Source organism: Sceloporus undulatus, chromosome 4 (assembly GCF_019175285.1).
Source record: "Sceloporus undulatus isolate JIND9_A2432 ecotype Alabama chromosome 4, SceUnd_v1.1, whole genome shotgun sequence".
Lineage (NCBI taxonomy): Eukaryota > Metazoa > Chordata > Lepidosauria > Squamata > Phrynosomatidae > Sceloporus > Sceloporus undulatus.
This window is the reverse complement of record NC_056525.1, coordinates 218,033,140-218,311,209: the sequence shown is the minus strand read 5'-3', so window position 1 is coordinate 218,311,209 and position 278,070 is coordinate 218,033,140. Positions and strand designations below refer to the sequence as shown.

The following is a 278,070-nucleotide window of genomic DNA, read 5'->3' as shown; positions in this document are numbered from 1 at the left end:
TTACAGATCTGCAGAAGAGTAACATGGGCTCTGGGACAAAGTCATCCAAAGTTATGCTGCAAACTACAATGAAATATCATAAGGATATAATTGCAGAGCTGCTAACTGCAATCTTGAAGGAAATTACAGATCTGCAGAAGAGTAACATGGGCTCTGGGACAAAGTCATCCGAAGTTATGCTGCAAACTACAATGAAAGATCATAAGGATATAATCGCAGAGCTGCTAACTGCGATCTTGAAGGAAATTTTTCCTTCTTTTCTGGATCTATTGCGTCTGCAAACTCTCGTCCAGCAGAGCTTTTCAAGGTGGTTAAGAAGTTAACTCAGACTCCTTCCACCTTGAATCCGTTACTCCAACCTACAGAGGCCTGCTGTGATCTTTCAATGACTTTTTTGCAGATAAAATCTCTCGGATAAGGGCCGACTTAGACACCAGCCTTAATACAGAAACGACAAGAGGTATCCAGCGACTCCGTTAAGGAGGTTCATTTGGATCAATTTCAGTCTCTGAGTACCGATGATGTAGACAAGCTGCTTGGAAAGGTTAAAAAGACTACTTGCCCTCTCGACTCCTGCCCTTCATGGCTAGCCATTCAGGGAGGGGAGGCAACTAGGATTCTTTTAAGAGCTATAATCAATGCTTCCCTCAGAGAAGGCTGTTTTCCAGCCAGTTTGAAACTGGCTGTTGTTAAACCAATTCTTAAAAAGACTTCCCTCGATCCCCTAGAGCAGGGGTAGGCAACCTGCGGCCCGCGGGCCGGATGCAGCCCGGCGAGGCCTTGGGAACGGCCCCAGCCCGGTCCTGTCGCCGATTGCCGCCGGGGCCTTTGGGGGGCAATTGTCTATAGAAGCCTCGAAAAAAACATGCTTTTATTAACATTTTTAAAACCAATCAGCAAATTTTTTCACGTGTCCTCCATTTTTTTAAAAAAAAGTGTCTTCCATTTGAAAATTTTGTCTACATTTGTCCTGGTTTATTTATATATTTAATTTTTTAAATTTTTTAATATTTATTCTGCTCCCCCCAGTTGTCTGAGGGACAGCAACCCGGCCCCCGGCTCAAAAATATTGCCTACCCCTGCCCTAGAGAGATCCAATTATCGACCGGTATATGTGATGTTTTCTAAGTCTTACTTTATTTGGCTATAAAGATACAACATGTTGGTCTATGGGATATTTATTATTTCAGATACGTAATTGATATTTGATAACTGGCTGTTGTTTTGTTGCCAGGGGAGAGTTGGGGATGGTTGTTACATTATTATGCCATGCTATGTTACGTTTTTACTATTATTATGCCATGTTATGCATTTCTTTTTGTACTTTATATTCTTCATGATGTAGTCTGGATTTTTTTTGTGTGTGTGCTATTATTCTATTGTTATATTAGTGTGTTGTAATTGGGGGTATATTTTTGTAGTTTTCCTGTTGCCTTTACTTGTAATCCGCCTTGATTCCATAAGGAAAAGGCAGAATATAAATAAATAAATAAATAAATAAATATTATTATTATTATTATTTTACTACACCCAAGTACTCCTAGGATATGTCTACAAGCATTTTCATTTTAGGCGCTTAGGTCAGTTTGTACAGATAGTGCTTGTTACTGACCTTGACTTATGTGATGGAGGCTTGTTTGTCTCCCAGGCTATATCTGCATTGTTTAATTAGATCAGCACATTTTTACAGCTGTCAGCATTTTTATTTCTCTGGAAGGCTAAACCCCCTTACTCTTTTACCTAACAAATCAGCAAAATTGTCAGCTACAGTACCCAAATTCCAGAATCCTTTTGTTGATGAAACATGAAACAGAGTAGCTAAACAAATGACATGCTTGTCTATAGCCTGTAGGCGATGGTAGCTAGCTTGACATGTATATCTAAAATGTATTTTCCCCCACTGAAAAACTGCTTTTAAATAGTTTTTTGGTATGTGGTCATTTAGGCACTACAATCAAATATGGTGCTAGGAGATGCACCACAAATAATGAATGTCCTATTTGGAAAGTAGCTAACATCTGAAATGTTATGGAAGTCCTTCATCTTTCATTTCAGCATCAGATTAGGGACGTTTTCTCAGACTCTATGAAATCACATCTACCTGTTAAACTTTCCACATCTTCAATGGCTCTTGCCCTCAGAATAGAAAACTCGTTAGATGTAACTACCTCCTTTCTGCACTTGGATAATTTTCTCCCTAATATATCCAGCTCTATATGTGCAACTCTTATACTCCTACATTGTTCCAAATCCACAAAATTCTAAAACCAAATACAAATATGCTTAGCATAATGACTGAGACACACTAGGCATATAATATATCCCAAATAAATGCATGGTTTTAGTTTTGTAATATTCAAAGTGACACTTTGCTGTAACTTAATATCCCTTTAAGGCATGTGATTAATCAGATATTATAAATACAAAAGTACCAAAGTCATCCAAAATATTGGTTTTGTAGCATACAAAATGAAAGAATAATACTATACATTAATATTTACATTGTACTACAAATGAATTTGTCTTTTGTGCAAACATTTCATGGACCAATTGGTTCCCAGCTAGATTTTTTTTTCCTTTTCATTTATATAAGAAATCGTTCATCCACTAGAGTTTTGGATGCCAAATTCTTCTGTCCAACTGAATTCCGAATGAATCTAAAAATCTGAACAAAAAAAACCACAATTTCAAATGTTATGGCACAAATTGTACAAAATATTGTCTGAGTAATAGAAAATGCTTAAATGACAGGCTGTTAGATAAAGATGCTTTTAACAACAACAACAACAACAATAACAACAACAACAATTTATATCCCATCTTTCTTCTGATAAAAGATCTCAAGGTAGTTAAGAATATATTAAAACAATACAAAAGCATTAATACAAGTATAAATACAATATTTAAAATTTCATACATTGGAACTTACTACTAGTATCAGAATCTTTTCCACTGCCTTCTCTAAACATCCTTCATATTGGAATACCTTTATTATGACTGTCCGGTTAACATTTCAACAGAGGTGTGTGAGAGAAAAGGGGGCAAATGTATGTGTGGATACTTACATTGATAAATTACTCTGTAAATTTGGAAGAGATTTCAAAAGCAAAATCCTAGCTTAAGAATTTAACCCTATAAGCTACTGGACAATATACAGTGCTCCAATGTCAAAAGGAATCAGTCATATTGTAATCTGACTATGCTCTCATCATAGGCATAGAACCAGAAGCCACAAGCCACCACTGACGTGCCTTGACAGCAAATATTCTGGTTCCCTTGAGGTTGCATGTAGCTACTATGCAAGGGCTTTCCAAAGCTGGAATAGGGTCTAATACCAACAGTACTCTTGTACTAAAACTGGGTTTTACAATCTTATGAACTGTTATCCCTAGATTAGATTACAGGGCTGATTTTATCCTCTTTTAATCTGAGAGACTAAGGGGCAAAACAGACCACCCCGATAGTGGCTCCATGCCGCCCCTGGGAGTACCAGATCAGGCCCGCAACAACCACATGCTATGGCCCCAATCCAGTGCTTTGCCAGCCCAAACATAGCCGGCAAAATGCCGCCCTTGTTGCCGCTGCAGTTTTTAGGAGTTTCTTTGGCACAGTGCATCTACAAGCTGCACCAAAGACACACCCTTTCACTGTCTGCCATGTGGTCAGGTTGATAGCATGATGTAAAACATTGAACACCATTCTGTTTAACCCCTTAGCCTTCTTGAAAACTGTAGTAGCAATGCGGTGAAGCATCCTAAGAGCTAGTTACTATTGCAGTCAAATTGCCTCTATTCTTTGATTAAGGCAGTTTTTATTGGGGCATAGGGCAGTATCAGGTAGTTCTGTACTCTTTGCTGAACAAAGAATGCTGTTTGCAAGAGCCAAACTGAACTCATACAGTCAACTTGCCCACTGTCTGAGTCAAATAATGAAAGTACCAGTTTCTATAACTATCCCTCCCTTTGGAAGATAAGCCAGTTTGGGCACAAATACTACTTTAATATTTTGATAGGCATAAATACTACATTAATATTTGTAAGAGAAACTCCAACAGATTCTGAAATAATTATTTTCCTTTCCTTTCCAATGTATTTTTCTGCAGTAACCACCTGTTATTCTATAGGATCTAGCAATTTTAGGGAATTACAGCAATGAAGTTGTTTTCTATCTGTACTAATAAATCTTCTGGCTAAATAAGAATACACGTAGGCTTCAAACACAGAAACACAAAAAGTACTTTTGGTGCCATTCCACTAAGGATATTTACCTCTTGTTGTAAATATGTAAGAATAGCGGCCAAAACGAAACTTTGGGTAGACATATCCACAATAGTGAAAAACAGCATATCAAAGATGAGAAGTGTAGATTCATTGCCATAAAAAAGAACATCACTGAAAGAATGTCCTTCATCTGCAAGAAAGAAAACGACCTTCTGAGAAACCTGTATAAAAATGAGAAGACTACTAGAAAATGGATAAAAATGACTACAAATATGTAATGTGCCACAGACATATGCACCACAGTAAATAAATGAAATTATTTATAAAATGCCTCCATAAAATATGAACTTTTTAATTGCATACAACTGAAGTAGCCAATAAGGCAAAATGCCATATTGCCTTCTCTATCTGCTGGGTGCACCACTAAATTGAGAATAGGCCCCTCCTTCTCTTAGAGGCTGTGGGAATGAACCGTCCCAGGAGCAGAGGAGGAAACCAACGATCATGATCACCCCCTTCAATTATGAACACCTCCTACTTTAAATACACATATTGCCAGCTTACTATATTAATGATCTATTGCTATTTCTATTGGCATTACTTAAGCCACTTTGGAAGCAGGATGAAAATATTTAACATAATAATAAAATTAAAGGCACTAGGGTATTTAATGCTCTGTAACCAGTTATGTATTTAATAACTTGCCTTGTTAGCATAGGCAACTAGAAATTCCATGCAAGCAAGAAAGTAGGCATCTTTCCAATCCTTGTCTATCAGCTCACTTGCTTTTTATGGTGACTGTGGAGAAGCTAGCTAGCAATGGGATTGCTATAAAACGGTGGATGCTGAATGGACTACTTAATTCCATCTCTGCCTGTCCCCTGGGTAGGAGCTAAATTTTTGCATCATGCTCCTAAGAGGCTAACAGCCTATGTTTCCAGGTTGGCTATGGAAGATGGGTTTTCCCCCTCTTAACAGGCTACTGACATTGCTTGCAGACTAGTAAGGCCCGGTACATATAGGCAGGAAGGGGCGGTGAGACTCCGCCCCTTTCTGCCCTGGATGGAGGCTGCAGCAGACAAATGCTGCAGCCTCTGTCAGGCCTAAAAAGAACCCGCTCCTGGCGGATTCTTTTTGCGCCAGGTGCCATTGGCACAGCTCGCACACGATGACATCTGCACGGATGAGGATGGGGGCAAACAATTATGGTGCCTGGGCAGCACGGGGAGGGTTGTAAGAGTGGGGATGCTCAGCCCTCACCCCACCCACAGACCGGTGCTTTTCGCCTGCTTGTACTGGTCTTAAGTTTTTAGGACTCACTCACAAAGCTGAATCAAACCTAACTACTTCATAGATAAGCTTTAGTTGTACTAGCACATCAACTGATGCTAAAGACTGGTCATATGCTTGGTCATCTTATTTGATTATTCCTGCCAAATGCCGTTCATCTAGTTTCACAAACTTTAAGATGAAACAGAACAAGCATTTTGAGGAAGGATAATTTATTTCCTCTGATCTGAAAGAGCAGTTTGACACTGTTGAGAGAGAAGACTTTGAAGGAAGAGCAGTTTCTTAAAGTTTTGAGATTACAGAAATTACAGTGGGAAAGCTAAATCAATCTAAAAGGAGCTACTAGCCAGGACAATATATGCAGGTCAAGATTTACTTATGCAGATGGGTACTGATAATCTTCCCTATTTGAGGTACATCTTAACTTTCTATTACTGTGTGATTTATTAGTCCCAAAGAAATTCTTTCTTTCTAAGCATGTGGATAAAGAGATTGCAGAGTTTCAACTCTATATTGTTCTCTTTGTATTCTTATGCATATTCTTTACACTTGTTCTCTCAAAGAAGATACTGAAGCTCAAACAGGAATAAACTATTAGGGAGTCAGTTGCTTGTAAAAATAAAAATCTGAAATCAAGTTTGATAATACCATTGTAAAAGATGCTTTTATCCATTGGTTCCATAAACTCCATTCCTAGGATTCGCTCTAACAACAATTTATCCCTTACAATGTAATCCATTTCCTTATGAACCTGTAAAAGGGAAAAACACAACAATAACCCATCAGAAAACTAAAGAATCTTTGCTGTACAAAACTACTTACAAAACAGAAAGGACAAATACTATTTATTTAGGGACTTGTGGCCCTTTTCACTTCAGAATGAAGACACAAATCACAGAGACCAAAGTCTTGCTGAAACAAAAAGTTTTTCAAAAGGCAATCTAAAATCAACAATAGGGAGTGAGATGGATTCAACACAGCAGGTAGTTTCATATCCTGGCCATCAGAATGGAGAACACCTTGCACAAATTGCATAAAGAAAGCATTTTCGAAAGGAAATTGTTTTGGTGTTGACTGCAAGGCAGTGAATCCAATCCTGCAAAGAAATACAATGTAGTCTAGTAAGAGGTGTATAGTCTCACATAAAAGAAATCACAGTCTTCCATAACAACAACAAAATAAATAAATCACTATTCCATTTTTTAATTAAATGTCAGTTGTAATACATACGTGATCAATAAATGAGCCTAGGAATTTATTCATGGTATGGTATGCCTTAGTGCTTTGTTCAAATGTAGTTGCAGGGGAATTCAAAAGCCTAACTGGGCCGTGTTTCTGAGAGGGACAAAATGAACAAAACAACAACAACAAAAAAAGAATTTAAACTTGCATATTTAATTTCATTTTTGGTATAGAAGATATTCAAAATAGTTTGGAAATATCTGGTGCTCCCTGCTTGAGACATTGATGGCTTGCAATGGAATATTTGATTTTTCTCTTTTTAATTTTTTTTTTAAAAATACATCCAGCCCCCACTTCCTCTCCTCCATGACTTTTCTGATCAGGAAAATGAAGCTAGCTCCTGACCGAACTATGTAGCTCATGGACCTGCTCCTCAATCTACACAGCTCAGTTAGGAAATGTCAGGGATGATGGGAGTTGTAGCTCTTCACCTCTGGCTCGAACTCACCACCTTGTTACGCACCGCGCTGACCAGTTTTGGCCAGTGGTTAAAGCTTTGCTTTAAAAGCAGCAGAGTTACAGAGAATAGGCTGAAGACCCTGACAAACTCTCCAAGCCTTCTCACTCTTGCTTCCACAGAAGTCTTCACCCTTCTTCAGGATCCAGCTGGCTCTTGTAGCTTCACCCAAGACACCAGACAACTCAGTAGTCTTATATAAAAGATCTACTGTACTTTATTCTACTATATACAGCTCCAAAACTCTCCAATACAACAATACTACTCACTACTACCCACTCTACTACCCACAAAATACATTGGGATTCATAGTCATTATTATAGTCATTGCAAGATACCACCCACTGTTGTCTGTTTCCACCCAGTGGGCGTGTATAACCATTTCCATTGGTTCTCTTGGTTCATCCCACAATTAATGATTTCATCATCTCAGCCTTGACCACTTAACAATTCTCAGGTGTGTTCAATTATCCACTTTGCATTTCTGTCCTTGGCATTTAGGACTTGTTAATTGCATTACCTTATACACCTGTGTGGTTCCTAATTGCTTCTGCTGAGTCATCCTGACTCTCACATACATGTTTTATTTCACTCATTGTATATCCCATGTTGCTTTTTCCTTAACAGGAAATGCATGAAGTTGTCTCCAAACTCAGGTATCTAGGAACAGATGACACTGGGACTATGATGCCCCCCCCAATTCATATTCTAGGTCTCATAACTTAACTTCAGTTTTTTTGGATCTCAGGTTTCTGTGAAAAAAGTACTTAAACAATGTGGATACAAAATGATACTCCATAAAAGTCTCTGCTATTCAAGATGATTACAACTTACAAGGAATCAAGACACCATGCTGATGTCCATCTGTACAGTCTAATTAGGTCCTAGGAAAAACATGTTAATGATCCGGGCATACAATGAATTAATTGCCTGCCTAAAAACATAAATGAGAAAAATATCTACAAAACCCTGGATATATCTCTCAACTAGATCCTTAAACAACTTTGATTTTTTTGGTAATCCTCCTTTAATTCCAAGAAAGGTTTTAAAAAATCGGATAAAAACAACAATTTAAATATATAGGACAGCAAAGAGTCTTCCAATACACATACCCTTGTTAATGTTTCATGAATCCTGTCATAATGCTGTCTCATCTGGCTTGAAATGGAAATCTGAAATGTTTGGCCATCTGTATTTGGTAACAAACCTCTTTGACCACATAGGTTTTCCTGAGGAAGTGATACAAAGTAAAATAGTTGGATCAACACAAACAAAAGGATAAAGCTGAGAAGGTATTATCTATGTCACTCTAAATATAGCAGTAATTGTGTAAGCTCTGTTTATTTCTCATTCGTACTATGGAGAATCATGATAACTGAAATTAAAAATTATCTACACTCTTACATAAACCATAATGTGTTATGGAAGATAATATTCAATTATAAATATTTAACAGCAACACATGAAAAGGTCATTTCCAACTGAAGCCAAACTTTATATGTGAAGTTAGGTTTAAAGAGTTGTGCATGTTCAGGTTGGAGATGAAAAGATGGAGAAGTCATATTCTTTAAATGCTTGAAGGGATGGCATGTAGGAAAGAGAGCAATCTTGTTTTCTATTGTTTCAGAGACCGAGGCTGCATCCACACTGCGGAAATAATTCACTTTGACACCACTTTTAACTGCCATGGCTCAATGCTATGGAATTCTGGGAACTGTAGTTTCGTGAGACATTTAGCCTTCTCTGTCAGAGAGCTGTGGTATCTCAACTACAGTTCCCAGAATTCAATAGTACTGTATTGAGCCATGACAGTTAAAGTGGTATCAAACTGGATTACTGGGTCACTTCTGGGAGAAAGGCGGCATACAAATGAAATAAATCAATAAAATTTCTGCAGTGTGGATGCAGCCTAGCACACAAACCAATGGATTCAAATTACAATAAAAAAAGAGAGAGATTAAACAAAATAGGAAAGAGAACTTCTTGACAGTAATAGCTGCTCAACAGTAACTTAATAGATTGTTTCAGTGGGTAGTATGGAGGTCTTTAAACAGGTTCAATGGCTGTCTTTCAGGAGTACATTACTTGTTTATTTGTGCAAGGCAGGGTGGTGGTGGTGGAGGATTAGAAGGCCGTCAAGGTATATAATCTTATTAGTTTATAGCTGACAGTCTGCTGGAAGTACAGTTGCTATAGTCATGAAATGAAGCTGTTGCAGCCTTCAGGCTCAAGTAGACCAACAGCTTGGAGCAGTCTTCCTTCACTCTTCATTCAAAAATATAGTCCTATGGGGCTAGCATAGAAGTTGTCTTGGTTCTTACCACTTATTGCTCTTGGTCATGATGGTATACTCAGGACAGTTCTAAACCATTGGAGGTTAATGAAAATAATTAGGCTAGTGGACAAGAACTTATGGAAGGAGTAACACGAGCTCTGGCAAAAGGCTCAAGAAGAGAGGCTGGAATCAATGAAGGCAGGAATTGCAGGAAAAAGAGAAGAGGAGTCCAGAGGTTGTCCTCTAATAGGATATGCTATGACTCAAGCATCAATAAGCCTTCAGGTGATGGCAACCAAGTGACTACTTTGCTGAATCTCTGCTGTTCCTGTCCAAAAAGACTTCAGGATAAACTGAAGAAAGTTGGCCAGGAAAATATTGCTCCCTCCAAGAAGATGAGCTCTACTCTGAGAGAGCTGTTTAAATAGTTTATCCTTCCTGTGAGCACCCTAACCAGAGGGAGAACTTCAGGTCTAGTCTTTCTGAGTCATTCATCAGGGAGAACAAACTTGGATGGAGGTAGGAAGTATAACTGGCAGCCAGGTTTTAGTTAAGGAAGTGGACTCAGATAAGGTACTGTATACCAATTACTAACCAGAATCAGTTTAAATAAAGAACTAAAGAAGTCTTAAATATTATTAAACTTCATTATATATATGTGTGTGTGTGTGTGTGTACTCAGGGACTGAATAATTACAGTTGGCCCTTCTTATACACTGATTTTTTATACACGGATTCAAGCACCCACAGTTTGAAAATGTTCAAAAAAAGTATAAATTTCAAATATCAAACCTTGATTTTCCATTTTTTATAAGGGACACCATTTTGCTATGTCATTATATTTAAAGGGACTTGAGCATTCACGGATTTTGTTATACACGGGGATCTTGGAACCAAACCCCAGCATATAACAAGGGTCCACTGTATAAACATTTATTTTAATTTAAAATAAATCCCGAAGTTTGTTCAGTCCAAGCTTATGCCTTATGACCCTTCTACTGTGTAATAGATGGCATGTTCAGAATGCAGTTCTATTAAATGCTTATTGGGGATTGTGAAAATAAAAGGGGCAAATAATCAAGGTATATTTATATTACATACTGTATATTTTGGGAGAAAGACAGGATATAAATTCAGTAAGTAAATAAAGATCATATGAAAGTTGGAATACTAGCCATAAAGCCATCACATGTTACTGAAAAAATATGATTGTATTATTAATGGAATTATAAGAATCTCTAACACCATCCTTAATAGGTATGATGGCAGAATGGAATATAATTACTGAAACCTTCATGAGTTAATATATAGTTATTGCATAGCTATTTCCACAAGAAACACTGACTGATTACAGTTAAAGAAAGGGGAAATGGATTTTTAAAAATATGTTATGGAATTAAAGAACAAATTCTGGAAGCAAAAGTAGAATTCTATTTCTGAGAAGTGATATACAGTCTGAAAATAGATGCTCATATGACCCACAGAGTTTCTCTTTATATGCTATCAGCATCAGGACTTTACTCTGACATTTTATTGCTATGGTGATAATTTATTATAGTCCCTGGTATATCTGGCTATTTTATTGTTTATTGTCTTAACTGTCATTACAATTTTTAGGAGAGTCAACATGGTTTGTGGATTAAGCACTGGAGTACGACTGTGGAGACTAGGGTCTGAATCACTGCTTAGTCATGGCAACCTACTGGGTGACCTTAGGCAAGTCACACTTTCTCAGCCTCAGAACGAGGCAAAGGCAAACCACCCTCAGTACAAATCTTGTCAAGAAAACTAACAACTAATCATTTTTAGACTTTAGATGTTTAAGAGTCGGTTTCGCTAAAAGTTATATGTTTTTCCCCTCCTGAATGTGGTCATGGTCCTTAACATAAAGTAATAAAAACGTAAACTATCCAAGGGTAGCTGTGCTGGCCATTTAACAAATACAAACAAAAATCCATCAGTGAAACCCTAAACTATTAATGATACCAAGAAATATAACAAAATGACTGGCATACACAATTCTTTAGATCCTGGCCAGCACACATAATTACAGAATTCATTTCTCTTAATAGCCGTTCTGTTTATGTACATCCAAATAAACTTAAATGCTATCAATTGCCACACGATGGAGAAGTTCAATAGTATTTAAATGCAATATGGTACCAAATCAATATTTTTCCTAATGTTTACTGCATTAAATTTCAAGTTTGATTTTCTGTTATAAGAAAGTAAAGCAAAACACTGTACAGTATTTAACATTAGTGTGAAGTAACACAGTGAAGTAAAATAAAATAAGCTACGAATATCTTGCTGCATGCTAAAGAGAAAGTAAAAATTTTGTGGCAAGAGTAAAATATTATCTTCAATAATGCAAAGGACAGAATGTGAGCCTATGCTACACGTATCATTTCTAAAGGATACTTTCAAACATGATGAAGAAAGATTCTTGTTTCTAGCAATCCCTTGAAGCCACTAAACCCAAAACATACTTAAAGACAACTGGGTTTTTCCCTTACAGAATTGCCTCTGTTTATATAGTTCTGTATATTCAGGTGTAGGCTGTAGTCCAGCATTCAATTATTCATGTACAAGTCTGAATTGATTTGCATAAAACATGGTACAAAATTCTGTTTTACATGGCCTATAGATATATAAATCCATCTGTCTATCTGTCAAGGACAACTGAATCATAATTACAAAACTAAACACACAAATTCAAATCCATATTTGAAGAAGCAGAAAAATTCTAACATCAACTTTTTCAACAGAACATACAACCAGTTTTTATCTTAAGCATTTTTGGTCCTTTTTCTTTTTTTATTACATAATACAGCTCTTGTTCATCAACCTGATACATAGTTTAAATAAGATGAGTCTATGAATTCCCCTTTCCCAGTTCTACACACCGCTTCTCTCTTTAGGTTCATATTCATCTCTTCCATATTGGTATCTGAATGGCCATGCACTGATCGACCATGAATATAATATCCAAAGCATCTGTGTGACAACAGAAAGACTGAAATCTACAATGGGAGGAAAAGAAAATTCAGTATCTTAACAAATTAAAACTCAAATAATAGTATCAACTTTACAGTCCTTCCTTTCATTAAGAATCTGAAGTATCGTTACATGAGAAAGCACAATTCTGGTCCACTAATTTTTGCAAAGGTACTATTTATTAATCATCCTCACCATGCTGGACCTAGAAAGCAACAACACACTTCAAAAGGATAGGTTGCATACTTGTAACTGCAGTTCTTCAAGTGGTCATCTGTGCATTCACACAAATGGGTTAACCTTCACCTGCACAGAGTACTGTTCAGAACCTTCTCAAATGTTATGTAAGCATTTTGACAGAACCTGGAAGTTTTGCCTTGGTGTTTTTTTGGTCTGCCCAGGCTTGTACTTCAGCATAGAGGTGGCCTGCTTCTGTCCAGAAGGTGGCAGTGGGAAGATGCAGCAGTATCGGTATCTCAGTGGAGTGTTTGCTCTTGTAGGGGTCATACTGTATAGGTACCAGGAATATCTGGGTCCCAAAGCCATCTTGGCCAAATGGTTAAAGCCATATTTCTTCACTGTCGACTTCATTTTTTGAATGTGTTCCAACATGATGTCCCTTTCAGTGCTGAAATGTCCACTGTTATCAAATGGTAGGTCCTCAATCACTGACCAAGCTTGCTTGGAAAGCCTCAAGGAGCATAGCCATGCATGCCTCTGAAGTGCCACTACTCCGGTCATCCACTTGCCACCACTATCTGCAATATATCTCAGAGTCATGATTTGCTGGCTAGCCAAATGGTGTGCCTCAGACTGAATAATGGAACTCACTCTTTTGTCTTCATCACTCATCTTGTCAATAATGGGGAATGTTTTTACCACTACAACTGATGGTAGACGCCCATACAGGCCAGATAGTTGGAGACCTTGCAGAGCAAGGCAGAGGAGAAATAGAATTTTCTGCCCATGGTTGAGCTTTTTTACTTGTTTGTCAGCTGGCATTGAATGGATCGATGAACGCCTCATCTTCATCACTCTGCAACAGTCCATCTGAATGAAAAATTGTCCAGGGCACTGTGAGCGAGTGGAGGAAACTTCAGAGCAGGAATGGTGACTGAATAGGAGTCTGAACCTGTATACAAAGTACCACTGGCCAAGATGGACTGTTGCAGAAGCTGGGTAGAGGCATCAGGATCATAATATTGTTGACTTTGTCAAAACAGCAGACTTGCTGTGCTCTAGAGGAGGCTGGATCCTGTGGTTTCACCAGAGATCTCTCCTGTACAGTATGTACAGAACTCTGAATGGTTTGAGTGGTAGGTGAACCGGTCATAGCATGTTCACAATGGGTGTGTCACGGGCATCTATGAGTCATATAACAGTGACGCCTCATCTTCATAATAGTAGGCATAGGCCCACCAATATCAACTGTAGCAAGCAGCAGAGCTGCTATGCACAGAGTAGCAGACTTCCAAGGATCATGCTCAAGGATGTCCAGTGCCATGGTATCTGCAGTGCCTTTGGGAGCCAATGACTTCATCAATGACAATGATAATCTCTGGAGCAGGATCTGCAGATTAAACAGATACCAGAGTTCATGTGACCTCAAGGTCAATCAAGATGAGGATCAATTGGACTGATGAGAGGAAGACTGGTGTGTGTTCATGATGGACACAGTGGTTCAGGCAAAGGCCTAGAAGCTGTAGGCTCCTTTTGCCTTGAAGGAGCAGATGAAACTATCACCCTTATAAATGGTGAGAATTTTGAGAACTCACTTTCAGAAATGCTGCTGTTGTAGTGGACAACTACTACCAAAGTTCCACAACTTGAGTGGGTGAGCCTTTATGGGAATCCTCCAGAGGAGGTGGAGCATTCAAGGCATAAAAAGCCACTTTGTATTTAGTAGTGTCAGACTGCATTGGAGCAGATTGTTCAGCTCATGGTGGAGACTGATAAAGCTCCTTGTCCCTCAAATGCTTCTTCTTCTTTTTTGCCAATTCCAGTTCCAAAGATTTCACGGGATGTGCACATGCCACCTGAGTACTGGAGCTCACACAGGTAACCTTGGATGCAGCAGAAGTGGTGTGAGTCAATGGCAGGATCGTGCAGATGGGATTGAAGCAGACTTCAAAAATCTTTCAGTCTTTACACCAATTGCTGTTGATGTCGATTAAGTTTTTCAGCAATATCCATCCTGGTAGAGGTGGGTGGCTGCATTGGGAGGCAGAGGTCAAAAGGCCTGCTCATAGAGGAGCACCTTTAACTGCAACTCCCCATTCTTTCTTGTCTATAGTGTGAAGATGGTACAGGGGCTGCAAGCAGAAACCACATGCATCTCCCCAAACAGCTTAGGCACTTTGAATGTCCATCCCGGTTAGGAAGCTTGGCACCACAACAGATGCACTTCTTAAACAACACCAGAAAGAAGTCCGAGCCCTGAGGTTGAGTGTAGCTTTGACAGACAAACAGTAGATGGTATGAGAAATCAATCTCAGCAAAGCCAGTATCCAAGCAGCCAATCGGCAAAAGCAAAAGAAACAAAAAGTGGTTCTTCATGATGCTTTTGCTGCAGTCAACAAAAAGAAATTAGTTTTGGCAGGAAATCCCTTATATAGGCTTGTTGGAGTTGAGCAAGGCTACCATAACATTCGAGAAGGTTTCAAATGGTGCTTTGCGCAGGTGCAGGATAACCTATTTGTATGAGGCACAGACACAATGGAAAAGAACTGGAGATTATCTTTATTCTTGTGGAATCTGTGAAATGGTGCATAGGACAAAGAGGGCATCTTCGTGTGTTTGAACCCCTCACACAACACTAGAACTGCTGGAGTGAGGGCAGGAGAGCTGGAACTGGAGAGTGGTAGTAAAACTGATAGAAAGTCAAAGTTTTCCCAAATGTAAATGTTTGTGTCATTTCTGTTACTTAACAAGAGATTTTAAAACAGCTATACAAAAAAGTGTGTTAAATATTAAAATCATATGAAACATACCAACAACTTTATATTCTTATATCCAGTAATATTCACTTTCTGGATAGAAAGCCTTAATTTAAGCACACTAGGGTATAATACTCCCAGCAACTACAAAATTTTCATAATACTGCAGGGAGTTCCTTGAGTCTATTGTACTACAGACTGGCTAGTCTTTTCCAGGTTCCCTATCACAGAAGGAAGCAAGAAATCAGAACTGATAAGATATAAAGAAGAGTATTGAAATAAGAACTGATAAGATATAAAGAAGAATATTGTTGGTTATCAATGACTACTGGTTGCTTATTTTTGTTGTTGCGTGCCTTTAAGTAATCTCTGACTAGTGGTAACCCTAAGGAGAACCTATCATGGGGTTTTCTTGGCAAGATTTGTTCAGCAAGGGTTTGTGCCTTCCTCTGCAGATGAGAGAGTGTGACTTGCCAAAGTCACTATTTATGGTGACTGTTAAAAGAAAAATGAACTACATAATTATTATTTTTGAAAATGTGGTAGACAACTTCAAGAACATGGGGAGGAGGCTCCATTGAATTCCCCAGAACTAAAAGTTCTATCTGGGTTCAAAACACTCCAGATCTAAAATGGATTGGAGAAGGCATGGCAAAAATGCCCCCAGTGCCATCCAGAGGGCAGTAGAGGGATTTTTTAAAGTAAAGTAATTGAGGGTATCAGTGAGTTCACTGGGATGCACTTTGCCTGTGTTTTGAGGTATCAGTAGCCTTTATGAAGAAAGCTATTAACTCCAGGTTTAGGATGAAGTACTTACGTTGCTCATACAGCACAAGTCAACAAATTGCCTTATCTTATCTTCTACAAATCTTTCATAAAATACAGAAAAGTATGTCATCTGTAACAAATCAAATTTTAAATGAATTCATTAAATATGCTTTTCATTTCTCTGTTTTAGGTGAGTCAGTTTTAACACAGGGATAGTCACAATAGTATAAGACACCAGCTATCTATTCTGTTCCTGCTTTGCAAAGGTGAAGACGGTCTACCCCTTCCTGAAGATGAGGACAGTTTCAAAATTAGGTGAGATTCTCAATTACTTCAATATGAAATCCTGAGTCAAGTGCACTGCATCTGACTTACCCTTCCCCGTTTATTGACTAATGAGCTAGACATGAGAAAGGACAGGTTACACTATAGAATAAGCAGGTATGCTGCTTGTCCCCTCTTTTACACTTCTTCTCCCTGGGTGACATATAACGATACGAGCAGAGGTACATGGTTCATTTTAACCTAAAATGTATTTAGCAGTTTTCTGTTTTAGGTGCCCAAATCCGCAGATTCTAAGTGTGTTCTTTCCAACGTATTCATTTATTTTTAATGTAATTTAATTTGCATGCTTTGATTTTAGTTGGCCCAAATCCTGCACCAAATCAAAATTTGAATCAGGCTGGATAAATCTCTTGGACTTATTTATTTCCAATCTGTTAGGATCTATTCCCTCAGAAGGGGCTATTATATTTTCAAAATTTATGCATTTGTATGAAAAGCAAAAACACAATGGCCATTTTAATTCTGCCATGCAAATCGAAGGACAGTACAAATACTGAGATTTCAATATGAATTTCATTCTGAATTTCAATTTCAAACTGGATGAAATCAAAATCATAATTGAATCTGAACTGGGCTCTGAACAGTACTGATGGGTCCTTGCACAACCCAATAATAAATTGCTTTGTGACATATAAATTTACTGATTGCATTCTAAAACATGCAAATCCATTTTACACTTGAAAAAAGGCTCAGTTCGATTAGAGCAGATTGCTCTAATTTTGAAGAACCTCTGCGCTAATAGTTGATAGCTATTCACTTCCTATTTTCTTCCACAAGGAAATAAATGTTCAAATAGCTACTTCCAAAGAAAACTTGGAAAACCACAAATCAATAGTCAGGTATGCGTCTTGACTTAAAAGCAATAAAATAATTGGTTAATGGATATAATTTGAAGGGACAGTTAACTATGCAGTGCTGATGAAAAGCTGTACAGTCATGGCAATGAAAAACTATACCTGAATTATGGCAATGACCAGCCAAAGTGCTGCAGAGACACCATATCTAAGAATGCGACTAGAGGGAGCTATGTAACTCTCGGGGCTTCTAGTAAGACTGGAAGAGGAATCCATTATGGCCAGATTTGAAAATCCTACAACCTGAAAGAATAATTTTAATAACATTTGTAGATTACTTCACTTGTTGCTGTCCTAGCAAATATTCTTTAAATTACATGGATTATCACCTCCAGTTGTTTTAGTGTATATATTAGAGTTCAAAATACCAAGTAAAACTTCGTTAATTTCCAATTTTATGCAAATAAATGTAATACTCTGAGCAGTTATTGTAGAGAAAGATTGCAATTATGATGTAAACATAACTAATTTTGTTAAATAACTCAGAAGATAATTTGAAAGAATAAATTTGTCAGAATAAAATGGTTTCATTAACTTTGCAATTGTTTTATTACATTATCTTGGAAAAATCAGATGAATCAGTTTTGATCCATTTACATCAATATGGCACAATGTTAGTACTGGAACTTAAAGATTTGGCTATTCTGATGAATAAACACTGACCGCAATCTTGGTTAATGATGTAAAGTAGTAAACAGAACAGCCTGGTTTACTTTTTCCTTCATAAATACTACTTGGCAGTCAAGACACAAAGCTGCAAAGTATTATTATTTACAGTAACCCTAATCCAAAGTGAATGGAACACTGACAATAGCTCCAAAGTTTATGAAGAAGTAGCTTTAACACATAACCGTGTTGCTTATTAATGACAGATATATGACACAATCTTTACCTGTCTCACACAGCATGCTAAAGATACAGCATCAATTAATCATTTTATTCAGCGTGAACACACACATATATATATATATATAAAATCTTTACTTGATGTCACATCTTTGACATATTATAAAAGACTGATGCCTACTTGTCTTATGTAAATTGTTTTAATATGCAACATCTTGTGTGTATGAATTGCATGAATATAACATGAACACAGATAACTGAACTTAACTATAATACAATTATTAATTAAAATAATACATCCACAGAGCATGCAACTCACAGTGTTAACACCACCATTGTCTCAGCCAAATAAGATGGAATGCTACACACATGTCAACACCAAATAAATGATCACGAAATCCGAAAATCACCTCTAAAAAGAAGAGAACTGCAAATACTTGGAAGACAGGATTTATTTTCCTGATGGTTTGAATTTCATTCCATTCATTTGCTATGAAATATGTTCTCCATATGCTGACTGGTGCAGAAATACTTCTTATGCCACTTTCTCCTATGGAGAAAGAACTTTAGTTTTCAAAAGGTCCATGACACAAAAACTTTACCCGTTTTTAGTGGAACATGTGGTCAAACAAAACATTTCTTATGAATGCAGTTTTCAGGAAATGCATGGTACTGTAGAAGGTATGGGAGGAGGAGAAGGTTCAGTTGTGTTGGTGGTCTGGTATCATGGGATGTTGGTTTTAGGCAACAATTAACCAGTGCTTTTGGAATCAATGGAATTTAAGAGATGCTTAAGATTGTCTCTACAGCAACATAAGACTTGACAGCATATTGGTTTCTGCTGTCTGCTGTAATACAGTTAAGACACAAAACTGGCCATTTTCCTTACTCATGTTTGCGTTATTCACAGATAGGTGTCCTTGTATGCATAAACATAACTGCTTTTGCTTCTTGAAATATCACCTATTAATTGCACCTAGAATCCGACAAGTTGGACAACCTAGAATACAGATTTTATTTTAAAATCTGTATTGGAATCTGTCTCAAGATTGTGGTAAACTGCAATAAATAAATATAATCTTTTTCTATTTATATTTTAATTCTCCATTTTAGAAAAATATTATCTTCTACATCAACTCTCATAAATTAAAGGGGAGGGGGGAATTTGTAACCCTTACTGCAGGGATGAAGACAAAATACAGAATAGAAAAGGGAAGGAATGGAATGGAGGGAGAAGGTAGTGATCAGCTTGACAATGCCAGAACCAAATAGTACCGTAAATGATAAATAGGCACCTGGAATGAACTGGATGTGAGTTGATCTTCCATTACTGGTGGTCTGGTTTGCATAAAAGGAGGCTGTAACTGATACAGTAGCCCTTGCTCGCCTGATCAGTTGCAGGGGCCAGAGTGTGCCTCTCTTCACTTTTGCAATCCCAGTGCAACTTGCACTTAGAGCAAGGTGCATTATATGGTGCCTGGGATACCTGGAAACTGATTCTCCTCTTGTAATGGTGATTTTCATGGAAAATAGAATCAACCCATAAGCCAATGGGAGAAGCAACAATATGCTTTGCAATAGTAAAAAAATTAAGTACAATCAGCCCTCCATATCCAGATTCTTTATCCCAGATTCAACCATCTACAGCTTGATTTTTTTTTAAAAAAATTCCAAACAGCAAACTTTGATTTTGCCATTTTATATAAGGACACAATTTTACTTTCATTATAATTACAGGGACTTGAATATCCATGGATTTTGTTATCCACAGAGGATTCTGGAATCAAACCCCAGTGGATACCAAGGGCCCACTGTACCAGTAATCGCTCAGTAATATATCTCTCTAGGTAGAAGGCTGATTAATAAATGTAAATGAACAAATTAATAAATGAACATACACTGTAGCATTTTTGCCAACTGCCATTTATATCTGTCTTTTCAATTAGGTCTTGCATAGTACAAGGAGCAACTCATAAAGGTACCGCTCCGCATAGAGTGTTGGCCTTCTGTTCAAAATTTGCCTTTGGCAAACACATTCCAGAATCAAAAGTATTCTATCTAAGTGTTTTACCCTTTACTGAAGGATAGGGCTTGGGCACAAAACTACATTTGTCATTCCTTAACTTCTATTCTGCAATCCGCAGAGTACTGTATTGCTACTTGAGTAAAATACACAAGTAGAGACTTCACAATTTTAGAAGGGGTCATGTAGAACTACAGTATCTGTGAGGGAAAAAAGTAAAGCAAGGGGTATCCAAGCAGTGGTAACAACACAGTAGCAGAAGTATCCATCATTCTGTTTTATGGAGGAGAGATCATGGATACCTGTCATCAGACATAACTATATGGTGACTACAATAAGTACTCTAGTAATGCATGAAATGGTTGGTTTTAAATACCTTCAACTGCTTTAAGAACTTTTCCTCTAGGACGCTCCCAGTCAATGAAAAATATATCAATAGTAAGCTGGGAAAAAAGCAGATGCAAAAATTGCAGTGCCTAAGGAAATCATTTTGTGAAAAAAAAATGAACTTAAATTAGATCTTGGGAAAGGAAGACCATTAATTGAAACAGGCAAGCATAATTCAGAATTAAATACATATAATCCCTTTTACTGCATGCAATACAGTAGAGGTGGCTGCAGACATGGTGAAAATATGCAAAACAAACAAACAAACAATTAATTAATTAAGAACTGTTTATTTTTTCAGAAAAAGGAGAACTTGCCAAGCTAGTGCTAATCTTTTAAAATTTAAGTACAGAGAAATAATCTTACACTGAAAAACAAGCATAGTTGCAGTACCAAAATGATAACTTGCCTTCAGAGTAAATGCACATCCAAGATAAGAAACAAAATTATCTTCTTGACTTGGCAGAGGTAAGAGAACAGAAACAAACTGCTGTGCCTGAAGAATGAAAGGCCTCTATTAAAACAGACTGTAGCTAAACACATTTCATCATATTATACCATCTTACACCAACTCCTGCATCTGGCTATAAAAAATAGTAGGTGCTCTTACAAAAATTGCCAAAGCTTGAAGAAAAGTAGGATTTGGAGCATTTAAACTAGCTCTTTTTACTAATGCAAGCACATTTAGAGTCAAAGAAGGATGTGAATAGAGAAAAAAAGGACAAATACACAGTATATTTTACTAAATGAAACTTGCCTCTATACTCTGATGAGAATAGCCAAAAGGGAAAATAAAACATAAAAACATTTAGGTGTCATATACTCATTCATAATTGTCTTTCTTGCAAAAATGTGAAGAAAACAGAGAAACTTACTTTGAAGAATACAAGCCAATAAATCCCTGTTCCCACTGAGATGACAAAGAAAACATTTGCAAGGTCTCCAGCATAGAACAGCAAGAACTTCAGAACTGTCTACAACACCAGATTATAAATTTATTATACACAACAGGGGACAAACTGTTCCAACAGAGATATACAGAGATGTTGCTTTCACTCAAGGCTGCCCTGACACAGGCATTTTTAATATCCAGTACATAGTTCTACATTTCAGAAAAGATGTATGTGGAGGTGGATGGGAACATGTATAGCATTTGCATTTGGAACTGCATGGAGATAACAATTCTTCACAATTTCTTAAGGGTGCATCTGCACAAATGAACACATCTTATATATGATTATAGTATGTACTGCTATGACTACATGATTATTTTATCATTTTCCTTCACTGAACTTTTTTTAAAATTTTAACTGAAAACATATATGGCAGGGGCAGGAGGCTGCTTTTAAAAAGTTGTTTTGACATTTTCTTTCATAAAAGGGGATTTAGGCATCAATCCTATAGGAACTTAGCTGGGAGCAAGTCCCACTGAAAACAATAGGTTGGATCCAGACCTGCTTTCCCGTCAATGACATTTCTTGCTGGAGGAAGGGAAAACAATATTTTCCCTTTATTTTGCCTTCTTCCGGCAGCTGACAGTGCTACTTCCATATTGTTCCAGAAGGTGCTTCAAGCACAGGTCCCCAGAACAGCATGGGATGTGGCACTGGAGGGCTGTGGCAGTGGGAGGTGCTAGAAAAACTGCTGCTCAGCTTCTTTTTTTAGGGCCAGCAAAACTTCAATGAGTCGAAGTCTAGATCTAGTGTACAGAATTGCAGAGTTGTGCTTTACTTCACCACCAGATAATAAATATTTTTTAAAAATAGAAAGACGAGGCTATAACAGCAGACACTTTCAAATACATTTAGTTCTGTTAAAAACAGAAAGAGTATTCAAAACTAAAGAAATAAGCAATTTAGGCACAGCAAAAAAACAAAACAAAACCCCTTCACTGTGCCATAGGTAGAAGCAGGAAATATACAGTGAAGGGAAGCTAAAGAGGATGGTTTCTATGCGAAAGGTTACCTTGGATCACATGAATTCTTGCAACCACACATGGTAAAGAGGATCAATCCAGTCTGACACAATTTTACCTCAGATTTTTAGATACAGCCAATTTCATTTTTAAAAAGCACTTAGAAAATGAAAGAATGACTATGTAAGTTTATGGTCTTATAATGAAAATGTTTTTAAATAAAAGAGGAATGGATAATGAAAATTAAATACCCCTCTTCATTCATTTCAAATTTCAGTTATGATCTGCAACCATAGTCACATAGTTATAAGAGAAGTCAGCATTTCTTCTTGGCATGTCAGCCACATATGTATAAGCATCTTGAACAGGCACCTTGGACTGACTACACAGCAATATCTTTCAGTGAGCCAGCAGTACATTCAGGTCTTTGTCAGTAGAAGACCCAGTCCCCCCACCTCCAAAGATCTGTCTGGGCACTCCTACCTCTCTCACAGGGGTAAAAGTATCAAAATTAGCTTCAGTTCTCTGATTGAAGAACTGAATTCTATCCTATGCCTTTCAGTGTTTCTACCCTCTCTTGGCAAGGTCATTACAAGATGGTCTACCGCTCCTACCACCACAAGATGATCTACCACCACTAGCTCTCTCATGTTTCATTTACTATGATGGAATTATCTTTCTGATTCATAATCTTTACTCCTGTTGACAGCATTTACATTTTTCTTACTGATTTTCCTTCCTTGTTTTTATCAGCATTTGAGATTGCATAGTTGGCCATGATCCTGCAAATATTTTTAGGGGATTGATACTTGATAATGTCATAGGGTGTATCCATACTGCAGTTTGACACCATTTTAATTGCCATGACTCTGTTCTATAGAATCTTGAGATTCTGACAGATCAATCTCACCAAATACAAATCCCAATGAACACTAGAGGTGTAGTGTGCTTAATGTCAAGGAGTCTGTATTGAATGACACTTAAGATTTGCCGCTATTCATACCTGCAAATCAATCAACGGGCTCCCTATACGCCTCTTCCAGCCAGCAGTCCTGAGAAGAGACCACAGAACTGCCAAGCCACCCAGAACACCAAGGGCTATCTAAAGTAAAAAGATAAATAAGTTAACAGTGCAATCCTACACATGACCACTGGAAGTAAATCCTATTTTGCTCAATGAATCTTACTCTCCAGTAGGTTTAGACACAGCAGAGGAATTCTAAAGAAACGATAATCTAAAACGGACAGAGAACTTACATCAGTTTGAATACGAGCCTCTGACTGGTTCATTTCATAATCAACTGAAAAGGAAACCTGAATAGAAAAAAAAATTATTTTAACACATTAATCAAATTAAACTTACCTGAACGTTACATTGCATGCTGCACTAAATTACGGTATGCAGAATACAAGAATGTGAAATTAAATGTAAATGATGGACTGCTCAAATAATACAAAGAACTTCAGTTCCACAGAGACAGACTATTTTGCATAAAAAAGCAGACTCTCTTGAGAACATATGATGCCTGTTGACGATGAATTTGGTACTTATTTCCTCTAGCAAGTTCATGGTTGCTTTGAAGAGCCATGCTGCCATAGATTTTTGTTTCTGTTCTCATCCTGCTCTTCATGTTCCTGTGCCATCTAATTCTTGTACTGAAACTTTAAAAAGTGCTCAGCACAATCACACAAAAGAGTAGAAAAAAATGTTAGCTGATGTCTACAGTCCGAAACTCACAGGCCAAAAGTGTCAGCTTCGGGCTGATCCGGGGTTGTGGCTTACAGATGATGCACACCCCTGGATCACACCAAAGCTGCACCAGGGCTGCTGGCATAAGGAGCACAAAAAAGTGCTCCTTGCTGGTGGCCTAATCGGGACCGCAGCGTCTGGTCACCACAGACAAACACTGAACAGGAAGCGACCTGGGCTGCAGCAGCCAGAGGCTACTCCAAGTTACTGGTCTGCCTGATCCCTACGATCCACATACAGGATCTGGAATATGTACTGTTTCAGCACACAGCATCTGTGCCACAGATTCAGGGCCAAAATGCTGAATTGGATCTGGAATATCTTCATGATACCTACACCTGATTTGGGGCTCCTTCCCCCTAACCTTCATTTAAATAACTCACAATTTGCTGTGGGTTTTCAGCGACAACAGCAGCTGCCTTTTCACTTGCGGTCCAGGTTCATAGCCCAGTGATGTTGCTGTGAGTGCGAGTCACTATGAGGTCAGAATGAGGCACCCAGTGTTAATATCTGGGTGCACTGTTCTGACTTTAGCAGTGCCACCAGGCAATGAATGGGGACCATGTGGGAAAGTAGCTGCCTGTCGTCACTGGGAAAAACTAACAAGGGAAGGGGCAAATTCAGGGAGAATTTGTATCCAGAATACACTGGGGGCAGCCTGCAGTATTTTGGCAAGTATACGAGCCCTAAATATGAAGCTTTCGTCTACAAATCATCTACAGACACCACCCATTCATAAGATGGATATGACAGCAACCCACCTCACAGACTGCAAGAACAAATGTATTATGTTATATAAATTATTGTTCATGATAATCCTAAATTTGTGTGCAAAAAATGTTTGGAAGCCTTAACCAGCAGCCTGAAAGAAAGAAGAGATTAAAAACTGAGTAAACAAGTGAAGAGAGAAAACCTGTTCTTGAGAGCATGCTCTTATTTTTTTTTTTTTTAAAAAAAAACCTCTTTCATCTCCTTTTTTTCTTTCAAAGCAGTGCTTAATTGAGAATTGCCAGAATTCAAAGCATCTGGAAGGCATACACTTTGACAAATGGCTTGTGACAAGTTCTTGGCAATCTGGAAGCCATAGGCTTTGATAAGTCCCTGCATTATTACTAAAAACCAAGAAAATAAGGCAATACACAGCATTTACACACGCATCTTAAGAGGCCAGTAGCTGCACCAAAGTTGCACTCCAGTCTTTAGGACTGGAGCATGGCTTTGGCGCGGCTTCCAGTTTCTTAGGATGCATGCATCATTTAAACAGCATACCTCCAAAGTGCCCCAAAGCAGCTTTATTTTGGCCTGTCTGTTCCGGCCCTAACTTGCTGTTAAATAAAATGCAGAAAATTCAGTTCAATGTAGCAGTTACATCTCACCAGCACACTCTCTGTATTGGGATTTTGGACCAGAACATCACTGTAGGCAATTATAATCAAAGGGGGATAGATGGCTCCTCTTTGAGTGTTAGGCACAAGACGAATGCTGCAAAATATACAGGACAAAATACAACCTTAGAAATAAAAGGAAATCAGAAGAAGAGAGTCTAAAACATCCAAATTCAATAAAATCAGTCAATAAAAATGGATATATTTACTGCTATATACAGCAAGTGAAATATGAACTCAGTTTTAGTCTGACTTTCAGTACAAGTAATGTTGGTTTGTTACAATGAATCACTTGGATACAGAGAACTTCTCCAGATTTTGTCTCTCTATCTCAGAAAGTCAAGCTACTGAATAGTTTTAAAAACAGCTAAATCTGGTGTAGTGGTTTGAGCACTCGATTATGACTCTGGAGACCAGGGTTCAACACCCCGCCCAGCCATGGAAACCCACTGGATGACCTTGGGTGAGTCACAGTTTCAGTCCAAGAAACCCCATGTTAGCGATACCTTAGAGTCACCATAAGTCAGAAATAATTTGAAGGCACACAACAACCCTCTCCAGGAGAAAGAGCTGCTACAGATTAAATTTTTAGGAAGTTTTACCTGTACAGCTGGTGTTTTTACTTACAAGAGCATTTCTTATTTAAATCAAGGACCTTATCTGCATTATTTCACACACTTTTAGGCTCCAATTCTACACACCCTTACTTGGGAATACGTTCAATGAAATTCACTGGATCTTACTACCATGAAGTCATCACAGAACTGTATTGTTAGCAAGAATAGTGCCTTCCCATCTCCCTTAAGTTTTGTCTTTCTTACTAACAAATGGTAGAATCGAAATTTATATAGGTTGCATTTCCCTTATCAAAAATGCTTGGGACCAGAAGTGTTGGGAGATTTTGGATTACCTGTATTTGTATATACATACATAATAAGGTATCTTGGAGATGGGACACAAATCTAAACAATTCATTTATTCAACTTATACATATAGTCTGAAGATAATTTTCTAGAATATGTTAAATATTTTTGTGCATGAAACAAAGTTTTGTACACTGAACCATCAGAAAGCAAAGCTGCCACTCTCAGCCACTCATGAAAAAAAGTTTTGGTTTCTGGAGTATTTTGGATAAGGGAGATTTATAAACTAAAGCTGAAGTAGTCCTTTCTCCAATTTTCATGTAAGCTCACCTTATAGTTATTTCACTAGCAATTCGGATTATTCTTGGTTGGTTTCCCAGGTCATTCTCTTGCCCACTTAAAGTATCCACCAAAAACATCCGACGTGTCAAAAGCCAGTTGTTCATATTGCTACCTTTGAAAAACAAATTGTAAAATTACACAGCCTGAAAAACTCACAAAAAACCTATGTAAAATTACAATATGTAAAGAAAATATTTAATATGGAAATGGAATTTAAAAAAAATAAAGAGATGAGCATTCTATTGTCACTGATATATTACAATGAGGTCAATTAAACAAAACAGTCTATGTTTTGAGAGAAATGTCAATTTTTTGCTTTTGTTAAGATACATGTTTCTCAAAGAAGATGGAAGATTACCTCCAGAAGATGAACTGAAATTTTGGATGGAATATAAGGATGGAAATGGCTCTGGGGAAGGGGAGCACTGAGGGGTATATAAAATAATGTGTTAAAATGTAATAGTATGTAATAGATTGTAGGAAGATATTTGTTTATGGAAATATTATAAAAAATTAAATAAAAAAAGATACATGTTTCTAAATATATAGGGAGCAATATATAGGCAACTACAATAAAAACTAGGGCTGGGCATGCACTTCAGCCAAAGCCTGAATTCTGTAGCAGATAGTCTGATTTGTTAATCCAATTAGGACTGTACTGGGCCAAATGAGTTCTGGTTTACAGTACTAAGGAATAACAGTAACTCTGCATAATGGAATAAACAACTCAAGGCAGGTGCTTTCTTCCCTTGTGCTTAACTATGCTTAATTAAAACAAAAGCATTCTGTCTCCTTGGATTTACACTGGAGGGAAGGGGACATTTAGGACTCTACATTACCATACTTTCCATTCTCCTCTGTTGTGAAAGCTAGCTATTCTATTTCTTTGCACTGAGAACTGTCAAATCAATACAACATTCTTACCTTTATTTATAAACACTTCATTATATTGAAGATTTAAGTTTAAGACTGGCACTGCCCAAAGGTATTGTTGTTTATCTTCTTCATCATAATATTCAAGGAACACATCATAAAACACTGGATTAGAATAATCCTTTAAAATCTTGGAAACCGAAATTTTACACTGGAAAAAAAAGTTAACATTAAAATGGAAGAATTAAACACACATTATGAATATTCTGACAAAATTTCTGATAAACCTAAAAGTTGCATATTCCTTCTTTGAAATTATTCATAGTTTATCATAGTTTAGCAGTATTTAAAATGTGGTTAACAGAAACATATAAAACCATTTCAGGAGGTGCTCACTTTTTGTTGGTAAGTTGTCCCAAAGGTGTAAGCAGCATTCAGTCTGGTCAATGTATCTGGGCAAAGCTGCATTCCAAAACAAAACAAAACAAAAGAGGAAATTAAAAAAAAGAAATAAAAACCTATTTCTAAATTAATAAGCAAGAATACAATGAATGAGATTCAATGCATTTTTCTAGATCTGGAGCTGTTTCTGTCAATGAACCAGGAAGGTCTTTATACCCACTTCCTCTTGCAACCTGCTTCAGTGGATGGGGGTAAGTAGAAAAGTAAAGTTTAGTTGGGTGTAAAGGCAGAAAAAGTATTGTACAAATAAAGTTTCATTTGATTGATATGGAGTTCTGTCTTTGAGTTCTGTTCTTTTGAGAGCAGCAGGACCATCACACTTGCCAAAATGGCTTGCAGAGCCCCAATCTTCATAAAATCAAATAACTTTTTGAACATTTCAGATGGCCGCCACCAGGATAGTAAAGATATGTGACCAAATTATCTGAATTCCTTCTGTTAACCTCATGTATAAATGATGAGGAAATCTGCAGAGAGGAAACAAATCATCCTTCATCTAGTGATCCCTCAAAACACATAGGGGCTCTAATGCATACTCCAAACTGCATAAGCAAGGACTGCTTCATCCACTTCCATATCAAGAAAAATTACCACACTTCCCCTCACTATATGTTTAAGTAAACAGGCCCAACCCAGCATGTGTGGATTCTGGCATATTCACAGCCATGAACAGGACTAGACTGAGACATTTTTTCCTCTTTTGGACCAGGAATTACAAACAGTGAAGCTACAGCAAGAACTCAAACCATTTTTGCACTCCTGATTATTTAGGCAAAAAACACTTGAGAAAGTCCACAATGTCAATCACTGTTCCTGTAGACTTTGAGATCAGCTCAAAATATTCACAACTATCAACATGCTAACAAACCGAGAAGTGTCCCTTAGTTCAGATTTTTGGATAAAAATGGAGCAGTGTGGCATGCCACACTTGCCAGGCAAAAGATTGACCTGACACAGTTGCCATTTCCTGATTTACAGTACAGCTCCAGGTTGCTGATGTTTAGAAATCATATTCATGGGACAGAAAAATTCAAGTTTCCAAATTAACACTAGGTTGTGTTAATTCCTTTGAAGATGACATGACCCCACAAATCTACTTTAGCCTGTATGAATAAAGTGCACTAATTACATAAGTCTATCTTACCTGTAAAATACCACCTTCTAAATATTGCCATTGAAGAAAATTTCCCTCTGGATCATATGAAGCTGCAATAAATTGCAATTTTATATTCTAGGAACATAAAATAATGTGGCATTAAGAACTGATATTTTTGTTTTTATACATACATACAACATTAAAAACAAGAATGTTATTAGTATCATACTTGTTTCACTGCAGTTTGATAAAACAAACTTAGCAAAGGAATTCATATATCAAAATGTAAATCCCACTTACTGTTAAGCTCACTATAAATAAGCATCACCACTGAAATGTGAAAACTTAATTTGCTATTTCAAAATGTGGTGGAACATGATGACCATTATTTTAAGAGAAAAAGAAAAGTAATGAAATGAAATGAAAGGAGAATGCTACATAATAAATCAGGACTCAACAAAGGTAAAAGATAGAACTGCTTCATCAAAACAGATAATAGAGGAAAACATATACAAGTATCTAGGTTTTGCAAAAATTAAGTCATCTGACAGTTTACATCATACTAGTGATAAACATGTGCATATCATTAATCTTTCTACAACCCCGCTAGCAATATGCTGAGCTGTTGTGTGTGCAAAAACTTAACAATGGAGTGCTGAAACACAATTTAACTTCTGTGACGGAACTGAGAAGTAAGGTTGGCTGGGAAGGACATGCAAAGAACTGCTGGACCTGATCCCCTTCCTCACCACCATTCCCATTTCCGTTTGTGTTGTGTCTTTTTATATTGTGAGCCTGATGGCAAGGAACTGTCTAATTAAAAATAATAATAATTGTAAGCTGCTCTGAGAGCCTTTAGGGCTGAAGGGTGGGCTATAAATACAGTAAATAAAATAAAATAAAATAAATTACAGCCCACAGTATAGCATGCTGGTTATAGTATCAAACTAGATTGTCCAGCTGTTTCAAAACATTAAGGGGGGCATTTTGGACACTTCTCAATTACATTTAAAACACCTGAAATATAATTGTGAAATAAAGTTGCCTATGTTACCATTTTAATGGTAAACACTTATCCCTCCACATTTGTGGCTTTGGCTTTTGCGGATTTGATTATTTGCGGATGTTATTAATATGTTCTCTCTAGGAATATCGAGGTCCTCCAGCGCAACTTTATGGTCAACTTTAACCAAAAGTCACACTGAAGGACCTAGAGATTGCTAGAGAGAACACTCCACTAGCCATCGGTAGCTCTTCCAGCACAATTCTATGGTCAATGTCTGGTAGATGTTGACCACAGAGTTGCACTGGAGGACCTAGAGATTCCTAGATAGATGTTCTCTCAGGTAAAAACATAGTATTTTTGTTATCTGCAATTTTCCACATTCACAGGAGTCCTGTGCCCCTAACCCCAACGAATGTGAAGGGACAAGTGTATATTCAATCTTAGTTTATATTATAATAACTGACATCCCCCCCGGGGAACAAAATGCATTAAAATGTTATGGTGGCTCCCTGTGCAACTCCATTGAAATCGAAATCACACTAAAAGTAAGCCTGAAAACCTACCTTGTTTGTTCCTTTAAAAGTGAAACTAGTTGGAAATTGGGTTGTATCAAGGACCTGTGATGCTAATCCTGGCTGGTCACCATAATATAGCCATGGAAGATTCTGCCTCCTACAAGTAATTATACAATAGTTATTGCAGCTTACTTTTGTGATCAATTTTGGTAAAATATGCAATGCAAGTTTAAAAAAAAAAAAAGAATAGCAGAGGCCACTTACCAAAATGATATTGAATTAACAGTACCAAGCCCAGCAGTATTTGCATAGACATATTGAAACAGGCCACATGCATCATTGCTACCAGAGCTTAAACTATTCATGTTCATCACGCACATATTTCCAAGTGCTTGGCAAGATGTCAGGTTGGAGTACAACTGCAAGGAGATAAAACAAATATAATTAATGACAAATTGTGGGAATATTTTAACACAAAGTAAACGTGTAAGCCTATTTTATAGATTTATTTAATGTAATTATATTTCTCCCAAATGGGACCCAAGAGAAAACCTTCCCCTAAAGATCTTAGAGTTCTGGAAGATTTATATGAGATCCATACAAACCAGACTTCTGTGATCTGCGAAGTCTGTTATCCAGACTTCTCATGAGCAACAATTCTGAAGGAAGTAGGGGATGGTTTTCATTCATCCTCTTCCCCCTCCTTTGGACTTGCACAACCATGGTTGGGTGGGGTGGGGGTAACTGCCTCCCTACTTTCATCTAATGTTAGCCTGCAGAAGATACAAGTTCCTTCTGTTTGTAAACGGCATATCTAGACCTAATCAATATCATTAGCAAATGTTATTGTTGTCTTAAATTTAGTGTGTAAGTGCAAGATAGCAATCTATTCTTGAGATAAAGATCAAATTCATAAACTATTCAATAATTGTGTCTAAATTAAATTTAAAGATGAAGAAACAATGAAAGTACAGTCCAGGCAAAATTAATCACTTCACTATCACATTCATTTAATGGAAGAGACTGAAGTGGCCACTTAAAATCCCTCCCACAAGCAAGAGGGCTCTGAAATGTACTTAGCGTTGACTACAGTATAGTGTTTCTTAAACATCAAGCAGAAGTGGTGTACCTAGATTTTGTTACTGGCCATGCTAATGGTATGCTAAAGAATCAAATGGGAGGGGATGATACACCACTTTGTATAGAGAAGCTGAAACCAGACATTTACACACAAATGGTCTGTAGAAGATATAAACAGAGATTATTAAAATTCAACAGTTATTATGTACATTATAGTATTTATTAGCAATTTTAACCAAAAAGAAAATCCTTATCAGAAAACTTACCCAGCAAGCAGCTGCTGCTGCTTGCAAATTTTTTGAAAACCAGGCTGATATCAAGGTGATACCCTATAAATTAAGAAAGAAAGAATCAAACTATTGCAGCTGTCTTGGTGAAATTACAGTTGAGCCTCGTATCTGTGGACTTACCATCTTGAATTTCAGCATTCGTGGACGCAAGCTCCTGTTGTCCCTAATGGCATGTGCGTATACCAGCCCCTGCTGGCACATGCCGTCCACCATTAGGGAAAATGGTACTTGAAGTCCCACATTTTTGTATCCCCCATGGATCCAAGGTCGACGGTACTATAGGCCCACACAGAAGAAGCAAGTCGCAGTGATTAGTAGAATTCTCACAGTTAAGTATGTATGACACCTTTCCAAGTTTTCTACTCGGTGGAACTGCTGAAATAATTTTCAGTCTCAGGGAACCCCTAATAAAAATCATTGTATCTATAGCTAATCTGTTCCTAAAAATTAGTAATAATAATAAGCATGACTCTAATAGAATCTCAGTTACTTTTCAAGGAATCCTAGGGGTTCCAGGGAACTGGTGGATGAGAAACTCTGATGCATGGGTTCTCTCTCTTTGTGTCCTTTTTCTTCTCTCCACTGTATTTTGGTGCACTTTACACATTAGTTATTTTTAAATCCTCTGTCATTAGAATGTTATTCTGCTTCCAGAGTAAACTGCAGTTAGCAAGTAAAAGGCAGGGTTTGGAGGCTTCCTTATATGTTTTCTAACCGCATACATTGAGCACTAAGTAAGTGATAAAATTAGCTCATAAATATTCAGGGTTTGGATCTTTAGGAGTAAAAGGGAAAGTGTGAAAAACAGTAAAATACCAGTAAATAAAGCTGAGCAGGGATGGGGGGGGGGGATTCTGCTCCTAGTTTGATTTTACTGTAACTAAGGGGTGCTGGCCTACAACAAGAAAGATACAACACAAGCTGCCTTTAGATTCCATGTGCCAGCATGAATGAAACAGCAAAAAAAGAGAAAAAAGAATAAGAAAGTCTAGATCACCAGCTATTTCCAACCACAGGTGTAAAATCTGGCCACCACAATCTATATCACAAGGAAAGTGAGAGGCTAGTGTCAGAAAATGGCATCCCTAGATAATTTCAAAAGAGGCCTTCAAGTGTAGACAGTTAAAATGTTTTTGTTTACTTATGCCAGGCTTACCTGACCTATGTTTCATTCACACCTATGTATATTGTTAGTTGTGAATAAATATCTTTTAATCCAGTGTGGGTGGAAATTCCTTGTTGAAATAGAAAGCTATAGAAAGATGGAGTCCACATTTGTCAGCCAGAGAGATAGTTTGAAAATAAGAGGCTTGGAGTTTAGAAAAAACTAGAGCAAAGGAATAATGAGTGCACTTGACCTAAATGAAGCTGGCAACCAGTAAAAAGACATAATATACACAATTTAAGATAAGGAACATTGTTGATATTCAGAAGCAAGGTTAGAAGGAAGCTACTAAATTCCAAAGGAGGGGGTAAGGAGTGATGATGCAGTTTTAATGTACAGTAGGCATGTTGAAAATTGTAATTAGCCAATCAGGTGTATTAAGAAAGCTTCTTTGTCTTCAATAATATAAAAAGAGCCATTTTGTCTTGTCGGATCTCACTTTTTGGAATTTGAATTCCCTGAGTTCAATGTTTCCTGTGTCGACAATTGGAAATAACTTATGGTTTTCAAATCTACTAGGTCCTCTTGTCAATCATTGCTATGCCAGGCCTAGATCTTTAAGTTTCCTGAAATTTCTGTTACACCATTTTGGGGAAAGAGCAGAATACAAATACATATAACACAACAAAAACCAACAGGCATCCACTGTGCGCTCTTTTCTGTAGAAACAAACTCGGCCTGTTACAGACTACCAAAAATAAGCTGCTTCGGGTCTCTTTGGAGGTATGCGGTTTAAAATGATGCATGGGTCCTAAGAATCCGAAAGCTGCACCAAAGCTGCACTTCAGTGCTTAGGAATGGAGTGTGCTTTGGTGCAACCTCCGGACTCTTAGGACCAAGGCATCATTTAAATAGCATACCTCCAAGAGACCCGAAGCAGCTTATTTTGGCAGTCTGTAACAGGCCTCTGTTTGTTTCAGCTTGAGAATGGACTGTGTCTATTTGTTGTTTTTTATGGTTTGTTTTTAAATTGTTTAAGTTTTTATAGTTTATCTTTGATAGAGAGATGGGATACAAAGAAAAATTATTTATTTATTTTACATTTGTAACATTTTTATGGTGTGGAATTTAGCTAGGTTTTGTTTAAACTGGTGCAAGCCATCTTGAGTTTCCAATCTGAGTAGGGTTGGCCATCCCTGGGGACCTCCAAAACGGGGAAATGTAGGACATGGTTTAAAAATGTAGGACTTTTTTGTTTGTTTTTTCCTGGCCAGGAAATTAAAAAACAAAGTCCTACTTTTTAAACCTTGTCCAAGGCCTCGCGGGGTCCTGGGAACAGCGTCTCCAAGCCCCAGCGAGGCCTTGGAGGATTCCGCGATCGCAGAGCCCATCCAGGGCATAGCTGGGGCTTGGGAGGAAGCGTCCTCCAAGCCCCAGCCAGGCCTGGGAGGACTCCCGATCGCGAGCCCCATCCAGGGCCTGGCGAGGCTTGGCAGGAAGCGTCCTCCAAGCCACCTAGCCAGGCCTGGAGGACTCCGCGATCGCGGACCCCATCCAGGTCATAGCTGGGGCTTGGGAGGAAGCGTCCTCCAAGCCCCAGCCAGGCCTGGGAGGACTCCGCGATCGCGGAGCCCCATCCAGGGCCTCGTGGGGGGGGAATCCCGGGGAAATCCCCCCTCCGCGCGCGCCCCCGCGCCACCTTCCCCCACCTCCTCTCCTCCTTCCCACACGAGGAGATGCTGCTTTCCTTCCACCTTCGCCTCCTCCGCGCGGCCTGGGGGAGAGGCGGAAGGAGGTGGCACGGGCGCGCGGGAGGCACTGCCTCCACTTCGCCTCCTGCGCCCCAGGCAGGCTCGCTGCACCTCCTCTTCCTCCCCGCTCCCCCGAGGTGGAGGAGGGAGGGCGCGAGGTCTGCCAGGGGCGCAGCACCCAGGCGTGCAACCGGGGGGCTCCCGGTTTTGGGGGCTGCACCCGTGCCGGGAGGGACCCTGGGCCCCCAAAATCGGGAAGTTCCCAGTTGCAGCCAGGTATGGCAAGCCTAAATCTGGGAAAATGCAGGATATCACAGAATCATAGAGTGTGGAAGAGACCATGCATAACAATGAGAATGATACAAATAGTAATAATTATTTCAATATATTTTTGCTTCTGGTCCCAACATTCTGTTAAAGAAGTAGTGCTCAGGAACACATCTATTTGATAACTGAGGTACATTATACTCTACAAGTATACTCTTCATGACAGGGTATTTTTAACATGCTGAGATTTTTACGTTAGGTACAGACTTATTTTACTTTTGTGAACTATCCTCAGTATTGTTTTGCAAAAAAAACCCAGCATACAAATAATTGACCATGACTTACTAGTTTCCAAAACCGTACAGTTGCAATTGCTTTTGGAGGAAAACTTCCAGTATCCTGAAACAAAAACCCCCTACAACCCATACCGCAAAGAAAAATTAAAACAAAATTCAAATTAAAGGACCAAGGCTGAATCCAGAGTATTCCCACTTTTGGAAAGGCTCTGTTCAGGGAAAGGTTGCAGATTTAAGGCAGTAGGTGCAGAGAATTGTGGCAGCTTTCCAGATGTTGTCAGGCTGCAACTTAAGCTAACTAGCAAGCATAGCCAATGGTGAAGAATACTAGGAGTTCGGGTCCAACAATATCTGGAGCTGAATGATTCCCCCCCTGCAATAAAGTCTGCAGCTCCATGAAGAAGGAAGTCCCCCCTTGTCCCAGAGACCAACTGTACTACTTCCATTCTGGAACATCTTTCTGAGGGGGAGGGAATCATTCCCCCTTTCCTATTTCCAGTGTGGACTCCACAGAGAAGTATCTGGATTAAATCTCCAGATTTAACCCACAGGGCTGAATCCAGAATTATGCAAAGAAATGTCTATTTGGTATGTGACCCATGAAAAAGCTTCATGTAATATCAGAATACTCTAGAAATTTAAATGGGAAAAAAAACTTATAAAATTGGGTGAACACTGAAAACTGAAGCTTCCAGTATGAGATAATAGTAACATTTCTCTTACATGCTTTCTGTTGTTGCACTTACTAAATATTGGCTCAGACAGTACATGACTTGTTTACACTGATGAATGTTGGTTCACATCTTAAACACCTACAAAACAAAAATGAAATACATAACAGTCAGAAAACTACTGTAGAGAGTAAACAAATAGAAAAAGAGCCCTCCTCCAACCACCACTTAGGGGGAGAGAGGCCAGGCCTGGAAGACGAGAGGCCCTCCTCCAACCACCATCTTGAGGGGGAGAGAGGCCAGGCCTGGAAGACGAAGAGCCCTCCTCCAACCACCATCTGGAGGGGGAAGAGGCAGGCCAGCAACAACAGGCCTCGCCTGGAAGACAACATTCTTTTTTAATTAATATCAATTATTAATTAATATCAATTATCAATAAGATCAATTTTATCTTGTATTGTATATTTTAAATTTTGTAAGCCACCTTGATCATATTTATGGAAGGGCGGGGTAGAATAAAATTTATTATTATTATAATTATTATTAGTAGGGTTTAATCAGTTATCAAGCTTTCTATTTTATGGTGTTAAATAGTTTTTATAACAAGTGCAATAGCCACTGTGACAACATTTAGCTGAATGTTTCACAAACACTAGTATCATTATGTGCTCATAGTATTAGAGTGTATTAAATGCTGCAATGTCAGAAATAGCCCACAACTAGTAGTAATGTAGTTACTGGAAGTATGTGTTGCATGACCCAGTAACTGGCTAAGAGAAAATCCAGCAAAACTGGGAGAAAGAATCATATACTAAACATCTTAAAACATTCCAGCTACTATTGGAGAGGGCAAAGGTTTTTCTTGGCCAGGCCTCTAGATTCTGGAATGAGGGAAAAGGAAGACAGATCATCACCATGATGTCTAGGCCGCTGCCAACTATATGAACTAATACGAAGAATCTACATGCTAAATACTTTTCATGGCTCTGTGCCAGAGTATACCATGAAAATCCAGGATCATGTCAGTTCTTCCAAGACAAAGATAGGTGTTTCTGTTAAAATATTTCTAAATGGATTGAAAATGTTCAGATGTGTCAATGGTTAAGTAAGGTTAAAATGGTTCCTGTTGCAGGCCAGAAAGTTAGGCCTGGAAGAGCAAGTCTTCAAGGACATGTGCGGAGACATAATATAACAATGTATATTGTTATGGTCTTGTGTAGTATGGTGACTTCATGGGAAAGAGGTGTCCACTGGTGGAAGGTTGATCGTTTGAGAGAACAAAGACGGATGTCACATTCAAGCTCTAGCATGGACTCTGAAAGAGTATAGATGTATAGTAGCCTGCTGTAAAGTGTAAATAGCAACAAAGTTAATAAACCCTCATTGAGTGAAAATCGGTGTGGAAGTTACTTTGATATTGAGTAGCTGAGAAGACTGCATCTGTTCCAGTTGGTACCAGTTCAGAACCACCGGTAACAAGAGACATCAACCATCCCAAAGATTCTTTTTTCTCTAACAGTTTCTGGGGAGTAAAAGTAAGTTGTGGAATAATCTTTTTTTTCCTGACCCACCATCAGCCAACACAGAACAATATTTGATTGTCATGAAAGACAAAATATAGAGCAGGAAGAGGTTCTGGATGTATATAAAGCCCTACATGGCTTGGGCTCGTGTTACTCGAGGGAACGCCTCTCCCCATACAATCCACCCCGCACGCTCAGAACTACAGGGAAATGCTTATTTGAAAATCCTAAAACGAGGTTGGCATCAACTCGCCAAAAAGCATTTTCATCAGCAGTTCCCATACACTGGAATAAGCTCCCAGAGGAGATAAGGCTTAGTTCCTCTCTAGATGCCCTTAAGAAAGCCTTAAAGACCCATCTTTTCCGGTCAGCATATCCTCCTGACTCTCTGTAGAAATTATTCCTTGTTCAAAGATGCTCTTATGACTGACAGATGTTATTTAATGTTTTGATACGTGATTTTAAGGATGCTTGTTTAATTATATATTTACTCGCGGTATTAATTATTTTGTATTTGATGTACGGTATAATTGTATTGATGGTCTTGTGAACCGCTTTGATCACTGTGGAAAGGCGGTATATAAATAAAGTTTTATTATTATTATTATTATTATATTATATAATGAGAAGAGAAAAGGTTCAGTTCTTCGCAGAACTTCACATGGTTTAAGCCGTCTCTTCCACATACAAGTATCACTTTGTACAGCTCTGACTGATCTCCATTATTTCTAAACAGCACCTCTGTCCAATCAGAATTTCTCCAATGTTATACTTTTGTTTATTGAGAGCTTTGAATAAATCTACTTTTCTAATTAATTCCATTTTTAAGAAAAGTTGTGATGAGGCTAGAACTTCCCTATTTAATTTTGCATTTTTCTTCTATTTCTTCCTGGATTAATTTTTGAATTTTAATTTTCCAAGATGCTGCCCTATACCTTGCATCCTGAGTCAACCACCACCTAGGTCTTCCAAAACCTGTTTTCAGGAATAGGTATAAATTTTGTCATCCTCCATCTTTAGGCCTACCCAGTGTACAGAACAACACACAGGAGCCCTGGTGGCGCAGTGGTTAAATGCCTGTACTGCACTCACTTACTCAAAACCATAAGGTTGCGAGTTCAAGACCAGCAAAAGGGCTCAAGCTCGACTCAGGCTTGCATCCTTCCGAGGTCGCTAAAATGAGTACCCAGATTGTTGAGGGCAAATTAGCTTACAGTTGTAAACCGCTTAGACACTGCTTAGGCGGTATGAAGCAGTATATAAATGAAGCTTGTTTGTTTTAAGTACTGTGGAGGAACTTCCTGACAGTAAGGACTGTTTGACAGTGGAACACACTCCCTCGGAGTGTGGTGGAGTCTCCTTCTTTGGAGATCTTTAAGGAGAGGCTGGATGGCCATCTGTCGGGGATGCTTTGATTTAGATTTCCTGCATGGCAGGGGGTTGGACTGGATGGCCCTTGTGGTCTCTTCCAACTCTACAATTCTATGATTCTAAGTAGAGGGCTGGACTATAGCCAATTTTGTATGAGGTACGACTTATAAGAACCAACTTTGTATTATGCTTTAATCAAAGTAGCTCTACACTACAAATTTTGTTTAATCATCATACTATTGATTTTCTGAAAATTATTAATTTTCTTCTAATTTTTTGTATATTCTCCTTTCTCATAGATCAGATTTCATGTTTACCTGTTGAGATTTAAATAAATCTTTCACATTCACCTTTGAATGAACTTAGATCAAATAATGTTATACCTTAAAAACTGGGGGAACTAGAGAATCTCATTTTCAATCACTGTACAATTTAAGATATTGAGACACATTTTTGGCTAAAGTTGGAACCTGTGTCTGAGACTATGTCTGAAACATTAAAAACTAGTGATGGGCAAGAGGAAGAATGGCCCGTGTCCTACATGTGGCCCCATTAAAATTATTTTTCTAGCATCCCCAAACCTCTCTGATCTCCCCATAGCCCTGATATCCCAATGGGGTGAGGTTTTAAACAATTACCCCAGAAAGTGAAATTAAGGGCAATCCCCTATTTTGCAGTCCTGAAGGTGTAGCCAAACATCTATAAAACTACAGAAACCCCTCAAATTCTTTCAAAACAATATCAAATGCTTAAAAGGGGCAACCAGATGTGACTTCTGATGCAATTAGCTGCAGGTTTTTTGCCTGAAAATTGTTGGGTGCAGCCTTCTGTGGGTCGGATGGTGCAATTCCCAGTTGCCCATGCCAGGACTACCAATTTGAAAAGGTCAGAAATGTAGTGCCTAAACCATCAAGCAATGGCACTGTATGAACCTGATACACCCTCAACAGCTAAATAAATAACGGTTTTCCAAGGAAAAATGTTTTTTTAACAACCCCAGTAACCTTTTCAACACAGCAGTAGTACTATGCAAAATTTAAAACTGTTGCTATAACATTTTGAATACCTGTATAGGGCCACCATAGCGTAATGGTTAAGACTCTGGAGACCAGTGTTCAAATCCCTGCTCAGCCATGGAAACCCACTGGGAAACCATTGGGTGATCTCACCCTCAGAGGAAGGCAAAGATAACCCCCTCTGAACAAATCTTACCAAGAAAACCCTATGTTAGGTTTGCCTTACATATCAGAATCAAAACAAATCTGTCATAAATTGTGTGTATGCATTGTGTTAATTTGTTATATTAGTTAATATCGAATTATAAGAGTATTAGAGTGTATAACTTAGGTTGCTGAGGAATTATAGGTGGCATAGTGCTGATGTAAACACTTAGTAGTGGTTCAAAAGGAAGATTGTTGCCTGGCACAAGAATGTGCAGCTGTCTGGGGGAGGTTTTCTTTCATCAGGGCTTTCTCATGGGAAATGGAAAGCAGTGACAAGACTGAAAGTGTATGATGGGCCAGGCAGATTGGGCAGGCATGGCTGGAAGGGCAGGTATGTTTTAATTTGTAAACAAATCAAAGAAAAGACTGTGAAATTGTTAGGGTGGGACTGTGTTAATTTTATGCCATTGTTTCTGGATGGTGACAGTTCTATCTGCAAGCATCTTCCTACTGACACTTAAAATTATTGGAATAATATTTTTGCTGTCTGAAACACCAAAGGCTGATTCACTGAGGGCAGTCTTGACAGCTTACCCTAAATCAGAAATGACTTGAAGGCACATAACAACATCAACTATTCTTACTTCCAGTTTCACACATTTTATAGGGAATGCATAAGAAATGTTAATCATTTTACCATGTCTAATGCTACACAATAATCCTCCAAACACCCTTACCTGTTACTTAATGGTTTTGGAGCAGCAAATGACGGTTCCATTCCATCACACTGAACACACAATGCAGTTTTCAATAAGGCACCATTAGTGTTTCTTTCCACTGTTAAAAAAATATGAAAAAATGCCAACATGCACTTCTGTATCACATTACATTTGTGCAGAAAGAGGTATGTACAAACACAGTACTTCAGAAGAACAGATCTAGACAATCCAGTTTTTGCTGAATAATACTTGAAAAGAACCATTCAAGACTGGCTATGCATTATAGATTATAGCAAAGCATCTGACTGTATAGATCATGAAGAACTATGGATCAATCTTAAAGAAATGAATGTGCCACAACATTTGATTGGCTTGATGCATAACCTATACTTAGGTTAAGAGGCCTAAGAAACCATTGGAAACCATTCCACTTCTCTATGTTCTTTCCTATCTCCCTATCTGTTTAACTTGTATGCTGAACAAATAATACGTAAAGCAGGATTAGAGTCAGAGGAAGGAGACCTGAAAACTGGAGGCAGGACCACCAACAAAATACAAATGACATTATACTACAAGCAGAAAATAGCAAAGACTTGGAACAATTACTGAAGAAAATCGAGGAGGAAATAGCAAAAGCAAATCTATAGATGAACATTAAGGAAACAAAAATAATGACCACAGAGGACTTCCATAGCTTTAAAGTGGACAAAGAAGACATTGGTCTGAAACAGACAGGCAGATGGGGGCAGCTTTCAGATGCTCTCGGGCATGGTGTTTAGATGTCACATGGCCCCAAACCATGCTGAAGCCATACCAGGACCATCTTAGGCAGCCCAAAAAGGAGCGGATGTTTTCCGCTTCTTTCCATGGTCCTTAGGGACAGCTGCAGTGGACGCTCTTGGGACCGCAGTCTGTGGTTGTTGCTGTCCTGGGGCAATCGGACCAGGAGAGGCTTCTGGCCACTCCTTCCTACCTATTTCACCCCACTGAAATAATTTAAGATTTTCCATACTTTGCTCAGCCATTAATCAGAATATAACCTGTAGTCAAGAAATCAGAAAAAGACTAGGACTAAGAAAGGCAGCGATCAAAGAACTAGACCAGATTCTGAAGTGTAAAGATATATCATTGAATACTAGGGTTAGTATTGTTCATGCCATCATATTTCACATTTCTATGTATGGCTGTGAAAGCTGGACAGTGATGAAAGCAGATAGCAACAGAGGGGCTGTACAGATGGGCGCCATGCAGCTGCCCGTTTACTGCCCAGACTGTGGCTGTGGCAACCGCACACTGCGACCCTGATCTGGCCTCCAGAGAGCGCAAAAAGGAAGCACAAAAAAGCAGCTGCTTTTTGCACTCTCCAAGGGGCGCCATTGTGTAGATGCAGCGCCAGAGTCACATCATCATGGCATGCACCGTGTAGACCAGCATGCGCCAAAATGGTGCCCTGGGGGCAGGGCTAGGGCATCCAGCATGCGGACTCTGTGCCCTGGCTTCACCCACATTTTGTGCCAGCCTGTATAGGCTTATTTGAGATGGGTTGCTAGAAGAAGTTTGTGGATACTGTGGACTGCTAAAACAACAAATAAATGGGTCCTTGAGCAAATCAAACTTGAGCTCTCCCAAGAAGCCATGACGACTAAGCTGAGGTTGTTGCATTTTTGCCATATCATGAGAAGACATGACTCACTAGAAAAGAAAATGATGCAATTTTTCATTCTATCTGAATGATAGCCAACGGCAGAATAGTTACAGACATTATACTCCTCAAATTCAGCAAGGTAACATACATATTTGTTACATGTCTTATACACAGATCCAACATATATGATTACATGTAATGACGGAGGGACCTCTTCTATGTGTATAACTTTCCTGTGAACTGAAAATTGGAAAGAACTCACATAATATGTTCAATAGACTTCTCTGTTGGAAAAAAATCAGACTTTATCCAAAGAAGTGGCTTCACCAAATTCTTACCTAAAATCTCATTAAGGGGGCATTTACATTTTCCTTCAGCAGTTAATTCATAAGGGCAAGCAATGCAGTCCCATCCATCTTGAGTAACTCCGCTCTAAACAAAAAATTAAAACATTGAAAATTCGCTATAATAAGTGGGGAAAGGCAATATTAATCTGCTTGTAGCTGAAACTATTTGTAATTATTAGCCACAGGACAGTTACCGCATCGTCTGGACATTTTTCACAAGTAATAGATCCACCATTATTAGAAATTATCTTGAATCCTGGTTGACATTCACAAGATGTATCTGAAAAGAACAGAAGAACTTGTATCAACAGATACACATTAAACCAAGTTTGTTCCAACAATACTGTTTCTTTGTCTGCATTCCCAATGCAGAAATTAAGCAGTCTGACACCACTTTAACTGCTGTGGCTCAATGCTAGGAAATTATGGGAACTGTTGGTTGTTGTGGCACCAGAGCTCTCTGACAGTTGACTAAATGTCTCACAAAACTACATGTCCCAGAATCCCATAACATGGAGCCATGTCAGTTAAAGTGGTGTCAAGATGGATTAGTTCAGCAGTGTGGATGCAGATAGTATAATAGTAGTCTTAAAAGACCTTCTGTGTATTGATTCTCACAGTTGTTCAAAGGACCTCCAGATTTCTTATCATCCTTGTCATTTAAGCAGTTGGTGATGAATGAGTGAACAGGACTGAAAGGGAGTGTATATGCTTGTTGGAGGAAAGGTAGATTTGTTTCAAAAAGTGATTATGATAAAAAGGAATAATTAAGCTTATTACTGTTGAAGACAGCCCTCACAAACACCCTCCTTCTCTCCTGCCAACATTTTAGTCTGATGAATTGTTGCTCCATGGCATTGAAAACAGAAGCTGAAAAGGCAACCCTAGGAAAGGTGATGGCAGGGCCAGTTCTAGGTTTGGCAAGGCTTTTGTGGCAACATTATCTATGGTATTCATACCCCGCCCTTCAGCTCTAAAGGCTATCAAAGTGGCTTTGATAGTATCTCCATTGTCTCTCCTTCTTACTATGCTTTCAATCCAGGTATCATCTGTATTTGTGCATTTCATTTTTTCCTGTGTAGACACTGCGCCTTACATTTTTCTCTGTTGACACACATTTTGATAGTTTTAGCCCAGCTCTCCAGTTTGTCCAGGTCATTCTGCATCCTGATCCTGTTCTCTGGGCAACTCGCTACCCTCCCTCCATTTGGTGTCATCTGCAAATGGGATAAATACTACTTCTGTTCCATCACCTGTGGTCCAAAACGTAGAAATAATCCACTTTGAGACCAGTTTAACTGGGAAAAAGATATAAAGTTGATCTTGATGACGGTGGTTGGAATGAGCAATCACACTGCAGACATGTTCCAGTTTGAGACCGTTTTAACTGTCCTGGCTCAATGCCAGGGAATTCTGGGAACTGTAGTTTTGTGAGACGTTTAGCCTTCTCTGTCAGAGAGAGCTCTGGTGCCACAAAATACTACAATGATTCCCAGTATTCCCTTGCACTGAGCCAGGACAATTAAAGCGGTCTCAAAGTGGATTATTTCTGCAGTGTGGTTTTGGACTGTGATTTACTCCAGCCATCATCATCATCAAAGCCAACGTTATTCATATCCCACCTTTTCTCAGTTAAAGCGGTCTCAAACTGGATTATTTCCAGAGCAAAGAGCCAGACAAAGAGTTAAAGCGCTTCCAAACCGGGTTATTTCTCCAGTGTGGATGCAGCCATAGCTTCCCCAGCCTCCCCTATGGCTTCCTCCTCCTCCTCCTCACCCTGCCTGCTTTTCCTCTGGGAAGCCCCGCACTCTCCGCAGGAGAGGCTTCCGATATCGAAGTACTGGGTCGGGCCGCAGCCTCGAGGCTGCCGGAGGGGAAGGAGGAAGCCTGGGCCGCCCGAAGGCCCAGCGGCGCGGCTCGAAGGGAGCAGGAGCAAGGCCAGGCCCAGCATCCAGCGCCTCCGCGTCGCCATGGCTACCGAGGCCACGCCCACCCGGCTCTCGGCGGCGCGTGAAATGGCGGACTGCTCTGAAGCTGAGGACTACTACGGGGCGCCGCGAGGGTCATAAAAGTGACGCTTGAAACGCGCGCTGGAACTCCCTCTCTCGTCCAATGGAGAAGATGGCTGTCGTCTTACTGTGTCCCAAACCCCAGAGAATGTGTATGAAGCTACGCCTGGGAAGGGGACTTCTGCGTTGGGCGAAATAAATTGATCCCTCCCAGAAAGGACTCTGTTTTCTACTCTGTTCAGGGAGACACAGGGGAAGGCACACTCTCTCAGCCTCAGAGGACGGCGCTGGAGGGACCTGCCCAGAAAAGCAGAAGGCGGAAACGGCTGGAGTAAGGCACGAAACAGCAACGGTCTGTGGCCGACCGACGCGGCAGCCTCTGCAATGCGCCTGTGGAGAGCTCCTGTAGCGCCTTTGAGAATGGGATGTAAAGGAAGTGGAATGAAGAAAGAAGTCGGCAGCGTGGGCTTCCCCAGAGTCCAGTGAACTTCCTCAGATGCAAACAGAAACCCATCAGTGAGACCTTTATCGGCCAACAGAAATCCACAACATACTTGCTGCAAGCTTTCGAAGAGGCTCCGTGGGCTTCTTCATCGGGCAAGATGTTACAAACCAACGGAAGGGGAAAAGCAACTGGGGCTGTGAGTCAGATGCCTGCCTGTTGTTCCAGTCCTTAGTAAAGATGCTATGAGGAGGAGGAGGATGCCTTTTGCAGGCAGGCTCAGGTGGTATCCTCCCTTGCATAGCTTTTTACTACGGACTGAAACAACAGCCAGGCATCTGGCTCACAGCCCCAACTGTTTTCCTTCCCATTTGGCTTGTAACATCTTGCCCGATGAAGAAGCCCACGGAGCTCTGGAAGCTTGCAACAAGTACATTGCGCATTTCGGTTGGCCGATAAAGGTACCACTGATGGGTTCCTGTTTGCATTTGTCAAATGGCCGACCCCTGGCTGTACAATGTGGATCAGAGGTCCCCAAACTGTGCCCCTCAAGAGATTTGTTTGGACTTAGTCTCCCAGCAAAGCCTCAGCCATGTTGGCCAAGAGGAGGGTCCTAAATCTCTTAAAAGGGCACAGTTTGGGGACCACTTTTGCAGATGCGCGGATGTACAGGTCCTTTTCTCTCTGCGCATGCGCCCAGGCTACCAGCAGTTCCAATAGATTAAATGGGGAGTCTTAACTTCCGGTCTCGCTGCTTTCTCTCTCTCTCTCAGCCTTCCCCTGCTCTTCCGGCCGTTACTGGAGGGTCGTCCTTGTGCGCATGCGCGGCCTCGAAGTCGAGGGGGGCAGCCTCGGGGGTTCGGAGGGGAGCGAGGCGGCCATTTTGTGACCCTCGGCCGTTGCTGTCGCTGAGAAGAAAGGAAGCGGCGGACCCTGATGGTGGCATCCGCAGGCCTAGCGACCTAGAGAGGACCCCCGGCCGCTCCTCCCTCTCCGGCCGAGGAGCAGCCCCTGAGCGGCGGGGCTCCGCGGAGGCCCGGTTAGTCTGGGGGAGGCTGGCGAGGGCGGCCGGAGGAGTGTGGCCGGGGCTCCTTCGGGAGGGAGGCTGGGAGGGCCCCGCGTGAGCCAGGCTTGGTCCGAGGAGGAGGAGGGCCCTTGGGCGCCTGGATCGTGGAGGCGGGCCTCTTCGGAGGAGCTGCCCAGGAAGAGGACGCGGGGCTGAGGCCGAGCATCTCTTCGGGTTCCGCCAGCGAGGCTTCCCTGCTCCTGGAGCCCTTCGCTGGGAAAGAAGAGGTCTCTGCTCCGCTCTCGACCCAAGGACCCCTGCCTTCGTCAGAAAGGGCCCGAGGAGGCCCTGCTTTAGGAGGAACGGAGCCCAGGGAGGGGAATCTCTTTTCCTCTAGTTTGAACCCATTGCTCCATTGGGTCCTAGTCTCCGGAGCAGCAGAAAACAAGCTCGCTCCCTTCTCAATATGACACCCCTTCAATTACTTAACAGCGCTTTCATATCAGCTCTTAACCGTCTCTTCTCCAGGCTAAAGACCCCCCGCTCCCTGAGTCTCTCCTCGTGAAGCATATTTTGGCCATAGAGATGGAAGAGACCGCAGAGGCCCCAGTCTGCCTCTGGCTGTGCTCCAGCTTCTCAAGATCCTCCTTGAATTGCGGAGCCCAGGACTAGGAGGCTGCCTTTCAGGCAAGGCCTGACTGGCCCTTGGTTTCAGGACTCTCGGTGGAGAGCAAAATCCGCGGATGCTCAAGTCCCAATAAAGACAGGAGCACAGCAAAATGTTTATATAAAATGGGGAAATCGAGGTTTGCTATTTGGAATTTAAAACTGTGGCTGTTTGAATCTGTGGATAAGGAGGGCTGACTGTACCGTGACACTTACTCCCCTTGACCAAACTGAAACAGCACTTGAAACTCTAAGAAGGGACTGGAGGAGAAAATGGGGGGGGGGGATTCTGCTTGTTATTTTGCCCAGTCCTGATGCTGTTTGAAAATAGGAAGGAATACCTCTCCAGAACAGGGATCCCCAGAGACAAAGAGGAAGCAAAAGCTGAGACTCCTGTTCCAAGGGGCAAATTATTATTATTATTAACCTTTATTTGTAAAGTGCTATAAATTTACACAGCGCTGTACATACCAACTTTTAGTCAGACGGTTCCCTGCCCTCAGGCTTACAATCTAAAAAGACACGACACAAGAGGAGAAGGGAGTGGTGGTGGGGAATAGGATCAGGTCCAGCAGATCTTTTCCACCTCCGAGGCCTGGACCAAGGCAGATGGACTGGAGGAAGGGCTTGGCTTCTTAATGGATGCTTAAAAGGAGGCTTCCTGGGTCAGAGAGGGGCTCGCCTCTGGGAATGCTTCTCTAAACAATATAGTTTTTAATTCAGTTTTGAAACTGGGCAGAGAAGTGATGATGTGTGCATGTGGTGGAAGAAGGTTCCAGGAGTAAGGGGCAGCAAGCGAGAAGGGACGAATTCGGGAGGGGGCAGTGGTAGTCCTACATTGTGACAGGAGACCCTGACTACCACAGCGGAGGGTGTGAGTAGGAATGTAAGGAGAAAGAAGGTCAGATAAGTAAGGAGGGGCCAACCCATGGAGGGCTTTGAAAGTCAGTAACAAAAGCTTGTACTGGATGCGGAAGGGGAAGGGGAGCCAATGAAGGGAGGATAAAAGAGGAGAAACATGGTCAAAGCAGCGAGCGGATGTGACAATACGGGCAGCTGAATACTGGACAGAGATTAAAGGATGGAGGTGTGAAAGAGGAAGCCCTGTCAGAAGGAGGTTACAATAATCTAGTCGTGAAACCACTAGGGCATGGACCAGAGTTTTGGCAGTAGAGGCTGAGAGGAATGGACGGATCTTGTCAATGTTGTGGAGAAAGAATCTACAGGCCTTGGCGGTGGCCTGGATCTGGGGAATAAATGACAGAGAAGAGTAAAAAATGAAGCCAAGTCTGCGGGCTTGATGAACCGGTTGAATAGAAGTGTCATCAACAGAAACAGAAAAGGAATAATGAAGGGTGGGTTTAGGTGGAAAGATGAGAAGCTCAGTCTTAGACATGTTGAGCTTCAAACGCCGAAGCCGCATCCACTGAGAGATGGCAGTCAGACAAGAAGAAACTTGCTGTTCAAGCCCCGTCAAAAGGTCAGGGGTGGAGAGATACAGCTGAGTGTCGTCGGCGTACAGATGACAAGAGAAACCAAAAGAACTGATGAGTTTACCTAGAGACAGTGTGTATAGAGAGAACAGAAGGGGACCCAAGACAAATGAAGGCAGGAAGCAATGCATCCCCAGAGCAGCGATTCCAAACGCTTTCCAGCCCTGAATCCTCCTCAGAAAGAGGCCCCTGTTCCGAGGGGCGAAGGGCCCATTCCATCTCAACATTAGGAAAAGGTTATTGGCAGTAAGGGCTGTTTGACAGTGGAACACACTCCCTCAGAAAGTGATGGAGTCTCCTCCTTTGGAGGTTTTTAAACAGAGGCTGGATGGCTATCTGTTGGTGGTACTTTGATTATGAGTTCCTGCATGGCAGAATGGGGTTCGACTTGGGGTCTCTTCCAACTCTATGGCATGGTACATACCGCCAACAAGCAGCGTACCGGTGATGATTCTAGGGTGAGGGACCACACGGTACATAACCCTAGTACGGGCAGGTGGCATAACAATGGCGCCACCCTGTGTACACGTGCGCCACCATTGTTACGTAAGTGCCGTGTGGCGCTTATGTAACGAGTGCAGCAGTGGTGCGCTTGTTACGCCACCCCTGCAGCACAAAAAGAACCCTGTTTTTCCTCCGGAGGAAATTAGGCCGCCTGCAGGCCACCCTTTTCGGGCGATCTGTCCCACAACTATGATTCTATTCTATGTCTACTCACAAGTCCTGTTGAGTTCAATGAGACTTACTTCCAAGTATGTGGGTATAGGATTCCAGCTTCGACAACTCATTTGATGTTTCACGTTTTTACCACTGATGGCTAATCTTGTATCTTGCTGTTTTTGGTCTCAAAAGGGATACAAACAACAACAACAAAGATATAAAAACATTGCCTTGTATGCATGCTATGGGCGTAACTCTTTTGGAGGCACTAGTTGGAACTGAAAGACGTGATACAGCTTTTCAATAAGGAAAATGAAATAGTTGTATCCTGAATGATGTGTTTTTTATCAGTGGCGTTTGTAGAAAATCTCGACCCAGAGCATTTAGAATACAGTAGTTGTAATTAGTTTTGTAGTGTTTGCTGTTACAAGTTTGTATAATGTTAAGTTTAGAAATGATAACATTGTTGCATTGAATTTGTGAATAATCAGTTGTTGTCTGTTTTTTGTATTAACACCAGTAGGAATATTGCCACTTATTTTTGTGTGATATAGATTGGGCTCCTCGAAAACAAATAGATTACACATTTTAAACTATGGAAGGCTTTGAGAAAACATCCACAGTGTTATTGTATAGTGTCTTATCTGTGGTTACAAGTTGGTTTTTCAGTTTGTCAAAACGGTAGTGTTTGAAGTGACAAGGCTCACAGTCTGGCTTTCTTAGTCTTGTTCATCAGCCACAGATGACTTGGAGAAACAAACTTATCTTAGCAGAACATATAAATTGAAATAATCCTTTACAAAGTATTAGAGGGCAGATGGTTTTGATGGGCTCCAGTGAACTCAGTGGGATTTATTTCCAGGTAAACTTGCACATTATTCATCTGCAGTTCTCTATTATGGTCTGTTTTACATATTTCTTGAAGCTTGTGGAATGACTGACTTTATGAGAACACAGAAATATTTTCCTAGTGTTGTCAGTTCATTGGGTATTTTGTTTTGTGGTATGCTTTAGTTCTGAATTACAAGGATATTGTAAGATTGTGCTGAATTTTTCTGGATTCATGGCGTGATGAGAACCATTTGTGAGGGAAACTGAATCGACATTATCAGCATTTTCTCCTAGGATTTTTGGTTTAGGGATTTATTTTTCTTACAACTTGATCATCTTTGCAAGGCACAATTCAGTGTTGGCAAACCATGTTCCACTGTCTTTGAAAGGAAAAGGAGAAGAACTGGAGACTTCATCTTTAAAGGATTATAAATACTCAGGTTTTATTTATTTATTTTGGCATTATAGCAACACTTAGATCTGTTGATGAATAATCTGAAATTATTTTCAATTCTTTCTGCAGTCATTTCTAACAGAAGAACATAATATCTTCCACATTTGGTAGGCTAAGATGCCGTTCAGCTGAAACTCATTGTTTCTCACTTTTTGTGTACTTTTCTGCATTGGGAGTGGATTCTAGCATAAAACCACCAATTTGTATTTCTCACGTGTTTGTTAATGCCAACCATGGTTAAGGATGCTCTACAGCGATGATGCATAAGATGTAAACTTGCTTCTCAGCAATTAATTATGTTTCATTTTCTTTCCACAGTTAAGTTGATTTCACAGACTTTATCAGACTTCCAAGAAGAAACAGGTAAGCTTCTAGATGCTTCATGCTTCTGTTGTCTGAGATGATGGCTTTTTCAACCAAATTTGTGGCAGGAAAGGATGAGGTACAGTTGGAGAAAGGATAAACCATGAGGAAAGGATGGCTAAACTTGCCTCATGATGAGGTGGGTTGGTCTGCTCATAGAGCAAGATGTCTTTAAATCTAATAGGCAACAATGTTGCTGGAGGTATGAGATATTTTTTCCTGTTATAAATATTTCTAAGCTTTTGATATCAGATGGCAAAAGCACAGAAGAGGAGCTAACTTCTGGTTTAATCTCCTTGTAGAATCTCTGATGGACTATAACATGTGCTGTGAAAACTCATTTATTTTGTCGTAGATAGAGTGACTGATATTGTTGCTTTAATGATTGGGAAGGCTGGTAGAACAGTCCAGTGCTTTTGACTGAGTTGTTAATTGTTAGCAAGTTTACAGATTAAATAGGCTTCTTGTGATTCCATATGAAGGAGTTATTGTTCCATTTTCTATACTTTAATGAAGGTAGGAGCTGTATTTTAAATGGTATAGCTTGGATGTATAGCACTTTTCCAGTATACTTAAGGCTTGTTGTCATATATACCTTTTTGTTCACAGGTGATTTTTGCTGTGGGTTGAAATCAGAATGGCTGTAGTCATCCGTTTACAGGGGCTCCCTGTTGTTGCGAGTTCTTCAGATATTCGGCGTTTCTTCTCAGGACTGAATATTCCTTATGGAGGTGTACATATCATTGGAGGAGAAAAGGGAGAAGCTTTTATTATATTTGCAACAGATGAAGATGCACGACAAGCAATGAGTTATTCAGGAGGATATATTAAAGATTCACGTATTGAGTTCTTTCTCAGCAGCAAGACAGAAATGCAGAACATAATAGAAAGTGGTAGGAAGAGAGTTGATCACAAAGGAAGAGAAAGAGCTGCATCTAAGTGGACAGATTCTAGAATTGGTATATCTAGCTATGAAGACAGTTTTCATTCAAATGATTCTAGAAATAGGAATGATCTTCCAAACTCAAGGTATGATCATCCCAGGGAAGAGTCCTTTGAGCCAGATAATTTGTACTTATTATTACGTGGTATGCCCTACTCTGCAACAGAAGATGATGTACTCACTTTCTTTGCTGGCTTGCAAGTGGATGGGGTGATTATATTCAAAACCAAGGGACTAAACAATGGACTTGGTATAGTAAAATTCGCTACACCGAATGATGCAACAAAAGGGTTGCAGCGTAATAGGGAGTATATGGGTAAAAGATTTATAGAAATACATCGTGCTAATGAAGCAACATGGATTAAGAATGGTGGAAGAGTAGAGGAAAAAGTGGATCCCCCTTTCAGTAGTGAACACTTTGCTCATGATCTGAATAATACAAGTTTTTATTCAAGCAGAGAAAATACAAGAGGAGACTCGGACTACTTATCAAGAAGGCATACCCATTCAAGGTCTCCTCCAAGGAGAGTTGTGACACATACTGATTCATTATCTCCTCCAAGGAGGATTGTGGCACGTACCAGTTCAAGGTCTCCACCAAGCATTGTTATTTCACGTCATCATTCGAGATCTCCTCCAAGGAGAATTATGACTCATACTCATTCAAGATCTCCAAGGAGGATTGTCTCACATACCAGTTCAAGGTCTCCACCAATGGGAGTTATGGCACGTACCCGTTCAAGATCTCCTCCAAGGAGGACGGTGGCCCATTCCAGTTCGAGGTCTCCTCTGAGGAGAATTAGGACACACACTCAATCAATATCTCCTCCAAGGAGAAATATGACACATACTCGTTCAAGATCTCCTAGAAGGAGGATTGTGCCACATACCAGTTCAAGGTCTCCTGTGAGGAGGATCATGCCACGGACCCGTTCAAGGTCACCTCCAAGGAGAGTTATGACACACAGCCATTCAAGGTCTCCACCAAGGAGGGTTACATCACGCTCTCATTCACCTTACTCTCAATCACCTCATAACAAGGACTATTTTATACATGTAAAAAACCTGCCACTTCATGTTGAGAAGAGAGATTTGAGAGCATTCTTTGAAGGGTCAGATGTACCTAGCAGCCAGATAACATTCCTGAAGTCATACGAAAATGAAACAAACAAGGATGCGATTGTGATGTTCAGCTCAATGCGAGAGTATAATTGTGCACTAGGCTATCACAAGCATGATCTTCATGGACGACAAATTTTACTTTACCCCATTTCCAAAACAGCAGTATTGCAGCTTCCTGGATTTTCTGAATCCAATAGATCCCCAGAAAGAGATCACCATGTCAAGGAGAAAAGTGATTGGGATGGATATTCTGGCCCAAAAACATGTATATATGTAAGGAAGTTGCCATATGATGTGACAAAAGCTGAAGTGCAGAAGTTTTTTGCAGGATTTAATATTTATGAGAATGGTATTCATTTGCTTTATGATGAGAAAGGAATTGGACTGGGAGAAGCATTGGTTAAATTTAGAAGTGAAGGTGAAGCCCGGAAAGCAGAAAGCTTAAATCTTCAGCATTTTTGGGGTACAGAGGTACTCCTGAGATGTATATCTGAGGCGCAAATGCAAGAGTTTGGAGTTAATGTTTCATCAGTGTCGGATGAAAAAATGCAGAACCATCGCCATACATACCAAAAAGGTCAACATGTTTACCAGGGTGGTTCACAAGGGCTATCTGTCCAAGGGAAACTAAAGCATCCATCTAATTCTAGACACATGTCTGGTGATTTTATCTCTTCACCTGATCGTTTTAGAGACCTTGCCCCCTTTACAGAGTTTGATGAAGATATTCGTGGACATTTTCCACATGGACGTTTTATGCCAGACTCTAATTTCAGTGGTGGGACAGATCGGGCCACACTGATTAAATTAAAGAATCTACCATTTCGAGCATCACCTAATGAAATTCTGGATTTTTTCCATGGCTACAAGATTATACCGGAATCTCTTTCTTTCCAACACAACAAATATGGAATGTCTTCTGGTGAAGCTGTTGTTGCCCTGGTAAATTACAGTGAAGCCATGGCAGCTATTAAGGAACTGAACGACAGGCCAATTGGCTCACGCAAAATTAGGTTAAGCTTGCTATAGCTGAGAAGATGCCTATGAGGCATATTGAAGAAACCTATAATGTCAACATAGAAAAATGAGATTCCCCTATGGGAAGAAGTATACTGTTTGTAAATATTTTTGATTGATTTTAAAATTTAGGGGATTTTTGGGTGGGGTTGGACAACATTGGATCACCTTGGCAGTTTTATGGACAACATTGGATCACCTTGGCAGTTCATAAAAATATTACTTTTGTTTTTCATACCATAGCTGCATGTATACTTTTAACTTGTCTGTGTTGATTTAGTACAACTGAACTTTCAAAGGTAGGAGTTGTGTCCTCCTGTATATATTAACAAGACCCACAATTTCCATGGATTCTTGCCCATTGTTATGATCAGTAGTACTCTGAATACTTTCTTCATGTCAGCTTAGCATTTCTTTTAAAATAAAAATACATAAAGTGAAATATGAGTATTTATGCGTTGCTTGTTTTTAGCTGGTACTGTCTGAAATCTCAAGAACCAGGGTTCCTTTTTGACACTCAGTTTATCCCATATTTGCCCCTGTAGTGCTTACATAATATACCCCACAAAAGCAGAAATGCATTGGAAGATAGCATACGAGGAATTATTCTTTGCTCCGTGTACATTTATTTTGTGGAATTCAAACACTCAGGTTAGTGTATGACCAGAAACATCATTCCAAAATGTAGTTGCTTTGAGAAATCAAATTGAGTGTTTTTATCAACTAGCATAGAATAAACTATTAAGAGCTATACAGAAAGGATTAATGGAGATGGAAGTACCAGGAGAAGAATTTTAGTAGTGTGTGAAAGTATATAAAAGACTTGGGAGCTATGCAACAGGAATTTGATTTTTTTCCCCCAATCGTATTTTTAAGCACCTGATTGGTACAGTATTCTTACTGGCAGAAAATAGACAAGACTTGGAACGATTACTGAAGAAAGTCAAGGAAGAAAATGCAAAGTCATCTCTACAGTTGAACCATGCTTTGCTCAGGCCTCACCAGGAATACTGTGTCCAATTCTGGGCACCACAATTCAAAAAGGATGTTGACAAGCTGGAGCATGTCCTGAGGAGGGTGACTAAAATGGTGAATGGTCTGGAAACCATGCCTTATGAGGAGGAACGTAGAGAACTGGATATGTTTAGCCTGGAGAAGAGAAAGTTAAGAGGTGATAAGATATCTCTGTTTAAGTGTCTGAAAGAGTGTCATATTGAGGAGGGAGCAAGCTTGTTTTCTGCTGCTCCAAAGACTAGGACACAGAGCAATGGATGCAAGCTAAAGAAAAAGAAATTCCACCTAAACATTAGGAAAAAATTCCTGATAGTAAGCTGTTCGACAGTGGAACACACTCCCTTGGAAAATAGTGGAGTCTCTTTGGAGGTTTTTAAACAGAGACTGGATGGCCGTCGGGGATGCTTTGATTTAGATTTCCTGCATGGCAGGGGGTTGGACTGGATGGCCCTTGTAGTCTCTTCTAAGTCTATGATTAAGGAAACAAAAATAATTTCCACAGATGACATACATAACTTTAAAGCAGACAATGAAGACATTGAAATAATTCAAGATTTTCCATGCCACTCATTGATAAGAATACAGCCTGAAGTCAAGAAATGAGAAGAAGGCTAGGACTAGGAAGGGCAGCTATGAAAGAATGAAACAGGATCCTGAGGTGTAAAGATATATTCTTGAATTCTAAAGTTAGGATTGTTCATGCCATCATATTCCCCATTTCTATGTATGATGATGAAAGCTGGACAGTAAAGAAAACGGATATGAAGAGAATAAATATATTTCAGATGGGGTGCTGAAGGAAAGTTCAGCGGATACAGTGGACTGCTAAAAAGACAAACAAATGGTTCCTAGAGGAAATCAAACCTGAGGTTTCCCAAGAAGTCATGATGACTAAGTTGAGGCTTTTATATTTTGGCCATAATATCGTGGGAAGACTTGACTCATGAGAAAAGATAATGATTGGTAAAGTGTAAACAGTAGCTCTATAAGATTAAGGACACATGCCAGATGGATTGACTCAATCAAGGAAGCCACAGTCTGCAAGTTCTGAGCAGGGCGATTGATGATACGATAATTTGGAGGTCTCTCGTTCATGGTGTTGCCATGAATCAATGCTGACAGCAATTAACAACAACCAATTCAGGTTTCTGTGCATTCATTGGTTTTCCTTCATTGCCATCCTTCTCATCACAGTCTCTTGTGGATATTGGAAACACGGCTAGAGGTTAGCAACTGTCTGCAGTGATACATGGCATGAAGAGCTGCAAATGGAATGGGAAACAGGTGGCTCCCCATGTAACCATGGGAGTGCAGTGCTCACATGGATGGTGTTCTTAATTCCAGCACTTATGCTACACAAATCATGCTAAAAATTGAAAGGCTACTTTTAATTGTATAACAACGGAAGTTGTGCTGTCTCTTTTAACACTGCAGGCTGTATTTGGAACAAAAGTATCATAGCATGATTTGTGTGGAGGGAATATAGTTGGGACACAGGAAATTTCCTTTGTGTGAAGAAGATCCTACGGTTGAATCACAGACATTTTCTGGGTTGTTGGAAGCTTGGTGCTTTGGACTATAACTCACAGGATCTTTGTCTGTACTGCTTGGGGCTTACAGGAATTATACTCCAAACCTTATGGGGGACACCAGGTTCAATTGTCCTTACTGACTGACTTCAGAAGGCAAGGAAAGACTTCAACCTAAAATACTGAACAGTATTCCAATCAGATTATACCATGTTGAACTAGACAGGCCAAGTGATTAGACTGTAAAACAACGTAACAGTTCTGTTCAGACACAACATTATGGGGGACACCAGATTTGGTTGCTCTGATTTAATTGACTTCAGAGGGCAAGGAAAGGCTACAGCCACCATGTTGAAGTAGACAGGCCAAGTGATTAGACATTGTAAAAACAACATAACGGTTGTGTTTGGACACAATAAGTGAACTGTGGACACCACTAGAGATGCAGTGGTGTGCACAGTGAATGAGTGATTGATTGTTGCTATACCCAGTAAAGGCCTAACAATTGTCTGCATATCATCTGGCAGTCTGGCTTGTCTCTCCCCTGATAAGCCAGAATGTCAGGTTTGGACAAAACAAGAAGGAAGCAATGAATGAAAGATCGGTGACTTTCTTAGCCATTGTTGGGAGTACTGACTCCTGAGAGGCCAGGCTTATTGTTAGGAGTAAACATGCAGGTTCTGCCAAGACTGTCATTTTTGTCTGTTACTGTGTTTTTGTTACTGATTTCATGATGCAGTTGTTTATTCTACTTGAATGAGATGCAATGGCAGAATAGCTACAGACATTATACTCCTCAATTTCAGCAAAGTACATATTTATTGCATTTCTTATACATAGATCAGATATATAGGATTGCATCCAATCTTATGTCCCATTATGGAGGGACCTCTTCTATGTGTACAATTCTCCTATGAATGGAGCCTCCAGTGTCTATTGGATGACAACCACATTCTCTTAGTCTAATGCACTGCATAGGGTAGCTCTGAGGGTCAAGTATGCATGTATGAAAGAGTGAACATGACTGAAGGGGGTTGTATAAACTGGGTGGAAATAAGGTCGATTATTATTTTTGGGAAAAGTGATGATAAAAAGGAATAATTAAACTTAGTGTTATTATTGTTGAAGACAGTCCTCAGAAACATCCTCCTTCTTTCCTGCCAACATTTTAGTATGATGAATGGTTGCTCCACAGCATTGTAAAAAGTCAGGAGCTGAGAAACAACCCTATGAAAGGTAAAGTTGATTGGGATGGCAGGGCCAATTCTAGGTTTTGCGAGGCTTTTGGCAGCTTGCCTTGGATGGGATCTCCACTGTCTTTCCCCCTTGCTCTCCTCAGCAGACTAAATCCTCACCACAAAGGTACCTAGAAAAAGAGCACAAATGAGAGACCATAGATAGTGTCTGCCACTTGCAGCAGAAGAGACTACAGCGAGCAACCGTTGCCTACACTGGTTTGCCTTTGTTTTTTGCACATGCAGCAGCAGCTGGAACTGTTCTGTATCTTTCAACTGTCCCCCAAGAAAACGTGTGCAGACATGCCACCTCTGCTTTTACTTACCTAGATTCTCTCAGGCACATGGCACTCAGGATTGAGCACCAGTCCTATTCCTTAGTGTTGTATTGCTCAGGCAAGCTAACAGTGACTGGCTTTTAGTTGGCATCTTTGCTTGCTTGGAAAGGAGCCAAATCTACCATCTCTCTCCCTTCTCAGGCTTGTTACAAGAAGGCACAGAACTGCACAGTGGGGCAGTGCAGGTACGCAAGAAGAGTTTGTAGGCAGTGTTCACTTGTTTTATTGGTCAGGCTGCTGTGTTTATTGGGAGAAGACAGCTAAGCAAAGTGCATATACAGGATGAGTTCCCCTTATCCAATTCCAAAATTCAAAACATTCCAAAAATAAAAACATTTTTCATGAGTGGCTGAGATAGTGACACTTTTGATTTCTGATGTTCCAAGGTACACAAACTGTTGCATGCATAAAGGTATTAATAACATTTGATAGAATTACTTTCAGGCTATGTATATAAGGTTTATATGAAACAAGTGAATTTTCCAGTGGATAAGGGGCTGAACAACCTGTACTTTGAGTTGTGCTCCTCCTTCCCACTTCAGAAAGGCAAGAAAAACAAAGACCTTTCAGTTTCCTCTCATGGGGGAGCTAACCCTAAAAGGCCGGTCTTTTTCCTGTCTACCACTCAGAACATTTTGCTTTTGATTTGCTTGGTTGCTTGCAGCTTCAGTCCTTACCATATATTCCATTGTGCTGGTTCCTTTTCTTTTTTGCTTTCCTCTCTCTCTCTCTCTCTCTTTTAACCCCCTGCAACCTTTGAACTTTCTGCTTCCTTTCCACTTCTGCTTCTCCAATGCATCCCCATTTTCCTGGGACTGTGAAAGGAATGTGAAACCACAGACACAATGAGCCAACCACAAACAAACGGAAGAGATAGTCCCTGGCTGGTGACCTTCCTTCTCTTCAAACCAGTCCCTAGCAGGGGAGAGGCCAGGACTCCACTTTGGAGGGTTCACAACATGGAACTGTGGGGCCAGACCTGTGAGGGAGAATCTCTCCGAGCTGCTGTATCCATGCACTGCCACCACCAAGCTCAATATCAGGGTAGGTCTTGTGGAGGCAAATGATATGGAAGAAATCAGGGGTGAGTACTTCCCCTGTTCCTGCATGGCTAGGAAGCAACCACCAATCCCCCTTCCTATTTAGCTGCCTGGTTCCAGGAGATGATTGTCCAGGAAGCCACTGCTAAGACAGCCCAATGTGATAGATAAGGGAAGGGTAAGTGAGTACATTCCCTCTCTTTCCCATAGCTCACCAGTGCACAGTACCACGAACTGTGGAGGAAGCTACTGGGGGCATGTGGCTTGTATGTTCAGGAGTGCCCAGACCCATTTTAAACTCCCCATGTGGAAGAAATGTGAGGGAGGCAGAAGACTTTCTGGGCTGAGAACCGCCATCTTGACCACATGTTTGGGAAGAGCCAAATGGGGACTGTCAGAGGTGGAATTGGAGGCTGTGGCCCCAGTTCCAACAGTGCCTTGAGGCTCAGGTGGAGCTGCCAGCTAAGAAATCTCATTACACCTTTGTGATGAATAGCATGGATTTTGCCTTGCATTCTGGGGAGGAGTAAAGGGGCAAGAATTATTCTGAACACTTCCCTAGAGGCTGAGGAGAGAGCTCTCTTGAGGAGCCAAATATTGTATCCCCTACTTTGCTAGCCAGTCCTCAGATGGAGAGTTTTGCGTTACTCCTGAGATTGACAGTCACTTCACTGGGCCCCTACCTCCCTTAGCAACTTCACCCCATAGCACCCGGATATTTCTTAGGAGAGTGGAGGATTCTTTTCTCCCAGCAACTTCTGTGGGAAAGCTCAGTGGCAGAATGCCTGCTTTCACATACAGTGGACCCTTGTTATACGCTGGGGTTTAGTTCCAAGATCTCCCGTGTATAACAAAATCTGTGTATGCTCAAGTCCCATTACATATAATGACATAGCAAAATGGTGTCCCTTATAAAAAATGGAAAATCAAGGTAAATTTATACTTTTTTGGAACATTTTCAAACCGTGTATGCTTAAATCCGTGTATAAAAAATCCATGTATAAGAAGAGCCGACTGTAGAACATTCCAGGTTAAGTTCTCTGCATCTCTGTTTCAAAAGACTAAATAGCAATTAATATGAGACAGATTTTTTCTTGAGATGCGGGATCTGTCTCCCATTGAAGATCCTCCAGCTGGGGTCTCAGGTTTCCCTCAAAAAAGCAGCTTTCCTGAGGCTGTCCCCCATTTTACTAGATGAGCCATTTCCAACTGACATGGATGTAGTGTGTGGCCTTCTTATGAACATCATGGTAAACTATACCATGTGCAGCTACCTAATCATGAATAGGAGCAGTTTCCACGTATTTGTAACCCAGGAGCAATCTTTCAGCTGCCTAGGGTAAACTGTTTCACAAATAGCCTCCCTTAGTCATGCAAGTAGACAAGGAGAAGCACCCCTTCAGCAGTGGGGTTCAGATTCAGAAGAGGTGCCTGTTAGCCTTTTTCTCATGTGCCATGGATACATTGAAATGACATTTCCAGCACAGGTTTAAATAATTGTCATTGTTATTCCACAATGATAACTCACTTCTGCTTGTCTTCTCCTTGGCTTAATCCAGAGTTGAGGAGACTCTTGGAAGTTTACCCAACAGAAGAAGAGGCTGATCTTAAAAACCACACAAGGCTTCTTCTAAGGGCTTTCATTGCTGTCCCTGTTATAGTTAAGAGATTTTTTCCCCAGGGCCCAAAGGAGGTGCCCATCAGCAGGACCAGTCTAGGTCCCAGGATCAACAACTGGCTGCAGACCTTCCCTCTGTTGCAGGGCTAGAACATAGACCACAGCAACACAAATTAACATGTAATTGGCAAGGAAACGGGTTGGACTTAGCAAGGAGAGGAACGTCCCCCTTCTTCAGTCATGACTCAGGTGTTCTGCAGTGTTTGGGGATCTCGAAAATCAAGTGACAGATTTATATCGGCGCATAATGGGTTAATGGTACCAGTCCTGCCCTTCTTGAGGGTGGAAAGGGCAGCCAGGTTCCAGGCAGGTAATACAGGGAGTATTGCCAGTAGGCTATTCCTCAGAAGGCAATTAACTCTCTGCTCTGTTGCCTAGTCTAGGGGAGTAAATATACAGAATCTTTCTGCTGAGTAAAGGTTCTCAGAAATAGAAGTGAATATGTATCAAAGAGCCCCCTCCCAGCCCAGGAGGTCTCTTTAGCCTCTTTCCTTTTCTGAACTCACAATTGTAGTAAGACGATGGCATGACAGGGTTGGTTCTTGTGGTCACTTCCAACTGTATGAGTCTGATCCTGTTAAAGTATCTCCTCCAAATACCCTGTGAAGCCTTGATTGCATCTACCAAAGAAAAGAGCAGAACTACATACTAACTGGTCTACTCAGCTTTCTGGGTCCAGTGCTTTGGATAAATTTAAGAGGGCTTGATTGTCCAGTTTTCTGAAAGTTAACTAGATTTTGTCCCTTTTTTATAAGATGGGAAAATGTTCTTCTCCGGGAACACAAAGAACTTGCAAAATATCCTTTTAAAAATAAGTTTCTTTAAAAAAAGTTAAAAAGTGCAGAAGGATGAGCAAACTAAAAGATGAAATTATTATTTCTGAAGCTTCCAGGAAACGCAATTCACTTAAAAAAATTTTTGCCAGGAAAAGAGCTGCTTGAAGGGGTGGTGGGGACTGCAAACGGGTTTGTACAGCCAAATTCACTCCTGTAATAATAAGATGCCAATAATAATAAAATGCCCCTGCTTGGGGGAGAGGGGAAAATGGCAAACAGAATAGTTGTTTGGTAAATAAGAAATAATGGCAATTTTAAAGTTGTAAAATACTCTGGGATTGTGGCATATGATTTCTGACAATAATTGAAACAGTCCTCCTCTTGCCAGTAACCACAATGGCAAAAGCTTAATGAAAGGCCCAGTAGTTCTCTAAGGGTTTCAGCTACATTGTGGCACTTCACACAGAAGGGTAGAAAGACACAATTAAATTTTAAGTACAAAGAAAATATGTCTAAATGGCTGGAGATCAAAACACAAACTACTAATATATGAGGCAGATAACAAAGTTTCCTCAATTTCAGACTAAATGGAAGTAGCCCTCTTACACTGGATATTTTTTTCTGTTAGATGCTCCTGGATATAACAAGCCTATTATTTTACAAAATGGTTTGCAACCAGCTCATCTACCAACCCCTCTTCCTTTTCCTATCACAGGCCATCAAACATATTGATGGTGTTTGCCTCCCCTCCTATCACAGGGCCTACTACCAGTCACTGTATATAAATGTTAGTCAGTACAAACACCAGGGATGAAGAAAATCAGTGTTCTTTACTGCAACAACACCTCTTAACTGCTTCCTGTGTTCATTGTACCTGTTCGTCTATGGCCCGAGGGCAAGGGTTGTGCGCTTATAGACATGTTGGACTGCAACTGCCATCAGCCTTGCCTGCATGGCTTTGAAATAATTATTGCTGTATGATTATCTTCTGTATGATTATGTGGTTTAAATGGTATTATTGCTGTATTATATAAAGCTGTGAAAGGTCATTGCCGTTTTGGATACATTATGAGTTAATTAGTAGTAAATATATGCAATTTATAAGTTTGGCAAAGTTTATAGCTTTATTTGCAATAAAGTTTGCAATTTATAAGTTTGCATTATTTACTAAAAGTTACATGAGCATTCATTAGTACCACACTTGCCTTGTTAAATCTTTGTTTTATAGTGATTCTGCTACATTCACTGGCATTAGGGGTGAAGGACCCCCATGAAAGTGGAAAAATCACAAAAGAACACTATTCTTTTTACCTGAGAGATCACCTCTCTAGGAATCTCCAGGTCCTCCAATGCAACTCTGTGGTCAACATCTGCCAGAAGTTGATCACAGAATCATGCTGGAGGACCTACAAATGTCTAGAGAAGTGGTTTCTCTAGGAACTTGTAGGTTATCCAGCACAACACTATGGTCAAATTCTGGTAGAATTGGACCGGAGCACCTAGAGAGAACATATTAATTAAAACAGTAAATAATGAAATCCACAAAAGTCAAAGCTGCAAATCTGGAGGGCCAATTGTACATCGTTTAGAGATCTTGTGTGTGTAAGGGTACACTGCCCAAAGTTTTCTTTTTTTGAAGTGCAACTATGACCGACCCTTGCAGCACCGCAAATGGTCAGGAATATGCAATCCAAAATGTTTTGAAAGGGCACAGGATTTCCACCCATGCCCTGGGACAAACCCTTTCTCCTGTGGACAATAATACTTAAGTGTATATTGATACCTCGCAAGTGTATTTTAACCCCATTAAATTTTTGTTTTCTTTCTACCTACTTTGGGAGTTGGGCAAGGCTGCAGTTGTATGTACACACGCGCGCGCGCACACGCAAACACTACCTGGACAGAAGAGATACCAAATACAATAAATAAGGTCCATATACACTCATCCCTCCACATTCACTGGGTTTAGGGGCACAGGACCCCTGTGAATGTGGATAAACCGCAAGTAACAAAAGCAGTTATGTTTTTACCTCAGAGAACACCTCTCTAGGGATCTCTAGGTCCTCCAGTGCAGCTCTGTGGTCAACACCTGCCAGACATTGACCAGTCAGGGGCTTTCCCAGCTGATAATGATCACCAATTAGCAGACACTAATCCTCTGCATATCCTGGATGGCCACCTGTTGGGTATGCTTTGATGGTGAGTTCCTGCATGGCAGGGGGTTGGACTGGATGGCCCTTGTGGTCTCTTCCAACTCCATCATCCTCCCACTGGGGCTCTGCCATCAACAACAGCAATGCATAGATTAACATGGGATTCCTCCAGACCCAGGGTCACACAGTATATATATCTGGCTCTCTTCTAGATGCCAGCCACAGATACTGGTGAAACATTGGGAATAAACCCTTGTAGAACATGGCCACACAGCCTGAAAAACCCACAGAAAGCTATTGGCCACAGAGTTGCCCTGGAGGAACTACAAAGGCCTAGTAGTGGAGTCTCCTCTCTAGGAATCTAAGCCCTCAACAGCTGCCAGACATTAACCACAGAATTGCTCTGGAGAAGCTGCAAAGGCATAGCTTAGGATCCCAGCCTTTGATCCTCCAGCTGTTTTGGACTTCAGCGCCCAGAAGCCTTTGCCAGCATGGCCAATGATGAGGGAATCTGGGAGGTGAAGTGAAAAACAGGTTGAGAACCACATGACGTTTGGTTAAAGTTGACAAATCTTTGTCTGGCTCTTTGCTATGGAATTCTGGGAGTTGGAGTTTGTTGTGGGGCCCATGGGCCCCACAACAAACTCCAACTCCCAGAATTTCATAGCAAAGAGTTAAATCGGTGCCAAACCGGGTTATTTCTCCAGTGTGGATATAGCCTCCAAGAGACAAGCATTTCCCCTCTTATCTCCCTCTGCGCATGCGCCCATGCTACCGGAAGCCCCAACTGATTGACTGGCGAGGCAGTGAACTTCCGGTCTAGCTCCCCCTTCTTCCCCTCTCTGCTCTCAAGTCTTTTTAGTCTTGTTCATCAGTCACAGGCGAGTTGGGTTTTTACATTGCAGTAATCTCCTTTTAGGTCCAAAACCACACTGCAGAAGTAATCCAGTTTGAGACCGCTTTAACTGCCCTGGCTCAGTGCTAGGGAATCCTGGAGATTGTAGTTCATTGTGGCACCAGGGTTCTCTAAAAGGGAAGGCTAAATGTCTCACAAAACTACAGTTCCCAGGATTCCCCAACCCTGAGCCAGGGCAGTTAAAGCGGTCTCAAACTGGATTATTTCTGCAGTGTGAGTAGAATATTGAAATTGACATAGTCTTCTGCAAAGCATTAGAGGGCAGATGGTTTTGATGGGCTCCAGTGAACTCAGTGGGATTTATTTCCAGGTAAACTTGCACATTATTCATCTGCAGTTCTCTATTATGGTCTGTTTTACATATTTCTTGAAGCTTGTGGAATGACTGACTTGATGAGAACACAGAAATATTTTCCTAGTGTTGTCAGTTCATTGGGTCCTTTGTTTTGTGGTATGCTTTAGTTCTGAAGTACAGAACTTTTCAGGGTATAAAAAGAGAACTTGTGCATGTTTCTAAGAGGGCTTGTTCTTCTCAGTGTATTACTGTTTCAGTATCATTCTGAGATGACTGGTTATCTTGGTTTGTAAGATATCCCATGCATTATTACCTCTGGACATTGCAGAATTTGTGGAAGTCACAGGCTGTTGAATTTGTGCTGTTTAAATCAGATTGTTCATCTTTTTGTTTGTTTGAAGAAGTCTTAACTGCCACAGCATTAAAAATACAGTAAAATACCACAGCATTGATAAGATTCCAGAGGAGTTTTGTTTCCATTTATCTGAACAGAAGTGAACCTTGTGGCCACTTCAGTTACACTTTTAGATATCCAAAGCTACCGATTTAATATAAAATTACAAAGTCCTATGCTGCCTGAATCTTCAGAACTTCCTTCATGCAACTACACAGACTGCCTGAAATCCAGCTCCGGTGGGTATTCTCTCTAGAACCTGTTCTTGGAAAGGTGTACAATGCCACTTGTGTTTCTGTTCTACCTTGCTCTTAAAATGATGTGTCTGATGAAGTGGGTTAGTTTTAGGTCTGAAGCAGATGGCCCAGAATTGTGGCAACTGGATGGTTTGCTCACGAAGCGGGATGCCAGCAGGAGCGGATCCACTCCTTTTGCCAATGGCTTCTGCTCACTTTGGGGGCAGGTGTCGTCTAAACATCCCACCTCCGAATCAGCTGTATTTGGCCTGTCTGTTTTGGGCTTTAGGTTGCATCCACACTGGAGAAATAACCCGGTGTGGCACCACTTTAACTCTTTGTCTGTCTCAAGGCTATGGAATTCTGGGAGTTGGAGTTTGTTGTGGGGCTCCGCTCTGGGCCCACAACAAATTCCAACTCCCAGAATTCCATAGCCTTGAGAAAGACAAGTTAAAGTGGTGCCAAACTGGGTTATTTCTCCAGTGTGGATGCACAGCCTTAGTCACCACAAAAGTTTTAATTGCTTTTGCTGTAGCAGATTGACAGGGCTGCTGCCTGTACTCTTCAAAACTACTTTAAATGGGCAAACTGTCTTAAGGAATAAGAAACGAAAACACCAACCAATATAAACAAGACTGGGAAGAAATAATAATCTATCTCCAAAAGAACTGGGGGGAAATAACTATGGGACTAGATTTAGATTAAAGTATAATCAAGTACTTAAGCTTAAAAAATTAAAAAAACAATTTGTGTAATTAAAGTGTATCTAAAGGTATCAAAGATTTTTTCTTTTAAGTTTAATAAAACATGGGGTTTTATTTCTAGAAAGGAAGGAAGAAATATCCAATTTGCTTAAATAATAGATATTTTGATAAGACTGCTTAAAAATATCTCCAAGTCTTAAGTAGAGAAGTAATGAATGTGAATTTATGGGAGTGGGTGAATTAGTAATTTTTGTACTGGTTATTATCTATACAATTTGTATCTGTACTTGTATTTGTTTCTGTCTTTTTTGTATGAGTGAAATTACTATAAATGTAATTTTTATACCATGTTTTTTAAAACTAATAAAAACTAAAATTTAAACAAAACTACTTTAAATGTGTTGCTTTTATAATACTTGTACCGCTAATATCTATTTCTTTTATGTGTATCATGGCTTTGAAGGGCTTAAATACCTGAAAGATTCCAGATGCTATCTGATCTTGGTTAGTACAGTCTGCCCTCCACATACGCGGGGGATCTGTTCCAGACCCCCCCTCCCCGGGCGTATGGGGAAATGAGCACGTGCTCAAGCCCCATAGAAAATAATGGGGCGCGTGCTCACAGCGGCACACAGTGTGAGTACACACCCCATTATTTCTGACAGGGCTTGGCATCCATGTAAGCTCAAAGACATGGAAGGCAAGCCTGCCTATAAGGAGGACCGACTGTACTTGGATGGGAGACAGCTAGGGAATACTAATGTTGTAGGCTATATTTCAGAAGAAGGAACTGGCAAAAGCACCTGTGAGTATTCCTTGCCTAAGAAAATCCTATGCAATTCATGGTGTCACCATGAGGTAACAGGCAACTTGAAAGTTCATACACACAATGTTTTTTAAATACTTCCCATTTTGATTTCAATTTAAATCTCCCTATTCCTGCATAGTGAGGATGTGGTTGTAGCCATCACTGCATGCAGCCTTTAAGACTTTTAAGGATATTTCCACCCTGGATTACAGTTTTACGAAAGCTGATAATAGAACTGTAAAATACAGTATTCTTGGCAGCAATAACTTTCTCTTCCACTAGAAGACCATTAGCTCATAAAGGTAATGCCCTACCTCATAAGACTAATAATAAAGATACTAGTGTGAACTTGCTTTGGTTTGTTGTTCTGCAGACTGCCACATTACATTATGTTGTAGCCACAAAGGGCATGGATGCATAGAATAAATGAGTGGGGGGAGAATTAGTTTGGATGATAGACTGATACTACAATGTTTGTTGTTCTTGGGTTTTGTTTTCCCCTTCTCCTGATTATTCAGTACAGTTCCATCAAAGGTGACTGTTACGTTTGCCACTGGTAAAGGCTAAACAGTGGAAATGTCCCATAATATAGATCTCACAGTACAAACAACAACATTCAGAAAGACTATGGTCTTTATAATACTGATAATACAAAGTTAATGCAGATATTCTGATACACAGAGAAAATTAAAAACAATCTCCATACTGTCACTATATGTATTGGTAATAACAGAAATTCTGTAAGGCCAAAGCCACATTCACAAAGCATACAGCTGTTAAATCCAGTCCATTTTTCTGCTGCTAATCATGTCATACTCATACAGCTCTGCCAGTGATAAAATTGAGAAGCAGGAAATAAAGTAAGTTGGGGTGGATCAGAATCCATTCTCCACTGGGCACATATCCTTAAGAATTAAGATGGGAATGGTTTTCGACCCCTATTTTTAGATTTCTGACTTTTAGGCTAATGGACTGCTTACAGATCAAAGCAGATTGCATTATTTTAAGGCACATATTCCTCCAGATGTCGGACTAATTTCCAGTATTTCTCACAACTGGCTAAATTAGCCTGGGCTGTTGGGACCTGTGGTCCAGTATCATCGGTAGGGCCACATAATTCCCACCCCAGGTCCATTCATAAAGCCAAACCTGCTAACTTGCCTAATACAGATTTATATACAATCATTAATACAGCTTTCATTTCCCGCCTAAGGGAATAATCCCATTTTTAGTAGACCTTTAAATATCAAGACAGCAAGATATTGCAAGGTGATGAAGTACAAATGTCTTTCTTAAAGTAGTCAGCAATTTTAATGTAAATTAAATTGGTGGACTATGATCTCTTGAGTAACAAGCATCAACACAATAATAAGATAGAAGAAGCATTTTCTAGTGAAAAATACTATCTGTCCTCCTTCGTTGTTTCTAGTTCATCATCTTCATCCTCCTCATCATCGTCCTCATCATCATTTTCTTCCTCTTCTTCCTTTTTCAATTGATTCCTGGAAATCTGCTATCATAAAATATAACAAATTGGAGCTTTGGGGTAATTAGATTATAGAAAAAATAGATTTAAGCTTCAAAAAAGCAGTTACTTTTGGATTATGAAAAGCTAGTATGTTATATTTAAAACAGGATTTTTGTCTAAAGAGGAGGAGATGCATTGTTGGCAAGTACAGTCGGCCCTCCACATTTGTGGGGTGCAGGACCCCCAAGAGAGCCTGGTCTTTCATCCTCCTTTTCTCCCTAGCTAAGCAGGCTGGACTCTGCGTGCCTGAATCTAGATAGGGTTGCTGGATTGCTTTTTGGTAATCTGCCTCCATGGTCCCTCTCCCCCGATATAAGGTGATTGCTCTCAATGGTATTCCAGGGAGCCTGAGCTACACTGGGGAGAGAGGGCAGATGAAAAAGACCAACCCACAGAGCAGCCAGCTTTAGACGGTGGTTGACAGCCGATGTTATGTTTGCTAGTATTCCTCCCTTTTGACGCCTGAGGCTGTTGTGTGAACATGCATGTGGTGACATCAGGCTTTTAGTTGCTGGCAAATCCACAAATAAATCTTCAGATCTCAAACCTGCAAGTGGGGTGTGTGAGACTAATCATATAAAGGACTGGAGAGCCTGTGAAAAGCATAGAGACTGTGTTTGAATTTCCTGTGCCCCACACCATCCTTACTCAAGCAAGTAAAGAGCAGCCCCTGCTCCAAGGGGAAAAGCATTCAAAGAATGCTTTGAAAGTGATGATCCAGATAGCTCTCAGCTTTTTCAACTCATCTGAGGAATGGGAAGAAAACAGGCATCAAAAAGAAAGAGATGGGCTACTTTCTTTGGCTCTACTGACCAATGGGTAAGTACTTGTTGGGTTACCGTCTCTGAATGGGTGGGAACCCTTCCCCATCCCTGATATAAGGGCATATTCACACAACACTTTTTATTTCTGATTGTGCCTCTATTCCTGTATAATACACATTCAGCAATTAGTTTTCTATCCTACCTGAACAATTCCAGCACAAGGTTTGGATGAACTAGTCCTCTGAAGGGGAGACTTTGAATTTGCAAGAACTATGTCCAAACGAGACTGATGGTCTGGTGGATAAAGTGAACTCCGAAACACCTGTCAAAAAAGCTTGCATTCAGAACATGCATTAAACAAATGGTTTTCGTATAGTATATATTACATGAGCCATTTCTTTATCACTTTGCTTCCCAAGGTACCCATACATGTATTTATGTCCAGTTGGCCCTTATTATACACAATTTTTTTTATACATGGATTCAAGCACCCATGGTTTGAAACTGTTCAAAAAAAGTATAAATTTCAAATACGAAACCTTGATTTTCCATTTTTTTTAATAAGGGACACCCTTTTGCTATGTCATTATATTTAATGGGACTTGAACATCCACGGATTTTGTTATCCATGGGGGATCTTGGAACCAAACCCCAGCATATAACAAGAGTCCACTGTATATCATGCTTATATTTAAAGCTGTTTTTAAAATCTAAATTTTCCTATCACTTCTGAATCTTCCGTTAATGGACAGATGCTACATTTTATTTTTATTTTTTATTTCTACACAGTGTATCCAGTGGGCCAGTGAAACAGCTACTGTCAGGAGGATGGGTTCTGGAGGATTGAGCAACCCTCCAGATCAAATTTGGACTAGGGTAGGAAAGATTTGGAGGAACTACTTCTCTCTGTTATATGAGCAAAGATCTTCTGGTGCAACATTGGATGTTGTTAATCTTTGGTCTGCTTTAAAATACTGTCCTTGTTTTAAGCAATCTGACTATAGTCACTGAAAGACTGTACAGGCATTTTCAAATAAGTTCACTAAACATTAGGCCAATGGTGTGTGAGCTAGATATGCTACAGAAAAATGCCATGAATTAAATATTGTGTAAAATCATGCATGAAACCCACAGCTGTCTGGGTAACAGTCAGATGTTTCATAAAAATCTATTGTACAACCCTGCATGTAATTCAACAGCTCTCTTACCTCCAAGTCTTCATTCTCATCAATATTTAGTATACTTTGGTAGGCAGCAGTGTAAATCTCCAAGGCTTTTCCATGGAATAGCATTTCAATAGTTATAAATTCTGAAAATATGTTCTAAAAACAGAATAACAGATTTTACGGTACCAAGTGTAACATGTCATCTTTTCCTCTAGTTATTAATGACAATCTATACATGAATTAACACTATGTATAAAACTAGTAGACTGATTCACTGTACAGTGGTACCCCGGGTTACGAATTTAATTCGTTCCGCCGCCGCGTTCGTAACCCGAAAATCTTCGTAAGGCGAAAAAGCCATAGGCGCTAATGGGGAAAAGCCGCGATTTCGTGCGAAATAGCGCCGAAAAGCACCAAAAATTTTTTCGTAACCCGAAATAACCTTCGTAACCCGGAACAGTTTTTTCCAATGGATTTTTTTCGTAACCCGGAAATTTCGTAAGGCGGCGCATTCGTATCCCGGGGTACCACTGTATACTAAAAGAAGATATGAACACAGCCCCTGTGTAGTTAGAACCAATGCCTTTCCTATAGGCAGCCATTTCTCTTGTATATGCCTGTATGAAATCAAAACTTATTCCTTCACTGAGCCAGGCATGTCATCTTTCTCAGATGACAAACCATACTATAGTATCTGCCCAGCCCCTAGAATGATTTCCCATAGAATTATGGATTTATTTCCTGGCCAGGTTGTTTGATTTAATTGGAGGCCATCATGAAAAGGGCCAGTTTTCCCAACCCTGGCCTACCTGAAGCTATAAATCTTGACCAACTGTTCCTCCCCAGTTTGCCCAGGTACTAGCTCCACTGTAAGAATGGCAATGCCTGTAATTCATGCTGAATAGGGACGTGGGAACTTGTGAGCCAACCCATCTGTAAGGCATCAGTTGGGGAAGACTGCATTAGCTCCTTCTATTCAGCATCAAATCGACAACTCAAATTTTTTCAGCATCAAATCGACAACTCAAATTTTATCTATAAACTGCAAACAACTGGGAACAGCATTCCTCTGAGGGTGTACACAGGAACTTGCCTTCAACAAACATTCAGGACTCACAGATCCTTCCCCACCCATCTTTCAGAACTGCATGTTGCCTGTGCATTACTCTAATGGGTCTGTTAGGTGCTCATGAGAAGAGCTCTGTGCATAGGGTGAACAGATGTCCTAACCGCAAAGGACACGGCACTGAAAAATGTAGGGCCTTCAGGGCAAATATAGGGCAGTCAAAACGTAGAACATTAACAAATAAAAGCTAAAAACACTTAAAATCTGTCTCCCACGCTTTTCAACATTTACATGAAACCGCTGGGAGAGATCATCCGGAGACATGGGGCGCGGGGTTATCAGTACGCTGATGACACCCAAATAGTCTTCTCTATGTCTCCGACTGATGCAGTGACCGAGGATGGCGTCTCTCCTCTCGTGGCCTGTCTGGAGTCAGTAATGGGCTGGATGAGGGAAAACCGACTCAGTCTGAATCCAGAGAAAACGAAGGTACTTGTGATAGGTTCCCCTGGTCCAGGAATGGCGGTGGTTCCACCTGTCCTGAACAGGATCACGCTTCCTGTGAAGGACTCCGTGCGCAGTCTGGGGGTGCTTCTTGACTCGCCGCTTCACCTGACATCTCAGGTGAATGCGACGGTCAAGAGCAGCTGTTACCAGCTTCGGCTTATTTGCCAGCTGCGCCCATACCTGGCCCAGAGGGACCTTGAAACAGTGGTACATGCTCTGGTAACCTCTAGATTGGATTTCTGCAATGCGCTCTACATGGGGCAACCCTTATACCAAACCCGGAAGCTACAGCTGGTACAGAATATGGCAGCCAGGCTGATCACTGGTACTTCCAGGGCCAGCCATATTACACCTGTGCTAAAAGACCTGCATTGGCTGCCTATTCGCTTCCGAGCACAGTACAAGGTGTTGGTGATTACCTATAAAGCCCTATATGGCTTGGGCCCAGGATACCTGAAGAACCGCCTCTCCCCATACATTCCGCTCCGCACCCTCAGAACTTCTGGGCAGCAATTACTTAGGGTTCCAGGGGCCAGGCTTACCTCCACAATGAGGAGGACGTATTCCATCACCGCCCTGGCCCTTTGGAACTGGCTCAGTTCAGAAGGGATTTAAAAACCTTCTTATTCCAAGCTGCATTCCCCGAATGAAGTTCCAGCTGGCCTTCCTCCCTCTTTTGTTGGCAAGATGGTTGGCTGATGGGGTTTTTTAAATTCGTTTTTAATATGTGTATTTTGTGTATCTTATTGTATCTGTTATGTGTATTTTGTCGTGTTTTACTGTAATTGATTTTATTATGCTGTTCACCGCCCTGATCATTGGAAGGGTGGTATATAAATAAAAATTTATTATTTTATTTATTATTATTAAAATGCATGCTTCTTGGTTATGTTCAAAATGGATGACATTTTGAAATTCCTCCTGGACATAAGGTTGAAATGTAGGACATGTCCTGGAAAAGAAGGACTTCTGGTCATCCTGAGCTTATGGATGCATATGCATAGAGGGATCTCCTACATGTGTATCCTAGCAAATCTGACTGCATATACTTCAAATTTGGAGAATTTCCTCTGAAAACTCAAATCTATTTTCACCAAATAAACGATCTGAATAATGTGTCCTTCAGCTGTTTTAAGGTTGCTGCTTTATATTCAAACTCATTACCAACCTTTATGTCTTTTATTTTTTGTTTTTCAAAGTTGTCAATGGTTTCTTCCAACTGTCGAGTTGTTCGAGTAGCATCAAGTGAAGCTCTCTGTAATTCACTTTCAGCCTTAAAATGTAAATAAAGATAAATTAGTTCTAAACTTCATGTTCTAACTTTTATTTATAATTTATTATACTGTGCCAAAATGGAAATTACAACAATTGCATTTTCCAAACATATACTATTAATCTACTGAAACCTGTGTTTCCAAGATTTTGAAAACACAGCAGGCCTTTTGAAATGTATTGAAAACTATAGATACACTAATGAAGTTTTGTTCCTATTTTAAGTTAACTGTGAATGTATAGTAGTAGAGTGGAGGATGCTATAGGGAAAAGGCTAATGAGAACTTTTTTGTGCAGTAGATTTACGTGAGATGTCTTAAAAGATCATACATGTTTTCTGGGTTAATACATTGAGAAATGTGGCCATTTCTGAAATGTAATCTATTGAGTTTTTTATGTATAGATTTGCCCATATCTGAACATTACCAGAAATAGGAATCATCCATCCCCAATTGTCTGAATTATAGGATGTGAGAATGCGTTTAAAATTCATTTTTCTCTGTTAAGTGGTTTTAAAGTTGAAAATGGATGGAGCATAAGTGCACACACAAAGCCCTGGACAGATCACAACTGTCATATACAGGATTACTTTAATTCGCAAATTCAAGCTTTAGTAGCAAACCAGAAAACTTTATTCAGAAACCCAAGATGTTTCTTGCAGACCCTTGTTGTCATCACTGAGAAACCACTGTTAATACAGTGTAATTATAGCATATGGTAATTCAGATTTTGAGTGGACTGACACCCCATTCATCCATCAAATCAAACAAGCTCACTTTTCCTGTGTGAAGTCGAAGTAACTTTTTCCTTTCCCATGACTGCATCTTTTTACCCCATACCATACTTTGTCATGAGACTGACTTTGAAACTCCCTGCAGTCTCTCCTCACTTTCCCAACTGCTTGTTAACCACCCAAGGATTGTGATTAACAGCCTTAACAATTAACTCATGAGCATATTCAACCAGTATTTGTTCCATATAATACGTTGTAAGCAATCAGAGCTATGGCAGGCAAACCTGACCCCTATTAACCACGGCAAGCTCCTGACAATGAACTGTCAGGAACTGTCTTAGACAGTGGAAGCAAGATTAAAAATGTGATACAAAGTTGGTTTGATAAGTATTAAGGCTGCTGCAGGGGGGGAACCATTAAAAGGAGCACAAAGAACAGAAGATTGACAGAACTATAGCATAGTACGGAAGAAACAGGAAAAAAGTGATGAAAGAATTATTATTAGGAATATACAAAGGGAGCCCAAAAGGCTTCATACTTATGTTTAGGGCAATGTTAGAAACTAATGTTGAAAGCAGCTATTGGTACAAAAAATTTAGTATAAAAATGGCTGATATGATAGTGAACTAAGGGAAAGACAATCTTTTAGAAGGAATTTTTCAGAGAAGTAAGAGGAAACATGAATAATAAGGAACTGTAGCATATAGAAGACATTATCATTGCATGCATGAAGGTGTGAAAACGATTGATAGTTGGTATTACATAAACAATATAAGACTAGAATTATTTTCATTTCCTACTTTTTCAAGTCTACTTACACTGGAAAAATACAGATTTAGCAGTACTGAATTCTTAATTAACAGCAGCTGATGACATTTCTCTGCAATACAACACCTAATTATAATAAAGACACAGCTGGTGTACTGTCCACTCAGAAGGGTGCAAAGAAATAAAGTAAGTAGAATTATCAGTACTAAACTTTATGTTTTCTCAAATAGAAGACCCACCTGAGACTGTAATCAGCATTGAAGGAAAAAGTACTAAATTAAGGAAAATGTTTTTGAAATATTTAAAGTAGATAAAGTCATCTATACATAATGTAATTCACGGAAACTGAGCCCTATTAGGCACTCATAGCAATCATTGCTGGTTTTATTTTTAGAAAATCATGAATTTTTAACAGAATAATGAGCAAGGATCAAGTGCATCAATGGCAGATAGAGCCTTCTGAATCCAGTTGATTTGTCAACCCAGCTGCCAATCAAATACAGAATATTGTAAGAGATTACAAGTGGCTGGAAAGGGATAACATCTATACATACAGACACACATTTCTGCAAATGTATTTACAGTACTGTATGTGATTAAAAACAATCTACTGAAGTGATACTACTTAGCTGTATGCAAAAGATACAATAATGTGCCGATCTGATGGATTTCGCTGGCGTGTTCTTTCAAGTTGAGATAACTGTTTTGCTTCTCGATTCTTTGCTGTTAATGTTGCTTTGAGATCCTCCTGCAATTATATTTATAAGATATGTTACGGGTTATAACAGAGACTTTCAGAGGCTGAGTTCTTGATAACTAATCTTAACTAAACAATACTTTTCCAAACAGTAAGCATTCAATTTTGTCTAATAAAAGGGCATATGCTTAGACTATTAATCAAAACTAGATTATATATTGCAATCAAATATTACTGTTTCCAAATTAAACATTTCTAATAAAACAAGTGTATATTGAATACCAATTCATATGATTTATTCATATAGAAAAAAAAAGCTTGTTTGAAACAGATAAGGTGTGAACATCACATCTCCAATTTCTACTCTTAATGGCAAATTAAGAAAAAAAGGACAAAGTTATACCATAAAATATCCTAAAGACATTGAAGTTGGTGTTTAAATTGCTGGTAGCTTTCTAATTCAGGGTTGCTTCTATTTTGAGATCATACATATTATCCCAGTCATGAAGGATGGATACATCAGTGACTCTTAGTCATAATGGCAGTTTCCAAATTCAGGGGCAGTCCCCTTATTTTACTAATTCTTACCAAATTATTTTCTTTCCTGAAGCCCATCAGCTATAGTTGTAGAAATGTAAATGTTTTCAGTTGAAAATATATTTTCTGTGGATTAAAATGCCAGCTACATTTCAAGAGTTTACTAGCACTGTCAACTATAAGAGATAACAGGGGTCACTCCACATTCGCGAATTTCGCATTTGCAAATTTGGTTATTCGTGGGCTCTCTCCTGGCCACTTCCATGCTTGAGATAGGTGTCCCAGGCATCGGAGGGGAGATGGGAACGGCTCATCTTATTCACGGATTTTCCACATTCATGAAGGTCTTGTTCCCCTAACCCCAGTGAATGTGGAGGGCCAACTGTATTTTGAACCAAACAGGTAAAGTGTTAATGGAAATCGCCAGAAACCAGGACTTTCTCTCACAAAGCCAAGGTACTGACGAAGCAGAATGACAGAGGACCCAGAAGTCTAAGAATTCAAAATTTATTTCCAGTTGTTGACAAAGGAAAAACGTTCTTGGTGGAAATCTATGTTCCAAAAAACCCAAGACCCCAAACAGTCCAAAATGGTTTATTTTTATAGTGAATTACACAAAGAGCTTCTTCAATGCATCTTATTGGCTAATTTACAGTTCAAACATACAGCTTTCTTGCAATCAGGGCAAAGACACATGCATACATTAGGATTGCATTCCATTCATTGTTCTCCCCCTTGGCTACTCTGCCCCCCCCCCCCAACCTTCAGCAGCCTCCTTATCTGGAATGAATTATGACTCCCAAAGTTTGTTCCTGGCTCTAGGCCTTCACTTAGGTCAGCTTGTGCCTTAAATGCCTCTGCTCCAATCCTTGTTTATATTTCTTGGGGGCCTTACTCTAAAAATGCTATTTCTCTTGACCATGGTGACTCCATCTTTCTATAAATCTATTATAGCAGAAAATTCACCCATCACAAAGTTGTCTTAAGAACATAAGAAAATATGCTATGTACTGATGCCTTTGAAGGTGGCTTTGAAGATGGGCTGGAAATGGCAGTTAATTTAGAATGCAGTTGCTAGATTGGCAAAAGGCTCTCAGTATTTTGAATGTACAGCACTTGCACTGTCCCAGGGACACTAACTCCCAGTGTTTTCAAGTTCAATTTGAAGAGCTGGTTTTGAGATATAAAGCCCTTCACAGCTTCTTAGATTGTCTGAAGAAGCACCAGTCTCTCAATCTACCTTCCTTTATTTAAAGATTCTCAGAGGGATCTGAGGTATTCTTGCCACAAGAGATGAAGGCTTTATTGTTGTGTTTTTACTGTTGTCATGTTGATTCATGAACTGATCCTTTAAGATAAATTTTTAACTGATTTTTAAATTTGTAAACTAAGAATGTTGTGAAAGATGATTTAGAATAAATACTTACTAAGAAGCAGCATCCTGCATGATCATACAAAATGTCTGTCTCAAGCAGCATCCTCTTTCCCACACCAGGCAAACAATGCCCCTGGGTTGTTTACAAGCACCACATGAAAGCAATAGCCCTTTACTATTGATGTTCTCCAGCAACTAGTATTCAGAAGCATGCTGCCTCTCATCTTGGAAGTAAGATAAGACTATCAAGATTAGTAATCTCTGACAGACTTCTATATATTTGTCAGATCCCTTTTTATAGCAATCAAGGCTAGTGAAATGTTTTGTCTCTTTATGTAGCCCCATTTATCCTTTTATTACAATATCCTTTTTTTAAAGCAAATAATACAGAAAGCCTCAGCCACAACTTTGTTTAAATAAGAAAGCAACAGTTATCACAAGGATATTAAACTATGGTTTGAAGTTAGTTTAATATTTTGATGTGCTGCAATGCTGGTAATTATTGACAGTTTCCCAGTTTGGATGATACAGGAAGCTGGTTAATTATGAGGCTTTTGGATTAATTTACGTGTACTTAATGGTCTGTTTAGCCCATTTCTTATTATTAAGACAAGATAAAGTAATCCAAGCATGGTCATTGTGTAAAAGGAGTTTTGCCTGTTTTGAATTCTTTGCCATTCTGCTTCTGTGGATGAAACATTCTTGTCTGAAAAAAATTAAATACTGTTTTTGTAGACAGAAAGATCTGATTATATAATGTTATTAGATTTAGAAGCAATATTCAGATGCTTAGAGATCTGTCTTTTTGGAAAAGGAACTCTCTTAAACATACAAAGGAAATAAAATCTATCACCTACTTACTCTTTTAAGTTTTATGATTGTCCCATAACATTTCAGAGGTTCAACTACTTTGGCTTCAAGTCTTTCTACCTATAAGAAGTAAGTAAGAATAATTTTAACACATTATCTTGATTTTCAAACTTAAAATGTGAGATCAGAGAAATTCAAAAAGCAATTAATGAAGGGTCAAGAATACTTCAGGTTCTGAATACAGAAATCTAACCTAGGTCTCAGTATTTATTACACATATAAAAACTGCCTTTTGCCTTATTTAAAATACATCTTGTTAATCTTTTAAATGATTGATTAAATTGAAAACAACTGATATGTCACCACAGGAACCTTTGGAGATGCCAAAGAAATATGCGTTAATTTCATACACAAAAGTAACACGTAAAAGGAAAACTAATATTTTCTCTCTCGTTTATTTTACTATTAATTCAGCAGTACCAAACGAGAAGGACCTTGCAAAGCAAACACATATACCATATGTACATCACCAATATACTTCATCAACTGCACCAGATAATTTTTCAGTATCAAAATATGGTTTGTGTGAATGCTGAAAAAATACCCTGTTGTAGAATAAAAAGTAATCGCTATATCTAAAGGATTTATTCTTTTTGCTTTTTAATAGATTCTGTAGTTTCTTTGGGTTGGGTCCAGATTAACACAGAGTTACTTGGGCACCACTGAAATCAACGGTAAAAGCTAGTCATTACTAACTTGCCCACAAGTGTGTCCATACCATAATGGAAAGGCATCAACCAGTAAGTCTGGCAGTTTTTTGTACATATGCTGCAAGTATCTGGACCCCTTCCCACTCCACCATCTCATCTGGTAGAGACTGAGTCGGGGTAACATGGGCAATTTTTAGAGGGACCAGAAAGTTTCATTGCACAAGTGGAAATATTTTTGTGCAATGCTGAATGTAGCAGTTAACCTGCTGTTTCCACCTGTTCAATCTTAATTGCATAAAGGTATACAGTCGCTCCTCCTGTTTTGTGGGGGATCTGTTCTGGACCCCTCGCGAAAATGGAGTTTCACCTATATTCAAGACCCACTGGCTTGAATATAGGCATGGGCGAGCAGGGGCACACTGGCGCACATCACAGGAACATGCCCCATTCATTCTCCCCCCGTTTGTCCCTCATGCATAAGCAAGGGACACAGGTTCAAAGACCACAAGAATGGAAGGAGGACTGCACACACAAATAGTCAATAACTTAAGATATTAATACTCTACAACAAAGTGTGCAAATTAAATTGTATACCTCTGCTTGGCGATAATCTTGAAGTTTGGAAAACTCGTTTGCAAAATTTTTCAGTCCCAGTTTTAAATTTGGTGTCTCTGTAGCTGCATAGGCATGTATCTCATTTACCAGAAGGTCTGCTTTGTCTCGTAGTCTGGCAGTTTTCCGAACATATCCTGCAAATATCTGACACAGTTCACCAAAATGTTTTTCCACATTTGTAACAGCTTCCCGTACTTGTTTCGTCTGATTGTCCCTGGACAGAAAAAGGAGTTAAAAGAGAATGGCTGCAAACACTGACGTCAGACGACAAACAAAGTTGACAACGCCTGCAGTTACTGTATTTTCATTTTAGCTTGTTTAAGGACATGAAGGAAAGTAACAACAGATGTCTAGATATAAAACATACCATATTAACAAGAGGTCTAGCTGGACAACATCCTCTTATGGACACAAAATGTTAAACATGAAGTATTAGCTAAACCGCTCTTGCAAGTAATGTTTAGGTCTGCATTTGTCTTATTTGTATTATATGTATTCCCTCCTCTACAAGTCCTGAAAGGAAGGTGTGAAAGTACTTTGATTTTGTCTATTAGGCTTCTATGGAAAGATAGGTTGGAAGTCTTGAAGCTAAGAGAGGATCCGCCTGCTCTATTTCCAGAATTTGACCTACTAGCTCTTAAATGGACTTGTGTCTGTAATTCAGCTGAAATATGTACATAGTCTAGATTGAAAGTCGTCTTTCTTCTGCAATCTGTCAGTATTTCTAAACAATACATTTCAGACTGAAAGGTACAGGCTCTGAGTGCCACAGAAATGAAATGCTGAAAGTCTACATTGTACGTGTGTATAGTTACAAACAACGTAGTATTAAACACCTGACTACAACATGCTACTCAACATACGGCCTGAGTCAGGGGCATCACTGGGGAGCAGCATTGGTCCCCAAACACCTGCCTTTTGGCAGAAGCATCGCAGAACCACCAACCCTCGCAATGAATGGGATCCAAGGGTCCTTGGTAGAGCACAGGTTAAGCTGCAGTGTCTCCAAAGGAGGCCTGGAAACCATGAAGGCCTATGAGGAAAGACTCAGGGAGCTGGGGGTGTTTAGCCTGGAGAAGAGGAGGTCAGGAGGTGATCGATAGCCCTGTTTAAATCCTCGAAGGGCTGTCACACTGAGGAGGGAGCAGCTTGCTTCCTGAAGTCCGGCTTCTCTGAAAGGGCTCCGAGGGCTGCCTCCTTCTCGCTCCCAGCCCAGGCCTCCATGTCGCCCCGAAGGGCCCTTGGGGCTTAGAAGGGCGCTTACCTGGCCTCCAGCCCCCGGCCCAGCATCAACATGGCGGAGGCAGCGCTGGCTGAGCGAGGCTTTGGCAAAGAAGGCAGCTCCGAGGGAGGCGGTTCCCTGAGGAAGGACGGCGCTCTCCCGCTCCCTGATTGGCTGGATGGGCTTCCAGGCCGTTGCCATAGAAACCGAGCATGGAGACGGGGCCTACAGACCCTCTTTCACTGCTTGGGACAAAGCAGGGGATCAGGAGACAGTCCAGTGCCCTCCTTCCCCAGGACATGCCCTCCATGCCAGTCCCACCTTCGGTCCAGAAGAGGCGTTTCAGATTCAGAGATTGCTCTGCTGCGCCACAATAAACCACCATTTCCCAGGATTCCCTAGCGCTGAGCCAGGCGCAGATAAAGCCATCTCTAACTGGGTTATTTCTGCGGTGTGTTTCGGGCCACACTTCAGAAATAAATCTACTCTGAGGCCGCTTTAAGTGTGCCCTGGCTTGGGAACCCTGTGTATTATAGTTTATCACAGCACTGGACTTCTCTGTGACAGAGGAGGCCAAATGTCTCACGAAACTACAGTTCCCAGGATTCCCTAGCACTGAGCCAGCAGGGCACTTCAAGCGGTCTCAAACTGGGTTATTTCTGCAGTGTGTTTTGGTCCCAACCCAAGAAACATGAATGTATGTTATGTTTCTCTCTGAAGATGCCAGCCACAGATGCAGGCGAGATATCAGGAATAAACTCTTCTCGATCATGGCCACAGAGCCCCAAAAAACAACAAAAGACTATGAATTTATGTGTTTTTAGCTTTTGTAGGACAACGTCCTACATTTTTTCTTGAAGGTCTGGAAGGAATTTCAGGATGTCCTCCATTTTCAGCACGACTAAGAAGCACGAATTGACATTTTTAAACGGTTTTAGCTTTTGTTTCGTCACGTCCTACATTTTTCTGGATGGTCCTGCATTTTGCGGTGTCTTGTCCTCCGAAGGAGAGTCCATCACCTTCTGAGGCCGTCTGTTCCGCGGCTGAACGGCTCTTATAGCAAAAAACAACAACGTTCTTCCAAATGTTTAGGTGGAATATGTTTTCTTGTAATATTAATCCATTGGTTTGTGCTTTAATCTCTGGAGCAGCAGAAAACAAACTTGCTCCATCTTGTACATGCCATCCCTTCAGCTATTTAATGATAGTTATCATGTCACCTTGTCACTTCTCTTTTAGGTCCAGTCCATCAAAGACAAGCAAGTGACGTTTCTTGTGGGCTTTTTGGGCAATGTGGCCATCTTCTAGAAGAGTTTATTCCTGACGTTTCAACCAGCATTAAATAGATACAAATCCTCCTTGCATATCCTCCCACCCAGAGGCCTTGCCATTCAGCAACAGATCACACAGTATATACTGTATGCCAGCAATCTCTGAAGATGCCAGCCATGGATGCTGGCAAAACGTCAGGAATAAACTCCTCCAGAACAAGGCCCAAGAAACCACCAAAAAGTATGGATTCCAGGCATGAGACCCTTTGACTTCACATTGTTGTTGTTATTATTATTATTATTATACTCACTATAAACGCTCTCCATGCAAACAAACAAAATCGCAGCGTGGAAGAGCCAAGGGTTTGGCACCCACATGTTCTGTTTCGTCTTCAAAACAGTTGCAAAGAACAATGTGTGGCTATAATAGTAATGTTTGTTTCTTACCCACTCTCCCCACGGACTGAGGCTGGGAGCAACAGACAAACATCAGTTAGAACACAGCAGTTAAAAACACAAATCAGTTCAAAAGTGGGTTTAGTTGTGCTTTTAACTTTTGTCTGTTTTGGGTCCTTTTACATTGCTGCAGATGATTTTAATTCTTTTTGAGTTTTACTGAGATTTTAAAAAATGTTTTATCTGTGAGGTGCCTTGGGCCCCTCCTGGGAGAAAGGCAGCCTACAAAGTAATTAAATAAATAATAAGCTTAAAAGGCCAAACAGATGCCGATGAATGTAGACGAGACGAGGGTTGTCAAGGGTGGAAACCAAAGAAAGAGAAGGCCCTGAGGTGGATTCCTCAGGAGATACAGGGCTGAGAGACCTCAACGGAGGGCGGATAAAATGGTGAAGGGTCTGGAAACCATGTCCTATCAGGAATGACTTATGGAGCTGGGGGTGTTTAGCCTGGAGAAGAGAAGGTGATATGATAGCCCTGTTTAAATAGTTGAAAGGATGTCATATTGAGGAAAGAGCAAGCTTGTTTTCTGCTGCTCCAGAGAACAGGATGCGGAGCAATGGATGCAAGCTGCAGGAAAAGAGATTCCACCTCAACATTAGGAAGAACTTCCTGACAGTAAGGGCTGTCCGACAGTGGAACACACTCCTTCCTCGGAGTGTAGTGGAGTCTCCTTCCTTGGAGGTCTTTAAGCAGAGGCTGATGGCCATCTGTTGGGGATGCTTTGATGGAGAGTTCCTGCATGGCAGAATAAAGGGGTTGGACTGGATGCCCCTTTGCGGTCTCTTCCAACACTGATTCTATGAAAAGAGCCAACGAACTGCCGCCCTTTCTCTGTCAAGCATTTTCCTTCTCCCGCTCTCCCTTTGCGCATGCGCCCCATTGTACCGGGAGCCACAGCAGATCGATCTCCGAGGCAGTGAGCTTCCGGTTTATCTCCGCGTTCTCCTGGTGCTTCCTGGAGGACGGAGTGGTCCTTGTGCGCACGCGCGGCCTCTAGGCGAGTGAGGGGGGCTCTCGTTATGCCTGTCTCGCGGGAGACGAGGGCCAGAGAGTGGAGCGCGGCGGCCATCTTCTCCCCCGCAGGCTGAGCAGAAACGCTGCCGGAACCTCGGGGCTCGCGAGCTGCAGAGGACCGCCGGCCGCTCCTCCCTCTCCGGCCGAGGAGCAGCCCCTGAGCGGCGGGGCTCCGCGGAGGCCCGGTTAGTCTGGGGGAGGCTGGCGAGGGCGGCCGGAGGAGTGTGGCCGGGGCTCCTTCGGGAGGGAGGCTGGGAGGGCCCCGCGTGAGCCAGGCTTGGTCCGAGGAGGAGGAGGAGGAGGGCCCTTGGGCGCCTGGATCGTGGAGGCGGGCCTCTTCGGAGGAGCTGCCCAGGAAGAGGACGCGGGGCTGAGGCCGAGCATCTCTTCGGGTTCCGCCAGCGAGGCTTCCCTGCTCCTGGAGCCCTTCGCTGGGAAAGAAGAGGTCTCTGCTCCGCTCTCGACCCAAGGACCCCTGCCTTCGTCAGAAAGGGCCCGAGGAGGCCCTGCTTTAGGAGGAACGGAGTCCGGGGATTCCAGGGGATGGGCTGGGCCCTTCGCCCCTCGGAACAGGGGCCTCTTTCCGAGGAGGATTCAGGGCTGAAGGGCTGGAAAGCCTTCCTTAACGGGAGGAGCTCTTCTGGGGATGTGTGACTGTAATCCTAGGATCCTCCTGCTTTCCACCGACATCAATCCTCGGCAGGAAGAACTGGGTAAAAGAACAGGCAGAATTCGTTGCTTCATTCCCTCCGCAGCCCTTCTTCCTCGAGGCTCCCGACTCACAAGGAAGCCCCCCGAACTGCATGAGATCTGGGTCCAAGTCCATCGGTTTCAGGTCTCAGCCTAAACATCTCGCTTGGTGTTGCATCTCTTTGGCATCGTTACTCTTTTAAGAAACTGCTCATATGGCCTCTCAGTGGTTTTGGTATGGCTTTGCTTTGTATGTCAGCTGTGGATTTAGCTGCTTGCAGGTAACAATTCAAACCAAAGACATGACAACCTTTTCAGCAAGGAAGAGTAAACATTTCTTCCATGCTGAATGGTGTGCTTTTATCATTGGTGTTTGTGGGAAATCTCTGGTGGCCAGGAGCATTCGGAATAACTAGTTCTGTCGCATTTGTTGCCATACTTTTGTATAGTGTAACATTGCTGCTGCATTGAGTTTGTGAGTAACCAGTCCTTGGACATCTCTCTTCAGATGACTGGAAACGTTGCCAATGACTTATGTGCGATGTAGATTGAACTCCTTGAAAACCAATGGATCAGACATGTCAAACTAGGCGAGAAAGAGATCCAGACTGGCATTGTACAATAAGCATTTGACGTGGCAAGGCTCACGGTCTTTGGCTTTTGGGGTCTTGTTCATCAGCCACAGATGGCTTCTGTTCTTGTAGTAATCTTCTGTTAGTAGAAGATTTAAGCTGAAATAGTCCTTTGTGAAGTATTAGAGGTACTGTATTATATGATTTCAGTAAGCTCCAGTGAACTCGGTGGGCCTTACTTCTAGGTGAACTTGCATAGCATTCAGCCGCACTGTTTTATTGTGGTCTCTTTTACTCATTCCTTAAATCTTTTCTCAGTTTTGTAGTACGTTGTGTACTTGGTTTTGTGGCATGTCCTTGTTCTAAGCTACAGAGGTGTTGTAAGATTATGTTGTATTCTTCCGAATTCGTGGCTTAATGGCAAACGTTTGTGAGAGAACTGGAATGAACATTATCAGTACATTTTCCTTGGATTTCTGATTTTGGGATTTGTTTATTGGGAAAAGCTTTTAGTAAACAGAAACATTTTTTATGCAACTAAAACATACGAAGAAAAACAAACCAAACAAACACTAACAATTACCATAAACTGAAGCTACTGAACTAAAACTAACAAATATTACTGGTTTCCCCTGCCTAACTAATGGATACATTTATTGTCTGCCTTCAAGTTGTTTCTGACTTGGGGTGACCCTAATGCGACAAGTCATGAGGTTTTTCTGGGGCTGAGAGCGTGTGGCTGCCCAGGATCACTCAGTGCTTTTCCATGGATGAGTGGGGCATCGAATCCTGGTCTCTAGTTGTGGCCCAACGCTCAAACCACTACACCATGATGGCTCTCAATGGATGTATACCACTTATACTTCCCTCGTATGATATTATATTTATGTGTTCAGAATATACAAAACTTCACTTATTTAATAAAGCTTTTAATTGATTCATATCCCAAATTTAAGTACAAATAAACAATACAATTTTAACAATTTCTTTAAATTATTCAAAGTTTTCTCTTTGATCAACATTGCCAATTTGTGCATCGGCCAGTTCAGTTGCCTTCATCACCCAGTCTCTTTGTGTAGGAATAGCAGTGGTTTTCCAGATTTCAGCATATATTGTTCTTGCAGCAATGTCCTTTCATACTTCTCAATTTGGTTGTCCAGTAAGAAAATATCTGGCGTAAACTGTATCTTCACTTTCAAATTATCTTCCACCACACAGTGAATCCGAGTGCAATATTTCTTTGTTTCATCACAGCTCCACTGCATATGAAAAAGGCCATCTCATTACATCTCCAGCATTTGAGATGTTTGTATATATTTTAGATAACCTATACCATCTATACTTCATTTTATAAAAATTCTCTCTTAGGCTATAAAACAATGAAAACTTCAAATTCTTTGTTCACATCTTTTCTCATTGCTTCATCTGAATTGGAGAGCTACTATTTTGAGCCCCCTTTTAACCATACATTTTTATATGTTCCTCTTCTGTTTCAAATGTCAACAACATTTAGCAGTTAAATAATAGACTCATAGAGTTGGAAGAGACCATAAGGGCTGTCCAGTTCAACCCTCTGCCATGCAGGAACACATAATCAAAGCACCACTGACAGATAGCCATCCAGCTTCTCTTTACACACCTCCAAAGAAGGAGACTCCACCGCACCATGGGAGTGTGCTCCACTATTGAACAGCTCTTACTGTCAGACATTGTTTCCCAGCGGAGAAGGTTCAATCCTCCTGCCCCTCACACTGCCACCAGAGCGAGTCCTTATGCAGCCTGGCCCAGGGGGTCCACTACACCCCCCACACATAGTCAGGAGTGCCCCAACCTCCCCTGACAGCAGACCCACCTCAGCAGCCACTAGCCAGGCAACCACCCAAAGCCCCCCCATGCACCTGGGAGCGATCCTGTCTCTGACAGATCTGGCCACACCCGCCACCGCCAACACCAAGACGGCCTGGTTAGTATCTGGAGCAGCAGCAAACAGGCTTGCTTCATCTTCAACATGACATCCCTTCAAATAGTTCAACAGGGCTATCACATGACCTCTTAACCTTCTCTTCTCCAGGCTAAACCTACCCAGCTCCCTAAGTCAATCCTCATAGGGCATGGTTTCCAGGACACAGTACATCATCAGTACATGGTTGGACTTCAAACTTTGATCTAGTTGTTTAAAACTGTTGCATTTTTATATCCATTTAAAATATTTTATTTAATTGTCAGTTTAAAAAGCTTATTTAGTACATCTCCTTCAGATTCTAGCTCCTCTCTTTGTTTTCAATCTACATTGGTTATTTTCTATTATCAACAAATCCTTCAATCCATCAATCTGAGTTTCAGCTTCTGTATACTGACTTTGTTCATCTTGAAAAATCAGTTGTGCTCTATATCTGTAATTTACATAGATTACAACCCCTTTCTCCCCCCCCCCCCCCGAGAGTGTTGAAATATCTAGTTTAGGATTTTTCAAAAGTATTTCTTCTTTTTGATGGATACATATCGCTTGCAAGCAAATGACATCATATCTTAATTTCTTCAAGTAATGTCTGTCTTCTTTTCAGGGAATGTGTACCAGACACATTCTGGTGTTTTCCATCTGCAGTCTTACTGTTTCTGAGATATGCCCTTTTCCTCACCTAATTCTTCAGGGCCACCATCATCATTTGATTCTGCCCAAACTTTTGCTTCTTTGGGAATTGCATCTTCCTCCTTCTTGATATTCTTTTTATATTTCTTCAAAAACTCCCTTGCTTTCTGCACACCACTCATCCTAATTCTTCTTCATCTAAACAAAAGTGATACATCTTCTGGTTTCTCTCAGTTCAATGCAATATCCGTTGCTCTATCTGTCAAGAAGGTATATTCTCTTTTTCTTCTCCCCCCCCCTTCAAAATTCTTGGGGGAACATCTTCGAAAAGCATTTATTTCCTTATCATCAATATTAAATTTGTTGTATCTCAAATGAGATCTTCAACTGGAATATCCAGATAACTAGGCAATGATTAAATCATTATTGTACATACGTCTTCATTATGTTTTTCAGGTAGCCCTCTTACTTTTATACAGTTTTCCCTCCCCCCAGATCTAGAGAGATAACATCTAATCAAACTTCCCTTTCTTCTTTTCAGTCATCTTCTCCAGTTTCTCAAGCTTTTGTTTCAAATGATTCAGGCCTCTGGTAAATATTTCTAAAGGATTTCCTATATCCTTCAAATTAGAGTAAAACTCCCTTTTCATTTCTTTAAATGCTTCCACCGGTTCAGTGATTTGGACCACTTCCTTGCAGATTGGTCCACCAATGTTCTTCCTCCTCCTCTGCTTGTCATGACTGTGGTTTTATCCAACTTTTTAATGCTTTTTAAAAAAACACCCTGATATTTAGCAATGCAACAACAATTTTCAGCTATTTGTTTTAAAGGATGTAATGAATCCTTTTGCTTTTGAGGTGGCACTGTTTAACACAGTCCACTCCAATTCTTGCTCATATCTGTCTCTGGATTCCAGGAAGGGAGAGTAGAATGTCCAAAGTTCACTTTAAGTTCACTTCCTCTCAGAATGCCTTGTGAGAAGATATTATGTTATGGCTGTATATTAAGGTAAACAACATTAACATTTCTCTGTTTACTTTGAATAATTAAAATCTAATAGTCTTTTTCAGTTTTACTCCCTTCTTAACTGACTTATTCACTTTTAATTGGGGTTATTCCACCCATCTTCCCCATGGATTATTATTTAAATTATCACAATTTTCCCACCATGGGTTTACTGTATTTCCTCTCAATTCTTTTATTCATCAGTTACTCACAGATTTTCTTCCCATAGAATCAGATTCCATTGGAAGTTGTGTTTTCCATTGGTTAGGCAGCTCTTAAACACAGCACTTAGTTTCTCGCACTCTTTTGAAAAGGTCCGTTTTGGGGGGAAGGCTTTCTCTCGGTCCCACCACCATCCCAGGCTCACTTGGTGAGGACACGAGAGAGAGAGAGAGAGAGAGAGAGAGAGCCTTCTCAGTGGCTGCTCTCACCCTCTGGCACTTCTTTCCACCGGAGGCTAGATTGGCCCTCTCCCTGCTTGCCTTTTGACAGCAGGCCAAGACATTTTTATTTAAGCAAGCATTTACAATACAAGCATGCCACAGGGATTTTTATAGTAAACATATGTATTGATTTTTAACTTATATTTTTAATGTAATTTTATATTGTTTATATTATTAACGGTTTTAAATTTTTATTGTAATGTTTTTAAACCTGTGAGCTACCTTGGGTCCCTTTGGGGAGAAAGGCGGCATATAAATGAAATAAATAAATAAGGAGCCAATAGTGGTGGTTCTTCCTATTCCAGGTCATCTCTGTTACTCCATGCCCCACTGGATCTCTTTCCAGGCAGACACCTGGCGTAGGCAATGGACTCCTGTGAGCTTGCCTCCAAGCCCTTGATAGGTGAGGTACAATTTCTGCCATTCTGAAGGTATTGGACTGGCAATCTCTTCCACTGGTGGGTGTTGCCTCAGCGCTTCACCTCATCCAGCATGACTGCTATTCTGACCAGAGCTCCCTGGGATTTATTTTTCTTAAAACATAATCATCTATGCAAGGCACAATTCAGTGATGTTGAACAATGTTCCACTGTCTTTAGAAAGAAAATGACTTGGAGAACCGGAGGAATCTATAATTTTATATGCGGCTCTTTCAAAGATGAATGCGGTTTCCTTCCATTTCAACAATGCTTCACTTGCTTCAGTAATAAACTGAAATTATTTTCATTTCTTTCTGGTGCTGGCCATGTGCCATCATACATTCATTCATTTCTTTCTTTTTACAGTCATTTCTAAATGGTTGCTGTTAAATTCCCTTGATTTGACAGAAGAATATAATGCTTTCCAAAATGGATACTTAAGCCATGATGCGGTTAAACTGAAACTCATTCTCTCTCATTTTTAAATACACCTCTCTAAATTGGGAATTCATTCTAGCATAAAGCCACCACATTTTCTTTCTCACATGTTTGTTAATGCTGACCATGGTTAAGGATGCTCCACAGTAATGATGTATAAGATGTAAACCTGCTTCTTAGCAATTAATTATGTTTCATTTTCTTTCCACAGTTAAGTTGATTTCACAGACTTTATCAGGCCTTCCAGGAAGAAACAGGTAAGCTTATAAAAGGTTAATAGTTCTGTTGTCTGAAATGATGGCCTTTTCTTCCAGACTTGTGGCAGGAAAGGAAGAGATATAGTTGGGTATCATAATCACAGGAAAAAGGATAAACCATGGGGAAAGGATGGCTAAACTTGATTCATGATGACAGGTGGGCTGATCTGCTGGTAGAGTGTGATGTCCTTAAATCTAATAGGCAACAATGTTACTTGGAAGTGATGAGACATTTCTTCCTGTTGCAAATTTTGTAAGTGTTTGATATCAGATGGCAAAGACATAGAATAGGAGTTATCTTCTGGAGTTATCTTCTGGTTTAATCTCTAGTATCTCTGATGGATTATTATGTGTTGTGAAAGCTTTCATATATTTTGTTGTAGATAGTTACAATGACTAACCTTGTTGCTTTAATGATTGGGAATGCTGGAAGAACAGTTCAGCACTTTAGACAGAGCTGTTAGTTGTTAGCAAGTTTACAGATTAAATAAGCTTCTTGTGATTCATATGAAGGAGTTACTGTTCTATTTTGTATAATTTAATGAAGGTAGGATTTTTATTTTAAATGGTACAGCTTGAAGTATAGCATGTTTCCAGTGTACTTAAGGCTTGTTGTCATGTACTGTATACCTTTTTGTTCACAGGTGGTTTTTGCTGTGGGTTGAAATCAGAATGGCTGTAGTCATCCGTTTACAGGGGCTCCCTGTTGTTGCGGGTTCTTCAGATATTCGCCGTTTCTTCTCAGGATTGAATATTCCTGATGGAGGTGTACATATTATTGGAGGAGAAAAGGGAGAAGCTTTTATTATATTTGCAACAGATGAAGATGCACGACAAGCAATGAGTTATTCAGGAGGATATATTAAAGATTCACGTATTGAGTTCTTTCTCAGCAGCAAGATAGAAATGCAGAACATAATAGAAAGCAATATGAAAAGAGTTGGTCACAGTGGAAGAGAAAGAGCTGCATCTAGGTGGACAGGTTCTAGTAACTCTGCAGTTGGCAACCTTTCACATTTAGGTGCACCCATAAACAAAAGAATTGGCATATCTACATATGATTCTCTGGATCCGTTACAGGACACATTTCATTCAAATGGCTCTGAAAGCAGCAATACAGATCTTTCAAAATCAAGCTATCAACCCAGGGAAGAGAAATTTATGTCAGAAAATTTGTACTTATATATACAAGGTATGCCTTACTCTGCAACAGAAGATGACATAATCACTTTCTTTGCTGGTTTACAAGTGGATGGGATAATTATGTTCAAAACCAATGGACGAAACAATGGATCTGGTGTGGTAAAATTTGCTACGCCGAGTGATGCCATGAAAGGGTTGCAGCGTGATAGAGAGTATATAGGTAACAGATTCATAGAAATACGTCGCTCTCAAAAAGAAACATGGGTTCAGAATGGAGGAAGAGTAGAGGAAACGGATCACCCTTTCAGTAATGAACAGTTCGTTCATGAGATGGATAAAAAAAGTTATTTTTCAAGCAAAGAGTCTACAAGAAGAGACCTAGACTACTCATCCTCAAGAAGGCGTACCCATTCCAGATCTTCATCAAGAATTATGACACATACTGGTTCAAAATCGCCACCAAGGAGGACTGAGGCACATACCAGTTCAAGATCTCCGAGGAGGGTCACGGTACGGACCCGTTCAAGGTCACCTCCAAGTAGGGTTATGAAACACAGGCATTCGAAGTCACCTTCACAAAGGATTGTGGCACATACAAGATCAAGGTCGCCTCCGAGGAGGGTCATGGCACGCACCCATTCAAGGTCTCCACCAAGGAGGGTTACAGCAAGCTCTCGTTCACCTTTATCTGGTTCAACCCGTTCTCATTCACCTCATAACAAGGAGTATTATATACATGTAAAAAATTTGCCACTTGGTATTGGGAAAAGAGATTTGAGAGCATTCTTTGGAGGGTCAGATATACCTAGCAGTCATATTACATTCCTGAAGTCATATGATAATAAAACAAACCAGGAAGCAGTTGTGATGTTCAGATCAATGCGAGAGTACTGTTCTGCACTAGGGTATCATAAGCATGAGCTTCATGGACGACAAATTTTGCTTTTTGCCATTTCCAAAACAGCAGTGTCGCAGCTTGCTGGATTTTCTGAAAGTAAAAGCTCCCCAGAAAGGGATCACCATGTCAAGGAGAAAAATGACCGGGATGGATATTGTGCCTCATATACATGTGTATATGCAAGAAACTTTCAGTATGATGTGACAAAAGCTGAAGTCCAGAAGTTTTTTGCAGGGTTTGATATTTGTGATAATGATATTCATTTGCTTTATGATGACAAGGGAATTGGACTGGGAGAAGCGCTGGTCAAATTCAGAAGTGACGATGAAGCCCGGAAAGCTGAAAGCTTAAATCACCGGCTTTTTTTGGGTACAGAGGTACTCCTGAGATGTATATCTGAGAAACAAATGCAGGAGTTTGGTATTAATATTTCCTCAGTGTCAGAAGAAAAGGTGCAGGATCATCTGCATGGATATGAAAGAGATAAAAATGTTTATCCTGGAGATTCACAAGAAATGTCCATCAAAGGGAACCTGAATCATGCATCTGATTATAGACATTCCTCTAATGATTTTGTTTCTTCATATGATCATTTGAGAGGTCCTGCCCCATTTACAGAGCACCAAAGTGAAGGCATCCGTGGGCATTTTCCAGATGGACGCTTTATTCCAGTCTCTAATTTCAGTTGTGGTCCAGATCGCATCACACTGATTAAATTACAAAATATACCACTTCAAGCATCAGCTGTTGAAATTTTGGACTTTTTCCATGGTTACAAGATTATACCAGAATCTCTTTCTATTCAGCACAATAAATATGGAATGTCTTCTGGTGAAGCTGTTATTGCCCTGGCAAATTATAATGAGGCCATGGCAGCTATTAATGAATTGAATGATAGGCCAATTGGTCCACACAAAGTTAGGTTAAGCCTGGTATAGATGAGAAGATGCCTATGAGGCATGTTGGAAGAAATTTACATTTCTAATGTAGAGAAATGAGATTCCCACATAGAAAGAAGTATACTGTTTGTAAATATTTTTGACTCATTTTAAAATATAGGGCATTTTTGGGTGGGGTTTAACCAATGTTTTTTTAGGCAGCATTGGATCACCTTGGCAGTTTGTGAAAACATGACTTTGCACGTACTTTGTTTTTTATCCCATAGCTGTATGTATACTTGTAACTTGTCTGTGTTTATTCAATACAGCTGTTCCTTCAGATTGTGTTCTCCTGTATATATTGACAAGAAGATCCACAAGTTCCTTGGATTCTGGTCCATTGTTATGTTCAGCAGTACTTGGAATTCTTTTTTCATGTCAGCTCAACTTTTCTTTTAAAATAAAAATACATAAACTGAAATTGTGTAGTTACTTGTGTATGGCTTGTTCTTATCAATTGTCTGAAATCTCAACAACTGTGGCTCCTTTTTGACACTGAATTTATTCCATATTTGCACTTGTGACACTTACAGAATGTACCCTACAAAAGCGGAAATGCATTCGAAGATAGCATAAGAGGATAATTTTTTATCCCATGTAGTTATTCTGTAGAATTTAAGGGCCTAGAGTAGCAGATGACCAGAAACATGTTTCCAGAATGTTGTTGCGTTGAGAAGCGAATTGTTTTTAAAAATTCATGTGGATGGAATAAACTGTTAAAAAGAAAGGATTTATGGAGATGGGAGTGCTAGGAGAGAAATTTTACTAGTTTGTAAAAGTACATAAAAGACTTGGGAGCTTTGTAAGGGAATCTTAATTTTATTCCTATAGATTCAATATCACAATATCTTTGTATTGTTAAGCACCTGATTGATCTGTAATAAGAGTAGATTGAACACGTCCTGCATCATCCTTCTCTGCCCAACATGTCTGTTCAAAATAGTGATGTTTTACAGTGGTACCTCGGGATACGAAATACCCAGGTTACGAAATTTTCGGGATACGAAAAAATCCCATTGGAAATCATTGTTCCGGGTTACGAATGTTTTTTCGGGTTACGAAGAAAATTTTTGGTGCTTTTCGGCGCTTTTTCGCACGAAACGCGGCTTTTCCCCATTAGCGCCTATGGCAATTCGGCTTACGAAGGCTTTTCGGGTTACGAAAGCGGCCGCGGAACGAATTACTTTCGTAACCCGAGGCACCACTGTATGTATTTTTTTTACCAAGGGTACTAGGATTATGGGGAAAATGGAACAATCCAGTGTAGCTTTCCTAGGAAATGTGAAAACTTCAGAACAGGTGCATAAGATTGAGGTGGATTATTTTCAGTGTATTTATAGTTACAGTATCATTCTAAGATGATTATTTTGGTTAATTTGTGAGATGTCCCTGCATATTTATATGTATTTATCTGAGGACATTCCAGAATGTGTGGACAACAGTTTGTTGAATTTGTGCTATTTAAATCAGATTATTCATTTTATGTTTGTTTAAAGAAGTCTTAACTGCCACAATATTAAAAATAGAGCAAAATACCACAGCATTGATATGATTCCAGTGGGGTTTTCTTTTCATTTAACTAAAGTGGATTCCAAAAATTCGTATCCTTGTGGTCACTTCACTTGCACTTTTAGATATCTATAGTTACTGATCTAATTTAAAATCCCAAAGTCATGTGCTGGCTGAACATTTAAAATCTCCTTTATGCAGATACACAGGCTGCCTGAAAACCAACTCCAGGGGTATTCCCTCCAGAATCTGTTTTGAAAATGTGTGCAATGCTGCTGTGTGTAAGAGAACCACTTCCTCCTGGTTCTGTTTGATCCTGCTGTTAAATGGTGTATGTGATGAAGTGGGCTGCTATCTACAAACATTTGTTTGAAATAACATGGTTAGTCTAAGTTGCCACAAAAGTTTTCATTGCTTTTGCTGCAGCAGATTGACAGGGGTGTGTCCTGTACTCTTCAACACTGTACAGTGCTACCTCGGGTTACGAAATTAATTCGTTCCGCCGCGGCGTTCGTAACCCGATACATTTTGCAACCCGAAAAGGCTTTTCCGAAGCGCGGCTAGCGGCTGGAAAGCCGCTAGCCGCGCTTCGCATTTGAATTTCGCGCCGATATTTTTTTCGTAACCCGAAAAAAATATCGTAACCCGGAACAGTTTTTTCCAATCTAACTTTTTCGTATCCTGGAAATTTCGTAACGCGATCAATTCGTATCCCGGGGTAAGTCTGTTGCTTTTTAAATACTTGTACCACTACTATATGTTTTATGAGTATAATGTCTTTGAAGGGCCTAAATACCCTAAAGCAGTGGTCCCCAACCTTTTTCAGGCTATTGCCCCCTTTTCTCTTGGGTGATAACCCCAGCACCCCCCAGGCCTTTTTCTTGATATTAGGTCTACTGTTCTACAAATTTAGGGTTGCCATAAGTGAGGACCTCAAAACCAGGACAAATGTAGGGCAAATGTAGGGCAACATTTTCAAATATAGGACACATGTTTATAAAAATGGAGGACACACCAAAAATTGAGTTTTTTTAAAAAAATGTTAATATAAATGCATGTTTTTAGGCATGATCAAAATGGAGGACATTTTGGCATTATTCTTAGACAGATGGCAGAAATGGACTTGCCCTCGGGTTCAACTTTACTTCTCAGAAGTGTGTACTTGGGCAAGGGACTGTGGTTTTTCTTCACTGCGCATGAGTTTGTAAAAATCACAGCAAGTTACATTGGCCGTGCCTCAGAGGCTTGTTGATATCAATATCACCATCATCATCATCATCATCATCATCATCACCACTATAATTGGCCAAGAAAGGCAGACTTGTTAGCATTCAAAGCACCATAAATACACAAAAAATGCACTTGCATATATTTAATAATAAAAAATAATGAAAAAAATAATTAAAAAACAAGGCAGGGGTGTATATATTTAATAATAAAAATTAATGTAATAAAATAAAAAACAAGCAATAATAAAAATTAATAAAATAAAATAAAAACAAGCAATAATAAAAATTAATGAAATAAAATAAAAACATGCAATAATAAAAATTAATAAAATTAAATAAAAACAAGCAATAATAAAATTAATAAAATAAAATAAAAACAAGCAATAATAAAATTAATAAAATAAAATAAAAACAGGCAAGTTAAAAAAATTAATAAAATAAAACAAGCAATAATAAAAATTAATAAAATAAAACAAGCAATAATAAAAATTAAAAAAATTAAATAAAATAAGTATTTTATATTTTAAAAAATAATTTAAAACCCCCAAAATACCAAGGCAGACCTAATGGCCACTGACTCAGCTTTCCTCTTCCTCCTCCTTCTGTGGCCCAATTCTGCCCTGGCCTTCAGGCACCCTTCCTCTGGCTCCTTCCTCCTACTCCTCCTCCTCCTCTCCCCCTCCTTCTCCTTAGGATGGCTGGCGCGGGAGGAAGGGAAGCGGGGTAGGCAGGCGCGCGTGCTGCCACTGACCCCTACTGAGGCCTGGGCAGCACGCAAGCCCTCCCAGTGGGGGCGCGGTGGCAGCGGCGCTTCTGCCGCCGGCCCGCCGAGGAAGAGGAGGAAGGTGGAGCCGGAGGAGGAGGTGGGTCGGCGCGGCAGCGGCAATGGCCGGAGCGGACCCCTCAAACCGGGAACAAGGCACGGGTGGGGGCCCAAACCGGACCGTGACCGGGAGGGGCTCCCCGAAACCGTGAATGGCACGGGGGCCGCCGGGTTATGGCAAGCCTATACAAATTCAAAACAACCAATCTAGCACTTTAAAGTTAAATTCATCTAATTAACTTAAAATTAACATTATCTTAGCATAATTTTACTTGCTATTAAATTGAAGTGGTTTGGGCATTGCACTATGACTCTGGAGAACAGGCTTCGAATCCTTGCTCAGCTACAGAAACCCACTTTGGCAAGTAGTTACTCTTAGCCTCAGAGGATGGTAGTGGCAATTGCAAGACAAATTGTGCTGTTCTTCGCATGTTGCATAATGCCCCCACAGTATTTTCTGCCATTTCATCTATTCTTAACCCAAGGCTAGTAGAGAGAGAGAGAGAGAGAGAGAGAGAGATGTAGGAGGGCAGATTGCAAGGAGGAAAAGAGCCCAATAGCTGTGAAATTTAATACCTTGTCTTCTTTCCAGCTCCCTCCCCACAGCAGTCTTAACCTGAGGCTAGCACTGAAAGAGGTGGGAGGGGAAAAGTAAGGAGGAAATATCAGAAAAGCAACAGTTAAGTGTCTTTTTATCTTCTTCTCATCTCCCCACCATCACCAGTCTTATGCAAGTCTGGAAGAGAGAGAGAAGTGGGAGGGGCAGAGTGGGGAAGGAGGAAGAGATTGCAGTTGCAGCAACAACAAGCTTCAAGTTGCCTCCCCCCCCCCCAAACATAAGCCCCCATCACATAAGATCTTCCAGTACCTCTGCTCTGTGGCTTCAATAGGGAAATTAAGAGTTCTAGCACACCTCCAGGTCCTAGCAAAGTTCTCCTGAATTTCAAAGTTCCTTTTTCCTCCTGCTACTTTTCTCCCAATGCCATGTGTTTCTTTTTCCAATCAATGGGCCCTTACAGATAGGCCAAATAAAGCTGCTTTGGGTCTCTTTGGAGGAATGCTATTTAAATGATGCATGTATCCTAAGAGGCTGGAAGCCACGCCAAAGCCATGCTTCAGTCCTAAGGACTGGATTGCAGCTTTGGCGTAGCTTCTGGCCTCTTAGGATGCGTGTGTCATTTAAACAGCATTCCTTCAAAGAGACCCGAAGCTGCTTTATTTTGGCCTGTCTGTACTGGTCCAATCTGTCCCAGAATGGAGCTGAATATAAATTTTAGGCATCCCTCATCCCTACAATTTCCTGTTGGTCCCCCTTTCCCTCAACACCCCCCTGCTGCCCTTCCCCCCTCATTGCCCCCTGGCAGTTTCCAACAGCCCCAGGAGGGTGCTACTTTGGGAACCACTGCTCTAAAGGCTCCAGATCCTGTCTGATCTTAGAAACTAAGCAGGTTCAGCCCTGATTAGTACTTGGATGGGAGACTGTCAGGGAATACCAAGTGCTGTAGGCCATATTTCAGAGGAAGGAACTGGCAATACCATCTGGGAGTATTCCTTGCCTAAGAAAAATGTATTAAATTTACAGGGTTGCTGTAAATCAACAGGCAACTGGAAGGGACATAATTGGCTAAGTTAGCTAGAGCTATTGGGACTTGTGGTCCAACTTCTCTAGGGCTACACAATTTCCACCCCAGTCCATTTATAAACCCAGACATGATAGTTTGCCTAATCCAGATTTATTACATAGTCATTAATACAATTTTCATGTCATGCTTAAGGGAATAATCCATTTTTAATAAATAATAATAATAATAATAATAATAATAATAATAATAATAGGATGTATTTATATCCTGACCAATAACTGGGAATCCAGGCGGCTTACAACAGTAGGGAATACAAAGCAATAGCAATAAACAATAACAATAAACATAATAATAAACAAATGTAACATAGCAATACATAGCAAAAACATAATAGTAATATCGTAACAATTAAATAATGACAAAAGCCTAACACTGATGATGACTGACATTCAAATCAATAATTATCAAAAAGAAATACCCATTTCCAACCGCTCATTCCAAAAAATAACAAGCAGATGCCAATAAACAATGAAATAATAAAGGAAATACAGCACAAGTTACAACATTACCATTAAGGAATTACAATAAAAGATTACAATCGAACACCCTGAAGAAGGGGGAGACTAATAATAACAATAACAATTATTATTATTGATCCTCATCATATTCTTCATCATTGTCTTCCTTTTTCAGTCAGTTCCTAGAAGTTTCTATTATAGAATGTAACAAACCAAGAGGGTTTTTTTGTATAGTTTATAGAAAAAAATAAAATTAAATTAAGCTTCAAACAGTCTAGATTGTGTAAAGTTGGTATGTTTAAAACAAGATTTTTGTACAAAGGTGTGAAATATGCATTGTTGGAAGGTAATCATAAAGGTCTGCAAAGCCTTTGGAGAACATGCAGCTTATGCCTGAATTTCTTGTGGTCAGCACCATTCTCGCTCAACCAGATATAGAACAGCCCTCACCTGAGAGAAGGCAAAATACTTTGTAAGCGAAGATCCAGATAGATCTTAATTTTCTCAAGGCATGTTGGAAATGGGAAGAAAGTAGATGGCGAAAAGAAAGAGAAATGGCCTATTTATCTTTGGCTCTAACCACCACAGGGGAAGTCCACATTGAGTTACCATCTCTGAATGTGGGGTGATTTTAGTGGGTCCCTGATAACGGGGCATATTCAAGTGTTTGCATTCACTAACCTTGATTTTCTGTACATTAACTATTACTGCAGTTGCCACTGGGTGGTGCAGTTGTATAAGAGCTCTCAGTGCCCGTTTTTCAGCTGAGCAAATATTCACGTGGCTGTTCGGTGGTTCGAAGGAGGAGTCTTGGCTCCTGATCAGAGCAAAGTTTCAGGAACAGCTGCATGCCAGTGTTGCTGTCAGCCTGAGTTTTCTGCATACTTTGTTAGATTCTTCGTTGTTCCAGTTTTCTATACTGTATCTCTTTAAGCAGTATATGTCATACTTGCAGTAGCCTCACCAATCTCAGCATCACAGCTGTATCCTCAATTTACTAGTTGCAAGCCTAGAACAGGTGCTACTGGCCCAAACGTTTAAAATACAAGCCTGTTTCTTGGGTGCAATATTTGTAATAGCAGGTGTCTTTTCTTCTTTTTCTTTTTTAAAAATCATGCCACTTCTGATTTTCTGTTAATACAAAATGAAATTGTGAATATTTATCCTAATTCCGTAGGGATATTAACAGAAACCAGAGTTTGGACAAGTGACTTTTCAAACTACTCCCCTCAAATGTTTAAACTACAAGTACTTTGGGTGGATTTTGGGAGTTGGAATCCAAAGGGAAATAGTTCTAAACTCGAGGAGAAACACCCCTTTTCATATATAAATTGGTTTCCTATTGGTGCACTGTTCTAGTGGTTGCACTTTTTCTAGGGTTACTCAATGGTGCCAAGGGAAATCGGACAATTTCAGCTGGCTTCAAGCATCTTGTTTCTCCTGTGCGTTACTTCTTTCACAAGTGTTGTGCTTGTAGCCTTTACCCTCTTGCTGCCACCACCTTCACTGCAACCAACAGGATTCCAGCCATGATGCATAAGCTTTTACATATCTAGAAATGGAGTCAAAATAAACGGCAATAATTGTAAAGATGAGTAAACATTCAGGATTCACTATACTGTGAGCTGGAGATGCATTGCTGTGGGGGCTGTGCAGCATTCCAGGACTGACTGGACAAGCTAGGAGCCCAGGGTGCTTTGCTTGAGCCACATACACTACTCCATTCCCATGCTAGTTTCCACTCTCTCCCTTTCCTCCTTTCTCTCATGCCCCTTTCCCTGCATTTGTTATTTTCCTCAGAGGAGTCATGGTACAAGGGGAAACCTCATTTTCAGGCTGCCCATTCTGAAGTCTTATTTCATTGCCATTGAAAAGGTTTCACTCCAGGGTCCTAGGTACCCATTTGGCTTCCCCATCCTCAGTATCAACAAGTGGCTTTTGTCCTTTTGTGGACACACACAGGTTGAGAATGGGAACACTGCTTTGTTTTGAATATGTCCAATAGCCTATAGACCATTGGAGGATAGCCTCTGTAATGTCCTTTGCAAGTTTCCAGGTATCTCTGAGATACATTCTTAGGGATCACTCCCTCCTGCTGCCTTTTTCTTTTCTGGCTGCTCCAAACATAACACAGCCCTTCTCTTCCTCTTCTGCCTTTCGAGAACTTTCCTATTTTTAAGGGGCTTCCTATAACAACATGTTACTCTGTTTTCTACAGCCGCAGGTGCCAATGCTCCTGAGTCGTAAGAGCCAGCTGCTGCAGACACTGGCTCTCTCCGCCAGAAGTGGAGACCTTTGGAGTTCCCTTATTCTGGATCCAAGGCATTATACCTCGCCATCTGGTATTTCGTTATTGAGATCCTTCTGGATCTATTCATCCTGGTCCCTGTGTATCCACAGGCTGCTTCCCCACTGTAGAAATAACTCAGTTTGGCACCGCTTGGACTATTATCTGGCTGAAGGCTATGGAATTCTGGGAGGTGGAGTTTGTTGTGGGGCCCAGAACAAACTCCAGCTCCCAGAATTCCGTAGCCTTCAGCCAGACAAAGACGCCCTCTGCCCTGAAAGGAGCCGACGGTGAGTAATATTCAGCCTCCAGGAGTTGGACACAAACGTTTCCTTTTTCTTTTCGCTTCTGCGCATGCGCCAGTTCTACCGGAAGACGGAAGTCCGAACACAATTGATTAGTGAGGACTTCCGGTTTAGCTCCCCTATCGGCGCTGGCCGTTGATGGAGGAATTCTCTGTGCGCATGCGCGGCCTCCAGGAGAGTGGAGTGTAGCGGCCATTTTATCCCCGCAGAGCGGCGGAGGCGGCCCTGAAGGCTTCGGAGAGAGGCTGGCCTGGCGCCCCAGAGAGGACCGCGAGGCCGCTTCTCCCTCTCCCTCTCCGGCCGAGGAGCAGCCCCTGAGCGGCGGGGCTCCGCGGAGGCCCGGTTAGTCTGGGGTAGGCTGGCGAGGGCGGCCGGAGGAGTGTGGCCGGGGCTCCTTCGGGAGGGAGGCTGGGAGGGCCCCGCGTGAGCCAGGCTTGGTCCGAGGAGGAGGGCCTTCGGGAGGCGTCTCCCGGGCCTTTGGGCGCCTGGATCGTGGAGGCGGGTCTCTTCGGGGGAGCTGCCCAAGAAGAGGACGCGGGACTGAGGCCGAGCATCTCTTCGGGTTCTGCCCAGCGAGGCTTCCTTGCTCCTGGAGCCCTTCGCTGGGAAAGAAGGGAAGGAAGAGCTTGCCTCTGCTCCGCTCTTGACCCAAGGACCCCTGCCTTCGTCAGAAAGGACCAGAGGAGGCCCTGCTTTAGGAGGAACGGAGTCCGGGGATGGAATGGGCCCTTCGCCGCTCGGAACAAGGGCCTCTTTCCGAGGAGGATTCAGGCTGAAGGGCTGGAAAGCGTTTGGAATCGCTGCTCTGGGGATGCATTGCTTGCTGCCTTCATTCGCCCCTTGGAAGAGGAGTCTCAGCTTTTGCTTCCTCTTCGTAAAGTGTCTCTGGGAATGAATCTCTCTTCTGGGGAGGCATTGCTTCCTACTTTCCAACTACATCCATCACCAGAACTTCATGAAATAACAGGCAGGAGGTTTCTGTTTCCTTTTCCTCCCGCAGCCCTTCCCCAAGACTTCCAGAAGATGTTTAAGGTTTGCAATCCTGCTTCTGTCTCCTCACAAGGAAGCCCTGTTCAATCGAATGAGGTTTGCGCCCAAGTAGATCAGCCCAGGCATCTCATTTGATGTTGTGTATCTTTGGCATTGTTACTCATTCAATACATTGCTAATATGGCATCTCATAGTTTTGGTCTTGCAAGGATTCTAAAACCTTCAAACTGAAAGACGTGTGAAGATACAATACAACTTTTCAGCAAGGAAGAGTAAACATTTCTTCCATGCTGAATGGTGTGCTTTTATCATTGGTGTTTGTGGGAAATCTCTGGTGGCCAGGAGCATTCGGAATAACTAGTTCTGTCGCATTTGTTGCCATACTTTTGTATAGTGTAACATTGCTGCTGCATTGAGTTTGTGAGTAACCAGTCCTTGGACATCTCTCTTAAGATGACTGGAAACGTTGCCAATGACTTCTGTGCGATGTAGATTGAACTCCTTGAAAACCAATGGATCAGACATGTCAAACTAGGCGAGAAAGAGATCCAGACTGGCATTGTATGAGGTATTTGGCTGGCTACAGATTGGTTTGTTCTACCTGCCAACACTGAAGTAATCGAAGTGACAAGGCTCACAGTCTTCATTGTTGTTGTTGGTCTTGTTAGTCACAGATAACCTGGCTTCTTGAGATAATCTTCTATTAGTAGAATGTTTAAATTGAAATACTCCTTTGAGAGAAGCCATCGTTGTGTAGTAGTTTAAGCATTGGGCTGTGACTCCCTGTTCAGCAATGGAAATCCACTCTGTCCGCTTGGGCAAGTCACACTCTCTCACCCTCAGAGGATGGCAGTGGCAAACCTCTCTGAAAAAACCTGCCAGTAAAACCCCATGATAGGTTCGTAGGGTCGCCATATGTTTGAAATGACTTGAAGGGACACAGCAACAAAGTCCTTTGAGAAGGATTGGAGGACAAATGAATCTTGAGTCCAGTATTTCGTTGCTTCATCACAGGTCTACAACATATGGAAAAAGCCCCTCTTTCCTGATTACATTACCAACATTTGAACTATCTGGCATTGGATACCTCTATCCATCATTTTATGAAAATTATCCTTTAGATTGTAACTCAGTGTGTCAAACTCTTTGTCCACATCTTTTCCCATTGCTTCATCTGAATAGTAGACCCACTGTTTTGAGCCTTTTGTTTTTCGTGAAATAATTATGTAATTCTGAATTCAGATTTGAACTCTGATTGTATCAACCTTTCATTTGTCATCTTTACCCATTCTTTCAGCCATACCATACCACACCATATGAAAATAACGTATCTTTAATAGACTGCGATGTCCTTTGCTTTTAGAGCATCTGATTGAAAGGAATATTTTCTTCTTTTTTTTCAAAATTCCTGGGGGACATCTTTGAAAAGTATTAATTCCTTGTCCTCAATATTAAATTTGGAAGTTTGATGTTCACATCCCTCGGTAACAACTTATGTGAAGTCACAAAGAGTCTGATTTATAAACTTTATCTGTTTCGCAAATGAGATCTTCAACTGGTATATCCAAACAGTTATCCAATGCTGTTATCGTTATTGCATGTATGTCTTCATTTTGTTTTTCAGGTAGCCTTCTTACTTTCATACATTTCCCACTTTCTTTCAGATCAACTAGCGATATCATATAATAAAACTTCCCTTTCATCTTCTCAGTGATCTTCTCCAATTTCTGTTTTTCTTCTTCTTCTAAACATTCAAGCTGATTTAGGTCTCCAATCGATTTTACTAAAGAATTTCTTATATCCTTCAGATAAGAAGAAAACTCCCTTCTCATATTTCTTTAAATGCTTCCCTAGTTAAGCTGTTGGGACAACTGCCTTGCAGATTCACCAGTGTACTTCCTCTGCTCATTTTGAATGTGGTTTGCATCCAACTTTGTTTTCCCTTTTTAAAAAAACACCCTAATTTTTAGCAGTCTAATAACAGCTTTTAGCTATTAGCTTGAAAGGACTAAAAAAATTCCATGTAATCAATCCTTTTGCGTATGAGATGGCACTCTTTAACATAGGTCCAAAACACACTGCAGAAATAATCCCATTTGAGATCATTTTAACTGTCCTGGCTCAGTGCTAGGGAATTCTGGGAACTGTAGCTTTGAGAGACATTTAGGCCCTTCTCTTTTAAAGAGCTCTGGTGCCACAGTAAACTATAATTCCCAAAATTCCCTATCATTGAGCCACGACATTTAAAGCAGTCTCAAACTGGATTATTTCTGTAATGTGTTTTGGACAACTGTTCATTCCAACTCTTGTTCTTGCCTGTCTCTGGATTCCAGGAAGGGACAGTACAAAGTCTAAAAATCATTTTAAGTTCACATTCTCACAAGCTACCTCATGGGAAGATGCCTTATAGCTACATTTTAAGTAAACAGTATTAACTCTTTTGTTGCTTACTTTGACTATTTAAAGTCTAATATTCTTTTCAGTTTGTTGTTGTTAATTGTCCTTGAGTTGATCTCGACTTATGGCAACCCTGTGGACGAGACATTTCCAAGACCCTCCACTGCTCTGCTTAATTCCTGCAACCCCATAAAACCATAATTTCCTTAATAGAGTCAATCCATCTGGCATGTGGTTTTTCTCTCTTTCTACTTCCCTCCATCTTTCCCAGCAGTATTGTCTTCACCAATGAGTTCTTGCTTCTCATGATGTGTCCAAAGTACGACAGTCTCATTTTGGTCATCTTGGCTTCCTGGGAGGTCTCTGGCTTGATCTGCTCTAGGACCCATTTGTTTGTCCTTTTGGCTAGGATCCTCAGCACTCTTCTCCAGCACCAGATCTCAAATGAATGGATTTTCCTTCTATCATCTTTCTTAACTGTTCAGCTCTCACATCCATACATGCTAATAGGGAATACGATGACTTGTATGATTCTAACTTTTGTGCTCAGTTGTACTTCTCCGCATTTTAGAATCTTTTCTAGTTGTTTCATAGCCACCCTCCTCATTCTTAATCATCTTCTGATTTCCTTACTGCATTCCCCATTTCTATCAATGTTTCATTCCAGATATGGGAATTCTTTGGTGGTCCTTGGTGGTCATTATTTTTGTTTTCTTTATGTTCAACATTAAGCCTGCCTTTGCACTGGGCCAAAGCTAACAAAATGAAATTCAACACGGAGAAATGTAAGGTATTGCACTTAGGGTGGAAAAATAAAATGCACAAATATAGGATGGGTGACACCTGGCTGAATGAAACTACATGTGAAAGGATCTAGGAAGTAGACCACAAGTTGAACATGAGTGAACAGTGTGATGCGGCAGCTAAAAAGGCTAATGCAATTTTAGGCTGCATCAATAGAAGTAAGTGTCTAGATCAAGAGAAGTAATAGTGCCACTGTATTCTGCTTTGGTCAGGCCCCACCTAGATATTGTGTCCAGTTCTGGGTGCACAATTCAGAAAGGACATTGAGAAACTGTCCAAAGGAGGGCGACAAAAATGGTGAAGGGTCTGGAAACCATGCCCTATGAGGAACGACTTGGGGAGCTGGGGATGTTTAGCCTGGAGAAGAGAAGGTTAAGAGGTGATATGATAGCCCTGTTTAAATATTTGAAGGGATGTCATATTGAGGAGGGAACAAGCTTGTTTTCTTCTGCTCCAGAGGACAGAACCCGGAACAATGGATGCAAGCTACAGGAAAAGAGACTCCACCTCAACATTAGGAAGAACTTCATGACAGTAAGGGCTGTTCGACAGTGGAATGCACTCCCTCGGAGGGTGATAGAGTCTCCTTCCTTGGAGGTCTTTAAACAGAGACTAGATGGCCATCTGTCGGAGATGATTTGATTTGGATTCCTGCATGGCAGGGGTTGGACTGGATGGCCCTAGTGGTCTCTTCCAACTCTACGATTCTATGATTCTGTGATTCTTTGATCTTCCTTAGTAGATGTTCCAGGTCTGTGAGGTTTTCTACTAGTACTATGGTGCCATCTGCTTATCTTAGATAGTTGATATTTCTTCCTCATATTTTCGCTCCTCCTCCTTCTGTTTCCAAGCCTGCTTTAATAATAATAATAATCTGTTCAGCATACAAGTTGAACAGATAGGGTGAAAGGATACAGAGTTGTCTGACCCCTTTGCCAATTGGGAACCATTCTGTTTCTCCGTGTTCTGTTCTGACATTTTCACTTTTAATTGGCGTTATTCCTGCCTTCTTCCCCATAGATTATAATTGAAATTCTCACAATTTTCCCACCATGGTTTTACTTTATTTTTTCCATTCATTAATTACTCCTAGATTTTCTTTCCGTAGAAACAGGTTCCATTGGAAGTTGTGCTTTCCATTGGTTAGGTTGCTCTTAAACTTCACTTAATTTCTTTCACTCTTCCACAAAGGTCAGTTTTGGCACTTGTACCTATAAAAGAGTGCTAGTAGTGGCGGGTCTCCCTATTCCTGGTCCCCTCTATTACTCCATCTCTTTCCAGCCAGATAGCTGGGGTAGGCAATGGAGTCCTGTTAGCTGCTTCCAAGCCCTTGGTAGCTGAGGGACCATTTCTGCCATTCTAAAGGTATCACCAGACCGGCAGTCTCTTCCACTGATGGGTGTTGCCTCGGCTCTTCCCTTCATCCAGCATGACTGCCATTCTGACCAGAAGTCCCTGAGATTTATTTTTCGTACAAGATGATCATCTTTGCAAGGCACAATTCAGTGCTGGTGAACAATTTCCCTCTGTCTTTGGAAGGAAAAGGACTTGGAAGAACTTGGAGGAATCTAATTTTATATGAGACTTCGTCTTTCAAGGATTATGAATACTGAAGGGGACTTTGGCATTTCAACAGTGCTTGGATCTCTGGAAGAACAATCTGAAATTATTGTCATTTCCTTTTTCTACAGTAATTTTAATAGAAAAATATAAAGTTTTCCAAAATGAATACATAGGTTAAGGTGCTTCTCAGTTGATACTTCTTACTTTTCATTTTTTATATACCTCTTTGGATTGGCAATGGATTCTAGCATAGAACCAACAATTTTTATTTCTCACTGGTTTGTTAATGCTGACCATGGTTAAGGATATTCCACACTAATGACACTTAACATGTAAACCTGCTTTTTGGCAATTAATTACTGTTTCATTTTCTTTCCACAGTTGATTTCACAGACTTTATCAGGCCTTCCAAGAAGAAACAGGTAAGCTTCTAGATGTTTAATGCTTTTATTGTCTGAGATTATGGCTTTTTCTCCCAGACTTGTTGCAGGAAAAGAAGAGGTACAGTTGAGGTGGGCTGGTCTACTGGTATAGTGTAATGTCTGTAAATCTAATAGGCTTCAATGTTGTTTGGCTGTGATGAGACATTTTTTTCTGTTACAAACTTCTCGTTTTTGCTACCAGGTGGCAAAGAGAACAGAAGTTATTTCTTGGTTTAATCTTCGTGTAGAATATCTGATGGACTATTATGTGTTGTGAAAGCTCTATATACTTTGTCATATATAGTTGGAGTGACATTGTTGCCTTAATGATTGGGAATGCTGGAAGAACAGTCCAACACTGATCTGTGAATTGTTAGCAAGCTTACATGTTAAACAGGCTTCTTGTGATTCATATGAAGGAGTTACTGTTCCATTTTGTATACTTAAAAGAAGGTGGGAATTTTGTTTTATATGCTATAGCTTGAAGTATAGCACTTTTCCAGTGTACTTAAGACTTGTTGTCATGTATACCTTTTTGTTCACAGGTGGTTTTTGCTGTGGGTTGAAATCAGAATGGCTGTAGTCATCCGTTTACAGGGGCTCCCTGTTGTTGCGGGTTCTTCAGATATTCGCCATTTCTTCTCAGGATTGAATATTCCTGATGGAGGTGTACATATTATTGGAGGAGAAAAGGGAGAAGCTTTTATTATATTTGCAACAGATGAAGATGCACGACGAGCAATGAGTTATTCAGGAAGATATATTAAAGATTCACGTACTGAGTTATTTCTCAGCAGCAAGACAGAAATGCAAAACACATTAGAAAGCAGTAGGAAAAGAGTTGATCGCAATAGAAGAGAAAAAGCTGCAACTAGGTGGACAAGTTCTAGTAACTCTGGAGGTGGCAGCATGTCAAATTTAGGTGCACCTGTAAACAGAGGATTTGGCATATCTACTTATGATTCTATGCATCCATTAGAGGACAGATTTCGTCCAAATGGCTCTCAAAACACGAATACAGATCTTTCCAAATCAAGCTATAATCAATCCAGGAAAGAGTCACTTAAGTCAGATAATCGGTACTTATATATAAGTGGTATGCCTTACTCTGCAACAGAAGATGACGTTATTACTTTCTTTGGTGGTTTACAAGTGGATGGGGTAATCATGTTCCAAACCAATGGACAAAACAATGGAGCTGGTGTGGTAAAATTTGCTACACCGAGTGATGCCATGAAGGGGTTGCAGCATGATAAAGAATATATGGGTAAAAGATTTATAAAAGTATGTAGCTCTCAAAAAGAAACATGGGTTCAGAATGGAGGAAGAGTAGAGGAAACGGATCACCCTTTCAGTAATGAACTCGTTCATGAGATGGATAAAAAAAGTTATTTTTCAAGCAAAGAGTCTACAAGAAGAGACCTAGACTACTCATCCTCAAGAAGGCGTACCCATTCCAGATCTTCATCAAGAATTATGACACATACTGGTTCAAAATCGCCACCAAGGAGGACTGAGGCACATACCAGTTCAAGATCTCCGAGGAGGGTCACGGTACGGACCCGTTCAAGGTCACCTCCAAGTAGGGTTATGAAACACAGGCATTCGAAGTCACCTTCACAAAGGATTGTGGCACATACAAGATCAAGGTCGCCTCCGAGGAGGGTCATGGCACGCACCCATTCAAGGTCTCCACCAAGGAGGGTTACAGCAAGCTCTCGTTCACCTTTATCTGGTTCAACCCGTTCTCATTCACCTCATAACAAGGAGTATTATATACATGTAAAAAATTTGCCACTTGGTATTGGGAAAAGAGATTTGAGAGCATTCTTTGGAGGGTCAGATATACCTAGCAGTCATATTACATTCTTGAAATTATATGATAATAAAACAAACCAGGAAGCAGTTGTGATGTTCAGATCAACACGAGAGTATTGTTCTGCATTAGGGTATCACAAGCATGATCTTCATGGACAGCAAATTTTACTTTACACCATTTCTAAAACAGCAGTGTCACAGCTTGCTGGATTTTCTGAAACTAAAAGCTCTCCAGAAAGTCATCACCATGTCAAGGAGAAAAGTGACCGGGATGGATATTCTGGCCAAAATACATGTTTATATGCAAGGAACTTTCAATATGATGTGACAAAAGTTGAAGTCCAGAAGTTTTTTGCAGGATTTCATATTTGTGATGATGATATTCAGTTGCTTTATGATGACAAGGGGATTGGACTGGGAGAAGCATTGGTGAAATTCAGAAGTGAAGATGAAGCCCAGAAAGCTGAAAGCTTAAATCACCGACGTTTTTTGGGCACAGAGGTACTCCTGAGATGTATATCTGAGAAACAAATGCAGGAGTTTGGTATTAATATTTCCTCAGTGTCAGAAGAAAAGGTGCAGGATCATCTGCATGGATATGAAAGAGATAAAAATGTTTATCCTGGAGATTCACAAGGACTGTCCATCCAAAGGGACCTAAATCATCCAACTGATTATAGACATCCATCTAATGATTGTCTCTCTTTACCTGATCAGTTTAGACACCCTGCCTCATTTACAGAGTATCAAAGTAAAGGTATGCATGGACATTTTCCACATGGACGTTTTATGCCAGACTCTAATTTCAGTGGTGGGACAGATCGGGCCACACTGATTAAATTAAAGAATATACCATTTCAAGCATCACCTAATGAAATTCTGGATTTTTTCCATGGCTACAAGATTATACCAGAATCTCTTTCTTTCCAACACAATGAATATGGAATGTCTTCTGGTGAAGCTGTTGTTGCCCTGGTAAATTACAGTGAAGCCATGGCAGCTATTAATGAACTGAATAACAGGCCAATTGGCTCATGCAAAATTAGATTAAACTTGGTATAGATGAGAAGATGCCTATGAGGCATATTGAAGAAATGTACATTTCTAATGTAGAGAAATGATTCCCATAGAGAGAAAAATAGTTTGTAAATAGTTTTGACTGATTTTAAAATATAGGAAATTTTGGGTGGGGCTGAACTAGTGTTTTTTGGACAGCATTAGATTACCTTGGCAGTTCATGAAAATATGTCTTTGTATGGACTTTGTTTTTGATCCTGTAGCTGCATGTATATTTATGAGTTTTCTGTGTTTATTCAGTATAGCTACACTTTAAGAGCTAGACATTGTGTCCTCCTGTATATATTAACAGGACCCACAATTTCCTTGGAAAATTGACAGTTCTTCTGTTCATGGTTGTTTTAAGTACTTTGTTCACGTCAGATCAACATTTTAAATAAAAATACATAATCTGAAATACGCAGTTACCTGTGTGGTTTTTTTGGGGGTTTTTTGTACTTTATGAAATCTCAAGAACCAGGGCTATATTTTGATACAGAATTTATCCTTATATGCCCTTGCACTTATAGAATGTACCCTACAAAAGAGGAAATCCATTAGAAGATAACATAAGAGGAATTATTTTTTTTTGGCCTGTGTACAGTTCTGTGGAATTTTGGCAGACCAGAAACCTGCTTCTAAAGTGTTGTTGCTTTGAGAAGTTAATTGTTTTTTCCAAATTGGTGTAGAACAAACTGTTTAACATGGTACGGAAAGGATCCATGGAGATGTGAATACTTGGAAAAGCGTTTTGTTTGTGTGTAAAGGTAAATAAAAGACTTGGGACCTGTGCAAAGGGAATTTGAATTTTCTTCCAATATCTTCAGTGTCACACTATCTTTCAGAAGAGCAGATTGAACAGTTTCTGTACAATCCTCCCTGCCCAACATGTCTGTTCAAAATGGTACTGTTGTCTGGATAGTACAGAGTAAAATTCCTTGTGTAACCTCACTTGATAAGAATATGCACCTTTTATCAAGGCTACTAGGAATTGAGGGGGGGGAATGCAACTGCGCTATGTAGCTTTTCAAGATAAAAACAAAACTTGTGAACAGGTGTATAATGTTGAGAGGGCTTATTTTTCTCAGTGTACTTGTTGTTTCAGTATCATTCTAAGACGACTGGTTATTTTGTAATATATCCATGCATATTCTTATGTATTTTTCTATGGACATTCTAGAATTTGTGCTGTTTAAATCAAATTACAGTTATCCCTCCATATTTGCGGCTTTGATATTTGCGGATTTGATTATTCACAGATTTGATTAATATGTTCTCTCTAGGAATATCTAGGTCCTTCAGTGCAACTCTGTGGGCAACTTTAACTAAAAGTTGCACTGAAGGACCTTTACTAGGCCTTTGTAGCTCCTCCTGCACCGTTCTATGGTCAGTGTAGGTTGGACATTGACCACAGAGTTGCACTCGAAGACCAGAGATTCCTAGAGAGGCGTCCTCTCAGGTAAAAACATGGTGTTTTTGTTATTTGCGGTTTTTCCATATTCACGGGGGTCTTGTGCCCCTAACCCTAGCGAATATGGAGGGATGACTGTACTCATTTTTTGTTTGTTTGTTTGAAGTCTTAACTGCCACAATATTAAAAAATACAGTAAAATACCACAGTATTGATAGGATTCCAATGGAGTGTACTTTTCATTTAACAAAAGTGGATCCCAAAAATTCATATCCTTGTGATCTCTTCAGTTGCACAGTTAGATATGCATAGTTACTGATCTAATTTAAAATTCCAAAGTCCTGTGTTGGCTGAACTTTTAAAACGTCCATTATGCAGGTACATAGACTGTCTGAAAAACAACTCAAGGGATATTCCCTCCAGAACCTATTCTTGGAACGGTGTACAATTTTGCTGTGTAAAAGGAGCCACTGGTTCTGTTCTACCATACACTTAAATGATGTATGTGATGAAGTATGCTGCTCTCTGCAAACATGTACAGTATATGAAATAAATGGTTAGTCTTAAGTTGCCACAGAAGTTTTCATTGCTTTTGCTGCAGCAGATTGACTGGGCTGCTTCCTGTACTGTTAAAAACTGTACTTCAAACCTGTTGTTTTTATAATATCTGTACTCTAATATCTATTTTATGCATGTGATGTCTTTGAAAGGCCTAAATATTCTAAAGGCACTAGATTCTGTCTGATCTTGGAAGCTAAGCAAGTTCAGCCCTCATTGGTACTTGGATGGGAGACTGCCAGGGAATACCAAGTGCTATCCGTTCTATTTCAGAGTGAGGACTGGCAAAACCACCTTTGAATATTCCTTGCCTAAGGAAACCTATGCAGTTTACGGTATCAACAGACAACTGGAAGGCCCATACACAAACACGGTTTTTGAAATACTTACTATCCTAATTTCAGTTATATCATTCTTGCACATGAAGATAGGGGTATTTATGTATATATATGGGCATAGCCATCACTGCATGCAACCTTGTAAGACAAAGTAATTTCCACCCTGAGTTAGTGTTCTGAAAGCTGGTCATTGTACTATAAATAACAACATTCTTGGTAACATATTATTTTAAAATGTCTTCTCTACAGCTAGAGGACTATTAACATTTGTACTTTTTTACTTTTGTAAAACTGTTAATTAAGATATGAGTTTGGACTTGCTTTGGCTTGCTGTTCTTCAGACTGCCATGTTACATTATATTATAGCCACAAAGGGCACATATGCATATAATAAGTGGGGGCCGGGGGGATTAGTTTAGGTGATGGACTTGTATTGCAATGTTTGCTTATCCTGGGCTTTGTTTTCCCCTCAACTGAATATTCAGTATAGCCCTATCAGATTTGACTTTACATTTGTAACTTATAAAGGCTAAACAGTGTAAAAATTCCATAATATAGATATGAGAGTACAAGCAAATTCATGCAGAGAGAGAGCATACATCTTATATATGAATATCATGTAGCTCATACCATCTTTGCTCAACCAGATAAAGAGCAGCCCCTACTCCATGAGAGAAAGCAAAAGGAATTGAAAATGAAGATCCAGATCTAACTCTCACTTTGGGAATGGGACGGAAAGGGATGCCAAAGAGGAAAAAAAAGAGATGGCCTACTTACCTTTGATGGCCCATTTATCTTATCTCTACCCACCCACCGGGTAGGTCCTTGTTGAGTTGCTATCTCTGAAGATAGATAGATAGATAGATAGATAGATAGATAGATAGATAGATAGATAGATAGATAGATAGATAGATTGATTCAATGTGTGTGTGTGGCCCTTTCCTATTCCCATCCCTGCTATAAAAGCATGTTCACACAACACTTTTTCCTTTATTGTACACACCAAGTAATTATTTGGTATTTCAGTTTACAAGAAACTAAATGTCAGTTTTTCTATCAAAATACTGAACAAAATTCAGACCAATCAAAACCACTGGCTTGGTTATTGAAGCATGGAAACCCCATATTTACCCTAATGCTAGGGAAGCTAATGCTAGAGAAGCTCCATCTGTACATCAACTTAGGGAAAAACAATCATGTTGTATCTCTTGATTATTCTTGTGTCTACAAATAACTTTAATAAAAAAGAACCAGATTTTATTGGATTTACTACTGTTGGGTCTTGGAGGGGAGGGATGCCATAGTTTATTGTAAGAATTTGTAGATTTATTCATATGAGGAAAACTTGTTATATACAGTACATTTTCAAAAGTGCATCCACATATTCTAGTATTGCTAGCAATCTACATGCTGCCTTTTGTTACTGAAAGTTTTTGGTCTGCTTTGTATGTTTCTAATCCACAGTTCACAGGACTGTTGAACATAATTCAGGCTTGAGCTCCATTTTTAGGTGAATCTTCTATCTTCCCAGCAGTGACTTATGGAAGCATCAAATTATGTTACAGTCGGCCCTTCTTATACACGGATTTGTTATACACAGATTCAAGCATACACGGTTTGAAAATGTTCAAAAAAAGTATAAATTTCACATATCAAACCTTGATTTTGCATTTTTTATAAGGGACACCATTTTGCTATGTCATTATATTTAATGGGACTTGAGCATACACGGATTTTGTTATACACGGGGATCTTGGAACCAAACCCCAGCGTATAACAAGGGTCCACTGTACTTGAAAATTAGCATGAAGTGCAAATAAAGCCACAGTGGAAGCACAGGAAAGTTTTTTTCTGGATGAACATCAGAGTTGAATTGGCTGGAGTATGGCTGTTTGCATGAAATGAGAGTATATTTCTAGTCTTCAACCCATCCTGATGCTAAACTGGGCAAGACGAAGTCAAAATTCTGTTCTTACTCAAACACAGTAACACTCTAGTGATAACTGTAAACTGTCTTACCCATATTATGTGACAATTCTCCTTTTCAATTGCTAGGAAGATGCATTGCTAGTTTTGTTTATCCTTTGTAATAAAGAAATAACAGTAGGAGATAGTAATTCAATATCTTTGACACCCCTTTCAACCAGTACCATCTCCTTCATGCCCCTTTTATGTGTATTGGGATTTTTGGAGAGAAAAGGCAAATAAACTCTTGAATTGGTCTGTTAGCCTTGTTGAGGGAATTTTACAAGTTCCATTTAATTGCAATTGTAATATTTTTTAATAAACATCTTGCATTTATTCTATGTAATGAGAGTTCTGGGATTTTAAATATTAAAATGCTATTTTTACAATCTCAACTAAAACTCAGTAATAAAAACTTACCCAGGCTTTTGTCCTGAAATGTGTAACATTGTGGAGCACTAGACATACTGTATTAATTTGAAAGAAATCCAAATATATGCTTGCATAACACAGAACACATAGCTGATTTTTTTTCTTAAACAGGTGTCACATTTTATTTTACCATGATATCCAACTTCGTCACTAAAGTATAATACTGTCTGGTGTCTTTTGTATGCACTGCCCTCAACAAACAGTGATTAGATTGTATTCAAAACTAGTTGAAAGACAGGCATGTGTCTCTCTCTATTATATGTTATTTCAAGAACTCTGGTGGAATCTGCCCTGCTAACAAATACGTAATAGGCTATTACAAAAGAATAGACTGAACCACTAAGGATAGTGTGAGGAAGTCTAAAGCCCAGAATGAGCCATGGGCTTTTGAGGCATGTAAAAACAGCATGTTGTGAAAACGAGTTCAAACCTGGTCCAAGTCTCCCAAGAAACAAGACTGAAATCAGAAGCAGTTGTGTGGGGGTTTGGACAATACAATTAAACATAGAATTGGAAGAGACCACAAGGGCCATCCAGTCCAACCCCCCTGCCATGCAGGAAATCCAAATCATAGCATCCCTGACAGATGGCCATCCAGCCTCTGCTTAAAGACCTCCAAAGAAGGAGACTCCACTACACTCTGAGGGAGTTTATTCCACTGTCAAACAGCCCTTACTGTTAGGAGGTTCCTCCTAATGTTGAAATGGAATTTCTTTCTGTGGAGCTTGCATCTATTGTTCTGGGTCCTGTTCACTGGAGCAGCAGAAAGCAAGCTTGTTCCCTCCTCAATATGACATCCCTTCAAATATTTAAACAGGGCTATCATATTACCTCTTAACCTTCTCTTCTCCAGGCTAAACATCCCCAGCTCCCTAAGGTGTTCCTCATAGGGCATGGTTTCCAGACCCTTCACCATTTTAGTCGCCCCCCTTTGGACACGCTCCAGTTTCTCAATGTCCTTTTTGAATTGTGGTGCCCAGAACTGGACACAATATTCTAGGTGGGGCCTGACCAGAGCAGAATGCAGTGGCACTATCCCTGATAGATGGCCATCCCGCCTCTGTTTTGTTTAACTGATTATTGCTCCAAGCAGGAGTGACTGTGCAGGGTTCCCCAACACACTACTTCTGACTGGTAAACTAGAACGATGGGATTCTCACAATTCCTTGTGTATCACATATGAACTGAGTTGAATTCAAATCCTCTGGTCCAAGTGACTTGAAACCAGGCAAGATTTGAGAACAGATTGTCTCTGAGCCTCTTGAAAGGGATATGTTGATTACTAGCAATTGGCGTCGGTTTACCAACACTAACTACATTATGCCAGACTGGTTTTGGAGATTGGGGGAACCCCACAGACAAAATATCTTGATTTCAACCAAGTGTGTGAGATGTGTGCAATGGTGAAATGTGAGCTGGAAAGGATGATTGGGGCATGGGTTGAATCATTATTTCAGCAGTGCAGATGCAGCCTGTGTGTGTTATAGAGGGAGAGGGACATGCCTTTAGGCTGCACTTTAGGTATGTGGGATACTGCAGAAATAATCCAATCTGAGACTGCTTTAACTGTCCTGGCCCAGTGCTAGGGAATCCTGGGAATTGTAGTTTATTGTGGCCCCAGAGTTCCCAGGCAGTGGCTAAATGTCTCACAAAACTACAGTTCCCAGAATTCCTTACCACTGAGCCAGGGGCAGTTGAAGAGGTCTCAAACTGGATTATTTCTGCAGTGTGTTTTGCAGCGAGGCGACCAAAGCTCGTTGGCTTGCTTTGAATTGTAGAGGAGGAGAAGCGGGGAAGTTGGGAGAGTCAATTGAGGCGGCGGTCGGGGAGGGAAGGAGAAAGGAAGGGCCACGGTGCGCAGATCCACGTGGCCTCCGTGGAAGGCAAAGGGAGGAAGGGCCGAAAGCCTCCGCACAAGGAGCCCTTTTCGAATGAGGCCACACAGGGTTCCATCGCAGGGCAATGGTTTGGGCTTTGGGTTCTAATCCTGGGAGACTGGGCAAGTCACACGCTCTCAGCCTTACAGGAAGGCAATGGTACACCCCTCCAAGAAAACCCCATGATAGGTTTGCCTTAGGTCAGCCGTCCCACAACTGTGCCCTTTAAGAGACTTTTGGACTTCAGCTCCCAGAAGCCTCAGCCATATTGGCCAATAGCCTGGGATTCTGGGAGCTGAAGTCCAAAATCTCTTAAAGGACACAGGGTTTTTTTTGGAGGGGGGGACACTGAGTAGACCCTGTTAACACAGAGAAACTGAGACGCACGAAGCAGCTCTCCCCTGAGCAGCATGTACCTCAACATGGCGGAGGCAATGCTGGCTGAGGCGGCAAAGGCAGCTCTGAGGGAGGAGGCGGTTCCCTTAGGAAGAACGACGCTCTCTCGCTCCCTCATTGGCTGGCTGGGCTTCCAGCCTGTTCCCATAGAAACCAAGCATGGCCTAACAGCCCCCAGGCGCGGCCTACTCAACCCTCCCAGGCCCTCTTCCCCTGTTTATACCCCTCCCTCCACATTTGCAGCTTTGACTTTTGCGGATTTGATTATTCATGGGTTTTATTAGTATGTTCTCTCTAGGAATCTCTAGGTCCTCCAGAGCAACTCTGTGGTCAACTTTAATCAAAAGTCACACTGAAGGACCCAGAGATTCCTAGAGAGAACTCTACTAGGCCTTTGTAGCTCCTCCAGCGCAACTCTATGGTCAATGTCTGACAGGTGGTGACCATAGAGTTGCACTGGAGGACCCAGAGGTTCCTAGAGAGGTGTTCTCTCAGGTTAAAAACACAGCATTTTTGCTATTTGTGATTTCCCCGCATTCACGGGGCCTTTGCCCCTAACCCCAGAGAACGTGGAGGACAAGCGTAGATTACGCCTCAATGCCCATAAACTGAAATCCCTTTGATATTACATACATGGGATATTTGGTATTCAAGCAGTGTGGTGTAGTAGTTTGAGCCCTGGACTATGACTCGAGACCAGGGTTTGAATCCCAGCTTGGACATGTCCACCCACTGGGTGGCCTTGGGCCAGTCACACTCTCAGCCTCAGAGGATGGGAATGCCAACCACCCCCACCCCCGACCCCCCGAAATGTGCAAAAGAAAACCCCATCATATAAAGTGAATCTTCTCACCTACAGGCTACTTTCCTATGCCTTTGTTCAGCAACAAGCATCGTTAAAACTGGACCTGCAACTTCATTTTCATACACAAAGGATTTTGTATTTCAACTGACACTCTCACACACTAATGGCATATACAGGTCTGTCCCTGGCTTTCCACGCCACTAAATGTATCTGAGGAAGCAGACTTAAGTCTTGGAAAGCTCATGCTGCCAGCTTCTTCCTTTCAGTTAGTCTAAAAGGTGCTACATGATCTCTCTGTGTATTGCTTCTACACACTAACATGGTTATATCTTTGAATTTCAGTACTAAGTTTTTAACATGTCACATCTGACAGGTTTGTTCATATGCATGTCATGTACTCTACAAGCTTCCTATTTAACCCCCCCCCCCAGTGTCACAGAATCGTAGAGTATGGAAGGCCCCTTTTGTAGTTTGCACTGGGTTAAATCAGCAGTAAGAGAAAATGGGGGCAGGATCTGACCCTTCCCATTAAGCTCAGACAAAATCAAACTGCTGCATCCTCTCATAGCTTGTATGTTCTTCCTCATTAATAACTTTTGCCATCTTCCCCATGTCCTGATGTTGTCCTGCCACACATATTCCACTTTTCATCTGTGAAATGTTGGCAGTTATTATATACACGTACACAGATCGAGTCACATCTAGTGATGACTTAGCAACAAAGGTCCAGAATGCATTGCAGAATTAATCCAGTTTGAGACTGCTTTAACTACCGCCCCTGGCTCAATGCTAGGGAGTTCTGGGAACTGTAGACCCATAAAATAATAGAGTTGGAAGAGACCACAAGGACCATCTAGCCCAACCTCCATGCCATGTAGGAAATCCAAATCAAAGCATCCCCAACCCCGACAGATGGCCATCCAACCTCTGTTTAAAGACCTCCAAGGAAGGAGACTCCACTACACCCTGAAGAATTGTGTTCCACTGTCAAACAGCCCTTACTGTCAGGAAGTTCCTCCCAATGTTGATCTGGAATCTCTTTTCCTGGTGCTTGCATCCATTGTTCCTGGTTCTGTTCTCTGGAGCAGCAGAAAACAAGCTTGCTCCCTCCTCAATATCACATCTTTTCAAATACTTAAACAGGGCTATCATATCACCTCTTAACCTTCTCTTCTCCAGGCTAAACATCCCCAGCTCCCTTATGCGTTCCTCATAGGGCATGGTTTCCAGGCCCTTCACCATTTTAGTCGCCCTCCTTTGGACAGTTTCTCAATGTCATTTTTAAATTGTGGCGCCCAGAACTGGACACAATATTCCAGGTGGGGCATGACCAGAGCAGAATATAGTGGCACTATTACTTCCCTTGATCTAGACACTATACTTTTATTGATGCAACAAATTGCATTGGCCTTTTTAGCTGCCGCATCGCACTGTTGACTCATGTTCAACTTGTTTTGTGAAACACTTAGCCTTCTCTGTCAACAGAGCTCTGATGCCACAATAAACTACAGTTCCCAAGATTCCCTCGCATTGAGCTAGGGCAGTTAAAAAGTCTCAAACTGGATCATTTCTGCAGTGTGTTTTGGACCCATGAGATGAGGTTATAGAATCATAGAACTGGAAGGTGCCTCATGGGCCATCGATTCCAATCCCCAGCTCACTGCAGGATCTCCAGCTAAAGCACCGCAGCAGGTAGCTGTCCAGCATTTTTATGAAGATATCCAGAGAAGAAGACCCCATCAACTCTCTTGGCAGGGGCATCACTAGGAGGGTGCAGGGATGCCTGCTGCAATGGGTAACCTCCTAAGGGAGGGGGTGACACCACTGCTTCCCAAATATCTATCTTTGGACATCTCTTTAAAACCCTGGAGCTCAGCAGAAGGGAGGATGTGAGTCGGGCAAAGTTCAGTGGGCAGACAAAGAAGAGTCCCCCCCCCCAATTTTTTGCTCCTTTAAAATGTCTTTAAAAACTTCACAACTTACCAAATTTTTACTTTTTTCACACATTTTCACTTCAATCACATGAAACTATGTGAAAATACGTAAATACAGTGGGCCCTTAGCATCCACTGGATTTTGGTTCCAGGATGCCCCATGGATATCAAAATCCATGGATACTCAAGTCCCATTATATGTAATGACACTGTAAAATGGTGTCCCTTTTATAAAATAGCAAAATCAAGGTTTGCATTTTGGAACACACACACACACACACACACAAATATTTTCAACCTGTGGATTCTTGAATCTATAGATAAAGAATCCATGCATACAGAGGACTGACTTTATATTTAGACGGTGCTTATGATATTGTAATTTAAAGTTATAATTTTAATTTTGCTAGTTGTTTATGTCACAACTATTGCTATTACATTGAGTGATATATGGGAATTATGATTTATGAGTAACATTTGTACACATTTTTCTTTACTAAGGATTCTGTATGGTGTGGTATGGGAGGAGGTCATGGGGGGAATGTTGACACCATGTATTACTGCTGGGTATTACTGGATGACCCCAACCCTAGTGACGTCACTATATAGGCAATTGATTCCATTGCCAAACCCCTCTTGCTGTCAAGAATTTCCTTCTAATGTTCAATCGAAATCAACTCTCTTGTAACTTCAAACCGTTCCTATCCTCTGAGGCAGCAGAGAACAGGCCTGCTTACTCCTCTCTATGACATCCCCAAGCGTATTTGAGAATGTGATCATATCACTCCTCAGTCTTTTCTTCACCAAGCTAAACATGTCCAGCTTCTTCAATCTTTCTTTATATGCTTTGTTCTCCATACCTCTTATCATCCTTGTTGCCCTTCTCTAAACCTGTTCCAACTATATCCTTCTTAAGTGGTCAGCTCTCATCTAGAGTATTACTTTCCTCAACTTGGAAACTATGCTTCGATTAATGCAGGCTAAAATAGCATTTGCCCTCTTTTCTGCAGCATCACATTGCAGGATCATGTTCAACTTATGATCAACAGTAATCCTGAGGTCCTTTTTACATGTAGTACTGCTGAGCCATGTATCTAGGGTTGCCATAACTGTCAACCTCCAAACCGGGACAAATGTAAAAAATGTAGGACAAATGTAGGACAAAATTTAGCCCCAAATGTAGGACATATTTTTAGAATGGAGGACACACGAAAAAAATTAATAATTTAAAAAAATATTAATATAAACACATGGTTCTTAGGCATGCTCAAAATGGAGGACATTTTGGCATTATTCCTAGACAGATGGCAGAAATGAACTTCCCTTTCTGGCCAAACATCCCCCCCCCCCCACATTCCAAAACACACACGACAGCACATTTGGACATTGAACATGGCTTTATTTAACATGGCTTCCTGCATATTTCAGAGGCTTATTCCATAACCAAAACCTTTGGGTTTCACACTGAACATGAGTTCACATGGCTATGCATATTTAGTGGATTTGCCCACGGTCTCAGGTTTCTTACCCCAACTGTACTTCTCAGAAGTGTGTACTTGGTCAAGGTACTTTGGTTTTTCTTCATTGTGCATGAGTTTGTAAAAATCAGAGCAACTTACATTGGCCATGCCTCAGAGGCTTGCTGATATCAATGTCACCACCACCATCATCATCATCACCATAATTGTCACAACAAGGCAGATTTGTTAGCATTAAAAGGACCAAAAATACACAGAAAATGCACTTTGGAAAGTCACACTGACTTGGTTTCAGAAAGAGTGAGTGCATGCCTCAGAAACTGACTGATATCAATATCGCCACCACCATCATCATCACTGTCATTGTTAAAAGAAGGCAGACCTGTTAGCATTAAAAGCACCAAAAATACACAGAAAATGCACTTTAGAAAAAAAAATTCTTAGGAAATGGGCACCCACCTCTTCCTCCTCCTCCTCGTCCTCCTCCTGCTATTCTTCCTCCTCTTCTTCCTCCTCCTGCTGCTACTCTTCCTCCTCCTCCTCCTCCTCTGCTGGCCACTGCTGTCTCACTGGGCCTGGGCTGGCCCACGTGGGGACCAAATAGAGGAGGAGCTCCTCCTCTTGAGGCTGGGTGGCCAATGAGGGCAGACTGGAGCTACAACAGCCCCACCCCCTGGCAGCAGCCATTGGCCAGCCAGCCTCAGGAGGAGGAACTCCTCCTGCTTAGTCCTGTGTGTGGCCCTGCAAAAGCGCGCAGAGCAAGCAGAAGTGCAAGCTGGTGGCAAAGGTTGTGGCGGTGGCCACGGCGAAGGCCATGGCGGTGGTGATGGGCGCAGCGGCGGCAGCATGCAGCACAGGGCACAAAGGCTGCAGGAGCAGCAGCACAGAGTGGCAGCCACAGCAGCTGCCATAGCTGCCCACAGCGGCAGCTGACCCAGGGCAAACCTGGGTCCATGAACGAACCGGGACGGGACGACCTCACCCGGTTGAAAAGCGGGAATGTCCCACTCCCAGGTGGGACATGGCAACCCTACATGTATCCCCCATCTTATACCTGTGCATTTGGTTTTTGTGACCTAAATATAGAATTTGCACTTGTTTCTACTGACTATCATTTGATTAATTTCTGCCCAGTTTTCTAATTTATTTAGGTCCTTTTGAATTTTCTTCTTATTTTGCAATGTGTGAGCCTCCTCTCTCATTTCTGTGTCATCTGAAAACTTGATAAGGATTCCCTCCATCCCACCATCCAAGTCCCTGATAAAAATGTTGAGGAGTAACGGAACTAGGGAAGAACCCTAAGGCACTCAAAACCTCATCCCACTTGCAACCTCCTTCCAGTCTGAAGCGTAGTCTTTCATTATAATTATTTCAACAATGTTTTCCAACCAGTTATAGATCTATCTGACAGTGTTCCCATCAATTCCATGAATGATGGCTTTAACTTTGGAGTAACAAAAACACAGATTGGATTTACCCCAAAATAGATGAATTGGGAAGTTGGTTGGGAGTATGGGAGGGGTTAGGTAGGAAATGTTGGCTCACTTGCTTTGCCTTTTTTTCTAGTGTGAGAGGATATATTGAGAACCTGGGGGGGGGGGGAATGAAGCGATCAGCAAACCCATTCAGTTTTTATATAGGTATTACCTGGGTCCTTCACATGTCTTCAGGTCTATATATGTATCATTCCCAAGGAAAGGTCTGCTGGTGTTCCAGAGGTCATTCTGACCTCTTAAAAACATGTCTGGCTCCAGATATGAGAATATGGAAGCTCCAAATACAATGCAGGTTATGTTGGGTATGTTAACAACAGCTAAGCTTATACCTACCCCAGTGTTTGCGTGAATCAAGAGATCCTCTATGAGTCCCACTAGAATAGAACTCTCTTCTATCAGAAATTCAACAAAAGTCGAACCTGGACATTTCACTAAAGGCTTGCAAGACCACGCTATTTGAATTAATGCTCTATGTTGTGGGGGATGTGAACAGCTGATAGTCTTTTATTAGATCCGATCTGAACATTTTTACAGGGTGGTTTTCCTTGTCCTTCTTTATGATTTATTCAAGTTTATTTTATGATTTATATAAGTTTGTTTTATAATTGTTTTATTAATCTTGGTCACTGAGTGAGTACCCCCCCCCCTCCCCAACAAAACCCACTACATATATGAAGAGAATAAGCAGAGAACCAGGAAAGAGAAATGATTTCACTTTTCCTAAATTCAAATGGGAATAGGTCTCAAGTATTCTCCGTTCTCAGTCCCAAGGACAGATGGCAGATGGCTGGCTCACAAAATCTTGAAATATTGCTTTTAATTTACTGACCTTAATAGTTCTTCCTTTTCAAAAATACATATTAGTGCAAAAGTATAGCCTTAATTTTATTCTTAATTATCAGAGTACATCATTTCAGTACCTAAAAACTGTACAGATGGAAAATGTTAGCTTGCAGTCAGTGACAATTAGAAAATTATGAATTAATTGAAAGCAACAAATCAGAACTCCCATTAAGCAGCGTGTGTGTTAATGAGCAGTGGGCCAGGGTGGGTGAGAGTATTCTTTGCCAGTATTTTCTTATGCCACCAGGTACCATAATGATAGAGTCTGATGTCTTCATTAATTAATGCCATTATTTTATGTGCTTCGAACAGAGAACTCTGAGATACCTGTGTTTAATAAGACATAGCAAGATTTTCATAAGGAAGCAGAGGTTTAAAATGACAGGGAACATTATTGCAGACTACAGCTGGAGCATTCAGAAGGTTAGCTTTGGAAAACTTTTGAGACATTTGGTCCATCAGACATTTTAGCCTACAGTTCCCATGAGCTCCATCCAATACAGTCAAATGTAAGGGATTATGAGAATCATCTAACACATCTGTAGGATCTAAGGGCCTATTCACACTGAGCTATTTGCGCTGGAAGGAACTGGGAAGCTTCCCTGAATCCTTCCGGAGGCAAGTGCTGACTACTAATCAGGGTATTTTAACCCTGAATGCCCTCTCAGAGAAAATGGGTTAAACTTTCCTGTCAATCAAATTTAGTTCCTCAATCATAGTAGGTGACGATCCTGCACTCATTGGCCCATCGGAAGTGTCCTTCCCCCTCCTTTTTTTTTTAAAAGGCACCTGTATGCACAGATTCTGTCAAATGAAAAACCTCTGTGTGTGTGTGTTATTTGGGTCAGTGCAGGTTATGATCTTCCCTTGGGCCCGTTTTAAACCGCAAAATGCAAGCTAATGCCATCTCTGCATCCTGTATCCCCCCTCCTTGCCACCCCAGAATGCCTCATACACATATAATAATAATAATAATAATAATAATAATAATAATAATAATTTCCTCACCTCTGAATGACAGAAAAGGATGTGATGCCATGCATTCTTTGCTTTCTAGGCTATCCCCGAATTCCTTCGAGACAGTAGCAAAAGCATTCTGTGTATCAGTTTGCCAATTTGCCAAATTGGAAAAAGAAACATTGTAATATTCGCATTGTAGTATTCATTCGCAAAGGAAAAAAAAAAGGTTTTTGTAAAGTGCCCTTTGCAGCATTTCCCCTTTGCTGGAAGTGAGGAAATGAAAGGGAAAGTGGACAAGCAGCTAGCTACGTTCTATCTATCTATATATCTCTCTGAAGCAAAAAACATGCACATTTTTTGCCAAAAATAATTAAAAAAAATATAAAGGGGGGGGGGGGGAAGGTGCCTGGTGCGAGCTCCGTTCATGCCCTCCCTCTGACCTGCCCTGAATTGACCCTTTGTCCTGCTTACGTTCTCTTCAGAGGAGGTTTGCCATTGCCTTCCACTGAGGCTGAGAGAGAGTGACCTGTCAGTTCCAACTAAAGTAGACCCATGGAATCAATTGGAAATGAAAGGGAAATGTAGTGCAGGCATTCTGATTGTAGCATCCTCATATAACACTAATAATAATAATAATAATAATGATAAAGGCTGTTAAGTTCCAGGAGCAAGAGGAAATGAAATTAGCACAAACACACACACATTCTTTGTCGCCCAAAAAATCATGCGCATAGACTGCCCAAAATAAAAAATAAAAAAATAAAAAAGAGAGAGAGGCTCCTTCCGCAGCCTGATTTCCCTACATCCTTCCTCCGGCTTGGCTCCGCAGCCCAATTTCCCTTGGCAATCCTCCTCCTCCTCCTTCCTTCTGACCCTCCCCTCCCTCTGACCTGCCCTGAATTGACCCTTCCCCTGGCTCCTTCATCCTCCTCCTCCTGCTCCGTTATAGAATACTCTCCATGGCCCCCTTCTTACCCCAGCTCCTTCATCCTCCTCCTCCTCCATCACTTTCTCCAGACCCCCTGCCCTCCCTCTGACAGCCCTTTGCAGTCCTCGTCAGTCACCCCAATTTCCCCTTTTTGCCTCCTGTGACCCCGATTCCCCTTTTTTGCCTCCTGTCTCCCTGCCTCCTGTCAGATTCCCCTTTTTTCTATCCTTCCTTCGGCTCTTTCCTCCTCTTCCTCCTCCTTCTCTGATGGAGGGGAGGGAATGCTCGCCCACTGCCCTCTCTCTGACCTAAATCCCTCCCTGAACTTGCCCCGATCATAATCGGGGGCAAGTTCATATTCAGCAGAAACCAGGTTTTTTCAAAAGAAACAGCTTTTGCCCCAATTGCAAATGTCCCACGCTAAGGGGCATTTGACGTGAAACACTTATGCATGCCTCGACATGGATTGTGAGAGATTCGGAGCCAATATGAACTTCACATGCAAGAATCGATTTCTGATCCGGGGTAAAGTGTAGTCTGAATGGGCCCTAAGTTTCCCTCATCTGTTTCCTTCTAGACCATTGTAAGTATTACTCACATAATCACCTAACTGCTGGTGCTCATTTTGACAGTTCTTGTAGAAAATTCCAACAGAAACAAAAAAGGTTTAGTAGTTTTCCTCTTTATTAGGAGCAGGCATTTTGTAAAGCCAATGGCTCTTTGTTGCTGCTTGTTGTTAACTGCCCTTGAATTGGCCCTAACTCATGGCAGTCCTGTGGATGAGACATCTCTAAGCCCCCCTATCCTCCACTGCTCTTCTTAAGTTTTGCAGATTCATCCTTGTGACCTCCTTGATTGAGTCTAGCCATCTGGTGTGTGGTCTTCCTTTCTTTCTACTGCCTTCCACCTTTTTTAGCATTATTGTTTTTTCTAATGACTCATGGCCAAAGTACAACAGCCTCAACTTAATTATCATGTCTTCCAAGAAGAGTTCTGGCTTGGATCTGTTCTAGCAATAACAATAGCAGCTTCATTTATATACCACTTCATACCACACTGAGCAGTCTCTAAGCGGTTTACAACTGAAACCAATTGCCCCCAACAAGCTGGGTTCTCATTTTAGCGACCTTGGAAGGATGCAAGGCTGAGGTGATCCTGAGCCCTTGGCTGGGATTGAACTCACAACCTCATGGTTTGTAAATGAGTGGCTGCAGTACTGGCATTTAATTACTGCACCACCAGGGCTCCTGTTCTAGAACCAATTTGTTTGTCTCTTCTCCAGCAATACATCTAAAATGAGTTGACTGACTTCTTATGCATTTTCTTCATTGTCCAGCTTATGCATCTATACATGGTGATGAGGAGTACAACAACTTGGATGATTCTAACTTTAGTGCTCAGTTGTATGTCTTTACACTTTAGGATCTTATCTAGTTCTTTCATAGTGGCCCTTCCCATTCCTAGTCTTCTTATTTCTTGGCTGTAGTCACCATTCTGATCAATGCTGGATCCTAGGTATGGGACATTAAAGACCAAGCCACTTCACAATTTGTGGGAACTGGCATGAGAGAGATATATTGTTGCTGGGAAAATCACTCTCAAGCAAGTTATTGTGAAGATTGCAGATAAACTCGGAGCAAAGTAGAAAGCCTAAGAGGGCTGGTGAGTGATGACAGTTTCCCTGTTAATCTAAAGCAGTGATTCCCAAAGTGAGTGGTGCCCCCCCCCCGGGGGGGGTGATGGAAGGATCCAGGGAGGTGTTGAGGGAAAAGGAGGTGGTGGTGGTGGGCTTTCCATCAAAGTATTGTCATGCAAGAAAGATAAGGGGAACCAGTAGTCTTTAGGACCATGGTAGGGATTAGGATTGCATGAGACTTTTTGAGGGTCTCTTAAAATCACTGCAAAGCCTGGCTAATCACATTGGGTGGTGGTATCGCCTACTCTTCACCTGCCTGCATGAGCTCACTCCCTTAGCCACATCTTTCACTAGTTGTAACAGCAGCAGTGTGGAAAATCTTGCAAGGCTTGGGCACAAGGCATCCCTTCTGTGACTCCGAGTGCCACCATTTATGGAGAGATCGACTGACTGGAGGGAGAAGTTAAGAGCATGTGGCAGCAGGGGAAAAGAAGCAGAGTCTCCATCCTTGGAGATCTTTTAGCAGAGGCTGGATGGCCATCTATCGGGGATGCTTTGATTGAGAGTTCCTGCATGGCAGGGGGTGGGACTGGATGGCCCTTGTAGTCTCTTCCAACTCTATGATTCTATGATTCTATGAAAAGCAGCAGTGAAAATGAGCTTTCAAGTTTAGGACCCTGCTTAAGCTCCCTTTTGCTGCTGCTTCTGCCTCACTGCCACATGCTCTGACTCCTTGCTCCAATCGGTCAATCTGTCGTCAAATGGCACTGCTCTGAGCCACAGAAATAGTCTGACCATATTTCCTTGAGACAGAAACAGGGCACTGGGATGGCAAAAACAGGATGGTTTTATGTAATCGATATTTATAGAAAGTAATATTATAACAAAGGCTTTATTACATAGACATGTTGATCTAACAATTATTCTTCAGTGACAGGACTCATACAAAAATTTAGGCAGAGATAGAAGGGGATTGTATTTCATCACAATCGTACCATGAACATTTATCTGATGAAGTAAGCTTATGGATCAAATTTTGGTCTTTCAATGCCTTATCAAAAACTTCTCACAGTCTGTGACACAATTTTCCTTTTGACAACCACAATTTCAAATAGGGATCTTCAAACTATTTTTGCAACATAACAGGGCATTTTATTTGAAAATGGGACAAAAGTGACATTTATATTAAAATGACAGGATGGTTGAGAAATATAAAAAAAATGGTACTGTTCCATTTAAAAAAGTATGTATGGTCAGAAATGATGTCCTCCACCCATGCCTCATGCGAGTTTCCCAACTATCACCATCACTACTAGTGAAATATCAGGTAAGAAAGGGTTCTTGCTCAGGCAGACGGAAAGCGGAAGATACAAAGTGATCACTGAGATTGCATGGTGATTTTAAGGGACCCTGAAAAGAGATGTTTGGTGACTTTCATTCCCATCATGGTCCTAAAGGCCTCTGGTTCTGCTTGTCTTTCTTGTGTGCCTATACTTTGACTGAAGGATCCCCTGCTGCCTCTTTTCCCCTTCCCACTGGATCTTTCCACCATTCCTGGGGGGCATACTGCCCATTTGGAAATCACTGGTCTAACTGCTATACCATGTTGTTTCAAGGGGAAGAGGAGCCAAATGCAACTTGCCTCTAAGTAGAAATGATTGCATGGTCTTTATCCCCACATCTCCCTACTCTGCCATCTGACTGAGCAGTTCCCATCAGATAACAGATGAAGATTGGAGGAGATTTAACGGCATTGGTAGCTCTAATCTCACTTCCAAGACTGTACTGGCACACAGTGATATTATCCACATGTGTGTGTGTGAGTGGAAATGAGAGCATTGCCTCTCCATATGAGAATTCTGCCCACCATAATGAGAGTTTCTTTCAGTCTCCATGACAGTGAGACATTGAAAGATTGTTTGTTCCCAGACCTATTAGAGCCACAGTGGTGTAGTGATTTGAGCATAGGACTAGGACTCTGGAGATCAGGGTTCAGCCTCCCTCAGCCATGGAAACCCATTGGGTGACCTTGGACAAGTCACAGTCTCTCAACTGCAGAAAAACCCTTGTTAGGCTCGCCTTAGGTGACTTGAAGACACACAACAGGAACAACAAATCTATTATATTTGCTGTGTTTGCATTCCTTTGTTCACTTTGCCTACCCCTTTATTTTGGATGCCTAAAGTCAATTTCTTAAATTCTTCGTTGCCATTTTACGTTACTTCAGTGCTAGAAATTTGGAGAATAATGGAAAATGTCAAGGGGGGGGGGGGGGGGAGAAAAGAAAATTCTTATTTTTTGGAGGGGGCAATGCCTTTATTTTTCCCAACATAGCTATACCCTGCCTTTACCAGTAGCAGATATGTTTTACTTATGGATGCACACACAGCCTTGCCCTACAAACTATTCTGTTCATTGCAAGGAATACTGCAGTTTAATGAGTGCTGTTCCTGTCTATTGTTTTGAATGTGTTTTATTCAGTGGAGAGCACAGGGTGGAACTTTCATGTATTATGCATCTCTTTGTCCTCTCTGAAACCAGTTTTCTTTTCTGCAAAAATGAGCTATTCTGCCCACTCTTCCATTTTAAGTACCAATTGTATTTTTCAGAAGCCTTGTCAAGGAGACTCATGTGTTTGTGATTTGAACGTCCATTTAACTACCTTTTCTGTGTTTGGAAATCATTATATTACATTTCCAGCAACAATTACATTTGGATTAATTCAAGAAAGAGTTTCTTAAAAAGAAACCTGTACCCAATTATGTAATTGGTGGCTGCATATATTCAGAGTTAATACCACAATGGTATCCATTACAGTTTTCCTTGCATAAGGATTTTCACAAAGTCGTTACACAAGTAATACTGCAAGAGATAGTACAATGGGTGACACATGGCTTGTGCAACTGCTTTGCACAATTGCATGTGCAAAGGTGCAATCCAGGACAACTGCACTTGTGGGGATTTTAATTCTGCTAACATTAAAGTACTGGCATATATTTATGTATGTAAGAGGTATGTAAGACTTCTAGCTTTTCTGAAAACTTTTAATATTACTATCAATCCTTTTACCAGTATATTCCCTCCAAGTATATGTCCCTATACCCAGTCATTTTTTTTTTAAAGTCAGGAATCCTGCATGTGGAGATGTACATCTGGCACATGGCTACATGTCACGGTATGTTTCCTGATGCTTTCCTCCACAAACTTGCCTTTAAGTTATGCAGCCCACATGACATGGAAATTTTGGTGCTGCTGGAAAGTAGAGGAATTAATAATAAGGCTTCCAGATATTTTCCTGTAGATGGACATTCTGAGAAGGCATCTGCATGAACCTCTGAGATCCTTGTGAGCTCTCTGCAGATGATATCCTTGCAGCATTGTCCATCAACAAAGAATAGCTGCACATGCCTCCTTTGATTTTTCTGCTTTATGAGAGGTGCAGAAATGGCCACATTGGATGGGTTGTGTTGCTTAAAAGGTGGTTGGGGGGCAATTTGGGTTGATGTGTGATCAGTAAAGAAAACCAACTTTTGCAACAATGAAAAAGTGGGTTATGATAGCATACATTGAATGTATTGGCTAACTCACCAGTTTTGAAAAATTACACGATGATCATTGTTGTTGCTATTGTTGTGTGTCATCAATTTATTACTGATCCTGTCACAGAATTTTCTTGGCAAGGTTTTCTTGGTAAGGTTTTTTTTTTGCCTTTGCATTTTTCTGAGGCTGAGAGAGCGTGACTTGCCTAAGGTTACTCAGTGGGTTTCCATGACTGAACAATGATTTGGACCCTGGTCTTGCACTCCAATGCTTAAATCAATGCACTACATTGCATAATCCACACCTTGATAGACAAATTTCATTTTGAATACATATACTATTGGATATGTGACATGATAAATAGCTTGGTATGATTTTATTTGTTCATTTGAAAAAAAGCTCCACCTTTTTATAAACTAATGTACATACAGATATTAGCTGAGATCTTATACCAGATGGTCTAATTCTAAGGCATAACTTTATGATGGCAAAGCTATGTTGCTGACATGACATGCAGACCTTTTAGGTAATTGCAGTGATGTATAGCCAGGCACCCTACAACATGTTCTGTTGTGCAACAGGGGCTCATACAGTGTGCAACATGTCCCATTGTCCATTGGGACATGTTGTGCAATGGCCACACTGCTGGTGCCACACAGTTGCCCCAGAGGCATAATTATGTCTCTGCTTCTCCCCTGAAAGTATGATCTTTGTGCAATATTGTGGCTCACCTTTACATAAAATACCTAACAGGATGACAGCCTTCATGATAAACACACAGAATCAGATCATGGAATAATAAATTAGTTACACTACATCAACCTTGGCTGCTTCTGGAGCAATATTTGAACCTTTCTTACCTTTACTTGAATCGGCGTGAAGAGGCTGAAGTACAGTATCTGCTTGACTGACAATAATTTTCTGTACATTAAATACATTAAATGCCACTGGGTGGTGCTGTTGTATAAGGTCTCTAAATGCCTGTTTCTCAGCTGAGCAAATATTCCACATGGTTGTGTTGGTTCAGCTTTTCAGGGAAGGGGTCTTGGCTTCTGATCAGAGCAAAGTTTGAAGAAGTTGCATGCCGATGTTGCAGTCAGCCTGAATTTTCTGAATACTTTGTTAGATTCTTTGTTCCAGCTTCCCAAACTAGTACATCTCTTTAGGCAATATCTGTCACATTTGTAGTAGCCTCACCAGTCTCAGCATTACAGCTGTATCCTCAGTTTACTATATGCAAGACCTAAAACAGGTGCTGTTGGTCCAAACATTCAAAATACAAGCCCGCAGTTTGTTTCTTGGATGTAATATTTGTAATAGCGGCTGTCTTATTCTTTTTTTTAAAGCATACCACTTTTGTTTTTCTCTTAATACAAAATGACATTGTGACTATTTATCCCTAGTTAGTTAGGTTATTAACAGAAACCAGAGCTTGGACAAGTGAATTTTAAACAATACCACTCAGAATTTTAAATTATAACTCCTGTGATTTTGGGAGTTGTAATCCAAAAGGAAATGGTTCCAAACTCTGGGAGAAATACCCTTTGCATATATAAATTGATATCTTGTTGGTGCACTATCCTAGTGGTTGCACTTTTCTAGGGCTACTCAGTGGTGGCAAGGGAAATCAGACAATATTTGCTGGCTCTAAGCATCTTGTTCCTACAATGTTTACTTCTTTCACAAGTGTTGTACAGTCTGGCCTCCATATCCATAGATTTTTATCTATGGATTCCACCACCAGCAGCTTGAATTTTTTTTTAAAAAAAATATAAATTCCTTAAAGCAAACCTTGTTTTTGCCATTTTACTACCCCCTTATATATAATGAGTCTTGAGCATCCATGGATTATGCTGTCCATGGGGATGCTGGAACCAAGCCCCAGCAGTTACTAAGGGCCCATTGTACTTGCAGCCTTTTCCCTGTTGCTGCTCCCACCTACACTGCCATAATGCGTAAGCTCTTACATATATATCTTGAGATCTAGAAATATAGACAAAACAAACAGCAAGGCAAAGCAGTTTTCCCTGCATGGAAAATAATCTGTAAAGGTGAGTTAACATATTAATGATTCACTATACTGTGAGCAAAAAACCCACTCTATCAAAAATGAAGTCCTTTGAACTCCTCTTATTCTGAATCCAATTCAGTATACTCACCTCATTTTTATTGGAGGGTGGGATTGTGGGCTATGGAATGTATTTTTATTGGAATGTATATTTTAATGTTGTAAGCCACACCGGTTGCATTGCGCAGAGGGATGGGATGATAATAATAATAATAATAATAATAATTATTATTATTATTATTATTATTATTATTATTATTATTATTTACCTTTCTGAGATACATTTTTCTGAGGTCCTTCAAGATTAATCCATTCTGATCTTTGTGTATCCATCCTGGCCTGTGGCACTTTAAAGCCAGTTGCTGCACATAATGTCCCAAGCAATGCTTTGTTACTTCTCTTATAGTCTTTCAACTCCTTAACTGGAAAACTTTAACCCTTACCTTACATCTTGATCTACCTATGTTACTGTTATTACAAATGGTTCAAGTACCAGGGGGTTGGGTTAATAACCAAGCATTCATCTCCTCTGTGGAATACTACTGGTAAAATAACATCTGTATGGTTCGCCCTCGATTGCTGCTGTCAAACTAATTTTCTGTATAGCAGAAAACCTATAATAGAGGATGCCTACATTGCATAGCAGTTTGCCGTGTGCATGTCATAATTCAGTGAAATGAATAAATAAATATCCTTATTTATGGACAAATGTATATACATGTGGGTGTATGTATCTGAATTAGGACATGTTGTAACATAGTGAAATACAGCAGTGCAAATAAATGCAAGATTAATTTAAACAGAAGCATTATGGATTGATTTTCTTCTCTTTTTTAAAGAAACTTCCTTGTGGAGGTGATAAGACTTTTTGAACTCAGCAAATAGAAAGATATTTATTCCTATTCCATTTCTCTTTCAGAACCATTGATATTATGTTGGCTTTACAAGGAAATATACTAATTTAAATATTCAGATCTGGGAAGCGAAGCTATAGCCTTGAAACCCATTGCATACATACAAATGTTGTAGATGTTGAAATTAGTCGACATTGTGGGTGTCAATTGATATCCACAGAACGGCATCTTTTTTTCAGTTGTAGCTTCTGCACCACAATTCATGTTAGATTGTAATAATAAGAAAAATTAACAAGGAATGTATTGTATATATTAAGCAGAGTAAAATTTATTGATGTTAAGGACCATATAAAATGTTAGCATACAAGAAGGTAAATGGCATATAGAAACACAGACTTTTATATAAATGTATTAATGATTAAGATAAATCAAAATATCACAGACTAGTGAACCTTTCCATCAGGAGGTTAAAATTGTGTGGTGTGTTGTTTATTTGATGTGTGTTTGTAAATTTATGTAGAAATATGTGATGTATGTAATATGTTTCTTTTTAACTCAATAAAACATATATTAAAAACAATTCATGATAGTCACACTTCATTTCCAAATTAAATGACTTAACGGACATAAGTGTGCTTAATTTTGTGTTTGATTTAGATCAGCTTGTTAAAGGTATAGTATTGGAGCAAGATGTGTTCATTCATCTGTTTCTAGAGGGCAGCAAAAGACTGCATTTCAGTAGGATAGACACTCAGCTTTTGTAAAGCTACCCTCCTGGAGGAGTTATTCTGCCCACCCTGCTACAGCAATATTGTTCATGTAGAGATGAAGAACCGTGCCATTTTCTTCAAAGACCTCCCCCTCCCTGTTTTCTCTCTTACTATTAATTCACTCTTCACGGCACCCCTCCACTCCAAGAAACACCAAGGGCTGAAGACAGAAAAAATGGACTCATTTTATAAATCTCATTGTTTCTTAAATTGAGTGAAATGGGCTATGGATACAAATCTCATCCTTCTGATTACCATATGAAGGTTCAATTAAATTGATAAGAAAAAAAACATATGGCAAGCATTCATTAGAAATTAGAATACATGCACCAAAAATGTTCTTTCTTTCTCTTATTACATGCAGTAGAATACAAATAATTTCTATTACATTTTATGATTAGAGACCACTATAGCTGAAGCAAAGAGTGCCTTCCTCATTGTCTTGACTGAGATGCACCCAGGAAAGTGATCTGAATTTTGGAAAGAGAAAAGTTTTAAACATGTTCACAAATATTAAGAGGAGGAGAATGAGAGCCAGCATGGTCTAGTGGTTTGAGCTCTGGACTATAACTCTAGAGATCAGGGTTCAAATCCCTGCTGAGCCATGGAAATCCACTCTGTGACTTTGGGCAAGTCACACTCTCTCAGCCCCAGAGGAAGGCAAAGGCAAACCCTCTTTGAACAAATTTTGCCAAGAAAATCTCATAATAGGTCCCTCTTAGGGTCTCTGTAAGTAAGAAACAACCTGAAAACACACAAAAACATAAGCGAGTAGATGGAATTACTATAGTTTACATTTAAAAAATGTTTTTACACCCTGCTATCTCCCAGCATGTCTTACAATATAGGTAATATGACAGAGAGAGCCAGTATAGTGCAGTGGTTTGAATGTTGGATTAGGACTTTCAGAGACCAGAATTTGGTTCCCCACTCAGCCATGCAAATTCACTTGCTGACCTTGGAAAAGTCACACTCTCTCAGCCTTAGAGGAAGGCAATGGCAAATCTCCCTGAATGAATCATACCAAGAAATCCCTATGATAGGGTCACCGTAAATCATAGTCAAGGCACATAATAACAGAATGACAGTCCCTTCCCTTAGGTTTAAAATCTAAAATTTATCTTTCTTGAGACTCCCCAGTTTAACCACAATAGATGCTCTAGGACAGGGGTAGGCAACCTTTTTGAGCCGGGGCCGGGTTGCTTTCCCTCAGGCGACTGGGGGGCCGGGGGCGGAGCTTCCACCCTCGAGGGGCGGGGCCACTGATGGGGGGAGCTTCCACCCTCCATGAGCCAGGCCTCCCCATCTTTGCGGCCCCTGACGGGGCCCCAGGCCCCGTCATAGGCCGGCAGAAAAGCCGGTGGGGCCGCCAGCGCTGGGGACGGTCCTCTTTGCCGGTCCCTAACAGGGCCCAGGCCCCGTCAGAGGCTGGCAAAAAGCCGTGGGAGCAGCCAGCACTGGAGGACTCCAGGGACGGCAGTGGGCCCCTAAGAGACCCCCTGCCGTCGCTGGAGTCCTCTTGGAGGACTCCGGGATGGCAGCGGGCCCTAAGAGACCCCCTGCCGCCACCAGAGGCCTCTTGGAGGACTCAGGGATGGCAGTGGGCCCCTAAGAGACCCCCTGCCGTCGCTGGAGTCCTCTTGGAGGACTCCAGGGATGGCACGCGGCCCCTAAGAGACCCCCTGCCACCGCAGAGGCCTCTTGGAGGACTCCAGGGATGGCAGTGGGCCCCTAAGGACCCCCTGCCGTCGCTGGAGTCCTCTTGGAGGACTCCAGGGATGGCAGCCGGCCCCTAAGAGACCCCCTGCCGTCGCCGGAGTCCTCTTGAGGAATCGGGATGGCAGCGGGCCCCTAAGAGAACCCCCTGCCGTCGCCAGAGGCCTCTGGAGGACTCCGGGATGGCAGTGGGCCCCTAAGGACCCCCTGCCGTCGCTGGAGTCCTCTTGGAGGACTCCAGGGACGGCAGCGGGCCCTAAGACGACCCTGCCGCCGCCGGAGGCCTCTTGGAGGACTCCAGGGTGGCAGCGGGCCCCTAAGAGACCCCTGCCGCCGCCGGAGGCCTCTTGGAGGACTCCAGGGTGGCAGCGGGCCCCTAAGAGACCCCCTGCCGCCAGGAGGCCTCTTGGAGGACTCAGGATGGCAGTGGGCCCCTAAGAGACCCCCTGCCGTCGCCGGAGTCCTCTTGGAGGACTCCAGGGATGGCAGTGGGCCCCTAAGGACAACCTGCCGCCGCCAGAGGCTCTTGGAGGACTCCAGGGATGGCAGTGGGCCCCTAAGGCCCCCTGCCGTTGCTGGAGTCCTCTTGGGACTCCAGGGACGGCAGCGGGCCCCTAAGAGACCCCCTGCCGCCGCCGGAGGCCTCTTGGGGACTCCAGCGGCGGCAGCGGGTCCCTTAAAAGGCCCGCTGCCGTCTCCGGAGCCCCGTTGGGGATCCTGGGGCGCAGCGGGTCCTTAAAGGCCGCTGCCGCCTCCCGGAGCCCCGTTTGGGACTCCTGGGCGGCAGCGGGTCCTTAAAGGCCCGCTGCCGCCTCCGGCGCCCCGTTTGGGGACTCCTGGGGCGGCAGCGGGTCCCTTAAAGGCCCGCTGCCGCCTCCGGGCCCCGTTGGGGACTCCTGGGGCGGCAGCGGGTCCTTAATGCCCGCCTGTCGCCTCCGGAGCCCCGTTTGGGGACTCCTGGGGCGGCAGCGGGTCTCTTAAAGGCCTGCTGCCCATAGCGGTGAAGTCTCGCGCGACTTCACCGCTATGGGCGCCGCCATTTTTTCTTCCAAAATGGCGGCAAGGTCGCGCGAGACTTCGCTGCCATTTTAGGAGAAAAAATGGCGGCGCCCATAGAGGCAAAAAGCCGGTTTCGGTGGCGGCGGCGGCGGCAGCTGATGCCGCGGGCCGGCCGAAAAGCCTCCGCAGGCCGGATCCGGCCCGCGGGCCGCAGGTTGCCGACCCATGCTCTAGGATCTAGCTTTGTGTTTGTATGTGTGTGAAAGAAGCAGCTTCTCATTTTCTCTTTTGTGGACCTCTATCTTGTCTGCCCATCTCCCAGAAAACTCTGTCATCTTTCCTCTTATGAGTGTTTTCCCATTTTCTGTGTCACCCTCCCCCCACCTTTTCCAGCTCTATGGTATTTTTCCTCAGGTGCTGTATCCAGGAAATCGTTCACATTACATTAGTATAGCATGATAGCTGCACTTGCCATGGGACCATCCTATGGAATTTTTGGATTGGCAGCTTGAGGAAAGTTATGTAGAATTCTTGGCTAGAGAGCTCTAGTGCTTCCAACCAAATTACAAGTCTACAGATTCCATAGGATGCAGCCATGGCATTACAAATGGAATATGATGCTGTAAGTGTGTAGTGTGAAAGGGCCCTAAAGCTGTACGCAAAATTCCATGTCCAGATGCAATCTAGGTTTAAGGAAGAGCAGTATGACATTGGTAGCTTAGTTTTGGTTCCCTTTCTAATTCTGTCCAACATACAATTTATTTCTTCTTTTTATTTTTTAAATAGCAGCCTTATACTGCTTCAACATTATTATCACACTGTCCACTTTTCTTGGCCAGTCACTGCCTGCTGAAGTCTCATCCTTGTACAGTCAGCCCTCCATATCCACAGATTTTTTTTATCCACGGATTCAGTGTCTATGGATTGAAAATATTGCAAAAAATATAAATTCCAAAAAGGAAATCTTGATTTTGTGATTTTATATAAGGGACACCATTTTATTATACCATTGTATTTGATGGAACTTGAGCATCCATGGATTTTGGTAGTCATGGGGGAGTCCTGGAACCAAACCCCAGAGGATATCAAGAACCCATTGTATTTGTGAATTTTGCCCCAACATATATCTCTTTATACCAGCCTACACTCAGTCTCATTTATCATTTCAATTCACATTACCCCAGTGTAAAAGAGATGTTTTATCCACCCAAGGAATCAGTTTGGAGTCATCAGCAAACCTGGTCACCTGACTACTCAAAATAATATAGAGTACTTTTTTTCAATCGGTACATCAGCTGTTAACCTGCTGAGCAGATACGAATGCATAAACTAGACATACACATTTGTAACTATTTGATATTCATGTGTGTGACTGTGGCACTATTCCTACAATCTTAAATGCCCCCCGAATCTATTTTAACAGTCATGAGCCACATCAGTCAGCTGAGGACTGTTCTGCTGGTGAACAGGTTGCAGCAGGATGACGTTTATAGGCCCCGCTCACTGATGATCTGACCATTTACGGACTTCAATCACATCTCAGTAGCTAAATTACTATAGAAACCTATGTCATGACTGAACAGAGTGGATCAGTTAATGCATCCCAGCATGTGGCTAGCTATTTGGCTCTCAGGAGAAGGGTTAAGAGTAGCCCATGTATTGGCCAGAAAGATAAGGAAACATCCCCTAAGGTGATTGTCCTTCAGTACCCATTCAATGAGCTCACCTGCTTTGTGCGTGAAGAGCCAAAGAATGAAAGACCTACATGGTTTGGGTCCAGGTTACCTACAGGATTGCCTCCTCCCATATAATCTGCCCCATATGCTCAGGTCCTTGGGTGAACATTTAATCCAATCCGCCAGGACTAGGTTGGCAACTACCAGCCAGAGGGTCTTTTCTTCAGCCACCCCTAGACTGTGGAATGACTTGCTGGAAGAGATTTGACAGCTGAATATGCTGTCTGAATTTAAAAGAACTTTAAAGACCAGTCTCTTCTGGCAGGTTTATCCAGATTCTTTTTAAATTGTGAATTTTAAATGAGGAATTTTAAATGTGAATTGTTTTAATTTGTGTATATCTTATTCATCCTTTTAAATTGATATGTATTTTAACTCATGTGCTTTAATTGATGTGGTGTGTCTGTTCAATGTTGTTGTTCACCACCTCAGTCCATGGAGAGAGGTGGGTAAGAAATAAATGTTGTTGTTGTTGTTGTTGTTGTTGTTATAATTATTATTATCTGTTTGACAGCCTAAAAATCCAGTTAGAACCTATGAGGTTGGCTAACGTGAGAAAAAATGCAGTATGATAAATTTTACAACAAATCAGAATGAAGCAAGAACCAGGACTGTTCCCAAGAAACAGGCAGCTGTAATAACTGTAGAATCTGTTCTTGTCAAATTAAACAGTAACACTATAAAATCAATGTGGAACCAACAACCTCTTTGTAACTATACATAGAATCAAACAAATATTTCAAGAGGAACAGATAATCCACACTTTCCTGGGTTATCTGTGTGTGTCTGTAGAAAATAAGATCAATGCAATGGCTAGGTTAACTGGATTGTCTTGCAGACACCAGTGAGTCAATCGGGGAAAGAGAGAAACACTTTTCACTAATGACCGCAGAAAATAAAACCTTAGATAAAATACAGATTAACAAGAATTCCCTGCAGACACCCATAGTCAATAGCTGGCCGTGGGAAACCACTTCACACTATAGAAATCTGTAGAAAATAAGAAAAATCCAATGGTTTGGTAAAATATAGGTTAATAACAATTCTCTGTAACTACCAGTAAGTCAACAGGGAGCGAAGTCAAAACTTTGTCCTAACTTGGTATTCTAATAGCACCTACCAGTGAATCTTCTGACAAAAGAAAAAGGTTACAAATTCTTAAAAGACCTGCAGAAGATTAGAGAGTTTCCTTGGTTGAAAATGCCAACAATTCATTTTGAATAACAATGATCTTCTTTAAAAAAGAAAGAAAAGTAAAGGCCAATAGTTTCCTCCTTTCACAGTGGATCTGGACCTCATGAACAAGAAAGTTATTGTGATGTCTCACTGCAAGTTTACCACCAAGATAAGGACATTATATCAGAATTTCACTTGTGATGTTTGAATATAGAGACAAATGCATATCTAACCCCCAGTAATTTGTCACTATATCTTGAACACCTTGAAACCAACTGTCTAAAATTATGTCAGCTACTTGAAAATATATGACACCTTCCACAAAATTGACAAGATGCTGTCATCCTACAGAAAAATGAGGAAATTCTACAATCACTTTATTTAAATTGCCCCATAAGCATCATAAGGAACTAAGGGGCTTGAAGTCACCTTCTCAGATTTAGGGAAAAGAGAAAGAAGTTTTGCTTGTTTATTATCAACCAGGTAGCTGCCAAAATGGGGGGGGGGGGAGAAAAGAAAGAAAGAGAGAGAGATTGAGAGAGAGAGAGATGACTCTAGTAACCTAGATACTTAATAAATCACTTCAAAATGGGCAGAAATTTAGAGCTAATGTGCCCAACTGCTGGAAAACTATTGAGGTACAAGTTTCTGACATTTGCTAGGCCAAAGACTTACCACCACCACCTTTCCCTTCTCCTTTTGTGTCGTGTCTTTTTAGATTGTAAGCCTGAGGGCAGGGAACCGTCCGATTAAAAAGATTGTATGTACAGCGCTGTGTAAATTTACAGCACTTTATAAATAAAGGTTAATAATAATAATAATAATAATAATAATAATAACAGATAGGATGATTATTAGCATCTCAATGACTAAAGTTTTATTCACAGCTCTGAAACCACACTGGCAAGAATCACCCATCACTAGGAGCCAAGCAGGTCCAGAAAAATCTATAAAGGCCTAAGAAATGGTATCACATATTGTATTAAAGAAAAAGCTTGTGAAGGCTGTGCCTTCGAAACAACCTGGCATATTCAAAGAATTTTGCCCAGGTCCTATCAACTCTATTTCTTCAACTTCTTTCTCTTCTTGTCCTTCTTCTCCAACTCCAATAAAACAGGGTGAATACATCCAAATATTAATCTCCCAGTATCTTATCTCTTGTAGATGGAAGGAGATGATCACCCAAAGGGAATGTCTGTTTCCCATCAGGAATGGCCAAATAGGGAACTGCATTACAATGAATATAGTTCCTAAATCTCTGCTGCCATATTTAAGTTGCTGCACTACAGGGATAACTGGACCAAGGAGCCCATTGAGGCTAAGCCCATATTCATGTTGATTGCATAATTAGCCCATTCCTCTGATCCACCACTGGTATCTTGCATACTAAGGCATCCTACAGGAGTATTCCCAGGTCTAGACTATAACCTCCTATGATCCATGCCAGCCTTGAGATTTGTTGTTAAAAAGGTTTGTTGTTGTTGTTGTTGTTAACTGCATTTGAATCGATCCTGACTCATGGCAAACTGGTGGATGAGACATCTCCAAGACTCCCTATGCTCCATTGCTCTGCTTAGATCCTGTAAATTCATACCTGTGACTTCCTTAATAGAATCCATCAATCTAGCATGTGGTCTACCTCTCTATCCACTTTCTTCCACCTTTTCTAACATTATTGTCACCATTCTCATCTTTGTCTTATTAGATACCCTAAATACTTTTTTTGGAAGTGGAAGTAATTGCTTCAGGTGAGTATTGGTTGTCTCTAAAACAGTACAAAGGCTTCCAGCCTAGCCAAAATGATTGCAAAATACCACCCTCCCCATCAATCTCAGATGATGAGGTTACTCTGACTGAAAAACCATACTGGGCCCTTTGTATACATGGGGGATCTGTTCTGGACCCCCCCCCCCCCACACACATATGGCAAAAAACACTTTTAAGCCTGGAAAAATATTTTTCAGCTGAAATTATTTTTCTGCCACCATTTTTTTTGCTGGTGGGGTGGTGTCAGGCTCTTTGGAGTGCTTAATGGGGTCCAAAAATCCATATTGGACCCTTCCCCCCAAGCTCGCACACACCTATGGGCTGTGTGATTCCCGTTACCAGGTCTAGTTCATAAGTTATAGAAAGACAACTGAGGTGCGGTATAAACTGCCCCAAAAGTGTGGTCTGCTAGCACCTACTTTCCTGCTGGAAGGAAGCCGCAGCAGACAAACCGCGCGACTTCCCGCCAGCAGTGAAAGAACCCGCAAAAAGCAGGTTCTTTCTATGCCATGGCCGCGGCGTAACCGCACTGGTTATGCAAGCGCCATGTGGCACCATGCAGATACCGTGTGGTGCTTGTGCAACAATGGCAGTGCCCATATAAACAGGGCACCACCATTGTTACACCTTCATCACGTACGAGCGTTGTGGGGCATGTGGGCGCTCCACACCCAGTCAATCCTAGCATGTGACAAAGGCATATGTACCGGGCCTAAGATAGAGATACACAGAGAGAGATACAGATCTTAATCCTTTTTGTGCATTCTTTCTTTGCCTCAAATTTTGACCACTGTTTAGTCAATTTCCCCTAGAGATGCAGAAGAATGTAGATCCCTGTGTAGATCTCTTTGGGACTTCTGGACTTATCTGAATTTTGCAGTGCAATACTGAGTGAAAAAGATTGCCTGAAAATGCTTCGAAATATCATATATATTGAACAATATGTATTAAGAGATAAATCACATTTTGAAATGCACATCTTTGTAGATAAAATATGTTGAAATAATGTGCTTAAATGCAAGTTTAAGTAAATGAAAATGCTAAAAAAAATCAGATCAAAGCAGAAATGGGATGAACAGATTTATGAATGAATATGAAGTAGGTGAAAGCTACAAAAGCTTCTGCTGCAACTTCTTTCTTTCATTTAATTTCAAAGGTGCTACAAGATCCCTTTGTATACTGATTTTCCAGACTAACATGGCTATGTCTCTGAATTTTACCCACATGTGGAAATTATACTCACATAGACTGATCTGTCCTTCCACGTTTGCACATGTTTGTCTTCCATACTTTTAGTTCAATGAAATAGCAACATTAGTCATTTAAACACTAAATGAGGCCATAGTATCATGTTATGAAAGGAAACATCACTTGGGTGGCTGTTCTCTGCAATTCCATGAACAGTTTTTAGAGAATCTCATTGCAGGTTCTGTTGCTAAATGGAAGAAAAGATGGAACTCTGCAAGCACTAGTGAATGTGCTAACATTTCATTGCTGTCTGGGGATGATCCGCATGATAGAACTTGCTGCGGTGAAGCTTAGCTTCAGCTAACAAAGAAAAGGGAAGATATCTATGTACAGCCAGGAAAACAAAAAAGACTCGAAACAACAAGCTTATATAGCCCACAGTTTTGGGGCTAACAACACAATAAATTAAGGAAGCCAGAAAGTCCATTGAATTGTTGCTTCCTAAGTCTGAATTTGGAAGGTACAACTTGCTGGGGAACACTTCCTCCTCCCAGATTTGTAAATTTCTCTACAAAGTATCATGTCTTAGGGGCCCAATCGGAAGTAACAGCTTTGCTGTATCTAAATATTGTTATGAGCCCTGCTGCCTTGCTTAGTGGCTTGTTGGCTATGAACAGTGAATGCTAATTAATCAGCAATCAAAGTTAGTGTGTCATGCACACTTACATGCCAGAGAGCTTAGCACAATCTTCTGCCTGGTGGGTGTATGCCAAGAAAAAGTAATTTTTTTAAAAAAGCAACTTTCCTACTTTTACTGGAGAAAAAGTAGATTGTTTGAGAATTTGCAACTGGTATCTGATGGAGTTTGCTCTTTCAGTAAATGCCTGCTTACTTCCCATCAGTTCATCTTGTATGTTTGTGTCAGAAATTTTTTTCACTAAAGAATAGACCCTGTACAGGGGGAAAAAACATATTTTTTTTATTCATCTCCTGGAATGTCTCCCAGCTAGCAGGTCCCTTCACCTTGCTGGCTTGGGGATTTTGGCAGTTATAGCTCCAAAGGTGTAACTTTTCCAAGCTTGGTGCAAACTTAATCATGAAGCTTATTGGAGGACCTTGAGCGAGTCACAGCTATATCTACCGCACAGGGTTGTTGTGAGGATCAAATGGGTGGGTAAGCATAGAAACATGGATACTAATCTAAGTCCAGTGGAGTAATAATGAGATAAAAGTGCTATAAATAAAGAAGATAAAAATAAGTTAGGTAGAGCTCTTCATTGGCTCTGCTGTGGCTCTCAGGAAATTTACAAAAGAACACCTACATTTTCTGGGTGTGGTGTGATTCTGGCAACTGTACTTGAGAAAAGTAACTTTCTAATCTCTACAGTTGCTGGAACAAATAAACAAATAAATAAAAACAAACCTGATCCTGGCCTAGCATTATAATGCAAAGATAAATACATGTATGGCTGTTTGGATGGGGTTCTTTTTGTGTGTCCAGCCTATTTACAGTTTCTCTTTGACACTTGTTTCAGCATTAAGATCTTGTAAACAAAGGAATCATTTTGGATTACAACTGGGAAGAGATCATTTTAAGTGCTTAGTAAACATGTTAATATTATTTGTTCTAACACCAAGATTTGTGTGTGTGAGTGTGTGTGCGTGCGCACATGCATGCGTGTGTGTGCGTCAAAGCTTGCATGAGAAATTATATTCTCATGCTTACAATTCACTCCTTGAATTGAGCATATATTATCAAAAACAATTGATATCACTGCGTCTGTGATGTTGAATAACATAAAGTACAATTCTAAGTGGGTCCTACAGAGTGACAGGTCTCTTGCTCAGTGGCTGTTGGTAGCTCCTATGTTAATGAGGCAGTGAATTAGCCTGAGGTTTTAGTCTCAGCTTTAAAGTAGGCACTCCTTCACAGGAGGAGATATTTTGGGGGAGAGGGTTCAGCTTCCTTCATTTGGATGAAAACCTGCAGCAAATATTACTGCCATCACTGCTCTTGCTGAATCACAATCTCTGCTGGCTGTGGTAAAAAATTGTGTGAAGGGTGGTTTTGCTGGGCTTTTCAGCCTAGGAGATTTTCGCAGATGAGGTCTGTATGGAGGATGGAAGGCTGTATGGATCCAGTAGATCAAAGCTAACTCTGTCTTATACCCAGAATACCCTGTTTCAGACCTTTCTGATGGCTATCGTTGGTGGAATATTTACTTATTTACTTTAATTTGATTGATTTGATTCATATCTTGCATTTCTCCCAATGCAGGCTCAAAGCAGGTAACAATATGAATGTATGTTAAAAACAAAATAGCTAAAACAGTATATGGTACCAAAGTTTAAAAAGCATTAATCACCCTTGCACTCAGTCAATACAATTAAAACATTATTTCCTTTTTCTTTTTAAAACTCATAATAAGCACATATTCCATATTAAAAACAAACGGCACACTGGTTGCATATCCTTCTACGGCATTCCACAGTCTAGAAGCAGCTATTGAGAAGGTTCTTTCTCTAGTGTCCTCACCATGGCTGTGTCCACATGGGCCAAATACCACATCCTCTCTTCTGTTTTCATAGCAAGTATTGTGTGTCCTCCACATTCACAGGGGTTAGGGGCACAAGACCTTCATAAAAGTGGAAAAGACACAAATATATGGGGGAAGGTGGGAAGCTTCCCTCAGCCAGCCAAAGCACGGGAGAAGACAGGAGGGACATGCACATGTGCTACTCTTCTCCCCCCTTCCCATGCTTTGGTCAGCTGAGGAAAGCCAGCCAAAGCATGAAAGTGGGAGGGTTGTGGACAACTCACAAATAATCAAACTCATGAATATTAAACCTGCGAAAGTGGAGGGCAGACTATAGTCTCAATGACACATTGTGTAAACTGTCCAGATAATGTTCAGCACAGAACTTGCTGTATATCGCCTTACACCAATTTTTTTTTTAAATTACCTTTTGCTCTGGTTCTTCTGGAGCCCTCCAAAATAATGGTGGGTGGATGTTTAAAATGCATCCCATTGTGCCATCTACCACCGCTGTGAGCCACTCCTTCTGAGGTCAGTATGAGGTGCCCAGTCCTGTGATTGATGCTAGGCATCTCCTTTTTGGACTCAGTAGGAAGAGCCTGTGGCAGTGGGTAGTTCAACAGAATGCAGTTTTGGGGTCAGAATACCCTGGACTGCTCCCAGGTGATTGACAAAATGGGAGTCATGGAGGGTCACATGGAAGAATGTCCATGGAATCCATGGGTTGGGCAAATAGAACCATTAGTCATTGAAACATTCACCAAAAAAATACACAAATGCTTCTGCAAAATTTTATGGTGCTTTTAACTCATAAGGGCACATGATCTCAGTGCTACATTTCTCAGTGGTGTAGCATCATAGAATTATAGAGCTGGAAAAGACCCCAAGGGCCATCCAGTCCAATCCCCTGTCATGCAAGAACTTGCAGTCAAAGCACCGTTGACAGATGGCCATCCAGCCTCTGTTTAAAGACCTCCAAGGAAGGAGACTCCACTACACTCCGAGGGAGTGTGTTCCACTGTTGAACAGCTCTTACTGTCAGGAAGTTCTTCCTAATGTTTAGGTAGAATCTCTTTTCCTGTAGCTTGCATCCATTGTTCTGGGTCCTATTCTCTGGAGAATTGTTTTGCTGTAATGGGAGATCACTCAAAAAGGACCTTTGGGTAGTAGGTGTTTGATGAAACATTTTACCTATCTTGATTTTGAGGGAATGGGAAGGGTTTCTTAAGCATTCAGGTGAGATTTAAAAAAAGGCAAGTGCACAAACACACACACACACACATGTAGAAAAGAAAATTCTACCATATTTTCAGCTTTGTTATGGATTGGCGTTCTTCAGTTTGGTACTTTTATACCAAACAATTGAGAATCTAATTTCTAATCAAGTCAAGTGACACCGCCCCCCTTTTAAAGCTGAAGTCCATGAGGTAAGAACACATGGCATATCTCCTGCCAAAATGTAATAAAGCCCAGATCTTAGCATGCTACCTGGCAATGAATCTTTATTCTCCTTTTACTTTCGCACGCACACACACACTTCAAAGAACTGTATGTAGTCCCTCTGTTCTTCATTTTTTAAATTGTTTTATAGTTTGCTGCCTCCGTTGCTTGCCACTGGGATCCCTCTACCAAAGTGCCACTGTTTGGATACTTGACAAACATATTTTCCAGGTTGTCAGTAGCTATTTTATTGCAATTAGGACTGCACAACGAGTTGCAAATTGGTCTCACCTTACTTCAACACCCCACATGTCTTTTACTGGTGCATCTTCAGAATTAAATGTACAAAAATATGCCAAAATCTATGAATGGAAAAAGAAAGGTTCAGTTAGCCTTTCTGGTGGATGGTGGAGTATTCTGATGTTTGTGAGTGGTGGGTGGGTGGGAAACTCTTAATTATTGGGCTCAGAGAAAACTTAAATGCAAGGAGTACAAACAGTGATTATTAGATTCACAGTAGCCATTGGTAGACAATGGTTAAGTGGTAACAGAGAAAGAAATCCTTGCATCAATGAGTTGATCTATACATTCACAAAAACCCTATTCCTATTCAAGCTGGTGTTCAAATACTACTAAAATAACCCTTTCATTTCCCCTTAATCCTGTTTCCTTTGAGTTCTATTATATTCCCTGAAGCCTTTGTTTGATTCTACTTTTGTAAGGGTCAATCTCTATTAAACTGACTTAAGTTGTCATTTTTGGTATGAAATAGTTGTGGGAATATACATTAGATTCTCCATTGCTTGGTATAAAAATATCAAATTTGTATTGGAAAGTGGGGATTTAGGGCAGGGGGAACTGACAGAAAGTTTATTAATAGCCATTTTAGACCTTTTCTCACTGCACCACTGCAAGGAGTTACACTCTGCCATCTAAAGCAAACTATCTCCTTGTGAAGAAATCCACAAATGATGTTAAGCAACCTGCTGATCTTCTTAAAGAACCAAATCTAATTTTGAAGGTGATGACATTTCTGCTGGTCTTTAAAATGAGTACCCTGATTTAACAAAGAAAATGTTATTTTTCCTTAAAGGTAGCCAATTCATAGCAGGAAAGATTTCATAGCAGGGATGCAAAATGCATTCATGCCTTTAAAATGAGTTTTATTTTAACAGGCAAGGGGAGACCCAGTTGATTGCAACTTGTAAATGAATTGATGGCATGAGGAGAAGCTGTGATGGAAGGTGATAATGATCACTTGACCAACTTTTCTAATTATCCTACTGGGGAAGATATTGCTTTAATGCTACCCAGCTGGGAGCTGGAAAGCAAAGGCTACCACATGGTCTCTATTTGCTAAATCCTGGAAAGAAAGATCAGTAGATACAGTGTATAGTTCATAGTACCAGAGCCTGGGAAGTTACTTTTAATACATAATTAGTTCCAGCTATATACAAGGCTAAAACTGTGTGTAAGAGAGAATAGGAGAGCAGTTTCATATCATTGCAGTTACATTTTTCATATATAAAAAAGAACTTTACTATTTCTCAAAAGTAACTACAATATTACTTTCTGAACTTGAGGGGAGTTGTGTGGCACACACAAAGCTCCGTCTTTCAACACCTTGTTGGGACACTTCCTCCAATGTGACTGTCATTTACTGTATTTCTTAATTATGAATTAACTTTATACCACTCATTTCTTTCCCCTGACCAAAAAAAAGCCTCCAAGTCAGTAACAGTAACAAAAATGGAAATGCAAACAAATGCAAACAAAATACAAAAACAAATTAGATTAAAAACATAATAGAATCACATCAAATAAAAACAAAACAAATAACGGTACCAAAACAGTTAAAAATTCTTTGACAGTGGCTTAACTTAAATGCCAGTTTCAAGAAAAAGCTCTTTGTTTGATTGGTGGTGGTGGTGGGGAGGTGGACAATGATGAAGGGTTGGTCTGGTTTCCCTCACCAGGGAATTCTAGAACTTAGGAACAAACACTGGGACCTCTGTGTGCAGAGCCAAATCTCCCTCTGAATAGATCTTGCCAAGGAAACCCCATGATAGTTTTGCCTTAGGGTGGCCATAAATCAAAAATGACAATTACAACAACAACAACTAGTTAATGTGGAATCATAGTTCTATAATTCAGGGGCATCACTAGGATGATGCAGGGTATGCAGATCAGGTGACACCCTAAAGAGAGGTGACATCACTACTCCCCAAACATCTGCCTTTGGGCAGAAACAAGTGGTGGTGCTTTCCTGCATTCCTTTAAAACATTGAAGATATGGTGCGAGTGGGGCAAGACTCCATGGGAGGAGAAAAGAGAGGCTCAAGGTATTTTTAAATATTTAATTTTTAAAAAATCAATTAAATTTTTAACTTTCTAATTTTTAAAAAAATTTCTTTAAAAAGTCATATTTTACAAACATTTAACTGCAACCAAATAAAACTACGTACATGTAAATACATTTAGACTGTGCATATGATATTGTAATTTCAAGGTATAATTTTAATTTTGCTAGTTGTTTATGTCACAACTGTTACCATTACATATGATATATGAGAATTACAATTTATGAATAACATATGTACAAAGACATTACTAAGGATTCTGTATGGTGCGGTATGAGAGGAGGTTAATGGGTGGGGTTATTATTATTATTATTATTAACCTTTATTTATAAAGCACTGTAAATTTACACAGAGCTGTACATACAATCTTTTTAATTAGACGGTTCTGTGCCCTCAGGCTTACAATCTAAAAAGACACAACACAAAAGGAGAAGGGAATGGTGGTGGGGAAGGGGATCAGGTCCAGCAGTTCTTCTCTACCTCTGAGTCCGGGACCAAGGCAGATGGACTGTGGGGAGGGCTTGGCTTCTTAATGGATAGTTAAAACGGGGCATCCTGGGTAGTGTGAAGGAAAGCTTTCTTGCTTTCTCAAAGTCTGTGGCCAAGAGAAGAATCTCCCTTAAAGAACCTAGCACTTGGGCAATCCCATATGAAAGAATACAGTCTTTGAAATCATAATAACCTATGAACACCACGTCAATGAAGCAGTGAATTCACTCTGAGTTTTAGTCCATTCTATGGTAAGCTACCCAAAGTGCTGAAGTTTATTGCCAAAATAAATTCAGCACATTGGATAGGTCTTTGCAAGTCTAGACACAATCCCATGGGGAACCACCAGCTACTACTGATCATAACTATTTCTACAATTGTAAGCTCTGGGAAAGCCCTCAAGAAATGGGTGGTGGTAGCATAATTAGCTGAAGTAGGCGAAATACAGAGTGAATTTGGGGACAAAACGTGAGGCAATGGGAAGGGTTGAGCTAAAGAATGCAGTGATTCTTTCTGAGAAAGTTGGGCATTACTTTATTAGTACACAGAAGTATCCTTACATTCATCTGAGAAACAATGGCAATATAGTTTTAATCAGGAGTGGAAATTATCATGTTACCTACTCTGATTTCTTTCTTGGTCTCAATGGTATCCCTGTGTCAGAGAATTATAGAATGACAGAGTTTGAAAAGATCACCAGTTCAAGCCCCTGCCATGCAGAAAGGTAAAATGAAAGCATTCCTGACAGATGGCCTCCCAGCCTCAGTCTAAAAACCTCCAAAGGAGGACACTCCACCATACTCCAAGGTAGTGCCCTCCACTGTTAAGCATCTCTTACCATCAGGAAGTTCTTAATGGCCTGTTACAGACTGCCAAAATAAAGCTGCTTCGGGTCTCTTTGGAGGTATGCTGTTTAAATGATGCATGCATCCTAAGAATCCGAAGCTGCACCAAAGCTGCACTCCAGTGCTTAGGAATGGAGTGTGGCTTTGGCATGACCTCTGGACTCTTAGGACCCATGCATCATTTAAATAGCATACCTCCAAAGTGACCCGAAGCAGCTTTATTTTGGCAGTCTGTAACAGGCCAATATTTAGGAAGAATCTCTTTTCCTGTAGTTTGCATCCATTTCTTTGCAACAGCAAAAAGCACGCTTGCTCCATCTTCAATATGATATCTTTTCATAACTTCCCATTGGGCCCAAACTGCATAGTGGTATGTAGGTTGGAATTTGGACCTTCAAAAACTACTTTCTTGGATTTTAATTCCCAGAATCCTAAGATGTCTGGGGGATTCTGGGAATTGTCAGCCAAAAGAAAACATTTCCAAGTTTTGGTTGAATCCATGCCCAGCATTTTTTAGACTGAGGGCTTTATTTTTTGAACCTTGCCTGCCCTACAGTAGCCCTATCAAGCCCATTGCCCATAAAGCATGTGACAAAAGTTTTATCCAAATGCCAAACCATGTGTGATGTTACTCATGATGTCTGGCTGTGTGTGTGTGTGTGTATGAATGAATGAAATAGTACCTTTTTGTGGGGGAGTACACCAGATTGAGACCATGGTCTGTATGTACAAGTAGGGATATATGAGTAGGGGTTTCAACTATTTATGCTCAGTTTTTGTCCCAGTCAAAATGGCTTGTTATATGATATGAGAGAAATGTTTTACTTGGTATGAACAGCTGCATCTCTTCTATTCCATGCAGTAAATACAAGGAGGCCTGATTCTAGTTGGGACCTCAGTTAAATTTCCCTTCTCAACCTAGTTCAAGCCCAGTCCTATCGCATGGACTATTTGGTAAGCAACAACATCAAGAAGGCCACAAGACATAAAAAAATCTTATATTTAAGTAGGTTGTAATGGGATAGACAAAGTAGCATTTAGGGAGTTCAGTTTTTCAGTTTGATATCGAAAAGCCAAATAAGAAATTCTTAAGTATGTTTTACGAAGCACACAAGGCATTCACCTGCCCTGAAACAAAGTGTGCCAAGTCACATACTGTAGTCACTTCTATCCTTTTACTTTGCAATTTGTGCTCTTCATAGCTCAAAACTGAACTAAATCATTGGAGTAATAATAGCAAATGGTGGGTGATTTATTGGATTATTATGCTGGGATCAACATATGGGAGATGTCTCCCCTGTGTTAACTCTGTTTTCTTTATGAAGTGAAGCTTTTGAGATGAATGTGAATTTTGTCTCGTCAAACTACAATTATTTAAATCTTAACAACAAATCTATTCTTACAATCTCTTTTGTATTGGGATTGAATTCCTTGCTGTACAATGGATTGTTTATCATGTTTCTTTTTTAGGTATCTTGAAAATAATATGTGCATAGTTGCCATCCTCCTGTCTATTAATTCGTGAAACTGAAATCTGAATGTGCTAAGCCTATTAATAAATGATGTTTTTGGAAATACATATTGATTCAAAGAGAAAAATTACATATATATAATGCTGTGCAGATTTAGATAAGATGGGATTCTCATCCGTCACTGTCTTTTCTTTACTTGCAAATTAGTCTTATATGTATGTGGCAGTAACAAAAAAATAATGTTGCATTAGGATGAAGTTTTTCAGCTTCTGGGGAATAAAACCCAGCAGAAATATTCACATCAAGGAAGCCAAACAATAGGGATATCTTGGGTATTCTCCTAGACTCAGCTCTGAGTCTGGATGCCAGGCTCCAGCAGCGGCAAGGAATGCATTTGCGCAGCTTAAACTAGTTCAACAGCTGCAGCCATTCCTTGAGACGTGAGATCTGACTACAGTGATACATGCCTTGGTTACATCCCATTTGGACTAATGTATGGCACTCTATGGTTAACACTGTATGGTTAAGAATGTACAGGACACTGTATGGTTAAGATGCTGACTCTAATGATTGCAAGATTGGCAGTTCGAGACCTAAGTGTTGCTTAACGCAATGAGCTCCTGTCACTATTCCCAGCTTCTGCCAACCTACCAGTTCAAAAACACGTAAAAGTGCAGGTAGATAAATAGATAACACTTTGGTGGGACGATAACAACATTCTATGCAGTCATGCTGGCCATATGATCATGAAATTATCTTTGACAATGTTGGCTTCCTTGGCTTAGTAATGGAGATGAGCACTGCTCCCTAAAGTCAGATGAGACTTGACAATCTTGTCAGGGGAAAACCTTTACCTGTACCTTTTTATGGCACTCTATATTTGACTGCCTTTGGAAACTGTTTGGAAACTTCAGCAGGTTCAAAACACAGCAGCCAGAATGCTGACCTGGGCCAGCATAGGGTGGATATAACTCCCTTATTGATACTGGTTCTTCCCGGGCACAATTCAAAGTGCTGGTCATAACCTTTAAAGCCCTATACAGCATTGGTCCAGACTGTCTCAAAGATTGTTTCTCCCCATATGAACTTGCAAGAATGCTAAGATCTTCAGGAGAAGCTTTTCTCTCACTATTGCCAAGATCACATGCTTGCTTGGTGAGGAAATGTGAGAGACAGCTTTCTCAGTTGCTGCTCCCACCCTCTGGCACTGGCCCCTTCCCTGTTTTTCTTTTGCCAGCAGGCAAAGACATTTTTGTCCAAGAATGCTTTTAATGGTTAAGCAGGGAAGGTTCTTATTTAGATGTGTGTTTTATTTGCTTTTAACCTTTGTATGGCTTTTAAATGATTTTATATTGTTTAATGTGTGGATTTTTAATTCTTTTAAAAATCTAATTGTAAAAGTTTTTAATTTGATATTTCTAGAAGCTGCCTTGAGCTCCACTCTGGGAGAAATGAAGTAAATAAATAAATAACATAAATATCAAGCTCCTTTTAATTTCTGTCCTATTGGGCATTTATTGTTATTCTCAATTCATGGAGATCCTGTGGATGAGACATATGCAAGACTCCCTGTCCTTCACTACTCTGCTTAGTTCCTGCAGATTCATACCTGTAAGTAACCTCCTTAATAAATTCCAGCCATCTAGCATGTGGTCTTCTTCTCTTTTTATTCCCTTCTACCTTCCCTAGCATCATTGTCTTTTCTAATGAGTCATATCTTCTCATGATGTGGCCAAAGTATGATAGCCCCAGTTTAGTCATCTTCGCTTCCTGGGATAGTTTGGGCTCAATCTGTTCTAGAATCCATTTGTTTGTCTTCTTGGCTGAGAACGGTGTTCTCAGGACTCTTCTTCTGCACCAGATCTCAAATGAATCTATTGTCTTCTTATCCATTTTCTTAACTGAGCATATAAAACGTATATTCTAGATCAAGGGTGGAGAAAATGAAGTCCCAGTGGTCTCTAAGTCCTAGGGTTACCAGACTGAAAACTGGAGAGGGCTTCTGGACCTTCAATGGTTGTGTAGAGATAGGAATTTTAGCATGTTTTGCTTGTCATGTAACTATGTAACCAGAGAAATATCCCTTTTCTACACAAGCACAAAGGTATAGGAGTTATTTTCTGTTTTCACTCTGGCAGCCCTACCAAGTCCTCCTCACCTCACCAAAGCCCACAAATACCCCAATTTTTCGTTTTTTCTGGTTAAAATACCTCCCTCCCATGGTCAAGACAACTACAAAAATGCACCTAACTGTGATGTATTATTTATTTATTTAAATATGTATATCCTACCCTATATCCCAAGATATCAGGAGGCAAACAAGTAAAATCAATATTAACATGTTAAAACAATTAAAAAATGAAAATAATGTAAATAGACTAAAGCATATGAAACAAATGAAAACCAGGTTAAGAAGATTAAAACAATGTAAAACCATGCAGAGTTGAATCAATTAGGCCAGGGATTCCCAACCTTTTTGACTCACTGAGTCCTTTTTAGAATCAATTTCTATGGCAGAACCCCTAAGCGGTCTACCCTATATCTTACGAGTTAATGATGTTTAGAAGTAGTGTTACTGGGGAGGAGGGGGGAGGAAGATGTGATAGACTGTAATTTTCCTGGAGCAGCCGCAGAACATCTCTTCAGAAGTTTTGCTTTCTTCATGAAGAAACTAATGATGGACGGAGTGGGACTAGGTACTCATTTACATAAGTGTCCAGGAAAGCATGATAAGTAACATCTGAATAGGGCTTTTGCTATCTTCCTATCTCTATCAGCTTTCTATGGTATTTGTCATAACTCACCCTCTGGAATCTGAGAAGTTCAGTGTAGAGGAATTGGATTGAAAGGAGTTTCTGGTCCCAGATGATTGATGAATCTTGGGCCTGAAAGACATGGGCCAAAAGGTGCTTTTGTGTGAGAAGTAGCTTTGTGTCTTGTCCAAGTCCATTCGATGTCTTTCAGTCTTATTTTTCCTCTTGTATAAAATGGGAATAGTGACCTACCTCAGTGTTGTTGTGAGAATAAGAAGCTCTGTGGATGCTCTTATGCAGGTATGGAAAATCCTGTATTTTTCCCCCCATTGACTTCAGCACTGAGGAAACTAATGTATGCCAGTCCTTCAAACCCAGAGTCCTTGCACTGAAATATGCCTATAATAATCACTTTTTTGTGGGCATATATGCACTGAATTATTTTGTGAGCTTTTTAGCCAAATGGTCAAAATATTGCTTTAACAGAAATCTGAGTGGAGCTACCACTTAATAAATAGCTAGTTAATGACAACACATTTTCCCCAATTCCCCAAAGATAGCACAAAGTTATATTGTGTACTGCATTAATTCATTTTCATGATAACATTGTGAAAACGTTCACTTTAATTATCTTTTCTCTAATGAATCTAAAACCATAGCACTTTAGCCACAAGTATTTTTTGATATTGATTAAAAAAACCAAATGTATCTAGATAGTTACAATTTCTGTAAATATAATCCTTCATCTTCTATGCTTACCATTGCCCAAATATCAATTAGCAAGATGGTTTGCTGTTTGGCCTACCAAGTGGAATGAACTGGGAATATCATTTTTTAAAAAACATTTTTCATCAGTGTTCTGATCACATTCTAAAGTAAAACAGTGTCCAAGGCTTGTTTTCTTTCTCCCAGGATAATTCTAGAGTGGATTAGAGGAAATTGTTTTAAGGTGTTTTCTATTTGAAGAACAATTCAATGCCCGTGTGCTTGAAAAGGAGGCCAAAATGTGATGCTCCAGCATACCCTCCAACTGCCCATTTGGCAGGGACAGTCCTGATTGATCTTCTCTCATCCCACTTTTTCAGCTATTTTCAAAATGTTATCATCAGTAATGTATGTTTTACTTGAGTAAAATGCATGGATTGACATATGGGCTGTTGTGTTGATTTCTATTGTATTTTGTATTATATACTGTATATATTTTTATGTGTCTCCACTACTAGAATAACTCACCCATGGGCAAGAAGAGGCCATGTCTTGAAGCTGTTCCAGGACCTCAACCACTTTCATCCAAATTATACGCGTCAAGATTTAGCACATGAATAACAAACTGAACAGGCATATGCAGATCATATCATCCCCCCTATGGTGAGATAACTATCTGTTTGATTTAGAGTGCTTCCAGCTTTCTGCCTACATGTATAAATTAGTGTGCACCATTTAATGCAAATATTCTTTGGTTCTCTTTTTCCTGTACTGGGAGGAAGGCAGGGTATTAATAATAACAATAATGATGATGATGATGATGATGATGTATTTCCTGTTGTTTAGGCTATTTCTAAGTAGGCACCTGAATCATGGACAATAAGTCTAAACTGGTCACCAGTAATCTGTTGTAGCTTCTCTGCAGATCCTGTTTTCACCTTGTGTTCCATATTTAGCTTTTATAACCTAAAGGCACTGAACTTGGAAGTTAAGCAGGGTCACCCCAGTTAGTACCTGGATGGGAGACCACCTGTGAATACAGGTGCTATAGGCTACATTTCAGAGGAAGGAACTGGCAAAACCATCTGAGTATTCCTTCTTTTCGCCACAAGTTGGCAGGTGATTTGAAGGTACACTGTGCTTTTATAGATTACTTTGACATTAAAAGGAAAGAAGGAATAGTCTCAAAGACCATAATGGAAGGTTGTGTGTGTGTGTGTGTGTGTGTATGAAACAGCTGGGATCTGTGAGAGAACCTTTTCAATCCTGCTGTGATCATCCTTGCTTATGTGGAATTGTATAATTGGAATTGCAGGAAAAACATAAATTAATATAATGATAAATGATTTACCTTGGCTTTTATGTTGTTGCTTCCTGGAGTTCTATATCATGGCTATACAAAATGTCTATTTACCAAACAGTAGGTAGCCCACTCCCATTGAAAGTCATAATCTTATGTGTTTAAATTTTTATTTAAAAATTAATTTTCTCTCATGAAATTGCAGACCCTGCACAATAACAGTATGACCTTTAAAAATAAACTTTTTTCTTATTTTTTTTAAAAAAATTCTCTGAATTTCCACTTTGAATTTTCTACAGAATAACTGTTCCTAGTTTTGAATCCTTCTAATATTAATAATATAATGTAAATGTCTGAGTTACTTAGTGAAATAAGTAGATCAAAGACTGGGCAAAGAATTATGATTAGTATATTCTAAAAATTACTTTGAGCCTGTCACAAATCAGCTGGCAAAAAAAATGCTCCAAATACAGGATTGTGAGAAATAACTGCAATTTTGAGAAGGCTTACTAAAAAAAGGCCCATCTTTATTAGAGACCCCCTGCCCCCACATATAGGGGAAGTACTTCAGTTCTGAGGGAGGGGAGCACAAATTCTTTGTACACATTTTAATATGATACTCTTTTTAAAAAAACCCCACAAGTTTCTTTGATCTATTATTAGGAAAGTATTTCTGCATCAAAGAGCTAAATCTACACTAAAACTGCAGTCCTATATATAATTATCTGGGAATAGGTTCCAATAGAAAATGGGATTTACTTCTGAGTAGGCATGTGTAACAGTAGACATTATTCAGTAAAGGTTAGATTCCATTGCTTTTTGTAAAGTCTGTTCTCTTAGATGTCTAAAGGTGATTAGTTATCTTTTTTTTGATAATTACTCAATAGGTGCATTGGACATTATGTTAGCTGAGTCTTGAATTTCTACCAGAATTGGGTTTTATAATTCTTTAATGTCTATGCTGCAGCTGGATAATGTTAGGTTTACACATGCCCAGAGTCTAATGCATTTATCTGTTCCAAAATTGATTCACATTTTATGCCATTACTCTTATTGGGCTATGTTAAATAATAAACAGCCAGGTGCCAGCAATCTGAACAATGATGCCCCTGCTAAATCTTCTGTGGATGAAGGTGCAGCTGGCAGACATATTTCCAAGAAGACACAATAATTTATTCTGGTTAAATTGCTCCTGTACAGGTCTAATTAGATGCATAAAGAAAAGGAAGCTGTTATCCTTAGTACCTTTGAATCGGGCCTTGTAGGTGTGGGTCTGTAACTGTATAGCAGCCCCCTTTGCACAGAATGGAAGTGTTTGAACATTATTGTGGTTAAACTTTCTGTACCAGTATTATTTGTAATCTTTATATAAATATATAAATAATGATTTTTATTTGGACTTCCATACTAAATACAAAGGCAATTTCCCTCTGAACAAATCTTGCAGGAAAACCCCGTAATACAGTAATATACTATAAGTTGGAAACTACTGTACTTGAAGGCACACATTATAAAATCATAGAGTGGATGAGACCTCGAAGATCATCCAATCTAATCCCTGCCATATAGGAATACACAATCAAAGCGCTCCTGACAGATGGCCATCCAGCCTTTGTTTAAAAACCTCCAAAGGAGGAGACTCCACCACCACCACAATTAAATGCCCTATCACCAGTGTGTTAGTTTCAACAGAGGTTGCCTATCCAGGCAGTTAATTTAAAGCTAGCACCCAGGGATACTGAAACAGGGATACTGAAACTGAGCTAGGCCCTTCAGACAGCAGAATAAAGCTAAATTTGTGAACTAAATGTGAGTGTTTAGCATTCTTAGGGACTAACAATGAAACGCAACAGAAGGAGTCAAGCTTCATCAGCTGATAACAGATCTATGCACAAATAGCAATTCAGTACAGTGGGTCCTTGTTATCTGCTGAGGTTTGGTTCCTGGAACCCTCGTGGATAACAAAATCAGTGGATGCTCAAGTCCTATTAAATACAATGGCATAGCAAAATGGTGTCCCTTATATAAAATGGCAAAATCAAACTTGGCTATTTGGAATTTATACTTTTTCAGGGGAAAAATTTCAAGCCATGGATGCTTGAATCTGTGATAAGCTCCTCAGAGAGGAGAAATCTACTGCTGAGCAAGACATCCCCAGGTCCTACCCAACCATTGCCTCTCCTCACCATCCTGTGCTCATATTGTAAAACAGAAAGATCCTTCCAGTCCCTTCCCACTGCCTGGTAGCCATGGTGGCGGTAGAGGGTATGGGGGGGGGGGGTGTCAGACAGGTATGGCCCTGTAGTGGTGAAAGTGAACCCACCCTTGGTTTTAAAGAAGGTATCCAAAATGCAGAATTAAAGCAATTTGAAAGCACTTTAACTGCCAAGACTTTATCTCACAGTATCCTAAGATCAATAATTTGTATTCAGCCTGATCATGGAGCTCTGGTTCCTCACCAAATCTACAAAATCTATAAAACTACAAATCTCAGGATTCTGTAGGACAGAGTCATGACAGTTAAAGTGAAATCAAACTGTTTTAATTCTGCAGTTTGGATACACCTTTGGACAATGCTTTTAAAGCCTGGAATAAAGTGCAGAGTGGATTCACTACACTCCTGACATACAAGCCTCTGTCTGTCATTGGGCAGGCCATTCTTTGTTCCTGTAAATATTAAAAGGAAGAGGAGTCAGTTTGATTCATTTACTTACCAAGGAATGGAAAAAGATTGAATAAGATTCTCTCTCTCTCTCTCTCCCCCTCTCCCTCTCTCCTTCTTTCCTTTAAAAACACTTTGTATAGGCTATTTTAGTGCTGCTTTCAACATGGAGCTTGACAAGATGTAGAAAGATTTTTACATGGAAGAAAGAAGAGTCTATTCAAATCCCTTCCCACTCTCCCTTGTCTGCTCATCCATGCCAGTATTTGCTATCTTCTTCTCTTTACATTTTTGCTTGTTGCAGACAACCATGCCCACCATTTCCATTTCTTAGAATGCCTCTGAAAGCAATGGAGCCGGAGCTGCTCTGGGCTCCCAGGGAAAGAAAAAAAGAGGGTGTTCTCTGTCTATGAACACACCCCAGGCGTAGGATTCCACTGTAAATCTATCCTTTGAATAAGTATCCCTGGAGCACGTCTTGGTCAAGATCTTCCTGGACTGCTGGAAGAGTATACATTTCTACCAACATAGCTATACCAGCTATGCAGTACTTTCCTTGGGACACCCTTGAAGCCAATCAGTGGTTGGGGACAGAGATGATACTGGGAGCCCTCTCCTGTCCTTGACCACATAGGCAAAGCTGTGCAAGCAAGTACTAGATAACTCCTTACAAAGTGTCTAACAAAGAACATATGTTGCTATAACCTGGGCAGTGGGGCTCCAAAGCAGTAAATGTCACCAACAAGATTCTGACCAGTGTTCACATAGCTTTTGCCTTACAAAACAGAAATCATGGAACTGAAGAGCATCTTTACAATGTAGTTGGAAATAACTACAACAAAAGCACCTCCCACATTACCTGCTGAAGGCTATCACATTATCCTGGAAGTGTGGAAATGATACCAAGTGTTTCACTTAAAGAAGCACATCAACATTTGTGATTTTCCCACCTTAAACAGCACCTTACAGACTAATTTCTGTGGCTTCTGTTAATTATTCATAATAAAGGTCAAAATTTCATATGCAAGATCTAATTCTCTCTTATTTTCCTTGTCCACATTTCTGTATGAACTGGAAAGAAAAGAGTTCATGGAAATAAATAGTAAAGAACAGAAGTGACTGAAGTGGTATTGGTATTTAAAAAACAAATTCTGCATGTTGTGCACTCTAACCCTAATCTGTTACTATTATTATTAATATTTATCAAGGTTAGTGACAAATGATGAGATATATAACTTATATATACAGGAAATATTCAACCCAGTTTGTTTGAGCCAGGAAGTCTTTGAGAGGAAAAGGGTATGAAAGATGGTATGACTGAAAATAAGAGGATATGGAAGATGACGAGAGTGAATGATTGCAGGATTGACCATTTTTGAAAAACAAACAAACACTTTTTTGGTCTTCTGCTTGCTGGCAAAAAAGTGGTTCCATACTTATGTCCCCCATTCCCTGACAACAAGTTGTGGCTTGCATTTCAGATAAAGGGAATACTCATTATTGGCTTTATGAGCTATCAATGAACACTAAAAACAAAACATGAGCCATGCAAAGACTGTGGAGAAAGATCCTTTGAACAAAATGTGTGTTTGTGTGCATGTGCACAAACACACACACATGTGTGCATGCATGTATATGCCTTCAAGTCACCTGTCAACTTATGGTGACCCCATGAATTTCATAGGATTTTCTTAGGCAAGAAATAGCCTATCCGTAATTTTAGTCCAATTCCTTACCAATGTTCCTCTGAAATGTTATATTACATCCAACACACGTTGGAAGTAAAAGGTCATTTCCCTGTAGTCATGTGTGTATCTCCCTATAAATGTACAAAATCTCAAGAGTTTCAAGTTAAATGGGCTTAAGAGACTTCTCTGTTACAAATTAATGCTCTCTGTCATACTTTTAGCCTAGAGAAATTTGTCTTTGTCAGGGAAACCCCAGAGTGGAATTGCAGAAACATTAACTGTGACTGGATATTCAGATATTAGCTGGAAGTAAAGATGAAGACAGTTGATGCTGAAGAATAACATAGCTCAAGGTCTAACATGCTTCAGGAAGCAGGATGGAGTCTTCAGACCAAATGCAATCTGGATTTGTTTGTATGTGAATGTCAGAACTGTCCTTTGACCCTTTCAAGAAGGGATGCTAAGTCATCATGACCAGCAGTCAATAGAACCAAAAGCAGAATGGTGGGGCAGGAGTCTGCTGGAGTTGCATATCTGAATCTTTAAGGTTAAGGTGAAAAAGTGGAATATAAATAAATCATATTATTATTATTATTATTATTATTATTATTATTATTATTATTATTAAACAATTTGTTTTTCTTGGTAACTTCCCTTAAGTTGATCCCGATGTATGGTGACCCTAAGGATGAGACATCTCCAAGACTCTCTGTCCTCCACTCCTTTGCTTAGGTCTTGTAAATTTACCTCCCAATAGAGTCTAACCACCTGGCATGTGGTCTTCCTCTCTTTCTATTATTGTCTTTTCCAATGAGTCAGGTCTTCTCGTGATGTGGCTGAAGTATGACAGTCTCAATTTTATCATCTTGGTTTCCAAGGAGATTTCAGGGCTGACCTGTTCAAGGACCCATTTGTTTGTCCTTTTGGCTATCCACAGTATTGCCAGCACTCTTCTCCAGCACCACATGAAATGAATTCGTTTCTTCCTATCTGCTTTCGTCTCCATCTAGCTCTTGCATCTGTACATGATGATGGGGGATACAAGGGCTTGTATGATTCTAACTTTAGTGCTCAGTTCTATATCTTTACTCTTTGGGATCTTTTCTAGTTCTTCCATAGCTGACCTTCCAATTCCTAGTCTTCCTCTGATTTCTTGACTGCAGACTCCTTCCTGATCGATGCTTGATCCAAAATGTGGGAAATTCTTTTATTATTTCCATTTTCTCAATGTCAAGCTTGAATGTATGTAGGTCCTCTGTGGTCATTATTTTTGTTTTCTTTATATTCAGCATTAAGCCTGCCCTAAACAATAGCCAACAATAATTATGGGCAAGGTAAATGGAAGAACAATCTGGAAGGAGAACATTGTCCATCTGGTTTAGGGCTGTGATGAGGCGAAAGAAAAATAAAATTAAAACAATCTTGATCCTTCTGGCTTCCTCCTTCAGCAATATGGATCAGCATGTGACCTCTTTGTGACCTTTGGTTTACGTGCTTCACCTCCAAAAGCCAAATGAAGCGATGAGTTTAGCTGGTCAATAATCTGGGATTTAACTAACCCAAGGGACAGTAACATTAGTGTCCTATGGGTGATATCTAAATTAGATGGCAGTCAGGTATGTGTACACTGGTGCGGTCATTAGAGCGGGCAGATGTGCACAGCTAATGGCTTGCAGTGAAGATTGCTACAAGGGGAATTCCTTGAGAACCAGGGCGATGGGGAGGGGGAGAGAAGCTGAGCTGCAGCAAGTTATGCAGAAAAGGTGCTTTTCTGAAAGACTCATTTAAGTGCAACAAAGCACATGGTCGAGTAATACATGATATTTAAAAACAAATAAACTAATCCCAGGACCAAGGGCTATATTTTATATGTAGTTTTAATCTTTATATATCTGCCCCTTGGAGTGTAAGGTCATCTGTAAACTAGGAAGGGGATTGTTTTTCTTCTTCCAGACAAGCTAATACCGAGGACTTTTACACCACCAAAGTAATGGGGATTATACTGCAGGGTGCTATTCTAGGTTATACTAGCACTTTACATATGTAAGCAGAAATGCCCACTGTCTCATTAGACTGCCGAGGACTTGCTACAATCACAAAGAAAACTAAATGCATCAGTGACCTGTGTGCTAGTATCTATGCAAATCTGTAGCAGAAGCTGAGATTTATATATGCATTACATACCCCCAAGGAAATACCTATTTTATAGCATGGATAGAGCAGATGTAGTTTGCTCTGTGAAATGTGAGTGGAATTAATCAGGGGGATGGAGAGGAGGGGAGGAAAGTGTTCTATGTATTCAAAACAAGCAAATGCACACGCTACCCCTTAAACCTGCTGGCACATCGGAATGGATAGGAATGCCATCTCTGAACTAATTAGGCACTTTATTGTATGCTACCGCTATACATTTGCATGCCTGCATTAGCAGGATCTTATTCCCTTCCAGCTGTACTAAAAAGACAAAATAAATCTTACATTGTGATTGTTTAAATTGATAGTGTGACAAAGTTTCCAATGGGAGATGTCAGGGTCCCTTTAGAATGTTTGAAAATCAGTAAAGGTCCGGTAACTTTTTCACAAACAATTTTATTTTACAGCTATTGGAGTTTGAGAGAGAGAGAATGAGAGAGAGGGAGAGAGAACAAGATGGCTTTGGGAAAAATCCATCTCTAATAGAGCCTGTTAGAGCAATCAACAGTCTGCTATTGCTGAGATACATCTGTGCATTTTTGCAATTGGAAAGTGATTATTATGCTTCTGACTCTGAACTCATGGACTTCTGTTTAACTATTTTATTGTCATGCCATCCACCATACCTGGCACAGTTAATGTCTGAGCAATCCTAAACAATCTAAAATTAGATGTATATTCAGAAGGTATTTGAATAGCTCCAGTAGCATAGGAATGGCCAATTATCTATCGAGCCATGAATAAAACATATTTTGAGGGCATAAACAGAGTAGAGGCATCAGTAAAAAGAACAGAACATGTGCAATAATGAATCAAGAAGGAAATACATCCTTTAATTTACACAGCACACAGGGTCACAGCACTTTGAGTGAAGCAGGATTACCTACAGAGAAATGCATAAAAATAAACATATTCTCCATGAATCACAAAGATTTTAATGTACAGCTTTCAATGCATGTTGGCAATGAATACATATTAAGCCACCTGAAGGGATCCAAAAGCAGATGGCCAAGGACTGGTGCTGACAATAAGTCCAAAGACTACCACTACAGTAGTATAGGGCTCCAGCATGCAAGTGTTGCAACATGATGCAACTCAGGGAGAGAGACATTTCAACCTTTGCAATGGGAAAAAGCCTGTAAACCAGAAGACATGCTTTACCTTAAAAAAAAACCTCCTCATGTTTAATACCTGGCATAGTGGGAAAGGCACAATAATGGTCTAAGTATAAAGCAGTTTCTTATGTTTTATGTTCATTGATGTCACAAGTACTGTCCAATAGGGATGTGGACATTCATGCAAGCATGCATAGTTTATTGTTGAAAGTCTTTTTCACAGCTTTGAAGTCTCCTGGTGAGCTGAATGGTAGGACAGACATACAGCATTTGATTGCTGCAGGATTCATGAAGTGGTAGCCCTGGAGTCCATATTAGTGCCCATGGGTATCTTTAGACACCTCTCCTCTTTTGATATCAGATATGTAATAAAGCATAGGCTGAGTGACCCTTCTACAACCCCGAATATTGATGCCATGACCAGAGAATAGCTCACACATGTAGACTAGTAAAGCAGGAGTTGCATGGGGCCCTGGTTCCGGACATTCTGGAGGAGGTGAAGAGACCCAAGGCTACAGGACAATAGATGGCAGATATAAGATAAACAAGGGATTGGTGATCCCGCATGCTATCCCTCTCTGCATTGTAAATGCTCATCTTTCGCCAACCATTCACACCTCAGTATTGCCACCATGCAAAGCCATTTCAAAGTGACCACAAACCCATTTCAAAGAACTCTAAAACCACCTCAAAAATATATGTGGGAATTAATAAACCATTTCCTTTGGTCAAAAAACAATGAAACTGAAGCATCTTCCTACAAAATCTGAACTTTTAACACTGCATCAAAGCAAACAGCACTGGTTCTTCTGTTCTACTTTCCCAGAAATTTAGGAGCATACTAAAGGAATTAAGCACATTCCACAACGTAGGCTGGAGGCTGGATAGAATGGCAACACAATAGCTTGAGAGGAACGAGGCATGCAAATGGCTGAAGCCCCCTTTATTCTTCTCTCTCCTAGCCCTCTCTTTGTCTGCTAAACAGAAACAGGATGTACGCATTGATTCAGATGGATTTTGATCTGACACCAGCTTCGTCTTTATTTTTCATATAATTAATCTCACTGAGAGCTATGCTAGCTTTGTGTACTTATATTGAGAGCAAGCAGTCTCTCTGGGTACAATACTACAAATGCTAGTTTTGCCCAGGGCAGGGGAAAAAACAAAAACAGCTTTTGTGCATGGTATAAATGGAAATGTGATCTGAATTATAATTTATAAGTTATTACACCAGAAGATTAAAAAGTAACAACAGTCTTAGTTGGAATCAATAAAACTGGATCTCATCTCTCTTGTTTGGACACATTGTGCTATAAGTATACTTGGAAAATGTCGGCTATTAAAGAAAGGAACTGTAGTTCTGAAAATTTATTAATCTACCTCTTACAGAAGACAGGCTGCAATACTTCTGAAGCCTGGAGAGGATTTCTTTCTCTCTTCCCCTACCATTTAGTTTAAAGAGAGATTCTGTCAAGCACCATCACTCCTTGTTTGGTACCCTAGCAAGGTAATAAAACCCCAGTAGTGCCCCCTTCACAATGTTCATTCCAACATCTAAAATAATAACATCACTTAGAGACAACCCATTTGTGATTGTTTTAGCCAGTCTCAAGCTTGTGGCTGTCATCCAGTGATAACTTGTGCACTTGCATTTAAGATTGTTTAGGACTCAGAGCCCTGGCTGCTGCAATGAAGGGGATCAAAGATAATCTACTTACAGAAATCATAGAATTGGAGGGGTCCTTGTGGGATGTTACTCTAAATGTCCATCTGTATGTTATACTTTCCAATAAATGGTCATCAAGCCTCTGCTTGAAGATCTCTATGAGTAGCCCATGATCTTCTTCTCCGGGTAAATAGTCCATTGTAAACTCTTTTTTTCTGCTAGCATGCTTTTCTTCATGTTCAGCTATAACTTTCAGTGGTGACCAGCCAAATAATCTGAGAACCTTACAATCAGAGAATGAAAGCAACAGTACCTTTCTTGATCTTTCTCTCCAGTGAAACATACAAACACAAGGTGCCACCTTGCTATTACGGATAATAATGGTTGGTGGATTTCCCTGGATTTGTTTTTACTGAGGTAAAGCCACTTAGCGTGTCACAAGTTAAAGAGAAGCATCAATATGTGAAGGTCTTCTTTATTCTCAATTTTTCTCTCTCTCCTTCAGTTAAAGGAGGAGAGCCAGAGTGGCATAATGGAGTAGTTTTTTGACCTTTAGTCCTCCAGAAGGTTAGGCCTTCAGTCCCCAGAAGTATCGATCAGAACAGCCAATATTTAGAGGTTTGATGTCCAAATTCTGGTGGACCAAAGGTTGAATGCCACTGGTGGAATGGGTTGTTATATTTTGGTCTGGGTGACTTGCATTAAATTCTCCAGCTGATCATGAACCTCACTGGACTCAAGCCAGTCACTGAAAACTGGGTTAAGGATCTTCTGTGAGCAGAAACCACCTCACAAAAGGTGCCTCAGCTGAATTTTGGGAATTTCCCTATCTCCTGCATCAATGTCTACCCCGTTCAGCAGGGGTTTTCGTGTTAGGTAGCATTTTCAGAAGGCCAGAAGGACTTCTTTTGGGGAAAGGGGTTAGGAAAAGCCCTAATCCTGTAATTGTCCATTTAGTGTACCTCACTCAATTGTCGTGAGGATAACCTGTGGGGAAAGCTCTTAGATTTTGGAGAAAGAATAAGATGAAAATATGACAAAGTAACAGATCATTTATAATTTTCAGACGGCTACCTGTTAATCTGCTACAGAAAAAAAGAACAAAGAGTTTTGTGGCACCTTCAAACCACTTGATTGAACCTTGTCTTAGTTTTGTGGATTGGAATTCACTTCATCATAGTTGTGAAAGTTCTTTGAAGGACTAGGATCTGACAGCATTACTAGTAAGAAGTGTTCCCTCTTCTCCAAAATTGTATATCCATGACTGAGTTCCTCTTAAAATATGATAATAATATATGCTTCAGTCATTAGTTCTTAAATTATAACAGTTTTAAAAAAAATTCTACTTAGGTTGGATAGCAATCTACTGATGAAAAACATTATGCTCTTTAACAATCTTGCAAACCACTCTGTCTTCCATTTGTGATTTTCAGTAAAACATTATTTGCCTAAATAATATAAAAAAAGAGGAATGGGTAGAATTACACTGTCATTTGAAGTTTCATTACAATGCTATTTTCTTGAGCACCATTGATTGACCCAGTGACGGCTTTGTCTAATTTCTGTAGAGTTGTTATTAGAGCAATTTATTAAAATTGCATGCATTGATTGGAGCCACAAATGATTTCTTGCTAATTATGCAGATGATGTACGAAGCTCATTTCAAATTCTTTCTTGAAGTTCACTTCAGTGAACAAAAAAAATGTGTCAAAACTAGTACATGCTTATGCTGCCAAAGGCAGAAGTAGACATGTCTTTGGCCTATAAGGCATGTGGGTATTGTACCCAGAGATTTTACACTTATACCAAATCTGCCCCTCCATCTTCCAGTTCATGGATTCCTTGAACCATTTGACTATAAAGTTTTTAATATTTTATTGCAAGTTGGTTATTTACATACTTTCTGTCCTGGTTACATTGAAATTTGCCTCAGGAAAACAGACAGAACTATGGAAAGAAATTTGAAGTCATGTACCTTAACTCTTCTAAGTAGACATTCATTGTGAATTCAGTAATCATAGAGTGGTTGCTAAAATATTTGGATTTACTATAAACTGCCCTGAGTAATTCTTTAAAAATATATATTTTAATACATTTATTTAAAAATGCTACAGATAACATCTTTAAACAGATAGTCCCTCTTATTATGACAAAGAATGTGCTTTCTAAGATAAAATATGTCACAACATATGCATGCTTCATCTTAAAGTAAAAATGGCCTTTCCTCTGGAATGATTGATGTTTCTTATATGCAAATATATGCAGATTTAAGTAAACAATCAAAGTTCAAAGTCTTGGTTCATCAATGTTTTATTTAAGAGGGCAAGAGTCTTAGTAGAATCTGAAGTCAAAGGCTTTCATGGCTGGCATCCATAGTTTTTTGTGTGTTTTTCAGGCTATGTGGCCATGTTCTGGAAGAGTTTATTCCTGATGCTGGTGAAACATCAGGAATAAACTCTTCCAGAATATGGCCACATAGCCTGAAAAACACACACACACACACACACACCTACCTATAGGCTTAGTAGAGATTGTTGGGGAATGTGAGTGATAGTACTGTACTTCACAAACAGAGTAATTTGTGTTTGCGGGCAGAAGGTGAGCAATAGCAAGTCCCACCACACCACACCACACCACACACACATCGGATCGGCAGAGAAATAAATCAGACCTAGTCTCCTATGTAAAAACATATGTAGTAGGTTTACCTACAAATACTAAAGGTTTCATAACATCTCATGAGGACATGGTCTGTAACATATGCTTTCAGTCATGAAAGAGAGGACTGCAGACTGCAGAAGGGAGGATGAATAAACTCTAACTGTAGAATAACTGATGCAGGAAGAGTGTGTGTGTGTGTGTGTGTGTGTGTGTGTGTGTGTATGTCTAAGACCAACAAACATAAAATGACATGGATACATGGTTTCCCTAAATTCTGAGAGAGACATGCATAGAAGGAACTACTTAGTACAGATATGTTACAGTTCCTTCCCCTAACAGGATTACTGGGAAGAAAATAAGAAAAGACATATTGGATTAGATGAAAGGCCTGTTCATCCAGCATTCTGTCTATGTAGTGACCAGCTGTTGCCTATAGGAAGTCTGCCATCAGGACATGAGTACAATAGAGCCCACCTGCTTGTGTTTCCTAACAATAGGTATTAAGAGGTACTAGAGGTAGTGTATATAAGCAGCCATCAAGAGTAGCAGCCGCTGATAGTCTTATCTTCCATGAATATATATCATTTCTTTTTAAAGTTGTTTAAGCAGGTGGCCGTAACTTTGGTCTTGAGGCATTGAATCCCACCATTTGAACATGAGTCAGCAGTGTGTTGCTGCAGCAAAGAGGGCCAATGCTACTTTATTTATTTTAGGGCAACAAGGATGATAAGAAGTATGGAGAACAAAGCATAAAGGAAGACTGAAGGAGCAGGACATATTCAGCTTGGTGAAGAGAAGGCTGAGGGGTGACATAGTCATATTCTTTAAATACCTCAAGGGCTGTCAAAGAGAGGAGGGGCAAACCTGGTCTCTTCTTCAGAGGGCAGGACCAAGTCTAATGGTCTGACGTTACAGGAGAATTGATTTTGATTGAACATTAGAAGAAATTCTTGATGGAAAAAATGATTTGGCAGTGGAATCAATTTCCTAGATACATGTAAAAAAGGTAAAGGTTGCTTGAGCTTCCTGGGAAGGGCCAGATTCTGCTCCTCCTCTCCCCTCCTTCTGCTGAGTTAACTGAGTGCAAACATTTTTTACACTTTGATTTCAGTTTGCAGCAATCAAAGTAAGCTGAGGACAAAGGAGAAAAGTGGGAGCTGGAAAGAGAAACTTGGGTGGGTTCCACACTGCCCAAAAGTACGTGCTTGGCACGTACTAGGGTTAGGAAGGGGTGTCCTTTCCGGACGCCCCTAACCCTAGTATGTGCCGAGCAAGTACAAAATGGCGGTGCCCATTTTACATGGGTGCTGCCATTTTTACGTAGCGGATGCTTAGCATCTGCATGTCGCGGTGTGGAAATGACGCCACAAGTGCGCCACTGGCACTTTGCGGCGGCATTTCCGTGCCGCAAAAAGAACCTGCTTTTTGTGGGTTCTTTTTGCTGCACCAGGGAATTGCGTGGTTTGTCTGCTGCGGTTTCCTGGCGCAGCAAACACCGGCGGTCTGTAAAGTGCCAGAGACATGTTAAAAACATCTGTAAAAGTGGTAAGGCAGAGGATTAATCTGGACAATCCCTGCCAAATCAAGACAGTTGGAAGCTATGAGTATGTGAAGGTGAGATTTATTTTTTGCCCCAGGGTGCATCTCTTTCTATTTGCTAATTACATTGAACTCCATTTGCTATTTTAATATTAATTCTCCCAGTTCAGAGAGATTTTTTCCTGAAGCTCTTAGCAATCAGTTTTTATTCTAGCAGCCAAAAATGATTGGGGGTTGTCACCAAACCAGGCAACCCCATTGTGCACTCCTAAACCCAGATAAGAAGCACTAGTCCAATACCTTTTCCATCCTTCTGCTGCAAGTGGGATACTCCACTCGTAGGACCTTATCGCACACAGAAACGTAAACGTTCTAGGGAAGGAGGACTCTCGTGTGCGCGCGCGACCTCCCAAAAAACGGATTTTATTGCACACACATAAGTCCTCCAGAGGCCCCGTTCCGTCCCCCATCGCGCACACCGTTCGCGTCCAGTCCTGACGGGCGGATTTGTTGCCTGACGGATTACCTTCCGTCGGCAAAAAATGGCGCTTGTCAGGACTGGACGCGAACGGGTGCGCGACGGGGGACGGAACGGGGCCTCTTGGAGGACTTTTGCGTGTGCAATAAAATCCGTTTTTGGGAGGTCGCGCGCACACACGAGAGTCCTCCTCCCGTCCCTAGAACGTTTACGTTTCTGTGTGCGATAAGGTCCTTAGTGTTGCTGGGTCAGGAGCATCTAGGACTTGAAAGATGAGGACCAATACTGGAAACCTGGAGAGGGCCTGTGGCAATGTCATTGTGGATCTGCGTTGTAATGTGACATAGAGTGATGCCATTAAGCAAGCTCCATTAAGCATCTACCACATCATAATAAAGAACATGCTATTGAAACAACACTAAGTTCTTCAGAGAAGGCAAATGTGCAGTATTTGTTGCTCTGGTTGTTGAGCTTTTTTTTTTTGCTTTGGTCAGGCCTCACCTGAAATACTGTGTCCTGTTCTGGACACCACAATTCAAGAAGGATGATGAGAAGCTGGAGTGTGTCCAGAGGAGGGTGACCAAAATGGTGAAGGGTCTGGAAGAGAAGGTTAAGAGGTGATACGATAGCCCTGTTTATGTATTTGAAGGGGTGTCACATTGAGGATGGAGCAAACTTGTTTTCTGCTATAATAATAATAATAATAATAATAAAAACAATAGATGCAAGCTACAGGAAAAAAATTCCACCTAAACATTAGGAGGAACTTCCTGACAATAAGAGCTGTTTCAAAGTGGGACACACTCCTTCAGAGAGTGGTGGAGTCTCATCCTTTGGAGGTCTTTAAACAGAGGCTGGATGGCCATTTATTGGGGGTGCTTTGATTATGTATTCCTGCATGGCAGGGGGGTGCACTGGATGACCCTTGTGGTCTCTTCCAAATCTATGATACTACAATTCTATGATCCCAAATTATGTTTCAGTTGTCCCAGACTATTTTCTGGCAACTTCTGGCACCAGCTGCAACATTTTATTCTCATCCTTAAATTGGTTTCTTTTTAATTCCATGACATATCAGAACAAAAGGTATCATTACCTTTTCCCCTCTTTTAAAAAATTCCTTAAAAAAAGAGTTTCAGTGCACCAGTGAAACAGCACTTTTGCATTATACTACTATAAATCTGGGGAAACAACAGCAACAAATCAGAGGGAGAATATTTGCCCTTCTAAATATAGGACTCCTTTAGCAAAGTACACCTGATTTCTTTCTTTCTTTTAAAATGCTTTGGAAAATCCTAGCACAGATCAAAGAAATCACTATAAACAGCCACCCCAAATCATGGAATGTGTGAACAGAGGTGAAAACAACTAGTAAAACCCAAGGAGCTATATCACAAGACCTCACTGCTTCTTTACACCAGTCTTGATAAGCATTAAATCTAACAAATGAGAAAAATCTTTCTCTGGCCAGAAACTACATTTTCTAAGCTCTGCTTGGAACAGAAAATGTCTCCATTTTTTTCTCAGCTGTTTGTAGCATCTTTGCAAACACTGCTTTTAAGAATACAAGAGAGTTGTAGCTCACCCCCACAAAACAAACAAACAAAAAACCCCCTTTGAATTGAAAAGATAAGTAAACCATATTTTCTCCAGCACTTCTGCCTGAAATGATAGGGTGAGACTCCTGCTCATAACATAGACCCCTGATCTTCATATTAATCCTTAGTAAGTACTTATTTCTTAATTTCAGGTCCTCACTTGTGGATGAAACTGGAATCATAATAACAGCAGTTCATCTCAAGGAATTGTTACCCAAGGAAAGAGAGAGAGAGAGAGAGAGACTGAGAGCAAGAGGTGGTGTCCACCAGAACTTATTATATAAATGATCAATAATGATAACATAAATTTCAGGAGCATCCAGAATAGCACACACTCCTCAGTGGCCAAGGGACTAGGGTTAGATGCTACATTACCAAGTCAAATTAGTTTCTGAAAGAAGATGAAATTCACGAAGAAAACACAGGGAGACAATGTAACTAAAAGCCACTCCCTCTTGCATGGTTTTACACTTTTCATTAAAATTTCCAGGTCCTTTTGTAAAGTTGCCAGCACTACAAAGGTATGAAAGGGTTAATCACTTTTGCTTAAAAATTGCAAACCACAATGAAAACATTTTAGCACCTAAGAGCAAAGATTGTGGGTGAAAAAAAAATCTGAAGATACATGATTTATCACTCCCCTCACAAATAAAATTTATTCATTGCATCCACCAGCCATCACACAGATGGTCAGAAAATTGGCTTTGTGTAGAGATGTGGATTCAGGCATGAATATTAATATGAGACAGATGTAAACGCATATTAATATGCACTTGCTTTGCATGGACTGACATTACAATATTTTCATTAAAGAAACTGCATTTGAAATGGAAAGTGTAGGTCACCTTTTTATAAAACATAAGATGGTACGGTACAATGTATTTACCATTTCCTGAACAGCAACAGAAAACAAACAAAAGAAAAGTAGGTCCTGTAATTTAGCAAATGCAGCGTAGAAATGGATGGAACAGAAAGCTCTTGATTTGTACCTAAATTATATTTTATATACAAACTTCCATCCCCCCACTCCAATATGGAGCATGTTTCTTGAGCACTAATGAACACTACAGTTCTCAACCACTACAATTTAAATAATAGAGGGTGGCTTGGGACCTATCTAAGATTTCAATGTGTTTGTGGACACTATATTAAAAAAAACGAGAAGGTGCAGGATTCAGGAATGTCTCAAGGCCCATGACTAAACTGTAAAAAAGAAAGCAGAAAAAATTTCAGTACATTTGAAGAGCAATTCATGAATTACTATTGCAAGATTAGCAGAACAACACAGTGGTGTTTGCCTTTGATATTCTAAACTTGAAGTGTAATCCTATTGAATTTAGCTGCATGTGTGAGTACAAAGTTAACTATATGGTTGATGGTAATCAAACCTATATAACTGATGTTCACTGTAGAATACCTGTGCACTAGCTATGTATGTAGTTTTTCCTGATGTGCAAAAAAAGTGCTCTTAAATCCTGAAATTGGGAGCACCAACTGTATTATTATTTGTGCTATTTAATCCTGCTTTCCAGCCATCTGGCTTCCAGAACAGCTTACTAATCAAATTAAAAGTCCAATAAAATCACAATTAAAATTGCATTTAAAATCCATTGCTCTGAACTACTCCTAGGTAGAACATGCAACTAATATGGTCCTAAGTCTGGAGATGAGATTTTGGATGGGAAGATGGCAGGTAAAATATAGAAACATTCTTTTTGTGGAGCCTGACAAATTAACTCACATTCTCACATCTATGAGAAGACAAAAGTTTTCCTCAGAGTTGTTAGCCACAAATTGGCTTACGGGGGCTAGGTGTGCCATGGCTCACTTGCTGGAGCCAGCAAATATTTGGCTAAACTTTACTTGCCTTAACACTTGATGTCTTGGCCCTTCCAGCTTTCTGGTTGTGGTTACACTGTATTCTCTTCTGTGCCAAAAATATTCTCAGACTAAACAGACCAATCCAGAAAATGCATTACCAAATAAACAAACAAATAAATAAAAAAATAAAAAGGAAAAAAGTGGAAAAAATGTAATACAGATTTACAAGCATGCATACACACACACACACACACACACACATTCATTAAAAATACTATTATTTAGATAGAAGTACATTACAGATCACCATAGTGGGGGAAGATGTGACCAAATGATTAATACACCTGCTCATTCTGATCCTGTCTGTGTGCTCATCATTGATGGACAACCTCAAGGATACTTCCTGGATTAGGAGAAATTAACTTTACAGCCCTCCATTCTTATTCCAGTTCCACAAATTCTATTTTATATTTGCATTCAATAGCAATGAAGGGCTCAGAAGTTCTTAATGACAAGTTTAATCTGCCATTGATCTTCCATTATACAGTAATGTTTTATAGCCCTTGTTCATTGTCAACCCCCTTATGTGTCTGTGTGCATTTGTATGCTATGGTGGTTTCTGAGACTGAGGTGGTTGTTCTGCTGAAAATTAGTGATCCCTGGCCTGAGTTGATGGATTCATAGAATCAAAGAGTTGGAAGGGATTGCAAGGACCATGTAGTCCAATCCATTCCATGCAGAAATATACAACTAAAGCACTTGTGAAGCCGCTTTGGATCCCATTTTGGGAAGAAGATGACATACAGGTGGAACTGATTTAAACACATTCAGTCTAGCCTAAGGCCCTTTCACATGACACAATTATAACACTGTGGTGGGTTACAGACCGCCGAAAAGCGGCGGTCTGCTGCCGCTGCCAGTTACAGCGTCTGGGAACTGCAGCAGCCAAACGGCTCGGTTCCCGGAAACTGCAAAGAAGGAGCGTGAAAATCGCGCTCCTTCCTGCGCCCCGGAAGAGGCACCACAAGTGCCGAAGCGCGCACTTGCGGCATCATTTCCGGGGAGTGACGTGCGGATGCAGTGCATCCGCTACGTCAAGATGGAACGACCGCCGCCATTTCATATGGACTCAGTCCCTACTAGGGTTAGGGGCGTCTGGAAGAGATGCCCCTTTCTAACCCTAGTACAGACTGAGTCCATGCTAGGGTGCCCGTTTGTAACGGGCCTACAATTCCATTGTAACTGTTATACAACATCCTATGGGATTTTAGGATTTGCAGTTTAGAGAAAATCTCTGCCAGATATTAGAAGTCTCTGCCAGAAATCTCTGCCAGAATGCTCTAATCTCTCTTTAAACTAAAAAAAAACAAAACCCCAGGATTCCATAGGATACAGCCATGGGTATTAGTGGAATCATAGTGCTGTAACTGTAAAATATGAAAGGGTCCCCAGACTAATGATGCAATCCTAACTGAAAAAGAAGGCCAAAGACCAGCTGGGTCTACACTAGGCTGGCTGAAGCTGAATATACACTAATTCAACCTAGACAATGAGGAAATTGAAATAGTAAAAGAGTTCCCGTACCCTGGGTCAATCATTGATCAGAATGAGGACTCCAGTCAAGAAATCAGAAGACTATGAATGGAGAAGACAGTTATGTAAAAACTAGAAAAAACCCTAAAGAGTAAAGACATACAACTGAGCACAAAAGTTAGAATTGTACAAGCCATTGTATTCCTCATCATCATGTATGGATGTGAGAGCTGAACAGTGAAGAATGCAGATAAGAAGAAAATCAATTCAGTTGAGATGTGGTGCTGGAGAAGAGTGCTGAGGATACCGTGGACACCCAAATAGACAAACAAATGGGTTCTTGAACAGATCAAGCCTGAAATGTCCCTGGGAGCCAAGACAATAAAGTTGAGACTGTCATACTTTGGCCATATCATGAGAAAGCATTACTCATTGGAAAAGACAATAATGCTAGGAAAGATGGAGGGATGTAGAAAAAGAGGAAGACTACATGCTAGATGGAGGGACTCTATTAAGGAAGTCATAGGTATGAATTTACAGGACCTAAGCAGAGCAATGGAGCATAGGGAGTCTTGGAGGTATCCGATTCACAGCGTCACTATGAGGCTGACAACAACAACAAAGTCCTTAAAAAGTAGTCCATAATTTTTTGTAATTAAGCTATTCAGTATGATTCAGGAGGGATGGAAAGCTGCATTTCTATCACTGGTGTGGCGGAGGAGGTCTACCTTCTCCTAGTGTTTGCTTGATTTCTACACTGTACACAAAGGAAGGCTTTGCGGTGGCTTAGTGGTTAAGACACCAGTTCTGATGACTGAAAGATGAGAAGGTTGGTAGTTCAAGGCCTGAGCACCACATGATGGGGTGAGCTCCTGTCACTATTCCCAGCTTCTGCCAACCTACCAGTTCGAAAGCATGCAAATGCAAGTAGATAAATAGGTACCACTTTGGTGGGAAAGTAACAGCATTCAGTGCAGCTATGCTGGCCACATGACCACCAGAGTAGTCCTTGGACAATCCTGGCTCTTTGGCTTAGTGAGATGAGCATTGCCCCCTACAGTCAGTTTTGACTAGACATACATGTCAAGAGACTACCTTTACCTCTACAGATTGGAAGATAGAAGGACTCAGTCTTTCCTTTGCCACTTCATTCACTAACTTGCATTAATCCCATACATTTGCTGTCACCTATTGCTACCAGGATAGTGTTTAAATACAAATGCTTCAGAAAAGGGTTTCAGATAGTACATGAAATGAAAAGGTTCTCTCTGTCACTCTGGAAAGCCATTGCTTGTCAGTGTAGACAAAACTGGTTGAGCTAAATTGAACAATGATCTGGCTTATTATAGGTAGCACTTGGAAAAATCATTTTTTTGGACTACAGCTCTTAGTATTCCCAATCAGCATGGCCACTGTAGCCTAAAAAGTTTTCAATGTTGTTGTTGTGTGCCTTCCAATAATTTCTGACTTAAGAAAACCTAAGAGGTTTAGAGAACCACCTATTATAGGTTTTCTGGACAAAATTCGTTCAGAGAGTCTTCACTATTACCTTTCTCTGAGGCTGAGAGGGTACGACCTGTCCAAGTGCATTTCCATGGACAAGTAGGATTTGAACCCTGGTCTCCCAGAGTCCTAGTCCAGCACTCAAACTGCTACATCACATTAGCTGTCTGAATAAAAGAACATAAAGTTCACTTTCCTTCTATATTTGTTCTGCATCAGCCCATCCTTTTAAAACCAATGCATTAACCATCTCCTTAGGAACCCTTTCATCTGAAATGTCCTGATTGACTCCATTTTATCCCCTCATCTTATGAATTCGCTTCAAAAAGCTTTCTTTCCTCTGCCTACTATTTAAAAATTACTCTTATATTGATCTATCCTGTATTGTTTGTTTCTGTAATTGTACTTGAACATCACAATAATCAACAACAATGTTCCTTTGGCATTGTGGTACCCTGAGGCCAACAGCAATAATAATCAGCATTTCAGTACAAGGTTGAAATTCAGATACAGTTTCAGGGCAATATTCCTCAGGGGGTTCTGAATGCTGTGTTAGGTTAGAGCAAATATTTTTCAGGATGCTCTTTGTAAATTCCTGCTATTCTGAGACTTATTATTTCTGTGCTTGCTTTCTCTTTCTCTGAATCTTGTCATTCATGGAGAGACTTCAGGGGTGTGAATGCAGACAGAATTATGAACGTCAAATATAAAGTCTAATTAAGAGAGACAGACACTCACTGCTTCTGACTTCATGGAGCATTCCCGCCTTATACTGCCAATGATGATTTGCAAAAGTGCCCCGTTCCATATTTAAACATTGTTAGTGTATAGGGAGTTCTCTGGCTAACCCTGGAGTTATTCAGGAAGCAGTTTTAGAAGAGGCTTTTTTTTATTAGCTGGTAGGCACTGGAATTTGTGTCAACATCCTATTCCCCTGAATTCTTACATGACTGAAGCTGACATATTTTCCATAACCATAAATATTGCAGAAGCTACTCTTGTGTGGAGGTGAGCATTTTACTGTGAAAAATTAATGGCAAATAGCTTTTTTTATTTTATCAAAGCAGAAGTTATACAAAACAGAATACCCAGACCATAAATTTTGCACTGATGTGCCACTGAGGGTAAACGTTTCTCTAAAAACCCCAACAACATAAAAAAGCCATGCCAATTGATATAAATGCCACAGATAAGAATTTTGATGAAACTGAAGTATATACAGTATAAAGAGAAAAATACATAGATGAATGGATAGAAAACATTTATCTGTTTATTGTTTTCAATAATCTATGCAGATTTTTTTTTAATTTTGAAAACATATTATTTTAAAATATTATATCTATGGTTGTGACACTGGTGGTCTCCTTTAACTTGAGGTGGCTTGATTACTGACAATGGATATTTTACTTGGAAAGTAACAGTTCTCAAGCAGATGAAATGTGAGCCATAACCACCTACTGAGGTCAATCTTGGTAATAAAAGTAGTATGTTGTGTATGTGTGTGTGTGAAAGAAAGATGCTGCTGCTAGTTGGGAGAATGCACTTGTACGCTAATCAGCAAGACATGCATCTGGGGACAGTTGTGTTGGCCAAGCAGCAAAATATAATAAAATCCAAAATACACATTATGGGGATAAATCTATTAGGCCAGTCAAAATGCACACAAAACATTATGCAAGCTTTCCAAGCTAGCAGGCTCCTTCATTAGACATAGATTTTAAAATCATTTAAAGGAGAAAATGTCATCCTGAAGAGTGACAGAGCTGTGGTGTTGCTGAGATGTTAAAAGTGTTATTTAAGATTTTCTTGGAGGGAGGTTTGATGTAGATAGATGCTACACACCCTTGCCCATCATGAGACAGGTGGGAACACAAATGGCCAAAGTAAGCAAGGAAATCTAGACTGATCTGTCCTGTTCAAGGCTACAGGCCACTTTGTCAGAAGATTACAAAGAATCTTTCATGGAGCCTCTGTACTGAAACTAACATAGGACTGAGGCAGGGATTTCAAAAAGGGTTATTTTGGAATTACACTGCTACCTGTGTGCTTGCTTCTGTGGTCTGCATGCTTGTTTGACCTGAAACATTGCAACTAGAGAAGTTCCCTTCTAAGGAGACTGGGTCCATAAAAGCCAGCGTGGGTAACATTTGCCCCTCCAGAAATTAATAAACTACTGTTCACCACAAAGCACACTGGCAAGGCCTGGTGGGAATTAGCATTCAGATATATTGGGGGGAGAGGGGGGGTCATAGGTTTCCCCAGGTACAGGTTGTCTGTGAATGCATCTAAACTGTAAAAATAATGCAGTTTGACACCACAAGTGTTGTAGCTCCATCCTATTTGTAGATTTCCAAGGCTTTTAGCCTTCTCTATCAAAGACGGGATACAGACCGCCCAAAAGGGCGGTCTGCCGCCACCTTAGTTTGCTGGGCGAGGGAGCTGCAGCGGACAAACCACGCAGCTAGGGTTGCCATAAGTCTGGACCTCCAAACCAGGACAAATGTAGGACAAATGTAGGACAAAATTTTCAAATGTAGGGCACATTTTTTAAAAAATGGAGGGCACGCGAAAAAATTGATGGTTTTTAAAAAATGTTACTAGAAATGCATGTTTCTTAGGCATGATCAAAATGGAGGACATTTGGGCATTATTCCTAGACAGATGACAGAAATGTACTTTCCTTTTTGGCCAACCTCCCCTCCCCCCATTCCAAACAGCACATTTGGGCATTGAACATGGCTTTACTTAACATGGCCTCTTGCATATTTCAGAGGCTTATTTGATAACCAAACTCTTTGGGTTTCAAACTGAACATGCTATGCATACTGAATATGTCAAGGTGTTTAAGAAGAAGTGGGTTTGCCCTCGGATTCAACTGTACTTCTCAGAAGTGTGTATTTGGTCAAGGGACTTTGGTTTTCCCCCCACTGCGCATGAGTTTGTAAAAATCAGAGCAACTTACATTGGTCGTGCCTCAGAAGCTGGCTCATTTCATCATCATCATCATCATCATCATCATCATCATCATCACTATCCTCTTCCTCCTCTTCCTCTTCTTCCTCCTTCACCTCTTCCTTCCTTTCCTCCACGTGGCCGCGCGGCCTGGAATGGAGGAGGAGGTGGGTGGCGCGGCCACGCGGGGAGGCAGGGGAAGGTGGGTTGGCGCCACGCGGGCCCTGAACCGGGGGCTGGGGGCCAAACCGGACCGGGACCGGGAGTGCCCCCCCAAAAGCGGATTTGTCCCGGGGGCCACTGGGATATGGCATCCCTACACGCAGCTCCCTTGCGTAATAAAAAGAAGCTGCAAAAAGCGGCTTCTTTCTGTGGCACTATTATGATGCCACAAGGTGGCAATGGTGCTCTTGCAGCATCATGAAGGCACAAGACATGCGGACGCTAGGCATCCATCACGTAAAAATGGCAGCACCCATGTGTATAGGGCGCCACCATTCTTACGTCAGGGGTGAGGGGCATTTGAAAGCGCCACCCCTCGTACGTGACATGGGCGCTTCATAGCGCCCATTTAAATCGGGTCAAAGATTGCTGGTGCCTCACAAAACTATAAATCTCAAGCATCTTTAGGATGAAGCCATGGCAGTTAAAAGGGTTATTCACACTGTGAAAATAATCCCGGATGAATGCGGGTTAAAGCTCTGTTTTTCACACACATCCTGAATGCAACTGATTAAGTTTAGGGGGGCTGCCCAAAACCCCACTTATCGATATAAGGGATACCATTTTACTATCCACTGTATTATACAGGACTTGAGCATCCATAGGTTTTGGTATCCACGAGGGGTCTGGGAACCAAACCCCAGTAGATACCAAGGGCCCTCTATATAACCAAATAATCATGAGATACTGCAATATAATTTACTCTCTGAGCCTGTAAATTTCTTTTCGAAGACTCACTGTACTGAAACCAATCCTCAGTTATATGTTTATAGGATTGCAGCCTATGAGTGGAATCAAATGCACAAGCATAAGCTGTATGTAACTATGGCCCGTTCCGCATGGGCAAAAAAGTACGTACTAGGTACGTACTAGAGTTACGAAAGGGTGTCCCTTCTGGATGCCCTAACCCTAGTACGTACCTAGTACGTACAAAATGGCGGCGCCCTATACACATGGGCACCGCCATTTTGATGTTGCGCATGCTTAGTGTCCGCACATCACGGTTCACTTATTTTCGCCGCAAGTGCGCCATTGGCGCCTTGCAGCATCATAAGCATGCCGCCAAAAGAAGCCTCTTTTTGGGGCTTCTTTTTCAGCCACTGGGAAGCCTCGCCGTTTGGAGGCTGAGGCTTCCTGGCGGCAGAAATGGAGGCGCCAGCAGATTGCCCTTTTTGGGCAGTCTGTAAAACGCCTATATTACATCTGCCTTTCTTCTCAGTTGTTCTAGAAGATCCTTCAGCTCTTTAGAGCATGAATGTGTTTGTGTGTGCATGCACAGATGGGTTGGTGGGAAGATTGCAAGGAGTACCCTCCAACATTTTACAAATAAAAGTGGGCCGTGTGGCCAAGGAATATAGGAATACAGTCAAGATGGTAAATTATTAATAAGGAAGAGCAAACAAGTTAAGAGAGGCCACAGCAGTTTACTTTTGCTTGAGTCTACAGGGAAGGGCAAGATTCCACTCCTTATTTCCCTCCCCCTGAAGGAGTTAACTTAATGGAAATTGCTTTTGCACTTTAACCTCAGTTGCAGCTGTTTGAGTAAGCTGAGGACAGAAGGGGAAAGTGGGAGGAGGAGAGATAAACTGGGATATTTTAGAAGCAGCTGGACAAATGGAGAGGATACATGGGTTCTGAATCTTATGTGAAACTCTGTGCTAGAAATAGAGATATTTTTGTTCTTCAAGATTATAACACTAGGGAAATACATAAAAATAATTGAGACTAAAACAAATCCAGAGCTTAACATGCAATCAAACACTCCTAAAGGTCTCAGACCTAAACTGACATTGGATTTGGAAATCAAATTATAAATGAGCTGATGCAAAAGGTGTGGAAATTTAATTGTTATTGTGAACTGCAAGCATTATTTAAAAACAGAATTTAAGAAGGAAATGCTGGTCATAGCTGAGGTGGGTTTTTGCATGGAATTTAAAGCTTTGCATTCTGGATTCTTCTGTTTTCTATGCTCTCTGCACTGGTTCATTTTCAAGATTAATATATGCTCTTGATGGTAAGGACCTGTGCTTTTCCATAATTAAGTTACTCTCATAAAATAGCTACGACTGGTAACTTGAAGGAACCCAAGTGAATGAACTACTTCTCCAAATCTGCATGACAATATTGAAAATTAAACCCAGTTAATAGAAAAAAATGCTAAATCAATTGCCATAAAATTTAATGGGTTTATAGCAGCCTTAACTCAGTAGGACTGAATTATCATGTTAATTTAATTTCCATTTCTAAATGAACCAGAAGGCACAATAAAGGTCAATTAACCAACTACCTTCTCTGTCTTCTTTTTCTTTTACTGCCAGTTCTAAATCACAAGAAGCCCCAAAGCTCTTCTAAGAAACTCATTAGTTTGCTCTTAGAGAGTCAACAAAAACTAGCTTTGAACCACGTGCCAAGAATCATTCTGACGATTACATCACAAATGTTGTAGCTCTATAAGACTGAGTGCACATCTGCACAGTACAGTACTGGCTTCAGGGCTGTAATGCACTGGCTCTACAAAGTCCACAGTGCATCCTGTGACTGTGCACTGCTAATGGGAGCAATTGTACAACCCGGCAGACTGTTCTGCCTTCAATATTGGTTTCTTTTTCTTTTCTTTCTTTTTTAAAGTTCCTTATATATACATATACTTTTTATTAACATAAAAATAAAACACAAAATGTACAAATCCTTTAACATTTCAACAAGGACTAAAATAAAATAAGTATTTATATTTTATATCTTTCATTGTTGCTTATGATAACTTCCCGTTTAGTCTTGTCAGTATTTCTCATTGACATTTGTTCCTCCAAATTTTTTCCCTTTTCCCTTGTTGTTCTTTCTAGTTAAATGACTTTCCCCTTTATTTTAAACCTTTTACTTGCCCACTCACTTACTTGATTTTATTTTCACAATTTTCTCATTTCTTTTTCTAGGCTTTCTCTCAGACATTTTTTTCATTTATCACAATCAATTTATTATTCTTTCTTTATATTATTCCCTTTAGACTTGTTCATTTTTCTTTCCAAAGTTTTAAGACTGGGTTCCATTCTTTATCTGTTCTCTGTATAGATTTACCTTTAAGACAGCATGTAAGGAGATTATTGTACCAACCCTTTCCTCTTGCGCTAGACACAGGGTGTAAACTTTTTAAATAATAATCCTTATTAATTAAAAAAAGAAAAAAACAGCTTCTTTTTTCCTTTAAAAAAACCCACATGAATACTATGGAATACAGAGTATTAACATCAATCTATACATTAATTATTACACAAAGAGAATAAATAATAGTTACAACATTATCAAAAGGCAACCTTCCTACTTTCTATGAGGTTTGCCTGTAAGTTTATATTAAATTTCGATCGCCCTTAATTATAACACTGGAAAAAAAATTGAGTTCTGAAACATGTAAAATATTAACACACTTCCACTAACTTGAAGTATTCATTGTCATAGTGTGATTACCTAGTCCTTCAGTACAAGTACATTAAATGTAAATATTACGATTTTCTTTGTAGTCTTGTTTACTCCAGACCAAGCGTAAAGTTTTTACCCCATTTGGTTTTCAAGTATTTTATCAGAGGTCTCCATTGTTCCTCAGATATAGTCATAGATTTCTTTTTAATTAAATATAGTAGCTTATCAATTTCTATGACCTCGTATAATTTCATCAGCCAATCGTTTGAATCTGGTATTATTTTCTGTTTCCATTTCTGTGCGTAAACCATTCTTCCAGCTGTAATCAGATAAAACATCAGTTTAACGTATTTACATTCCAACTCTTCGTCTGAGATTATGTTTAATAAATATATTTTTGGATCCTTATCGAATTTTTCTTGCAGTATAGTCTGTATTAATCTGTGTATTTTATTCCAATATTTTCTCGCTTTTGAACAACCCCACCACATATGAAACAGTGTACCAGTCTTTTTCTTGCATTTCCAACAAATCTTTTTGGCTGTTTTGGAGATTTTTGCCAATTTATAATACCATCTAAGGTATATTTTGTAATAGTTTTCTTTATAATTGACATTCAAGGTGTATTTTAGCCTTTTCACCCATGTTTTTCCCCGCTGGACAAGGTTTATATTTTGGCCTATATCTTGCACCCATTTTATCATTTGTGTTTTAATTTGTTCATTTTCTAAATCAATCCTTAATGATAATTTATAGAATTTGCTAATTTTACCACCTTCATCTGATTTAATAATCTTTTCTAGGTCTGGTTCCGCATTTCTGATTTTATAGTTTTTAACATCCATCATAAATCATTCTCTTATTTGTCTGTACCCAAACCAGGTGCAATTACTACCTTCAGCATTTTAGCAAAGCTTTTGATTGGGTAGATTATTAAATATGGTGAATTGTTCTTAAAGAAATGAGTGTGTCAGAACACTTAGTTGTCCTGATGTGTAATCTGTACTCTGGATAAAAGACTAGCATCAGGACAGATAATGTAGATACAGAAGGGTTTCCAATTGGCAAGGAGGTCAAGCAAAGTTGCATTTTATCACCCTATCTGTTTAACTTGTATACTAAACATACTATATGTAAAGTTGGATTCAACTCAGAGGAATGAATAATGAAATGTGGGTGACAGAATACCAACAATTAAGTTATGTAGATAACGCCATCCTCTTTGCAGAAAATAGCAAAGACTTGAAATGATTATTTAAGAAAGTCAAGGAAAAAAGTGCAAATCAGCGTTATAATTGAGCATTAAAGAGAAAAAAATGATAATGGACAATTTGTTGTTGTTATTAACTGCCTTAGAGTCAACCCTGACTCATGGCAACCCTGTGGATGAGACATCTCTAATACTCCCTGTCTTCCATTGCTCTGTTCAGGTCTTGCAAATTCAGGCCCCATTGTAACCCTGATTGAATCTATCAATCTGATGTGTGATCTTCCTTTCTTTCTATTACCCTCTACTGTACCTTTCCTAGCATTATTGTCTTTCCTAATGAGTTGTACTGTCTCATGATTTGGCCAAAGTACAAAAAGTTGGCCCTTCCCTTACATGGGGGATCCGTTCCGGACCCCGCCACGTAAGGGAAATTCCGTGTAAGGTCAAGCCCTATTAGAAACAATGGGGCTTGTTCCCGCCCTATTGTTTCTTCCAGGGCACGAGAGAAGCCTTTCCGGCGCAGCTCCCAGTGTATGCTGGAAGCCGCATATAGCGCGCCTGCATATGACGCGGGCACACTGTAGTCTCAATTTGATCACCTTGGCCTCCAGAGAGATTTCAGGCTTAATCTGTTCAAGAACCCGTTCTGTTCATGGTATCCTCAGTGTCTCAGGACCACATTTCAACTGAGTTGATTGTCTTCCTATCAACCTTCTTCACTGTGCAGCTCTCACATCCATATATGTGATGGGGTACACAATGAATTGGATGATTCTAACTGTAGTGCTCGTTTGTATATCTTTACACTTTAGATATTGTCTGGCTCTTTCATAGCCCTTCTCATTTCTAGTCTTCTTCTGCCATCTTGACTGCCACCTCCATACAGTGGAAGATCTTGTCTAGTTCCTTTATAATTGCCCTTGTGATGCAGTGATTAAATGCTGTCACTTCAGCCTCTCACAGCCACAAGGTCGACTCAGCCTTGCATCCTTCTGAGGTCATGGAAATGAATACCCAGTTTGTCAGTGGTAATTGGCTTACACATTGTAAACCGCCTAGGGAGTGCTATTGCTATTGCTATTGCCATTCCAAGTGCTAGTCTTCTGATTTCTTGATGGCAGTCTCCATTTAGATTAATGACTAAGCCAAGATGTCAGAAGTCTTTAACAATTACAATGTCTTCATCCTCTCATTTAAAATTAGATAAATTGTCTGTGTAATCTTAAATGGTTAAAGAGTTCTCGTACCTTGGATCAATAATTGATCAGAATGGAGATGGCAGTCAAGATGGCAGAAGAAGACTAGAAATGTGCGATGCGGCAGGGTGATGTGGCAGCTAGAAAAGGCCAATGCAGTTTTAGGCTACATCAATAGTTCCCGTTGCCTTGATGGCAGTTAACAACAACAGATGACAGTACTCACGAATATTACAGACTGCTAGGAAGAACCCAGTGTGAATCTTCCCCACCTGGATCATCACTCCCCTTCTCAGTAAGGCTCCAGAATTCATATGTAGGTCTTAGGAGGATGGGATCTTGCCACAAGGAAGATGTGACTCCCATGCTTTTGTAATAGCAAGCATGAATAAGCCCTTTGTGTATCATTGGAAGAAATCATAGGGATGAAGCTACAGTTTTCTACACCTTTACCTAGCTTGCATAACTGATTGCAAATCTATTTTAGGTAAAACAATTCACTATTCCATTTTAGAATAACCTTCTAGAAAACTTTGAGAGTATTTTATGACCATTTGCGTTTTCTTGCTTACTTCCTTAAAATTCACTTCTGTTTTTTTTTTAAATTCTTTTGAGGCAAGCACAATGTAATGTGTGTGTGGCTATGTTTTCATTTTCATTTTCGCCTGTCAGGAAAGCTGGAAAAAGATGTTTTGCATTACCCGGTAGGGAACATCTGTCCATTTTGGAGAGTACAGCTTTTTTCAGGCACAGTATTTAATATTACATTTACACATCCTATGCATCCCAAAAAGGTTTACAAGGAGGGAACTAAACTGTTACAACAGTTGCCTAAAACAGTAAACAAATGAAGTATCTAATATGTATCTAATGAAGGAATATGACAGAGTGATGCATCTTGGCTTGGAACCAGGACATGCGCTTGCCAGGTAAACAGATTATCTTTTCCTTTTGGCAGCACTGCACTGATACTAAGCTGGAAGCAGAAACATTTATTTTCTTGCAGGGGTCAGCAACTGCAGGTCTCTGCCCCAAATCTGGCTTCTGGGGGAAGATTTTTCAGAATTGGACCATTTCCTACCGAAAGGCAGGTGGTATCGACACTTAGATGCAAGGCCCATAGATATGTTGGAAATATGTCTTGACAGCCCATGTTGGGATACTGGGGATGAGGTCTAGGTCTGCTGTATCATAATAACTGTGCCATCAGTAACAATACAGTTTTCAATGTGATACACAAGTCTTCTCTTCTCTATTCATATTTCTAAAAGGGAGAAGATACTAGTCCTCATTATCATATTTGTTTTTTGTTGTTGTTGTGAGCCTTCAAGTCATTTCCAACTTATGGCAACCCTAAAGTGAACCAGTCTTGGGGTTTTCTTGGCAAGATTTGTTCAGAGGTTTGCAATTGCCTCCCTCTGAGGCTGCGAGAGTGTGACTTGCCCAAAGTCACTCAGTGGGTTTCATGGTTGAGAGGAGATTCAAACCCTGGTCTCCAGAGCCATAATCAGACCACTACACCACACTGGCTCACCTCATTATCACATGAGAAACTAAAAACAGCAGCTCAGGTCTGACATACATGGCTGTGTTTAAATACAGTTGAATACACTACAACTTCGTTTGTTATTTGCATAAAAAGGCTGTGCAGAATGATCACCTTTGTTTGTTCTCATGCAGGTAAAAGCAGCCAGTGGCTGCTAGTCATATTGCCTGCTGTATCAGTCACTGTGTTATTCTCAATACCAGTTGCTAGGGACCACAAGTGTCAGCAAGTTGCCATTGTCATCATGTTCTACTTTTGGGTTTCCCAGAGGAATGTGGTTGGTCAGTGTGGGATCAGGAGCCTGGAATAGTTTGCTCTTAGGTCTGAATCAGTTGCCTTTTCTGATGTTCTTATTCTATCTGCAATAATCAGGTTTTACCTTTAAAGAGGCTACCTTGGGTAGCAGATGCTAGGACACAGCATTCTGTTTTTGTTTGTAGTCTGCCTTGCACCACCTAGATTAGCTTGCAGAGAAAGATACATTGCTAACCCATCACCAATGCCCATGATTCACTTACCTGCTTTCAGTGCACGTAATGGCAGGAGACACTATCTTGTTTTGAGTCTGGCAGCATAGTAGCTTTGGTCAGTTAATGATTCTATGAATAGTGTGCCCACTTTCTATTACTGTCTTGTTTCTCTGAGCAGGAACAACGCCATTACATTCTCTATAATATTGAACAAGCCACTAAAATTAAATAATATGATGCTTCTAATAGCTATAATAGAATACTCGCCACCCCTAGCAACTCTTCCCAAAGTTACTTGAACAACAGGCTTGTTACCCTCAGAGCACTAGACATACAGTACATTTCCATAACCAAAATATTGTATAGAGCTTACTCCAGAGTGACTTTATTGTGAAAATAATTACTTCTGTTAGAGAGGAATATGTTGTCCAGAATCCTCTTGATGTCTTACCCATTTATACATTCCTTTATGGAAGTGGTTGGACATTTTTGCTGATGTACAATGTCCACATTCAGTACATGCGTATGGAAGCTAATTCTGCATGCTGTGTCATCGCACATGGAGATGTGCATTCTCAACCACTGTGTATTCATCTGTCCCTGATAAAATTGGTGGCACTATTCATTTGGTTGTATGTTCATTTGAACAATATTGCTATTCAACAAACAGGCTGGGCTGCACAAACAAAGCATAATTTTGCATGTGGAGATTTATGCCAGGCAACCTTGATATAATATCGAGGCTATTGCTTGATATTCTGATTTCCATGAGTGGTAGCTGATTGTTATAGTTACCTTTGGAGAAAAGATCAAGAGGTTTGTGTGTGTGTGTGCGCGTGTGCGCGCCTTCAAGTTGTCTGTTGACTTATGGCAACCCCATGAATTGCATAGGGATTTCTTAGGCAAGAAATACTCGGAAGTAGTTTAAGGCAGTATAGTAATTTGTTCACTTACAATGTACAATTGATCAGTCCTTAAAGCAGGGTTTGGCAAAGTGTAGTCCCCTGAGCTCACTTTTGTGGCCCTTAAAATCTCCTTCATCAATGCCACAAGAAGCCCTGAACCCACCAACAAAATATATATTTAAAAATTTAATGTGATTTTTTGGATTTTGTTTTGCCTCAACCTGACACAGAAAGCCCCCCCATGCACATGTGCAAAACCAGTTCTGTTCCACCCCACATAAACTATGCTGTGATGTCCTGTTATTGCCTGTTGACATTTTGAGAGGGACTGCAGAGGAAAATTGAGATATTTGGACTTGCTGTGGGGGCTGCATCTCGTAGTGGAGTGGGGATGTTGGATATGCCCCTGGCCCCACAGTCGCCCTGTGGGGTAGGGCAGTTGCCCTGCCTTACAGGGATCTACATACAGGCCCATGTGACAGTTCCAATTTTACACCAGCCCTTGAAATTGCCAAATATGTTTCCCTAAGGTCATCTACGTGTAGGAAGTCCCAAGAGTACATTTCTGTGAATGCATAATTAACATCATCAACAACTATAATAACACTTTAAGAAGTTAAAAAATATGAGAGCAAGTGATGCCTTTACCCTTATTTATTTAACATGTCTCTTTAGATAGTTTTTGCCTCTGGAAAGAAATGCTGATGGCAGTCAATGCTTGCTGTGTTATCATCATGATTTTTAAAAACCAGTATCAGAAGACGCTGAGGGGTAAGAAAACTCTGCACTGGTTAAAAAAAATCCAGATGGGATGTAATATCAGAATATACTTTTGTGCAGGGGGGCAAGGCAGTTAGCCTTGTCCTCCCATCCCCTGCACAGACATATAGAAGAGGGACACAGATGACATCTTTGGGCCTAATGGCCCTTTTGCTATTTTTTATTTCTCAGCTGGGGGTTGCTTGCTTACATTTTTATAGTCGCTTGTCCTTTTCAACTCAGAGAAGCAAAGCTTTTGTCTGAAAAAAACAAAAGAAAGTGAGCTGCCTTCCTCTGGATAGCTTTGGGTTGAAAGGTTTATTAATAACAGTCTGGGTGGCTTAGCTTTCATAACTGAGGTGCATTGCATCTCATAGGGCCTGTTTTGACTTTCCATTACTTAAGAAACTGCATCCATTACTCAAATGCAGCCTTGGAGAAAACCCCCCCTCCTCACAGCTTTTTGTATAAATCTCAACGGCTTGATTCAGCTGGTTTATGGCCAGTAGAAAGCTGGGTATTACCAAGTTCACAGAGCTCCAGTTGCTGAAGGTCTACCCAGTTTCACACATTTTCACTTTTTTAGGACTTGTCTACACCAGTGAAAAATGTTGCATTAACCCTGAAGCCAGCACTGGCAGCCCTCACAATGTATGGCTACATCTAAGGAGGATCCATGGCCTTTTTGCCCTTATCCTGACTTTGTTCCAAACTAAGCACATTTGGGAAAAACTCTGGAGTGATCTCAGGTTCATTGTGCATATGCTGTATTGGGTCCAATTCAGCCCTATTTTGTTGTCCACATGCCAAGAGCTGCACCATGCTCCTTCCCCATGCTGAGCAGCACAGCGAAAGGGATGGCCTGTGTTCAGAGTCACTGCCACTGCTTACTCATGGGCAGGAATTCCACGTAAAGCCTGCCCAAGATGCCATCACTTCTGCTGAGGTCAGAATGGTGCGCCATGCAATCAATGAGGAGGGGGTACAGCGACACCACTGCCTTGTTGATCACAGGGCAAGATGCTCCTTTCTGACCCCAGCAGACATGATGGTGATGGGCAACATCGGGAGGGATGTGCCAGTGGGGCCAATGTGGTGTTGGCCTGGTTTGCCCGTATGCACAGTGATGCAACTTTATACCAAATTTGACCCAGTGTGTGGTCACCATTGTGCTCAGTCTGGGGCCAGGCAATAGCACAATGCTTAATCTGGCCCTAGATTAAGTGGCTGATGTAGTTGCACCCATACTCAGATATCTTTATAATGAAGAAGCAAAGTCTTTAAAATTAGGTACAACTTAACATGGAAACAATGAATTATAAGGGCTTGTTCAGACTGGAAAGCCACCTTGGGATAAGGCAGGAGTTGTATCTCTAGGTATTGGGATTTATTTTTTTCAATATCCTAATGATGTATCTCCTATCCCATTACTTTCTAGGATGGGCCGTGACTTTCTGAACCCATGCAGATGTTTTTTACCATCTTTTCCAAGACTTTCGGATATAGGCAAGGGTAAAATTCTGTATCTGTCTCTATTGTCTCAGCTAATCTCTACTTTCTGAGAAGGGTTGCCAGAGTGAAAACTGGAGATAACTGTTGTACCTTTAATGGTTGTGAAGAACAGGGAAGTTCAGCAGATGTTGTTTGTCACTCAGCTAGGTAAAAAGTAACATATAAAAGTCCCTCTTTTATACCACCATTGAAGGTATAAGAGCAGTCTCCAGTTTTCAACCTCCCAACCCTATCTGGGTAGTCCCAGTGATAATGAATGGTGGTGTGACCTTTCTCATGAAGGTTTTCCGCTGTCCTTCCTTCTTTCATTACATTTGTGGGGAGGAAGCCCTGCTCACACCACACTTCAAAAGGGAATTTAAAAAAGGTCACAAGCCTGGTTTATTTTAGGCATGACTTGATGTGAAGTGGCAACGATCATTATGAGAGAAGAGCTGAATAGCCCAATATTTATCAGTACTGTTGAAGAAGCCCATCATTACCTGTAAAAAGTGACTCTTTTTTGTAATGGAGGTGTGCCAAAATTATATTTCAAGCATCATACAATGAGTTGCAATGGCACTACCTAACCCCCCAGTAACAAACCATGAGCTTTATCGCATTGACTCCTTCCGTTCCATTCTGAGAACGGAATGGAAGGAGCAGGGACGAGTGTGGAACGAGTGGGGGACGGGTGTGTGCAGTAAAATCTGTCCCCCATTCATTCTGTTTCCTGCCATGCCATGCCGAGAACGGTCCTCAACCCTAGTGCGATAATCTTCCATGTTTCATAACATTTTGAAGTTATTCTTTAAAGGGCAATAAAGAAGTATTTTGACTGTAAATTTTCAAGTTTTATGCCACTCACTTATCAGTCCTGTTTTCTTTTTCAAAAAATAACAGCACCGTGAGTTATGTTGCAAACACTGTAACAAACAATGCTTAAAAATACTATTTAAAAATACTATAATGAGTAAGGAAAATATTTTTTTAAAGTAACTTTCCTAGCTCTGAGCTAAAGCAGCAAGCTGGTCTTGTAGCCTAGATAATAGAGGATTTCCCACCCCTTCAGGGATGGGCAACTTTCAGAAGTCTGGGACAGCAAATGTCCCTTCTATCTGAACTTGAAGGGACACTCTTATGCTACTCAGAAAACCCCTATTATTCCTTTGAACTCTACAGTCTCTTTGAATGTATTTTTCTGGTTTATTTAATTTATGCCAACCCTATAAAAGAGGGATCTCCAAAATTCCCAGTCCTCAACAGCCTTTCTCAAGTCTTGCAAACTCAGGATGGTGAGTCCTCTATTGAATTAAACCATCTGTAACATGATTTTTCTCTTTTCCTACTGCCTCCCACTTTGTCCAGTATTATCCCCTTTTCTGGTAAGTTATGTTGTCTCATGATATGTTCAAAGTAATTGTGGTTTCTAGTGAGAGTTCAAGGTGATTTGCTGCTGAATTCATTTATATATCTTGTTGGTGGTCCATGGTATCTGCAAAACTCTCCTCCAGCATCACATTTCTACTGAATTTTCTTTCTTTTAAAATTACAGTAAATATTTCTGAATGGACATCCAGTGGTTTTCAAACTGTGGGGTGTAACCTTCAGGGGGTCATGATAGTTTCTCCAGGAGTTGGGTGGGTAAGAAATTGCTCAAGATCCAGGTTAGCAGCAGTGGTAGCAGTGGCTCATCCTCCTTGCCCTCTCTTCCTCCTTTCCATCTCATTTCCCATCAACAGCCCATGCCCATTCCTCCCTTTCCTGCCTTAGTTTCATGATGCCTCTTTCTCACTATGAGGCTATTGTCACCACACCTCCGTTGGCTCTATTGCTGATCTACAAGACTTCCCCTCTCTGACTTCTAGGATGATGACACTGAAGGAATTTCTGCAGCAGCATCATTGGCCTAGGAGCCATAGGGGGAAACTTGTAAACCAGCACTCACACCACTACACCACGCTGGCACATTCATTGCTAAATGCACTCAAAGGCAAGAATGGGTGGTTTCTCACAAAACAATTGGGCAGAAGAGGAACTGCACATTTTGCCCCAGAACTACAAGGGCCAAAGACTTGCTTTTTTTTTTTTAATGAAAGTTTGGAATCTAGGCCATATGGTGGTCCAAACAGTATGCTTAGAAACCAGGTGGTATGGCCACCCTACCTTTATTGAACCAAGCATACTGATTGACTGTGTATTTCTACACTCCTGTTTGGCCTTTAAAGCCCTAAATGCACTGCATCCATTTTATGTAAAAGAGTGCTTTCATCCATTCAACCTGTTTACACTGTATAGCATTAGAAGTCATGTGCATTATATGCCTGTTTTTATGGAAGATGAGGCTGGCAGGAATGAGGGATAATTCTTTGTTTTAGCAGCCTCCTTGCCAGGCAGTGTTTGAAATTCTCTTCCAACCAGTATTGACCAGGATCAATCATTTCAGCCCTTCAAGGAGTCATCAAAGGTTCATGTATTTAGCATGGCCTAAAACTGAATTAAGAGTTAGAACTCTACCGGGGCAGTTATGAACATCATGGTGTTATTTATCATTGCTTCTTCTTCTCCTTCTTCTTCTTTTGTATACTGCCCCTTTCAGAGCCTGCAGTATCAGCAGCCCATGCTAGCTTTAGGTTTTGTAGGGAAGGATTCTAGTTTGCAGGCAGAAGTTATCAGGAGCACTTGGAACCAGCATCACCTCTTTGGGGGCTCAAATCCACAAAACAGTGGTGCATTACAGACCGCCCAAAGGGGAGGCCTGTATCCGGCTCTTTCCCTGCTGGATTGGGGTCTCAGCTGCCACAGCGGCAGCCTCTGAGGCCCCAATCCGCCGCCTTCCAAGCCGCAGGGAAGCGGCAAAAGGTCGCTTCCCCACGGCCTGGAAAGGGGTGTCCTTGGGGCTTCATGCCCCAAGGACACCTGACGGCGGTGGGGATGCTGAGAAAGGGGCCGCTCGGCCCATTTCTCATTTGCGTCGCTGGCGCAGCCATGTATAGGCTGCACCAGCGATGCAAATCCTGGAAGGAGCTCCGAAATGGAGCTCCTTCCGGGGCTGCTGAAAGAGCGCCCCAGGTGCCTTCGCATGGTGTGAGGACGTCACTTCCGCGCCGCCCCATTTGGAGGCGGCACGGTGGTGACGTCCCCATGGCGGTGCCCGTGTGCATAGGGTGCCGCCATTTTGTACATCCTCAGGACGTACTTTACGCCCGTTTATAATGGGCCAGTGTTACCTTTATTGGGCCAAACAAAATGCACAATATACATGTTGCAAGCTTTTGGCACTCTACTGGCTTCTTCATCAGGCAAAGACTTCAAAAATCATACAGGAGGAATTATTATTATTATTATTATTAACCTTTATTTATAAAGCGCTGTAAATTTACACAGCGCTGTACATACAATCTTTATAATTGGACGGTTCCCTGCCCTCAGGCTTACAGTCTAAAAAGACATGACACAAAGGGAGTGGTGGTGGGGAAGGGGCCTCTCTAGTAGGATAATACATATAAAATACATAGCAATACAGGAAATGATTCAATAAAACAGACAACAAAAGAACATCAAATAGCAAGTGACAATTATGCAATGCCTGGGAACGTTGCCCTGAACAGGATGGTTTCCAATTCCATTTTGAAGCTAGTTAAAGAAGTGATGGCTCTTGCTCGCGGGGGAAGAAGGTTCCAGGAGTGAGGGGCAGCGAGTGAAAAGGGGCGAATCCGAGAAGGGGCAGAGGAAATCCTGGGCTGGGACAGCAGACCTTGACTACCAGAACGGAGGGCCCTAGTGGGAAGGCAAGGAGAAATAAGGTCTGATAAGTAAGGAGGGGTCAGCCCATGGAGGGCTTTAAACGTCGACAGCAGGAGCTTATACTGAATGCGGAAAGGGAGGGGGAGCCAGTGAAGGGATGCCAACACAGGAGAGATATGGTCACAGCGGTGGGTGGATGTGATAATGCGTGCAGCTGAATGCTGGACAGAAATTAAAGGATGGAGGTGAGAAAGAGGAAGCCCAGCCAGGAGGACATTACAGTAATCAAGTCGTGAGACCACTAGGGCATGGACCAGGATCTTGGCAGTAGAGGCGGAGAGATATGGTCAGAAAAAAAATGACAATGACAATGTTAGTCATAGGCCTGCATTTTGTCAAGATGTTGTGGTTGTCGTCCTCATTTCAGATGATATGGAGGGATATTTATTTATACAAGCAGACCCCTCTTTCTTCTGGCCATGTGGGTATGGGGAGATTCTTAAAATCCAGAAAATAAACTTAAAATTCAATGTTCTTTGGAGGCTAGGAAATTTGAGGCCTGCATATGTGTACTAGTGACTAGGCAAAGCTCATTTCATGAAGTTGATGTTCTTCCTAGAATTGCCAGATTTTAAATGGGAGAGAGTTTCTGTATCTTCAATGGTTGCAAAGAAGAGGGAATTTCAGCAGTTGTTGCTTCTTATCTGCTTGTGTGACAAGCAACAGCTGCTGAAACTCCCCCCCGCTATATAGCCATTCAAGGTACAGGAGCTGTCTCTAGTTCTCACTCTGGCAACCCTATGAAACTTAATGTTGTTAATAAATAATTGGCACATCTGTGTTTAGCGCTGTTTTGCATACTCAAAAAGTTTTATTATGTTTCTTATTCTTTTATTAAGCATTGTAGTTTCAGGTTCTGTTGTATATTGCCTTGGGAGAATTTATCTTAAAATGGGTGAGCATGCTCCATGTTTCATCCTCACCTCCATACCCTTCATAGCCTGTACCAGTTCCGTCTCTCCAAACAACTTTAGACATTCATTTTTGGTTTTGTGAACAAGAGATGGGATGTATGTCCAACATCTTATGTTAAAGGAGAGTCACAAGTTCTGGAGCCCTACAAGGTACATTATAAATCTTTAAAACAAAGGAAGCAAAGAAAGAAAAATAATAACAACTGTTACTGTGTTTCTTCATGGCAGAGGAATCAGATTTTTCTTCGTTTCTTTTCTTTGTCAATGAGAGCCCAGCTCATTTGGCAACTGATGCTTTGATGCTGTAAAATGTACTGGAGTGTATGGCTGATGCAAAATGTGAGTAGATTTTACTCGTACTGGAGGACTCTTTGTATATGAACTGGAGAAGAGATATTATAAATGAATGGCAATTACTGAATAAATGAGAGATTTGGCTAATACTGTAGGTTCTCAAAACACCCAGGACTTTTAATACCCTCTGGCCATTTCGGTGTTGCTTTTTTGAAAAACTAGCCTTTGCTTCTGAGTGTTGAACAGTTTGGAGACTCCCTTCTGAAAACTCGGGAGAAGGCTTTAAATTCTATCAGACCTAGTTTGATTGCAATCACCTCTCTTTGGCTCTCCAATCATTCACAAAGCCAATTAGAGTAGGCCTTGGTACCTTTCCCCCAGCTGTGAGAGGAGTGAGGGAGCAGGACTCCATTTTGAGCTCTGACACACCACCTGAGTCCTGCAACCAGCTAATAGAAGTCTTCCAAGGGCAAACACATTACAATGCCATTCTATTCACTCCGCCGTCCTCTTTTTTCCTGCCTTCACCCCTCCCTGAAAAGAACAGATCTGCAGGCAGGAAAACCCATTTACTCAAAAATAAGAGTAAAATGTTTTTTCTCCTTCCAATAATGTGCCCAGTTCTTTCAGTAGGTATTATGCTCTGTAATGTGCTGCACACACCCATTTTGTCATCGCTTTGGGTCATCCTTGCTCACAATTGGTTATTTACTCAGGGGCTTTTGAAATTATTGAGTTGACACATCTGTCAGACGGCAAAAGCAGAAATGCTAAAAGGTCACTTGGAGAGAAACCAGCTGCTTCAAGACAAACCTTTCTGCCTTCAAATAGCACAGTCATTATAGCTTGGCAGATGGGGCCTCGGCTTTCATTTCTGTTTTTTCTCCTTCACTTCAGGTATTTAGATATATACTACCTCATTGCCAGGTCAGCATAGACCTCGTAATTACCTACACAATAGGCAACTCACTGCTTAAGGAAAACAGCTCCATTTTCCTTCAAACAGAGAGCCAGATACAAACCATAGACATGCTTGCCACAAACTTTTCAATTAACAGATTAGTTTTGACAGGAATAAGTACATTTTTATTACACCTACCCCCAACATTATATCAGGAAACTGGCATTAAATGCTGAGCATATCGCTTGGAGAGCCTATGGATGCTTTTGGCAGTGATAGCAGTACAGCTGACCAAATAATTCTTAATCACAAATGGATCTGAGGAATTTGGCCTCCATACTAGATAGCCGAATATTCATGAACAGGTTGCAGTTTCCTTGCCTTTCGTCTTCATCCAGCTTTATATGACGGATGCCTTTTTAAATGTTTGCTCATGAGGCCTAATTGTGATCAGTTAGGAAGTACTTTTAGCTGTTCCTAGACCGGGTAAGGTAACATAGCAGAACTTTGAGCAGGAATGAAACTTTTATGAAGCATTCCTTGAACAGCTGTTAATGAGACCACAGTAGAAGACATGGCTTGCAGAGAGGTGAAAGAAACAGCCTTGCTGTATCTGTATGTCTCCTGTGAGATGCAGGCGGCCATTTAGGACTAGGGTTGCCAAATGTTAGGACCTGGACCTGAGTCTTCAGTTCTCATGGGCCATCTTTAGGTGGGGGATGAGAGTGCAAATTCACCAGTTTTTTTTTTTGGGGGGGGGGGGTGGGTGTGTGGGTTATCTCCAGCTCAGCCATTAAAGCAGCAGCTTGCTGCAATTTATGATTTGTTGCTGTGACTTGCAAAGCCAGAGGGTCTATGTATTAATGTAGTTTCTCCTCTCCCAGTTGTTGTAAAGCCAGGGCTCACCCTCCACTCTGCTCTGCATCCATCTTCTGGCTGGAAGCAAGTGGGCTAGATTCAGTGTTCCTTAACCCATCTCCCTAAATAAGTGAGAAGGAATACACTCGTCCCTCCACATTCATGGCTTTGACATTTGTGGTTTTGATTATTCATGAGGTCGAAGCGTGTGCAATCCTCCTTCTCCTCCCTTCTGGGCTTTTTCTACTCAGGGGGAGAGGCCAGCAGGGACAAACAGGGAAAGAAAGGTATGCCCATCAACCCTGTCCCTTTCCTGGTTGGATAGTTGCCTTCCCCAGGGCAAAGCAATTCACCCAGGAAAGGGGCTTGGAGAAATGAATCCATCCCCTTTCCTGGGTGGATGAATGCCTATATAAAGCAGGCAGTCATCTACCCAGGAAAGGGGCAGGGAGCCAGTTAAAGGGACTGGAAGGCAGGGGAAGAAGAGAAGTGCATGCACCTGCTCCTTTTTCCCTGCCCACCCGCCCTTTTAACTAGCTTCCATGAAGGGGTGGAAATTATTTGTGATTTTTTCACATTTGCATGTTTGTGTGTGTCTTGCACCCCTAACCCCTGTGAATGTGGAGGGCTGAATGTAATTTCATTCTATTTGCTCTGGGAATGGTCCCTTTAGGTAAGATTTCTGTCTTAATTACCAAGTGGCAAAATACATGTGTGTTTGAATAACAAGCTATGAGCCAATGTGGTTGGCACTTAGTGCATAATGCTTAATGATACCACAAGGGGCCATCCCTCATTTTCAGGTTTTGGTGCAGAAATCTGAGGGGCTGGGATGATGCTGACCTGGCAGGGTTCTGCTCAGGACTGATTTTGTGGTTGTCAGGGCACTCTAAATTCTTAACCTTTTGCTTGTTTTGGCCAGAAAAGAAACAGTGAATTGCCTCTTCCAGGAAGCCTTTTAAATAGGATGGTAGCCTATTTAACATATTTAAGGCGCGGTGCAAACGGCGCTAATGCACAGTGCTTGTGCCATACTAGGGTTAAGGGACTGCGCAGCAACCGCACAGTCCCTAACCCTAGTATGGATGGCGCTTATGTAATGAGTGCGCCAGTGGTGCACTTGTTACACTGCCCCTGCAGCTTTAAAAGAACCCTCTTCTTGCGTGTTCTTTTTCCTCTGCAGGGAAGGTATTTACCGGGCGTAATATAAAACAACTGTTTAAGATGAAACAATTTTCTGTTTTTCAAAAATAGTTACTTTTACTTACTTTTAAAAAAGATTTTTTCCTTTTCCTTTAGAAAATTGATTTTTTTTCCTGACCACTTCTGAGTTTTCCCCTTCTGGCTTTTTTGTGATGGGGTTATGGAAGCATTTTGGGCAATCCAAGCAGCCCCTGGAGCAGTGGCATCATTGGTGTGTGGTGTGGACCAGACCAGGTGACACCCAGAAGAGGGGTGACACCAGGTTTTCGGGCAGGAGGCATGCACCCTTGCTGGCTGCTCTGGCCCCAGGAAGAAAGCCTGGGGCTAGAGGAACGTGTCCATTTGGTTGCTGCTGCCCCATGCTGAGTCACCCAGCATGGGAGCACCACTGTTCTGGAAGGTCCTAGGGATGATAAGTTGGCCATCAGACTCACTGGTTGTCTATCTCTTTTCTATAGACAAGGAGCCTGAACTTCATAAATACTAAGTTATTATTTCTTCAGTGCAGATGTACCTTTAAGCCCACTAATATTCCTGAGACCTACATCCAAATATGTGGGCATAGGTTATCACTTCCATATACCCCTGGATCCATTTCCACATCATTTGATGATGATGATGATGATAATAATAATAATAACAATCTTTTTGTAATTACAGGAGTTTGACTTCATAAAACAGAAGAGCAGGAATACCACATGGTACAGGTACTGGATTTTATTATGTCTTGTGTTGCTGTCTCATGGTCTATTGAGGGTGGTATGGCAATGCCAAGGCAAATGGGAAGGGAGTCCTGGTTTTGGTGAAACACCAGAGGTATCTGACACACCCGGCTGAATACATCACCAAACTACAAATCTCAGGATTGTGTAGGATGGAACCTACACCAGACGGTTAAAGTGAAAGCAAACTGCTATTATTATTATTATTATTATTATTATTATTATTATTATTATTATTATTATTATTATTATGCTTTATTTATATAGTGCTGTAAATTTACACAGCACTGTACATACAATCTTTTAATTAGACGGTTCCCTGCCCTCAGGCTCACAATCTAAGAAGACATGACACAAAAGGAGAAGGAATGGTTGTGGGGAAAGGGATCAGGTCCTGGAGTTCATCTCTCCCTCTGAGGCCTGGACCAAGGGAGATGGACTGGAGGGAGGGCTCTATTTCTTAAGGGTAGGCCCGGTGGCATTGGGGAGGCCAGGTGGGATGGGCCTATCTTCTCTTCCCTCAGAGGCCAGGATGGAGCCAGATGCCTTCTGGGAAGGGCTCAGCTGCTTTGGGGAGGCCAGGTGGGATGGGCCTACCACAGATGCTGGCGAAACGTCAGGAAGAAACTCTTCTAGAACATGGCCTCATAGCCCAAAAAACCCACAAAAACTGTTTCTTTTAACTGTTTTAGATATGGATTTGAATCCAGCTGTGCCCTGATGATGATGATGATGATTCTGTTGCTAAATGGTTTTTCTGTTCACAGAAAGGACAAGGATACAATGGAACTTCCAGAAATGGAAGGAGTGAAGCTGTTGATTTCCCATCTTACCTATATAAGCTTCACATGTTGTCCCAGGGGTTCTTCAGAGTCTCTGGGATATATTTTCATCAGGGCCAGAGGTATGAGAGGAAATGGAGTTGAAAAATGAGGGAACCCTATTCACTCATGAAATTCTGGATCCAGATAATGGTACTTGTGAAACTCTGAACTCAACTGCTGATAGCGCTATGTTGCACTGGAGATGCTAGCCAGGTTTTAAAAAGTAGTTTAAATGCCTTGGTTAAAGGAATAACACGACAGGAGGAATGACAACCCAAACAGTAGCACCAACACCAGAATCACCTGGTTTTCTCCAAATTAGCTAATCTAAATCAGGAGTGTCTGTGGGCTAGCTTGAATCTTAGATGTTTTGCAATGTGAATAGGTAACATTATTATCATCCATCATTAAATCCACTAAGTGTCAAAACTTATCACCTTGACACTTTAATGATCCTTAAGCTGTCCTTGGGAAAGCTTGGTTCCATGGCAACCACTCAAAACACAGGGCCCTAGTACTGCTGAACTTCTCTTAATAAATCAGGCATAATTGGCATCTATGCATTATAATAAATTAAAAGTTATTCAACTGGAATGGTTTTATATTATGCAATATTAAGTCATTAAATTGGCTGTCCTAATCTCTCCTTTGTGGTAGAATTCCTGATGCGGGGTGGGGGCTGGGGTGGTTATTTTTAACATGGAGGATTTTTTATCTAACCTTGCACTTAAAACTGAAGATTGTTAATGGCGGTGTGGAGGGAGAGGGTAGAAAATGCAGTGAATTAATGCAGAAGCTGTCACCTGCTGACACCTGGGTTCAATTTCTGGTTAGTGGAAACCCCCCGAGCAATGAGTTACCTATAAGACGTGGGATAATTAAATTAAGATGCTAAAATTAATTTTTCAGCCCCAAATCAAGAGCAAACAAACAAGTTGGCTCATTAACTCTTTATTTTCTCTGCCTACCTGCTTCTTCTTCACACTTGGGGTTGTGTTTAAAATGCATAGTATCACACGGGCCATGAAGAAGCACTTGCCACCGCTTTGTTTACACTCTTTTTATAAAACAGGTGGCATTCAGTAGCGTATCATGTAAGAGCAGTTTTAGGGATCGAAACAAAGGTGCCTCGAACCCTTTGTTCTCTTTCTAACCAACATTCTAGATAGCTAGAAATGAGAGAATGCAGATTCAAAACAAAACCATGATTAAAAAATTATAAAATACAAATAAAATTAACAAAGCTTTTATTGTCTGATACTAATGGGAGGATAACAATTAATTATTAATGATGATAAGAAGAGTTCTGAAGTGTTTGAACTTTTGTGTATTGTATTTTTTATCAGTTTTATATGTTTTAATAATAAAATAATTTTAAAAAATTAAAAATATTTAAATTTTTTAACAAAGCCATTAAGAAAACAACAATCAAAGACAAACCAGTTTGACCCTCTTCAATGGCAGACCAGTTTACATGGCAAAGGTTTTTGCCTACTGGTAGAAGGACAGTAGAGAGCGAGCTAAGTTAGTTCCTATTATCATAGAATCCTAGAATCCTAGAGCTGGATGAGACTCAAGGGCCATCCAGTCCAACCCCTTGCCATGCAGGAATACACAATCAAAGCACCCCTGACAGATGGCCATCCAGGCTCTGTTTAAAAACCTCCAAGAAGGCGACCCCAACACTCTCCAATGGAGTGTGTTCCAGCAGCTCTTACTGTCAGTTCTTCCTAACATTCAGGTGGAATCTTTTTTTCTCTAGTTTGAACCCATTGGTCTGGGTCCTATTCTGTGGAGCTGAAGAAAATTCACTCCATCTTCAGCATGACACCCCTTCAAATATTTAAACAGGGCTATCATATCATCTCTTAACTGTCTCTTCTCCAGGCTAAACATACCCAGCTCTCTAAGCTGCTCCTCATAGGACATGGTTTCCAGAACTTTCACTATTTTGATTGCCCTCCTCCAGACATGCTCCAGCTCTCAGCATCCTTTTTGAATTTTGGTGTGCAGAACTGGACACAATATTCCAGGTGGACTTAGACACTATTCTTCTATTGATGCAGCCTAGAGCTGCAGAGTCAAAACAACCGCGAAGAAGATGCTTTCACCCTTTTCTTCCTAATTCACTATGGATAACAACGGGACCTAAATATGGGTTCCCTTTGAAGATCTTAAAATACTGCTATGGGAGCATCCAGTTTTTGAAATATTCTGGACATATGTGGGGAACCTCAAGGGGGAGGGCGTAGTAATTATGAATAGGGTAATGAGGTGTATATGTTTGTTTAATTTAAGGTGAAAATACACTCAAAAGAGCGCCATTTGGATTTAACTCAGATTTAACAAGTATGAATTAAAATGAATACAGATTAATTATTTAATTATTTTTCTTAAAAAACAATGATTCCTTCATGTTTTCACCCCAATTTGAAATCTAACAATTATGTCCTATCATGGCTGCCTCAATGGATTTGTCTGCAGAGGAGTTAAGTTGTAATGCCCCTGTGTGTGTGTGTGTGTGTGTGTGTAAAGCCCACCTGTCCAGCAAAATCCTCAAGGCCTAGCAAATTCCTCACTTGCCTGGAAGACAATTTCATGGTCCAAAAGGTGGAAGAGGCAACAAGGGGGTCAGCTATTTTAGATCTGATCCTAACCAACAAGGATGACTTGGTTAATGGGGTGCAAGTAGTGGGATCATTAGGTGGAAGTGACCATGTTCTCCTGGAGTTTGTAATACAGTGGAAAGGAGAAGCCAGGCATAGTCAGACACACATCCTAGACTTTAGGAGAGCGGATTTCAGTAAACTTAGAGAAGTATTGAGGGTAATTCCATGGTCAGAAATACTAAAAGATAAAGGAGTTCAGGACGGATGGGACTTTCTCAAAAGGGAGATACTGAAGGCACAATTTCAAACAGTTCCAGTGAGAAAGAAAAACGGGAGGTGTCTCAAGAAACCAGGATGGATGACTAAGGAACTTTCAACTGAGTTAAGTTTGAAACGGAACATGTATAAGAAATGGAAAAAGGGGGAAATCACAAAAAAGGAATTCAAAGAAATAGCAGGCATGTGTAGGGGTAAAGTCAGAAAAGCTAAAGCGCAGAATGAACTCAGGCTTGCTAGAGAGGTTAAGAACAATAAAAAGGGCTTTTTTGGATATGTCCGCAGCAAAAGGAAGAAGAAGGAAACGGTAGGGCGACTGCGTGGAGAAGATGGCAAAATGCTAACAGAAGACAGAGAAAAGGCAGAATTACTCAACACCTTCTTTGCCTCAGTCTTCTCAGAAAAGGCAAAGGGTGCTCAACCTGAGGATAATGGAGCAGAGGACAGAATAGGGGAATTTCAGCACAGAATAAGTAAAGAGATAGTAGAGGAACACCTTATTAAACTAAATGAATTTAAGTCTCCGGGACCAGATGAACTCCATCCAAGGGTATTAAAAGAACTGGCAAATGTAATATCGGAGCCATTGGCAATAATCTTTGAAAACTCCTGGAAAACAGGAGAGGTCCCAGCAGACTGGCGGAGGGCAAACGTTGTCCCCATCTTCAAAAAGGGGAAAAAAGAGGATCCCAACAATTATCGTCCAGTTAGTCTGACATCAGTACTAGGAAAGATTCTGGAGCAGATCATTAAACAGAGAGTCTGTGAACATCTAGAAGGCAATGCCATAATCACAAAAAGTCAACATGGGTTTCAGAGAAACAAGTCATGCCAGACAAACCTGATCTCTTTCTTTGATAAAATTACCAGCTTGGTAGATGAAGGGAATGCTGTGGATATAGTATATCTTGATTTCAGTAAGGCCTTTGACAAAGTTCCCCATGACATTCTTGCAAACAAGCTTGTAAAATGTGGGCTAGACAAAGGAACTGTTAAATGGATCTGTAATTGGTTGACCGGCCGAACCCAAAGGGTGCTCAACAATGGCTCCTTTTCATCCTGGAGAGAAGTGACCAGTGGGGTCCCACAGGGCTCTGTCCTGGGCCCAGTGCTATTCAACATCTTTATCAATGACCTGGATGACAGAATTGGGAGCATACTTATCAAATTTGCAGATGATACCAAATTAGGGGGAATAGCTAATACCCCAGAGGACAGGATCAAGATTCAAAATGACCTGAATAGACTAGAAAGCTGGGCCAAAGCTAACAAAATGAAATTCAACACGGAGAAATGTAAGGTATTGCACTTAGGGCGGAAAAATAAAATGCACAGATATAGGATGGGTGACACCTGGCTGAACGAAACTACGTGTGAAAGGGATCTAGGAGTCCAAGTAGACCACAAGTTGAACATGAGTGAACAGTGTGATGCGGCAGCTAAAAAGGCCAATGCTATTTTAGGCTGCATCAATAGAAGTATAGTGTCTAGATCAAGAGAAGTAATAGTGCCACTGTATTCTGCTTTGGTCAGGCCCCACCTAGAATATTGTGTCCAGTTCTGGGCGCCACAATTCAGAAAGGACATTGAGAAACTGGAGCGTGTCCAAAGGAGGGCGACAAAAATGGTGAAAGGTCTGGAAATCATGCCCTATGAGGAACGACTTAGGGAGCTGGGGATGTTTAGCCTGGAGAAAAAAAGGTTAAGAGGTGATATGATAGCCCTGTTTAAATATTTGAAGGGATGTCATATTGAAGAGGGAGCAAGCTTGTTTTCTGCTGCTCCAGAGAACAGGACCCGGAACAATGGATGCAAGCTGCAGGAAAAGAGATTCCACCTGAACTTTAGGAGGAACTTCCTGACAGTTAGGGCTGTTCGACAATGGAATGCACTCCCTCGGAGGGTGATAGAGTCTCCTTCCTTGGAGGTCTTTAAACAGAGGCTGGATGGCCATCTGTCAGGGATGCTTTGATTTGGATTTCCTGCATGGCAGGGGGTTGGACTGGATGGCCCTAGTGGTCTCTTCCAACTCTATGATTCTATGATTCTATGATCTCACCAGCCTTTTTTTGTGATTAAAAAGCAGAAAGCAAATGAACTAAATCTGAATTAGCAAAATACTTTAAGAAAGCTTTAAGAATCATACCCTGTTTATCCTTGAAAGAAACCTGAGAACTAGGCTTGCCTAAGAAAAAGTGGCTGTCTCAAGGTCACACTTTTGAGACTAATTGAAAGAAAAGAAATTAGCAGCATGAGCTTTTATAAACATCAGTGTACTTCCTCAGATGCATTTGGTGGAGTGGAAGACACACACACACACGCCACTGAGGATGTCAATTCAAATTACAAATCCATTGTGTATGGAAATGAAGTTGCAGGTCCAGTTTTAATTGACTGTAAGTTCACAGAGACATAGTTAATTGGTCTTGGTGCATGGAGATGAACTGGCAGATCTAGTTTTGCAATGGGATTAGCCTGTGGTGAGTGGAATAGATGAATATAGCCCTGGAGATCCATGGAGATGTCTATTGTTGTGTGTCCAGATATAGAAAAATAGCTGGACATTTATCTGCTGTTCCCTCCACTTTGACCAGCAAATGGTCAGGTTCAGAGGGCTTCAGCTGAGAACAGAAGGTTGGATGGGCAACTGTAATAGCTACTATCTCCAGATGCAAGGTTGTGGCCTAGGTTATAAAATGTAAAGAATAAAGTCTGGCATGCTGAAGAAACAACTGACAGTTGTTGTTGTTGTGTGCCTTCAAACTGTATGATTTCCAACTTAGCCCAAGGCCACCCGCTGGATTTCATGGCTGAGCTGGGAATTGAACCCTGGTCTCCAGAGTCATAGTCCAACACTCAAAACACTAAGCCACATTGGCTCTGAAAGAAAGACCATGTTAGTAAGAACAAATTATTAAAACATTTCCAACAATCTAAAAGTGCTGTTACAGGGTTTCTCTTGATTCAGGATGGGGTGCATAACAAGGTCAATCTATACAAGCCAAAAACAGACTCTTTTTCTTTAAACATTGCAAAATGAATAGCTACTGCCAGTTGTTTCTTTAGCATGCCAGACTTTATTCATCAGAAGCTAAAAAGATTGTTTGAGTTATATTGGATCTCTAACGGTGTGTTGAGCTCCGATGACAGAAACACATCACTCTTAGCTGTGACTACAGAACCAATGGCAGATCTTTGGAATAACCTGTCTCCCATTGTGCTGAATTGCCACTATCACTTTTTATCCCATGTAAAGATTGCACTACTCCCTGTATGAAAAATGCATTCTTGAACCACTCTGAATTAGTTTTTAATGTACTGTGACCTCGGATTGCCCCAGGATATTAATGCTAAATGATTACTTCTGAATGCTTTTTGAATAGCTGCAAAGAGCAATTAAATGTGCCATACATCACACATGACACAGTTAAATGCCTCTTCTGGTCAAGGAACCTAAACAATTCTTTCAGATGATGGTAATTCCATAGTACTGGAGAGTGAAAAAAGAGCACTTGTTACCATAAAAAAATGTCTAAATGGGAGTAGGTGATAACCCTTGCCTGAGGTTGATCAAAGGGAAATGAAATTTTTATGGAGATCTAAAAGGAAGATGATTCCTGATTACTGCAAAACTACTGTCCCATTTTATTATGTTCTCTTCAGTATCTAATGCACAGAGGAAAACGGTGATAAATCTCATCACAGAATGACACGTTTTCAATTTTATTTTGGTGTGGAAAATAAAAGATTGAGTATGAACAATAAAACAAGGGCAAACAGTATAATAGAATCATAGAATTGTAGAGTTGGAAGAGACCGCAGGGCCATCCAGTCCAACCCCTTGCCATGCAGGAGCTCTCAATCAAAGCATACTCAACAGGTGGCCATCCAGCCTCTGTTTAAAGACTTCCAAGGAGGGAGACTCCACCACTCTCCGAGGAAGTGTGTTCCACTGTCAAACAGCCCTTACTGTCAGGAAGTTCCTCCTAATGTTGAATCTCTTTTCCTGCAGCTTGCATCCATTGTTCCGGGTCCTGTTCTCTGGAACAGCAGAAAACAAGCTGGCTCCCTTCTCAATATGACATCCCTTCAAATATTTAAATAGGGCTGTCATATCACCTCTTAACCTTCTCTTCACCAGGCTAAACATCCCCAGCTCTTGTTCCTCATAGGACATGGTTTCCAGACCCTTCACCATTTTAGTCGCCTTCCTTTGGACACACTCCAGTTTCTCAATGTTCTTTTTGATAAGTAGATACAGGTAGATAAAATGAGTAAGGGGATTACATCAAACAAGTGGGAAGTGCAACAAAATGTTGTAGTACGGAGTGCGTCTGCTTCATGTTCCAGTCACTCTTGGTATTCCAGAATTTTCAGAAAGAGTAAAGCCAAGAAAATTTCACTTGCAGCTCAGTCTTAGTTAAAAATTAGTTAAGAATAGACACCACACACAAATCTCTGCTGAGTGCTCTCTCCCTCTCCTTCTCTCTCTTTTGCAGCTGAGAATAATTAACTGTTCTTTTGTGACTGTCATTTGTTCTCAAGGAATTAAATGCCACCTTATTTCCCAGTACAAGAATTCAACTACCATCATTATAGCTTCATTTTAGGAGCCCAGGAAAAAATATCATAATTTATTACAGATTGTTCAGCATACGCAATAGGTTTAAATGCCACTGAAAGTAAATTGTGGCATGTCATGGAGGGCCTTAGCCATCACTGTAATTGATTTATAATTTCACATTTTAAATTAACAACCTTCAGCCATTGTGCCTTCCATTATGTAAGTCTCCATCAGGGACTTGAGAATTATGGGTTCGGTTTGACCGCCATATTATAATCATCATAATAAAAAATAATAAAGTTATAGTGGCTTGAAAAAAGTTAGTCATTTGAAACAGAGAAGTGATAGTGTGTCAGACCATGAGACTGATACGAGTCCTAAAAATTATATGCTGGAGGTTGAGAATAGTGCTTAAAAACTAAATCTTTGTGACTGTGGCTTCACACTTTCAAAAAGGCTAAATGTGTGACTGGGACACCTGCAAAAGGTAGGCTCTCTGACAGTCACCTTCAATCCCATCTTGATGCCAGCCACAGATGCTGGCAAAATGTCAGGAAGAAAGTCTTCTAGAACATGGCCACACAGCCCGAAAACCCCACAAAAACTAAATACAGGTAAATGTAGCTTTCCCCCACATTCTAACTGGGAGTGCGGACACTGGGTATGATCCTGTTCCCTGTTCCACGTTTAGTCTTTGCACTATTTTAAGATAATAAATATAGCTCAGGAAAGTGGAGAGTTAGAAGGGTCAATCTTCCCTTTTGTATTTAATTATAGTAGAGTCTCGATTATCCAACCTTCGATTATCCAACATTCCGGATTATCCAGTGTCTCTGCTCAGTGATTTCTTTACATTTTCAGAGGACTGAACTGTTTATACAGTACATATTGTACATCATAATGTTGATCAGTGATTTCTTTACATTTTTAGAGGACTGAACTGTTTATACAGTACATATTGTACATCACAATGTTGATCAATGATTTCTTTACATTTTTAGAGGACTGTTTATACATTACAATGTTATCCCTATAACGTTACTGCAACGTTACTTTTACTGTTACTGCAATAAAACTTCAATACGTTTGCAATTCATAGTGATTTCAAGGCTTTTCTTGGACCCACCGGATTATCCAACATTTTCGGCTATCCAACTATCAGCCCGCCCATTTATGTCGGATAATTGAGACTCTACTGTACATGTAATTTTACTATATTATTTTCCAGTTATATATAATTTTCTAATTCATATTTGTATTTTTCCAATTAATAATAATTCTACAACAAAAAGACAGCTGTGGTACCCATGATATGATTCCAGCTGTATCCCAGGCTCTGTTCATGGGAGATTTAAGTATTATCCCATTTGAAATCAATGGGGATTGCTTTTCTACATCTTCCATCTCTCACAGTTTAGGTCCAGGCTGTCTGATAGATAGTATCTTCAAATGTAAGCCTATCTGGATCCTGAGATCCACAGGAGAGGCCCTTCTCTTGGTCCCAACACCTTCACAGGTATGGCTGGTGGGGATATGAGAGCGGGCCTTCTCAGTGGCTGACCCTACACTTTGGAACTCCCTTCCTAGGAAGGCTGGAATGGTCTACTCCTTGCTGTTCTTCTACTGGGATGCCAAACCTTTTTTAAAAAATCCAGACGGTGTTTTTTTAGAAATGAAAAAGGGCTTTAAGTCATCTCTTGTTTTAATTGTATTGTTTATTGCTGTTAAAATTTCTAAAGTGTATGTTTTAATATGGTTCTTAGTTTAATGCAATTTTAATGTGGATTTTATAAGTTTTCAATTGTAATCTTTTTAATATGTAAACTGCCTTGGATCCCAGTCTTGGGAGGAAAGGTGGGATACAAATAATAATAATAATAATAATAATAATAATAATAATAATAATAATTTAGGGGTGGTTGTGTGGGAAAAGTTACTTGTACATTACTTTGGCTATTGTTATGTATTTCAGTAAGTTATACTCCCATTATTTATCATTTTGTCACTATTGCTGTTGCATTTAGTCGAATCTCTGAACATAATGGAGCCATGCAAGATCCACAGTAGAACAAGGAGGACTTGGGTAATTCATTTTAGTTCAGATTGAATAGCAAACCAAAGATTTATTAATGCAATGGAAAATGTTAACTGGCAGGTAAAAGTAATCCTCTTAATGAACATGATTAAAAGAACAGTTGGAATACAGAAACTGCAGTGTGGGCAACACTGATGGAATTAATAGACCTTAAAATATTCAAAGAATCAATTAAAATACCCCTCTTTGGGGTTTAAAGAGAGCATTAATTTATTCAGTTCAAAACTAGTGACAAAAACTAAAATTACACATTGTCATTAAGAACATGGGAGCATTTAAAATGCCTTTTGAGGAAGGTACACATCCAGTAAAATGTTAGCTCTGTGGAAGACTTCCACCATTTGCTCCATCTGTACTACAGAAATAATCCAGTTTTTTACACCACTTTAACGGCCATGGCTCAATGCTATTGAACTCTAAGAATTGTAGCTTTGTGAGACATTTAGTCTTCTCTGTCAGAGAGCTCTAGTGCCACAACAAATCCCAGAATTCTATAGGATTGAGCCACAGTTTTTTGTGGGTTTTTCAGGCTTTGCCAATCACTCCTGCATTCCCAGGTTCACAGAGTGTGTGTGTGTGTATATATATATATATATATATATATATATATATATACATACACCCAACTTTTTCCAGGCAAGCATTCTCTGAAGATGCCAGCCACAGATGCTGGTGAAATGTCAGGAAGAAACTCTTCTAGAACTTGGCCACATAGCCCGAAAAACCCACAAAAAACAAAACAAAAACAAAACAACAAACCTATGGATGCTGGCCATGAAAGCCTTTAACTTCAGATTGAGCCATGTTACTTAAAGTGGTGTCAAACTGGATTATTTCTGCAGTGCGGATACAGCCATTGTGTGCTTGTGGATTTTTTTTTGTTTTTGCTTGAGATGGTGCTCTGAGAGCATAACAAACAAATGTGTTAGTGATACCAGGTTCTGAGAAAAGATATAACACCTTAAAATTTCAAAATGAAGAGATTTGACCTCATTTGAAGTGTTGGGAGACTCCTGTTTAAACTATGTATAATTTGTCACACATTGATCAGTAATATTTGGCATAATACCATTATTGTATCTATGCGAACCATATTTATAGTCATTGCATAGTTTCTCTTTAACCAACTCTCCCTGACAGACAATTAGGTAGATATCGTGAGCGTCAACATAAATTGCAGGTTTTTTTTTAAGTGTTCAGATTAAGTATTTTCCTGCTTCCTCAGGCATTTGTGTAAAAATTATGACACTCAGTGGGCAAGTGAAGTCAAAAGGGTATGTCTCACTGATTCAGAATGATTTCTGCATAGGTAGTTAATCTTCAGCCTATGTGAATACAACTCAGAAGTGGCTCAAAAAATATGAGGCCGTATGGTGCTGTGCCACAAAGGTTGTTTGTTTATTTGATTGTTTTGGATTTTGTTGTAAATAGTGCTGTGTGTGTGTGTCTTCAAGTCACCTGTCAACAAGGCAACCCCATGAATTTCACAGGGTTTGTTAGGCAAGGAATACTCAGAGGTAGTTTTGCCAGTTCCTTCCTCTGGAATATAGTCTACAGCAGATGATATTGGTTGGTGGGCTCCCATCCAAATACTAACCAGGGCTGACCCTGCTTAGCTTCCAAGATTAGATGGAACCTAGTGTTTTTAGGGTATTAGGACCTTTGTAACCCAAGAAGTCTGTAATAAAGAACTATCTAGCTGTCCAAGGTGCTGAAATCAAAAGATCCTTATTAACCGAGTTTCGAATAATTGCAAATTCCATCCTTTGCACTTAAAATATGACCCTAAAAGGCCATGATAACCAAGGACAGCTAGGCTGTCCCAAGACCAGATGAAATTCTGCTGAATCCAAATTCTTCTCAGCCTAGATGTGTTAGAAATTACCTAGGATTATCCTCAACCTGAACTAATTTTATGCTAGTATTATGGCAGTGTCCTGGAGTGTAGATTGTTTGGATTGATCTAACGTGTTCCTTCTCTCACCCCATCCCTTCTTGCTCCCCCTTTGGACTCTTCTGTTCACAGATATTAGACAGCAGAGTAGGTCTGTTGGCAGATTTCTGAGGGTGGCTTTTTTTAGCTTGCACAACTTTGAGTTAGGATTGTATTTGTTACATGGAAGCAAATTGCACTGATCTAGTGGGACTTGCTTCCAGGTAAATATGGAGAGGATTGTTTGCATTCAAGAATAAGACAGATAGAAGGAAGTGAATATTTTTCATTCACTTTTAAATTGTTCTATATTAGTGCCTGCCTGCATGCTTCCTCACTCTCTTTCCTATCATTCTGATGAAAAAGGATCTTATGCATCTAACAATAAACTGCAAATTCAATTCAGTTTCTGTTTAGACTGACTCAAAATAAATTCCTATAAAACAGTGACCTTGTTTCATTGATTTAAACCAGGATGGGGAATGTGTGGCCCTCCATATAATTTTTGAACTACAATTGCCATCAGCCATTGCAGCAGTATAGGGTTGGCCCTTGAGGCTCCTTCAAACTCTTTGCTTCATTGATTCTTTGGTTCTGTGTGCTGGCTTTAATTTACATAGCCAAAGACATTGCGCAGGGTCTGCCCCTTTCCTATAGTTTAATATGTGCAGAAAATGCTTTAACAAACACTCAGTGCATTATGTTAAATGTATTGGAATAGCTGTAGTGGATCTTTCATAGTAGCACCGATATTTTAGGACTGTATATAAAAAGACTTCAGGAAAGCACTGTATATTTTTCTCTTTATGAAAATATTTTAATAATGCTTTTCCTGTGTAAATTCAGTACCAACTTATAACTTTAAAGTTAATAATGGGTATACTAAAATGTTTCACTTTGTAGATGATTTTTTTTTTACAATTTTTGTAATTGTTGTAAGCCATGTAGAGATTCTTAAAGGAATTGAGTGGAATGCTATTACTACTACATTATAATGGAAAAGGAGCTTTGTTATGGGGAAGAGATTTTAGAAATAGAACCACAGTGTAGTTCAGCCTAAAAGTTTATGAAGCACAAAAGTTCTATACATATTGACAGGTGCATATTCCCTTGGTACTCTTTTGTTCATACCATCAGGCTGCATAAACTGTAGTCAAAGAGCACAAGAAATTTTCTGATGTTGTGATTGTGAGAAAGCTCTAGGTCCATTAAATGGGAGTAAAAATTTAGACTGAGGCTGGCTCCTGAAATCCACAATAATTAGTATACAGAATGTTAAAGAGCTGTGATTTATGCACCTTCTGTGGTGAATAAAAAGAGGGTTAAAACAAGTTGGGAGTTAACTATTCTACATGGAAAGTTCATGGAAATGTTGTGTTAAATAATGGTTAGCTTTTACTATAAAACAGTGGTTCCCAAACATAGGTCCTTCATTTGTTTTGGACTTCAGCTCCCAGAAGCCCCAACCAACTTGGCCAATGGTCAGGAATGATGGGAGCTGAAGTCTAATTCATCTGGAGGACCAAAGGTTGGGAACCATTGCTATAAAGGCATAGGGTTCAAACCAAATGGAGAGGTCATCTAACCTGATCCCCTCGCTCAATGCAAGATGCACCTACAGTATCCCTAATGGATAGCCATCCACTGTCAAACATCTCCAGCAAGGAATACTCCACCACTTGCCAATGCTGTCTCTTCTATTGTCAAAAAGTTTAGAATCATGGAATCATAGAGCTGGAACCACAAGGGCCATCAACCTCCTTCCATGAAGGAATTCACAACCAGAGCACTCCCAACAAATGGCCATCTATCCACTGTTTAAAAATTTCTACAGAAGCAGACTCTACTACATTCTGAGGCAGTATATTCCATTGTCAAACAGCTCTTACCATTAGAAAGTTCTTCCTAGTGTTTAGGTGGAATCTCTTTTCCTGTAATTTGAATCCATTGCTCCATGTCCTAGTCTCTGATGATAATGTGAAGGGGTTCTTCAAGCCATTACTGGAGCTGTACACAAGTCCCCCCCTAACAATAAACCTTCAATGGACATTCATGAGATTGGGTTCTTCATGCACACAGAGGTTTCAGTACAAAGTTTGGAACTCCTATGCTGTGTATATCAATGTGCATGGAGAACATGTACACCCACCAGGCATTCATCTGGGGAGGGAAGGAATAATGGGTGGTTCCAGCAGAAGGTGGTGAAGGTTATCTCATGCAGTTCTACTGTCATCTTCCTGCATCTTCTAGGAACATCCAAATGACATTGTGCATGTCCTGCTCTTCTTCAAGTTAAACGTATTACATTCTTTCAACTGTTCTTCAGAGGATTAGCTTTCCAGAGCACTTGTCCTTCCTGGGTCCTTCTTTGGTCCAACTTGTTTTAAGTCCTGTTAGAACTGAACAAGAGAGAGAGGTATGATTTTGTTTTTGTTTTTTAACCAGAATGAAAATATGTGCTCTTTAAAATGCATCCATCCCCAACGAATTTATTTGATCTTGTTTCTTATCTTTTTACATGTGCTGCTCTTTTCTCAATATAGCAATTTAAGAAGTGAAATATATCAGCTTTGATTATATTTCTGTTAGAAAACTGGTTAAAGTATAGCTATAATTGCACCAAAGAAATTAAATAAACTTATGTTACCTTGGCTAACTAGATTTTTCATTACTTTTTGAAATAGGAAGAGGACACTTTAACAACTATACTGACTTTGATTATCACAAAGGGAGTTTACTGAAGGTAAAGTTAGCCACTAGAGAGCTCTACTGTTTTTGCTCTGAATGCAAATGAAACATATTGAGCACTGCAAGGGAAAAAATTAATAATAAAAATTGAATATCAAAGCTATAAAGTTCAGATTGCATTTGCTCCCCAGTGCATAGCCGTTCTACACTTTTTCAATGTTTAATGTCAGTTGGAGTTATTACTGTATACTTTGTTTTGAGAGCTCAGAGTTCTACATAGCTTCTCCCCTTTCAAAAATAATTTTTGGATATTTCTGGAGCATGGAATATAAGGAAACAGAATAAAAGCAGAGATACAAAGCCCAATCTGAGTAGCAGATCATCAGCATTGGACTGCAGCTCCCAGCATTTCTCATCATTGGCTATGTTGAGTTGGACTCATGTGTGTTGCACCAAACATCTAGAGCAGGGGTGGGCAAAGTATGGCCTGTGGGTCACCTGTGGTCTTTGGGACCCCAAAGTGTACCCCCCTGAAACCTCCCAGAAGTCCCCACAAAGCTGCCAGATTTTCTTTTTTTAAAATCACACTACATGGAGCCCTGGTGGCACAGTGCCTGTACTGCAGCTAGCCACTCACAGACCATAAGATTGTGAGTTCAGTCCCAGCCAGTGGCTCAGGCTTGACTCAGGCTTGCATCCTTCCGAGGTCACTAAAAAGAGTACCCAGCTTGTTGGGGCAATTAGCTTACAGTTGTAAACTGCTTAGAGACATCTTAGTGTGGTATGAAGTGGTTTATAAATGAAGCTGCCATTTTGATTGCTAAGCCCTCCCTCGACCCCCTGGTTCATAATAATTATCGGCCTGTTTCGCTGCTACCATTTTTGGGAAAGGTGATCGAGAGGGCGGTTGCAATCCAGCTTCAGGCGGTCTTGGATGAAACGGATTATCTGGACCCATTTCAAACTGGCTTCCGGGCGGGCTACGGGGTTGAGACGGCCATGGTCGCCTTGGTCGATGATCTCCGTCTGAGCGTCGACAGGGGAAGCGTGTCCCTGTTGGTGCTCTTGGACATCTCAGCGGCTTTCGATACCATAGACCATGGTATCCTTCTGGGACGCCTGGCAGAGGTGGGAATCGGGGGCACTGCGCTCCAGTGGTTCCGGTCCTACCTCTCTGGGAGGTCCCAGATGGTCCAGCTGGGAGACGTGTGCTCCGACGAGCGGGCCCTTAAAACTGGGGTCCCTCAAGGAGCCATTCTGTCTCCCATGCTATTTAACATTTACATGAAACCGCTGGGAGAGATCATCCGGAGACATGGGGCGCGGGGTTATCAGTACGCTGATGACACCCAAATCATTTTCTCTATGTCTCTGACTGATGCAGTGACTGGGGATGGGGTCTCTCCTCTCGTGGCATGCCTGGAGTCAGTAATGGGCTGGATGAGGGAAAACCGACTCAAATTGAATCCAGAGAAAACGGAGGTACTAGTTATAGGTTCCCCTGGTCCAGGAATGGCAGTGGTTCCACCTGTCCTGAACGGGGTCACGCTCCCTGCGAAGGACTCCGTGCGCAGTCTGGGGGTGCTTCTTGACTCGTCGCTACACCTGACTGCTCAGGTGAACGCGACGGTCAAGAGCACCTGTTATCAGCTTCGGCTTATTCGCCAGCTGCGCCCATACCTGGCCCAGAGGGACCTAGAAACTGTTGTACATGCTCTGGTAACCTCGAGATTGGATTTCTGCAATGTACTCTACTGTACTTGGGGCAACCCTTATATCAAACTCGGAAGCTGCAAATGGTTCAGAACATGGCAGCCCGGCTGGTCACTGGTGCTCCCAGGACCAGCCATATAACACCGGTGTTGAAAGATCTCCATTGGTTGCCTATTCGCTTCCGGGCCCAATATAAGGCGTTGGTTATTACCTATAAAGCCCTAAATGGCTTGGGTCCAGGTTACCTAAAGGATCGCCTCTCCCCGTACATTCCGCCTCGCACCCTCAGGACATCTGGGCAGCAGCTACTGAAGGTGCCTGGGGCTAGATTGTCCTCCACCACAAGGAGGACATTTTCCACTGCTGCCCCAGCCCTTTGGAATACGCTGCCCACTGAGCTCCGCTCGACTACCACCCTGGCCCAATTCAGGAAGGATTTGAAGACCTTCCTGTTCCAACAGGCATTCCCCGATTAAAAATCCTGTGGGCCTCCCTCCTCTTTCGTGGCCAAGAGGAAGGGCTTTGGGGCTTTTAGCCTGTGTTTTTTATTATTGTTTATATGTGATGTATTTTGGATTTTATTGTATGTATTGTTGTTTTAAATTTTATACTGTAAGCCGCCCTGATCGAAGGAAGGTGCGGGATATAAATAAAAACTTTATTTATTATTATTATTTATATCAGGGGCTTCCATTCATCGTATAACAGGACATACTGTGCAGTGGGACCCATTGTACATCTACTGGGACATATTGTACAATGGGAATTTTGAGCTTTGAATAATGTTGGTTTGCTCTGTACAGTAGTTCCAATGGCATAGCTACATTTCTGCTCCCCTTCTGAGAATACAAATATTGTGCAGTGGCACAATTCAACTCCTGGGTTAGTTTATGATGTTGTAACTTCCCAGCAGGATTCCATTCAGTGTATTATTTATTTATTTATTGAAAATTTTATATTCTGTCTTCCATCTAGAGGTCTCGAGGCAGCGTACCAAAACCCCCCCAATCTGACAAATTTAAACAGTATAAGCACAAAAACGACTTTAACAGGCTAAAAACACATTAAGTGACTTAAGTGAAAATAGTTGTTTAAAACTATTTAAAGCCAGGGATCTATTTTTCACCTGGTGCCAGAATGACAGCAATGTTGGCACCAATTGGGACTCCAAGGGGAGAGTGTTCCATAACTGTAATGCCACAGGACAGCAGAGAGTGTTATGCTCTGCATCCTTCCACACCTTATATCACATTCTCAGTCTGTGCTGAGCTTTTGCCTTTATCCAAATTTAGCTCAGTCTTTAACTGTGTTTTAAACACATTTAACTCATAGTTCTATAACTGATAACTTGATTGTTTAGGAACAATGTTATGCACTTATCAACTTTTCATATACGCACCTGGTCTTCTCATTGGTGATAGCTGGTGCTGGAGCAGTTTCTGCATGCTGCAATGGGGTGGAAACATTGTCCTCTTTGTACCCCAGTCAGAGGCTGAATGGAGCTCCTTTGCCCAATCTGTTGGCTGGCTCTTAAGGTGGACTGGGATGGTACTCATGTAATAATCTTACTGAATACAAACCAACTGTTGTCATTTCTGATTTATGGTGACCCTAAGATGAATCTATCATGGTGTTTTCTCGGCAAGATTTGTTCAGAGGTTTGCTATTGCCTTCCCCTGAGGCTGACGGCATGTGACTTGCCCAAAGTGATCCAGTGGGTTTCATGAGCAAACGGGGAATCGAACCCTGGTCTCCAGAGTTATAGTCCAACACTGAAGCACAGACTCCTAAGTTTAGGTAACAAAACAGTAGCTGCAGTACTGAATAACAGCCATGGTTACTTACCAATGTGTAGAGCCATTGAAACCTTTATGCAAACAGGTAAATGTGCATTATTTTAAATCATTTTAAGCCAGTCAAACTAGTCTTAAACTATCTTCTTTTAACTTGCTAACTTGTTTAACATGTTTTCAGTCCTTGTAAATATTTTTTAAATTGTTTACATTGTTTTAAACTGGTCAAGTTATTTTATTACACACTGCCCTGAGATCTTTAGGTAAAGAGGAAAAATATATATATTTTAGCAAACAAACATAATAGGGCAACCTTGGCAATGTGTATGTCCTCAGCTTGGGTATGAGGCCCTCTGCATGGCACTTTGCCAGGGAATATCCTGAACTGGATGCTAACTGTTGCTTCTGTCCTTGGGCTTTGGTGGCATGAGGTGGTAAATCAGCAGTTTGCCTTCAAAAATAGCTATTATATATCTATTTGAAAAGATATTTACCCTAGCTTTTTGATCCTAAGTGTTCAAGGTGGCTTCCAAAATTTAAATAGCAATAGCATTTACATTTCTATACTGCTTGTCAGTGAACTCAGCACTCTCTACGTGGTTTACAATCTATAAGCCAATTGCCCCCAACAATCTGGGTACTCATTTTACCAACCTACGAAAGGATGGAAGGCTGAGTCAACTTTGGAGCCCCTGGGATTGAACTCACAACCTTGTGGCTGCAGTACCAGCATTTAATCACTGTACCACCATGGATCCTTTTAAATAGCAGTGGTTTAAAAGAGGCAACATAATATATATCTAGAAAAGCTCATACATAAAACTTTCATTAAAAGAGAATTAACAATCACAACAAAACAGAGCTGATTCAAAGAATAATGGGAAGGGGAAAACTTTCCAGTGACGAGTGTTATTACAGTACTATTACAGACTACAGGTTTTACAGGTTAAAACCAAAACTTTGACTGGCCCTCAGAACAAAACTGCCAGCCACTGGAATTCTCAGAAAATTATTTCACTTCTAATTGTTTACATCGTTATTCTTGACCAACTGAGATTTCTGGATGGTCTTCATATGCAATAGTCAGTCTTTACACTGATCTAAGAAGAGGTAACATTGGGATAGTGATGGTTAGAGGGTTTGTTTAGTAGAGTCGGAGGTGGCCTCTAAATCCATTTTTTTGTGATGTCCAAAGACCTCTATATTGTCCAGAACTAAAAAAAAAATAAAAAATAAAAATCCCCACTCATGCAAAAAATTGAAACAAGAATTATTCTACAGGAACAAACCCTGCTGACTCTGAGCCCCTTCATACTACACAATTATAGTGCTATGATTCCACTTTAACTACAATGGCAACATTTCATGGAATCCTGAGGTTTGTAGTTTAGTGAGGCACTGGACATCTCTGGCAGAGAATTCTAAATACTCCTTCCTAAACTTTAAAAGAGATATTGGTTTGAGTGTTGAACTATGGCCCTGGAGAACAGGATTCGAATATCTGCTCATCCAAGAAAGTCTATTGGGTGACTTTGGGCAAGTCACACTCAGCCTCAGAGGAAGGCAAAGACAACTCCCTTTGAACAAATCTTGCCAACAAAATTCCATGATTTGGGGTTGCCATGTTAATGCAACTTGAAGGCACACAAGAATAATGAGCTTATAGCATGATGCCATGGATGTTAAAGTGGAATAATAGTCCTGTAATTGACACATGTTACCCCCACCCCCAACACTATTCTGTGTCTGTAGAAAGAATAGTTGTTAGTGACTTTGTCTTGGAAAGGGTGTCACCAGTTGCTTATCCACTTCCATCAGCAAAATATCCAGGGCTGGTACTGTCTACTATAAATCCTGATTCTACATTAGAGCATTCAAAATATAGGTAATCATAGTCCTTAAACTCTTTTGAAAAGCTAAGAAAAGCTGCGTGAAGCCTTTTTATGTCGGAATGCAGATCTTGATAAAACTCTTTTCTTGGATGATGATGATGATGATCTTTATTTATACTCTGACATTTCCCAAAATTGAGACTCACCCAGCTTGTGGGATCTTGGCAGGTGTCATTACAAAAAGTAATGTTTCCAAGCTGTGCATGAACATATACTCCAATGTGTGAAAGTTATGTGAAATCCACAAAAAAGGACTGCAATGTTTTCCGCACTAGTGAAGGAATGCAAGTCAGGTTTGGAGAAATATTTAGCAGTACACACACAATCTGCATATTTTCTTAACCCTGGCTTTTGATGTGTAACGTGTTTCATTTCTTGGAACCTCTAAGATCTCCTTATCACAGATGCTTAGAGACTTTGGGACCCTGGGCTTAACAAGCTTCATGTGAATTGACTGTATCATTGCAAACTGCTTTTAAAAAGTAGAAAGAATCGTCAGTGAGTGGACAATTACCACAATGTGTCGTGGAGGTGAGGAGAAGAGAGACTAACCACACCGAAATCCTTTGAAGCATTTCCAGCCAACTCCTTGGAGAGGCAAACATATTTTCTGAGGCATGATTCTGGGTTAAAGAACAATGTCCCACACTTGTTTACAAAGCAGCACAACAGCTGTTGAGAGCTACCCACCCCCTTTGGACAGATAAGATGCATTTGGATCCACTGCACTGAGCCATGCCATTCCTCAACAGAGATCTGCCTAGTGGCAGCCCTGAAAGCATCACTGGTCTGAGGAACAGCTAATGACATTAGACACATTTTTTGGTTCTGCTTCCTTTGTTTCCAAAATATCATCATTATTAATCACTGTGCAGAGGACTTCCCAGAGCACAAAGTGGTTTATTATCCTGTGCCCAACGTCTGTGTTATTGGAGTGCCACGGGGGCCACTTCCACCTGGCTGAGTCTAAGCGACTGTGTGCAGGAAGGTGAAAGTGAGAAAAATTTGGAGAGGATATCACTTATTTATATATGAGCCAACTGCAAATTTCCTGTCAAAGCGTTGGGTCTTTTGAGATTTTGCAGTTCCCCCAATTATTATTAAAATGCCCTTACTTGATTATTCTAACAGGTGCACACATAGGAAATACCTCCATATCCTTACCAAAGGGAAATAAAGAGGTTTCCAACTCTTATGCTTTAGTAGTTTCTACCCTGGTCATCAGTGGCAGAGCACATACTTTGTATCTAGAGCATCCTGGTATGATCCCTGGCATGTCCCAATGGTGTTGGGACACAGGTTAGAATTTTTTAAAAAAATTTGGACTGCAACGACCAAATTTTAGAAACAGTAGTGAGAGTTGTGGTGGCCAAATGGTTTGGGGAGGATTCATGCTGGTTAAGGATTTCTGGAAATTACAGTCCCAACCTGTAACTTTTCCAACCTCTGGCCCATAGAGTCCTTTCAAGGGCCAGTTTAAAACATAATAGTTGTTTGTGCTCTACTGAAATGGCATTATCTGGGGGCCACCAGTGTTTTTACAGGATGAATTGCCTACAGTTAGACTTACGGTTGCCATAATTCTGGACCTCGAAACTGGGACAAATGTAGGACAAAAGTAGGACAAAATTTTCAAATGTAGGGCATATTTTGTAAAAAATGGAGGACACACAAAAAAATGATGCTTTTTAAAAAGTGTTAATATAAATGCATGTTTCTTAGGCATGATCAAAATGGAGGACATTTTGACATTGTTCCTAGACAGATGGCAGAAATGGACTTCCCTTTCTGGCCAACCTGCCTCCCCCATTCCAAACAGCACATTTGGGCATTGAAGAGGAGGAAGAGTGGAAAAGGCAGAGGAGGAGGAAGAGGAGAAGAAGGAGGAGGAAGAAGAGGAGGAAGTAGAGAGGAAGAAGAAGGGGAGGAAGAGGGGAAGAAGAGGAGGAGGAGAAGAAGAAGAGGAGGAGGAAGATGAAGAAGAAGGGGAGGAAAAGGAGGAAGAAGGGGAGGAAGGAGCAGAGGAGGAAGAAGAAGAGGAGGAAAAAGATGAAGAAGAAGGGGAGGAAGAGGAGGAGGAAGAGGAGAAGAAGAAGAGGAGGAGGAAGAAGAAGAGGAAGTAGAGAGGAAGAAGAAGGGAAGGAAGAGGGGAAGAGGAGGAGGAGGAGAAGAGATGGAGAAGAAGAGGAGGAGGAAGAAGAAGATGAAGAAGGGGAGGAAAAGGAGGAAGAAGGAAGAGGAAGAAGGGGAGGAAGAAAAGGAGGAGGAGAGGGGGAAGAAGAAGAGAAGGAAAAAGATGAAGAAGAAAGGAAGAGGAGGAGGAAGAAGAAGAGGAAGAAGGGGAGGAAGAAAAGGAGGAGGAGAGGAGGCAGAAGGAGTAGGAGAAAGAGGAAAGGCTCTTTCCCCTGCCTGGCTTTCTCCGCCGGCGACGGAAGAAGCCAGGGAAGGGAGTGGGGCCTCGCTGAAGCGAAGCCCCAAACCTCTGCCTGGCTTTCTCCGTCGCCAGGGGAGGAAGCCAGGGAAGGGAATGGGGCCTCGCTTTCCCTGCCCCACTTCCTTCCGCGTGCGCATGCGCATGCCTGCCACTGGCCCCTACTGAGGCCTGGGCTGGGCAGTGTTCAAGCCCTCGCCTTGGAGGCGAGGAAGGCGAGCTGGAGGAGGAGGTGGGTTGGCGCCGCAGCAGCCGCATTAGCGGCAGCGGCAATGGCCGGAGCGGGCCCCCAAACAGGGGACCAGGCACGGGTGGGGGCCCAAACTGGACCGGGAGGGGCCCCCCCAAAACCGTGCTGGTCACGGGGGGGGGCGTGCTATGGCAACCCTAGTTAGTCTGGGACCTTCATGATAAAAATGGAGGAAAAGCTAAATCTAATTTAGTTCATTGTGGCTTATTCCATGGTAAGCAGATATAAGATTTCAGCCTTTGGATTGAACTGCTATAAAAGACTCCAGAGCTACTCTTATTACATATTTACCTGGGAATATGTTCAAAGTCAATAGATTTTATCTCTAAGTAGACATATGTAGGTGTGTACTTCATGTTTTCCAGGCCCATATCCACTGTACTTTTAGGTACCCTCACTCACTTTCAGAAACATATTTTATTTGACCTCAACTAAATCCTGGAATGATCCTATGTGACTATAACTCTTGATCCATTTGCAGGCAAAATACAGTCAGCCCCCCCCCCCCCCTCATCCATGGATCTTTTTATCCATGGATTCAAGCATCCATGGCTTGAAAATACTCAAAAAGCATAAATTCCAAATAGCAAACTTTGATTTTCCATTTTATATAAGGGACACGATTTTACTATGCCATTATATTTAATGGGACTTGAGCATCCACAGATTTTGTTATCCATGGGGGATCCTGAAACCAAACACCAGCAGATAACAAGGACCCACTGTAAAACAAACCACTTTTGAGTGAAATATATCCAGAGTCAACAATGGTTTATGGCAGCATGCGACTTCTCATCCTATATGAGCTTCTCCATTCATTTCTATGTGAGAAACTGACCAACATATACAAAGACATCCATGTAGATCAGGCCCTTCCTCTGAAATGAATGAGGCCCATGAATGCAAAAGGCACATATGCCCATCTAAATGTACATCAGTTACTGGAAGAGAACAAATAATTCTAGTTTTTTTTATTGGAAAACTGCTTATGTATGGTAGTCAAATATTCTGTTCTCTATCCAGTCATTTATTTAAGTTTTGCTGTGCATTTTGCAGTGCATTTAATTTATACACCCCTTTCTAGTCCCAAAGGCACTTATTTTAATATCTCATCAAAAGTTCAAGCTAAACGATGCTTGTTGGTGCTGCTTAGTTTCCTATTCATTCCAGCAGAGCTTTTTTTAGAAGATTTCTTTTAAGCCATAGCAAGAGACAGTGTTCTTTCAACATCTTTGTCTCTCCAAGGGATTAGCTGGGAATGCTTCAAAGAATTTTGTTTTTTCCCATAAAAATCTGATGCAGTAATTGCTGCCTTCTTAGACCAACATTTTGGAGGTGCTTGGTGTGTGTGTGTGTGTGTGTGTGTATGTGTGTGTTTAAACCTCTCTGAGGAGAAAAAAATGATGCATGAAATGAATTATGTTCTGCAGTAACAGTGTCTCCATATGCTCACCTTTAACAGGCAGATCAAAACACATTATTCTAGAAAGTGTTGAATGAAATCATGTGTCTATAATAAGAACTGGTCAGCTAAGATTTGTGAAAATGGAAGGAAAAGTGATATGCATGGAATGAGTCAGATGGAATAACAGGAACTGAAGCAGGCTGTGACTTGTCTCAAAACATTGCCCATTATTTTGAATTGTCAGTAATGTTTCCTTGCTAACATTTCTAGTGTGCTGGGAAAGAAACTGAAATCTAAAGTACAGCTGGGAAACCTGCATCAGTCCAGACACTGCAAAAATACTCTTCCCATAATTACTGGCCAGATTGGAAGGGGCTGAGAAAAACTGGAGTCTAAAAACATCTGGAGGGTCACAGGTGTCCCAGCCTTAATCTAGAAGAACTTGTAAAAGGACATGTAGTCACTATGTCTCCCTCCCTTAATTCCTAATAATATATATCAAGAGAAACAACAGTTCAAGAGTTGTAGTCCCTGAAATGTCAACAGCAATTTCAGACATTCTTAATAAAGGCAGGTAATTAACAAAAGGTACTCCACAGCTTAGATAGCAAAGCAAGCAAAATATATTCTCCTTATAAAGTTTGTGAAAATGGTCTGAATGAAATGGGGAGTGGAAGAGAAGGACTTGATCCTCAGGTTGAAATCAATCTGTCAGTAACTCAGGGATAACTGCAGGGAATGGGGGGCAATAGGGGATTTGTCCCCCAATAAGAAATCATTCCCCAAATGGAATTTTCCTCCAGTCCCCAGATTTTTACATTAAAACTTCAGTTGAGCTTTTTTTTTTTAAAATACAGTTTTGGGATCCACAGAAACGAGATTGTGATTATCAGAGTTCTAGGTGTGAAGGATTTTTTAAAAAGTGTTTTTGCAGTGCTAGAAATTTAGCACTAAAAAAAAAATCACTGGAATAGAAATCTTATTTGGGGAGACAGTAGGAAAAGAGGAAGACCTGCTAAAGGTGGATAAGTTCTGGGCATATCTACGTGGACCAGTTACACTAGTTTCCCCTTGGCCTTGCTGCAGCTTGTCTCACACGATGCAGGGCCAAAGGTCTTATTCAAGTGTGGACTGACTTCACAAGGGAAGGCCTGTTCTGCACCAAATCTGCCCTATCTCTAGCTGAACCGGTAAAAAAACTCACCTTTTGCTCTAGAATTTACTGGGCAGCTACCTACACACACTTCCTACTTCACAACAAGGTGCCCAGCCATTTGATTGATGCTAGATGCCTTGCTTCTGACATCAGAGAGAGCATTGCCAGGCAGTACAGGGAGACTAGCCTGTAGACAGCTGCCAAGCCTGACTCCTGAGTGTGGAGCTAATGGGGGAATCTGAATCCAGAATACTCCAGGAACAGTATTCTGGCTGGTAGAGATTAGCATTGCTGTTAATAATAGTCTCTTGGAAGTTTCTCATTGATAGAGCTGCTATATGTTGAAACCGATTTAGCAGCAAGCAGTAATTATTCTGAATGAGAATATATTTAACATATTTAACTTTCAGTGTCCAACAAAGGTAAAACTCTGTTGTGCTAAGTGGAAATCTTCTGAATTTTGGTGTATGTGTATTTCCCCAATGGCCCCAAATGGACGCTGTACTCTGGGCAGCCATGATCCCTGAAGTGTGGGGGAACGACTACATAATCCATATGCACATCAAACAGAATAGTTTGGGAGTTGCAAATGAGAAACGTTAACACCTCCAAATTCAGGAAGACAGGCAATTGAGGCAGGATGTTTTGTCGGACAATCCCAATAAGGCTGATTTACCACTTTATTCTCAACTCGGACATTGCCAGACCAAGCAATTCTTTACAATGTAGATTTTATTCCCTTTGATGTAGGACAAACACCTTTGACTTCAAGCTATTGTCTTCAAGTTTTTGCTTATAAAAGATACCCAAAATTCTTTGTCAGTGGGCTAGTTGGAAGGCATGGGAACACTCTGTCACTGTGAACTCTGACTGGTCCCAGTACATCTATTCCTCCTTCCGCTCACCTGAATGGTCATATCCAATGCTATCCTTCTCACAATTGGATCCGGAGTCAAGCCTCGTCTTGTGTAAGTATTGCCATTAGATCAGCCTCCAGCTATTCCAAGCTAACTCCTGATTTCCTTAGTCCTGGCATGTATGTGTGAATGAATGTGGATTGTTGTGTGATTTCCCCCTTAATAAAAGAAATACTTCATTCAGAGAATTCTGTCTCTGCAATATTCCTTCGATCTCTTTTTTATTGGTATACATAAAGGAAATGGTCTTGAGGGTCCTTGTAGCCAACCTAATAAACTGAGCTAAATAAAAATCCTCCAGAGAGATCCTTGGCTATAACTCTGTCACTTGGACTACAATTGGCAAGTTTTACCTATCCTCATCCAAAAGTGTTTTTTTTCCAGATCTAACAGTACGGGGACATCTTGAGCAATGCTATGTTCTCTGCTTAACAAAGGGGCAGTTAGCTATGTGCAGGGCAGAGATAGCCTGAATCTCAATTGAAGTTACTTTGCTGCTGCTAATGGATTAGAAGTTTTATTGTCTGTGTTTTTCTGTCCTTTGTCTCCAGTTTCCATGAAAGAGGAGGGACCTCTGCTTGCTCTCTAGACCATCTTAACTGACAAAAGAAGTAACATCTGAGACAAAATATAGGACTGTGACTCTAACAGTATCACCCTTCTTTTTCTGTGGCGGGTTACAGACCGCCATTTAGTACGTAATGAATACGTACTAGGGTTAGGAAGGGGCGGTGCTTCCGCACCCCCCTAACCCTAGTACGTATTCTGTACGTACAATATGGCGGTGGCCGTTCCACACGGCGGCTGCCATATTTACGTATCGGACGCTGTGCATCCGCACGTGTCGCGGCGTCTATGATGTCGCAAGTCCGCCCCTGGCGCCTCGCGACGTCATAGAGGCGCCGCTTAATGCTCCTTACGGAGCAAACAATGGCGGCGGCAGATTGCAAAGCAGCGGTTTATAACCCGCCAGTATGATGTTTATGTACGATGGAGAAGCAAGTGAAGCTTGAAAAATGTACATGATATATTTTATGCTTTTTAGTTGGCCCAGTAAATGTCTCATTGTTTTGTAGATTTTGGATTTTGTTATATTTAACTCTTGACCACTGGGTGACATTGGGCAAGTCACATGCTCTCAGCTTCAGAGAAAGGTAATGGCAAACTTCCTCTGAACTAATCTTGCTAAGAAAACCCTGCTAGGTTTGCCTTAGGGCTGCCATAAGTCAGAAACAACTTGAAGGCACACAAAAACACCACCACAACCAACAACATCCTGTGCCTAGATCTTATTGTTATTTCCCAACTCAAATAGACTCATTGAATCAATGGAATTTATAGAAGTGTTAACGTTCCAAGTTATCATGGAACCAATGAGTCTAATGTAACTGGGACTAACAATGGCGTATGTGTACACTGGATGTATATAGTTGCATTGCCTTGGACCCCAGGATTACACTAGTTCCAAATGACTGCAAAAATCTGAATAACATAAAACGTTGCCTGCCTTATGTGCAGAAATGCAATATAAATGATTCCTCTTCCTTCTTCAGTCATTTCATATGACAATGTTTCTCTTCTAAGAAAAGCAAACTCAGACAATTGCAGTAATAAATTTTCTTCAGCCAGAGCAGCGTATGCTGCCTAGCACTGTCTCTCAATCAAAGAAGGTGACAGCAGAGCCATTGGAGTCCACAAATCAAATGTGGCCAATTCGTCTTGGCTACAGTATTGCTTCTTTTGCCTTCCTTCTTATCAGCAAGTGGTTGTTGTTGCTAAAATTATTTCTTACCAATTGCATGCAAAAGGGTAGCATTGCTTATTTTTCAACATATGGTAAGTTTTTCTGAGGTGGGAGCTATGTTATTCAAGACTTTCATAGAGATCCATCCATAGTAAAAGTGAGGGTATCAGGGAAATGGTTTGTAGATTCATCTTTTGTCACAACTTGGAAACATCTTATTTTAAAAAGTACAACTCCCAGATTCCTCTAGTCAGCATGGCTACTAGCTACTTGACTGCATGGGGAATTCTGGGAATTGTAGTTCAAAAAGCTAATGTTTCCCAGCTTTGCTTCTTCCTGGCAAACATAGGCCTGTTACAGACTGCCAAAATAAAGCTGCTTCGGGTCTCTTTGGAGGTATGCTATTTAAATGATGCATGGGTCCTAAGAGTCCGGCGGTCGCACCAAAGCCACACTCCATTCCTAAGCACTGGAGTGCAGCTTTGGTGCAGCTTCCGGATTCTTAGGATGCATGCATCATTTAAACAGCATACCTCCAAAGAGACCCAAAGCAGCTTTATTTTGGCAATCTGTAACAGGCCATAGAATCATAGAGTTGGAAGAGACCACAAAGGCCTTCCAGTCCAACCCCCTGCCTTCTAGAAACTCTCAGTTTCTTGCCATGCAAAAGCTCCCAACTTTGAAAAATGGCTGCCGAAGCGAGTTAAAGGACCAGCATTGGAGCTGGGCTGTACCCGGATAGCAGTTTTCAGTAGAAAAGTTGTGCGATAACACCACCATGCAGCCTGAATAAAGACTGAATTCAGCAGGTGGTAAGAAGCTTTATTTAGCTGTATGATAATCTCCATTGTCTTTCCTAATGAGTCATGTCTTCTCATGATATGTCCAAAGTATGACAGTCTCAGTTAAGTAATCTGGGCAGCCAAAGTTCTGAGTTGTTAGTTCAATCCCCTGCCCTGCTCATTCCTAGAAGACACCAAGCTCATCTAGCCCCAACTTTTGTTAAAGGACCTATGACAGACAGGCACACGCACACGTGCACACACAGACACACATTTTAAAAAACCCCAACAACCCAATACAGGCAAGATGAGGGTTTTAAACTCATGACTTCCAATCCAGGGACACCAAGAATCAGTTAGGTTTCTGGTAGCGTTTAGAGGAACACAAATGGACAGTTGCATGGTATGTAACAATACTGTAGGGGCATATAAAGAGTTGAATTTAGGTTGTGAGGTGGCAGGTTTGGGGGCTAAGTAATCTAAACTTCAGGGTTGCTAAGAGGAGAAAGGGGAAGTCTCCTTCCCAAAGTGGACAAGTGGCAGTCTTCCCCTAAACCTCATACCACACATATCAAAGAAAAGGTAGGAGTGATAAGCATCATATGTCATTCGTATTGCTAGACTTGTCAGAAGGTAGGCTGGGAAGACTGGACACTGAACTGGGATAGTGAAAATAAGACTTCTGTCCTAGTCTTCAGGACAGTTCTCCCCTTCTGTAACTACCCACTAAATTTAGTCTGGTTTTCTGAAGCAGCTGAAAACATACCTTTGCTCTTTTCTGTGTAAAGGGAGCCCTTTAACTAAGGCTATTCACTATTCGTCAAAGATAAACATGTTTGATTTTGTTTGTGAGAAATGGGTCAGTTTCTGTGTTACAGAAGAGGGCATCTGTTTCCTTCTGACACTCAATGAAACTCCCAATGTACCATTTTGTCATGCATTACTTACATACAACTTGTCCCGCACCACCACAGAAATGTTCCCAGCAGGCATCTCTGGTGTTTGGTAACATTAATCTTCTCCATGGAGCTAAGAGGGAGACCATAAATGATTTATTGCAAGTACCTGTAAAGTGGAGCTCAGGTGAAGCAGCCTAGTTGTAGTCAAGGGATGGATTCTATCTCAGAACAACCAGGGAGTGAAAAATGTATCGGATTCCTTTTGTGTACTTGCCTTCTTGTATAGCCTGAGATACTATTCAATTAAACAGAGGGGAGAAAATGCATTGTAAGAGATGGTGAGTTACTGATACAGTCAAATAAGAGCTTGAGCACTCATATTTATCCAAAGGGCTGCCTCCAATTTAGATGCCAAGTCTGAAGGTATAACCATCCTTGTTTTTTTTAACAATTTAATATATTATTTATAAAATTCTACAGGCTTTCCCAACCTAGAACCTATTTTCAGCTATAACTCCCCAGCATCCCACCCTGACCATTGGCCATCCTGGTTGGAGCTGATGCAAGTTGTAATCCAAAACATCTGGAAGGATTTGGGTTGGGGAAGACTGCTGTATGAAGACATATTTTGTTTGTCATTAAATGACAGAAGCCATAAAGGCTACATACTTTGTATGTAGACCAGAGCTTGGAAATGTTACATTTTTAGACTACAAAATTCCTATTTTTGGACTTTAACTCCATGCTGACTGGTGAATTCTGGTATTCCAAAAGTAGCTTCTCCAAGTTCTCCATAACAGAATAAGACAACAATATTAAAGCAATTTGAAGAAAATTTTAAAATAATAATTAACACACACACATACATACACACACACACACAGCAACATAAAAAGAGCAGTCACAGTCAATATCAATCACAAAAGGTATGCATTTACAAGTGTGTTGTGACAGGCATTTAAAACTTTACAAAGTTTCTGCCTCTTGAAAGATATAAGAAAGAGTCTTCAGAGAGTAAGTGTCACCACTGAAAAAAACCATCTTTTTGATTTGACACAGTTACATTCTCTTAATGGTGCAACCACAAATACAGTCTCATACCTTCCAACATTTCAAAGATGAAAACTGGGACAAGTGTGGCCAAGCAACATCAGAATGTGATCAGGAGGGGAAAAGGCTAAGAGAGGCTGCAATGGCTTGTGTTCACTGGAGCCTAATGGAAAGATCAAGTTTCTGTTCCCCTGTTTCTTCTCTTTCTGTTGAGCTGAATGTAAACTACTTTTGCAATTTGAACTCAAGTTTGAAGCAACTGAAGTAACCTGAGGATGAAGGGGGAAAGCAGGAGGAAAAGAGAGAGACTGGAACATTTTAAAAACAGATTAACAATGTAGCCAAGGGTCCGTAGGGGAATTTTATTATTATTGTTATTAGCTCAAATATTGCAAGAGGGGCTGGCTACAAGAGCCCACCGAAATCGCCCTCCCGATATGTATACGGAGTAGACCAGGGGATCCCAATCAATAAAGCTGAGACGGATATTGATAACTAGATGTCTAATTTATTGAAACGGGAAAAACACATGCGTTGCGCATACACTCACACACACACTCAGGACTCAGGAAAATTAGGGTTGGAAAATGGGAACAGATTTCAGGCGTTACTAATGGAAAGAATGCTTCCAGAAAGTGGATTCCCTCAGGAAGCGAATGGGGTGCTGGACAGTGAGACAAGTCTGCTCCGCAACCTGGGAGTGAGCAGAAACGCCGGCTACCAGAACAGAGGTCTGACTGACGTGGAGTAAGTAGACCTTGTAAATGGCGCGCTGAGCAGCCAAAGTGGGGACTTTTTATAGGCCAAATCTGGCCTGAGGCAAAGAGGCTGGCTTGGCCGAAACAAAAGTGTTTAATTATTTTCTTTTCACCTGGATGTCTGGATCTGATAGTATCAATGACTTAAGTTGTTCGGACAACAGACGTGAGGAGGGGGGTGATAGCTTCAGGGAAGGTAATCCTTTTACTCTTCCTAGCCTTGAGATAATCCCTTCATGCGACTTCCCTGGACCCTCTGAGATGTTAATATGGGTGCTCCCTTAGGGGAGGTGTACATGTCCTCTCGCTTTGCTAGTAATAGAGGACAGGCTGCTAGAGTTCATCCAGGGGTCATTAAGGGTTATCATTGATTCCAAAATTTATATAAAACATCCTGGGTAACAACAAGTAGGATGACAGAAGAATAATTGGGGCTTTCCCTGCCAAATCAGGACATTTGGATGGTATACAGTCCCTGTGCTTATATTATGTTGATTTATATTTTTTCCAAGGAGAACTTAAAAGTTTTGATCTTCTCTTACAAGAAAAATAGAAAAAAAGGTTTATTTTTAACTACAGCATAGGCAGCAGCCAGTTAGCATGGATGGTTTGTTGACATGGAAACTCTGTGGAGGGGTGGAAAGGACAAGATCTCTTTCATGATCTCCTGCACTCTGTTTTTGGTGTTGTGGCCATTATTTTTCTTTCCAAGTTTTTCCTTCACCCAAGGCAATGATGAGAAATGTAATTATAGGTTGGGCAAAATCATTGAAGCCCAATGAAATTAACTTAACAGCTAATGTAATGAATATGTCAATTAATTACTCATCATAGCAACCTGTGTCTATTGCTTAGATTAAAGCCTGACAAATGCAGAAGGTTGTTGAAATTAATTGTTGTACATGTAATGTTGTGATGATAACTATGTAGACCAAAAATGCTGTCTGTTCTTGCTTGGGGGTCAACCCACCTATGTTATCCCATTCATTGAAATTGTTTGGCACTATACTCTAGTGTGTAAATAAGCCAGAACCTAAGCCTTTAAGGATGTATCCACATAGCAAAAATTAAAGCAGTTTGACACCATGTTAACTGCCATGACACTGTCCTGGGATTTGTAATTTGGTGAAGCACCATAGTTTTCTGACAGACTAGGTTGAATACCTCACCAAACTGCAAATCCTAGGATTTCACAGGATGGAGCAATGCCAGTTAAAATTGTGACAAACTGCCTTATTTCTGCAGTGTGGCAGGTTTCTAGCTCTTCTTAAAACTGCTCATATAATGAGGTGGTTCTTAACCACGTTTAGAATCATGGGCCATTTGAGAATCTGATGAAATTTATGGCCCACTACCCTGTAACATGCTGCCGTTGATGACTGTATTTATCATGTACCGCAGCAGCCCATGCCACCCTATACATCTTTAAGTGAAACTACCTTTATGAAGTAATTGTAATCAAATTGTTCTATGTCCATGATGTTTTCTGCTAGTAGTATGGTCTCATCTGCACATCTTAGATGCTGGATGTCTGGCTTCTGACCTCAGAGGGAGCATTGCCAGGCAGTCCAGGCGAAGTATGACAAAATTAAAATCTTTCGAATCTCACACATGGTGGATAGGGCATAGGGCAGAAAGAAAGGGTTAAGGAAGTGTATGGAAGAGAGTGTAATGGGCTGTTGATGGCAAAAACATCCCAGTCATACTATTGCAGGGGTGTGCAATAATGAATGCTCCTAAACTGATATGTTTACATTTTCTTTTAGTATCATGAATGTGGCAAGATTGATTCTTGGGTGATACTGTCCTAGGACATGGAAGGGCAGCTATGAAGGAAGGAGATAAGATCTTGAAGTGTCAAGATATACAATTGAATACTAAAGATTGGACTGGCCATGCCATTAAATTTCCAATTTCTGTTTGTGGTTGTGAAATCTGGACAATAAAGAAAGCTGATAAGAAGAAAATCATATCATATGAAATGTGGTGTTGGAGAAAAGTTCTATGGATACCATGGAATGCTTAAAATACAAATAAATATGTTGTATAAATGAAGCCTGAGCTCTCTCTTGAAGCCAAGATATCTAAACTGAGACTGTCATGCTTTGGGCATATCATGAGAAGATATGACTTACTAGAAAAGACAATAATGACTGGCAAGCTAGAAGGCAATAGAAAAGAGGAAGACTGCATTATAGATGGATAGATTCAATTAAAAAATCTACAAGACCTGAGAAATGTTGTTGAAGACAGGGTGACTTGGAGGCCTCATTCATAAGATCTCAACAGGTTGAAGTTGATTTGATGACAGTTAAAAACAAAGCATTCATTTCCATTGCATACACTATGTGTATTCATACATTATAAAATTATCACAAGGAATTTGCAGCCACAGCATCCAATGATAGCCTCTGGTTATGGATAAACCCTCATTTGTTCCTAGATAGAGTTGTTGAATCAGATTTGGATTATGCACTTTCCAATATTAGCAGCAATCTTGTGTATATTTATTTATTCAGATGTCAGTTCCAATGTTTTCTGATTCCCAAGTTTGCAACCTAAGTCTAGAAAATGCAGGCAGGATGACTGAAACTCAAAAACATTTTAGGGAAAGGGAGTGGGATTCTGGAGAATGAGAAAAGGAAAAGGATACCCTTTTGTTATTTGAAGTGTGTCATGGCCAGCCGAGAGCAGGTCTCGGAGGATGAGGAGGAGGATTGGGCTCCTCCAGAGCAAGAGGTAACACCAGGTGCTAATCCTGCTCTGCCAGAATCCAGCCCTGATCTCCCAGCCCCAGAGGAGGAGGCTCAGCCAGGTCCTAGTGCTGATGGGATTCCTCTGGTGGCACAGCAGCCTAGTGGTGACTCTGGGGAGGAACCCTCCTTTAAACAACGCAGGGCTGAGAGTGCTGACAGACGCAGGTCCAGGAGGATTGCTCAGAGACAATTGGCAAACAAGCCTCAGCTGGCACCGAGGAAAGAATCTCCTACTTAAGAAGCAGAGTGACACCAATTCAATGCCAGAGTTTATTGAATGATCCTTTGGTGTAATTGCTGCCTGCACCAGCTCCCTGTATCTTGACTCCTTGTTGCCTTGACTCTTGACCTTGGAACGGACTGGACTCTTGCTACTTCTGGCTGCCCTGATCCTGGACTGGACTGACTACTCTGACCTCTGTTTCCCTGACTTCTGTTCTAGCTTTCGGCTTGCTCCTTAACTATCACTCCTTGTAGGTTTGTGGACTGTTCCCAGTTGCTTGCTAATTACCTAGCTGAGCCATCCTTATCGGCATTGTTTGTGTGTGCTGGCTGCAGTCCAGGACAAAGTGTTGCCCCAAAAGTAGTGTAGAACCCCCCTGTCTTTCCTGCTTAATTTGGAAAATTGAATATCTGCTGATGATAAATGCTGACACCACTGCAGTCTTTGGTATGTGGGGGCATTTTTTGAAAGCATTTGCCCTTGGTTAAAGGCGCTTGCTCATGGTGGTATATATTAAACTATCCTATTCTGTCCTGGTAGTAAACCCAGGATAGATAAAATTGAGGGGAAGGGCCGAAGTACCTACTTCAAATATATAGCAAAGTGAGGATCTGAACCCAAATCTCCCTGATCCAAGTGGGCCATCATCGCCTCATCCACTACAGCATTCAGTCTGTATTTGGAATTTTATTCCTGATGCAGCAGCAGTATTATGAGAACATCTCATTATGACAGCAAATATCTGAGTAGTGTTCATTCACTGTTACTTAATCAAAGATGTGTAAGGATTATAAGATGAGACACAAGCCCGAAGGTCATATCAAGGTCTTTCAGCACATGGAAAAGAAAGATGCTAATAATTTTCGATTTAAGACAGATAAACTAGTCCAAATCAATGGTTTTAGGCTAGATTAGAAAATCCCCTTAGTGAAAGTAATGCAGCTCAGATAGAATTATTAAAACATGGGGAGGAGCCAAAGCTAGCCATATGGTGAATGCCATAACCAGGGCAAACCTGTCATGGCTAAGCAAGCGGGGAAGGCAGGCGAAAAGAAATTGTCCTGAAAGGACAACATGCATCCCGCCATGAAGAAATGAGGACAGAGGGCTGTGGGCAATGCATTGTCCGGTGACTGACACTTGTGCTGATGTGAGACAACAGTGGGAGTTGAGCCATGTCTCTGCAAACTTGATTGTGGTGGATGGGACCCTTCAATCCAGCCTTAGAAAGCCTCACCACAATGCAAAACACTCACTTCTAATAGACTTACTAAAAATGCTGATTTATTCATGTGAGCAGATAATATATCTATCAGAGGAAATGGCTGTGTAACAATCTACAAAAAAAATCTGTAGGTCTTGATATTCTGTGAAGGGAATTTTTCTTAGCCTCCCCCACTGCCATAAATAAGCAAATACCATAGATCAAATACATGAAATCAAAGCACACCTTCCTTTCCTTTCTCCCTAGTAAGGATCTCAGTGATAATATATCTGTTTAGATGTTTTATGATGATTAATAAAATTGCCTTTAACAATATAACTGGACTTCCTGGAAGACACAGAGAAAGCAAATACTTAAGTAAGTAATAATGAAATCCCATTATTTTCAATTGGTTGACTCATTGTAGGGCTCTGTTCAATGGATCCATCCAAAGTATGACTTAAGAAAAATGCTGGTACCATTTTTTTTCAAAACTGGAAATATATGTTAACTTTCAGAGAAGCAGTATGGATTTGTTGAACTATGTTTATCTACTGGGGAGGGGGGAATGAATGAACATATGACTGTCTCCCATTGAGGCAAAGCATTGGTCTATCTAGCCCAGGTTTGTGAATCATGCCACCCCCCAAATGTTATTGGAGTGCAAAGCCCAGCATTCCTCACCATTGGCAGTATTCATTAGACACAATGGTGGCAAACTTTTGGCACGACTGCCAGAAGTGGCACTCAGAGCCCCCTCTGTGGTCACACACGCCCTCACCTCAGCACAGAGTTCACCAGCATTTGTTACTAGAAAGTCAGAGGGACATGGCACTTTGTGATATATGAGTGGGTTTTGGGTTGCAGTTTGGACACTCAGTCTCTAAAACAAGAGTGAGTGGGATGTGCAATACAACACCTGGGCCTTGTCTACATGGCTAATTTATCCTGAATTCCCCCTGGGCTCACTGTATCCTGTTCACACGACCAAGGGCCAAAATCCTGAATTGGGTCTGGACTGTCTTCACAATGCCTGCACCAAATTGGATACTTCTCCTCCTAACCAGCATTTAAATAACATACCTTTTGCTTTGTTTTTGTTTTTGTTTTGTTTTTTGGCTATCTTTGCATCAATAACAGTGGCTTCCTTTCTACTTGCAGTCCCTGTGAGCTGCCCAGGACTGTGGACACAAGTTCTTCTAAGGTTAGTGAGGCACCCAGAATTGATAGCATGACTGGCCTCTTGTTCTGACCTTAGCAGCATTGCTGGGTGACAAGAGGGGGGGGGTACATTTATTGTGATAGCCCAAAACTTGCAACAAAAGAGAACAGGTAAGTGGGGGGATTTGGGGAGAATTCAGGGCCAGAATAGTTGGGGGCCCCCCAGATTATTCTGGCAAATGTAGAGCCACCCCTGGAGAGCCACATGATTCTCATTCCTGATCTAGTCCCAGTATTGCAGTGGTGGTTGATGGCTTTCATTTCAGTGGTGCAGTGAATCTGTTCCACTTAGCTTTAAATAACTGCCCAAGATGCTAAACCTACACGGGGAATTAAGGCTTGGATTAAACCTTGGGTACCTTCTGGACTAAAACCCAGCATGGGTTTATTGCCCCATTGACATGGGAGGCACAAGCACAACTGCAGTGCTATTGCAACTGGCAGTGACTCTTCAAAGTTTCAGATGGAAGTCTTCCCCAGCTCTGCTACCTGAGACAAAACTCACTAAAAATCCCAGTTTGGAAAAGTTACTTTTAGGATTGCAGTTCCTTGAAGGCCCTAGCCAGCTCACTACCTGCTGAATGAGCAGTGACTGAGAAGCCTCCTGTTCATGTTGTGGCAAAGGCCAGCACAAGTAAGAGGTTTCTTAGTTGCTGCTTAGCTGGCTGTTTGGTTGCTACTCTCAATATTACTGGGTTTATAGGGAGAAGCTTCTCCTTGGTGAGGAAGGACTCTTAATCCTTCTTTGTCAGGATGGAGTGGGGCACAGCTGGTTTCCCACTTTCCTCTTGGATGATGATTGATTCTCAATCCTAGAGTGGTGAGAAAGGCGAAGGACTCTTTTGAAGATCAACCTTGGCTACGCTTCCCCAGATATGTGACTTTCCCACACAAGCTTCATGTCATCATCTCACAACATTGTATCTTCTGCTACCTCTTCTATTAGGATGTCTGATGAAAGACACCAGAAGCAGCAGCCCAGCTCTAACCTGTGAGCCAAGTCCCAACACTTCTCTCCTTATCCCAAACATGGTCCTAAGGGCTTCTGGTTCCTCCGCTTTTCTTGTGCACCAGGACTTTGACTGAAGGCTCTCCTACTGCCTCCTTTTTTTCACTGACCCCCTGAATTTTTCTTCCACCCCCAGGGGTGATACTGCTCACTTTGAGAATCACTGGTGTGGATGATACTGAGCAGTCTTGATTTTACTTGATGTAATGCAGAGTCTGTTGGGATATAAAGGCCTGAGAAAATGCACAATGTGGTATTAAATAGTGACTGGACAACAAAGAGTTACTGTCAGGCATGATGACAAGGCATTTTTCCACCAGTGCTGAGTCATGGGAAGTGACATCAAAGATGGTCACCATAGAATCATAGAATTGGAAGAGACAACAAGAGCCATCCAGTCCAACCCCCTGCCATGCAGGAAATCTAAATCAAAGCATCCCCGACAGATGGCCATTCATCCTCTGTTTAAAGACCTCCAAGGAGGGAGACTCCACTACACTCCGAGGGAGTTTGTTCCACTGTTGAACAGCTGTTACTGTCAGGAAGTTCCTCCTAATGTTCAGTTGGAATCTCTTTTCCTGGAGCTTGCATCTATTGCTCCGGGTCCCAGTCTTTGGAGCAGCAGAAAACAAGCTAGCTCCCTCCTCAATATGACATCTCTTCAAGTATTTAAGCAGGGCTATCATATCACCTCTTCTCCAGGCTAAACATACCCAGCTCCCTAGGTTATTCCTCATAGGGCTGGTTTCAAGACCCTTCACCATTTTAGTCGCCCTCCTTTGGACATGCTCCAGTTTCTCCACATCCTTTTTAAATTGTGGTGCCCAGAACTAGACGCAGTATTCCAGGTGGAGTCTGACCAGAGCAGAATAGAGTGGCACTATTACTTCCCTTGATCTAGACACTATACTTCTATTAATGCAGCCTAAAATTGCATTGGCCTTGTTAGCTGCACCATCGCACTGTTGACTCATGTTCAATTTGTGGTCTACTTGGACTCCCAGATCCCTTTCACATGTAGTCTGCAAAAGGCTGCAAAAGTGCAAACTCACCCTGGACAGGGGACAGAGATCATTGTGACACAGGAGGAAGAAGCAGGGCCAAAAGGCCACATGGAGCTCTGGCTATAAAAAAGGAGTTCCTCAAGTCACAGTGTGGGTTGCAGTGAGTCGCAGTGGATGGTAGATGTTGGTTTATCAGAGTTGTAAGATAGCATTGTACATAGTGGAACATCTGAAGAATAAAAGCCTCATGAAAAGACATCTGGCTAGAGTCTCTTTTGTCAGCTTCTGTAAGGGGAGAGGCATTTCTCCATTTTGCACACAGCTACCTGTCACTTGTGAGGTGGTGATCCTAGTGCGAAACATTGGCGAGACACATCATGCACTGCGCAACCAATGCGAACAGAGTCCTGCACTTCAAAATTGCTTCCAGTTTGCTAATCCAAACTGGAAACTACCTTCTCCTCCTGCTTTCTTCTGTTTCCTCTTCTCTTTTTCTCCCTACATCTCAACCAATTGCTTAATCGTTGAGTCCTCTTCTTCTCCCACACAAAGTTCAGGGATTTTATCTCAAGAGAAGGGGCAATATTCCTTTTGGGGCTAGGTTGGGTTCATAATTCACGAGATTGATACTTATGAATCATAATTTCTTCAGACCCCTTTTCTAAGGTTTAAGTTTTCAGACTAATCTCCCAAGGATTTTTTTAATCTCTGTCAGTATGATAATGATTGTTGAGGGGCAGCCATATGAATCAAATAAATAAATACATAAATAAAAAACAAGAGAGAAAATACATAACAGCTTTCCATCATGTAATATTGCATATTAGAAACAAGACCCTCTTGTCACATGCTGAGTGACTGTAGGCTTCATTGGAAATGTTGAAGAGAACAGAAAGTGGGAATGTGTATCTGAGCTGGCCAGCCAAGAAATGGTATTAGATGAGAAGCCTGCTTTCCTTTCCTTTTAGCCCATCTAAGTGATCAGAATGATTGTCTGTTGCTGAGAACAAATTTATATAACAGCACTCACATCTCTTATCTGTCCTGTACTCTGTTCATTCCATATACTGCAAAGTGAAAGACATTATGGAACAAATTCACTGTTCAAAATAGCATTTTGTGAATGGTGGAGAAAGGAGGTGCTAGGAAGCTATTCTGCAGGCTTCAAAGCAGATAAAGGTATTCAGAAAAGTTTTATCTTTATTTTATAGGCATATCTAGAAGACTGGAGAAAATGGATGCTGTGGTCAAAAGACATTCTGGTTTAATTTTTCCTTGTTTAGTATATAGGGTGGTGGCAGGAGGTGGGGAGAGAGAAGGAAAGTGAGAAAGAGAGAAAAGATCTTTATGCTTTATGGGAGTTTATGTTGAAAATCTGATTTTGATGGTACCATTTCTAACCTCTATAAAATTCATTTGATTTCTCACTCTTGTTTTTTGTTGTCACTTTTAAAAAGAGAGATGTTCTCTACTTTTCCTTTTTTTTTTCATGATGCTATCCACTATTCCTAGAGTGAAATGTGATCTTTACTGAGAGTTGGCATTGCTTGTGGTTTGGACCATGATATTGAAGCTACAATATATTGAAGCTTTTACTTGGAAGTGAGTTCTTTTCAAAAAAGGGGAACTTACGGCACAATGTTATTTATGTTGCCAAAGAAGTAGACCCAACTGTGTTTAATAGAGTTCAGTGTCTATTAACAGCACAATCCTATGGATGTCTACTCATAAGAAACCCCCAATGAATTTAGTGGGGAAAACTTCAACCCAGGGGTACTGTTGGCTATTTGCATTGGAGGGCAGTTTGGGAATAACAAGCACTCTGTATGTATCTAATCCCCTTTTAGAGTGTTTCCCTTTTCCACATCTCCTTCTGCCCTGTACAACTGGAATGGCTGCCTTCTGCGTTCCAGCAGCTCCCCTGCTCTTCTGAAAACACATTCTTTTCATTATGGACTGACTATAAACTGATGATTGATTGATTTTTATACTCAACTTAAATCCTGTAACCTTTCAGTAAAAATTAACCATACACAACCCAGCATGCAGAGGATCCTATTGAACCTGCCTGCCATCAAAGTTACAAACTCTAATGCTGCATCTTCACTGCAGAATTAATTCAGTCTGACACCACTTTAACCATCATGGCTCCATCCTATAGAATCCTGAGAACTGTAGTTTTTGGGAGCACCAGAGCACTCTGGCAGAAAAGGCTAAATATCCCACAAAACTACAAATCCCAGAATTCCTGAGCACTGAGCCACAGCAGTTAAAGCAGTGTCAAATTGCATTAATTTTGCAGTGTAGTTGCAGCACAACAACAACAACATCAAACCAAGAAAGAAGCACAATAAATACGGTTGAAAACATAGGAATTCACAGCCAGATTTTAAGGTTAGGCACTCCAAATCTTCTGCAGGATGAACTTGTGAGTTCCTTTTCTCTCCCATTTTAATCTAGTAAAACTTACATTCTTTCTTTAATGAAGGAATATGTAAATTTTAGAAAAGTCTTTTGAAAAACCCAGATTGAATGAAAAGTCTCACTTATCCTATTGCTTCCCTCTTTCCACCCTAATCATGAAAGGAAAAAAATCCACACACTCATGAGTATCATGTATATACTATCAATGTGTAACACACCATTAACAGCATTATTTTTTTAAAAAAGAAATATTCAGAGCCTTGAATGAAGTAATGTGGCAAACTCATTCCCATTGTCTTGGGCTTGGTACACAGCCTGTAATAAAAGTGTACTGAAAATTAGCTAGCAAGCTCTCCACAGCCACTCTTCTGTTGTAAATAACTCCACTCTTTAGGTTACAAATACATGTGCCCAGCCCCCTAGCTCCCTCCAAAAAAAGATCTAATGCTCAGTAAGCTGTGTTTTAATTAGAAAAGTGCTAACTAATGAGCATCTAAATCCATCCAGTAGTGTGTTTTGGTATTAACTCAGAAATTGTAGGGTTTTATGAATTCATGTCAGACCCTTAGGGGTACATTTTCAAAGTGCTGCACAGACTTTTAGCCATGCAAATCCCATTAAAGTCAGTGGGAGATGCGTGGCTAAAACCCATGCAATGCTTTAGAAATGATGTACCCCTTAATGTTATCTGAACAGGGGTCTGGCCTGTGAATTTCCTTGCTTTCTTTTTTCCTCAAAAAATCAAAGAAGAAAGGCCATGGGGAGAGAGAGAAGGAGAGGGAGAGAGCGAGAGTGAGAGAGAGAGAGAGAGAGAGAGAGAAAGAAAAAGAGAGCAAGAGAGAGAAGCAAATGAGAGGGAAATGGGTAGGGGAGACTGTTTTTAAATGGTGGGAGAGGGGAGAATGACATTTGGAAGGATTTTTGCTGCCACTCATTATTACATGTTGGATAGCTGCTCTTTAGTATTTATATTTTCATACCAGGGGTAGGTAATGACCACAGATGATTTACAGAACTGTAAAGTAGATGATGGATGCATTGAAATAGTTCAAGATTTTCCATACCTTTTCTGAATCAGAATGGAGACTGTAGTCAAGAAATCAGAAGAAGACTAGTCTTTGGAAAGGCAGCTATTAAGGAACTAGACAAGATCATAAAGTGTAAAGATATATCATTGAATACTGAAGTTATGATTGGGCATGCCATCCAGCCTTTTGCTGGTTTTATATATAGTACACACTAACCCATCGCTTTGAAACATTTCTCCCTGAACTCTCTCCACATTCTCAGCTCTGAAAAACCATATTCAGATCTCCTCCATTTCCCTCTTCCTATCCAACTGTGATTCTCTGACTGGCCCTATCTAACCCTTTTACAAACAAGTCTCTGGTTTTTATATCTGTCCTCTAAGACTCTGCCCCCAGGATTCCAACTCAGGCTTGCCCAGCTTCTAGCTTTTTAGTACCATCTAGCATAACTAGCAGGCTGTTATGCATAAGGCACCATGGCAGGTTGAGTGGCATGGAAATATCTAGCCTTCAAAAGAGAGGCATGGGGCCCCTTCATACTACACAATTATAGTAACAAGATTCTACTTCTACTCCTCTGCTAGAGTCTTAGGATATTTTGGAGTTTGCAGTTGTGAGGCATTCAAGCTCTCTCCCTAAACTGCACTCCCAGGATTCCATTAGATGGAATCATGGCAGTTAAAATGGAATCATACATAAACCACAAAATTTTACAGATGAAAACCAGGACATGTCCGTCCAAGCAACATCGGAGTGTGATTAGGATGGCAAATGTTATTAATGAGGATGAATATGCAAGCTAGAAGCGGCACTTGAAAAAGTGGAATGGCAGAGGATTCATCAGGATTGTCCCTGCCAAATTGGGACAGTTGGACAGAATAACACTCCCATGATTGTTACCTGCAGGTACAGTGGCTCATTTTGTTTGGAGCTACCTGTTTTGCCCTTCTTCCTTTTATATCCCACTTTACAATGCTTCCTTTCTCTTTCTTTTCATCATTTCCATAAAGCCTTTGATGCAATGCTTAGACCAGCTTAAAGGAACTCAAAATGTCTGTGACATCATTTCCTCACATTCTTCCCACATTATCGTTCCCTTTTCCTTCCTTCTTTTGCCTTTCCACTGGCAACCCATCTCCACAGTGAAAAATATTATATTTGTCCATATCTCTGTGGTAGGACCTAGCTGTTCTCCTCTGTTTAAAACTTTTCCAATGATAACCTGCATGAAGTTGCACATGCAGTTAGGGTGTCACCAATAAGGAAGACACAGTGCAAAATCATATTTGCACATGCTAGTTTTTAATGCACAGATGCATATTTAGAAATAATTATTTTAGTGAATTGTACTATAATGCAATACAGGTTGTCACAGGCCAGACTAAACTGACCAGAAGCCTGGTGGGCTTGTTGCTCAGTCTGTCACCCTGTTGATGGGCAGTTTCAAGGCTTTTGATCTCCCTTATTCGAATTTTTTATCTTTAAATCCAAACAGAGCTAGATAGCCCTTTCAAGAAGAATTTATTGCAAATAGAGACAATTCTGTAATTAATGCTCACCTAATGATCACCTCATACAGAAGATGCTGGGGGAGGCAGTAGTGATGGCCTCCCTCCTGTTTTTATGAATTCCTCACCTAGGGCCATTTCACACCACACAGTTAATCTTCTCTCATCCCATTTTTAAAGCTGCTTTAAAAATGTTCCTGTCCTCTCTTCTCCTCCCACTTTCCTTTTTATCCTCAGCTTACTTCCATCACTAGAAACTGAGTTCAACGTGGAAAAGTAGTTTGCGCCAAATTAATTCAGCAGAGGAGAGGAGAGAAGAGAAGAGGGTAGAATCTTGCCCTTCCCAATAGGCTCAGGCAAAAGCAAAGTGCTGCAGCTGATCCTAGCTTGTCTGTTCTTCCTCATTAATAATTTTTGTCATGTTGACTACACACTGATGTTTCTTGTCCCATTTCATGGACACTTCCCAGTTTTCATCTGTGAAATGCTGGAGGGTTTGCAATGGCTTCCTAAAAAATAAACAACAAGCTGAGCTTCCTAAAAAGTAAACAACAACCCGACACACGCCAGTTTGCTGGCACAGGAGAATGGGGGAGGGGGTAACCTTTTCCACAGCCCTGCCAATTTGATTCCCATATTTTTACTGATGTTTGGAGAAGAGCTCATGCTGGTTCAAATGGGATGTTTTTCTTTTATGGCAAATAGCACATGCTGTAACACCTTCTGCACACCATCTAACAGCAGGATCCAAGACTGAATGTTCAGTGGCAGCACAGCAGAATCCACCAGAAGAGAGAAGTGTTCCTGTTGGGAAACTGAGAGTCAGTAGCAGATCTCTCAGAGTAATCCAATTGGAAAGGCAAAAGCTGAACAAAAAACCGTCTCATATCCACTCCTCTGTCCACACAAAAGGTCAAAGAGAGAAAAACAATTAACCTTAGACTTTTTTGTAAAAGATATACAGTAGTTTATACAGTATACAGTATAAATAACAACAACAACACAGTAATATAGTAGCTTTGTCCAATAGAGAGCCACTGTGGTGTAGTGGTTTGAGTGTTGGAATGTGATTCTGGATACCAGGGTCCAAATCCTGGCTCAGACATGTAAACCTACTGGCTGAACTTGGCCAAGTCACACTCTCTCAGCCTCAGAGGATGGCAATGGCAAACCCCCCTCTAAAGGAACTTGCCAAGAAAACACCATGATAGGTCACCAAAGTCAGAAATAACTGGAAGGCACACAACAACAATATACAGTAGTTTTGCTTACAAATGACATGCACAGTCAAACACAGGGATTTATGGAGGAGAAAATGGCTGTGGGTTAGAGAGATGAAGAAACAGATTGGGCATGGTAAAGCAAACATGCAAGAGTCTAAAACCTGTTGTTTGTCCTTGGTACACTAGATTCATTGAATCAATGGAATTTACCTATTTGTTGACTCACCATTCAACAATTCATTAAATGGCTGTGCTTTAGTTGGAACAAACCCGTGATGTGACAGAGGGGCTGACAAGACTGGTCAAGCCTACTGACCAATACCCCTTCCTTTTGGTCCACGTGGGAACCAACGATACTGCAAGACACAGCCTGCAGAACATCAAAAAGGATTACGAGGTGCTTGGTAGGAAGCTGAAAGGAATGGATGTACAGGTTGTCATCTCGTCTCTTCTGCCAGTTGAAGGGCATGGTCCAGGAAGAGAGAGGAAAATAGCAGATGTGAACAACTGGCTCCGCAGATGGTGCCACCGAGAAGGATTTGGATTCTTCGATCATGGGCTGCGGTTCCATGAGGAGGGACTTCTTGCAATGGATGGGTTGCATCTCACGCCAGTTGGAAGAAATGTTTTTGCCAACAGTCTCAAGAACTTGATCAGGAGGGCTTTAAACTGAGTTCCGAGGGGAAGGGAGACAATATTAAGGAAGGCGAAAGGGATGGTGAAAATAGTCAAACTGACATAGAGGAAACAAGAAAAAAAAGTGCAAGGACCCAACAGTTGGAGGCAAAAAAACTTGCACAAGCAGCAAGTAAATGGGACCCGTGACCTGCGATGTCTCTACACTAATGCACAGAGCATGGGAAATAAGCAAGATGAACTCGAACTCCTAGTACAACAAAGCAAATATGATATAATAGGCATCACCGAAACATGGTGGGATGAGTCTTATAATTGGAATGTGGAAATAGAAGGGTATAACCTTTTCAAGAGAAATAGGCCAAACAGGAAAGGAGGAGGAATAGCACTATATGTCAGAGATATTTACATCAGTGAAGAGATCCAGGACATCAATACTGGCAGCCAGGTGGAGAGCATGTGGATAAAAATTAAAGGGGAGGGAAACAACAAGGATATTATTGTGGGAGTCTACTACAGACCCCCAAGTCAGACTGAGGAATTGGATGATGCCTTTCTAGAACAGATGACCACACACTCAGACAGGAGAGATGTAGTAGTGATGGGCGACTTCAACTATCCTGATATTTGCTGGAAGTCAAACTCAGCAAAATCCTCAAGGTCTAGCAAATTCCTCACTTGCCTGGAAGACAATTTCATTGTCCAAAAGGTGGAAGAGGCAACAAGGGGGTCAGCTATTTTAGATCTGATCCTAACCAACAAGGATGACTTGGTTAATGGTGTGCAAGTGGTGGGATCATTAGGTGGAAGTGACCATGTTCTCCTGGAGTTTGTTATACAGTGGAAAGGAGAAGCCAGGCAGAGTCAGACACGCATCCTAGACTTTAGGAGAGCGGATTTCAGTAAACTTAGAGAAGTATTGAGGGCGATTCCATGGTCAGAGGTACTAAAAGATAAAGGAGTTCAGGACGGATGGGAATTTCTCAAAAGGGAGATACTGAAGGCACAATTTCAAACAGTTCCAGTGAGAAAGAAAAACGGGAGAAGTCTCAAGAAACCAGGATGGATGACTAAGGAACTTTCAACCGAGCTAAGTTTGAAACGGAACATGTATAAGAAATGGAAAAATGGTGAAATCACAAAAAAGGAATTCAAAGAAATAGCAGGCATGTGTAGGGGTAAAGTCAGAAAAGCTAAAGTGCAGAATGAACTCAGGCTTGCTAGAGAGGTTAAAGACAACAAAAAGGGCTTTTTTGGATATGTCCGCAGCAAAAGAAAGAAGAAGGAAATGGTAGGGCCACTGCGTCGAGAGGATGGCAAAATGTTAACAGGGGACAGAGAAAAGGCAGAATTACTAAACACCTTCTTTGCCTCAGTCTTCTCAGAAAAGGCAAAGGGTGTTCAACCTGAGGATAATGGAGCAGAGGACAGAATAGGGAAATTTCAGCACAGAATAAGTAAAGAGATAGTAGAGGAACACCTTGTTAATCTAAATTAATTTAAGTTTCCGGGACCAGATGAACTCCATCCAAGGATATTAAAAGAATTGGCAAATGTAATATCGGAGCCATTGGCAATAATCTTTGAGAACTCCTGGATAACAGGAGAAGTCCCAGCAGACTGGTGGAGGGCAAACGTTGTCCCCATCTTCAAAAAGGGGAAGAAAGAGGATCCCAACAATTATCGTCCAGTTAGTCTGACATCAATCCCAGGAAAGATTCTGGAGCAGATAATTAAACAAAGAGTCTGTGAACATCTAGAAGGCAATTCCATAATCACAAAAACTCAACATGGGTTTCAGAGAAACAGGTCATGCCAGACAAATCTGATCTCTTTCTTTGATAAAATTACCAGCTTGGTAGATGAAGGGAATGCTGTGGATATAGTATATCTTGATTTCAGTAAGGCCCTTGACAAGGTTTCCCATGACATTCTTGCATACAAGCTTGTAACATGTGGGCTAGACAAAGTAACTGTTAAATGGATCTGTAATTGGATCTGTAGTCTCCTAAGGACTGCAGTGCAGCTTTGGTGTGGCTTTTGGACTCCTAGGACTCATGCATCATTGAAATACCATACCTCCAAAGTGACTCAAAGCAGCTTTATTTTGGCCTGTCTGTAACAAGCCATAGATTTCCACCTCATGCCCATTGCCTAACACATTTGCTGTTCCCCACTGAGAAATGTGCCCTGCACTATGGGGGTAAGTCTTGCCTGCTGCTCCAAAGCTTTACAAGGCTCCTTCTATGTGCAGCAGGGACAGGCTGTTGAGTAGACCTCATTTTTCAAAATGCAGTTTTAATAAATTGCTTATGATCATTTATTTATTTTTACCTAACTCTGTGCAGTCTTCTTGATTTTCTAGTCATTGAAACTCCACCCCACCCCCACCACTACCTTCTTTTTTCTGTTAAAGTTGGCTCCCAAATGTGAGACTTGACTTGAAAGTAACTTTCAAAGATTTGAATTTTGAAGATAGAGACTTAAGATTTGACTTGAGACTCGGAGTAAAATATTTGAATACATCATTCCACCCTCCATTGACACTCTGCTCAAACAAAGAGTGATAGTCTGAAGAGGAGAGGTTCCAGTATTGTGGGTACTGTCCATTTCTTCCACAAACTTAAAAAATTAGGATACCAGATGGCAGAGAGTGCCTTACACAGACATGTATAGTGCATATTCTCCTCTTCAGACTGTCCCTCTCTACTCTCTCAGAAAGGAATGACAGAATGGGAAGGGTTAACACACTCCTCTTCATGGATTCATTATAAACATATTGTAGGGTTTCATTTCCCAAGAGGGCCTTCTCAGTGACTGCATCCAAGCTTTGGAATTCACTTGCCCCCTTTTCTGACTGCCTTCTAATGTCAGGGGAAGACATCTAAAAATTTATTTAGATAGGCTTTTGGATTATCTAGCCAATTTGATTTTGATTTATTTATGATTGAACTCAACATGTTCTAATGTGGACCAGTGTAGGAGTGTCTCACTGATGAAAGCTTTGTTCTTGAGTGTATTCCTTTTCTCTTACTTTATTAATTTTTAGAAACATTTTATTGTATTTTGAGAATACTGGCCAGAATCCAGCACAGGTTTTGCCACTGATGGAATTTTCTTCAGTGGAATTGAGAGGGCAGTTCTCTCTCCTTTTGTAGTCCTCATGTGCCCTCAGACCCATAGGGCTGGGAAAACCTCCAAGGAAGATGTCTGAGAGTTGCAAAGGGTCATGATTTCAGGCCCATCGTTTTTCACCATGGAGGTAATATTATGGTGGCTACTTACACCACATCAGAAAAGAGAAGAAAAAGCTCACCATTTTGCATACAAGTGCATTATATTTACAAGTGCAGAACAAGAAATGATGGCTGGCACCTTGTTAGTCACTTACAACGTCCTAAGTTAAACGGAGGGAAATGAAGCTGCTTCATATTCTCATTTCTAATCACAGCATCATTACCACCACTGCAAATGACCCTGAAACTCACTGTAAAAGCCAGTAAGGCATCTGGAGTGATGGAGGTCTGACCTTCTGTTGAGCAAGGCACTGCAGGATGACATGACCAGCCCCCTCCTGCCAGTAAGCAAAGTTGTGAGGAGCAGAAGGAAGGGCCTGGTGGGGTCCTGTCACAACAGCATTGTTCACTGATGAGAGGGGGCTGGTCATGTCATCCAGCAATGCCCCATTTTGTGGCAGCAAAGACTTCTATTACAATGGATTTTAAGGAAGGTTCAGGGAATGGATAGGGAGTTAAAGTGTAGCACATCATGGCTATGTGTTTGATGCAGGATCTCAGCTAATGGTCTTGATTTAAACAGAGTTACAATACATCTCATCTGAATGAGGAAGACTATGACCAGGGCTGCATCTCCACTGTAGAAATAATGTAGTTTGACAGCACTTTAAGTGTTGTACCTCTATCCTATGATAGCCCGAATTGTGTAGTTTTAGATTTGGTAATTTCTCTACCAAAGAGTGCTGGTGCCACACAAAATTACAAATCCAAGGATTTTATAGGATGGCTCCATGGCAGTGAGTGGTGCCAAACTGTATTATTTCTGTAGTGTAGATGCATCCCAGGTAGTGTTACATGTGAATAGACAACTTCAAGACAGCCCTCCAAACAGACGACTTACTTAAAAAGAGGACTGTTCTCCAACAGCGCTCCAAATAAAGAACTGTCCTCTGTAGAGCAGGACACATGGTAGCCTAGCTGCTATATGTATCCTGGGTGCTCTATGTAGAAGGCACTGGAAGAATAAAATGAGTAAATGTTATATGTTAAATTATGAACTTAATGGAAGCAGGCAGACCTGCTCCTGCACAATGAAAACATGATATTGGTGCAGACAAACATCTGAACAAAGCTTTTGATTTAACTCCCTCAAAAACAAAGTGTGGAAAAGAGTTGGAGTGTGATCAAAACACAAATGCCACAAAAGAAGGATGCCACAGTATTTCAGTTCAGTTCATCTTTATTACAGTCATAGGCCAGCACAAGAAATGAATGCCACAGTATCTCTCTGCCCAGAGCAGGACCAACGAAGTGTCAGAACTGCTGCAGGAACATTGGCTCGAACCATGAACTAAAACGAAGATGACATGGATTTTTTCATGGTTGAGATCTTTCTGCATGTGCTTATGTAAAGACAACAGTTGGGAAGGCACAAATGCTAAGAGGTTCCCACCTATCTGGCAGCCAAACTGAGAAAGCATTGGATATGTGAGCTAGGATCTCAGGGGGAAAAATACAATAAACCTCACAGTAACTTCCAACATATTGTTGAAGATCAGATTCCTGCTCTTTGATCTGTCAGACAAGAGCTCATGCTGGTGATGTATCTTTATCTTCACTAGGTGGAGCTGCAGGATGGCTGTTGGAAGCCATCAGAATCAGCTGCATCCCCCCCACCCCCATTGTCTGAAAGACAAACTTCCTTTGTTTGACAATTTACAAATCATCAGCAAGAATGACAATGGAAGATGTTGAGGGCATTAGCAAAGCATTGGCACACAGAACCTGCTTGCAGATTGCCAATTGTGTGAGCACCCATATTTTTTCCATTCTCCATCCCACCAATTACTTTCCTAGATAGCAATAATTTGATCATTTGTGTGTTAAATGATACACTCCCTTCCAATGCTACAGTTGCCACCAGACTTGGCTGTGTTAAACTGCAAATCATTCTTTTCTTAATCAGGGGTTGGATTAAATGCCAAATTTTTCACCCAGCGAAGGTGGGGAGGAAGGGATTTCCTCTAGAAAGAGGTGGGAGGCCTCCCTCATATTTCTCTGCTGATCTGCCAATATTCCTCCAGGACCCTTCTCCCTCCACAATAATGATTCCCTTCGATTCAGTAATTTCTACATTACATTTTAAATAGATCTTCCTTTTGAAAATCATAACCAATGTTGCATATCTAAGTTGTGTTTAACCAGCCTAACACCTTGAAGCCTTTCTGTTTCTAATTTTAGCATTATATTGCTTTGTCCGTAATGGGACAATACAATACATATGTAAGGCATTGCCAAAGCTCCACAGTCTACCGTAGTTTTACATATCTGGTTCTAATCCTCGTTTCCAGTTTTTGCTGTGTGAAATCAGTGGGGATTTTTTTTTAAAGTACAAGCATTTCCCTTTCCCCCATCTCCCCTTTCCCCAACCTTACTCTTACTTTTTTTTCTTCTTCTCCTACACTCTAATGACATTTGGCAGGCTCAACTGTGTGATGCTTGGCTGGTTTTATTGTTGTCTGCTCCCAGTGGGGAATAGTTGACACTGCTCTCTGTTTTCAATTGATATCCATTTTCAACAATATTGCTTTCTATTAGATTCCTGCACAGTTTGTGCCAGCCAAGCTGAGTATGTACCACGTTGACCTCCAAGCTTTAAATGCATCAAACAGAGAAATAAGCAACATAAATAAATAAATATACAGTTGCTTAAAACGGTCCTTTTCAATCAAAATAAGCTTTTTTAAGAAGCAAAGGGGAGGGGAGAAAGAAAAGGAAAATACCATCAGTTCAAGAATGAAGTGTAGATTAAAGCCTATAATATAGAATAGGCTTTCATTTATTTATTTACATGGGGGAGGCAAAAAGAGGGGCATTTTGTAGACATGAGTAGAAATCTATTATCAATGCTATCTGTTTCACATTATGTATAACATGTAGACAAATGCTGAATGCACAATCACAATGGATTTCACAAGCAAGTATTTTCTTGATTATTCTCTTCCACATTAGTGGGATTATTTGTGGGTCCCAGTGCTATCAGAGGGAAAGAAGGGCAAAAGAATGACACACAAAAGAAAATGTGACAGTTATAATAAACTATGTAATACTGTTGATGAAACTGCCAGGACAGGTGCCCCCCCCCCTCTCTCTCTCGTGTGTGTGTGTGTGTGTGTGTGTGTGTGTGGTGAACAAAGATGTAGATCTCTGGCCCAGACTTGGGTCTTTGTTAGGAGGTTTCCAGCAGTTATATGTAAGAACAGCTTCCCAGATATTGATGGGTGATTGGTGAACCATTTAGAGAATGGCAGAAGTCAATAGCAATAAGCTCATTTTAACTGAAATAGAAATGAGGTCATTACCACTGTGTCAGGAACTAGCTTCTGAGTAATTAAAACCTCTGTGTCTGTAAGAAAAGGGTGAAAGAAGAAGAGGAGGTGTGGGGAAAGACAGGGTGTGGGAGATGGAGAAAGACAGAGGAATGCTTTAGCTTATATAGATATTGTTATGTATACTTGCCTGGCAATTCCCTTTGTCTAAGAAGCTTCTACAGCTAAGATTACAAGTATGAACACTGTTGAAATAATTCAGGAATCCCCCCTTGAATATCACAAGTCAAATTTGTGCAAATTTCCTTATGTTCTGGTAGGGTTACTACACCCCCCCCCTTCCCACACATACTCTCATTTTCAGAGGTAAAATAACTGTAATTGTAATACAATTTATTTGGTCATTGACCAGTATAAAAACAAAATCACACAAACAACATATCAATATGTGCCCTCTTTTTTGTCTTTCCAAAATATGATAACTCTATATTCTGGCACACATCCAATCGCCGTCACCCCCTGCTGCCATGGCTATCACTCGTGATCCCTGAACTGTGTATATATACAACATCTTAAATATGTGAACCTAGCTGTAGGGCAGTGTTTTGATACCCAAGAGACATTTATTCTCTTGGACTAAAGTCAAGGATATATTTCACTCTACAATCAAAATAGAAACACATGGTAGGTAGACACAGAGCTTGGTAGATAGACAATTCTCTATCAATTCCCAGAGCTATGGTTGGTAAAACTGCAACATGTTAGCCTGAAACCAATTATTAGTCTCCCAACAAGACTGAATCAATATTATTTATTTACCTGTTGACTCATCATTTAACAACTGACACTACTCTAGATGGGATCAACGAATAGGATTCAGGCAGTTATTTATTTATTCAATTTATATTCCTCCTTGTCCCCAAAATTGGGATTGAAGGTGGTTCTCCACAATGTTAACTAAAAAGGTAGAGATAAAACATAAAGAGTGGTATTATTTATTTATTTATTTAATTGCATGTATACCCTGCTCTTCAGAAACAAATGCTCTCAGAGCATTTGTAAGGACCTATATATGTTTACAGATTGTTTATTTGACAGTTTAAACATTTAATCATATTTGAACACAAACTTAAACACACATTAAGCACATTATAAAATTACAAAATTATTTATAAAATTATAAAATTAAACACATGATAAAAACACAAACCAATCTTCAACTCAATCTCAAACCAGCTCAATTAAAAGTAATTTAAAAGGCTGTAAATAAAGAAAGAGGGCATCCATGAAAAGCACCTCCATCAGCACCAATAAATTGCCCAAGGGGTTTTTTTTTGTGTTTTTCAGGCTGAGGCTGTGTTCTAGAATAGTTTATTCCTGATGTTTTGTCACTTTTTGTTCTAGAACACGGCCTTATAGCCTGAAAAACACACAAAAAACTATGGATGCTGGCTGTGAAAGCTTACAACTTCAAATTGCCCAAAGCTTGCCTGAGTAAAGAGATTTTTTTCTAACTACTGACAGAACAAGAGAGAGAGGGACAGACTATGACCCCTGATCAGAAGGAAGCTCCATAGCCTAGGAACAGCTACAGTGAAGACTCCCTTTCACATTTCTACCAAACACTCCTTTGAGGGGGTGCAAGACTGAGTGAAGTGTTTAGCTCATTTAACAGAGTGACTATATTCCACTTCTTCATGTCTGCTTTCTAATTATGCAGTTATCCAAATTACTCTAATATGCCACTCCTTCACTTCTTATACACTGCTGCTTGCATCACTTATTCACGCTTCCCTTGCACCTGAAAGGCAGAGGTAGACGTTTCTTATGGTGAAATTATGGCTCTATATTTTGCCCTATAAAGGCACAGATCCCATATGAACTTGGACTCTATGCAGGATTATCCCTGGCTAGAGTTTGGAGGGGGCCTCCAAGGAATACCAAGTGCAAGAAACAAGTCCACCTCTGCCAGTATTCAGAGGAATGCAATGCAAGCTATTTGACTCTTTCTTGCCTAAGAAATCCTTATGAAATTCATGGGTCACCATAAGTCAACAGATGAACTGAAGGCACATACACACATCTAAGGGCCAGAGGCTTACTTTAAAACATAAAAATAAATACTTGGAATCTGAGCCAGATGATAGATCCAAGTGAGCATAAGGTGGCATACCTAGAATCTAGGTAAACTGGCCTAAATTAACATAGCCTTTATCTTTCCTATCATTTCTTTTGACCAATCAGTCATGATTCTGAGTGATGTTATTGTCATAACTGGATTCCTGACATACACCAGCTATAGTAAGGAAACCCCATTGCATTTTTAGGCGCGGGACAGACCGCCCAAAAAGGGTGGCCTGCCGACAGCCTAATTTCCTCTGGAGGGAAGCCGCAGCTGCCAAACTGCGTGGCTTCCCTCTGGAGGAAAAAGAACCCAGAAAAACCGGGTTCTTTTTTGCACTGCAGAGCCAACATTACAAGTGTACTAATGGCGCACATGTGACATAAGAGATGTGTGGTGCCATGCAGATACCGCATGGCACTTACATAACAATGGCAGTGCCCATGTACACGTGACACCACCATTGTTACGGTGCTGTGCTGTGCTAGGGCCTTCTTGGTGGCTGCCCCTAGACTCTGGAACTCCCTGCCCAGGAATATCAGAACGGCTCCCTCCTTGATAGCCTTCCTCCGGCAGGTGAAGACCTATCTGTTCACACAGGCATTTCAGGAATTGCTATAATGACAAGCTAGGATGCTGGACCAGTTTAAAAATTCTTTTTAATGTACGTTTTTAAAAAATGTTTTAAATTGTAGTGTTTTTTTTTAATGCTGTGAAGCCAATCTGAGTCCCAGTCCTGGGAAAAGAGCAGGATACAAATAAATAAAATAAATAATAAATAACAATAAATTTGTGTGGTCTCTACTGTGCCTTTACTTGCTGTATTAGCAGAAAAATGAGGGCTGAGGAAACTTCCATCTTCAGAGGGCTATTGGTGTCATAATTTTAAAAGGCTCACCTCAGTTCTTCTGGTAACATTATAGCTTTGGCGTCACTGTCCTAAAGACATATATTCTTCCTCATCTGTTTAAGACTGTCCCTTTATCATACCTATGGGAGGCGAGGAGGAGTAAATCTGTTATTTTTAATAATAGAAGGAAACGATTGATCTTGGCAAGGGGTAGAAAGAGTTAAACAGAATTATAGAGTTGGTTCTCTCTAGATCATCTCATCCAACCAGAACAAAAAATGACCTACTAAGGCAACCCTGGTAGGTGACCATGCAGTATTTGCTTAAAGTTTTCCAGTGAGGAAGACTAGACTGTCAGTTTCACCACTGGATACCTTGTACTGTCAAGAAGTCCTTAACATTTCATTAAAATCTTTCCTGTTATTTGGATCTATTGCTTCTGGTCTTATTCTCTGCAGCAAGAGAGATCAAATTGCACCACAATCTGTGAGACAGTAGATGACATTCAAAGATGACTATCTCAACTTTTATCTGACCTAACATCTCATCAGCTGTCTAAAAACACAGGTAGCTTACATCGGACATAATTGGAAGCAGTGTAAGACTATATCTAGCATGCACATGCAAAGATATCTAACACACATGCAATGAATATATCTAACATGTATATGCAAATGTACACAAAAGGCAGACATATACTAAACTATTAAAGGTTCAGGAACCACCCTGTACAGAGTGTGGTGGGGGGATGGCAGACAAAAACACACCAGCATTTTTGTGCCGAGTAGATCAGGGGAGATTCGATGATGCAATATGGAATCAAAGTTCCCAGTACATTTACTCCAATGGAATCTCTCTGTGGCAATTTGACTTTGTTGAAGTTCACATTACCATTTGTATCCATTTAAATTGTAGCCAAATGTTGGTCGTTCTTCTTTTTTTTAAAACTATCAATCAAATGATGCTCAGCTATGTCACATTGTGTGGGCAAATCCCCCCTGTCAGCCTTGGAGGATGGCAATGGCAAGTCACTCAGAACAACCCTTAGAAAGAAACCATGGGATAGGTTAGCCTTGGGGGGAGTCACAATCTCTCAGTCAAGCAACTCACGCAGGTTTAAATGTGGGGAATAAATGCAATATAATATGTGTGCAAGCACTTTAGTTTGCGCCAAAGTGGGAGCACAGTGTGTTGTGGTTATATTTCATGAGAAAGAGGAAAAATGACCCCAAACCCTATCCACACTGATTGTTTTTTTAAAAAAATTGTCAAGCAAATCATGTGGACCTTTGTCATATCGATGATGCAAGTATTTAAAGATGCTGTCTACTGTGGCCATGCAATAGCCAAGATGTGCATAAACAGTCTTTGGGGCCATTCAGACTACCTTTTGTACTGAATTGTAACCCAGATTAAAAGTGGGAAGTGCCCAATGGCACCAGTTTAAACACATCAGGATCAGGGTCTTGCGCACCAGCTCCAGGGCAAATCTCCCTTAGAGTGGTTTTTCCGAAAGTGGATTATTTCCCATTTCTTTTTGGAAAACCTGTTTCTTCCCTGCTGCTGGCAAATGTGAACTTGGCCCCGGTCATGATCGGGTCAAGTTCAGGGGAGGCATTCAGGTCAGAGGGTGGGCAGTGGGCAGAACATACTTCCCCTCTCACACCGGTCACTTCGCAAGTGGCATTTTTAATTTTTTTTTGTGTGTGTGTGTGTGACAGAATATGCGAATGCTTGTGTTCCCTTTTAAATTTGGCATATTGATACAATGTGTGAATGCTTTTGCTACATATGTGTATGTAAGGAGAGATGGCATTCTGGGTGGCAATCAGAGAGAAAGCAAAGAAAGAGGATGCAGAGATGGCATTCTGAGGTGACTTCCCCTGCAAGTGACATTTATTAATATTTTTATTATTGTTATTGTGACAGATTATGCAAATGCTTTGGGCTGGAAGGGAAGGGAAGAGACTGGCATCTGGGGGTGGGATGGGAGGTGGGGAAGGCAAGGGCTTTGGAGGTGGCATTGAGCTTGAAGGGAAGGGAAGGGAAGATGTTCCAAAGAGGAGGAAATGCTGGGCTGGAAGCGAAGGGGAAGCTAGAGGCTGGCATTCAGAGGGAAGGCTGTGGAAACCCATGAGGTGACTTTGGGAGAGTCACACTCTCTCAGCCTCAGGGAAAAGGCAATGGCGAATCTCCTAGGAACCAATTTTGCCAAGAAAACCCAAGGATGGGGTCATTTTAGGGTTGCCATAATCTGTAATGGCCCAAATACACACAACACACACACACACACACACACACACACACACACACCTGGAGGTTTTTAAAGTTGACAGAATATACTAACACTGCCGCCAGTTTTTTTTTTAAAAAAGAGGGGGGAAAGCACCCATTCTGTTGGCCAATGGTTGTAGGATATGTCACCTTTGACGAAAGCAGAAGTGAATTTGATTGACAACAAAGGAGGCTCCAATTTAAAGCGGTACTGCAAATGTGAACTTCAGAGGGACAAATTGCATCGATCAAGGTAAAGGATAGTGGGAACTTCTTTCTAGGGAGACTCGGTACTGGCTTAGTGATTCCAGACTGGATCTACCCAGGACAAATGAGCGAGTGGGAATGGGGCCTTTTAATTTTTTTTTAAAAAAGTACATTGTCTAATGATATTCCCAGGAAAATCCCCTCTCTGCCTATGGCTATGGCTTTCACTTTGGCTGGCAGGGAGAGAGCAAAGGGGTGGGCATGATCCACCCCCTGCACATTAACCCCTCCCTTCCTGTGCTCTGAATTGAATGGACAGCAAGTTTCCACTGGCAGCTGGTAAGAAAACCAAAACCGAGTTCTTTTGAAAAGACATGCTGAAATGCCCGGTTCCAAAAGAACTGGATTAAGGGGGATTTGCACCCTTGAATTTGGGTTGGGAAAAACCAGTGCAAGTGTGAATGACCCCCTTTTAAACAGATTTGCAAACCGGTTTATAATGTAATGTGAACAAAAGAGAAATAGGCCAAACAGAAATGGAGGAGGAATAGCACTGTACGTCAGATATTTACACCAGTGATGAGATCCAGGACATTAGTCCTGGAAGCCAGGTGGAGAGCATTTGGATAAAAATTAAAGGGGAGGGAAACAACAAGGATGTTATTGTGGGAGTCTACTACAGACTCCCTAGTCAGATGAAGGAATTGGATGATGTCTTTTTAGAACAGATGACCACACACTCAGAAAGGAGAGATATAGTAGTGATGGGTGACTTCAACTATCCTGATATTTGCTGGAATTCAAACTCAGCAAAATCCTCAAGGTCTAGCAAATTCCTCACTTTCCTTGGAGACAATTTCATGGTCCAAAAGGTGGAAGAGGCAACAAGGGGGTCAGCTATTTTAGATCTGATCCTAACCAACAAGGATGACTTGGTTAATGTGGTGCAATTGGTGGGATCATTAGGTTGAAGTGACCATGTTCTCCTGAAGTTTGGTATACAGTGAAAAGAAGAAGCCAGGCATAGTCAGACATGCATTCTAGACTTTAGGAGAGCTGATTTCAGTAAACTTAAAGAAATACTGGGGGTGATCCCATGGTCAGGAATGCTAAAAGAGAAGGGAGTTCAGGATGGATGGGAGTTTCTCAAAAGGGAGATACTGAAGGCACAATTTCTTTTATTTTTAATTTTTTAATTTTATTATTAAAACAAATAACACAACAAAGAAAGAAAATAATATATACACAGAAAACATACAATCAATCCATCTATATACATCAGACATATCAATAACAAATAACAAATATCCAATAAATAAAATGAAATAAAAAAAGAAAAAGAAAAAAACATGACATACAAAAGTACAATTATACCCACACTTCGTACTTATTTGTTCGCAAGAGGAAATCCTTCTTATAATTACATGCACCCTCAAATCTCTAAGCCTTCCACTACAAACCTGTCTTAATCTACTTCTTTCCTTACATGCCTACCCCTTCTCCTGCATCTAACCTAACTCTTGATATTCCACCTACTCAAACCTTCTACACTTACTTCTCCTTCTTTAACCTTCTCATTCTCATCCTCTTGGTGATCTTTCAGTAAGGCACAATTTCAAACAGTTCCAGTGAGAAAGAAAAATGGGAGGTGTCTCAAGAAACCAGGATGGATGACTAAGGAACTTTCAACTGAGCTAACTTTTAAACGGAACATGTATAAGAAATGGAAAAACAGGGAAATCACCAAAGGAGAATTCAAACAAATAGCAGGCGTGTGTAGGGGTAAAGTCAGAAAAGCAAAAGTGCAGAATGAACTCAAGCTTGGTAGAGAGGTTAAGAACAATAAAAAGGGCTTTTTGGATATGTCCTCAGCAAAAGGAATAAAAAGGTAATGCTAGGGCCACTGCGAGGAGAAGATGGCAAAATGCTAACAGAAGATAGAGAAAAGGCAGAATTACTCAACACCTTCTTTGCCTCAGTATTCTCAGAAAAGGAAAAAGGTGCTCAACCTGAGTATAATGGAGCAGAGGACAGAATAGGGGAATTTCAGCACAGAATAAGCAAAGAGATAGTACAGGAATACCTTGTTAACCTGAATTAATTTAAGTCTCCAGGAACAGATGAACTACATCCCAGAGTATTAAAAGCACTGGCAAATGTAATATTGGAGCCATTGGCAATAATCTTTGAGAACTCCTGGATAACAGGAGAAGTCCCAGCAGACTGAATGAGGGCAAACGTTGTCCCCATCTTCAAAAAGGGGAAAAAAGAGGATCCAAACAATTATCGTCCAGTTAGTCTGACATCAATGCCAGGAAAGATTTTGGAGCAGATAATTAAACAGAGAGTCTGTGAACATCTAGAAAGCAATGCCATAATCACAAAAAGTCAACATGGGTTTCAGAGAAACAAGTCATGCTAGACAAATTTTATCTCTTTCTTTGATAAAATTACCAGCTTGGTAGATGAAGGGAATGTTGTAGATACAGTATATCTTGATTTCAGTAAGGCCTTTGACAAGGTTTCCCATGACATTCTTGCATACAAGCTTGTAAAATGTGGGCTAGATGAGATAACCGTTATATGGATTTGTAACTGGTTGACCGGCCGAATCCAAAGGGTGCTCAACAATGGGTCCTTTTCATCCTGGAGAGAAGTGACCAGTGGGGTCCCACAGGGCTCTGTCCTGGGCCCAGTGCTATTCAACATCTTTATCAATGACTTGGATGATAGAATTGGGGGCATACCTATCAAATTTGCAGATGACACCAAATTAGGAGGAATAGCGAATACACCAGAGGACAGGATCACAATTCAAAATGACCTGAATAGACTCGAAAGCTGGGCCAAAGCTAACAAAATTAATTTCAACATGGAGAAATGTAAGGTACTGAAATTAGAGTGCAAAAATGAAATGCACAGATACAGGATGGGGGACACCTGGCTGAATGAAACTACATGTGAAAGGGATCTGGGAGTCCAAGTGGACCACAAGTTGAACATGAGTGAACAGTGCGATGCAGCAGCTAAAAAGGCCAATGCAATTTTAGGCTGCATCAATAAAAGTATAGTGTCTAGATCAAGAGAAGTAATAGTGCCACTGTATTCTGCTCTGGTCAGGCCCCACCTGGAATATTGTGTCCAGTTCTGTGCACCACAATTAAAAAAGGACATTGAGAAACTGGAGTGTGTCCAAAGGATGGCGACTAAAATGGTGAAGGGTCTAGAAACCATGTCCTATGAGGAACGACTTAGGGAGCTGGGGATATTTAGCCTGGAGAAGAGAAGGTTAAGAGGTGACATGATAGCCCTGTTTAAATATTTGAAGGAATGTCATATTGAGGAGGGAGCAAGCTTGTTTTCTCTTGCTCCAGAGAACAGGACCTGGAACAATGGATGCAAGCTCCAGGAAAAGAGATTCCACTTCAACATTAGGAGGAACTTCCTGACAGTAAGGGCTGTCCGACAGTGGAACACACTCCCTCAGAGTGCAGTGGACTCTCCTTCCTTTGAGGTCTTTAAGCAGAGGCTGGATGGCCATCTGTTGGGGATGCTTTGACTGAGAGTTCCTGTATCGCAGGGGGTTGGACTGGATGGCCCTTGTGGTCTCTTCCAATTCTATGATTCTATGAAAAGGCCTCATTTCTCACCCATCGGAAAAGCATTTTCTATCCACACAGATAATGGATGTATATAGAAAGATTTCACTGAACATCAAAGAAACAAGAGACATGTATAGAAATAAAATTAAGACAAATTGCCTTTAAGCCTGGCAGAACAAACCACTGCATAGTCAATACAATAGAAGCACAATTCCTAGTAAAGTTTTAAAGAAATGGGTTAGGTCAATATTACAATGGATATCAGGGAATAAAAAAGCCAGATTATCTAAAGCATTATTCTATGAGCATCAAAGTAATGGAGGATGGGGAGTTCCATCACTAGAATTATATTTTGAGGCGGTTCAATTGCTAAGAATGATAGAGGTAGAATATAACTATAATACAAAGTGGGTTAAATTAGAAAGACAGAGCAATCAAATGGAGTATGTCTCTATCTTTGAGAGGAAAATATGGGGGGGAAAAGAAAAAGAGAAAAGAATTGGTCCAATGAGGGTGGATGATAAAATATGGGAGAAGTGGAGTAAAAACTTGGGTATAAAAAATAGGAAGTGGCTACCAATTGAATATTTAAATAACAATAACAATGAAGAGCTTGGAAAGATAATTTAAAAATTAAAGAATAAGGGATTTAAAATAATTGGAGATTTGTATGATTTAACAGGGGCACCAATACAGATAGAAAAATTAAGTATTTTAATAGGTAAGCAATATTGGATTCAAATAAAGGGATAATAAAATTGCTAGATGAAACACAATTAAATATTGATGACCAAAATGATTTATTAGAAGAAATAATTAAAAAAAATTAGAAGGGGGTAAAGGATAAATAGGAAAAAAATTATAAGAATATGTTAACAACCCAATTTAGTGTCAGGGATGATGGGAGTTGTAGCTCTTCACCTCTGGCTTGAACTCACCACCTGGTTGTGCACCACGCTGACCAGTTTTGGCCAGTGGTTATAGCTTAGCAGAGTTACAGAGAATAGGCTGAAGACCCCGACAAACTCTCCAAGCCTTCTCACTCTTGCTTCCACAGAAGTCTTCACCCTTCTTCAGGATCCAGCTGGTTCTTGTAACTTCACCCAAGACACCAGACAACTCAGTAGTCTTAAATAAAAGATCTACTTTATTCTACTATATACAGCTCCAAAACTATCCAACACAACAATACTCAACTCGTTACTACCCACTCTACAACCCACTACTACTACCCACAAAATACATTGGAATGCATAGTCATTATTATAGTCAATGCATGGTACCACCCACTGTTGTCTGTTTCCACCCAGTAGGCGTGTACACCATTCCCATTGGTTCTCTTGGTTCATCCTACAATTAGTGATTTCATCATCTCAGCCTTGACCACTTAACAATTGTCAGGTGTGTCCAATTATCCACTTGCATTTCTGTCCTTGGCAGTTAGGACTTTTTAATTGTATTACCATTTACACCTGTGTGGTTTCCAATTGGCTTCTGCTGAGTCACCCTGACTCTCACATACATGTTTTATTTCATATACTGTATATCCCATGTTGCTTTTTTCCTTGACATTTAGAATTATAGAGGGATTGACAATGAACTGGGAAAAAGATTTATTGATTGATACAGATAAAATATAATCTGGCTACAAGAAATTATTAAAATTAAAAACACAAATGTAAAATAACAACAAATGAAAATGATCGGAAAATGGTATAGGACACCACACCAATTAGCATTTACAAATGACAAATTTCAATCCAAATGTTGGCAGGGATGTGGCGTTAAAGGAATATATATACATATGTGGTGGGAATGTACAAAAATTTTGGACTGAGGTTAGAGCAACAGATAAATACAATTATAGGGATAGAAATACAATTAAAGAAAATTGCTTGACTCTCAATTTAGCGGAATTAGGATTGATCAAAGATATGTAACAAAACAATTTCTAAAAGCTGCCCATGCAGTGATTGCTTATGGATGGCAAAACAAATTAAATTGGAACAAGGCTTACTTATTTAAATATATAAAAGAATATATATTATTCGACTTCTTTAGGGAAAGAAGATTAAAATATATTGGGGAAAGCAACAAAGAACCATGGGAAGACAAATGGGGAATAGTAATTAAGAACGTGAAAGGTAAAATGGGATACGAAGAAGTTAATAATATAAGCAATAATATTTTCTATATCACCGAAACCAATTGTTAATTGATTGGATTGTAAATTTCTCTCTGCTATTTTCTTATTTGGGTGGGGGGTGGGGAGAAAAATAAATAAATAAATAAATAAATAAATAAAATAGAAGCACAGAAGGAAAAGTTGAGAAGGGGAACATCTTGAAATAGTTAATGAGACACTGTTCTTGTGGCTCATGAACAAGTGTTGCAGACCAACAGCATCAAGGCAAATATTGAAAAATAAATATAGATAGCAAATTATGTCTATGTAAAACGAAGATGAAACTGTTGACCATCTTATGAGTTTGTGCAGCAAGATCACACAGTCCCTTGGCACACCTTTACAGGGTATCAACTCTAAAAAAATCCTATCAGTGTGGTCCAGCCCAGATTTCAGAAAGGTTATTTTTTTGGACTATGACTTCTAGAATCTCACAAGTAGGATGACTACTTTTCCATGCACTGGTCCAGCCTAACTTTCGAATGATTGTTTTAGATTTGTACATTGTATATTGTGTTATTGGTTTTATCTATTTTATGATGTGTTTGTAACTGGTTTTAAATTTTGTGTATACCGCTTTGATCTTCTGGAAAAGTGGTATAATAATAATAATAATAATAATAATAATAATAATAATAATAATAATTATTATTATTATTATTATTATTATTATTATTATTACCTGCTGGGAGTCTGTAACCTTCACACAGCTTGAGGCAACCTCCATGTGTCCATTGATGAATGCATGTTGTGTGCAGTATGACACAAAGGTGATGAGTAACAAAAATGTAGGACTTTTGGTCCCTCCCCCTAAGTTACAGAACTTATTTTTTTAAATAATTTGTATTAGTTTTAGAAACATACATAAAATTCCAAACATTTAACTTGCAATACATATATAAACATAGACAAATTATACATATAAACCTACAAACAAATATACAAACTTACAAATCAAGACACATTACATAAAATAGTTACACTAATATTACACCAGTCATCCATCCACTTGTTACTTCCTTGCATCTAGCTTAGAACTATTTTCTTTCTTTTATAGTGTTTCTATTTTCTATACCTAGTTATATAACTTATAACAAGCCTCACAACATACCTGTAAGGAAGGGCAACCTTGATGTCCTTATTGCTCACGTTTAGCATGGGTCTGAGACATAGTGGTTTGCTTAGGCTACCAGGTAAATTCATAGTAAAGGACATATTTTAGACCATGGACTCTTTGGTACATAGGTCAGTCTCTTAAGTCCCATTTGAATTCGGTGGGTTTACTTTAATATAAAAAGTATAGACTTGTGATTTTAGTCACCTTGCGGCCCATATTGGGAGAAGTTCAGATACACATGAATTAATTATATGGCATGTCCTGCCTTACTTGCAATATGGGAGAATTAATTATATATATTAATTAGCCACTGAGCCAAACTAGTTTGGGAATACAAGCTGTGTTCTTCTGAGTAATGCTGTCTGGAATTTTAAATTATTGTGCATGGGTGGATCTGCATGAATGATTTAAGATGGATCATCATGCTACATTCAACCTGACCTACATGACAGACTCTGCACATATGTAATAGCAGAGACACAACTGCTTCTTTCTGGAGCTTTCAGGTTCATGGGAATCTACTTTTTACCAGGTCAGTTACAGATTTGGTATATAATAGATTAATATTTTGCTGTGTGCAGCTTGGCTGTCTGAGGTGGACTTCCCCACTCCCCATGGGTCTCCCTCCCCCTGAAAATTTTACAGAGAAGATTGGTGAGTCATTACTGAAAACAGAGAGTGTGTTTGTGTGTGTGTGTGTGTGTGTGTGTGTGTGTGTGTGTGTGTCTGGGGGGCATTCTGCCAAATTGAATGGAGGAACATGTCTGGAGCAGTGGAAGCCAGATCCTGCTATCAACCCAGTGTGTATAATTTGTACAGAAGAGTAATAAATAATTGTTGTTGTGTGCCTTGAAATCATTTCTGACTTATGGTCACCCTGTCATGGGATTTTCTTGGCAAGATTTGTTCAGAGGCATGGAGAGAACACTGGTAGATTAGAACATTGGCAACGGCCAATGGGAGCTAAGCCAGGAAAAGGTGGGGGCTGCTCCCAGAAGTATAAATAGAGGGACAGAGCAGTGTTTGGTGTTAGTTAAGGGAGTCTTATCTTACCCTGAGGGGTTTAGCAGCTGAAGAGGTTGAAGGAGACTGCTATGAGGTGCAGTTAAAAGGAGATTTATGTACCCAAGATAGGGAGAGGTGTTGATTGTACCCTGGGGGGTTAAGAGCCACTGAGGCTAGGATAGGCTGCTGTGAGGGGCAGTTGGAAAAGAGTTTTTAGGTACTCAATACAGGGACGAGGAATGTTCTTAATTAAATTGTTGTTGTAATATCCTGCTGGAGATACAGTACTTGGTGACTAGTGAAGTCACAGATAACCAGAAGGGTTAAAAGATACAGGAAATAGATAAAGGTTCTGTGTGAACATTTATAAGGCTATAAAGAAACAATTACAAAGATAAGCAAAAGAAACTGTGTAACTACTGGATGAGGAAAAATAAACTCAAATTGAATCCAAACAAAATGGAGGTACTTACAGTAGGGGCCCCCAAACCAGGCATCAGGTTGCAACCTCCAGTACTAGATGGGGTCATACTCTCCTCAAAGGACTGTGTTCATAGTCTGGGGGTGCTTTATTACCCTAAAAACACCAGACCCCATCTGATTGAAGTTAAGCAGGTTCAGCTCTGGTTACTACTTGTATAGGAGACTACCAACAAATACCAGGTGCTGTAGGCCAGTGATGGTGAACTTTTTCGAGGCCGAGTGTCCAAACTGCAACCCAAAACCCACTTATTTATTGCAAAGTGCCATGTCTCTATGGCTTTCTAGTAACAAACTCTGGCAAATTCTGTGTTGTGGTTTGCCAGAGGGCGGTATACAAATAAATATTATTATTATTATTATTATTATTATTATTATTATTATTATTATTATTAAGATGGCACATGTGCCCACAGAGAGAGCTCTGAGTGCGACATCTGGCACATGTGCCATAGGTTCACCATCACTGCTGTAGGCTATATTTCTATATTTCACACTCAAAAGTTAATTCCACATATATCTTCACAAAAGTTAACTCAAAATAGTTATTTCGGTTTAGAAAACCAAGTAACCTACTGTGCAGTTCTCTCTCTCTCTCTCTCTCTCCTTCCTTCCTTCCTTAATCTCAAAACCCCATTGAGTTCCATAATAAATTGATCTGAGGATTGCAGCCTTAACAATCAATTGAAAGGGTTAGAGTTAAGCTGGGGGGGGGGCAAAACTTTTTCAGACTACAAGATTGCAGAATGCCCAGCTAGCATGGCCATAGACTATACTGGCTGCGAAATTGTGGAAGCTGTAATCTGGAAAAGTAATATTTCCAACTTTGGGAAACAGATTCCCCCCCCCCTCAAAATTCAGAAGATTAGAACTTGAAGCATGCTGACTGACAAAAGTTCCAGGATTGATAATGGACAACTTTTTGTCACACAGCATATAATTAACTCATAGAACTCACTACCTTAAGAGGCGGTGACATCTCTGAGCTTAGACAGTTTTAAAAAGCTTTAAAGCTTAAGTGAGTTTAAAACAAGGATTAGAGAAAGACATGGAAGGGAGGGCTATTATTAACAGCTATTAGCCATGGGAGTTAAATGGAACAGCCATGTTTAGAAGCATTGTATCTGATTACCAGATGTGTGACATTCCAGACTGACATGATGACTGGACACAGAATCCTCATCCTCATGATACAGCAAAGCGATGGCTACATTCATACTTTAGTCCCTTATATACAAGATGACTAAAAATTATCTTTACAGTTTCAGTTCTATATAGGATTGAAACTGTAAAGATAATTTCCAGACATAATCTCCCTTTCTTGATCAAACTGTAACTGTTTATGATGGTAGAAAGCTTCTTTATTCTTTGAAAATACCTTAGAAGATTTTAAAAAAACAAGGAGTACTTTTCTCTCTGGAGGCTCTGAACATAAATCTAAAAAAGGGGCAGGAATTGTGTGCCCCTTCAGATGTTGTTGAATTGCAACTCCCAGCATTCTTCACCATTCACTATTCTGGCTAGAGTTGCTGGGAGTTATAGTCCAACAACCCCCCCCCCCCCCCCAGTTTTTGCATATTAACTGTTGCAGAGGGTCTTCTAATTAAGGCGTGTTGTGTCTGTATTTGTATTTTTATCATCATCATTATATTTTAACAGCCTTTTAAAAACTGTTTTAAAACAGTGTTTTTAGTATGACTTTTTTTTTAAAAAAAAAACAACCCAACAACTTTATATTATTCATGGATTTAATTGTGTATGAATCCAAATTGTGAACTGCCTTGGGTCCCATATAAGAAGAAATGTGGGATATTAAGTTAGTTATTTAGTAAGTAAACAGCATTATTCTGACCTGTGGTATACAATTAAAGAAATATGCTCCCTTGAGAAGTTAAATTCTCTGTTCAGGTGGAAATATTGTTTCTTCTTCGTCCATTTTGTATATAGCATGTTTGGGAGACCAGTTTAACATATCCAACAACTGGACTTTTAAAAATCTGTTAATATGTAGCTCAATCTACCCTGGGGAAATTGTGGCCCTTCAGATGATGTTGGATTGCAGTTCCCATCAGCCGTAGTCAACGTTCCCAATACTAAAGGATAAGGGCAGCTCAAGTTCACATGTTTCCCATTCCTGATATACCTGAACATCATGTTGTATGCTGAAGAGTTTATACAAGCAATTAATCACAAATCCAGATTCATAAAGAAGCCATGATGATTCATGCAACTTTGTGTATACTATTTATTTGGAAATTTGGATTTCTGACAAACATGCACATGGGGCCCTGAATGATGATGCAGCATAGACTAAGAAAGAAGCAAACATTATGACAATTTCCCCTCTAATCGTGACTTTTTAGCAATCAAATACTTTTCATGACACCTAACTTTTACTGAGACCAAATTAATTAGTAGGGTTTGAAAAAATTACTTTATTACTAAAATACCCAGAATCCCTTGGCCACTCCAAAAAAGTAATTTTTTTCATTTTGCTCATTACCACCATATATGATATTACAAGACAATTCTCACAATCATTTCTAAGTTAGAAGAGTCATATAAGTAAAAAATAATTATACCAGTTTCAGTATGTTACTGTCTGCCTATGTCTCTACTGCCTGTATCTAAGATAATATCCTCATATGGTAACATTTGGATTTGGTAAAATTTCATATTATATTGACTAATAAAATATTTGTAGAATTTCTCAGGATATGAAAGGTTACTCCCCCCCCCCCCCATTTCTGTAGTCTTTTTTCAAGGAAGCATCCCATGATAATGAATGAGAGAAGACACCTAATTTTTACTACAGGCTCAGTCTTGTTCATCCAGAATTCTGAAATCTGAAATATTCCAAAAACTACTTTTCATGGCTGACTGAAACAGTGTCACCTTTGCTTTCTGCTGTTTCAATGTACATACACTTTGTTTCCTGCACAAACTGATTAAAACCTACCTTCAGGCTATGTGAATAAAGTATATGTAAAACATAAATGGATTTTGTGTTTAGACTTGGATCCCATCTCCAAAGTATCTCATTATGTGTATATGCAAAAATAGGTATTCCAAGATTAATCAATCAGTTAATAAATCCATAATCTAAAACACTTCTGGTCTCAAGCATTCCAGATGAGGAATACTCAGCATGTAAACAGTGGTGTGGATTGGTTCAAATGATGCTATAAGCCACATGGCCCATAAGTAAACCAATGATTTTCTGCGGACTGATTGCCCTGAAGCAAATGGTTGGGAAGTAATATTGTTTCAAGAGCCAGCATTGTGTGTAAGACTATGTCTCTGGAAACCAATGTTCATATCTCTGCTTGGCCACTGAATCTCATTGGGGGACTTTGAGCAAGTCACATCATCTCAGCCAAATTAGACAAATCCCCTTTGAACAAATCTTGCCAAGAAAATCGTGTGATAGGTTTGCCCTAGGATTGCCATAAGTTGGAAACAACTTGAAGGCACAAAACAACAACAACAGCATTTTTCACTGTTTTTTTTTTTAAAAAGACAGTTCATGAAATCTGAAACAATGTAGAAACTTTCTTAACATTAGGAAGTAACAAAGCATGCTAGTGATCAGATGAGAGCTATGGTTCATGCTGTGGCTGCTTTAAGTTCCAATGTTGTATCATTGTACTGAGAACTGCTTAAAAGAAACATGCATAAAACAGAACCATAAAATACTGTAAAAAACAGTAATTAAGAAATATAAGTTTGGAGCCTGAGAAAGGAATGTATAAAACTTCTACAATCAGTGAGGGAATATCAATAAAAAGAAATTTTAATTGCTGAGGTGAGTTGGATTATATTAAGCTGGAGACAAAAATAATGACGCTAGAGAGATCCCCAGCTCTGGATAAGATTGCATTTCAGTTTTGTTAAATAAACATGAATTAGTTGACAGAAAGGAGAATGAACTAGATTAGAAGATGTTATGATTGAAGATATTTAAGAGGAGTAATTTAGAAGCACTGATCGGTATTTCATTAGGCCTGAAGTTGCAGGAGAAATAAATACTAAATAGGAAGGTGGCCAGAGAAAGAGACTGAAATCAGACCAGGATTCCTCCCATGAATGCAAATTTTCACTTTTCAAAATTAAATGGAGATGGAGGTAGCAACAAAAGGAAAGGGATTTGAAGTTGTTCACTGTGGTGCTGACCAGACTGGCTAGGAAAGCATGGGCTTGGCCCATGCTCTCCTGGCCTGGTGCTAACCTGGATTTGTCCCTGGGCTGGTATGGGGATTGACAGATGTTTACACACTTGCCCATCCCTGAACCATGGACCTGGTACTTACCTCCATCTCTTGATGTCACCAGTGAGTAGACCTCTGTTGCTGCATCTGATGCAGAAATGAGGCATATGGATGCATCCCATGGGCAGGCACCTCACTTCTGGATCAGATGTGGCAATGGGAGTCTACTTACTAGTCACACTGACAGATGGAGGTAAGGGGCACATAGGGCTGTCTGTCTGATCTAGCTGGGTTTGCTGCACAGTTTTGTGGAAACTCTGGCAAACAGGTCAATTTGACCCGCATTAAGACCATTTTACCGTGAGATCGGGCAGATCCAGCTCTAAGTTTCAGTGAAAGTGAAGTGTTACAGTAAAGTTAATGAATAGCTTACTTTCCTTTCCTAAAAAGCAGATGGCTTTGTGGTTTGTGTAGTTTCATAGTAATCAATGAGTTTGACTGGTTAACATGAATTTAGACCATGGAATGGTTTGCTTTGGGTGCTTGCTCACCCTGCAGATGTTTCATAGGCAGTGAAGCTTAGTTTGATATACCAGCCATCATTTCAAGATGGAAAAAATAGTATTCTGAAATGGTAGTTTTGAACTTTGAGGCATCACTAACACAAAACATTCCCTCGAGCAAGAATACTCTTTCAAAACAACAACTGGCTTGTAGCAAACAAAGTACCAGAAAAAGGAAACAGCCTTTAAACCCAGCTTTAAAATATTAATTTTCAAAGAAGCAATTTGATAGAGAAGTCAAGCATCAGTGTGTGAAAAAGGACCTTGTAGAACTTTTGAGAATGAGAAAAAGAAGTCAGTAGCATAAGCTTTCATAGACTGTCTACTTCATCAGATGCATCAGATGATGTAGACTTAGTGTACGAAAGCTTATGATACCAACCTCTCTCTCTAAGTTAGTCTTAAAGAGGCTACAAGATATTTTTGCATACTGAGCCAGGCTAACACGGCTATGTTTTTGAATAATGATGGGATGTGTGATATTGTCTGATAATCTTTGCATGATTAAGCAAGAAGGACAGGAAAAGGATGTGACATCGTCTGATAGTTTTTTGCATGATTTGTGATAATTCCACTTGATTGATGAAATAATGACGGTGAAGTGTGACGTCGTCTAATAATCTTTGTGCGATAAGGACAGGAAAAGAATGGAAAAAGGATGTCCTTTTCGCCATGTGATAGTCCCCAAAGAAACAGGGTGCCTGGCTACAGTCACATGATCAGGCACCCCCATTTCTGCATGACATGCAGTGATGGGGGTTCTACTTACATGAAGCACGAATGACAGAGGTAAGGTGTGCATGGGGCTATCAGGACAGCTAGGGTTTACCATGGAGTTTCCAAGAAACTCAACAACAAATAGCAGGCTAATTTGATCCATGTTAAGGCCCTCTTGCCCCAGGATCAGGCTGGATTAACTGGATTCACATCTGGTCTAGCAGAATTGGGCATGATTCTGCCCCTGTGGTTTTGGGTTGCATTGTCCAAACAGGATGACATAAAATTGGAGGAATCCCAGTCTTTTTGGCCCATGCAGGCAATGCCTTAGTGATGGTGTGCATTCCTTGTATGCAGAATGTCCCAGGATTCCATCCTTGGTATCTCCAGTAAACAGGGTCAGGTAGAAGATGATAGGTAAGTCTCAGTCCCTAGGGTGCTACGTGTTGTCAGAGTAGTCAACACTGGGCTAATTATTAGTCAACTGAGCAGAAAAACTTGACAAGCATAACTGGGCATTATTAGAATTATTATGATGTAGCCTTCAAACAGAAGAGAAAATGGGAAAAAATGAATCTCTATTAGTGAAGTGTCTAGAAAGATAAAAAAACTATCAGTCTTTGACAACTGTTTGGTAGAGAACAGATAAAAATGCTCTAAGACTCCATCTTGCCCACACTATATCTGCAGAATCTGTGACTCACCCACCACAGCCCAATGATTATGTATTTAAGCCTGCCTAAAACTAACTTTGCTAGGTAATTCACAATCCCTGCAGACAAGGCACTCTTTCTCAGCCAACAGCTGGTATCCTGGTAGTGCACTGTCAGTGGAACAGATACTGCTGTCAGAGTGAATTTTTCCACATGCCTTTGGCATCCACTGTGTGGCCCCTTTAACTAAATCCACATGTGTGTGCAGTGGATCTTTAGAGTAGAATTGCAGGATGCTTAATGGATTGAAGTATAGAAGTATAGTGTCTAGATCAAGAGAAGTAATAGTAATAGAAGTAATAGTGCCACTGTATTCTGCTTTGGTCAGGCCCCACCTAGAATATTGTGTCCAGTTCTGGGCGCCACAATTCAGAAAGGACATTGAGAAACTGGAGCATGTCCAAAGGAGGGCGACAAAAATGGTGAAGGGTCTGGAAACCATGCCCTATGAGGAACGACTTAGGGAGCTGGGGATGTTTAGCCTGGAGAAAAGAAGGTTAAGAGGTGATATGATCGCCCTGTTTAAATATTTGAAGGGATGTCATATTGAAGAGGGAGCAAGCTTGTTTTCTGCTGCTCCAGAGAACAGGACCCGGAACAATGGATGCAAGCTACAGGAAAAGAGATTCCACCTGAACATTAGGAGGAACTTCCTGACAGTAAGGGCTGTTCGACAATGGAATGCACTCCCTCGGAGGGTGATAGAGTCTCCTTCCTTGGAGGCCTTTAAACGGAGGCTGGATGGCCATCTGTCAGAGATGCTTTGATTTGGATTTCCTGCATGGCAGGGGGTTGGACTGGATGGCCCTAGTGGTCTCTTCCAACTCTATGATTCTATGATTCTATGAAGAAAGGAACTCTTCCCCATCACACAAACTGACATCCACCCACATCACACTGTAATTATATTTATATTTTTGCATCTATTTTCTGGTTTGGTTACACTGTTTCCTTGTGTATGGCAAGAGCTTGCAAATTTATTGCTGCCATCTCTCTGGGAGCTCCTTGAAATGAATTCTCTGCCTCCAGGGTCCTTTTATCCTGGATACATCAATGTAAAGAAAATAAATGGGATGCTGCAAAGGGAAAACAACAGGCAAGAAGTTTAAGGTGACTAAAGGAAAAAGAACAAAAAAGGCAAAGCTGCGTGAGGACAGATTTGAAATATAGGACAAGTGTACTAACCACATGACCGAGAATTAAGGTGATTTTCTTGCACAGGGAGAAGAAGACGACACATATACACATACACAGATCCATGTGACTAGTTAAATCGGCTATGTTATAGATGTGAATTCTATATTCATCAGCAATTGTTCAAAAATGACAGAGACTGATACACTGTGGGGATCTGTATTTCCTTCCACTTAAGATTTTCACATAATTCTCTCATGTTGTTTGGCCTTTGCATATTTTATACAGAGAGAATGAGTAGCAAATCACCTTTGCTTTGATGGAAAAGGACCTGATATGTTTAGTTACAACCTTTCTTCTGATGCAATCCACAGTGTTCTGTATTCTGAAATAATTCTCTACCGCCCCCCTCCCAATCAATGAAACTTCTGAATGGGACTGTGGACTTAGTGGCCTTAAAAAGCAAAGCTGCAGCTGCATCACCAATGTCTCACCGTTCATTGCTCCATTACCTACAAACCCGGAGTGATGAAACAACCACATTCCTGCTGGCATGGGATCATATAGCCTCCATGATGTCTTAATCTCTGGCCTTGCTTAATCGAATCCTAACTGTGCTGAATTGTGGCTGTCAGAGGTTGGGAGATGGATTACAATGTGCAAGAGATTTGGAATCATTTCACTCAGGTCTTCAAATTAGTCTCGAGCTGCGTGTTTGAAATGAAAAAAAGCTTTGGCATAGAAGTGCTGTATTACACTTTTATTATGGTGTGACAGAAGAATCTGTTGTTTAAAAACTTACCTGGAGGGATGATGATGACTCTCTGATTTAGGTCCTTCAATTCCTGCTGTGTCTGTCTTCACACTACTTTAGCAGCAGTTCAATATTCCATTTGGGATGGATGATGGTCTCTGGGAGGCTGAAAATACCTACAATTTGCACATTCTGGTGTCGATGCCATATGGTCACTGTTGTAGGAACGTATCCCAACTAATATGCTGGACAGTTGAGAATATTATCTGTGCTTGTGGTCAAATAGAACAGCTTACAAAAATTAAGTTGCTAGGAGAATAAAAAAGAAATAAAAAAACTGGCTTGGTGTATGCGCTTCTCTGAAATAGCATGATATTTACAGAAAGCTCTGGGAACAGAAGAGGGGTTAACGTTTAAGCATGCAGCTTGATTGGGATGCACAATTAATTATTCTTCTCTGTCCCAATGACCGGAGAACTGGCTGAAACTAGGGTCATAAAACCACTGCAGGTTTTAAATGGGCGTAAATGCTATTACCAGGTGTTTGTACATTCTTGGAGATTGTGGGAGGGTGGTATCCAACTGTGGTAGTGTAGCCCCTGTATGTGAGCTTAAGGGTTTGCCTACACGATTAAGATACTCCTCAATCTATGTGAATAGAAAATGAGGAAATCAACATAGTTAAAGAGTTCCCATACCTTGGATCAACATCAAACAGAATAGAGACTACAGCCAAGAAATCAGAAAAAAGACTGGGAACGGGAAGGGCAATTTTGAAAGAATTAGACAAGTTCTTAAAGAGTAATGATATATACCTGAGCACTAAAGTTAGGATCATTCAAGTCATTATACATCCCTATGTATGAATGTGAGAGCTGGGCAGTGAAGAAAGTGGATAGAAATAAAAATCAGTTCATTTGAAATGTGGTGCTGGAGAAGAGTGCTAAGGATGCCATGGACAGCCAAAAAGAGAAACAATTGGGTTCTTGAACAGATTAAGCCTGAAATACCACTGGAAGCCAAGATGATCAAATTGAGGCTGTCATACTTTGGCCACGTCATGAGAAGGCATGAATCTAGAAAATACAATAATGGAAAAGTGGAGTATAGTAGAAAGAAATGAAGATCACATGGATAGACCAGGCAGGCCCAGCTCCACCAGGGCTAGCCTGAAGAAGAAGAGCCCTCCCTCCGGTCCATCTGCCTTGGTCCAGGCCTCAGAGGGAAAGAAGAATGCTGGACCTGATTCCCCCCCCCCCCCCCCTTCCCCCCTCCTTTTCTCTCTTGTCTTATTAGATTGTAAGCCTGAGGGCAGGGAACCGTCTATTATCCCCTCTGTTGTAAGCCACCCAGATTCCCAGTGATTGGGCGGCATATAAATAAATCCTATTATTATTATTATTATTATTATTATTATTATTGACTCAATCAGGGAAGTCACAGGTATAAATGTGGAAGATCTGAGCAATGCAGTGGAGGACAAGGGGGGGCATCTGTCAAAGTTCCTTAAAGTCCCCAAAGTCCAATGTTTGACTTAATTGTTGAGGCACTGAGAAGCATGACAATCTCTGTATGGGTGTTGCTGGATATTAAATTTGGGAAATACACCAAAGTTAAATGTAGATGGTTTTAAAAAAAGGTCAGTTGAAGCCTAATTGTAAATGTTATGCAGTACTGAGCGGTAGCTGAAGTCCTTGGTGCTGTACAATCCCTCTTGAGAGTCAAACTCTTTGTCCTCTGAAGGTAAATTCTCCTCAGGGTGACCTGCTATGAACTGACTCATTTAACAAGTTTCAGTTTCATCTTAGCCGCTGTAACTATCATGAATTTACAGAAAAATACAATGGTCAAAATACCTGGCCAGACTTTGGAACTTCTTGCTTCTTAATCTGTCCCCTAATTTTTCTATCACCTTGCCTAATGAGTTCAGGGAGACTTCCAAAGCTCAGAACATGGTTGCACAGTTCTGTAACATTTTAGTAGGTACCGTAAAGAAAGATATTGCTGAATTCTGTTTTATTTTCTGACCACCTGACCACTTTGATTTTATTAATTGAATATTTCTGCATTTCCAACTTATGGTGAACCAATCATGGGGTTTTCCTTGCAAGATTTGTTCAGAGGGGGTTTGCCATTGCCTTCCACTGCGGCTGAGGGTGTGACTTTCCCAAACTCATCCAGTGGGTTTTATGACAAAGCTGAGAATCAAACCCTGGTCTCTAGAGTTAGAATCCAGCATTCAAACCGCTATCCCAATATGACTGCTTATTGACTGAATACATATGTTCACGACCAGCTGTGGTAAGAGGAAGAGAACAGCTTCTCTCTTGATTCTCTATTTCAGGACTGCATAATATTTCAGTTAAACATATAGAAAGTCAGCAGATTATTATATACATGAAAATGCACATGTATTACTCAGATAATACACAGTACAGGTGGCACACAGGCAATAAAAATGAGTCAGAGTGGTATAGTAATTTCAATGTTGGACTTGGACTCTGGGAGCCCAGGTTTTGAAACTCAACTCAAAGCCCAGTGGATGAATTTGGGCAAGTCATGATCACTCATTGTTAGAGAAAGCCAATGATAAATCTCCTCTGAATCACTCTTGCCAAGAAGACCTGTGATAGGGTGATCATAAGTTGCAGTCGACTCCCCGTTGCACCAGCACTTTAAGCTAGTTATTGTTGTGGTTTTAATCTTGTGATTTTTTTATCCTGTTTTTAATAATTTTAATTGTATTGCTGTGTATTTTTTATATGGATACTGTTTGTAAATTGTACATTGTGTAGTACCTTTGTTGTAACCCGCTTTGAACTGCCAAAAAAAGCGGGCTATAAATAAACAGTTTATTATTTATTAAGCAAAAACACAAATAATAATGCATATGCTTCCTGATGGGGACCTCAAGAATGGGAATCCTACACACTATTGGCCCTTCAGAATCCATCAGACACTAACAATGGATTTCCCCCAGGCAGAGGGGAACTGAGGTAGGGGTAAGGCCTTGATTCAGCATATGGGGCCCAGCAACTGCTACAACCATCACTCTAC

General features: G+C 40.6%; 6 protein-coding genes across 14 annotated transcripts; 3 read left to right on the top strand and 3 right to left on the bottom strand.

Annotated features, from left to right (window-relative positions):
- Positions 1–2,312: 2,312 nt before the first annotated feature.
- TMEM67 (transmembrane protein 67) lies at positions 2,313–32,288 on the bottom strand. Of its 2 annotated transcripts, XM_042461977.1 has the most exons (23): positions 32,194–32,288; positions 31,112–31,266; positions 30,896–31,004; positions 29,375–29,461; positions 28,165–28,230; positions 27,820–27,979; positions 26,884–27,007; positions 25,682–25,787; positions 23,813–23,869; positions 23,559–23,657; positions 21,516–21,614; positions 21,398–21,406; positions 21,050–21,136; positions 20,630–20,729; positions 18,641–18,780; positions 17,487–17,627; positions 16,235–16,315; positions 12,391–12,507; positions 8,322–8,438; positions 6,741–6,845; positions 6,159–6,261; positions 4,268–4,410; positions 2,313–2,665 (listed from the first exon to the last, which is right to left on the bottom strand). In XM_042461977.1, the coding sequence occupies exons 2-23, from the start codon at positions 31,225–31,227 to the stop codon at positions 2,585–2,587; spliced, it is 2,247 nt and encodes a 748-aa protein (XP_042317911.1). In that variant the 5' UTR covers positions 31,228–31,266; positions 32,194–32,288; the 3' UTR covers positions 2,313–2,584. The 2 variants fall into 2 exon arrangements, with proteins under 2 accessions (XP_042317911.1, XP_042317912.1); XM_042461978.1 differs by lacking the exon at positions 21,398–21,406.
- Positions 32,289–36,393: 4,105 nt separating this feature from the next.
- Positions 36,394–45,055, bottom strand: LOC121929144 (meckelin-like). The gene is made up of 5 exons (XM_042464455.1): positions 44,852–45,055; positions 43,270–43,355; positions 43,067–43,160; positions 41,102–41,201; positions 36,394–36,448 (listed from the first exon to the last, which is right to left on the bottom strand). Exons 1-5 carry the CDS (start codon positions 45,045–45,047, stop codon positions 36,394–36,396), a joined length of 531 nt encoding a protein of 176 aa, XP_042320389.1. The 5' UTR covers positions 45,048–45,055.
- Positions 45,056–45,327: 272 nt separating this feature from the next.
- Positions 45,328–55,158, top strand: LOC121927927 (RNA-binding protein 12B-like). Of its 2 annotated transcripts, none has more exons than XM_042461976.1 (3): positions 45,328–45,420; positions 50,955–50,999; positions 51,609–55,158. In XM_042461976.1, exon 3 carries the CDS (start codon positions 51,637–51,639, stop codon positions 54,091–54,093), a length of 2,457 nt encoding a protein of 818 aa, XP_042317910.1. In that variant the 5' UTR covers positions 45,328–45,420; positions 50,955–50,999; positions 51,609–51,636; the 3' UTR covers positions 54,094–55,158. The 2 variants fall into 2 exon arrangements, with proteins under 2 accessions (XP_042317910.1, XP_042317909.1); XM_042461975.1 differs by lacking the exon at positions 45,328–45,420 and adding an exon at positions 45,977–46,565.
- A 12,654-nt stretch (positions 55,159–67,812) lies between these two features.
- On the bottom strand, positions 67,813–81,749 carry CIBAR1 (CBY1 interacting BAR domain containing 1). Of its 2 annotated transcripts, none has more exons than XM_042463528.1 (9): positions 81,010–81,749; positions 79,725–79,959; positions 78,472–78,540; positions 75,648–75,749; positions 75,241–75,246; positions 73,397–73,501; positions 70,698–70,811; positions 69,692–69,811; positions 67,813–68,707 (listed from the first exon to the last, which is right to left on the bottom strand). In XM_042463528.1, exons 1-9 carry the CDS (start codon positions 81,039–81,041, stop codon positions 68,600–68,602), a joined length of 891 nt encoding a protein of 296 aa, XP_042319462.1. In that variant the 5' UTR covers positions 81,042–81,749; the 3' UTR covers positions 67,813–68,599. The 2 variants fall into 2 exon arrangements, with proteins under 2 accessions (XP_042319462.1, XP_042319461.1); XM_042463527.1 differs by having other exon boundaries at positions 67,813–68,710; positions 81,010–81,742.
- Positions 81,750–83,641: 1,892 nt separating this feature from the next.
- On the top strand, positions 83,642–94,138 carry LOC121928599 (RNA-binding protein 12B-B-like). 4 transcript variants are annotated; one of them, XM_042463521.1, is made up of 3 exons: positions 83,643–83,896; positions 90,081–90,126; positions 90,771–94,137. In XM_042463521.1, exon 3 carries the CDS (start codon positions 90,799–90,801, stop codon positions 93,103–93,105), a length of 2,307 nt encoding a protein of 768 aa, XP_042319455.1. In that variant the 5' UTR covers positions 83,643–83,896; positions 90,081–90,126; positions 90,771–90,798; the 3' UTR covers positions 93,106–94,137. The 4 variants fall into 4 exon arrangements, with proteins under 4 accessions (XP_042319454.1, XP_042319455.1, XP_042319457.1 ...); XM_042463523.1 differs by having other exon boundaries at positions 83,643–84,546; XM_042463522.1 differs by having other exon boundaries at positions 83,643–84,682.
- A 7,264-nt stretch (positions 94,139–101,402) lies between these two features.
- On the top strand, positions 101,403–160,882 carry LOC121928600 (RNA-binding protein 12B-like). Of its 3 annotated transcripts, none has more exons than XM_042463525.1 (3): positions 101,403–101,701; positions 107,495–107,535; positions 108,081–110,827. In XM_042463525.1, exon 3 carries the CDS (start codon positions 108,109–108,111, stop codon positions 110,413–110,415), a length of 2,307 nt encoding a protein of 768 aa, XP_042319459.1. In that variant the 5' UTR covers positions 101,403–101,701; positions 107,495–107,535; positions 108,081–108,108; the 3' UTR covers positions 110,416–110,827. The 3 variants fall into 3 exon arrangements, 2 of the variants coding, with proteins under 2 accessions (XP_042319459.1, XP_042319458.1); XR_006103528.1 differs by lacking the exons at positions 101,403–101,701; positions 108,081–110,827 and adding exons at positions 156,400–156,544; positions 159,987–160,882 and having other exon boundaries at positions 106,415–107,535; XM_042463524.1 differs by having other exon boundaries at positions 107,495–110,827.
- The last annotated feature ends 117,188 nt before the right edge of the window (positions 160,883–278,070 follow it).

Bases quoted from the DNA above. Each gene is read 5' to 3' on its own strand.
- TMEM67 (XM_042461977.1), bottom strand. From the start codon at position 31,227: ATGTGCGTGATGAACATGAATAGTTTAAGCTCTGGTAGCAATGATGCA. The intron at 27,980-28,164 runs GTGAGCACCTCC...TTTTTTTTCCAG, and splicing joins GGACAACTTACCAACAAAAA to TGTAAAATTTCGGTTTCCAA. The intron at 6,846-8,321 runs GTATGTGTATTG...TGTCCCTCTCAG, and splicing joins TTCATGAAACATTAACAAGG to AAACACGGCCCAGTTAGGCT.
- LOC121927927 (XM_042461976.1), top strand. From the start codon at position 51,637: ATGGCTGTAGTCATCCGTTTACAGGGGCTCCCTGTTGTTGCGAGTTCT.
- LOC121928600 (XM_042463525.1), top strand. From the start codon at position 108,109: ATGGCTGTAGTCATCCGTTTACAGGGGCTCCCTGTTGTTGCGGGTTCT.
- LOC121929144 (XM_042464455.1), bottom strand. From the start codon at position 45,047: ATGGCGACGCGGAGGCGCTGGATGCTGGGCCTGGCCTTGCTCCTGCTC. The intron at 43,356-44,851 runs GTGAGGAGGAGG...TGTTCTTTTCAG, and splicing joins CCAGAGGAAAAGCAGGCAGG to ATACATCTTGTGAATGTCAA. The intron at 36,449-41,101 runs GTAAGGGTGTTT...TTTGTTTTGTAG, and splicing joins CCAAAACCATTAAGTAACAG to GTGTTTAAGATGTGAACCAA.
- LOC121928599 (XM_042463520.1), top strand. From the start codon at position 90,059: ATGTTTCATTTTCTTTCCACAGTTAAGTTGATTTCACAGACTTTATCA. The intron at 90,127-90,770 runs GTAAGCTTATAA...TTTTGTTCACAG, and splicing joins GGCCTTCCAGGAAGAAACAG to GTGGTTTTTGCTGTGGGTTG.
- CIBAR1 (XM_042463527.1), bottom strand. From the start codon at position 81,041: ATGTTGATGCTGGGCCGGGGGCTGGAGGCCAG. The intron at 79,960-81,009 runs GTAAGCGCCCTT...TTTTCTGTCCAG, and splicing joins GGCCGGGGGCTGGAGGCCAG to GGACAATCAGACGAAACAAG. The intron at 68,711-69,691 runs GTAGGATAGAAA...ATTTTATGATAG, and splicing joins CTTGTGCTGGAATTGTTCAG to CAGATTTCCAGGAATCAATT.